At 42.8% G+C, this 287106-nt stretch overlaps 4 protein-coding genes across 13 annotated transcripts; 3 read left to right on the forward strand and 1 right to left on the reverse strand.

The window, feature by feature from the left end:
• The first annotated feature begins 22447 nt into the window (after nt 1-22447).
• Nucleotides 22448-148075, forward strand: RREB1 (ras responsive element binding protein 1). 6 transcript variants are annotated; one of them, XM_054059740.1, is made up of 12 exons: nt 22448-22548; nt 68274-68644; nt 79579-79698; nt 81054-81256; nt 85794-85883; nt 87229-87392; nt 105859-106003; nt 107186-107325; nt 121527-121716; nt 123414-126156; nt 140537-141283; nt 144302-148075. In XM_054059740.1, the coding sequence occupies exons 2-12, from the start codon at nt 68614-68616 to the stop codon at nt 144820-144822; spliced, it is 5094 nt and encodes a 1697-aa protein (XP_053915715.1). In that variant the 5' UTR covers nt 22448-22548; nt 68274-68613; the 3' UTR covers nt 144823-148075. The 6 variants fall into 6 exon arrangements, with proteins under 6 accessions (XP_053915715.1, XP_053915713.1, XP_053915718.1 ...); XM_054059739.1 differs by lacking the exon at nt 22448-22548 and adding an exon at nt 23096-23298; XM_054059741.1 differs by lacking the exon at nt 22448-22548 and adding an exon at nt 65621-66065.
• Nucleotides 148076-148088: 13 nt separating this feature from the next.
• SSR1 (signal sequence receptor subunit 1) lies at nt 148089-174246 on the reverse strand. 2 transcript variants are annotated; one of them, XM_054059744.1, is made up of 9 exons: nt 174025-174246; nt 170814-170932; nt 169009-169096; nt 168587-168849; nt 167707-167783; nt 165954-166032; nt 164827-164920; nt 162671-162734; nt 148089-148784 (listed from the first exon to the last, which is right to left on the reverse strand). In XM_054059744.1, the coding sequence occupies exons 1-9, from the start codon at nt 174107-174109 to the stop codon at nt 148760-148762; spliced, it is 894 nt and encodes a 297-aa protein (XP_053915719.1). In that variant the 5' UTR covers nt 174110-174246; the 3' UTR covers nt 148089-148759. The 2 variants fall into 2 exon arrangements, with proteins under 2 accessions (XP_053915719.1, XP_053915721.1); XM_054059746.1 differs by lacking the exon at nt 148089-148784 and having other exon boundaries at nt 162655-162734; nt 174025-174245.
• Nucleotides 174247-183462: 9216 nt separating this feature from the next.
• Nucleotides 183463-202523, forward strand: RIOK1 (RIO kinase 1). 2 transcript variants are annotated; one of them, XM_054060078.1, is made up of 17 exons: nt 183463-183621; nt 185849-186050; nt 187175-187265; nt 188340-188409; nt 189099-189141; nt 189832-189924; nt 190897-191009; nt 191132-191212; nt 191748-191834; nt 192351-192488; nt 193070-193173; nt 194819-194925; nt 196337-196402; nt 197785-197904; nt 198191-198244; nt 199203-199352; nt 202340-202523. In XM_054060078.1, exons 1-17 carry the CDS (start codon nt 183551-183553, stop codon nt 202448-202450), a joined length of 1701 nt encoding a protein of 566 aa, XP_053916053.1. In that variant the 5' UTR covers nt 183463-183550; the 3' UTR covers nt 202451-202523. The 2 variants fall into 2 exon arrangements, with proteins under 2 accessions (XP_053916053.1, XP_053916054.1); XM_054060079.1 differs by lacking the exon at nt 183463-183621 and adding an exon at nt 183823-184317 and having other exon boundaries at nt 202340-202522.
• Nucleotides 202524-242334: 39811 nt separating this feature from the next.
• On the forward strand, nt 242335-281764 carry DSP (desmoplakin). 3 transcript variants are annotated; one of them, XM_054059376.1, is made up of 24 exons: nt 242335-242734; nt 252717-252819; nt 254449-254597; nt 254947-255121; nt 257778-257906; nt 258949-258999; nt 259951-260112; nt 260825-260929; nt 262154-262249; nt 262494-262619; nt 263461-263613; nt 265133-265287; nt 265690-265816; nt 266257-266461; nt 266952-267169; nt 267914-268080; nt 268316-268454; nt 269135-269328; nt 270209-270371; nt 270967-271050; nt 271887-271994; nt 272583-272681; nt 273956-276247; nt 277860-281764. In XM_054059376.1, exons 1-24 carry the CDS (start codon nt 242541-242543, stop codon nt 281052-281054), a joined length of 8589 nt encoding a protein of 2862 aa, XP_053915351.1. In that variant the 5' UTR covers nt 242335-242540; the 3' UTR covers nt 281055-281764. The 3 variants fall into 3 exon arrangements, with proteins under 3 accessions (XP_053915351.1, XP_053915352.1, XP_053915353.1); XM_054059377.1 differs by having other exon boundaries at nt 242337-242734; nt 273956-274921; XM_054059378.1 differs by having other exon boundaries at nt 242338-242734; nt 273956-274453.
• Nucleotides 281765-287106: the final 5342 nt, after the last annotated feature.

Consider the following 287106-nt stretch of genomic DNA (forward strand, 5'->3'; position numbering starts at 1 on the left):
AGGGTTTGTTTAGGCTCATTTTCTTCTTCCATGCCCACTTCTTCTTCCTCTCCCTTCCATGCCCCCCAGCTTTGCCACATCTGGCACCATCTCACCCCCAACTCTCACGCCTTTGCCACATTGCCAGCAGCATGGCTGAGAGCAGCAGGGAAGCAGGGGGAGACAGGGAGAGCCATTCCCACTGCAGCCTAGTTCTCTCTGCTCCTTGCCATCCTTGGGATCCTCCATGCACTGCCCAGGAGAGCAGAACCCCTCCACACCTCACCCTTCACGGCAGTGCACCTCAAGGTGAGCCTGGCAATCTGGGAAATGGTCTCCCAGGACATTTCCTCACACAGATCTTTTCATGGCTGCAGAAGGTGCCTAAATAAAGGCCATCTTAACCAACCATTGCCAGCTGCTTGCTGGCTCCTGCCTTGGTGTGCTCCCTGGTGCTGTCCCAGCAGCCTAGGACAGCCGAGGACAGTCGAGGACAGCCGAGGACAGCCTCCCTACCATACTCCTCCAAGCCTTTCGAAAGCTCCTGCAAACATATCCGTTTTATCACTTTGCCAACCGTGTTTCAGTATTTGGTCTGTAGCAAAACAGTCCTTATCCATAACGTGAACTTGCCAAATGAGAGGCTTGATCAGGGTATTACAACCATCATCTTTACTACAGCAGGTACAGTAAAAAGTCACCTTAAAACTTGCTTTGCAATACAGAAAATATGCAAAGCACCTTTAAACTTAAGGAACAGTAGCTAGGCTCAGTGTCTGTACCAACTTGCATCATACAACTTCACCTCTCTTTCTCTGCTACCTCTACTAACTAGTGCAAAAAGCTCCCCAAACAAGCTGTTTAATTAATAAATCTTCATTATAAAGTACCACAAAGCAGTATGTTATGCAGTGGATGTAGACAATACATTCTTCTCTACAGATCTTCTTGGAATCATCTTGAAGTTGCTAATTTAGATAGGATTTTTGCAAGCCTGGTAAGAAGTAAAAATCCTTTACAGAAAAATTCACAAGCTGCTTGTCAACAATCGTTCATTAAATAACCTAACACTTTGTTTCAGTTGTGTCTTCTGATGTTAGAAATGGGGATGTTACTATTTTAATAGTAAGCTATCAGTATTGCAAATATTCACTGTTCTTTTTTTTTTTTAAAAGCTCTGAAGAGGTGAATAATGCATTTACAGCACAGCTACAACTGCCTATTCAGAAATGTGTGGTACCTCAACAACAAGATTTGGCTATCTCAGTGAAAAATACTGCATTTGAGTAAGTTTAGAAGTTTTTACATCTGTTGCTATTGTTGTTCTGCATTTATGATTTTCTTGGTGGTTGCTCCCATATTTTTTTTTTTTTGCTTTTGATTTGCTCATTTCCACTTAGACATCTGTCTGTGACAAGTGCACTTCACTGCATGCAGTTCTTGTCACGATGACAACAGATGCAGGGAACCCCAGTGTATTTAACTAGACCTAAAAGTCATTAGCAGAGGGCGAAAGAATCTGTGTGCAATTTTGTGTTATTACAAACACCCCTGCAGGTGTGTAACTCTTCCATAGTGCACAGCTAGCTATAGGCGTGAACTCACTGTTGTGGAGAAATACCTGCGGAAGGTTTAAAGACGCTTGAGGTACTGCGACCAGCTGAGTACTGGCAGGACATAGGACAGTGCCTGCTAATTTAAAGATTATGTAAATAATAAATACAGTGTAGGGCCCTTTCATGTGTAAAACATTAGGTTAAATAAGAAGTATGAACATCTAGTTCAAATTTAATAATTAAAAATCCAGATGTACTACATACTCTGTACCTAGAATGCCGTGACATGAACATTCATATAGAGAGGCAGAGTATCTGGAAAACCACCTTTTCCGTGGTGATAGAAATAATATACTGCTTATGTGTCACATTATTTTTAGTCATTAATAATCCATTACTCAACTAGTTCTGTAAATGTGGTACAGCACTAAAGATTTAGGATGACATTGAAGATTCAGGCCCCTGACTCCACAAACACAAGCATGTGTCTAACATGTGCTGAAGTGCTTACAGAAACAGAGCAGAAATATGTATCAAGCCCAAACTTGAAAACAGGTGGTTTTAAGTTAGACAAGCACAAAGAATAGTGAATTATTTTTCTATAAGCAGCTGCTTTTTCTGTTCAGAAGTTAAACAGCTATTGTTATTCCCATTTCCACCACCCAAAAAAAAGCACCCAGTGGGCTGAGAAAGCAGTATGTGAAGTCATATAATCATAGAATGGTTTGGATTGGGAAGAACCTTAAAGATAATCCAGTTCCAACCCCTCTACCATGGGCAGGGACAGCTTTCACTAGGTCAGGTTGCTCAAAGCTTCATCCAACCTGGCCTCCTAATATCGAATCTAAATCTCCACTCTTTCATTTTAAGAACATTACCCCTTGTCCTATCACTGCACTCCCTGATAAAGAGCCCCTCTCCAGCTTTCCTGTAGGCTCCCTTTAAGTACAGGAAGGCTGCTCTAAGGTCTTCCCTGAGCCTTCTCTTCTCCAGGCTGAACAACTCCAACTCTCTCAGCCTGTCAATTGAAGTCATAGTTTTAAAACTGAGGCTCCTTCCCATAATTGGGGGATTTGGTGGAGTGAGGGGATGACACCACTTTTTTCGCCTTTTTTTCCCCACTGGCCCAGCAGCAGCTTGTGTCGCTGGGCAGCTGGGGTCTGACACTCTAGGATGGGAGCACTTCATCAGCACAAACAAAGGCACAAACAAGGGCACTCTCACAGGGTGGGCTCTGTGGCACAGCTGGAGAGCAGCCTGCTCATGGTCATAGATTGTATTTTGCAATAACAGAACCAAAAAACCCACCAACCCCAAATGGCTTCCATTAACATCTCTCACAGCTGCGACAGTTGGCTGGTGCGTGTCCCGGCAGCAGGGCTCCCAATGGCCCCTGCAGGTGTTCCCCCTGCCCATTCCCCCTGCCATTGGGACTGGCACATCTGGGAAGTTGTCCCCATCCACATCCCACCAGGTGCTCAGGGATCAGGGGTGCTGGGGGCCACTTTCCCCTCTCTTTGCCCCAGGGGTGGCCTCACACCCTGAGGGGTAAACAAGTAAGGCTGAGGCTTGGAGCTGGACCTTTCCCACTCTCTGGGTGGGTGGCAGACCTCTCCAAAGGGTAGGGGTCTGTGTGGCCCAGCTACACTCCAAATGTTGATATCCTCTGGGTGGTATGTGTACCCCCAGGTCATGTCTGCATCCCCCAAGCAGCAGGGCTCCCCGAGGTCTGCCTGCATCCTCCCTCCCAAGTGACAGCAGCTGCCTCCAGCAGCTTGGCGATGCCCGTGGCTGCCCGTGGCGCAAGGCTGGGGTTACGTGGGCAGCTCCAGTGGCAAGGCGAGATGAGGTGGGGTGTGGGGTTAATTCCTGCCCCCAGCATGGGGTGAAATCCCTCTCAGCTGCCCGCAGGGGAAGGGAGTGCCTCTTGCAGGGAAACAGACCGGTGTTGTTAGCAGCCGTCGGGATGCAAAACCAGTCAGGATCTCCCTCCTCTTACTCACCTACCAGCCCGCCACACTGGGAGGCGGGAGGTTTGGCAATATCTGGGGAAAGGGATGAGCCCCAAGAGCCTAAGAATGGAAGAGGAATGACGGGGTTACGTAAAGGAGGTGGGCGAGAAGGGGTGCAGGACAGCAAAACAAACCCACCCAGGCTAATCCAGAGGCGAGGGGATGGCGGAAGAGGTGTTGGGAGAGGAAGCTGAGCTCTTGGACAAGCGTGGCTGGCTGGGGAGTGGAGAGAAGGGGGACAGCCTCACGCTACATGGGGTGTGGGTGCACGCTTGAGCACAGGTTCATGAAAGGGCTGGACAAAAGACAAAAGTGCCGTCGCTGCACATGCAGGGTGGCAAGAGGGAGAACCTCCTTTCCAGGAGATCTGCAGTTCCCCTTCCGTTCCCCCGTACGCTGCTGGGGAAACCTGCGCTTCTGCTGCTTGCTAGGAGACAGCACACAGCTCGGCAGCTGCCCGTGTGTGAGGCTTTGTTAATGGAGGCTCCTGCTGCCCTGTTGGTTGCTGCTGTGCTCAGGGAGGGAGGAGGAGATGGAGGAGGAGGAGGGAGGGATGTGAAAGTGGGTCAGGAATGTAACTAGACTCTGCCCCCCTTGTTGCAGGCACAGGCGGCGCTGCCTTAGCAATGGAAAGCAGGCATTTCACTGTTGATGTTCCCCAGCCTTACCAGCTGACGGTTACTAGGGGATCCTGAAGGATGTGTTTCCCTGTGACCCTGTGAGAAGAAAAACTTAGTTGCCACAGAAACCGAGTTTGGCTTGGATGCAATGATGCAGTGAATATCATAGGTGAGCCTTGCTAATGGAGGAGGAGGAAGCTGAAACTGTATAGGCTGGATAACTCTTGCAGTGTCAGGAAATGTTTAAAAAACGTCCCAACTAACCGTATTAATTACATCCATGACTTTTACTTCTCCTGGTGCAATGAAAGCCTCAGAATTTATCCCCTATGTATTGTAAACTTCTAAGAAAACAGAGCTAGAAATAAACTGACTTACTGATGTAGCACGAGGTGCAGAGCTCATCCAAAACTCTGCAGTAGGTCTGTGCAGCCCTTTTGCATGCAAGTAATTTCTGGTTGATGGCCTGAATTTTTGAAAGTTAAGGGGTGTGAAAGAAGGTAAATGATGACTCAAAACCTCAAGCTTGCATCCATCTTTTCAGCATTGTTACTTTAGAGTAACTATTTTCAGTATTGTTACTTAGATTAAAAAAAAGAAAACTCATCAACCCTGCTCCTATAGGAAATCCCCAGACTTTCAGTGTGGAAGACGAAGAAAAACAACAAGAAAAAATATCCAGCCTAAGGCCCAGTCATGCATCATTTCTCCCTATTCCTCCGGTTCTAATCTTCTGTTTGCATCTTCCTCTTATAGAAAAATAGGTCTTCATTCATAGGGGTGGGGGATTGCTTTTCAGAGATAGAATTAAAAACTGGAAAAAAAAAACACAGAAGAGAGATACCGTGCTAGCCTTTCCTTCTTTAGCTTTCTTCCAGAGTTGTGATATATCCATTTCTTTAGTTTTTTCTAAAGTACTGGTATTCTGAAGAAAGAAATGGGCTGTTGTACTTGAGACTGATTCTGCTCCCAGCCAGAGGACTGACAGAGGAGAACTGAGCTGTCAGGCTCACAGGCGCATCAGGAGGGAGGGGACACACTGAGCATGTCAGTGCAGGCCATGCCGCAGACAGACATGCATCCAGTCGACAGATGAGGGTACGCGTGTACATTTCATTAAGGGAATGAAAGTCAATGGAGCAAACTATGCGGCTATTCCTTTGTTACTATATCGAATCATTTGTCAAGAAGGTATTGCTATAATACACATCCCTTTAGCTTCTTTCATCTCTGAAGGCTATCAGTGTTTAAAAGCATCCATGCCCTTTAAATCAAGGACATTCAGGGATGCACAAAGAATGTTACTGTTTCTACTTTTTATGTGAGATAATTTGTTGAGTTGATTTCCCAAATAACTTGCTACTGAAAGCTAAATTAAATAATAAAAGTTACATGGGTGTCACCAAATTGTGGTGAAATAGAACTAATATATAATACTATTATTCCTGTTTTAATAAAAAAAGTAGAAACAAATAATGGTTTAATGTAGCTGTGGGCTACAAAACTTTTGTTAAAAATAACTCATCAGAGGGCCTGGGTGATTCTTCGTATATGAATGTAGCCCATTGCCTCCAGTCACAGAAAATATTTAGACAGTCTTTATCCACAATTTTAAGATCAATAATTGCTTAGATATGTCAGGCTTATTTTTTGTGGGACAACATTACTTGCTTTTGTTGACTCTCCTGGAAATGCCAATCAGTGGACACAGTCTGTCTCGCACAGGTCTCTGCCACGGCACAGTCTTGCAGATCTGGGCAGGAGGGCATCCTAAAAGTCTCTCTTGCTATCAGGTGAAAATATCAGGTTAGAAGGCTTCTTCTGGGACTGCCACAGAAAGCCTGGATGGTCCTACCTGTTATCAGCATATTTCCATGTGTGTTGAGGCAACTCAGTGAGCTGGGAAAACTCAACATTATGGAGAAGAAACACTTGCGTTAGCAATCACTCCTTCACTTACTGGCAGAGAGGGTCTGATTTCGTTGTTAGGCTGAGCTCTTTTTATACCTCTCTGGACAAGCAAAGGGCATGTTAAGCCTTTTGAAAACAGTCATGAGAAAATCATCCTGTGCTCAATGTAGGAGCATGGCATTTCCTATCTATTCCCCCACCCTTTTCTGTAGGGATGATGTGAGGAAGGAGGTGTGGCAAGAAAGTTGCTGCTTTCTAGTTATTCTTGGCTCTGGCAAAGGCCTTTCAGTTCAAGGGTAAATGGCAGAGACCTTGATGCTGCTCTAAATCTGTATCAATGTCGTAGAGGTCCCCAGAAGGACCAGATAATATGATAAGGCATGAAGCAACAGCTTAGGTATAACAGAGAATTAGACCTACAACACGTCTATTAGACCTATAACACGTCTGCTTTGAACAGGAGTTCGTTGCGGCATCCTTTACCGACAAGCTTTGGGCATGGACCCAGTCTGCAGTTGGAAGCTAGTTGATGCAAAAGTGTGGAAAAGGAGACATGGAAAAGTTCCAGGTCTGATACCTGAGTCTACCTGCAAAAGTATCTTTGGTTTGGTTTTGCTTTAACTTGCGTACAGGAAAATTAGGAGGCAGAAAAAACTATTTAAATGTGTCCTTTTCTATATGTGTTCAGTTGACTCCCCTGATTAGTAGAGAGAAAAAAGATCTACAAAGTTTTAACTAATCATGTTAGCAGGCTAGTGTGGATGGTTTAGTAAAATACTTCTTTTCTGAGTAATTTTAGAATGTTTTGGCTTTTAAACTCATCATTTCCCACACAGATAACAGTAATTTTTAAAAAGTTATTCACTCATCTTATTTCCACCTTGCAAGGGAACTACTTTGCATTCTACTGAAGTGGATGACCAGCTTCAAGGAAAGGATAGATTGGGCCCTGTTAACATAGATTTAAAGATTTAGCCACATGCTATTTTGGAGATTTATCCTTGGTAAATATCTTGCTCTTAGCAGGCTGAACTGCAGAAACTTCTCTGTAAACGGGATAAAACAATAGCAGCAAAGGTATGATGCCATACCATGCTGAATAGGGACCTCAAAGTCCATTACCATATTAATGATGGCATTGTTAAGCAAAGTAGTCTCAAGATTACATCGTTTACTTCACTAAGAGAAACACACTATTTGCTGAGTGTTTTACCTTTAGCAACCAAAATACAGTAGTGTCTGGCTTTCTTTTGAAACTCGTGCAGGTAGCTTCAAAGCTTCTTGCAGCTGGAGACTTTCACTGTACTTACAAAACAGGTTTAAAAGCAGACACGGTTAACAGGATGTGACATAGGCTCTCTCCAGCACAGTATGTGACACATCCCTGTACTTCTCTAATAACTTTGAAGGAGGCTGCATAAGCTTAAAATGCAACAAGTCTCCTTAAAGTTTGAATTCAATGAGAAAGCTTTAAGAAAGGCATATTTCACGTGTATATTATTGAGAATTATTTCAGTGAACTTTTACTTATCAGTACAGAAAAGATGTGTTAAAACCAGTCTGACAACTTTTTTCGTAACACCATGTGCTGGAGGGCCTTGAGAAAACAGTTTTGAAACAATATCAGAGCCAAACTACTGAAATGCTTTGAACAAGAAGAATGTTCATTAAACACATTTCCCTGGTTTTTGCAGTGTCCCAAACAACACAAGTCAGGTACCTTGTGATTTATAGCCCCTTTTCTAGTGAGATGCTTCAGAAGGAGCTTGAAAGATTTGCATCTTGCGAGTAAGAACATGGTGGACTTCAAATGCTCAGCCCACCCTATTTTTTCAAAGTTTTAGCTGTGAATTTACTGGATCCTGTTTCAAAACGTGAATATAAAAGTCTTAATTACCCACTCAGGTCCTCTTATCATAATTCATCGTACTTCAGCCAACACCCACAGGAGAGGCTATGCAGTGACTGGACTAGGGGAGATGCAGGGGGGTTGTACTGCACTGGAAGCAGTCACTATGGTATAATCCTCCTTTCTCTGAGTTCCCATTAGCTAGAACTCCTTGGAGTGAAATTAGGTTTCATTGCCCTAGGCTGTACTCTTTGCTCTCCTACAAAAGGCCTGTGCTTCAGGTCACAAGGGTGTGCATGGGTCCTCCCACCCAAGCCCAGGGCACAATCAGAGTATCTGAAAGATCATCTTCTCTGCAGCCACCCGGCAGTGCTTGCTCTGCACTGGAAGTTTGAGGAGAAAAGATGTGGGTAAGGACTTCAGTTTAGTGGATAAGCACATTAGTTCCCTATTTGCTTCCGATCTCCAAATGCAGATTTCTCAGTACTTCTCAATGCACCTCTTTTACATGTAGCAAAGTGTTACAGGTCAGAACTAGTTATTCAGAACCTCTGAAAAACCGTCTCACTGTATACAGCTTGCTCTTGAAAAAATCAGAAGCAAGCGGCACAAAAATGTAAAATAGGTTTCAGAAGAAATCAGAATTGTCATTTTTCAGAATAGATGCTTCCTAAGACAAAAGACAGCGTAAACAAATAGTAGCTTCATGTTAGAGCAAGGGGAACTGGTTTTGAAGCATACTAGCTCAGACTAACAAAGAAATTTTACTGAAGAGGAAGTAAAAGTACAACTTGTCAGCAGCGTAAGAATTTATGAATAATCAGGATGGTAAGAGAAACATACATGCTGTATTATAAAAATGTAGAGCCTAACTCTAGAAGTGACATGAGTCACTGAGGATGCTACTCAGCAGGGATTGGTAAAGGAAGAATCTTCTTTACATCTAGGGCTGTTTCGAAGAGCTGCTGTTGATGGTGCTTCCCCCTAGGTATTCCCAGGACCTGCATCTGTGTCTGCTTTGCTAAGCAGAGAATAGATGGTAGACCCTGGTATTTGCAGGACCATTTACACATCCGTCTTAGTATTTTCTTTGAAGTCTTGGGTACTATCAAACAAGAGTCTCTGTAGAGATGATTTCTGAAACACAGGAAACACCTGTAAGCTCTCCTCAAATTATTTTCCTGCGTGACAAATGCTCACCAGCTCTGCTGTGTCACAGGGCCTTTTCACCCCAACAGTTAGGGTCAGGAGCGACCTCACAAAAAAGCACCAGACAGGACAAAATCCTTTCCCTAAACCTTCCCTCCTCTCACCTCCTACTCTGTGTTCTGACTCTCTGCTTTTTCTCTCTATAGTCTTCAACCCACTGCTTAGCTTCTTGAAAGCATCAATCCATCATTCCCTATATTTATTTCTGTGTCTGTTCCTGAGTGGCCGGGGACCAGCAGATTCTTTTTTATTGCCAGTGTGCATAGAGCAGAAGTCCAGCTACAGGCTGGCTTGCATTCTAAAGCTGTAAAAGTAGAACTGTATCAGTTCATGATGCAATTTGTGCAATTTCTAAAACTTTTTCTTTAAAAATGGTCAAACAGCTGACACCTTTCTTCCTTGTTTAATGAAAGCTTACTGTATTTCACACAGTGAAGTACACACTGTTGATATAAGCAGGCCAGTAACTGGGAGAGGGGGCTCCTATTCCTGGCCTTTCTACATCTTTCTGATTAGTTTCCCTCTCACTGCCTCAACTCCTTCAGCTGTGCAATGGGGCTCACAAAACCTCTTTTTATTATAAAGTGATTTAAGATTCTTGGTGAAGGACATGACATGAAATTAGACAGCAATAGATATACCACTGTCACTGTGTGAGGAGTTCTCCAACATCATATTAGTACACACAAAGCAGCAAAACTTTCTTCAAGGTTAGCATCTTCTACTCTTCAGCCTGTCTAGCATAGAGCAGCATCTCAGATAAGAAAATGTTTGTGTAGTGTGATATCATTCCTGTGGTCTTCTTAAGAGCTTGTCAGGATCCAGGCAGAAGTTATTCACAATTAGGAAAAAAAAAAAAGGCAGTTTCTCTTTTAACCAGTTATTAACCTTGAGACGCTATACTTACAAGAAGACAGAAAATGTCGTAAGCACAGTATCTCTTCTTTTGTTCTTTGAAATCAGGACGGTTTTCAATCATGTAACCGTTGTTACTTTTTTACTAAGTGCTACTGGATATCAGTATATTAATATTTTACAGGAAACCGACGGTAGGCTCTGGAATTCCTTACAGTTGAGTATATCAGCATTTCTGTAACTTCATCTTTTCTCAGAGTAGGCCTCAGAAACTAGTCTTGGAGGATGTAGCAAACATTAGATAATTCAGGAACAATTTTACAAGCATTTAGACCTGCCAGTTACACTGCTACATTTTCTGGCTGATTAATATACCCAGTATGACATTGAATTTATTTTATGAAAAACTCAAAGTAACTTGGAATGAAAATCCTTCTAATTTAAAAATAATAATAATAATTTATTGCACTGAATCATGTGCACAACTTTAATACCAGAGGCACTGTTCCTTGTTTCTTAATCTGGTATCTCAAATTACTAATGGATAGTCTGAATTTTGCTTTGAAGGTACCTGAAATGCACAAGCACATTTAAGGTTAGGTTGGTTCTGGAGGAGGAAGAAAATTAATTGCATCGCATCTTCACCCTCCTCTGACTTATCCCCTGAAATAAAAAGTCCTCCACCAAAGCAACAGGCTATATAAGCTGCAAATGTTGTACATTTTATTAATCTGAAGCTGATCCTTTTCACCCTTACACAGTTTTGTTCCCAGGTCCTGTAACAGTTTTGCAGTGGGTCAGAAACTTGTTTTCCAAAGAATGCCCCAGAAAGCACTGTGTGGGTGATATTATAATTCTCTGTATTCCTACAATGGAGCAGCGTGTCTGAGTAATGGGATCAGGAATTTTACTTTGGAGAGTTAATGTGGCCAGCACAGAGTATGTAGGATCATCACTATGAGCAGATCACCAGAATTCTGCAGAGTGACAAAAGACACAGCTATCTAATGTTCAAGTTAATAATTCATAGAACGTTGTGATATTCAGAAACACTTCGCAAACATCTTCTAATATTACTGGATTGTTTAAAGATGTCTGCGGGTCACTTTTACAAGTGGATATCTGCTCCCTGGCAATTTTTATAAGCAATATTTTTAACAGCTCTTTTTGCTGTTATCTACACACTAGCTCCTTCCCAGTGTACCAGGAAACTATATTCCATTCAGATAGATGACTCCATCCTCTCATTTCTCATGCATAAAGGCTATAGCAGAATATCTCTTTGGGAGATCATTTTGTAATTGTGTTTCCAAATCCTTATTATGGGTGCCTGATAATCAAAGAAAGCCTTATTAATCATATTCATGTTCAAATTAGCTATATAAACATCCCTTAATTTATGTCACTCTTCTTTCAAGTTCAACGTATTTCTTCATTATATTATTTGTATTCGTGAAAGTCTTTTCTTTTGCGTTCATAGCAACCTTTCTATCTCCCTTTAATCACAGTGGCCTCACTCACTTTTCCCAACTGTTTAGAATTCATTGGGAAGAATTTGATTTGTTTTCCTAGTAACAGTTTTTCAAGTGTTTCAACATGCTGCAGCATATTCTACAAACTGTAGAGGATTCTAAATGAATATTTCTTACTGAGTTTCACTTTTAAACTAACTTCCTGGTATTATTCAGAGAACAGATCACTGGCAAGTAGATTTGGGCTGGCATTTTCCCACAAATTTCTGAAATGCAGTTTTATTTTAACATCCCATTTTTTTCTCTGAAACGCTTGAGTGCCAATTAAGCCCTTCCTGGGAGGGACTACAGAGTTAAAGGTGACTCTTTCAGTATCCAAGTATATGGGACAGTTGTCTGAGATGCAGAAAAGTATTTCCATTCATTTTCATCCCAATTTCATCAGAGATCACACAACTGGTTATATACATTATGCTGTTAATTTTTGAAATTCAATGAATGTAGTTCAGCATCCAATTCATGCTTGTGTGTTTAAGTTTCAAGGTTACTCAGCCACCACAGAAGCAATGAACACGCTCAGCATCTCAGAAAATCAAGCTATGTACATGCATAGAAAATACAGAATCAAATTTCTAGCTACAGGCATCCTAACTGGAAAATAATAACCTGCCTTTTTTTTTTTTTCTTGAATATCGATGAAGTATTGGTTCTGAGCTGAAGCAAAGCATATGACTTAATGGATCTCTTGCTCGTTCAGCTGTGGTAAATCTGATATGTATATTTATGATGCCCAGCAAATGTCATGACTTTTCTATTTAAAAACAAAAAAGTAGTTACTAATACTATAGTCTGATTTTCAACATATTTGTTTCATTTTCTAAATTCAAAAAAAAGGCAGTATTATGTTCTGTGAAATTTGGGAAGAAACAGCTGGAAGCGTGAATTGTGATATGATGTATTCTACTAATCCTGAAAGCTTAGTTTAGGCCCTCCTAATTACAAGAAGTTCCCTCTTCTCACATAGCCTTGGGATAATTGGATGGTACGGCAGTCCAAAGCCTTTGGGATGCTAAAATAATCATGCATTAACCCTATAAACATACCTTTGCTTTGATGTTATCACCACAAGCTTCTAGCTGAATAATTACAGTTCCCTTGTGATCAACTTCCATATGATAACAGTGATAGCAATGATAAAGAGGATGAAAAATGGGTTTATTTCATACAAAGAAAGGACATCAGTTTATAGAAATAGAGGTGGAGCACACCATGTAATTAAAGTTTTTGGTCCCTATTTCATTACTACAGGCAAAAGGGGTTTGTAGTCAGTGGTGGGGAGCAGCCACAAGGAACTGGTTGTGGCCCTTTGGCTGAGATAAGTTTACGCTGTTCCCTTTGGCAAATCATTGTTTTTTAAATTCCTCAATGCTTTGTTCAAAGTACAGCTGTGTTTCAATAACTTATTTCTGCATAATTCAAGTTCAGTGGTTTTCATTACATATGCTGCTAACATTTTCACACGAGTTCTCCAGCTGTACAGCAGTTCTCTGCAGTCAGCACTAGCCCAAAGTCATGCTGGGGTCTTTATTAGTTTCCGTGTTCCTAAACTTTTGTATACTGAACAATTACACACCACTCTCATCTTACTTTCTCTTCATTCCACTGCTGTCTCAGCTCTCCAAAATTCTCCATTTTTATGGTTAGCCCAAATTTTCTGCCACAAGATTTTGCTGTAGTTCCTGTTTACACACAATATTATCCACGTACCGAATTTTACAAGAGCTATCAGTCTCCAGATACAGAATCTGAGCCCGCTCTTTTTTTTCCCAGCATGGTTGGGTAATGTGATGTTCATCATAGGACAGGACTAATGATACCAGCTCTACTGAATCACTGCATGAAAGGAGGCACCAGGATATTTCCTCTCTTTGCTGTGTCACTAACCTGGAGTTTAAAACAGAAACTGTGGATCTGTCTTTAAGATCCCCCCCAAAAAGTGTACAGATTGTGGTGAATTGTGCCCTTTGGCTGGTGGATCAGGTGTTTTAACAACTAACACAAAAACATCAGGCAGGATTTTTACTGCCTAAGCGTGCACCCAGAGAATGACACACTTGATCTTCTGAGTTAAATCACCCCCACTTGTAGCAGAAATCACAGTTCAGAATTTCATGTTACTTAGGGGACTATATGCTACTCAGTTCTTCATTGCATATAACCACAGCAAAAGTCCTATAAATACCAGGTAAAAATGAACAGGAAACAAAAGCTTACTTTTCAGTCTGAGACACCTATCATGCAATTTTCCAGGCCTATTTAGTATGTGTGCATGTGTTTTGGGGGACAAGTGATTGTAGAGGACATTGGTGTCCTTCAACAGATGCTATTTTTACATGTGGACCTCTGCTCAGAAGGCTCGAAGGTGAATTCATCACATTCATTTTTATGTGTAATTTAAATCAGACTTGTAATTTAATCGGGCTTTTTCTATCTCTAGAGACAAGAAAGCTGGTGCTCCAATCCATTATGCTACTGGGCACCTTAGCAGCATTCTCCTCAACCTTTCTCTTGGATTGCCTTAAGTATAGTTCTTATTCTAGAGAGGCTAGGCTCTACCCTCGGACCTTTTCTTGGGTTTTTGGTTTCTTTGCATTTGACTATATCTTAAATAATTTTGCTGAACTATCCAGGTTGTTCATTTGCACTCTAAGAATTACCTTCAGCCACTTCTGAGGGGAAAAGGACAGAAAGTAAACCAGACAGCTTAATGAAACAAACTCAGAACGTCTATGTGAAGTGAGTATATAAGATTTTTGAGAAAATTATTAGAGAAAATCTTATTTGCAGTTGCCATTTGTTCAAAATTCATAGCAGTTGCGATTCCACTGGTGCGTTTAGGGAGCCAAAGCAGTCTATTGTCAGATCACAAGAGGTTGCAGAAAAATATTGCATGACTGTTACGATTTCAGGATGTTTTCATTGACATTAATCTCAAACGATTTAATCCTTTGCTGTAAATACATGGGCCACTGTTTGCAAGCTGAAAATCTGGAGTTTAAATGTTTTCTGCCTTTTCTAGTTATTCGGAATTCTTCTGGGGAAGAGGCTGCAGTCTGCACCCTGTTCTTGGAAAACATTTGTTTCAAGAGTTGAGATTTCCATTAAATAATCATTTCGAGCAACAGCTCTCTTACACTCATTTTAATGATAGTAGTTTGGGTTTTTTTTTTTCCTTTTCAAGATTCATTTCAAATAGAGCACAGTCCCATTTGACCACCAAAGTAACTGAAAAGAAAAAAAAAAAGATGTTTAGTAGCACATCTACCAAATTTTTTCTTTCTAGATGCTCATTAAGAGAGTTTTCACCTTCTTTGTATTGCACAGGAGAAAACAAGAGTATGAAACGTTATCTATTATACAAGTTGATGACAGGAATGCAGAAAAATGTATTGAGAATAATTTATTCTCAAGAAGCCTTTCTAGAAATGAAGATAAGTGAATGTTGAACATTAAATGAAGGTAAAAGTGTCAATATTAGGACTTAAACGTTCTTATCTACATTTTCCTAATATTCAAACACTTTGCAAGGACAGAGTTTTCTTTTTGTAGAAGCAAGCATTTTCTTATATGAAAGCTCTAGAAATGATCTAAAACTTGTCTGTATCTTATACCCCTGTGGTCCACAAAGCTATCTTTTTCTGCCAGGAGAAACCTTCTGCTAACAGTTTTTGTTGTTGTGGAAGTCATTTTATTATGTCAGTTAGAAGAATTCCTTTTCCTTTTTCTTAATCATGTCTGTGTTACGGACAATCTGCTAATACAGAGTGGTTGTTTCGACAAGCAGAGAGCTCTAGTAGTGTAGTTAATACCCCTGTATGTTGCAGCAGAGATGTATCTACCCGCAATACAATTTACATCAGCAAATCTGTGCTTTTGCCGGCATGGCTTATGTTATCATTGTCTGAATGACACGAGCCACACCGGTGAAAGTATAGTCCTGACTGCATCCCTGTGAACATTCGCTGCTTTTGGTAGCATAGCTTGGTTTTAAACTCAGTTGCAAATCATATCCCTTTGTACATCTGACTAGCGTAAGTAGGCCTGCACAACTTCATGGCATAGATCTGTCCCAAGGCAATTTTGCTTTTGGTTTAAGGAGGCACAAAGCACAAACATAAGTCAGGTACAAAAGCACAAGCAGCTCTTTTCATGCTCCTTTACCTGCGCCGTAAAATTTTCTTCTGCTTCCCTCTAGATTCTTTGGCCATCACATCCACTGGCCATTTTTCCCTGGTAGTTCAGTTTCTGCCTTCTCCTCCCCAAGTCACTGCGGCCTCTCCCCAGTTACATTAATCTCTGCCCTTGAAGATTGTCCCTCTTTTTCCTTCCCTGCAGGGTAACTGCTCCCTTGCATACTTTCTTCATGACTGCTGCTTCACTTCCTATTTCTTCACTTCTCTGCTGCTTGCTGGCCCTCTCTGCCTATTTTCTGCTGCTTTGTGGGTGCATCTCAAAGAACTGTCTACCATATTTTGCCTGAGTTGGTTAGGGTTTCCTTCTTCCCCACCCCCTTTTCTACATGCACTCTTTGAGCTATAATTAGCTGTGGCATAGTTAAGAAAATAAAAAAGTAGGCTGAGAAAATCAAGACAAATGTCCTAACAGCAAAATCTGCAAGAGTTATTGACCAAGTCCTCAATGGAACCTGTTGAATCCTTCATCACTGAGGATATTTAAAACTAAAACAAGACAGTACTAAAAAGCATATTGCATAGAGCAATACTGTGGCAACCTTGGGGAATGAATAGCAGGTATTATCCATTTCTAGGCTACGATACCAAAGACTGTATGTAATGCTTCATCTGGATATTGCTGCCTTCCTTTAGCTGCTGATGCCTCCATTGATGCTAAAGCGTCACTTTGGAACGCCTGAACGTGAAGAAGTCACTATCAGTGTGAGCTTTTATTTTGTTGGTGAGAAGTTTCAAAATCAGCCCTGCCTAGCAAATGGGACATAGGGAAACACACAGCTGGCTTACTACTTTCCTTCAGGAGGGAAAATAGTCACGTTTAAACTAACAATCAATTAGGTGTGAGAGGCTGGGTGGTCAATAAGAGTGAAACATGCTCCGTTTGGTACCAAATCATAAGCTGGGCACTAACTTCTTTTTGCCTGCCTCTGTTTTTTGCATCACTTGGCAACAAAAGCTTCTTGGCAACAATGCAGAGTTTTAAAAGAAGTGAAAGTATTGCAGTGGGTGGTTTTGCTTAACATTGTTCTTTTTCCCGCTCCATCTCTACACAGACACGCTCACACATGGGCTATACAACCTGTTTCTGAGGCTGTACGTTAGTGATCACAGAACTGTTGGAGAATGTAAACGTCAAACATCTGCTTCCAAGTTTTTTCATGCTAAGTTCTTAAACAGTCTGAGGAATAAGCAGGCTGGGCCGTTCAAAAATGTGCTAAGCAATTAAGTATAAACAGGCAGCTCTTACTTAGTTTTATCCATTTAAAACATACTATTCTTTTAAATCCTCCTCTTTTAAGAATTTTTGCTACTAAAATTTTTATAACACTCTCCTGTGCCCCTGTTGTTCATTTTGGTAACAAGGCTTAAAGACACGTCAGTTGCTCACATGTCATTTTAGCCATTCTCTACAGTTATCGTTGCATATAGGATGTAAGCATTATAGTTTCCTGAAAGAATATATTTCAGTCATTGATCTTACCCAGAAAAGATTTTAAAACATTGGTCATTGCTAGAACAGTTTATGGGAGTTGTTTATAATACTTTTATATGCTGAAAATCAGGGCTGGGGAAGCGACTAGTACATCAAGCTGGTTCAGTCACAGTAGCAGGGCTGCTTCTGCATTGCATCTATCTGCTGGAGACTCCCACAGTGAAAGGAGAGAAGGAAATGGGGCCCACAATGATTGCAGCCAGAGACTTCAAGCAGTCCTGCAATATGCCCTACGGGTTGTGATCTACAGGGGGGGAAAGTACTGTGGGTTTCAGAAATGCTCCCTTTGTATTTCCAGATGAGTCCTTAGACAAAAGGTAGTCTCAGCTGGCTAGGTAAGTCAGCTCCAAGCCTGTTTTGCACCGTTGAAATGGCTCAAAGCAAACAGGAAACAAATACTTAGCACTCAACTTTTTATTTTTATTGTGTGTTATGACTGAAATATTGTCTGCTGAGAACGGGACATAAAGCAGAGTAGATGGTTTGGGACCTGAAGAACTACACCGGGATTTTGGGGCAAAGCTGGGTTTCATTTCCAGCCTTGCCACTGCTAGCCTGTTGAGATGTGAGGGAAATTGCTTAAGCACGCTCTGTTACCTCAGCTTTTCTTTCACTCACTAAAGGCTAAGGTTAAGATAAGTTTGGACTGAAGATTTGGCCTTGACTATCACATCATCCAAAGCTGTCCTCGGAGATAACGGTGGGGTTGTTGCAGATGCAAGTTCTACTGCTCTGCTCCCTCACTCCCCAGCATCCCGATTTCCAGAAGCCAAGGTAGCTGAGCATGGTGGTGCATCACATTTACACAAACGGGGAAAACGAGAACGCTGTATGCAGCTGTGTCATCTGACAAATGCTCTGAGTTTGCGGCTGGTCTTATGTGATGTGCTTTTCTGCATGGTTTTCCACTGCACAAATTCATCAAGTTTAGTTTTCCAAGCATTTTTTAGGAAATATATTTAGTTTCCCCCTCTTATTCTCTATAATTACCTTGCCTGTATGGTGGTCACACTTGTCAGTTCTGCATTTGTTCTTAAGCAGTTTTTGATCCAAGACACCTGCATCTGAGTTGAAGGAAAAAAACTCAAAAGCAAAACAAACCTCCAGATCATAAGAAGACACAGCAATGGCATGTTTGTTCATTTAAAGAAATATCCGATTGAAATGTAAAGGAAACTCAAGCATTTCTTTTAGTCTTAAGTTTTATAAAGACTCATTTCTCAAAGCCCTCGAGGCTGTATTCTCTGATTCTCCAAGCAAGCCCTTCCCTGCCTTAGTATGTCAGCTGAGTTCTGCTTCTTGGCACAAGCGAGGACATCAGGAAAAGGACAGCAGTGAGCAGACTCCGGATGCTGTGCAGGCATAAGCTCAGGCAGTGGATGGGGCCTCCAGTGCCTCTGACATCCTCTGGGCACGTCAGGGCGAGGGAGCTGGCTCCTGGCAGCTGTTCTCACCCAGCAGTCATGAGGTATTAGAAAGTCAGGGCCCAATTCTGCCTCTTACAGTGTGTAAAATACTTCTGTTTAGTAAGAGAAATGCCTTACTCCAAACTGTGCTGGCCGAAAGGGATGTGGAAGCAGTGCAAGAAATCAAAGTAACTTCTAAATACCATGATCTAAAGCAGAGAACATTGATAATGTCTAATAAGATGATAGGCGGGGGGGGGAAGATTTTTCAGCTAACCTTTACCTCCTCTTTCAAAGCCAACATTAGCTTTAGCCTCTGTACTCTAAGACATCATTCTATCCTCAAGTTGCAGCTTTTCTATAAGATACACATCTTGTTTTTCTTCTTTCCATGAATACCTTTAATCAGCATCTCTGATATTTGAATTGTAGGTGGGGGCAGAGTTGTCCTTTTCTTGGGACTGGAGCAGGTGGCTTTTCTGTCATCAACCTGGCTACGTCACCCAGTGGTCTTAAGGAAATTGATAATACACACAATACCTTCACAAAAGTACTGGTTTTATTTACACTATTGTTCATAGCATTTAGCTTCACTGTGTAGGATGAGAGAGCTGTGTGACAGTTACATAGAAGTCAGAGAAAGTCTCCTAGCATGTTTACCATCACTGTTAAGTATTGATGTCAAGACATGCAGAAAGTATGCAAATCATGTGCCATCTTAGGAAAACAAAGACTAAATACCTCAGCTGTCACAGAGTGGTCAGAGGAAACATAGCATTGCAGATGGTCGAAAACGTGGTGTAAGAGCGATAGCTGTACCACATAAGCAATGTAGTAACATTTTGAGAGAGTTATTTTATTTGCAACAGTGTTTTTTAATAGACAAAAATTATCTCTACTTTCTCTTTCAATAAATAAACCATTTGCTCAAAATTTCATATTCAGTCTTAGACTACAGTAGGTTTTGACCTCTCTGATATGTTATAAAAACACAGGATTGAAAATTGAGTTCTTTTAATTTCTTGTGCCCTCTGATAGCCTGGAATTAGAATTTATTCCTAACCTGTTAAAGACACATGACTTTTGAGTATTTCATAAATCCTGGTAGTTAACATTTATATATGTATTTAGATATACACTTTTATATTTTTTACATAACTTTTTTTTGCATTTTTTAATTTACAGCATAAACATAACATAGGAAGTCCCAACTCATCATTCATTACATCTTTCTGTAAGAATAGGGATGTTTAAAACATAAAAACATAAACGCGATTAAAAAAATTATCAACATATTTTCTCCAAGCACTAAAAGTATATTTTTTTCCCCAGTGCTTCACAATACCTACGTTATTTGCATTTCCATGTTTCTAGAGCAGATTTCAGATGCTGAATTGATCAGAGCTTGTTTCCCAGTTCTATCCCCCTGCTAAACTTCCTACATGTGGTAGGCTGCTTAAGCACCTCTGAAGTTAGAAAATACGGTGAGGGTGGATGAGAATCTTCACACAGAGGCAGTCCAAAATGCCTCTAAGACTATGATAGACCTACAGATCAATGAAACAGCCTCCAAAGATGATTATCCTGACAGGAATTTGCACCAGTTTCAGTTACAACCATTTATGAAAATGACTGCAAACAAAGTCTTAGCTTGTATATTCGCAGGCCTCATCCCCTTGCACTTTATATGTGCGCACCATGCAGGCTTAAACCATGGCTGCCTTCCAACGTGAATAACATCTTTAGGGCTGAGCTTAAGATGGACAACTGCTCAGGTTTTTGTTTAATTGGATGCCTGACAGCAAGAGATACTGAAGGGAAGATGTATAAAGCTATTGAATTTACCAGCTGTTCTGCCACTGCAGGTTGGCAGATACAACGGGGACAGAAATGAAAAGGTTAAAGACACTTTACAATGAATTTATTTTTAATGACTTCCCGTTTGGTTTTTTTTTGGTAAAATAAGAGCCTTATAGCAGAACAATCAGAACATACTTTCTGATGTTTGCTGCTATATTGAGGGATAAAATATTACTTTGCTGTTCTGTCAGTCAGCAACTCTGCTTTACCAGAGGTTAATGGTATTGAAATTTATACACAAAGCTTGGCTGTACAAAACTCGGCTGACAAAAATTCAGCCTGGAGAAACCACTATAACAAACGCATACAACTTAAAGCTGCAGCCTTGTGTCCTGAATACACGTGTGCCTTTTGGTTTTGCAATTTTGGCATTTTCAGGTTCCAGGTTAGTAGACCTGCAGGTGTTCTGCCTGAAGTCTGCAAGTGGAAAAGGGTTATTGCTGACATGAGGCACAGCTCCCGTCTTTGAGACAGGTCCTGTGTATTCCTGACTTGTATGCTTTTGTATTTAAAAAGAACAGCACAAAGGAAGTTAATAATGACACCTTACAGGCAACGGACTGTGAAAAAGAGTTGGTTGAGGGCTTACTGCCACATGCCTGGAATTCAGCCTTCCTTTCCATGTGAATCCCTTTTCAACCAGGAGATAGGATACCAGGTGAGCTAGGGCAAGACTCTCGCCTGGAGGCCAGCACTTGATTTCTTTAGAAAAAAAACAGTCTGCAATTTCAGGTTCCATCACACTAGGCTTTAAAAGGCCTAGTTTTAGTAGCTGTAGAAATAGTGTAAATAACCATTTCCTTAAAGAGGAAACTGGTTCATCCTATGCTCGTGACGGCACTCCTCACAAACAGCTTTGCTTTACTCCCCCCCCCCTTTTTTTTTTCTGTCAAGCTTTCGGGATGGAGCACTTCCAGTACTTTATTTTTCTGCACTGTTATTATTTGTCATACAACTCTGCACACCTCTCCATCACTTGTTGAGTCTTCCTACACCTCTGAAATTCCACTGCGGTGAAGGTGACAGAAGAGCCCACACGTGCAGTGCCACATCCAGCGCGTGTGCGCTCTACTTCTGTTTGCAGACATCCCAATCTCACCCTTCGATCATATACGGCATCTGGACATCCCGTTCCTAGGCTGATGTTTCTGGGTCTCGTTCAATTCCGTATCTTTCAGGTTTGGTCAGCCGGATGGATGAGTGATTCCAGCAGGGACCCAGAAGGCACAAAGTTTTCCGAGGAGACGCCAGGAGCTGACTTCTGCGCGGGGAGCAGCAGACTCCTGCCTGCGGCTGCTCTACCTGGTGAGACGCTGGGCTGGGAGGAGGAGGAGGAGGAGGAGAAGGAGGAGGATGCGCAGGCATTTGCCCAGAGTCCAGCTGAATTCCTAGAGCCGGCAGCGGCGGCTCCGGATGCGCTGGCCGGGAAGAGCCGCCGGCTGTCGTGGGGAGGGGACACACACACAGACACACACGCAGTGCCGGTTTAGGAGCGGGGCGCCGCGTGGCACCTGGCCGCCACCACAACACCCCCCCCCCCCCCCCCCATCTCTGCATCCCGGTGCGCGGAGAAGGGAAGGGAGGGAGAACGGGGTGGGATGTGTGTGTGCGTGTAATAAAAGTTCTGTTGGCTCTTCTCCTTCGAGGCGTGACGAGATAGAGATGCTGTTTGCAACAGGCGGTAGCGCGTCCCCGGGAGAGGAGCCGGGGCGACACGTGATGCGTCTCCCTTATCAGGGTGCGCGGGGCAGCGCGGGGGCGGGCAGGGGGCGGGAGCGCCCGGCGCGGCGGGGTCCCTAACCGTGCCCATCGCTTCTCTCCCCCCCCCCCTCCCCTCTCCAGGGAGGCGCGGAGGACGGGAAGTTAGCGCGGAGTTGATGAACTTTGCACATCCACAGAAACGGCCATTTTGATTCCTTTTTTTTTCCGGAACAACTTTGCGGATCCCTCCCGTGCGCTACTCCCCCCCCCCCCCCCCCCCTTCCATCGCCACCTCCTCCCTCCCGCACACACGCACCCATCCTTCCTCCCGGGATGTCGCGGCGCAAGCAGCCCAGCCCCAGCAAAGTCCGGCGTAAGTACCGCGGGGCTGCCCTCACAAAGGGCAGGAGCGGGTCCTAACTCCGCAGGGATTGCGTTTTCTTATGGGTTTTTTTTTTTCTCTTTTCTTAAAAGGGGGGGGTAGAGAAAGGAGGAAAAATAAACTTCAGGGAGGGGGCAGGCGCGGGGGTGAGGGCTTTGCAGCGTGTCGGCTGGCGGTGCGACTTCTTTAAAGTAATTTAATGCTTGTGGGGGGGAAGGAAAAAAGTTTCCTTTTAGAAAAAAAAAAAAGGAAAAAAGTTTGGCTGGCAGCGGTGGAGATGATGATGAGTTCGTGCAGCCTCCCTCTTCCCTTCCCCCGCTCCTCCCTCTCCTCTCCTCCCTCCGCGGCTCCTGGTCTGTGTGGGGTTTTTTTTTCCCCCCTTTCCCTGTTGCAGACTTTTCTACCAACCAGCGGCACCAGCCGCGGCGTTTTGCCTTCAGGACCTGATGCTCATCCATATTAAACCGTCTGAGCTCAGGAATCCGGCCAGATCATCCCCCCCCCCTTCCACCCCCCTCCTGCTGCAAAGTTTATTTTTAACCAAGCCACCGCCACAATTTGGATGGGGCTGCGAGGGAGCAACATCTTCTAGCCCCCGTTCTCCCCAGCCCGCAGACGGTTGCCTTTTAAACTTTTCCTGGGGGCTTTATTTTCCCTGCCGGCGGCCCCTGCCCGCTTTTCCCGGACGGGAGGCCCGCGCCGGAGCTGGGAAGTTGGGATGAAGGCGCCCCGTCTCCGCAGGTAGAAGCCGGCTCGGCGCATCTCTCCGCTCGCTTTCCGCCTCTTCCACCCCCCCGCCGGGTGCCTGCCCTTCTTCGGCATCCCAGCATCTCTCTCTTCTCCTTTCTTTCCCACTTTTTCTTTATTTTCTTTTATTTTTTTCAACACTTTTCCTCCTCTTTTTCCACCCCTCCCCCGGTAGGGACGTGCGTGCCCTTTCCCCTCCCGCGGTGGATGGGGGAGGGGGTGGGAAAGGGGGGGACAGACCCAGGATGGGGGGGTCCCCCTCCATCCCTCTGCTTTTGTGCGGTGCCAAGGACACATCCCTGCTCGGCGGGGACACCCGGGCGGCGTAACCACTGCAGGAAGGAGCCCAGGCATCATCCTGTGTTTGCAAAGGGGGTGTCCCTTCACCTAGGTGGGGGGGGGAGGGGTGTTGAGAAAGTGGAGAACCCCCCCAGCCCTCCACAAGGCGATGTCTGAGGATGAGAACAAAGTTTGGGAGTGAGCGGCTGCCGCCTCCCCCCCCCCCCCCCCCAGCCTTTCCTTCCGTCCCCATCGCGGCGCTGCCCCGGTGCGATGGGAACCAGGAGCAACCGGTCCCTCGGGCGGCTGCGCTCCCATCGCCCTGTTGCTACGGGCCGGGACCACCGTCCCCCTTCACTTCCCACTTCCCATCCTCCTCCTCCCCCCCCCGGCAGCTCCACGGGGGCCGCCCTGAGGATGCGAGGCAGATCCGCCCGCCCAGTTAGGATGCACGGGGCTGGGGGGGTGTACTCTGCCCCCTCCCAATCCATCCCCCTGTCGGGCGCGGCTGTTGTTGGGCAGAGCCGGGATGCTGCAACTTTTTTTTTCTTTCGGCAGAGGAGGGAGGGCGGTGGATTGAACTTTGTCATGTCGCAGATAAGTTTCCTCTGGCTTCTTCTCCCTGCTCTTCTCCCCCGCCTCCCTTCTGCACGCACAGTGGGTTTTTTTCTGTCCTTCCCATCACCCGTCCCCGTCCCCCCCCTTGCTTTTCTATTTTTTTTTTTTTTTATTATTTTCCCATTTCACCTCTTGGCTGCAATATCTTCGCCTGGTCGGCATCCTTGCTGGGTTATGCAGGAGGAGGAGGAGGAGGAGAACGCTTCTCCTGGCTCAGCACATTTCCCTGCCCGCTCCGCTCCACTGTGCAGCGGCCTGGGCTCCTCCGTGCCCCATCACCTTCCTGCAGCCCAGCCTGGAGCTGATGTTCTGGTTCTGCCCAGCGAGGAGCGAGCATTCTGCCCAGGATCCACTGTACTGATTCTGGAGGGAAGCAGAGGGATGAACTCACCGTCCAGTTTTAATCCCAGCTCCTTTTTTTGCCCGTCTTCTCTCCTACATCAAATGAAGCGTGATTACGTGTTTGAGAAAGTAGTTAAACATCTAGTTCGGTGTGATTTGGGGGCAGTGGTCCAGGAGAGACAGCAGATGCGGTTGCTGTTCCTCACTGTCTCAGCATCCATCCTCGTGCCCTGCAAAAAGAAATTTCTTATTAAGAACAGGAACAGTTGCTAAATAATGCTGTCCTGTCACCCCTGGAGTGCACAGTAGACAGCTGTTAACGATGAAGATTTTTCGTTGAGGTCTGTCGTTTTGACACAAGCACCAAGTTTTGTTACCACAGTTCCTGTTTTCCACAGGGTCAGCGTGCGTGAAAGGGATGCCGTGACTCAGGGTCAGGCCAGCCATATTTGTTTTAGGTTTTAATTTTCTCTTTGAAGACTTAAGGGTATATAGTCTTTTCTCGGTGTGCCTGCATAATGCCGATTAGCCTTAACGGGAGTTGGTTACATCCAGGGAAGAATAGGCCCTTTTGTTTGTTAGAAACCCAGAAACAGCATGAATCCATCATCCAATCAATCAGAGTACCAGGGCGCTCCCTCACCTGCCGGCAGGGACACATCCAGCCTCTTTTTTTGCTACAGGGCAGCTGTGCTTGGCCTGGTGTGGCCTCTTTTGCTCCTTCACCTTCCTCCTCCTGGCAGCCGTATTTGGAACTGAGTCCCTCTTGTGTAGTTGGAAAAACACAATCCTTTAAGTACAATCCAGTAAACTTTTCTTCTGCTCTAATTTTGTAGGCTGCTTCTAGTTGTCAAACTGTTGTTTGTCCATCAGTAGTGACTTTATGTAGCCACTCTTACACATTTCTTTTAATAACTAATGATGCTAGAGAATAGATTTTTTTTTTTTTTGCTTGATTTTAAGACAGAATATAAGAAGAGTGCTTGCTGAACGCTTTTCTGCATATTGTTGATTTTTTTTTTTTTCCCACCCGGACTTGGGTGTTTGAAGCTTTATTTGCTTTCCGATTTCAGTGTAGTGAAACATCTTATTCTGGCTCAGCTCACCCAGGTTATGTGCCCATTTTTAACTCCTTGAGATATTCAGTGACCCTCTGACCTAGTGGCTTTTCATTTTGGTTCTTACGGTCACAAGATTCTTGAAGCTTCAAAACTGGGAAAGCTGAATGTCTTCTTTATCAGTTAGTAATAGCTATAATCTCCTTTGATACTAAAGGCAAGTGCAGGGTTTCCCGAGGCATACGAACGATGACTTTTGTAGTGCTTTTCTCAGTCCTTAAGGATTTTATCATTTTTCTTCTGCTGAAGACACATTGCAATCACAACAGTAGTTTGATTTTAGCCTGTGAAAGTTTCTTCTTCAGCAAAAATAGTTTGGATTGTTCTCAGTTGGATTTCTCATTTAAATAAAAGGTGTTCATGTACCTACATTGTATAGATTAAAAACATATAGATAAATCCCTTTGGTTATATTCATTATCCCTTGTAAAAGTAGGTGGTGCTTAGAAGGTCATAGGATAAGTGTTGCTAAGCAGCTAAACAGAAGGATGCTAAAATTAACCTGAGTGTTTTTGTAAGGGATTCACTTTTTAAATGGCAATTTTTTTTTATTGACTTAAAATACATTTTTTGGTAGTAAAACGTCTGAAAATAAATACTTAAATGCATGACTAAAGCTTTCCCAGGCAGTGTGTCGAGTGTTCAAGTTATCTACATAACAGGAGTAATTCCACCCTTCCCCGGTATGCCTAAATTTTACCTGCATTGGGCCCTCAGTTTGTGCCCTTTGCAAATGTCCTTCCAGAGTTATCTGTTGCTCCAGGAGCATCTTATATATGTTGGAGGGCAGCCTGTAGGGACAGTCTTGGGAAAAAAGAAACTGCAAGGGTTCCCCAGGAACAGCCAGAAAACAAGTAAATCCTGTTAGTCTGAAATCTCTGCTTGCGCTGAAAAAGCCCCTTTTAACTTCTTGATGAATGATGCCTAAGTTTGGAAATCTGTGTTTTAGGTGTACACACTTAAAACATATGAAATCATGTTTTCTTCTTTCAGTGCAATAAACGTTGTTTTAAAATGAGTGTATTATTTGACCATGTTACTGGACCAGTTTGAGACTGCTGCCTTGATGATGTGGTAGCTTCTTTCTTAGGAGGTAATTGTCTGTAGAGAAGGATGGTAGCACTGCTTTTGGTCCTCCTGAAGGTAGCAAGAATACCTGTCGCTCTGTGTCTTTTTCTTTAGCCTACTTTCTGAATTCAAGCAAGATGGTCAGTCATGGGATTACAGGTTTAAAATACGCTTTTCAAGAGTATTCTGCTGCTTGGAAAGGGGCCAGGAACTGCTTCGTGTTCTTTTGAGTGCAGCTTCATCGTGGATGTAGTGCTCAGGTATGCTGCAGCTTTGCTGGGAAGCGTCTCAAGGAGCAGATGTAAACTTTGGGGATGAGAAGGAGTTGCTTTCTGACTGAGACCGTGCAACAACTTGTTTCTTATTTTTGGGTGGACGATCTGACTTGTCAAGTTGTTGTTCAGCAGTGAAATGGGATTTTGTCTGGGGATTCATATGAAGAAACCTTTGTGTGTGTGTGGTTTATTTTCTCTTGTTTTTTTTTTTAAGTATCCTGTGTAAACCAGCACCTATAGCAGCTGCGCCCCCCTACCCTCTAATTTAGAAGCATCTTTATAGGTGGAGATTTCAAAGGCAGGACTTGGGTATCTTTCAAAATGCCGCTCTCTGCTGATACACAGAAAAAAACTAGCTACTTGTTTGGAGCCAGGAAGGGCTTGAAACTTGCAGAGCTTTGCGAGGCCAGGTTTGGTTATCAGAGTTTGATTACAAATGAAAATCGGTGAGGTGGGAAGTGCTGGCTCTGTTCTGGGGTACTTCTGAACAGGAATTTCAGGAGCACTGACTCTTTGTTCTTCCTGGGTGCAAGAAATCTGATGATGGCTTATCTTTGATGTCTGCCAGTCAGGATGTTTTCCCATCCCGAAGGATTTCCCCCCACCCCACCCTGCCTTTCTGTTTTGAATAGCAACATTTGAAGGCCAGAGACTTAGAGGAGTACAGGCTTCTGGGGCAGCAGTGCCAGAGCATCTCACCCTCCCGCCCTCAGGATTTTACTCAGAGCAGGGTGACAAAACTTACTTAGAGCTCATGTTAATGCTTTATTATGAAATATGAAAAGTACAAATAATTGCCAGCTGGGGCATGTGCTGGGGACTCCTGTTGAATGGCTTGTTTGTGTTGTGATGGAAAAGGATCAGAAACAAGGAAAAGGGCCTGGACAAAAGGGAGAAGAGTCAGTGGGATAGTTGGCTTGTGGCTGTGCTGTTGTTAAACCTGTTAGAGCAGCCTCTTGCCGTCAGAAAGGAATTGTCCTGATGCAACTGAGCAGAGCCTGGACCTGGCTTCCTTTAGAAACAACACAGGCCTTCTGCTGTATCCTGCTTTTTTTTTTTTTTTTTAATAGTGGCATTTCAGCTTTCGGGTTGGCCAGCCCAGCAATCGATAAAGGTGGTTGGCTTTGAATAGGTACTTTGCACAAAAGAAGTAGTTGATGGGTGGAGACTGTTTATTCAGAAGTGATTCAACTAAGTAAGGCCAAGAGAATCTGCATACCTGTTCAAAGATGGAGAGAGAGAGGGGGGGGAAGGCAGCTGTTTTAACAACAGGATTCACCTGCAGAGTCCCAGCCATCCACAGAGGTGCGGCAACCAGGGAAAAGAAAAGCCGTCAGAATCCCCTACGGGCATTGTTAGGCTCCTGAAATAAAGTAGGTGTTCCAAGGACCATTAGAGAGGGAGGTCTTTCAGGACTTGATTACCTACCCCTGTGCTGATCATCCCATGGAAGCTTGTGGAATGCACATTTCAAATTACACTGCTGTCCTGCACCTAACTTTGCGGAGCTAAAATGTTTTGTGTTTAATCTTACTTTATTTTTTACTTATTTGATCTCGGGATTTTGAGAGATCCTTTTCCTTTTGAAGAAGATACCTCATCCTGGTGTCAGAACTTTCTTTGAAGATGCAGTTTTACGAGAGATGTTACTTTTGCAGAGCTCTCACAAAGTGTTGGGAGAGCTGCTTGCACACAGTGGCCAAGTGACTTCGCAGTATAATTTCTGTCACCTTTGAAAAGTGAAATTTTGCCTTTTAAGTCACTCTGGGTAAAAAGTACATTAAGCATCTTGGACATTTTCTATGCTGATGTGCCTGAAGAAGAGGAGGCTGAGGGGAGACCTTATTACTCTCTACAACTACCTAAAAGGAGGTTGTGGAGAGGAGGGAGCTGGCCTCTTCTCCCAAGTGACAGGGGACAGGACAAGAGGGAATGGCCTGGAGCTCCACCAGGGGAGGTTCAGGTTGGATATCAGAAAAAAATTCTTCAGAGAAAGAGTCATTGGGTACTGGAACAGGCTGCCCAGGGAGGTGGTCGAGTCACCTTCCCTGGAGGTGTTTAAGGAACGGGTGGATGGAGTGCTGAGGGACATGGTTTAGGGAGTGCTAGGAATGGTTGGACTCGATGATCCAGTGGGTCCTTTCCAACCTGGTGATTCTGTGATTCTGTGATTCTGTGCCCGAATGACTTGATATTTTAGCAGGTGTTAGCATGTGCTTTCATGAAACAGCACAAATGTACTTGTAGGTGTTTTAGGAATGAATGGCCTGCATCATCTCTCCTTTGAAAGTGGAGGATGACCAGCCATTGACAAAACTTTTTATAGTTAATTTAGGTATGTGCTTCCTCTCTGAAGCTGAGAGAAGCATTAATGTTCATGTTGAAATGCAGCTGGCCTTTGTGTTTATCACGTGTGATTAGCTGGCTCACAACTGGTGCCCTTGTTAGTCCCGTTTCGTACGGCAGGTGATGTCAGTGTTCAGGTGTATTGGTACCTGGGAGTGCTTTAAGCTCAGAGTGCGTGCATCACAGCAATAAATTCCATTCCTGTGTTCAGGCCAAACTCCTTCACACTGCTATCATTACGGCTTGGACAAAGGAGAGCTGCTATGGATTTTGCTCCAATCAGTGGGAGTACTTCCTTGTATATCCTTTAGGGAACAACATCACTTTTAATTTGGACCACTCACAGCTTTAGGCAGGGGAAAGAGCCAAGTTTAAATTCCTCTTTTTATTACACAGAATGCATTTTCTTCACTAAATTAGGTTCATTATGTCTCATTGCTCTTAGTATTTTGAGAACATGAGAAGCACTTAGGACATGAATACCTGTGTGCTGTTCTTCACTTGTGTGTGCAGTTTTTTTGTGATGATAATGCAGTTGCCTGTGTATGGAAGACTACAGGTTGCTGTGCTGTCTTGTGCATGTGCTTTCCTGCTTTGTCTCCTCCTTCTCCCCAAAAGCTTTAAGGTATTATGAGTTGGTGTTCTCTTGGGTAACTTGTAAGCACAGCTCACATAGTTTGCTGTCTGTACGTCCTGATGCTTTTGGATGGAAGGAAGGAAAGCTGCAGGAGGAGACTTGCTTTTTAAATGAGACACTGTGAAGGCCCGGGAAGTGGAAGCGTGTGCCATAGAAGCTGGTTGTGGAAGAGATAGCTGGGTTACTAAGGGTTTCCATATGTGAGGTTTGACTGTTATTTTCCAGGTGAAGAAGTATGAGTGCAATGACAAGTGTTTCTCTACAGAAATGTAACTTACGCCTTGCATTTGGTTGATTTGATATTTCTTTTTGTCTGTTTTTCTAACAGCTGCAGATATCATTTATTCTTCCTCCTCATCAGATGGTCCAGCCATCTTAATACATTAGAAAAGTATTAGAACATCTTAATACATTCCCAAGTAAGGTTCAAAACTGTGCTCCTTGGCAGCTTCTGAAACAAGTCTTGGAGTAACTTCCAGCCTTTACAGCAGATAGGTGGCTTTTGTGCTTGGTAGGATCTCCTGACAGTCTTTGAACTGTCGGAAGCCTGACTGTTCATGTTGCAAAAGGGTAAAGAAAGCTGTACCACAGTGTCTCTATTTCCCTGGTATAAGCTTGGGTTTATTGTTGGAAACTGTGCTTTTCTTTAAAAAGTGAAGAATTTGTTTTCGTATCAGTGCTACCTGCACTTGTGGGAGAAATATTCTCCATCCTCAGTCTCCATTACCCCTTTTTTGGAAGTGCCAGTAACTTTTCACTGAGCATGAAGTGGCCGCCAAGTTCAGTGTAGGCAGAGGGTGAACATCTAGGGATGGGTGAACCGTACCTCACAGTGGATGCCGGTTACGTTGGGAGGAACACATGCAGATCATAAACTCTGCAGGAAGGAACTGGTGGATTCTGCAAACTCTGCAGCCCTGCTAACTGCCGTTCAAGCACTTACCAATCTTTATTTGCAAAGCTTTTGGAACTTGTAAGCTCTTTAAATCTAGTGACTGAGGATTTTCCATGGTTCCCTTTTCCCTCAAGAAACAAAAAAATTATAGAAATAAATGGCAAAGTTACTAATTTTAAATGCTTAAAGTCAGCAAAGGAAAGTTAGGATGTTCACAGCATGGTTCAGTGGGCCAAGCTGAGCACAGATTCTGCCCCATTATGGTTGCTGTGATGTGTTTAATAAATCAATAGATGTGTCAATAGCGTGTGGAAGTGGAAAGCGTGGCTTCACTTGAAACAACAGCAAAATTCTTTCATGCTTACTGGACTAAGATTTTACATGGCGTACATACAGCCTAAAGCTCTTGAGCATTCATGGCATGAAAGATGGCAAGAAACTCTAAAAAACTGAAATGCTTATAGTTTCTTTTTATTTTTTTTCTGGTGCTTGAAATTCCTACAGGTATAGTTACAAAGTCAGTGCCTCTGGTTTAGGAGTTGGTTTGATAAACGGTGACTGAATTTGCAATATAATAGCCTATTTTGACTAAATTCTGTTCCGACCTGAGCTTGGGCATCACTGAAATGTTGTGGCCATTGCTGCATCCCTTTTCTAAATCCTAGAGGCTGTGCTTTAACTTCCTTGAGTATATTTACTCTGGGTGAGTGGGAAGAGGACTTGTCCTTCCCAGGCCTGTCCTTCCCTCCAGGGAAAGGAGAATGCAGAGAATTCTCCCCAAGGATGGATCTGGGGCAGAGATGGCCTCTTCGTGTTTCGGGCCAGAGTTTTTATTTACACCGTTGTGTAACTCTTAGTCTCCATAGGCAAAGATGTAGGTTTGTACATTTGCAGCGCCACAGGCTTGCATGTGGCCACAGCCTGCCTGATAGCTTAAGTGTGCTAGTATTGCATTGTAGATGTACTGATGCCTGCCTTGTGGGTCATTGTGGAGTGTTGTTGCCTGACTTTTGACCTTGTGCATTGGCAACCTCTCACTTGCCTGCACTGCCTGAATCGTCTGACTCCCAGTAAATGTTTCCACTTGTGTGCTCACTGTTGTTTCAAACCGATTGCTAAAAAGTATTTGGGCCCAAAATAATTTACACTGGCCAAGAAGATGCCAGCAGCATGTGCAAATGGCACACGATAATTACTGTCCCAGCTAGTGATTTAAACGGGGCTGCACAATACTGTAGCACAGGTGTGGATTGCAAAAGTTCAGACTGATGATTTTAAAATTTTCACAATTTCTGGTAATGGATGTTTATACGAGCTTCCTAGTCCATTACCAAAGAAGTGAGCTGGTTGGTGGTCTTTGTTTGACTCTCAGTATACAGATGCAAGTGTTATGCTTTGATTTCCTACACTGTAAACTCTTTGGGGCAGGGATCAGCATTCAATTACCGACTTTTGAAAAGCCACCTAACACATTGTGGAACTGACCTGCTCAGCACTACCTCAGTATAAATGTTTAATTATAACTATCTTCTTACCCCATAGTGGAGCCTTTCCAGATGTAAAGGTTGAGGCATGCTGGGAACCAGCACTGCTGCTGCTGAGGTGTCTGTGTATAACCAGAGAGCTTTGGTTGCAAGGCAGAATTTGGGCAGCTTTCATAAATGCCTAGTTTGCAAACAAGGGACAAAGATGCTTTTTTTTTTTTTTTTCCTTCCCCTAGGCAATATAGGTGCAAGTATATACATGTGTTCAGGGGTCTGCGTCTGGCTGTTTAGTTTAGAAGCAAATACACTCCTAGCTTTAATACATATTTTAAAGCATCACAGTCAGACCATGTCTTTCTCTCCCTTTTGGTTTAGGTCTGTATGTGAAAATGAGAAATGTCAAGGTTCTGAAACTGAGAAATTAGAAGATGAAACTCAGAATAGAGAGATGTCAAACCCCCCCCCCAATACGTCACCTTCGCAAGACTGAACTAAAGAGCATTTACTGGCTCTTGCCGTTCACAGAGTAATCTAATTCTCTTGCCTTGAGTGACTTGCATTATAGCTTTAAACTGAATTCGTAAATCATCCCAACAGTGATGTATGTATCACTTGTTTTGTTTATACAGCATTAAAGCATAGAGAGTAATGGAAACATCTAGAAATTAGACCTCCATGGAAGACTCCCATTTTAATCAGGTTACTTACTTGGATTAAGCCAACCCAAATTTAAAACACGTGGGCTCCTGTTCTAAACTAGTTGCATTTTCAGCACTCCAGGGGTCTGTCTGGGAGTTTATCGGTGCGTTGTTGTAGTCTGTTCCGGCCAGCTTGGTAGGAGCAGTTTGGTGTTACTAAGGTTGGAATAAGCTGATGTCAGATTTTTGTCCACAGCACATAGCAAGTAGAGGTCAAACACTTGTATGGCTGGTGATACTATGACTTGTTAAGAATGTACACAGCAGGTCGCTTTTCAAAACATCTTTTGAAAAGCAGCCTGTGAGAGAGCAGTGCCATGTAGAAGAGACATGCATCTTCCTCTGGCATCAGCAAATGGATGCATCCTATCACATTGGACTGCTGAGCATGTTTAGTCATGTTACTGTAATAAGCTCTGGGAACAGGAATGGGTTCTGCCCTGCTGCACTTCGGGAAGATTTGAATGAATTTGACTGGTTTGTTCCAGGGAAGTTTGTGTCTTGCTGCTTTTGTGCTGCGTACGGCAAAGGAAGGAGTTGAGTTTGTTTCTTGTCTAAAGTGGGGATTTCTTTGCAGTTTAGGATTGCTAATGTTACTATACTTAACTTCTTATTACTTAGAAGAGGTAAAATTAAGAAAATTCTGAGTGAGTGACTCCCAGTGTTATTAGTGTTTCTGGTGCCAGTAGTGTACAGATGTGCTTGGTTTTGAGACTCATCTTTGCCCTGATAAACCACCGTGGCCTTCAGGCATCCCTGTTTCTCCTGCACTGGTCAATCATCCTGTAACATATGCACATGGAAATGTTGAGGGTGCTGTGGTGGTGGGTTACCGTCTTTATCCTTTTCTTTTTGTCTTAGCACAGCTTAGCCTGGCGGCTCTCAGGGTATTTTTTAAATTTGGTGGTGTGCGTGTATATATTGGAGGCAAGTCTAGATCACGCCAAGCACTGATCCTGCAGACGCTTTAAACACAGATATAATTCTGCTTAAGTAGGTTGTTCCATTTAAGTCAAAATACTGGCATGGGTGAAGTTAAGGGAAGTGTTTCAGGGCTGGGGCCTGTGTTTAACTTTCAGAAAAAGTATTCCTGACACAAGCCAGAATCTTTAACCCATGTGAGCTGCAGCTCCAAACTTGTCTCACTGACTTCAGTTTCTGACCTACTTGGGAAGGTATTGCTCTGCCCGGGGAAGTGTCTCAGGTCTTGCGGCCTGAGAAGAGTTGGCTTTGAAGAGGGATGTCAAGAAATGTGGCCATGAACCCAAACTCCTTCAATATATGGTGTCTGCAAGAGTTAAACGAAAGCACTCCAGCAGCTCATGTGCTCTCTCTGTGTGCATACTTTCCTAATCTTGACATGGGGTCTGAGCTGCAGGCTCCGAAGGCGTACGTGAAGTTGGCTTGGCTGTCACCTTTTCACTCCTTGGATCTGGCTGTGGCTCAGCACGGGGACACTCCCTGCTGCTGGGATTACCGGCTGCAGATAGCCAGCTGCCTAAAGCCTGCTGCTGTGGGGCTGGCTGGGGCAAAAGATGCCCTGGCAGCCCCGCCTGCCATGGCGCTGCTTCCTGCCTTTACAGGGAGCGGTAAAGGGAAGAAAAAGTGCTGCGGTGGCCCCTTTCCTGTGTCTGGAAGATGTCTTGCACCCGCCTCGTGCTCCCAGGTTGGTCTGAGTGAGCTTTCTGCGGCTCTGCTATCATCATTTGGCTGGAGAACAACTGCCTCCGAGGATGGGACTGCTTTGAAATAGGGGAGCAGCTGTATGGAGCAGGACCCGTCTCTGATGCTGGCAGGCTGTCCGAGCGTGTTTGGAGAGGGAGGACAGAGCCTCCTCTAGGTGACAGAGTCCTAAGGGTGACCTGGACCTTGGCTGTCCGGAAAGAAAAACTCCTTCAACCCACAGCACACTGTCAAAAATCGCTGAGCATTTCTGACCACAGGCTGGAAATGAAAGCTGTCTTTTTTTTTTTTTTTTTCCTTTGCACTTAGGTTTCCTTCCGAAGGCTGCCAGTGGCCACCTCGCCCCACCCTGCAGACGTGTGGGCGGGAGTGGGGGTAGCCAGCAGGAGGGAACATCACCAATAAGGCAGAGCAACTTGGCTCTTGGCCACACACAGGAGCAGGAACAGCTGCCTAGATGGCCCCCGGAGCCTCACTGATGTCAGCATAACCAGCACTCCTTAAAACGCGGCACTGTGTGTGGGGGGTGAGGGGAGCAGGGCTGGAAGCAGGGTTAGGGGGGGTAAGCAGTACATAAAACAACCTCTACGGTTCTATTTTTTCTTTTTTTTTTCCTCTTCAAAACAGACCTCTGCTTTCTATAGGAATGGGAAGGTGTTGGATGAGTGAGAGTTACGAGAAATTCGTAAAAGTAGAACAAGTTACCCAAAGCAAGGAGCAGAAAGAATATGTGTTGTAAAATTTGTGTGTGTCTGCAGTGTGTCTGTTTGCTTGGGTTTTTTTCGCTTTTAAGAGAGGAGTGTGGCTAGGAACAGTTTGGTGCTGCTGGATAAATATGTAAGTGCCATTCCTTTCTCTCTCCCCTGTGTTGTCTCTGAGAACCTGTCACGCTATGACAGATCGTACTGTCAAACTTCATACTGTGTTTGAAAAGTTATCTGGCTTGCCTTGGGATGCTGTATGAAATACAGCAGGATGTGGCATCCTGCAGGGAGCACGTTATTTGCGCTCACTTGACCTTCTGTGCCTGCTTGAGCAGAGGAGGGGAACGCACATAGGAAAGAATACAGTTGTTTGCAGGGAGTGGACTCCCCTGTCTTGTTGCAGAGAGATGACATTACTTGTGATGTTTGCCAAAGCTGGCTTTCTTCATATGGTAATACCAAGGGTCTCTGATGGTGAGAGACCGTGTATGGTAGAGGGTGGTGTGGTTATCTGTCTGACCACCAAGATATGGGATGCACGGTGCAAAATTACCCCAGTGACAGGTACCAAACTGAATGAACGCGAGTTCATTCTCAGGCCTGAGATGACTTCTTCTGAATTAAGAGCCAGTACAGTAATTTCCGAAAGTCACAAGAAAGTCTGACGTGTATCTGGAAGTGCTGAGGGAAGAGGATACCAGCTTTTCCAGAACTATGCAGTTCAATCACAGAACGAGGTTGGACTGGACATGAAACTGGATTCCAGGGTGACGTGGTGATTGCAGCCTCGGCCGGCTTTGCTTCTTCCCACAGCTGGGGAGTTGATTTTCCCAGTAGGCCTGTGCCAGCATAATCCTAGTTCTGCTGCTACTCTTGTGGTGTTACCCCAACACAGAAGTCGTACTTGAATTGCTTGCAAGTGGTATGCAGTGCACAAATCTAGGCGACAGGGGTTAGGCCAGCCTATCCGGGCATGTTGCAAAGCTGAATTTGCAAAATGCTGTCTCCATCAAGGCCAGTGTAATAATAAGTTGCAGAGATTCCATCTTCAAAAACAAACAGTCTAACATAGGCATTTGGGGAGGAGAGTGTTGTGCTCTTTTATAAGGCTTTTGCTTTTGTTAACTCAGGTTAACTTGACGAGTGAGATTAACATTTCCTATATTGTTCCAGAATTCTTCTAGTAATTAGCAAAAATGACACAGGGTCACAGCAATTGTATGGGACTGAGTAAGCATCTATTCACGTTCCTTTCAATTGGGACAGTGGCATGAAGAATTTATTTACTGAAGGTCATAGAAGGAGACAGTAACAGGCAGAAAAAGAACCCAAATGCTCTAAATCCAATCCTGTGTCTTCACTATTAGATCATGCTTCCTGTCTAGGCAGATGAAGCCACATAAAAACTTTGGTTCACAAACAGATGACATTCAAGTACTACCAGCAGTAAAATATGGCTACGGCTAATATATTTGCTCCGACTTTCATCTTGAGTGCCTGGTGGAACACCTGTAAGTATTTACATTTTAACATGAGCTTTTGTGCTTGTGAAAGCAGACAGTTTGACAGCAGTGACCTCTCGCACAAAAGCCTGAATAAGTGATGAACTTCCAACAAATCCATGACCTGAACTCTGCTGGATGCATATTGAAGGCGACAAGTTAATATGACCTGTGGCAGTACTGACAAGAGGCCTGGCTCTGTGCTGGACTCTTCTGCTCGAGGTGGTCTGCAAATGTGCCTCTAACCACCCTGCCCAAAGGCTTAGAAGTAAGTGTGCCTGTACTCACTACTTAGGTGAGTGAGTGCCTCAGGCAAATGTTTGCTGCAGAAAGGACTTCAGTGCTTCCAAAGGTTTCTGGTCTTGCAGCTCTACTCTGACCCTGAGTGGAGGGCTCATTTTGTATGGCAGAGAAGGCAGAAGAGTGGATGTGTCTTTTCACTCCCAATTAGTTCCTTGGGCTTAAATTGAATTGAGTAGTAGTTAAAACTTCAATTATGAGTAGCTCTGGAGTTGGACACGTCTCTGCTGCAAGTGGGTAACCTCTGACTGTCAGAGAGGGAAGACAGCTGTGGTATGGCAACCCCTAAAATCATCCTGACCTGAATCATGCTGAAGCTGCGGCTGCGGAGATGTTTCCTTGGGACTGCCCTGTCCTGGAATGAGCAGTTCCTGGTACCTGCTTCACCAGTGAAACTTGGATTCAGAGCCGGGAATGCCTCTTCAAGCTGACAGAAATACTTCTGGATCCACAGCAGATTTTTTTTTGTCCTGTGGAGTAAGGCGGGCAAACTTCCTGCAAACTGGAGGAAGCCCTATTTGTGTCTAATACCAAGTCAGACCAAAAGCCCATCTAGCCCAGGGTGCTGATCGATGTGGATTTATTGAAACAGAGTATGGCAAAAGGGTACCTATTAATGATACTTTCCTAGTGTAGGCTACCAGCAACATGCAGCTTCTGGAATCTCTTGAGCCAAAGTGTTTTTGTATAGGTTCAGTATTTAGGTTCAACAGTCCTTTTTCCTGAGCTTGTCTAGCAGCTTTTTGAACCTGTGCATTCAACATGCTGTAATGGTGAGAGTTGCAGTTTAGCGGCATGCTTTGTTGGAGGAGAGGTAAAAAACTACCCTTCTAAACCTGATACTTCCACTTGACACCATTTAGGGCTTGTACTATGGGAAATAGCAAGTAAGTGCTCACTATTGACCTTCTCCATGCCTTTCAGGATTTTGTGGATCTGTCACCTGTGTGGCTTTCCACCCAGGCCGGAGTCTCGATGCGAGTATTAGTTATCATGCAGAAGTTGTTTCATGTTTTTGATTATGTTGTTCACCGAACGCTTGTTAAAGCTACTGTTTGACTTGTTAACATCTATCATGGGAACATGCCAAAACTACTTTATTTGCCTACGTATTTATTGCTGTAAGACATATACTTGGACAGACTTAAAGATTTCCAGGATTCTCCTCTTCAGCACCTTTTTTTGGGATGCTTCCCTGACGTTGGCAGGTTACAGGCAGAAGATGCTGATCGGTGAGGGTGTTTACAGGTCTAGCTCGGTTCCTTCTATCCCAGTTGCTTGAGAACTCTTCTTTAGAGTGCTTTGCTCTATGCTTTCCTTCCCAAATGCACTTCCAGTTTCTAAGAGCAGTGACCCTACATCCCTCCACTTAATATTTCCCCCACCCCTACAGATGGCAGCCTGAAGCACGCCTTGCATATCTAAAACCTTAGTGAATGCAACATATCCAGAGACAAGGGGCATTTGTCCTTGACAGCTTTGAGGGTATTCCTTTGAACTTCACCTAAAAGAAGTGATGTTACCCACAAAAAGTTTGCCTGCTTTCCTCATGTAAATCCTAGTCTGCTTATATAGGATGATAACTAGAATTCACCAGTCTGTTTGGTCTCAGCAGGTTTGAGCTTCTTGAAGTAAAATGTTTATTGATATAACTCTATTCTGTTCCGATCCCCTTTTTTTGGTAGTCTGCCAACCTACTTGTCCACCTGTAGGAATGTTCCACATTGCTGGACTTGGAGATTTTAATTTTTACAGCCAAAAAATTTTTGCTTCAGTACTAACCATACTGCTAGTATTTACCTACGTTAGATTGCTCCCAGGGTGCTTTACAAATTAGTGCCTACAATGCTACTGACATGCAGCCGCTTCTGAAGTGGAGAGTGAGAAAGGAAAGGTTTAGATCAGGTCATGCTAACCCCTTTCTTTCTCTGTGTAAAGTGCTGCACATTCTTCAGTACTGACATAGCCTAAACAGGAACCTTGGCTTTTAAAGACCTACCTTAACCTGCCTACCAAATGGTGCATGCTAGTTGATTTGTGTTTAGCTGATGAAAAACATTATTCTAGCTTGCCAGAACTGAGCAAGTAATTCCAAGGGTGATGTTGGTGATTTGAAACCATTTCACAGCCTTTCACAGTGAAAACTCAGCTTTATCTAGGTTACTTATTCCCTTTGTTAAGCCTCTCAGGACTGATTAAATATAGTAGTCTTAGGAGAAACAAGCCCTGTTCATCGTGTAGTACTGATTTATAATGATAATCTTTTAATGTTGCTGTCTATAAAACCATTCTAATAAGCTGTTCAGCACTTACAGCTGTACTCTGTGGGCTCTGTGAATTATATAGTGTTTGGAAGTAGCTAGCTTATCTGTTAGGAGAAATGAGGCAGGGGCAATCCTTTTAAACTTTTAAGTTGTGGTTATAGCTCTGACTGTTGAATTTGGAGCTTGTTCTGTATTGTTCTGCTGCTACTCTATGCGTTTAGTATCCTAAATTTAAATTTGGTATCCTAAAGGCTGCACTAGGACCAAGGAACAGAGCTTTGCGGGTGTCTCTGCTCTTGGGTGTTAGATCAGGAAAACCTGAGACTAAACGTAAAGCCATTGTGTATGTATAAACAGTAAGACATGTTTATGTTGCTTTAATTAGAAGTAATTGCTTAACTGCCTTTTTTTCTTAGGATGCATATCCTAAATGCTGAAAGACTTAGATATCTTAAAGGTACTCCCCACATGCTAAGCAAAGAAGCTGATAAGGACTTTTTGTATTTGTCCCCCTGTCTCTCAAATGTTTAATTTTGACTGGATCAGTTCTCCAGCTTGCTGTGCAACTGATTTACTTGGTCTGGCACAGGAGGCAGTGAAGAAGATGTGGCAGAGGAGGACAGGCTGATCGCAGTGTAGATAGGACAGATTTTAAAAGCCCATGCAACCATCATTAAAAAGACTGGTATCAAAACCATCATGTGGTGAAGCAGGGGCCAGGAGGAATAGAAACAAGCAAACAGAATGTCTTTTGACCAGTTTATCTTTGCAGGGGCCTCTAATCAACCTTGGATGAAACAAGAGGCATCACTTGCTAGGATGGATCCTGGAATCCATGCAGCAGCGTTGCCGGGTTGATTAATTCCTGCACACAGAACCTAATCCAAGCTCTGTTTCATGGGTGGGGGGTCATTAGCAGTGTCTGTTGTATCTGTCCTCTTATATAGGAACTGCATCTGCTCTGTCGCACTTAGAATCTTTGCCAGCTTGGAGATGCAATGCTGAAAAAACAGCACAGCCGGTTTTTGTGGTGGTTTTTTTGAAGATGCTTAATTTTTAACTTCTATATTCTTATCTGGATTCTGGCTTCCAGCTTTGTTGGAGATATGAGAGAGTGTCAACTCCATGGCTGTTTCCAGTTCACGGGTATCTTTGTATGGTAATGCCAGTAACTGTGCTGAAAGAGTGGCAGGCTTATGTTAATCGAGTCACTTTCCCTCACCACCCAGTTTGCTTTTCCCATTTGCCCCTGTCTTTCAGGTACATTGTGGTGTTTGCCTTCAAAGGCTGTATTTAACATCACTTGTATTTAACTGCTTTTCCCACCACCACTTCAAGGCAAGTATTCTTCCAGGTATGTGACTACAAACAATGCAAAGGGAAAACTCTCAGTGGAGATCTGAACCCAATGTCTGTTATCTCTTTGAAGCTGCCATTTTCCTAAAGTGCTTTTTTGATATGTAGGTATTTCCTCCCATCTTTCTCCTTTCTGGTGTGTCTTTGCCTGGATAAATTAAAAAAATTTATAATGATGTTGAATTAGTGACTTCAGAAAGGTTTCTTTGGCAACCTAAGTCTGTGTCTTACATCATAGGATGAAGCAATAGTTTATAATCTACAGCAAAACTAGCTCGAAGAAGGGGTTTTGATTTTGATCAGTTGTTTATCCCCTCACCTCTAGCAGTTCATTCCTGTTGTACTGTAACTCATCTCCTCTTCATAGATGCTGAAACAAGGATTTGTGGGGGTTTTCTATAAGCTTTATCTCTAAAACGATCTGGGTAGACAGTCCTCTCTCATTTTTTCTGTCTTTCAGCAGCCACACCTCACCAACTTTCATTTAGGTGACTAAAGGGAAAGCAAACTAAAGGCTTTGCCTGGCATAGGAATGAGCAGCTGGAGGAAGGGGAAGAGCTTCTGGAGAGGTGTTGACTCTCAGTGCAAGCAGCACAAAACTACATTCTGTTTGCCTCAAGAGGCTTGAGTGTTTAGGCTGTGAAGATAGTCTTGTCTTCTCACTTTACCACACGTTCTCTGTCTGGTCTCTTGATGCAAATCTCTTCAGCGACTAGCTGTGCAAAAATTCTGTTGTTTCTGTAAATTTGGTCTCTTTCAACTACTATTTCTGCTCCCAAATAAATTTCCATCTTAATAGAGTATCTTTCTTAATTATGCTTGATATTATGTAAGGAGATCATGTTTCATCATGTAAAATTGTGGTCCAGCCACTGCTGGTTTAGTTCTGGCTGAACTGGTACCAATCTGGTGCAGTTTTGCCAGTGTTGGTGCAGGGTCTTTTGTAGAAGTTGGTTTGTGTGGCCAGGAGCGGAGTGTCAGCCACCGTGTATACCACCTTAAAGAAAATAATGGAAAAGTGATGTAGGTTTTACTGGAATGCCCAGTCTTCTGCTATAAGATACAGAACTATACCAAAGCTAAAGGCCAAGTAAGTGCAATAGCTGCAAGAGCACATTTCTAAGAAAATTGTCTTGTTGCAAGTGAATATGGACTGTGAAGGGTCTTTATGGCATCTGCACACTTGATACTCTGTCAGTGGTTATCATCAGTTACAATAGTCCATTTGTTTTTAAATTTCTGGAGTTATTTTTCATAGCCGTTTGGGGGGAGTAGTATGTAAAACAGGGCAGCACGTAGAAATCTAAAACTCCAGCCAAAAGTCACCTCCTTTTTGTGTCGGTGTGTTGCAGCTGTCTATCTCTTGGCAGCAGGCAGTCTGTGCAGAATGTAAGGGCTTAGTGCTAGAGCATGGAATAGTGAATTAAAGAGTTCTAAACTTAAAGCATTTTTGTTTTCTAGGGAGTTTCTATCCTGATTATTGCCTTAGACTATTTGTAGAGTTGTGGTTTTTTTCTTTAATTAACTCCTTGTATTTATGACATGATAAATTGAGACAGGTTGCTAACTGTTCGGTTTTCTCAGTTATTCTGCAGTTAAGTAATCAGATGAATTGAAGTCAGTTGCACGCATACCCAGCTAGGAGAAAATGCAAAAAAGAGCATTCATGTGTTTTTTTATAGGGAGGAGAGGAGGAAAGGGGAAGATTCATTTTTTTCACTGTGAAATAAGATTTCTAATAAAAAACATTTTGTTTTAGGGATGTCAGCACAAGACATGTTGTTTCTGCGTAAACTATGGATAGCATCATAACATCTAGGGCATAGTTACACCTTTCAATCTCCCCTTGTTACACCTGGAAAGCTGTGATGTAATAGTCACATGTGATGTAATAGTTTTGCAAAATGAGCCAATACAACAGCTTTCCTCCAACAACTTGACACTGTGAGTATTTGCATTTTGGAGTAAGAAAATGGACATTTTTGAACCATGCAGGCAAATAGACAATTGAAAGGTGTAATAACGCGTTGTGAGGCTTTTCATTAAAACTTATTTTTTAGAAAATAATGTTGTGTATTCAGTTACGCAGGCGTTGTCAGAATAGAGGGTAGAAACTGTCCTCAGTGCTCTGAGAAACAGGATTCAGATGATGAGCTCCATCTCCCCACAGACTAAAACTTTGCCTTTTCCCCAGGGTTTTGGCTATTCCTGCCTGATCTGGGATGCGGTTTTCCTTACAGCGGAGATGTTTGTGCTGTAGTTGTCGCATCCCCACTAGGCAGGTGGAGAAAGCTGTCAATGGGCAGTTTCTTACTCTGGTTCTTACTCTTGGTGCCTTGTTGGCGAGGTCTGGGCTGCTCTGGCATAAAAGGATATGGTTAAAGCAGTTCAGCTTTTGCGTGCGTGGATGAAGCCTGGCTTTTCGCTTCGTAAAAAACCCTAAACCTTTCCAAAACACGTGGAAGTTTTAGCGTGTAAAGGCTGTGTGGAGCCTCAACAGTTTTTGGCTTTGTGTGTTTCTTGTTTTTTTTTTTGTTTTGTTTTGTTTTGGTTCATAACTTTTGCGGGGCTTTTAGGCTCTTCGGGAGGCTGGTATGAAAAGGAGTGGAAATCATCCCGGGGAGAGGAAAAGGACAAGCTAACCTTGGCACCTGGGGCCTGGCTATTATGTTGCGCTTCCTCTGCGGGCCGGCCGGAGCGATGTTCTCACAGCAAATGGAGGAAATCGCTCCAGCTCCAGCAGCAGCTCCAGGGGTGCTCCTGCATCTCCTCTGGCCCGGGGAATGGGGGTGGGTGGGGAAAGAGTTGCACGCAGCATGGGGGGAAGGAAAAAAATCCCCCAGCCAGCCCCATCCCTCAACTACGCGCGAAGCTCGACAAACTTTTGGGAGAACTGAACACTTGGGGGGGTTGGGAAGCAGGGATTGTTTAGCTGGCGGAGGGGAAGGTACCACGGGAAGGAGCTGGGGAAGGATGGAGGAGGGCGGCCGCTCCTCTGCCTGGCTGCTGACTAAACAGTTATGTCAGCTGGCAGCCGGCACGGCCTGGGGATTTGCGATAGAGCTCCTGGAGGGTGGGGGTGGCTGTGCGGGGGAAGGGAGGGAAGGGCTGGTCCCAGCGCAGCCACCACTGGTCCCTCTGCAGCCACCGCTGGTCCCCCCTTTGCAGCCACCGCTGATCCTGGCACAGCCACTGCTGGTCCCCTTACAGCCACTGCTGGTCCTGGCACAGCCACCTCTGGTCCCCTTTGCAGAGCCACTGCTGGTCCCTCCTTGCAGCCACTGCTGGTCCCCTTTTCCCCTTTGGTCCTGGCACAGCCACCTGTTGTCCCCCCTTGCAGAGCTACCGCTGGTCCCCCTGGCAGAGCCACTGCTGGTCCTGACATAGCCACTGCTGGTCCCCCCTTTTAGCCACCGCTGGTCCCCGCTGCAGCCACTGCAGGTCCCGCCACAGGTCCTGCTGCAGCCACTGCTGCTCCTGCCTCCCGGTTGAGCTGGGCTGCACCGTGACCCCTGGAAGTGTTCGCAGGGATGCCTGAGCAAAGGGAACGCGTGTGCATCCGCCGGCCTTGTTTGTTCAGGCATCGTTGCGGTGCCTCCAACAGCAACCCCAGCCCACTGGAAGGCTGTTCTGTGCAGGGGAGTGTTCCTGTCTGACTGGTACCAGTGCTTTCCTTGCCTGCTGAGTCAGGGCCCTCAGGAGCACGCACCCCTGCCAAAAGAGTCAGAGCCTGCTGCTGGGGTGCCAGGAGCACGCTCCTGTCCGAACTTGGTGCTGCTTGCAGATGCTCAGGGAGAGGGCAGCCCTGTGGCGTAGAGCTGTGGATTTGTGCTTTGGCGCTGGCTAGAGCTCACACTGATGGTGTGAAGGGCAAAGGCGGCAGCAGCAGCGGGCAGTGCTGCCTGCTTGCCTACCACAGGTAGAGACTTTTCCATCTATGCACAGCCCAGTGCTGTTAGAAAGTTGGCAGTGAATTTTGGCTACTGTTCAAGTTTAGTGTTTCCTTTCTTAGCCTTGAAGGCAGATGAGCCCAGGGTAGCCCTTGTACAGAGCAGGAGACATTTACAATGATTCTTTGAGGTTGGTAATGTTCAAATCCTATTTTTCTGTTCTTCTTGTTTTGTTTTCCATAAATCTTATGCTGTAAAGTTGGAACAGCCCTGGAACAGCTGCAGCTTTTCAACCACGTGCTTCCCTCCTCTCCACCCCCTGCTAGGAGCAAGTGAAGGATGGGTTGCCTGTGAATCACCTCTACACCTATTTCACTTCTCCTGTCCCAGCAGTGAAAGACAGAGAAGGACCCTGTCCTGACAGGCAAAAAGGGCGTGTGTCTCAATTGTTTGAGGTCAACTGAGTTAGCTGAACACAATTAAAGAGAGGAAAAAAAGCTTTCTTGATGCTCCTTAAGGTGCATCCTACCGTGTCCAAACCCCTGTTTGTGGCTGTGTGAGACCACTTAATGTGTTAACCTGCATCTTGATGAACATTAAGATAGAATTTTAGTAATGTTAATCTGACTCAACTGAGCTACAGTGGTTGTAGATGTGAGTGAACCTGTTTGGCCCTCATGGACAAGCTTGCTGGAGGCTTTAGTTAGCAGGACGGGACCAGTCTGTATTTTTAATGGCATAATTTAGATTATTTGCTCTAGAAAAATGTATTGTGATGTAGAGATTTACAGATCTTGTCTGGGAGTTGCTTTGTTGTATCTGTGTGCAGTTCTCATCACCTCAGTACAGTTCTCAGCTGGGCGTGTTGTGCCTGGCACTCCTTCTCAGCACACCTGGGTGCTATGTTATGCACGAGTCAAATGGTGATTTCATAGGACCTCTTAAGTCCTTTGCCGAGTGGCCTGAAGGATGAGCTGGGCTTCTGTCAGTTTCTTCTCAGTGATGCAGGTGTCTGCTAGCCCGTCTGGGAGGATTATAAAGCACTGAAATGTCTGAGTGATGCTTCAGTCTCCATTCTGCTTTAAACACTCCATTTGGAACTGGCCACAAGAGGGGGAGCCTTGTGAGAGGGTGTTAAAATTGATAAAACCCGAATCCCTAAACATCTAGCTTTTTTTCCTGGCTTGTCCTAGGTAAAAAGGCTTTTTTGGTGGCAGAGTTTTGTTGAGCAGAGGAAAAAGTCTGCAAGAGATAGGAAGCCACTCAGAAGTTACTGTTAAGTCAGATGTACATCATGTTTTTTAAAGCAGTCAGATTGTTTCCATTGAAAATGGAACTATTTTGAAAGGAGAGGTGTATGTACCTGCTTGAGTGCTTAGACATAGGGTCTGAAATGCTGAATAACCACAGTTCTCACTAACTTCACAGGGAACACTTCTGGAAACGGCTCTTGATTTATTGGGTACAAAGCGCTACAAGTGCGGGTAAACAGTTCTTTAAAATATTTTGGCACACTGAGAAAACTTCAGAGAGTGCTACTTGGAAGCTGAACACTTGACTTTTCGTGGATAAGATCAGTTTAAATAGGTGCGTTTTTCTTCCTTCTGTGTGTATGAGAGAGGGGAACAGGAGGGCAAGTAAAAAAAATCAGAGGAAAAGACCTCATTGCTGACTTGGAAGACTTGTTTGACCTTCAGAGCCCTGTGCACTTGTCTGTGGTTTCCAGCCAAAGGCTCTCACTTTGAGAGCGCCTTGCTTCTCGTGCTGAACTATTTTTTGACGCACTGAATGAATGCAATATGTTAACACTCCTGTAAGTCCCAGAATTGCTTGGCTGCCCCTTGCCCTGCCTGCCTCGCACTGGCTGAAAAGGTACCATTGTTTGTTCTGCAAACAGTGGGTGATGGTTGTTTCCAAGGTGACTATGGCACTGTTGCTGCCCTCTAGTACAAAAAAAAAAATCAGCTTTAAACACCTGAGAGCACCCCACTGTCACCAGAGATGGTTGGAGGAAGGAAAGAGCTGTTTGTTGGAGCTCTCTGGACTGGTTACTAGAATAAAGATGGAAAAAATGCCAGTAACGTAAGGGCGAGGCATACATTTGGTTTACACTACAGAACATTCTTCATAAATAGTGCATGGGTACAGCTATTGACACAGATGGTTAGTTCTAAAGATGTCTCTGTGATGAGAAGAAATTCAGATGAATTTAAGGTCTCTCAAACATATTGATCAGCTGTTTGAGTGTATGGTAGTAATATTCTGCTTTTTCACTTAAGAGGATGGGTTTTGCTAAGACTGCTCAAACAGGGATGTATGGACTTCCTACAAAGAAAGCCACAAGGAACACTCAGCAGGTCTGCTAGGCTTGTAGGTTTTGAGATTGTTTTGGAAAACAATTATTTGGGGATAAAGTATGCATCCTCCACAAAGAGAACCGCAGTAGTGAATTCTTTCATTGCTTTGTATTCTTGGAAGGCCTGTGGTACTCCGAGCAGTGACTTCTTTTGAAGTGTCTAGGTGGATAGATTAGAAGCGTTTTTTTCAGTCCTCTCCCTGAGCTGCCTGTCCATCTACTGATGCAGCTGTTGGTATGGGGCAGAGGGAAGTGAGTTTACAAAGAAAAACAACCTAAAACTTTTTTTTTAATTGGTCATGGATGTTGCTAGCAGAACTTTGCCTCCCACCGCATCAGGTTTAGTACAGTTCATACACAGGTTTCAGTAAACATTAACCACTTTTATCAGGGCTCTCAGCATGCTGAATGGTTAGCAAAGAGCATGGACTGAGAGACACAGAGAAAACGAACAAGTTCAAGGTCAAAAGGATGGTAGGCTTTTCCTTATTAAAATAAGGGGTGGAGAAGGTTGACAACACTTTATGGAGAAAGTAGGCCCCACGTGAAAAATGTGGTTCTTGTCCTTAAGCTTTCATCCAGGTGAGAGAGTATGTGAGGGTACTTGAGGAGGATGTGCATCTTTAACTTTTCTTCTGTGTTAGTGAGATGACCAGAATCCATCAGCCCTCCTTGGGCTCCTGCTGACTGACAGCACAAACTGCTCATGACTCAGATCAATCCAGAGCAGAGTATCTTTGCTATTGCTTGTTGCATCTTTATATGGATCTGCACCTACCCAGCGTCCACAAAACTCCTACTGACTTCAGCAGTGCACAGGCAGGCACAGGCAGCAAGGGATCACAATTTCCTCCCTGCCCTGCCTCCACGAAGCAATGCGACAAAGCCATCCTAGTTAGAAAGAGTTGGTTGAGGAACTGTGGCTTAGCAGTTTGGCTCGCCTTTCTTTCTCTTGGATTACTTGGATGTTTCTTTATGGCTTTTGAGGGGTGCAGTGCTGCTAATTTTGCTGCAAGATGAATTGCTCTAGTGATTAAAAATAGTTGATCGGCTTAGCGATGAAAATGAGGTAAATTGCAGATAAATTAATGAAATTATTTTAAGTTGAGGTGTGGATAAAAGCAGTTTAGAAGAGCATGTGACCTGCCCTAATGAAATTTGTTAAAGCATCTGATGCCGCAGTTCAAATTGTAAGTTATTTTTAATTGTGCAAATCAGCATATCCTGTCCCTCCTAGCTTAATTCAAATAATACTTTGCAAAAGAAAGAAGCAGCAGCATTCACCTGCATGTTTCCTAGAAAACAGCATCATTGAAAGGTTGTACCTCATTGGAGAAACACGGATTTACTTAAATGATACATCAAACACAGACGAAATCCAAACCGTCTGTGGCTGATCTGACAGTAGTTTGAGAAACACCCTCCGCTGGATGTCCCTCAAATAAGAAACGTGTGCGCAGTTAAAAATCTCATCTTTGTGGTGACACAGATGATTCAGTGCAGGAAACGAGAGGAATCTCATTCAGCAGTTAAGCATTCATGGGGCGGGGGTGTGAGGAGGTCATGGTGTTCAAATACACACGATTAGAAACCTTTGGGCTCCGTTCCCTACTGTATTTTATACTGATTTAAATCGAGGCTGATACTTGAAGTATCAGCACAAGAGGTAAATCCCATCCTGTTTGTTCCACCTGGACCAGCTGGAAGATGAGGGAGAGATGAGAAGGGACTTTGGTGTTAATTACTAACTACAGACATTAGCCCTTCAACTCAAAGCCATCCCTTCTCATGGGAGGTTCAGGGGCTCAGCTCTTGAATCCCACGGGGTGCAATGGGGTGGCCAGGGTGGTGCTTGGTGGAGGGCCACCACCAGGGCTGCAGTAGTGGCTCATTTTCTTCCTCCTGCTCTGGCTGCATGGTCCTGAGAGTGGCAGGGGGAGAGGAGCAGTAGATGCAGGCTTGCAATTACAGCCTTGGAAGATGCTGTAGTTCGTCTAAATATAAAATATGGACTGTGGTTTTGGTCTTAAATATTTGTGGGGTTTTACCAAACCACTACAAACAAACATAGTAAACAGCAGTGAAAAGTGACACATTTCAGGCAGGATTTGTTTTTTTTTTTTCTTTTGCAAGGTGATGTGAAGGCTTCTGTTCTGTGACTCAGTGTTCAAAGGAAAGACATTTCTCAAATTGAAAATGTCTTTGTTCATCTCTTATTCACAAACTTCCCGAACTGCTTTATTTTAAATTGTTTTCTGGAGACTGGGATGTAATTTTCTTTTTAACTGTGTTGATGCTCTCCCACAACTTTCCAGGTGTTTTTGCCTCCTCCAAATTTAAAACAAAAACAAACAAACGAAACTTCCTTTCCTAATAAGTTGATTGTGTGTTGTACTAGAATAGCCTTAGCAAAATCAATGGAGGGAAACAAAATCATGTGTACTACATGAATTCTGAAATACATTTACTTAGTGCTAAAGGCAAGTTTAATGGAAGCATGTACAAAACATTACGTGTGCATGTAAATCTCTGCTTTGACTGGAAATTGACCAAGGAATAAAGTAAGAAGGATGATTTTTAGATCGCTTTGATGCCTCTGGGAAGGCATTTGCGGTTTCACATTTGCTGTAGGTCTCCAGCTGATAACTGGCGCTAGTGAAGTGGCTTTTCATACAGTTTTATTGAAATTATTCATGCAGATGCAGAGCAAACTTTATTGCAATAGCAATCATTTACAGTGCCCAGCTGGTAAACAAAAACATTGCCATTCATTCTCCAGCACCTTCATAGCTACTGCTTGGTTCTTGCTGCTGTAGTTGACCATGCGTGCTCCCAGCATTTATTCCTCAACTCCAACAGATTTTGTCTGCTTATAGCACTGAGGTGTAGGAAGTGCTTGCTCCTGAAGAACTACTCATCCTGTTTCCCCCCTTCTTTATTTTTTAAGCGTCTGTGGAAAAATACCTGTAGTGTCAGTCTGCAAGACCATAGTCCTGTTCCCCTCTGAAATTGAAATCCAGGGTTCTCAGAGGATTGTTAGGTGCCCAGTGGGCAGGAAGAATTGCATTCCTCCCCATTTTAGATACCCTTTAGATACCCCTCTTAAATCTCTAACATACAAATATGGTAATATGTAATATAGTAAAGGAACTCATTCTGGCAACTATTACACAAAATTTCTGCCCTCTTTCTCCTTCAGGTGGGCTCCCCTTGCCTGGGGAAGACACTGTTATTACTCCCAAAGTAACGTGATCAGGTTTGAGTTCATAAAAATATTTTGTTGGGCAAGATGTGGGAGACCTCTGTGCTGTGTGAAGCAGCAGGAGAAAATGGTGTGGATGCCCCACTGCAGCCTTGGGGGCAGCCAAGACTGGTTAGGTGGGCTTTTATTTGTTATTTCCTATCAAAGTGAAAGTGGGCCTCAGTTCATTTCTCCTTTGAAGGAAACTTTCACTGGTTCTCCCACTGAACTTCAGTTACTGTGTGTGATTCGGGATTTTTTTGTTTAATCACTGAGCTCAGTAGAACAGAGTAGGTGACAAGTATTCATTAATGAGCCGTGCTGCCTAGCTGCCACTTAGAAACACTTTCGAGTTGACTTGTCTGGATGTCTCATGTGTCTGAGGAGCAAGCAGGATTCGGCTTTACCAATGTAGATGCCGGATGTGTTGGGGCAGGCAGTGGTGCCCAGCATTTCAGCTTCAGGAGCCGGAGCTCCCTAGGCTAAGGGCAGACTGTATGGTACGCTCCCATTCTGCAACAGGACCTGGGTGCTGACCAGATGAACCATCCAGATGTGCTACACATGGGCCAGCAGCCATGAGCCGGGCACCCCGTTGTGAGATGGCAGGGGGCCTAGAGAGGTGGCATAGCGCACACTGATGTCACTGCTCTGCCTGGCGTAAAAACCTGGATTGTTTCAGTCTTGCAGCTCTCGTGTAGGGTCTTACATTCAAAGCACTAATGACTTCCTCGTTGGGACCCAGACTCTTTAAATTTTTATTAAAGGGATTGTCTGTGCTGACATTTAGCCAGCACCAGATGTTGGCTTTTAGTTACCAGTGTGGAGGTGGCATAGCTAATAAAGGCAAGGGTAGAAAACTTGTGAGAAACTGCCTGTCAGATGCGGCTTTGTGTACTGCAGCCTGCGTGATGTCTGTTGCTTCTTCATGGGCCAGCGTTCTACAAGAAAGCCGTTTTCTTTCCTCCTTCTTCTTTTTCTTCTGTACCCTTGACTGGCCAAGTGTTTTCCAAGCATATCTTATTCAGGTGGCCTTGCTCTTTTGTTAGAGGCTAGCTAATGCAGGGAGAATGCGAAGGTAACTCAGTGGCACATTTGGGGGTTTTCCCTTGCATTTTGGTATTTCTTGTGTACATAACTTTCCTGCAGATCATACTTCTCCCCCTCAACCTTTTTTGGCCATACCCTCCTTCAGAAAATGTCAGCAAGCGATTGTTTCCTTTGCAGAGCTGCGAGCCCCTAGACAGAGGCTTTTCCAGTTTTATGAATGCACCATTTGTTGCTGAGGGCACAACTGTTCGATATAACTGGCTGCATCCCACTCTGCTTGGGACCAGCATGCACTACAGCCAGGCTACGCATAAACCAGATTTTTGTATTAAATGGCACCATTTTGTCCACAGCAGCAGTCTGTCTGTCTTTTGTGTGCGAATGCATGTGAGACTTACAGTTTTCAGATGCAAAATATATAAAGAACAGCAGTTCTGCAGAAATACATGTTACTCAGTGAGCGTACTGTGTTTTTCTAAGGTTTATTTTGCTTAGGGAGTTCCTGATGAGTGATATTTCTTCATTATTTTGCGTAGGCGGGACAAGGCAAAAGCACACTTTACAATATTTTATAAAATGGATGCATGGTATAACATTACAAATGTAGTTGCTTTGTTGGGGACATACTCAATTATAACGTAACTGAAAATACATGTAGCACTTTGGAAGTTTATGTGCTCATTTATGTTTTATTGTATGTCATCAACCCACTGTATTTTGCCTCCTTCCCCTCTCCCAATTTTTTTGGGAAGTACCACAGAGCTGGGGACTTTGTAGATGTAATCACTTAAAGATGCTCTGTGCTTTACATTTTTAACTGTGTCTAGGAAGTGCTATCTGATGTCAAACCTGGTGCTCTTTCTCACTGCCTTCCCTGCTTACTCCCCTTCTAAGGTCAGTGCAGTTCACTGGTTTTGGCTGAAACGGTGCACATGGCTCCAGGGACATGTCGGGAGAGGCTGGAGGGCTGTGTAGCCATCCAGCGCGGTTCCTGTCTTAGCTGAGATACAGTCTTTAATAGTTCCCATCACAGGTTTCTATAGCGCGCACACATCTGTGACACTTGGTTTACATTTAAAATAATGCATTACTGGCCTTCTGACGGACTTTGAGGTGTGTAAGGAGGTGGTGGAGGTGTAGTTGGGGGTTTGTGGATATCACGCTGTTTGCATGGCGTTCTCTGTCATTTCCCCCTTGGCCTCGAAAAGGAGCTTTTGGAAAGTGCCGTCCCTGTTCTTAGTTACGCGAGCGCAGGCTGTAAAACCAGGAAGCTTGCATGAGACTCTGGTCCCAGCAGCTGAATCACAACTTAGGCTTTTAGTCCACGCTGCCTATCTCATTTGTCTCAATGCCAGGAGCTTCTCCTTGGAAGCACAGTAGGCTCTTTTCCTTGTCTCTTGTCGCTCATACCTGATGAGTCCCACCCAGCAAATAAGAACATCTCCAAAGCAACCTCACCAGCTTAGAAACTGCCCACTCATGCTTCACTAAAAATGCTTTACGTGCTTCAGCATCATTGTATTTAAGAGATGGGGAAAACTGGAAACACCTCTAACTTTCCTCCTTTAAAGGAGACAGTACCGAATGGAGAAGTTTAGGATTCCCCACCTCACTATCCTTGGGGACCTGAATGAGTCTGAGGTTTGGGCAGGCTTGCCTGAAATGTAATAATCCATCCACTGAAAGTAGGAAATAAAAAAAGTACAGCTTTGCAGCCTTTCTGTGGGGGTTTCCAAACTCCACCTACCATGTTCCTTCATATATTCACTGCCCACATAATGTTACCCGTGGGATGAGGGTGGGAGGGGGAAGCTTGTTCTCTTTCATGTGACTGCAGCACAGTTAATAATTGTACCAGACTTCAGGCGCTCGTGTGACCAAAGGGATTGATCGGATTCGTAACCAGAGAGAAGTTTTTCAGTCACATCTTCATGCCTCGGCATCTCAGCAGATTCAGAGAAGGAGCCAGATCTGCTTTCTCTGTGATTGCTCATTTGTTACAAGCTGGCTAGAGTATAGCGCCCAGAGACAAAGGCTGCTCTGGCCTGAAAAGCCCCCAAAGAAAAGCAGTATAGTAAATACATCTGTAAAACAGTGTTCAAGTTACAGACTGCATGCGCCTCATGCACGCTTGCTCACTCCATACCCACCCCCACCCCCCTTAAAAAAGGGATGGCAAAATAGTTTGATAAGATGCATCAAGTGCTAAGCTGTTGATCTGTTTTAAAAGAAGAGAGGAGTCTTCGCTGAAGCGTATGTTTCCAACACTTTAATCTTTCACGGACTGCATACTTGCTGTGGGAGTGGAAGGGGATGTTGCAGGCTTACTTTCAGTGTACTTAGAAATCTTTCCCACAGCATGAAAACTCTCCAGAAAACATGTGAAACAACAGCAAGGAAACCAGGAAGTTTCTGATGCCTAGCACTTACTTCTCTGAGGGATTTGCTGTGCTCTGGAGGTCATGTAATAATCTTTTTTCTTTGTTGGCTTCTCTAAGTCTGTGTTGCACACGATGGATGGGTCCATGTGTTTTCCTGACCTTTTAGGGGTCCTTGTTTCTGTACGATGTTTTTGCCCCTGATTCTTTTCTACTGCACTCCCATGATTAATACATCTGCTGCTTAAAATGGCTACTGAGCCTCCATCAAGTTCTTGCCACTGGTTACCAACTGCTTAACCCCTGTCAAAAAACACCTAGCACAGCTTTGAGTTGATGCTTTTGTTGCTTAGCACAAAATCTGATCTTCTGATCTTCAGGCTGTCCATTAACCCTGTGAATACTGTACACAATGAAGACATAAATCTGCCGTGATGAAGGTACATCCTGATGCTGCTGTGATCACTGCTGCTGCCCCTGCGCTGCACAGTGGTTAGATTTGCGTGGCATGCAGTTTTCTGTATGGGGGGTTTGGGGGTTTTATTAGCTTTGTTTCTCCACCGCTCTACCGCTTTGCATAGTTTTGGGGTTTTTTTTAGGAGCTGCAGAAGTTGCTAAGGTAGAAAAGTGGCAAAAGAGGTGGGAAGTTTGGCATTTGAGGGCTGGTGGTCCTGGTGACTTGATGAGGAAGATTCCTGTTCCCTACCGTAAAGAAGTTGTGTGCTCAGATTCAGTCTATGATGGACTCAGCATTTTGTTTTCTAGTGTCTCCTTTCTGTGAGACTATGTTTGTGCTGGAGTGTGATGAAGCATGAGAAGAGTCAGAGGAGAGAAGGGGCTGAAGCTTGGGGCTGGTTGCCAGAAAAAAAAAAAAAGGCAAAAAAAACCAACCACCAAAACTCGACCAAAAGGAGAGTTAGCCGGAACATACCACAAAACAGGTTAAGCAGGATGCTGGAGCCCAATACAAACCTTCTCCTGTGCTTTAAGGCATCTTCAGTATACCCTCCTTCCTCTACCCTTTCAGGATTTCCCCCCTCCTCCCTGTTGTGAAATAGTCCTGTGCCGACTGGGTTTGAACATGGGGCAGGCAGATGGTTGCAGTGCTTGCTCGTTGCTGCCAGCTGTTTCTTAAGAAATAGAGGGTGCACTTGTCTGTGCCCGTCATCCCGTCACAGAGGCAGCGCTCTGTGCAGCATGCGGCTCTGTGTATGCCTTCGTGCCCTCCGCCAGACTGCCTGGTGAACAGTCCAAGCTGAAAAGTAGTGGGGGAGGATGAGCAGCAAGGAGACAGGGAATGCTGGCGGGTGGAGCTTGGAGGGCTGATCCTCCACGTAGTTAATCATTACTTGCCGCATAACCTGTTCCTGTTTTCTAGAGGTTTCACTGGCACCCACAGCCAGAAGCATATGAAGAATATGTGACAAACTGCCTTCCGAGCAAGATGGTTTGCCTTGCAGCAGCAAGCTCAGCGTCTGATACAAGACATCATTTCTTCTGTAACATGTTTATGCCTAATCATTCAGTAAACATACCATATATAGCCTGGTTCATGCTTGCTATAACACCCTGCTGCAAGGCAACTTTGCTAGGACCGCATGGATTCCTTAGCTCCTGGTAACCAACTGACAAATGTGATGTTGTCGTATGTAACATAAATATTCCACACAACTGGCGTTTTTTACGCTCCTGCTCATAGTGCATAAAGCACGTTTTCTGATCATGACGGTCTTAAGTCTGGCATTTTGAAAAACGAAGAGGATTATACAAAACAAGGTGCTTTATCAAAGGAAGGACTGGGTCTCATGTGGGCATTTTTGTTGCAGAATAAAGAGTCCACTCTTTCCATAAATATTAGATGAAGCTCATATTTATGAATCAGTGTTTTGGGAGACTTCTTTTTTCTTTCTTTTTTCTCCTCTCTCCATTTCAAATGCCTGTTACCTCCTAGGTGGTGGGTCCCGAGCTAGAGCTATGATTCACTGAGAACGTTCTTTTCATTCTAGCATCTTTTGTAGAATTTCTCCCCTTCTGCTTTCCCTGTGCCTTCTTTTTGTTTACCCTGTGCTAGCAGGGTACTAAGCATGGCAGAGGACATCCAGAGTGACACTGCGGCTGGATTCACAGCTTCCTTAATCAGCTATTACATATAGTTTGCCTTCAGTTGTTTGGGTTTTTTTTTCCTTTTTTCTTTCTTTTAATATTGTAAAATTACTTCAGTAATGTTGTGGCTCTTTCTTTGTCCCTGCACAAGTCATTCAGGAAAAGGAGATGAAGTCTGCCTACCTAGACCAGGGTGGGGTACTTTTACCTTTTTATGCCTTCTACTTCTTTCTCCATTTCTTGATGTGTGAGAAGACAGCACAGTGGTATGGACCTCAGAAAACCTTGCACAGAGCTTTCTGTCTGTCTGCTTGGTGGTGTCTGTTAGCACCTGGGTCCAGCAGTTTAGCAACTGGCAATGTCTTCTTTACCACTGAGAGGGTTGCTTAATCAGAGAGGGTGCTGGTTAGATGCAGGTCCGTACAGGTGGATTTTCCTTCAGTGACTCGTTCCTTATTTAAGCAATGCTTCCAGAAGGGGAGTCTTTGCAAGGGGGAGTGTTTGGGTGTTACATAAATGTACAGGACATGCATTTCTCTGACTTGTCTCTCATTGGCCTCGTCAGAGTGAATTATGTCTGACTGCTTGGCAGTTAATTGGACCATCCTTCCCATTTCTTAAGCTGATAAGCCCCTCACTGTCTGCCTCAATCAGGCTTCTTTGTTTGAGAAGTTACTAATGCCGCAGAAGAACAGAGTAACTACTTTCCTATGTACTGTAACCATGTGAGGTGCTCTGATCAATAAGACTATGAAGATTCATCATATTTCTTCAGCAGAATCCTTTCACGAGACTGGCTTGTACCGTAACACCAGTAGCAGTTGACAGACAGTGAAAAGTAGGTATAGCTGGTGTATTTAATACATATCTTGTCTGTTTTTGAAATAATTGCATTCAAGTTTAAGTTATCCTGTGAGCAGCTTTATTCTGGCAGATCCTAGTAGCTGTGAGGAATACCACGGGTATCTGTAGTTGTCTGTCCATCAGAGTCGGGTCTCAGAAATGGCTCGCTTTTACCACAAAGCCTTCAGGCTGGGACTGTCTTTCTTGATGTGTCTGGGCAGTGTCTAGCTTAAAGTGGGTGTTGCCAGAAGGTGAGTAATAAATGATGATTAATTGTCTCTGAGTTGTGGATGACTTTGTATGAAAAAGCACTTGGCTAAAGGCTGTGCTTCAACAGCCTCATCAAAATTAACCACACAGGAGACAGTAGCATAGCATCCCAAAGGCCTAATTCTTCCATCTCTTGACTAGTTTTGTTTTGACTTCTGTGGGTTTACTATGCCTGATTGATGGAGAAACATGGGTCGCTTTGTCTCCAGTGTTAAATGATATCAGTATTACTGATTGCAAATGGGCTAGGTGATACAGAATTGTATGCACTAAAAGTAAACACCCTTTTGTTAGATTGTTCAGTAATCTTTTTAATGTACAGGTGTGGTTATGAACCTTGCAGGTATGCATCCTCATGTTTGTACCACTGAGTCTATGGTACGAATGCACAGGAAAGATGCAAAGATACCAACTCCCATGTTAACTATATACTGAAGTTGAAAAGTAATTTTATTCTACAGAAGACCACTTGTCTTTTGCTGTCAAAGCTGTAAATAAATAGAAGTAGAAAACCTAAAAAAATATTTAAAATAATTTCTATTCTGATTTTATGTGTCAACTTGAGCAATGCATTGCATCTGTTTAATCGTACATTTATTTCTAAAACCTTTTGAAAAGTAGGGTTCATCACAGAAATCTTCCTTCTCCCCCCATCCTTCATCTAAGTCTGGCAGCTTTCGGGGCCCTAAGCACACAAAGTAGGTATTACAGGATTTGCTCCTTGCATGAATATCGGAAGTACTGGGCTTTTTTGTTCTTAAAAGACTTTCCAAAACGGGGTTTATTTTTACTTAGTCATAGAGGATGCAAAAGAAAATAAATGCGCATCAGATCGTGACCCTATGTTTGTAGGTACACTCCAGCCTCTGGAAGTGACCACGTGTTTATTTTATATTGTACCTCTGAGTTGATGTTGTTGAGACCCAGAATGTCTGTGGCATCGCTGGAGGACAAGGAGAGGACGTAGACACTGTTGAGCTCAAGTGGCTGTTGGAAATGTTCAGCCATTATTTATTTGACGTAGGGACTCGAGGGAGCTGAACACAGGGTCTGGTCAGTGGGGCAGGATGTGGTGGAGAGACTAAGGGAGGCAGCCACCAGTGGTGGCTGGATCGTCTTCCCTTCATCCCAAGGACTTGTTGGCACTTGTCAGACCCTAGACTGCTAGACGATGACTTCTCATACTGTGACTTCTTTTATTAGCCTTTTTATTGCCTAACAATGAAAGTGATAGGCAGAGAATTTGCATTTGGATTTTAAAGTTTCTGGAAGAGTGTTTTTGCTCTGTACCTTGTTTGAACCTTACCCAAGGTGACTCAAGACCAGCTAGCAGGCACTGATGCAAAGGCCTTGGCATCTACAATGGGATCAATGCGCTTCGGTCTTTCTGAGAGGATGTGATGACGAAATAGAAGGAGGAGATGTCTGTGTCTTAAAAAAAGAGTTGAAAAAGAAGAAATAGAAAATAACTACTCACTATGAAGTTCTTGTAAAGAAAGATGCTGACTCTGTAGCAGTTAACGTGAATCTCGCTCTGCATGCATGGCAGCATGCTTACGTGGCTTCTGGGAGAGCAGCTTGGTAGGCTGCAATGCAGTCTTAGCAACCATGAATGGAGAGGAAGCAGGAGGCAGCCTGGCTTCCCTGAAAGAGCTGGGGGAACATCAGGAATGAAGAAGTTTGGGAAGTGTTTAGTCTCAAAATTAGAGCAACTTGAAAATTAATTAACTCCTGGGCCTGTAGTGATCGGTGTGTTCATGTATGTTATAGGACCTTAAGCACAGAATGGTTTGGGGTGAGTCTGGAAAGGGTCCATGTTTAAGGAATGTAGTTCTTCCGGCTTCTGAGATAGGTTTTTTTTGTGTAGACAGCATGGAAAACGATTACAAAAACAAGTATTGCAAGACACTTAATGAGATGGGAAACTGGCAGTGCTAAGGCTGCGGCTCTTGGACTCAAGTGATTGTGAGAATTGCAGTTTTTGGCTGCTTTGTTTTTCCAAGCAAGGATTTTCTGACTCGTGAACAACTATGAGTGGAGTTTATCCTACAGAATTGATGTCAGCAAACCCCAAAACGCCCTGAAAATCTCTCTTGACTTTGGGGATGAAAGGCTGTGACGGCAACTAGATTCGAAGAAAACAACATATCTTGTTTGCTGGTGATTACACCAGTGCAGCCTGAGACTTCATCTCCTGAGATGTCAAACTGTCCGCTTTCACTGTTTGGTGGCAGAGTGATTAGGACTGACCAGACAAGTTTTTAGTGAGCCTAGTCAGCTTCCTAATTTCGAGGTATACTGAGAGAGTCATCAGGGACAGGGACGGAGCGAGTATGTCAGTAAGTTCTACATAAAAGAAGCTGGGCTGCCAGGAGGATTTTCAATTGGAGATCATCAGGCAGCTTTATTATGGGCCTTGTCCTTTCTTGCCTGTGACTCTAGGAAGCTTTAACCATTTGTGCTGAAACACTGTGCGTCAGATGTTTAGGTTCAGGCCACATTTGTTTTGGTTGAAAGAAAAATAAGTAATATAAAAAAATAATTCTTCAACCATTTCTAAGAATGCAGCTAAGGGAGAAGTAACTCCACGTTTTGAGTTATTTTTCATGTCCTCTCTTTTCTTTCTGGAAAGAAGAATAAGTAAACAACAAACCTAGAATCTCTAAAAACAGGGGAGAAAGTCTTACCTGTTCCTCTAGTCCTTAAAGCTGTAATGCAGGGGCGTTGAGTTTTGGGAAGGGTTGAAGCGGGTGGGAGATTGCAGTTACAGCTATCGATTGAATAAGCTAGCTACTGATTATCATAGCTGATAATCATCAGTGAGGTTGATTTCTCCAGTTTGTTCTGTTCTTAATGTCTGTTGCAATACAGATGGTAAAAAGGGCTGTGCATGAAAGCCAAGCATCCTTGTGTCCCTTTTACTCCAGACCACAATAAGTCAGTTCAGCTCTTTGAATGCTGAAGTTGGCAACCTCATGTGAGGGACGCATGACCCTTTCTCTTGCAGCACGATGTGGAGGTATCGTTATAGAATTTCTGTTTGAGGGATATAAAATGAAAATTTTGTTCTGGTGGATGTCCTTTACTCTATAGAAAATTCTGTTCCATATGGAGGAAGGGTAGCTTGAAAGCTGCCTGACAAGATTTGCACATCTTACCAAACATCTCTGGTCTCCTCAATAAAAACAAAAGTCCAGAAGTTGGTAAATATCTGTGCATATGATGTAAACAAACTTCCTGATGCAGGGGCCACACAGCCCTCCCTTGCATACTACAGCTTGCACTGGGACTTTTGTAGCTTCTGTTGAAGCCAGTGGGTCTCTTCTATAGAATGGGCCTATTAGTATCAATTCATTAGCAAGACTGGAGCCTTGATTTGTAATGAGCTTTTAAGTGTAATTTGCAATAGCCTGCTGACTGTATCGTACTAAGCTGCTGTGGGTGCAAGAGGGGAACAGATTGAGGCTGGAATAATATTTACCTTCACTTCCAGTCAGGAGGAGTATCTGGAGCACAAAGAAATGTGCCACACCTTTGATCTCCAGAGTTGGCTTTTCTGGGAACTTCGGCCACAGTGAATTAAATACCCTTGATGCTGTATAGGCAGGGTGAAGGTGGCAGCTATCTTTAAAAAGATGCATATGAAAACGTAACTGGAAGTTGCTGCAAAGCTGCGTTTGCAGGTATCATAGCAAGGAAATTTTTAGAAACCAGACCTGAAAGGTTTTACAGCAGCAAGTATCTCAGGATACTCCCTGACATTTCTCATTTGCTTTAATGAAGTGATAGAAGAATCCCTGGTTTCCATAGTTATGGCAAGCAAATGTAATAAGTTACTTTATGGGTTCGTTTTGGTTTGGTTTTATACAGTGTGTATGTATAATATGTATTTTAATATGCGTCTACGAACACATTTTTTTTTGCCTTATGATGGAAAGGTAGACCGTGGAAAAGAGTATTTTAAGTTCTTTGCAAGACGCTAGATTGAAGTGATTTATTCATGTTAAGCACCACAGAGCAATATTGAATATTTCTGTCCTCCTGTGTTTCAAGAAACTCCTCAAAATTAAAGAAAAATCTTGGAAAGAAAAAATTTTTGTTTGTTTTCCAAGAGAGAAAAAAAATAATTTCAAAATTATCTGAACAGTTGTGTGATTTGTATTCCATTTCTTGCAAACTTCCCCCTCCCCTCTGAGCCAAACCACTCTTCCCCTCTGCTCTTGCCCACAGAATTACCATGCAACTAAATTTACAGATGGGTTTACACATTTGTTTTAAAAACGCTGCAGTCTCATCTCTGGTAATCCACCAGGTGGAAGCAGATATGTAGAATATCTGTACATCTATTTGTAAGTCTGAGTTTGAGCAGAGAGGGATTCTAAGAGGGCGGTGTCTGTGCAAAAGCAAGGGAACCCTTGGTAGTGTCATAACATTAGTAAAGTGAAAATTTGCAGTTAACTACTAACTGGATTTGTTAGTGGTTTTTGTTCATGTGGTGGGCTGGGTGACGTTGTATTAGCCAGTTCTTCTGATGGATGGTTAGAGTTCAGCTGCCTGGCTATTCTGAATTACAGCAGGGAGAAGGCTATCATGGGGAGTGGATAGACAGAAGAAGATAGGAAGTGGTTTCTTAAAAGTAGGTGCTCTTCTTGTGCTTACAGAAGTTTTAGTCTGTGAGCCTGGAGTGTGTTTTTCTGACCTGTGCTTGCTCGTTGGGTAGTGGACTTGTGTCTTCTTCCCTTCTGCTTGCCTTCCTGTTAACCACCTGGCATTCCTGTACCTCTCTGCTATTGTTAAAAATGGCATCTTTGAAGTTTGGGGGATATCCCTTTTGTATTTGGCCCTCATGATTTTGCTTTGAGTTCATCTTTGACTGGAGGTATGCTAAAAGTGCTAAAATTTTTGTATGATTGAGGGGTGGGTGGGTGAGCAGGGAGAGTCCACATGGTGTCAAACAGAAAGCTCGAAGGAGCTGTAAGTGACCTTCTGAAAGCATCCCTCTGCCTTGGGAGTGCTCCTGGTCTCCTAAAGGCAGTCATTTGGAAAGGGGCTGTGCTATCTAGATTTACACTGCCTGCTACGTTTCACGTAACAGAAGTGCAGTGGCTGTGTACTGCTGCAGGGCTTTGTGCTGTCCTTCTACAGGTTTTGTTGCTGTTTTTTCACTGACCTGTTGCACTAAAGTTCACGTCACTTCCTACACAAACTGTGCTTCTAATAACTGATGCTTCACTTGTGGGGCAAAGCTTGGACAGTAAGATGTGTTGAATGTATATTGATTTAAATAATTTCTTTACTGGCTTGTTCTCTTTGAGCATTGCTTAATTCTGAGCGTGTTACAGAATCAATCAAATTGCCTGAAAGTGAAGTGTTCCTTTCCAGCTGTAGCAGTGGAGAGACTTGCATTTTAAAGCCAGAGTTGCAAAACTTATTCCTCTGCTTGTATGTTAGGACAAAAATAAAATGGAGGGAGAGCTGGAAGAAATCACTTGCATCACTTGAGGTCCAGTGGGAGAGCTGCAGGTCAGAATCACTCTGAGAATTAATCAATTCGCTAGAGAATATGATAATACAGGGAAATGACCGTGTTGCAATAAGGTTTTCGTTCTTTTTATTAGTAGCAGAAACTTTTAAAAATAAAACCAGAGCAAGGGAGAGCCTGGGAGCAGAAGTGGCCTGAAGGTGAAATGACCAAGACAAGCTTAGAAGTGCAGAGAATGATGGTTTGGGAGTGCTGCTTCACTGTGTCTTTGTGTGAAATACCTTTCCCCTTGTGGAAAGGGGAGGGAGAAACAGAGCACAGCGCTGTGAAATCCTACTTCTTAATGCTGTATTGAATAAAGCAAAATACTTCCGAGCCTACTACTTTTCTTGCGGATTGAGGATTTTAAACAGAGAATGCGGAAAAGCGACTGTAATCACAAATCTGAAAGTGGTGTGGGCCCTTTCTTGTCGTTTTTAACAAGCCAAATCGTCGCAGAAATCTGTCCAGGCAAACTTTTGGTCTTACTATGTCCCAGTGCAGTAATTATAATGCAGAAACAGCTGATGGGTCACATCTCCAGCCCTGTACAGCGTTATGACTTGCTACCTACATTCCATGTTTAGCTCTGAGCGATCAGATGGTGCAAGCAACGTGAGCTAGCAGCGCCTGAGGACGTGCAGCCAGGCAACACGTCCTTTCCCTTTGCAGCTTTGGTTTCTTTACTCCACTTCTGCCCCATCCCGTCCCCTTAAGGTGATGCATTTTACAATAAATACCATCTCTGGAGGGTTTCAGCTGCCTGTTCAAGAGCATGTGTGCTATTCCCACTGTGCTGTATTTTAAGTCCAAGGGCCCAAGGTCTGTAAATATTGTTTCTAAAGTGCCTGAGGACTCCAGGTGAGCTACTTGGCCTACTTACCAGGGACTCTGGAGCTGTGGTTCATACATGTTGTGGCACATGGTGGCAAACTGTTTCAGCATTGTTAGCAAAATGTCTTAATGAAGCATGAGTTGTACTGGGGCAGGAGGGGAGTTTTGTCTTTGTGCATGGGGAAAGGGTCGTTCACAGATGTTTACAACCAAAACAAAAGTTGAAAATTATGCTTAATTGAGCACTGTAAAGACTGAGGGAGGTGGCAAGGAAGGGAGGATATTTTGGAATTGTGTTTGTTTTGTGCTTAGCACTGTGCAGATGGTACGCCCCGGTCCTTGATCAAGGAAAAATTGTATAGGTAAGCAGAAAATTACTAACTCATTGCCTGGGACTACTCTTGCTCTTCTCTTCCAAGGATGCCATGGGAGAGATGCACTGCAGACATTTTGGTTGTGGTCGTTTATTTTATTGTGAACTGGGTTTAATTGGAGAACTGGGTTTAATTGGATAACTGAATTTCAGGTAGACTTTTAAATGATAGGAACATTCTTTATGGCACAGGGTTTACAAGTGAGCTGTGAGCTTCAGAGAAGGGAGCAAGGGGAGCAGGAGGAGGGAGACTGGAGATGTAGCCAACTGTGGGTTTGTTCCACTACATCTTTTCATCTTTCCCCAGTACGGCAGCACCACAGGAGTAGAGTTACGGACAACATTCCTGCTCAGGTCTCTCATCCCTCACTCAAATAGAGGGTGTAATTTGACAATATTGGTCTCAGCTCCCCTATGTGAAGCCTGTTGATGAAACTATAAGTGTGTACGGGGTTAAAAAAAAAAAAACCCCGAACAAACCAAATCAGTTCTGTGATCCCAGATCACCATGTGATTATTCAAATGCTAAGACTAGCGTGAGGCTGAAGGGAGAATGTGTGGCTGGAGCTGTAGGGTGAAGTGAGGACTGGCAGTCCTGTCCTTCTGAATGACAGTCGTTGAAACAGTCTGTATGCTGCAGGCTGAGGTGAAGCGGAATGGATTAAAAACAGGTTTTCGCTTCTAGCCTTGAATTTCCTAAAAAATGCAAGGACGGCTACATGTACTTCTGCGTCTCAGCTGCTGTGGAACATGAGAGACAACTTTTTACAGGACAGTTCCTGCAGTTAGTATTCACTGAAGTTTTCCTTACTCGAACTGCTGTGTCCACAACTTTCGCAAATAGATTTTGGGTCTGGCTTTTTATCTCCTCCTTCTCCATCCGTATCAGCTGTTATCGGCTGCAAACAGGTTAACAGTGAGGCCTGCCGGGCTGCTTAATAGGTGGCCGCCTGGCTCTGCCTTTAGGCTGATGCTGATCGTTTCTATTGGCCAAGGTTATCTCCCTGCTGACCTTGTAGCCAGAACTTAGCGTCTCGGCGGCACGGTAATTTTGAGAAGGACAGCTTCTGAAAGAATTTTTAAAGTCTGGAATATCTTTTCTGCTTTTGTAAAAGCCATGTTTTAATTTCAACACTGCTCTGAACAAGGAAAGAAAGTGCCGTGATGTTGAGTTTGCAAATTTGGAGGTGGTCGTGTTTGAAGATTCTTTTCTTTCAAAATCAGCTGTGGAGAGTTCCCAAAATTAGCATGGCAAGAGGCTGCTGTACCACAATTCGGCTTAAAAGCACACTTTTGCTACTGTACTTCCTCGGTTGTTTGCTCAGTAAGCGTTAATAGCTTGCTGTACATGATACATGGCATCTGATTTCTTCCTCGCTGTAGCCTTTCACAACAGAATGTCTTTTCCCTTGGTTGCAGTTGGTTCAGACTAAACGTGTTTGCGTGCTTTTGGGATGAAGAGAGACTCCTGTTAGCTCTGTAGCAGAATGAGGCACAGGGATTTATGGGGTGAATGGGGAGAGGAGGAGGAGTCGGTTGGGTTTTCTTTTTTTTTTCTAGAGGCATTAGGCTCCTCCTGTAGCAAGGGAGAGAGCATAGTACATCGAACCTAAAGACCTTTAAAGTGCGTGCTGAAATGGATGCTGGGAAGATACAGTACAGTGCTTGGGCACAACTCCAAGGCTCCCAAGGCAAGTAATATTTAAACAAGCTGAACAGCCCCTTTAGGCAAGCAGCAGGAAATCCAGCACTGAGCTTTGTGTTGTTGCATGGTCAGCAGAAGATAAAAGCTCAGGCTATGCAGCTGGGGTTCCCTCCTATCACTGGATAGCAAACTGTTAAGAAAAGATAAAAGAACAGAAAAGAACAGGGGGTCGTCTTACTGAAAAGCATTCCTTCATATTTTAAGCCATCAAAGTACTTTGAAATACATTGGACCTGATGTAAGTCAAAAGCAGGGTCATTGGCAGCTCTGGTGTGTTGGAGCTTTTACATCGGTTGGCAGGCAAAAGGTGAATTTGTCCCTCTGCTTCACCAGAGATAAATGTTTAACATGGGTAGGATTGTGGTACATGTAGGTGCTTCACTGTGAGCCTCACAGCAGGCAAGAGCTTTTCAGAACTTTTAGGAGCAGGGATTGTAGTGGTGGGGCTGCTGCTGACTGGAGTTTTCCTTCTGAAGTGCAACCAGCATTCAACTGTGTATGGCCTTCCTGGGTCCTGCATCTGCAGCTGATCCTTGGTTTGTGACTACAGGCATACCTTGTTTTATTGTGCTTCAAATTGCAGGTTTTATTGTGCCATTTTTTAGCAATGAAGTATGTTTTAATTAAGGTATGTACATTGGTTTTTTAGACATAATGCTATTGCAGACTTAATAGACAAGAGTTTAGTGCAAAAATAACTTTCATAGGCACAAGGAAACCAAAAAAATTGTGTGACTTATTGCGATATTTGCTTTGTTGCAGAACCCGCAATATCTCCTAGGTATACCTGTATTTTAACAATGGGGAAGAGAATTTACATAAACAAGTTGTTTCGAGTTGTCTAATCATTATTTATTGTATTTGTCTGCTATGTCCCTCCTTTTTTCTGCATCACAGCACTAGTGTCTTGGGAAAGAAAATGCTTCGGAGCATTTGTTACCAATTTAGCAGCAAGTATGTGCTCGAATTTGGGATTTCTGAGATCTGTGTGAGCCATATGTAGGCAAAATGTAATACTTGCTAGTTCCAGTAGAAGGGAGGAAACACAAATTTGCTGTTCTTCAGATAGTGTTTCTTTAATCCAGTGAGACTTAGATTTGTTTAGCCTTTTTGTTTTGGTAAGATGGTTAACTGTCCTCCCTAGGGTGCCTAATAGCTTATCATAAACTAATCAGTCCCCTGGGTATATGAAGAGATGAAACACAGCCAAGATAGAGCCTGTGACTTCCCCCAGACGTGTGATTACTCTCCCCATTACCCCACCCTTTGGGTAGCTTGCTTACTGCCATTTTGAAGACCTCATTACTGAAGAAATTATCCATGTTTAGAGATTTTAGGAAGTTTTAAAGGAGTGCTTTTGCTGAAGAACCTTTGAACATGTCAGCTTTCATATTATTTATGTTAAATCCCTACTGAACAACATTTCAAATTCGGTGTGAAATATGCTGAACGTGTTGCTGCTGCCACTGTTGTTTACAGAAACTGCCTACCTCCACAGCCTCTGTGGCATGCCAGACACTAACAGATGAGGAAAGGGCCAATTCCTGTCTCCAGCTGTTAGTAAGCAGGGATGGCGAAAACTTCTAGCTTCAGAAACTCCATTTGAAGTTTAGATGAGGGAATGAGCGAAACGAATCTGGTGGTGACTCTTCTGATTTTTGTTGGAATGATAGTTGCACATTACCGTGTGTGAAATGAGTGGGTAGCTTTTTTAGTTTCTTGTTTTAACTCATTCAAATACAAGGTTGTCTGCTGTACAGGTGAGATGGCTACCAATTTCTTGAATTCTTCTCTTGTGTCTCTTTATGTTGAACGGTTGAGCTCCATAAGGCATATATTAAACTTACTACAAAACACTAATGTCTGAACTAAAACTGTAATATAGCTCCTGATATTTGGTGTCTGAGTGAAAGTACGAGTTGTGGTGTTGAAATTTTCCGTGTCCTTTACTTTTTCTCTGACTGAACATCATTTTTATATGAAGTTTGGAAGACGAGATCCATCATTTGGGTAGATATAAAGTTTGTTCCTTTGAAGAGTTGAAACCTAATCAAAGAACAATATCAGATTTTTTTTTTCTTTTGTTGCTCTTTTAAAACACATTAGATCCTGTTCAGCTCTGGTTGTAGAGTAGATTCTAAGTGACCTCAGCAAGATTAATGTATATATGTATATTGCCATAGTAGGTACTGGCTTAAGACTGTAAAGCAAGATGATTTCATTCCTAGAATTAAACGAAAGTGGCTGTGTGGGTGTGTATGTATATATGACTGAGAAGATGTTCACGTGGAAACATCACTCCTCAAAAGAAGTATGAGTTTCAGTATCATAGTCTGATTGTCATACTTAAATGTTGCTTTGCTATGTGTGTATATATGAAAGTGATTAGTCAAGGTTCTATGGGCAAACTCTTGATGTCCTGCTGCAGAAATTGGAGAGAGGGGTAAGTGCATACACTTGGTCAATTTTTTTCTTGTTGTTTGTTTTTCTCTACATTGAACACCTCTATCTACTACTTCAGGCAGAATTGGGTTGAACCTCTCCATAATTCATACTGGTTTGTTTCAGGCTAAAGTTTTAGTATATCAATAGGAGTCAGCAGAAGGAAATGAGTTTCCCTTTTCATACGTGAATTGTGGGAAGAATTGTCTGTATCATCTGCTTGATAGCAGTGTGTGAAGCACTAGTGGTAGAATTGTTCCTTTGGAAGAGGAGGGTGGTTTTGGACTAGCAGCAGACGGTTTTTGCTGGAGGAATAGCAACTTGAAACTTCACTCACTGAAGAAACCTGTTCACAATTTTGTCTGTTTTGTTTTGTTTTTGTTTTTTTCCCCAGCGTTCCTGAAATAAACTTCCTGCAATTCTTTGCAGTGTGCAGGTGTCCAGCCTCCCCTTTACTCATGGTCGCCTGTGCAGCCCATCAGACGACCGAAGGCTGTGCCTAAAATTCTGCCAACAGTGCAGCGCCCTGCAACGTTCTTGATATAGTTACGGTGGACACCTTGTGCAGCTACAGGCTATAGCATCCCTTCCTAGTCTGAACAACTGAGTATTGCGTGCCAGGAGTCTACGCGTGTGGAAGACTGCCTGGAATAGAAAAAGGAAAGCTGCAGAGATTGTAAGCTGCTGCTTGATCCGTGTGGCTGTTGTGCGGAGGAGCATCAGAACTTTGCTGGATGGATCCAACAGCTCATTGCAGAGTAGAGGGTCAGTCTCACTGATTATTTGCAGTTATTAACTTTAGTGGATTTTTTGTTTGTTTGTTTGTTTTGTTTTGTTTTTGTAATTTTTGTTGCATGCCTAAGAGGATTGTGGCCTCACATCCAGAATCCTCATGTTCAGGAAACTTCAGGCTGTTCCTGCTTTGAAGATCAGCAGGCATTTCCTCCAGGGTTTTCAGCATTGCTTGAGGAGCCAGTTGCTGCAGAAGTCTTCAGGCCTATCCACCTGATGTTGGTCATTCCTTACCTCACCAGCACGTGGATTACACTGTTTGCAGACTGTCTATGCTCCACGATGACCTCCGTGGATTCCTCATGAGCTTTTACAAGGCCAGGCCTGTGTACTTTGTAAAATCCCTTAAAAATGTCTGCTAGGCTTTTAAAGTGTCACAGCAAAAGCTATACTACAAGGAACTTGGAAGGTCAGCAGCTGGATGTAGTTGTGGATGAAGGGGGAAGCGTGTGTGTATGCAGTTCTTGTTTTGAAAATACATCTTTTTCAAGTCAAGACAGAGATAAGTCTTTTCTGAGGAATCTTATACTCATCTGATGAAGCTGAGGGACTTTTGAATTCCATAAGAAATTGTTGAACTGGCTCTTTTTTGCACACATGTTGCACTCTATGAAAATTAACAGATGCTGTTCCATTTTGTCAGTGTGCAGGAAGCACCTCCCACAGGTTAGTTTCACTGCATGCACTTCAAAATAGAAAGAAATCTCACTCTGAAGAATACCATTGGCAACCAGTACTGCTGGTTAAAATTTTCCTAGTGGCTTTCCTGTGAGGATCTCAACTTGAAGAGGCTTGCCAGCACCATCTACTGCTGTAATTAATTTGCCTAACTAAAACATGAAAGAAATGTTTTATTTCAGAATTTAGAGCTCCGCAAACAACCCTGATGGCAACCTGCCCAGCCAGTGGGTGTGCTCACAAGACTGTGGCAACTTGTTCATCAGTGGTGGGAGAAAGATGTTTTTCTCAAGGTTCTCCCTTCACCTGGAGGAAGAAATAAAACTCAATTTGAGTGGTTTGGGGTACTCTGGCATCTATGGGAAACACCTATCTAGAATAACCCCAGGTAAAATTAAACAGCTCGTGTCTCTTATCTGTGGTTCAGAACAACAGGAGAATGGCAAGCAGTGGTTGTCTATGCTTAATATCTCACGGAGATGATGTAGAGGGTGTGTATCTGTTCCTGGTCCTCAGATTTTATGAGATGGTTGATTTGAGAGCTGGTTTTGCCTCATACAGTGCAGGGCAGGGGTTGGCTCTGGGTAGTGGATTTGCCAAGGGCCTGCCTGCTGTGGAGATACGAGCTAGGAAGCACTACAGGTTATCTTGCTCACAAAAAAAATTGTGTAGCCATTTCAGATACTGCAGTCAGAGCCTGACATTACAGATGCCTCCAAGTGGGATGGGACAGCTAGAGTTGTACAGCATGCTTCTGAATCCCTTTGCACGTCTCTCTTTCCTCCCTGTGGCATGCAGTTTCCCTTATTAAAATTTCAAATTAAAATTAAAAAATCCGATTCGGGGATATGTGTGTTTCGACATTTTAAATTGTCGTGATTATAGACATTTTGTTGTTGTTGTCTGGAGAGTGTGATAGAGGGAGTAGTTCCTGTGCTGACCAGAAAGAGAAAGACAGGAAGACAATGATGTTAACAAGGTAGGGGGGAAAAGGAGGTGTTTATTTAGAAAAAGCCTAGTCGCTAAAGTCTGTGGAGCAGAGGAACCCTGCTGATAACACAGATGAAATAGTCTGCCTCTTTCCGAACTTTAGAGGAGTGGAGCTTTGTAATAAATGGCTGCCATGTGGCAGCTGTCTCCCAGCTTCGTGAGCCTGGCAGTAGTTAATCCTGTCAGCAAGTCATGCTCCCTGGAAAAGAGCAGCGAGAAGAGCTGCAAACTCTTGAATCGTTCTCTCTGCAAAATATTTGCGTGTTGAATCTTTTTCTGCTTAAAATGAGTTTGGTAATTTGGTGGAGGTTCTCATCTTTAAGTATAGTTAGAGTGCAGCTGTGTTGGCTTTTAAATAAAAAGTTAGTAATGTGCTGAGATGTTGCGATTCTTTTCCCTCTTTAAGAAACAAGAAAGCCATTTGGTTTTGGAAGGTGTTTGTTCCAGGGTACAAAAGGTGCTGTGTAAAGAAGGAATGCTCTGTGTTGCTGTCCGTGTGTGTTAAGAAATTAGAGGTTGAGCATCTGAGATCATGATTATCCTTAAAAGCTTGAGGCTTGAAAATTAACCTGTTTACTTCAATTTGCTTTTTGTATTTTGCTGAGCCTGTAATTTTTCTGTCCTTTTTCCATAACCCAGAAACTAGAACTCTGACATAAAAAAAAGAATTTGAGATTTTTGTGTAGCAATGTAACCCCATCAGATTTTTACAGGGCTTGTGATAAAATTGGGATAGTTGACCATGTTGCCACCAGGAAATCAGTTTTCTTTCCTGTAATGTCTAGTCTTTTCTCATGTCATGCACTATTTTACTGCATTATCTTGTGAGACATAAAGTGCTTTGGTGTGCTGCCTGATATAGTGCTCCAAGCAGTGTGCTGGCATCTTTTCCAAAGGCAGTGTGAGTGGGCTGCAGAGGATGCAATGGGAGCTCTGTGGTAAGTGAGTTGATGCTCTCCCCTTTGGGCTTTGCCTGTGCAAGGAAGTTTGCTAGCATGTGGATGCAGTTACTGTGGTGAAACAGCACGTGGGAAATAGCTACTCGGAAAGACTCTTCCTGGTTTAGCTTACCCTGTTTCCAGAATGGTTTTTGTAAAATTGCCCATGCTTTCAGGCTCTCTGTGAAGCTCTTTTTAAATCTGTCCTGGAGGAAGAGGATCACAACCAGGGCACACCACACAAGAAGCAGGGCACTAGCACAGGAGATTTTCTGTGTCTTCCTCAGCGTGATTTATTCTGTCTGTCTCTAATCCCTGCCGAACCCATACTGCTGCACGCACACAGCTCTGGCTACACACGAAGAGCAAGCACGAGAGAATGAAATGTTTGCTCGTTTCTCCATCCAGATTTGCTTTAAACCATTGTCTGGAGTCCCAGCTCTAAAGCTGTCCTTGCCTGAGCTGCTGGGGATGGGGACAGGCTCTCCCTCCCTGACAGCTGCAGGCACCAATTGCCAGCAAGCAGCCTGGCTGCATGGTTTCGTGGCTTTTCTTTCTCTTGTTATTACTGTTCCTTCTTGTTTCCGTGATGCTGTGTGAGGAACAACCAGACCGATTGTCTCCTCACAGGGTGGGTGCCTGGGCATCTGCACAACCAGTTGGTATGGCACGGGAGCCTGTTTGTTCAGTGACACCAGGGGCTTTTGATGGCAGGCTAGGACTGTGCTGCTGCTGCACAGATGCTTGTTCTTGGCCCACCTTAAAAGGACAAGATATCCCGTGGTTTAGACTGGCCATATATTGTCGGGGATGTCAGCGTCTCCGTCACAGCTACTCAGCCAAGCCCAGCATCCCGCTTTGCCCGCCCCGTGTCCCTGCAAGCCTCTCTCTAGTTGGAGCCGAGGGGTATTGCAGTTCGGACTGATTGAAGGGGAGGTCGCTTTTCTCCTCTGTTACTCAGAAATGTTTTCCATCTGGCTCTCCCAAGTGCAGTCTGTCTAGCTCATCCCTTGGGCTCTTGGACAAGTATCCTCTTTCCTCAGCCCAGTGCTTGCTTAGCCATGTAGGTGATGGGACATCAACCTATAGCTTTCCTCCACTCTGCCTTTTAAGTTAATTGGTTTTGGCAGGGCAAAGCAAAAATGAAAAAAAAAAACCCAACTAAGCCCGCAGAACGACGTTTCAGATTGTTTCCTCATTTTGCATCCCTCTTCCCCTTGCTTGTCTGAGGCAGCAGCAACAGATGGGTTTCTGTGTCCCAGGACCACACTTCCCTGGGGTCACTGGTGCTTCTCTCGGGTAGGCACACCTCTGCTTCCTTGGCCTGATGGGCAGAGAGACACGCGTGACTGGAGAGCCTGCTGGTCCTTGCTTCGGATTCCCCCTGCCCCTCCACTCTCTCACCTTGCCCTCGCCTTCTCTGGGGCTGTGTGGGACAGCTGTGTGATGGCCCTCGTCTGACTCATTCCCACCTTCATAAGACACCTCCATCCCACCTGCCAAGAGAGGAGTTGTTTCCTCCTGTCCCTGGCTGTGCTCCAGGCTCCCCACCTCTCCCACACCATGTCCCCAGGCTGTCCCCTTGCCAGGCGGGGCATGAGCCAGTTCTAGATGGAGGGAGAGCCACAGTGGCTGGACCAGGGAAAGCCAGTCGGCATAGGAAGAGACCCCGGGTTGTGTCCCAAGGAGTGCCGCCCTGCTGTGGCTGGTGCCAGCCCTGAGGGACGACGCAAAGGGACTTTCTCGGGTCGCCACTTCATCTGAGGCAAATAAACTGGAGTCAAAGCCAAGAAACACATCAACTTCCTGGAACTCTGCGAGCCGTCCGCACAGCTGTCCCTGCTCCCCGAACACATGCAAAGCAGAGCTTATAAGGACAGACAGTATTGCTTTTGTGTCGCTCCCCAGCCAGTGGGGAGGGTGCAGAGGAGGGGGTGTGCCGGGTAAGCCCCAAGGCCCATCTTGTCCCATGTTCCCCCCGTGTTGCCATGGTTCCCAGTGACTTGGGGAGTCACGCCCCCTCCTCTCCTGGCAGTGGCACAGGCGGGCGAGGGTGAGGATGGAGGGATGCTTGCAGTCCTCTACACGGGAAGGAGTGGAAGGGATGTCTCCTTGTGTTCATGATGGGAATCGTGTAAGCATTTATTTTTTATGCAGGTTTTAAAAATCACCTTCTGATGACGTATAGCCGCTTGTTTTACTCTCTTGCCCTGGCTTTATTTTTTTTCATGTGCCTGGAAGTGGTGCTCGTGGCCTCACTGTCTTCAAATCTCAGTATCCTTTCTGCTTGAACAGGCTCTCAAAGCTGACGGCAGTTTGGTGACAGAGGCTTCCTGGGGGCCAGGTGCTCACCCGCAAGCTGATACAAACAGTGAGGATGGGGAAAGGCTCGTAGAGACCTCTTTGGTTGGGGGTGGAGGAGGGCTAAGGTGTTAAAAAAAATCTCAAAATTCAGCAGCAGCTGTGGAGCCCTAATGCAGCCACAGATTATTGTGGCTCTTTGCGGTGCCATGCGTTTTGTGTGGCGCTGCCATCCCCAAGAATGACAGTGCTGTTCAAGGGCTTGGTGCAGGCTTAGGTCAAACCCTCTGAGATGACTACTGAGCATGCTGGCAGAGACCTGGGCTTTCTCCCGAGGGGCTTGGAGGCCATCAGTTTTTACTTTTGCTCTCTGTGCTACAGCAACATGTGCCTCAGTTCTCCTTTCTAGCCGAGCAAAACACAGGCTCCTGCGTGAGGGCTGTTCCCACAGTACTTGTGAAAGGAGCAGATGTTGGTACACTGTTCAGGTTAGCAAATTGAGTGTTGGGTCAAGAAGATAGGTATGAATGCATTTTGCATTAAGGCTACCCAGTGTCTGTGTGCATTGCAGCAAATCAATTAGATCATATAGGTGAATTTAATCCAGGAAACCCTTCCTTTGCAGGTACAGGATCTCACTGTTAGATTAGTACAGCTTCCTTGTTTTCAGTGTATTACATCAATGTAATACCAGACTATCATGGTGATTCAGAGTTGTCGTTTGCTTAAGGCATTAGCCAAGTTCAAATTCCGGTATGCTTTATGGAGGGATGATTTGGGTTATCTGAGCCAAAGTCCTGAGGACCATTAGTGGTCTGTAAGTCTTAAGAAGGTGATTTTTAAAACCTGCATGAAAAATAAATGCATACATATATCCTGTCATACACACAAGGAGATAAAAAAACAGAAGGAGTAAACATGTTTGAACATTTAAAATTTAGCCTAATTGTTAGGTGTTGGAGCAACAGTCTAGAAAGTCAGGGCTCATCTTGTTCCTGATTGGTGTTCCTTCTCCTGTCCCTGCCCCCAAAACAGAAAGTGATCCCTAGCTCAGTGTTAAGGCATGACCATGAGCATGTGCTTCGCTTGTTTATTCTGTGTCTGGGTATATCTATCTGTACATGTTGGGTAAGAAAAGGCACACGGATGTTATAGTTTCATAGGATCATTTTAGGAAGCAAGATATTACACGCAGGTAAAATAATTGTATTGCTGATACTCAGAGAGTTCATAGCAAGAGGAGCAGTCTCTGCCTTTTGATGCTCAGAAAGTACCTTTCAAGAGGTGCTGCTGCTTTTGATTGTTGTCTTTTAGAGTTTGTTTTATTTTGTTTTGTGTTTCCTTGGAGGAAGACATTAGTCATGGGTACAAGTTCATAACCTTTGGGGTAATATTCTTGGGTTTTACCAAATGCTAAGTGAAAGAACGACCACCAGATACTAATTTTTTATGCTTGTCTTCTTTTCCCCATAAGCTGCTTTGTACTGGTGCTCTCACAGTGGTGACAGTGAGGTGACGCTGCCAGTATAATTCTCTGCCACTGGGGTGCCGAGTCAGCACCAGCTCTTCAGTAGCAAGAGCAGTGTTGGTATTAAAAAGGTCAGTTGGGAAAACTATTTTGTTTGGTTTTCCTTTGCCTTGAGGCAGTGCTATGAATAGTGTTAACTCTTTTTTCTTCCCACATGATGCCTTTTCGCCCTCTTTCTTTCCTACTAGCTTTGATGCAAAATCACATGCAGAATGTAGGGTGGTTTGGTTGTGCCCATCTCTTGAGGCAGGAGTGACCATTTGTGCTTGAGAGTGTCACCGAGTGCTCAGGGAATAAAATCTGCTCCTCTGTGTAGAAGCGTAGTAGGAGAGCAGTGCGTCAGAAGTCATTTGGAGCATAGAGTAGCAATTCTCAGGTATTATAATCTCAAGGGTAAATGGTAAAATTTTGTTTATTCAAATCCTATATGCCTCTTTGAAGTTCTGTTCTTGTCTAAATTTATATACTAGGTCTGGCCTTCATTTTAAATGATCCTTGTTTTTTTTCTAGCAGTTAGAGAAACAGTAGGAAAGCCTTGAATAAGCTAAAAGCCTTGCTAAGGTGGAAATTGTGAAGAAGGCTCAGAATTCCTTTTTGGGTCTCATGAGAAAAAGTGGTTTGGAATGCATATGTGTGAGGTTGCACATTCCTAAAACTGTTGTGTTGTTTCCCCTGTTTCTCCTGCCCTCCTTGTTCTGTACTGTGTACTATGGCATGTTTAATGAAACCAATAAAAGTATTTGGCTGAGAGTGTTAATCTTTCCCTGGCCCAATTAGTGCATGGCTTCTGCTTTAACATTAATGTGGATTTTTTTTGGAGGGCTGAACAATGAGTGGCTTTGTGTTACACACCAGGTTTTCCCTCTTCTTGCCTGTATTGTGTGTTTCTTCTCATCCATTCCAAAGGGAGAGAGCTCATGTGCAGACAGTGGAGCAATCTAGAGCAGAGACTTGTACCAGGGACCAGGACATGCTGCTCCATGCTTGTGTAGCCGCCTGTCAATGGCAAGTCAAGTGACTGTGACTCTGAAGACTATTCATTTCTTCTCCTTTCTTCTTCCTTCCCCTGTGGTCTGTGTTCTCCTTTTTGCTTCATCCATGGTGTTTTTCGCCAGAAGGAGTAGCAGCTGCAACTGTTGAGAATGGTCTTAAACCAAGAAAATTAAATACAAATAAATACACATAAATGATGGGGGAAAGTAGCTGTTGATGGGCTGAGCTTTAACATACAGTGGAGTCACACTTTATCCCAAAGGAGGAAATAGGTCTAGCAAGTGTCTTCCTGTACAGACTGAATGGGAAGCAACAAGGCTTTTTTTCTTTATTTTTTTTTTTAGCTCTCTGCTAAAGTGCAGAGAGGGCTGCTGGTTGTTTTGTATGGGTCCACCCCTCCATGTATTGGCACTCTCACTCTGTTACTTGTTCTCTGTTCTTCCTCCTTTTCACACAGGATAGCAGTGGCACTGGGGTGTTTCTTCAAAGTCAAAAATGACTTGAATGCTTGTGACCACTTCCCTGTTTCCTAGAGGCTTGGTCCGATGTTGAACGCAACCTGAGGGTGCACTGTTTGCCATTTATTTCCTGTTTGTCCTCTTTCCTAGAGGTCTCTTGTTTTCTTTTGAGAAGAGGGAGGAAGAAAGCTCCATCAGTGCCACCTCCAAACAGGGGCATTTGGTGTGAGCTGGAGAAGGCTCATAGTCCTGAAGGCACAATGACATAGGGTATCCATGGTGGTTGCTGCCTGTCTGATTCCCGGAGTTTCATAGGTGCTGTGGAAAACAAACAAACAAACAAAAGACTTCCCTGTCCTCAGTGATGCATTTATTTAAAGAAAAAAAAAAAAGCTGTAAGAGAAATCTCTCAGTATGCTCCTGCTTAAAGGCGCTCTGCCACGGGTTTTCCCACAGGAAGGAGTCATTTGGCCCAGTATTCTTATTGTTTCTATATCCTATTGCAAATAGAAAGTTATGCTTCTGAAATTGGTGTGTGCTGCTCATTCAGTTGTCTTTGTTTCAGTGGTGCATTTTTGCTTCATGCAGGAGAGTGAGAAGTATGTACGTTAATAAAAGTATGCAAGAATAATGCCTGTTTTTGCAGAAATTAAGTTGTGCTCTTTCAACTGCTTCCAAAATAGGGAATTTTGAATGTACAGAAAGCATTTCTAAAAACAAGATCTGTGACTATACATCTTTGTTTGCATTAGCAGGAAGATATTTAGATGCAGAAATAAAATTAACTGTTGGTTCATAGAAATTATGAAGAGCTGTAATAGCACAGCGCATAGTTTTCCTCCTGAAGGAAGAACTAAGGGCAAAGTGGCAGGTGTTTCTGTACCAGGAGGTAGGTTTGCTAGTGCATGCATGTATGCCTGCCTCTTCTCTTTGTGATGATCATTTCCCATTTTTGCTGTTGCTAAAAGCAGGGCTAGGAATTCTGAGTCAGGTTCTCGGGAAGTTCTTTAGCTATGTTGAAGTTACCTTGGGCAACATAGGAGTTCTCACAGTTACACAATAGATTGACTTTTCCCAGGATGAATCAGTGGTGACATTAATGTTCTAGGTATCGACTGAAAGAGGAATGAATAGGCCTAATTTGGAACGAAGACTTGTTTTGTTTGGTTGGGTTTTGTAAGGACTGAAGCACCTATTTGCATTGTTTTAACAGAAAACCCTCCAAATAATTTAAACTGGTCCTTATTTTTGGTCCTAATAAGCAGATACAGCAAGCAACTTAGAAGATTTAGGCCACTCTTGAAAGTAACTTTTGCTTGTTCTCTTCAAAATTAAGTCAACTACCACATAAACGATTAAAAAAAGATGTGGGCAGGGCAAGAATAAATGACCGTATTGCTTTTGAATGAGATGGACCTTTTTTAAAAACAAACAAAATAACAGTGAAGTTATAACAGTTAAAGACAAACAAAATAAAGACAAATAAACATCTCCCATAATTAGCAGGGGCAATACAGAAGGATGAATGCTTGGCCTCACCTTGGATCAAGAAATCCCTGTATTGCAGGGACCACTAGTGTTTTGTTAGCAAAAAAAGTAAAATAATGATGATGGAAGAGTTGCTTTGAGTTCTTCAGGATAGCATAAAATAGTCTTTCTGTCTGGTTTTGAAGATACAAATCAAAAACAGTGTTAAGAAGCTATTGTTATTCAGAGCCTTAGAAACTGGGCTTCACGGGGTCCTAGGTTTTGTCTCTAGACCGCTCCTGAGAGGGTTGATGGTTAAACGACGGAAGCTTGAATCTACAGCTTTGTCTGACATTGCGTGAAAAGAAGAACAGCTTGTCACAGGCCATGCCTTTTCTTTTTGCCTTTTCTTGTGCATTCTAAAATGTCAGTAGTTGGGATAACGTAGTCATTTATTGTTTGCAAATGCTGTTCAAACAGCATTTGAAGATGTGTTACATGACTGATTTGCATATCATCCTTGAGAATGTTTTCTTAAAAGAAAGAAGGCCGGTTGAGTTACCTGCAGTTTGAGGTTGATAGTCTTTGCTTTCTGAAAAAAGGAAAACCTGTATTGAGTTTTCGGGGTGCAGTCTGTAAATCTGACATGATGAAATGTCCACAGTGTGTTTGTTTCCGTAATGAAATAGACATTTTGCTTGTAAGGCTATAAGGGTGTATATCTCCATTAAAAATGTATCGCTAGTTTTCCATATTACAAATAACCTTTTCCAGAGGCTATCGCCATAGGTGCCGCAAGTAGAGATCTGCTGTCTTTCTCATGCATTGATCTTTCCTCATAACCTCTAAAAATGATGTTTAACTGCCCTGTCATTCTCCAGCCAGAACAGGCATCCTTCCTGAAACCCCAGTGACAGCATAATAAGTTTGTGGTTTCAGAAAGGGGTGTGGAGAAATTCTGTCGGCACATATAATGGTTGCTTATGTCTTCAGCTCATCTGGAAACCTTGGGCAGTGGGTGTGAGGAATTGTGCCCAGTGGTCCCAGAAACCTCAGTAGTCACTTCACCACTGCTAGAAGGAAGAAAGAGGTCACCATGAATTCTTGTATTAGAATAAAATGTTAATCATTCAAGAAGAGAAGTGAGGAAGAGTATGTGTATGAAATTGAAATAATTAAAGTCTCTAGCTGCAGAATATTCTTCCAACTTCTTAACCAAATGTCATGACTGTTCGTGATATGCTGCCTTGCTCTCTGCTTCTCTCCCTCCTCCTTTTTTTTTGCTGTCTTAATACTGGGGACCAAACTGGTACAGGTTTCCTCTTTGCCCAGGTTTCACCACTGGCAGAGGCAGCAGCATCTTCCAGCCTGGTGCTGGATCGCTCGTGGAAGCAGATGCTTGGCTGCATTGCCATTGTTTGTGTGCTTCTGTCATCAGACCTACATACCTGTAAGGGGAGCCTTCAAACTAAAGAGCTGTTAAAATGTTATTTTGTTAAAATGGCTTCTAGAGAAACTTACTCTCTGTCTCTTTTTCCCTTCTCTCTTACATAGTGCTAGAGGGTGCTGCTGAAGAAGAGGCTGAAGAGCCAGACCCTACTACACATACTACACTAAGCGAGGAGATCAGCAACCAAGAAGAGAGCCACAGTCAATCAGGGGATAAAAATGAAGGTAACTGGTTTGACGAGCTCTGTGGGACTCCCTAAACTACAGCATTGATTAAGGCTTGTAGAAACATCTGAAACCCTTATCTATGTAAAGATCGTAAGATGCATTGAGCAGAAGCACTGATGCATACATTTTGTTCCACATTTCTAACCTTTATCTGTCTGAAAAGTACAAAGTAGGTTGAGCAGAAGCATGGGCACATAAGTACTCAACTGCCACTTCAGGCTTCCAAACGAAGATTTTCTTGGCTTCTGATGACTTGGCACCACATTACTTAGCCTCAAAAAACCCCACGTTTATAATGCTTATGAAGTTATCTTCCAAAGGCAGTATTATGCAGAGATCAAATGTTCACAGACAAACATGTTCCTCCTTGTTCGCTCTCACATCCTCTTGTGTTACAGTGACTTTCTCACGACACACGTAAAGATTTTGTGCTCTCCACTAGAGGTGACAGAGCAATAGACTTGCAGGGTGTTCCTCTTTGTTAGGGAGACTTCTTTAGCGGGAAAGGAGTGTTTAGTTTGAAAGCATTTTCCTTTTCAAATTTGTTAAGAGGGAAGTGGAAAGCCTTACCTATGTATTTGACTTGTCTGTATATTGAGAAATCAGAAATGAGATTTCAGGTGTTTTGGATTTGGTATCTGAGATGGGAGTATCCCTGTTGCATACAGAATGTGATGGAGAAGTCTGAATCTGACAGCTTTAGCTGTGGTGCTAGTTGTGGATGTAACACATATACTCCACGGGCTGATGTGGCTTGATAGACCAAAAAAAAAGGAAAAAAAATCTGCATAGATGTGTCAGTAAGGAAGCATTTGGGAGATTTGGGGTTTTGTTTTGGTTTTTTTTTTGCGAATTTAGCTTATTCCATATACATAGCTGGCTTCAGCTATACTAGAAAGAGAAGCCAATATCCTGCACTGTGTTACTAATGCCTTAATTGTGTGGTTCTGCTCAAAACACATGCTTGCTTGAATGGTTGTGCTTGCCGGTTTGAACATTCATCAGTACTGCTCTACTAGTTCGTGGTGATCACAAGGTACCATGAATAATACCATTTTACAGCAAGAGAGCTTAGGGTAAATCACTCTGTAACCCCCGACTGAATTGAGGTTGAAAATGAAGATAATGTGAGTGTCCTATGAGAAGAAATACACACCTTGCCCTGTACATTCCAGTATAAGAAACTTTTTCTGTTACAAGAATGCCAATTATTATGGGCTGTTGCCTGTTGCCTCCATGATGATCCAGCAGAGTATGATGTGGGTTACAGGCAACTGAAAATATTTGAGGTTTAGTTGTTTTTTTTCAGATGGCCTAGCAACTCCTATGTGTGTTTTTGTTTTTAATTCCAGAGGAACAGCTGGAAAGCTTAAACAGCTACAAGGTGTCACCAAGTTCACCACATAGTTTAGACGGAGCAGACTTGTCCTCCATTGACGCCATGATGTCAGCAGTGATGAATGTGGGGAAGATTGCTGAAAATGGTGGGAACTCTCAAAATATCAAATCCCCCTCAAAGTCTCCTGCACCAAATCGGATTGGCAGGAGGAACCAGGTAAGTGAACCCAAATGCAGAGAAAGTGAAGGAGAGACAAGCAGCTGCATGGAAAGTGGGAAGAAGTAATGATGTTTCTTTTATTGTTTTGCCTGCCTTTCTCTCAGCAGGTACTTCTTGTCTCCACCATTGGTTCTCTGTGTATGTTTCCTGGTGGCTCTCCAGTACATAATTTTAGAAAGCTGGTAATCAAAAGGGGTCTGCTTGCTTGGATTCTCAAATAAAACATGAGCTCCAATGGTGAGCTGGCCTAGCAGGTGCCACTAGCGGCAAAGCCATCTTAAGAATTGACACATCTTCCCTGCTCCATCCTTTTTTCAACTCCTGCGTTTGTCTAATCTGTCTGGGGATCAGTTCATTTCATGAAACTAGGAGAAAAGAAGTAGCTCAGAGAGGAGCAGAGTGATGTGACAGGGGCTTGTCTCAGCCATCATGTGGGACCCCTCATGAGATGTGCAGCTGTCCCTGGGGAGGATCCACATGATTTAAGGTTCAAGGCAATGCTAGAACAAAACATCCATCAGGATGCTCAGTTCTCATGTGTGTAGTGGAAGATGCCGTTACTTCATTATTAATAGACCTATAAAGAGCTATTGCAGAATGCTTTGTATAAGTCTTGCAGAGCAAATATATGCAGCTTTTATCATTTTTTTTTCTGTTTACCAGTTGATGGCACCAGTTGATAGCAATATTGATCTAAACAAGTGGAAGGAGAGAGTTTTGTCAGTTGAAGTTTTTCACCTGCTGGGCAAAGCCCTGCAGATGAAGGTGCTGCAGAATGTGAAGGAATACCCCACATCCCTATGTCCATTTGACTGTAGAGCTTGCAGTGAAGCACAGAGAATTTGTAAATTAATCAAGATGTAACAGGGAGCAGAAAGGTTGAGAGGCATGGCTCATGTGATGTTCCTATAGTAGTTTATTAATAGCATGCCAAGTAACTGCACAGTTGACAGATTTATGACTTGTCTTGGATTTTTTTTGCTTGAAAGGAGCTAAAAGCCATTACCTGTAAATGAATGTTCTTGAATGATGAGCCTGGGTGGTATATGGGCAAGTGTGTTTGTAGGATTGTATTGTCGAGCACCTGGCTTTAATGTTTCTTTGCAGTGTTCTCACTTAGGGGCTGCCCTGGTTCCTTGATTTCGTCATGTGAAGTGAGGCACTGGAGTTCAGACTGGTCTCAGTGGCAGTGCTGTTACACAGCTGTACGCCAGTACACCACGTGGTTTGGCTTCAGGGAAGTTTATTAGCGTTAGTGACCTTTATTCCACCTGATATTTCGATGGGCATTGAATCAAAGGAAGCCTGAGAGTAAATGTGACAGGATTAAGAGGGATTTTTACAGCATAAAAATAAACAAATACATTCAAAACATAGTAAATAGCCTGTTTGTTTTTAGACTGAAAGATCATTATCGCCAGAGGGGTAAAAGGCTACATTACTGAGAAAAGAGAAGTGAGATGTGAAATATTAAGTGGCTATCAATCTGGTTAGCAACTCTAATACAGCAAATTCACATTTTCTGTGTAGCAGAATGAAAGCACTGAATTGTTTCAGTGTGTAGCAGCACACAGATCTCAGATTCTGGTCAGAATGTGCCCCTTATTATAATTTCAAGGATAATAACACTTAGCTAATTTTCTGTCTCTGACCATCGTTTCCCATGAGTTGGCAGTGAAACATTTTGCCCTGAACCTTTGTCCCAAGGTCTATGGTTCTCTTTATAATGCTGACTTTATCTTTGCTCTACTCTACCCATAGTCTAATATACATATTTTCACATCAGCTTGCATCCATTTTAACTTCTCCATTGCTTTGCTTTCAAAGAAAATAAAAAGTATGAAACAAACTGAGCTAATGCAGAACGTTTTCCGTCAGTTCAATGCAGAGCAATTGTGTCAGATTGACTTACTAAAGGAAGAGTAGCTAACAAATTACCTGCTAAAGTTAGGTGCTAATTTTATCTTTAAGTTCAGGAAGTGTGTTAGTTGAGTGCTGTCTTTTAAATTTGTCAGTGGAAGTGCTATTACAGTAGGGATGCTAATGTTTTTCGGTCCCGATAGGTCAGTCAACAGCATTCCTGTTGTAGCTACCCTGGATTTGCTTCAGCTGTGTTACGGTATGCGGCATGTACCCTCTGTGACCACTGGAGAAAGTTTGGGTTTTAGTTAATAATAAACCCTGGATTCAGTACTAATCAGCTCTGGCTGAGCTATAGTGAGTTTCTGATCTTTGCTTCAAGGTGAACCAGTAATTACTCTATCTTCTGTTAATTTGCTGATTCGAAGAGCAGGCAGTCTGGAAAGCAGGCTTTGAAGCAATCAAGTGTATCGTGTTGAACTGTGGTGCTTGTGGGGTAGGCAAAAAAAAAGTAGTAGGTTGATAATTTCACAGAAATACCCTGTGGATTAAGCATCATCTAAACTGTCAGCACAGCTGCGGGAATTTTCCTCATGGCACAGTGTGTTTGTTTTCTGTCCTGAGCCAACTTTAACAGAGTTGCAGTATAGCTGGAGCTGAACATTACTCCATGGGCAGGTTGCATATAGTAAAACTAAAGTGATGTAAGTAGGATGGAGTACATGTATGTGAATTGTACATTTGTATATATAAAAAAAAGGGGGCACTGAACATTTTAGTTTTCTTGGGGTGTTCAGACTTTGTAATGGCAGCCTTGCTTGCTTGCTTTCTGATGTTTTGTGAGTACTGGTGTGTTAGGCCTTGGCCCATGTGCATGGTTTACAGAGATTAGGTTTAGGGTAGGGAGCCCTGAAATACGGTTAGAAAAAAGGTGTACAAGATGAACGGTATGGAGGAGTGAGAGAAACTAATCCTTGTAGTCCTGATGCTTTTAGAAGTGAGGTCACAAATTTTGTTTAGTTCAGGCACAACAGGAAAGTAGCTCTTCATCCAAATCCACAGGTCACTGAAGTTAATAGAAAATTATCATAGCCCTATTTCTTTAAAACAAGCTGTTAGATTTTTAATAGACAACTCTCCAGAACCATTCCCAAATTATGTAAGAGGGGATATTCCTTTGCTGACACTTTGAAAAACTTTTCTCCAGCACTGTGTCAGCACCTTTCCTCCTTACATGCCAGAGTTTGTCAGAAGCTTGGGTTAGTCATTCTTGGTGTTCTCCACAAATGCTTGTGTCTGACAGCCTGGAAATGGTTGCTTTCAAGTTGATGACTTTTGAGACAGCAGTGGGGGAAAAGAGCTGTGTGGAGAGAGGAAGTTCACAGATACACTCAAGACACACACAGGTACACTCATACCCATCAACTCCCTTCCGGCCAAAGAGCTACTAAGGATGGGTTTTCTTTTTTGCTTGTTTTCATGTTTTTACTAATGATACTTAAAGCCAGCAAAGAGATTCAATAGAATGCATCCTTTTGGCGTAAATATTATCCTTCCCATTGGTCATGCAGAGTTGTCTTTTGTACTTTGTTGTCGTCAGAAGTGTAGGTAACAGGAGGTGGATCTGCCTTGCTGATGAAGATTTGCATCATTCTGCAGAAAACTGAGGCTTAATTTTCAGTGCCAGGCCATCTTCCTTTTAATGTATAGGCATTGGTGCATAAACTGTACCTGGGCTTCTTAGTGAGATGATGAAAATACCCTTGATGTCATGTAGTAGCCATCCTTTTGGGCAGTTCAGGCAAATGTCTTTGGTTCTTGCGAGAGTGCCATTTCATCTTTGGCTGAAAGACTGGTGGCTTTGCTCAGTATCTTAAGGACATACTTAAGTCAGGCGGAGCTCTCCTGTCCGCTTCATTGTTTGTACTCGTGGTTTGACCATGGTTACTCCTGTTCTCACCTGGGTGGAGAATAACCGGGTTCATAATGTGTTCTTTTTGAGTCACGTAGGCTCCTGCATTGTCACCTCTTTCTTGCTATGATCTCATCAGATCTTGCAGGCTTCAAAAGGGTTGGGCCTGGCCAGTGTGCCTAGATGGGATGCTTCCAGGAGAAACACAGGGTGCCAAGGGAAATGGTGCTGGTGATTCAGTAAACGCCATTCTTCCTTCTGAGTCAGCCACAGAGCAGAACCTACAGCCCCTAGAAAACACACCAAGCTAGTGCCTTGCTATCAAGATGGGGTGAAAAACCTGAAGTCCTGACAACTTATTAAAGGTCTTTTTGGAAGATTAGCAGCGTTTGCCCACATATTCTGGCAGTGTTCCAGTAATTACTTTCTGCTCATCTAAATTCTTCTTGGCAGTTTGAGCTGGTTGCAATAATTGCCTTCACTTCCTGTCCTAAACTGCTACTGGTGAGTATCCGTGTGCTGTTAAAACAGCTGCTGTACTTCTGTGGTAGTTGAAATGGCCCCTCTTTATAAATTCAGAAGTTTCTTAAACTTCCCTGAGGGATCTATAGGGATGATAAATGTATATGTGCAAGTTGTTCTACTAGCAGTGGCCTTTCGTATGTATGATAGATTATATTTTTGCTGTACCCAGCACTAACAGCTTTTGAGTTCTTTTAAATTGATACTCCTTCTGATTGTTTTGGTTTGTTTTGTTCACAGGAAATAAAAGAAGAGAGGTCTTCCTATACCTGTCCTCTGTGTGAAAAGATTTGCACTACACAGCACCAGCTAACTATGCACATCCGTCAGGTACGCAGAGTACTGGCTCTTGATTTCTTTCTTGTAAGAGCATCTGGTTTGCTAGTGAGCATTTGCAATGGTGAAAAATACTTCCACTTACAAACCAGAAATGCTTCATTGTAACTTAATTCAATTGTTTTGCTTTTGTTTTAGCCTTCCCCCTGTATTTTCTTTAAAAAAGAACAAGCAACAAACCACAAACCCAGCTCTGAGGTGGGCAATTTTCCTCCCTTCCTTCCACAACACTCCCCCAGTCCCTAGTGGCTCAAACAAGGATGTATGTCCTGTTTTGCATAGCTTAAGGTATCCGAAGGATCCAGAAAACCACTTCCATCATGAGGCTTAGGTCCTGTTTTCTTATCCTGTTTGAGTACAGATCCCTTTACTGGTCATGCAAATTAAGAAGCAGGAAAACATGATTTTTAAATCCTCTCAGTGTAGAAGAGTATAGCAATTTTGGAAGGCAGAATTAAAAATACACTTTTTAAATGGATTATGCACTCTTTTTTGTCAGCTACAGGGCTCTTCTTTGCTCCTCTTGAAATATATGCATACTTTATAAGGAGGTTTGGCCTTTTCTATGTCAGAAGGTTCTGCTTTGGATGCTAAGGTTGTGGTTCACCGCTGTGAGTCCACTAGATACTTATTACTTCAGTTTTCCCTCCTGTACTGTAACTGTTACTCACTTTTTTTTTCTTACTCTCCTGGGGTTTGGTTTTATTTTTTTGGTACATGAAGAAAATTTTGATCTCTGAATGCAATTAAGAAAGAGTGATGCATATTGCACAGTAGCTAATGGCCGTGTTTTGGCCCTGTAATGCATTCTTATGGTAACAGAAGTCTGCATGTGCACTCAGAACCAGTTTGCTTCCTTTTTTTTACTATACGATCGGTTTGAAATTAATATATTTAAAGAGTACTTGGTTTCAAGTGTCTTTCTTTTGCTATGAAGTCCATAATTATATCTTTTTTTCTGGTTTTCCTCTTACCACTCACCCAACCCCAAGCTACTGCACTGCTTTAAGTATCTTTAAGTATGTCAAGGTACCCTTTGTTTGGTTCTATCCCCTTCTGCTGCACACCCAGCAGAAATACTGCATGTGGCAGGCATCACAGGCTGTAAGAAACAGCTACTTGTGCTGGTGCATTAAGGAGTTACAAATGAAGAGTGGGAGTTGAGTTGAAAGGTGGGGGCACTGGGGAGGAGAGGTGTATATACAGGGCTCACCTTAATATAATGTATTGTGCCCCATGGCTGTCTAAAGCTGTTTTTAGGATGTGTATAGTACTTGCTAATATTTTATCAGCACATCAGAAGGATCATTCAATGAAAAAAATTCATTGCTTTCTCTAGCATAACACTGACACTGGAGGGACAGACCATTCCTGCAGCATCTGTGGAAAGTCTCTGAGCTCAGCGAGCTCCCTTGATCGCCACATGCTGGTGCACTCAGGTGAAAGGCCTTATAAATGTTCAGTATGTGGACAGTCCTTCACCACCAATGGAAACATGCACAGGTGAGTGCTGATCGTGACCCAGGAGTTTGAAAAGGATTACAGGGTAGGGGGCTGTTCTCTTTCCTTGGAAGGAGTTGCAAGCTGGCAAGACACTTACTTGGGCAGAAGATGTGGACTATGTGATTTACAGGTATGGCATGACACGAGTAAACTACTAGGATGCTGAAGTTGTGCGAGGAAGTAAGAATTGAGAAAGATCTTTAGCTCTCTTCAAATATTATGAAGAGTTGTTGTGGATATCCAGAAGTACGCTTTTTGGTTTTATTAGTAGTATTATTTTGATGAATAGGGTGGATTTTTCTCAGTGGAGAAAAATATGTAGCTAAGCTGTATAGAAGCTTCTAGTTTTGTAGCTTCAAAGTTTTGGATGCGAGTGATTGTATTGGAACATCTATGGTGGTGGTGTACATTATCTAGTAAGATGTCCAAGTGCCGTCTTGAAGATGCCATTTTGAAATAATAGGTCTTGGTTTTAAATATGTGCATCAATGCTTGCTTGTACCACAGACAACTTACTGCAGTATAGATCCAGAAAATTCTCTGTAACCCAAGTTGCCAAATTTATTTCATGTGATTTCCTTTGTAGGGATGTAGTAATATGTGCAGCTGTCAACTGGGGAAACAAAATGTTAAATGGCGTGGATGTTCCTTCCCGTCTCAATCTTCGACTCAGTATTCATTTATTTACATGGGTCGAACGCTGCAGAGCTGATAAAGACTTTGTGAATTCCCACATAGCTTTAGTTCTGATATCAAAGACTACAACCTACAAAGAAACTACAAGACAGGTAGAGGAAAGGAATATGGCTTATAAGCAAAATGACAGGAGTGAAGTGACAGCTACAGACTGATTCTGTGTGGGAGGGGAGAGATTTTGTTTCCTTGATCATTACCAGTCATTTTCCAAGCAGTATGCTATAGGTGGAATGAAAGGGGTAATTTTGGTACCAATAGGAAAGATGACATAGTGCTACACAAAGCAGGCAATAGCTGCTTGCAGCTTCACCATCTCTGTATCATATTGTCCAGACTAAAACAGTTAAGTGAAAACAGAGGAGAAACAAGAGAGAATGCAGTTCTGTAATTCTGTATTTATTTAACTTACAGTTGATTAGAATTGAGGAGAGTTGGAGGGAGAGGTAAAATGAGAAGGGAAAGATGCAAAGATATTCAGGGGAGATTCTGGCCTTGGGCACTGAATAAATCACACGTCTGACTCATCTGACCAGAGGTGTTGTGAGCCACATGTTTGCCAGACTGGGTCATTACTCTGTCTGCCGTGAGGAAGGCAGGGCAGCTGCTGAGTGGCAGCTGATGCCACTGTCAGCATCCAAGGGTGAATTCCAGTGGTAGGACTCTCGGGTGGTCAGACACTTATGTTCAGGTCCTCAGCCTGGGCTACTTGTTGAAGGACTGCTTGCCGGGTTTGTTTGGCTTTTTGCTCACTAGGCATCGCCTTGTCCTCTCCCACAAGTAGGAAAGGGAGGCTTCCCCTGTGTCTCGACTCCAGTCCTATCAGGGATTGATGTAGTCACCTTTGCTTATGCATGTTTCCCTGTATAGCAGCTCTTACTGTGCTTCAGTAGCAAATTTGCCAGACTTGCCGGGCTCAGTGACTTGCCCAAAAGAAGCTAAGCACAGATCAGAACCTTCTAATGAGAAGAGTGTTTGATTTAAATTTTTTCTCTTAACGAGATGTTGCTGGAAGTTACCAGGATGGAATGCTGTATTTACTGACTGCACTAAGAAGGATCTAAGTTCATGTGAGGAAAATCTTCTATTAAAAGTTCTTTCCAGCTGGTCTGTAAAACAACTTGTGTAGGTCTGCACTGCAGCAACTTAGTGGGCCAGTGCAGAAACCTGCTACCGAGCTTGGTGGCACTGCAACAAGTGACCCTAGACCCATGACAAGCAAGATCCTGAGCACATTGAAACAGGCTAGTTTTGCGAATGAAGGGTTGTGGTTACCAGGACTGTGCCACTGATTTTTTTGTAGTGAATAATCTTTTCTTGTTGCTATAACAGACTATAATAGTGTTGCTGAAGTGGAAGGCATGAATGTGCAAGTAGACAGATGGGGATAGATGCAAAGTGAAATGGAATTTGTTGTCTGGTGCTATGACACGTTCACAGGGAAGAAGTTCATTTTGCCCACTGGGTACCTCCTTCCAAAACAGGTATTTCTAGTCTAAGATGATGTGAAGTAAATTCTTCCGTAGGCATCTCAAACTTAGCTATAGCACCAAGTCCAATGGCCTGCCAGTGCCATGGCTGAATGCCTTTCACGTGACGTTCAAAATTACTTCTGCCTGAAGGATCCTGGAGCAAGGACCTGCTTGCCAAGTCCTGCCTTGTATGCAGCCTCCCACAGGCCTTGCTTGTGGGGGTGCTGTGTCTGTTCTTTTGCTCCAGTGGGATGATAATAAAACTTCATCTTTCTCTGCTTTTGTGCACAGTTCATTTATTATTCACTGGTTTTGTGGTATGGTATCTAAGTAGGGAAAGTTATATGCCTAAACCAGCAAAGAATAAGATTTCTAACGTGGCCCTGGTAGCCATCGTGGTGGTATCCCTGGAGCGTTGCACAGGATGTGGGATCAGAAGGAGTTTTAGGCGTAGCAGGAAGTTGTGAATGTGCTGCTAAAGAATCAAGATAGCTTGTGAAACTCCTGCAGGAGCTTCCCTAAGGATTACTGCATTTTCATCAAATAAGGACTGCACAAGAGGGGATGAGAGACAAGTTGGTCTGCCAGTATCGGAATAGGGTGAAACAGTGTATAGGCACCTACTACCTACATCCTTTCTTCTCTTTTTTTCCACTCTGCCTTGTTCTGGATCTTGTTTAACTGTCTGTGCTATTTTTTAAATTCAGACTTTTAAGAGAAGTGTTAAGGGTAAAAGTCCAACAAAATGGTTTTGTCAAGGGAAGTACCGTGCCATAGAAATGCTGATTACTGTTCTGGCAGAGGATGAAATTTCTGATCTATTTTTTCACCTCATAGCAGACAGGTCATTAGACATTCAGCTGAGCAGAGAAGGGAAGGGATTTTGGTTGCTTTTTGGGGTTAGAAGATACCAATGTTGTTACACTTTCAAGTCCCTGTGTTCTCCATTGAAAGCAATTTTTCTTCTTCCTCACTTTATTAAGTGAAGGGGAAGAAAAGACCCCCAGAGCTCTTATTTGTAGTTCTGTTGCATGTGGGAAAAATTTTTTTGCAGCAGCTGGACTTTACGGAGTGGGAGCACTCTTTTCTGCCCATCTCATCTCTGGGTGAGTCCGGCTGTGTTGCATGTACTCTTTACCTGTTAAACTCATGCTGCCCTTCCTGACTCCCACAATACATGCAACACTTCATTTGTAAATGAGTCATAGCCTTTTACATAAAGTCCAGTTTCTTTTTGTTGTGCTCCTTGGCTCCTTATCAACAAGTCAAGTTGAATGGGCACAGCAGACAGGGGTGGAGGAAGAAGGTTCTCTTGACCAGCTCCATTCAGAAGAAGAGGTTAAAACTTGCTTCCTTTTCCGACCAGGATGACGCTTGCCCAGGATTTTCAACAGGGAACTACAAGTCCCATTTACAGCAGTCAGACTACTCGGGAGTGGCCTGAGCCTCTTATAGGGACATTTTCTGTTGGAGAGAGCAATGGTCTCTGGAGAGTGCTCAATGTGAATCACAAAAAGCTGGTTTTATCATTCTTCCAGATGTCCTGTCAAGCTGACTGCCTCTGTATCAGTGCTGCTTCTCCTGTTTGGGGATGGTTGTTGTGATCTGATAACTGGGAGATCCATCAGTTTCTGGTGTCAGGAACAGAAATTGCTCTGGAGGAAGGGAGCTGGAGGCAACGCTGAGTTTTTTTTACAGAAATTTCTTTTTAACCAGTACTTGAAAGGGCAAGTCTTCTTGGAAACAGCAAGCCTTCTAGCATCAGGAACTGGTCTGGGACTTAGGGGGTCGTTTTCTTGTGTCTTTTCCAGAATTTAGAGGAAGAACTTTGTTCATAGTAATTTTGAGTTCAGAATTCCTGTAACTGGAACAGCATTGTGATGATCAGTACATAAGAAAAAATCTGCAGTTTGGGATATGCTAATCCTCACACTTCTATGCAAGGGATGCAGACACAATGGCTTTCTCTTGGTCACAATAAATTGAAGTTGAGTATTCTCAGACCTCCAGCAGAAGCATAAACTACATGGAAAAGAAGGGGTGTGTATCTGTAGAAGAGTTTTCTGTAGCTATGAAAGAGCTGAGGATTTCCAAAGTAGTGTCTCCAATCAATAGATTGCAATTTCTAAACGTTTTCCATCTGTGCTGTCACAGCATCTCCCTAGAAAGTATATCTTTGAGTAGTGCCAACTTTGAGGATCTGTTTTGGGTCTAGACTCTGCCACCAAATTGGAGGTTGCAAGCCTCTTGTTCCATCTCCACTGCGGCATCTCCCCAAAGTGCAGACAGAGGAGTTAGGCTGCTGCTGTGGGTTTTGGTGGTGGTTTATAAGCTTTAGCAACAGACTTTGTGGTAGAGAAAATACTTTGCTTCACTTATTGTGTTGGATTCCAGTAGAATACGCATCAGGCTTCAGGAGGAAGGGCAATGCCTCCATTTGCCCCAAAAGGGTTTCCTTTGCAGGTAGGAGACTTTGCCCACTGCTTCTTTTCCATTTCCGTGAATGAGGATGATCTGTGCATATTGCTTTAAAGCACATTTTCCTCCCTGCTGAAGAAATGCTCTCCATGCAACTTGAAAATGTTAATAGGGTATAAATGCCAGAAGTGAGGCGAGAAATGACCTTCCTGCCAGCTTCCATTGGGTCGCTACTAAAGGCTCTGTGGCACATCTGAAAAGGCTACAGGGATACGTATTTCAGCCACAGCTTCCCCAGTTTGGTAAATGAAGCTGCAGTGTCAGTGTCTGATGTTCACCAGGCTGTCCGTGTAAGTGCAGTAATGCAAACTAACTGAAGTGTTCTGTATGAAACCAAAACGTCACAGATATCTATCCACCTTCTTTTCCTCCTTCCACTCCTACTCCATACCTAGCAAAATTCTCAATAATGGCTTTTTATTTACATCCTGCTTCGGTACTGGTAGGCTATTTATGCACCATCTCGGGAACAGGTCTCGAAGTTTGTGGATTTTTTTTGTCTTTTGGCACGTGTGAAGCACCACATGCAACAACCACATGCAGAAGTCTTTGAAACTCAAATTGGAAGATCTGGATCACAGAAGCTATGCTTTGAAGCATGCTTACAAAGGGTCCTATCAAAGAAGGTATTTCTTCTTTTAATTAAGAAGACACTTTCATTCTCAGTCTTATTTTCAGTGCTAGATAATTTTCCCAAACTTCTCTTTTTAATGGGCTGCGGAGAGACAAACAGCTGGTTTTGTTATCAGGGCATGGTACTGTTCTGTGTTCAAATTAAGTCTTTATTAAACAACACTTTTTGTGTGTGTGTGTGTGTGTGAATGTTGCTGAATTGAGGTTTTTGAGAAAGACAGAAAACGCACATGCTGAATAGTAGTCTGTGAATTTTGATGTTTTAGCCAGCTATTTTCACTGGCAAGTGAAGAGCATGCGCTTGGTGAAGATTGTTAACGTACTGGTTGAAAGATGAGTGTTGGATCCTGATAAAGGCACAGGGGTTGAGATGCGTATGCTTTAATGATTTTCCGGCTGTCTTTAACATGGATCTGTGTTTCCTGGGCAGGCATGCGTACAGGCTGCCTGTGACTTTGCGAATATCCAATAGGCAGTGTCCTCAAGATCTGGCTGAATCCATCCTCTCCCTGCATTCCACCTGTGAATTGCTCCTGTGTTATTTATGGCATTGGCCTGCTTCCAGTGCGTTGTGTGTGCTTTGTAGGGTGCAGTGCAGTAACAATGTCCAGCCTCCGAGTACAAATAGGATCTCTGCAGTCTAGCATGTGCAGTCTGGCATTTGCTTAAGATGCGAGTTTTTGGAGGCAGAGCATAGCCAAATATGATCAGCATTTATTTTTTTTCCAGAAGAGGAGACAGACTGCCTTGTTACAACAGGGTTTGGATTCTGGTGGTTTGCAAAGATGGCCAAGTGTAAATTTGGTGTTAAACTTTGGGTAGCTTTGAAAAACTGAACGTACAAGATCTTGAAGCTAAGAACAAGTAGCCAAGGAACTCACCAGACTGAAAATGACTGACACTTCACACGTGTGAAAAGGCATTCTCTTATTGTCTTGCAGAATAGAATTGTCTCTTTGGACACCTCCTAAGGAGCTTTTATATCATTGTAGTTACTGATAGGCAGTTCTTTTAAACATGAAGAAGCAGGGTGTTTCATATGCTTTCAAATCCATTCCTTATACGTGGGAGATGATTTAGCCACTGTCCGCATGCTAGTGAAAGATAAGCTTCAGCAAATGCGAGTGCCCTAATTCTTGAGCTGGGATAACGAACACAAAGGACTAATTTCTGCTTCCAGTAATAGATAACTGTAGTTGTAGGAGACAAGTGAGATGTCATACCTGTTGTAATTTTCTTTGCAATTAAAAAATATTTCTTACATTTTCACTGGTATGTTTTATAGGATGGGGAAACACATGTAGATAAGGGTTTTTTTTTAATCTTTCTCCTGTCAGCAGATATATCCAGAGTAAACATTTGGTATTCTGCTAGGATCCTAATGTTTTGAAGAAGACTAAGAAAGAAAGAAAGGAAAGAAAGATTTTTATTTTTTTTTCCAGCAACATTATAGCAGTAAGAGCCTGTTTCTCTGTGTCTGTGATGAGAATTAGAAACTGAAGTATTTTTTAATGGTCCCAGGTAGAAACTTCTGCGTGTCTCACTGTTGCTGAAAAGATTGGTCGTCTTTTGTAAAGACTTTACATAAACTTTTATTTAATTCTCATGATGCATAGAGTGCTCTAAACCCCACCCATGCATATCTTCAACAGTAGGAAACTCTGAAGGAGCTCTCATGCCACAGTACCTCTGTGAGCTGTAAGAGCCAAAAGGAGATGCCATGATTTCAGATGTGTTACACGCTGCTTGTAGCCTTGGACGGTATCCCCCTTCAGTTATCATTAAAGAACAGCGAAGGAAGTTAACACAAAAACACAAATGCAGAGATCTGATTAGAATCAAGCAAAGCAAGGAAGTGCAGAGTTAAGATTTATATGCTGACCTTAATTAGCTCCATTGTTCTTGAGAACTGAAGCGTACGCAATGAGGAACCTTGTGCTTGCATCTCCAGAGCTCTTCAGTACCTAAACATAAGAAAGACTTCAGTGTGCTTTTCAGGCCTAGATTTTGTGTGTGTTGCCGTGAAGTAATAGCTAAGTCTGATCTTGTGCTTCGTAAGGTTGTGGATTTTTATGTTTTGGTTTTCTGCAGGCAGAAAAATGGGACACCCTGCTCTGAGTGTTTCTGGTTCAACTTGTGCTGAAGAGAAGGTGGTCTGATGTAGCAGAGTAATGCCCTCCTCATGGGCAATACCATAAATGTCCATATAATAGAGTGTATTGAGCATAGCTTAGTGCTGCTTTGTTACTCGTGTCACAGTTCAAATGAGCACAAGCCACTTGCCAGATTAGACTCTGGTCACAGAGCACATGGCAGTGTGAGACCTTGATCTTTCTGCATAAGTACCCTTTCAGGAATGTCACCTTCTCTGAGGGTTTAGTATTCTCAGGGATGTTACTTCCCCTTCTCACCTTGCAGAGCTGCAAAATAAATATGAGCCTTAACTTAGCAAGCACTAGAAAATCCAGGCGATCTTTGCAGGGAGATGAGGTGCTTTTAGTCCTTTGCTATAAGCCTGACATTAAGGTGATTCATGCAGAGATGTTAGCTCTCAAGGTTGACAAGTAACACGTTGTTTTGTTGGCATTTTGGCTGTGGTTTGTCTTCTAGCTTCTGCTTCGGTTGGGTGATTCTGTAGAAAATGCTGGTGGTGAGAAAGTTTGCTGTGGGATTTTGTATGTTAAGGTAATCTTTGCTCAGCCTGTTGTGTGTACATGTCACAAGTACTTGCATCACTTCTCTAATGAATGTGTGTTCCTACTGGTGTCTGAAAAGACTCCTGGGCCAAGTACTCATGAGAATGAGGAAAAGTCTATCTCAAACTGCATTTGTGGTTGCTGTCATTCCACCTTTAAAGTATGTCTTCCAGCTTTACCTTTTCTCCCCCCAGTATCTAACCTGCTCAACCTGTTCTAGTTCAGCATGCTGGAACCAGCAAACTGCAGAACATACCCCCTCTCAGGGTCAGCAGGTTTTTCGCTCTTTCTTTCCTCCCCTCTTTTAAAAATCAGATCTTCATTAACAGTACATTGTCAGCATTTGGGGAAACTTCTCTAGCTGTACAAAAAAATGGTGATGGGAATCATGGCATTTGGGCTTAGCCAGGGCCTTTCACATGGGTTTTTGAGCCCTGATGCTCACCTGCATGATGCACGCAGCTTAGGCAAAGGTATTGTCTATAAAGTAGTAGTGCCATTGTACACTGGTAAATAGTACACAATATGCAAATACTGCTTTCTGGTTTTGAGGGCATCTCTAGATACGTCAAGTTCTTCAGGCTGCTCTGTCAGCTGAAGTTTTCTAAACACTCAGAGATCTTTTGGTAAATCCTCGTTCAGCTCTCCTGTCCTTCATGTGCAAAGATGTCTCAAAGGAGGTGGACAGCTTCTATGTGGCTCGTTTTTGACACTGAGCCACCTCGATGTGGCATCTTCCTTGCCAGACTCAGGGTAGAGAAAGGAAGGCAATCCATATTGCTTATGTACAGCAGCAAAATTAATTTCACTTTGAGGGCAAAAATTCCCAAACTCCTGTAAAGTGGCACAAGGCATGTGGGGAACTTCTCTTTCCAGGTACTACACTTGATTAAACAGACACGTAACAAGACCTGAAACTTTTTCCTAGTGCTTCTTTGCTCAGCAGGGGAATGCTGTGAGATCGCCACTGGTGGGGAAGGAGGACCACATGTTCAGGAACAGGAGAGGAAATGGGCTGAGCACGTGAAACTTCTTTTGCTAGGATGCCATCCTCAGTGCTGGGAAAAGTTTGCACAACTTGTGTATGTGCAGTGATAACCCCTCGCTTCCTTGCCCCTCGAGTTACTTGATGACTGCTGATATCAGGGTGATGCGGAGGCCCTGCTTTAACAAAGATGTGTTTCTCTTATCTAGTGCAGCTTGCTTGCTTGCATGCTTGTGCATGTGTGTGTGCCAGGGGGAGGTATTCAGCTCTATCTGCGCAGCTTCCCCAGCATTGCTGTGGCCATCTATTTTTTCCTCCTTGAGCTGTATGACGCAGCAAGTTGTTCTGTGCTATGTGCCATCAGGATTGCTCAACAGTGGAGTGTGAGAGAGAAGCAACTGCATGAGGGCTTTGCCTGGTCTGGGAAATAGCTGGGACTTATGTTTACTTGGTTGGTAAAGGGGTGCTGTTTTGAAGGGGAGGCAGGACATACTTGGGACTTGTTCAACTGTGTCCTTAAGAATAAAAATTTTCCCCCTTCTGACATCCTTCCTCTATTTTTTTTCCTCTCTCTCTGCTTCCTTTTCCGATTCTAAAATGTAAAACTACTTTAATTGTCCCTACCATTTAATAACACTTGTTTTATTTAAACATGAAGTTTCGTGAAAAAATCAGCAATGAAGTCATTGACTAAGGTACCATGGTACCATTTATACCATTACCATATACTATGGTAACTAAAGGGCATGCCTGAAAACCACAAATTTCCAAAAAGGTGAAAAAAACCTGCAGTTCAGAATGTCCCAGACCAGAGTTTTGGTACATTTAAAAAAAATCTTATTCTTGCTTATTTTTGTTGTCGTTGGTAAACTTTTGTCTCCAAACTTAACGGAGTATAGGGGCCTCAGAAGGACCTCATGTAATACTGTCCCTGTGAAAGAGTTTCTTAAGGCTCAGAAGTCTCCTTGCAGTATTTGGCATTGTTAATTTAGCTCTGCTCAGAATTTAATGCAGACTGAGGGCAGGCAGTTCGGTGAAGTGATACTGGGAAGCTCCCACTGCCTTCTCCTCCTCTTTTGCCCCACCTTGTGCAAGGATGGGTATGAACTGCAAATGAATGCTTGCTTTTGCTGTTCTTTGGGAAGCTTTGCTTTGGAGGCATGGTTTGAATCACTTCCCTGTCACAGCATCATCAGGCAAATATGTGTCTCCCTCTTTTTCCTTTGAGGTGTTCTGACAGTGCTGCTGGTAGGGAACAAACAGGAGTAACTGTGAGCCAAGCTGGGAATGCAGTTGTATCAATCTCAGCCTGTTTGAACTTGCTGATTCTGCAGAGCAAGTAGTTGCTTAAATGTGAATACAGCGTAATTATTCAGAAAGGGTCCCCCCCCCCCCTTTGGATTTGTAGATCAGTATCTTTCCTTTCACTCATGCTTACAACTTGCCTTTATTCACAGCGAAGCAAAATTTTACTCGAGGATAAAAATACAAAATGCTCTGTGTGCATATCGTATGTCCTTAGGTATCACGTATTGGCAGCTGCGTGGCAGTGTTAACTTCGCAGGCCTTCCTGGTAGCAATGAAAAGGGATTTCTAATCTGCCACTTGAATGTAATCACAGGTGGCTTTTGCAGCCTTAGTGCAACCAGCCAGTCCTGGTGGATCTAAATAACAATGCTCATGTCATCCTAATGCTGCTGTCTGCTGGCCACGCTCTAAGGGTAGTTTTTCTTTGCTAGGAGGACCTCATTGTGGATGGAGATAAGCAGCATGGCAGGCTGCACTGGTCTTGGGGGGATGCTTACAACACATTCATGCAGCACCTTGGGTGTTTGCAGTTCCCAGTGGGACACCAAGGGGGCTGCTACATCCACATGCTGCTGCACGCTGCTTTGCTGGGAGGCCATGGTTGCCCTGTTGGCAAAGCTGGTAAGGGCTAGGGCCTCCGTGAAGATACTGAGCTGTGCTGCTGCACCAGCAAAACTGCAGCACTTGGGTGCCATGGGGAGTGCTGGGTGGGGGATCTGCTGTGCCTAGTTGCAGATGTGCAGCTAAAATGAGTCAGTGCTTTCCAATCTGATCTTTCCTGGGACCTGTTCACCCCACCCTGCTCTTTCATTGCATGCATTGCAATGGCTTTGTTACTAGCATAGCTGTGGAGATTTCTTGCTGTTCAGCTTCATTTTATTTATCCTATGCTAGCATTCAACACTGGTTACCGATAGGGTATTTGGTGGTACTTCAAATTTGTTTTGAGATTGCTCCACGGTTGTAAGTGGGTGTTGCCCAAATGGTTGGGGTTTGGTATTCAAATGTCTCTTGACTTGCTGTGAAGTCTACATGCGTGTCTGAGGGCTTTGGAGGGCATTTTTTGGTTTTTTTGAGGATACAAATAGCAAGCAAGCCAAGAAGACAAGACAAACACAAGCTGGTCCAAGTACAGATTGCGGCCTGATTTGCTAAGTTACCTGCATCTTTCTGGTTCCTGTGATTACAGCTGGCAATGACTGAGTGGGTTATTTTCCTAAGCGGGTAGTGTTGGTAATAAGCACTGGAAATATATTGTCAATGCATATTCTCTACATGTTTTAACAAACAAGCAACTGACTAAACTCCTTAACCCAGCGGTATAATGTTACTGCACTTTTAAGTTCCAGCCATATTCACGAGACTCTTAAGGAGAGGTCTAGCATCAGTGTATTAAGTGATTGCTTCTAAAGATGCTGCTACTTCACTTTCTGTTTGTTTAGGATTTACTTCCCATGCATGTCAAACGATGGAGGCTTCAAAGAGGAGTTCCCTGTGTTTTCTTGCATTTCCAGACAATTTGGGCTGAAGTAACGTTTGTTAAGCAGGGTGAGAGGAAAAAACAGTGACAATGATGCGACTTAGAAATGTCTCAAAAGAAATGTTATCAGTGTAATTTTGAAGGCTCTTTTCTCTTACTCTGTAAGCCATTTTTCATTCTCTGGGGCTGGAATAATGTCATGCTCCGAATTTCAACCTATCTTGGATGCATCCACTCTTGTTGGCTCTGACACATTGGCACAAAGTTGAAGGTTAGGCAGTGCAGACTTTTTTTCTTTTTATTAAAAAAAACAAAACAAAACCAAAAACCCAGAGATATTTGGTCTTGTTCTGAGTGATAGACATGCTTTTTCTTTACTATAGGTAGTTCAAAATTGGGGTTTTTTTTGATTCTTTGGAGATTATTTACTGTTATTTGAAGGTAGCAAGGTAATGGAAAGATCTCAGGGAAGAAATAAGCGGAAGAGGTAAAGCAGTTGAATCAGTTGAATTGTACTGAGGGCATCTGACCAGCTCAGTCCTTCATAGACTAGCTTGGTGAACTTGAGAAGCTTTTCACAATGGAGGTAAAAAAACCAAACCAAAACAAAAAAAAAAACAAACAAAAAACCTGTATTTTAAATAACATGAAGGATGTAAAACAGTGGGGTTTATTCTTAGTCTCTCAATGACTGGATGTTTGGTTCCCTTGTCTTTTGATATGTATCAAATGTATGAATGTCATCCCCTTGATTTTGATACTGAACTGCTCTGAAATCATGAGCGAGGTGAGGAATGGCCACATGCAATACAGCATAGTGTAGGGTACATCTAGTGGTAAAGTGGAGAAACTCAGAATAATATGTGGTTTATGAAGCCAGGACCTGAACTTGATACTGTCAGATGATCTCTCTGGACTAATAATGCCCGGATTCATTGGCCTCCCCACTTCATTTCCACAGGCATGGAGATGTGAGCGAGGAGGGGGGTGTTTATACATGCACTGGATCCTGTGCTCAAGAATTAATCTTGATTTATATGCTGGGACTTTCCCAACCAGGTCTCAGTGAAATTCCTTGCTGCTCCCCCTCTGGACATGCTGCTCCTTCTAATCAGACCTACCTGGCATAAACCTTTCTTGATTGAAAGCCAGCAGTGCTTGTGCTGCCATAGTTATAAGGGAGAGGGTTAACCCTGGTACCTATTCAGAGGCTGCAGATACACGCTTTTGTTCCACGCTTTCCTTTTGCCCAGGTCTCTGAGCTAGGCAGGCCCTCTCTCTTAGGGATGTGGAGAGCAGCAGCAGCTGTGGAAATCCAGAGTGATTTTTCTCCCCAGAGTTACAGGTGAGGAATTCCCACGCATACTGAGGGATGCTTCCTCTCCAAGAGCCAAAGTGGCGCTGATTGGGTTATCTGCATGCAAAGCAGGAGCTCCTGGTTTTGTTCATAATTCAGTGGGACTCAGAGCTGTGGGAGCAGCTGCATCTTGCAGTTGGCTCTTTCAGGATGGTTTGACTCCTTGTTCTAGCCTTGAGCCAGCCAGTCAAAACCTGCCCACGTTTTGGTTTTGGCATTGAAGCTGTAGGCTGCCCGGTTTCAAGACCTCCAGAAAGCTTATACGATCAACATGCAAATCCCCTTGGCATTAAGAAAATACAGCAGTCCTTTTTGGAGGTGCGGTAAAGACTGGGATGTGACCAGCAGGAGCTGCATGTCACTTCAGTACTCGCTCTCCCCCCCTCCTCCCTCCTATGAGTCACCTCCTTTAGGCACTGATCCAAAACCATCCTCGGGGAGAAAAAGAAGTAAGGCACTTGAGTTCTGCATTTGTTTATTATTACAAAAGTCTCTTCTTCAATGTAAAGTAGGGAAGTATTCACTTGCTACTGTTCTGGTGAAATATTCATCCTTCTGAAACCACTCTCTCCATTGCAGTGTGTGGCTGAAAACCTTTTCTGCCCAACTGTTTTATTAAAGAAAACAAAAGAAAGAAGCTGGGGGAATTCTCGTGCAGTATCATCTTAGTCATCCTGTTCACGTGACTGTTAGAGGGGAGAGGAAATCTCTGGCAGAAGAGGGGAAGCGGAAGGTGATTCTCATGGGGAAGATGGAATGAAAGGCAGTCAAGCACTTGAAAAATGTGATTTTGTCAAGATGACTGACTGGCACATGGTTGTAGCACAGTTGGATCCTCTTGGCTCACCTGTGAAATTCCTTTTGCAAGGGGGAGGGATGAGATTATGAGGAGAGCTTTTTCACATACAGCTGTGCTGTGAAAAGCATAGCATGTAGCAAGTTATTTGCATAGCAGTTCTTAAATGTTAAGTGTTTAGTTCAGAGGTGGATCAGACCTTGTTTGGAAAATACTTAATTTCCACTTTCCATTTCAGGATTGTTCTTTGCAACTGGCTCTCTGTCTGGTCTCATTTTAAATAGAGTTCCGTCACTTTCTCTGAGAGGTAATCAAGGCTAGCAAGCACATAGTCCCAGGGAGTCCTCCCTAGTGTTAAGCTCAAATTTTTATCTCCTTCCTTTCATCCCATTTATCATGGTTGCATTTTAGCATTCCATCCTCAGTACTGTCGAAGTGTATGTGTACTTGTATGCATGCTGGGAAGACTAACCACCACCATATGAAGTGCAGGTTTCAGGGCTCTGTACCATCTCAAGCTTGTCTGCTGTTCTTGGGTTGCACTGTAGGATGGCTCAGAGCCACAATTCATTAATTCAAATTAGAAAAAAAAGCTGAGTTTCATTCACTGTAGCTCTGGCTCTCTTCTGAGCTGCAGTACTGGTCACTTCAGAGCTGCTGGCACGTGTTACTGTAACCTGTGTCTGTGGCTGAATGTGAGCATTTCTGTGCATGTCCTGATTTTGCCCTTCTTTTTTTGCGCTACATTCTCACTTAAAGTGTTGAGTGTTTATCTTTATTTTTTGGAACTGATGAATGTCATATCATTTTCCTTTATCACTGTAAGATGCTGACTTATGAGCCTGGCTTTCATATTCAAAGTATGCCAGTGTTGTCAGGCCAAAATACGTTGTTATAGTCACAATGGGAAAATAACTTCTAAGCATAGTTTTGTTCTTGTTCTCCTTGTATCTTGGCAGGCTAAATGGTGAGGTCAAGCATTTTCAGTGTTACATGTAAGATTTAATCAAGGCAAACTCTTCTTAAGGAGGATAAGGCAACACAAATACTTTTCCCCCTCCCCTAATTATAGTTAGGAAACTTTTTAAGTGAGAGGAGCCTTGGTGAAGGGAGTGTTTAACTTTAAAAGAAAGGTTGTGGATGTGGATGTGACTTGGCATCTGCTGCAGTTCAACCCCAGTTGGGGTGATAAATGTTTTCTCAAGGCAGAATGACATCCATGTTGCAAAGTAAAAGAGATGAAGATTGTGTCTATCCTTTGTACTGCTCAGCTTTATCTTCCTGCTTATCTTGGGCTGTAGTCTAGTAATCTTTTTCTTCTCCACCCTTGGCTTGATGTAGTGAAACTTGCTTAACCTGCCAAAGGAACAAACCTGCTGGCTGTAATGTGGACAGGTTGTGACTCTGAGAACTCTGGAACCTGCTGCTTTGGTTTGGGATTTTTCTTTTTCCTTTAATGATCACATGCAAAGAGCTATCACAACGGCTGTGATATTTGACCTGCACAGTAAAAGTCAAAGGTGCAGTCAGGGTGTCTTCCTGTTTATAGCTCAATAGCTTGGGCTGCTTCCTTTCAAACATGCAAAACTAAAACTTGAAGGGATTACCACATTCCCTGCTGTGGGTACAGATTCTGCTCTTGCTTGTAGGGCATGGCAAAAGTTGCAGGAAGAACTGCAAGTTGGGGGCAGCCGGTGACTGATACCAGACACAGCAAAGCCCCATCACTTGCCCTACTATGCCTTACTAGCATATGTTATGTTGCAGACACGACTGGACTGCTTTCAGAACTTGCAGGAGACCATATGTTTGCATGTGTTAGGTCATGCCAGGCAGAGGCTCGAGGCTGACTGGCACTAACCCGGATGTCTCAGCAGTTTCTCTTCCTGGTATGCTGTGGATGTGCCATTGCACTCCTCTCAAGTCGGAGCAGCTCCGTTGAAACAGGCGGACTTTGATAGGTGGACAAACGGCAGGAGGGAAGAACTCAATGCTGAGGAAGCTGTTTTGCTTGGGTAGCTACTAAACAGGAGTTTTGTGTACTTGTTACTGGCAGAAAGGAGCTTTAAAAGAAAATAGGAGCTTAATGCATAGCAGATTAATTGGTTCTTTGTTTTCTGGGTAAGTGTGATTTAGCTTGACTGCTTTTGCTCTCTGAGAAGTAACTGGCCAAGTAATATGCATCAGCCAGGATGCCAGAAGGTTAAGCATGCAGACTGCGTGTGTGTGTGTGTCCACAGTGTGAGGGACAGGCACATGCAAAGCCTCTGTCTCACTTTCAAGAGCTCATCAAAACTGGAAAGAAGTCTGTACCAAAAAGAAAAAATAGGGAAAAAAAGAAGACCAACAAACCACCTCCCAGGTTTTGCTTTGCCTGTGAAATTGAATACTACATTTTGTTGTTCCCAGATGCTTTTTATGTTCAACCACTGTGGACAGAAACCCTTTGAACAAATAACTGGCTTATTCTCCCTTATTCTTGTGTGAATAGAGGAAACTGCTCCTCACACTGGTGATCCATCACCTTTAGGAAGCTCTGGGATTGACTTAGCTAACACGAGAAGTTATATCTAAGTTATATCTAAGTTATATAACGAGAAGTTATATCAGTGCCATAAGAGGGGAAAAAATCAAGATCAAAAAGAAAATAAAGACGATGAGGGGTACAATACTTGTAGACACTTCCCCTGTAGATTTTGTGAGACCAGGTAGCACTAAATTTATGCAGATAAATGAGTTACCTTTTGTGCCTATGGTGGCTGGGCTACCAGAGGACAGGGACCGGGGACGGCACTGTACAGCAGAGGCTGTGTTAGTGCTCCGCCTTCTCCCTGGTTCCTGTTGAATCTGGTGAGAGCCAGAACGTCAGAGCTTCAACCTTCCCTCTGCTCCTAGTGGAGCAATTGTCAGGGAAAGAGGTCATACAAATTTAGCATCATTTGACGATGCTGTGCCCAACCTGCAGGGCACATCTGCACACAGATGCTCTCTCTTCCTTGAACCTCCCACAGTGTGACTGACAGGTACCACCAGTGCCCATCCACTGCTTGTGTGACCAGTGAGGGTTACTGCGAGCTAAGGAAGCCACATTTTTCCTCTTGACGACTTGGCCCTTGCCAGGCATTGAAAGCAGGCAGTAGCTGAACAGCCATTTTAAGTCTTGCATCAGCTCTGGTACGTGTGCTGCTTTTGGCTTGAGGCTGTTACCGCATAACACCCTCAGAAGCCTGGCTGTAGTCTGAGATGGTAATTTAGATCCCTTTTCTTTTTTTTTTAAAGTTTTAGAGATTGTGAAAGGAAAAGTTAAAAAAATAAATGTTGGGTGAGGAGACATTCCTCCTAGCAGCTCCAGTGGAGTCTGCCTGTGGGTCAGTTTGGTCCAGCGTGTTATCTTGGAGCATTGTGCCCTTGGCATCCAAAACTAAAACTGATTTTATGTCATAACACCCTAGCAGCTATGAGGACATAGGAGACTTGCCTAGGTTACAGCATTCGCTCATGTTTGGACACGATAGCGTGCAGTCAAGCTAACTGGCATGGTCCTGAGCCGAGCTGGGGGTGTGACTTCTGAAGGATGTGCGCAAATGCCATTAACATTGTCTCTCTTGTGCTGCTTTGAAGTCAGCCCTGGAGACAAAGGGTGGCTCTCTCCTGCACTCCCATTTCTACCTATTTCAAGCAAAAATTTCCATTGCATGTAGAGGCCTAAGTTTGATTTTTTTCAAAAACACTATGATTTTGAAGTGAAGCTGCAAGCCCTGCAATTTTTAGACAGGGAAGTTTACAGTTTGAGCTGTTAGTACTCAGAAAAAGAAGCATGGGAGCAATACCCTTGAACCAGACGACGGTGTCTTGCTCAGGTTGCAGATTCAGAAGACCCAAGAGGCAAGTGAGTCAGCTGTACAGAAATTCATGAGATTGCTTCCTGAGCCATTTTGTCCCTTTCCACTTCCCAGTGTCTTTGTGACTGGAAGTAGTTGTTTTCTTGGGGAAGCAGGTTGGTGTTCATGCTTTGGTAATATGGAGTTTTGCAAGCCAAACCTGCTGCAGCTTAGCAGTATGACAGATGTATCTTGACTTCAAAGTTGCAGTTGAAATTTGATATTGAGGTGCACCAATGTGTTAAGGATGTGAAGGAAACAAACGTATTTAAGAAGTGTTGCTCGGACATTGGTGTGTAGTGATCCATTTGGCGTACTATGAAGCTGTAAAAGGGCACCTGGGTGAAGAAGGGGGTGCTTTTTTTGCACTGAGAGGTAGTATTAGGCAGAATCAGGGCCTGTTGGATGACAGGAGGTGAGCACGAGGCTCATAGGGCAGGTGCTGTGGGTCTGGGTATGGGGGAGAGCTGCCAGGCTCCCTGCTGTGGGCCTGTACGATCTGGGGCGCTGCAAAGGGGCCATGCTGGATCGTGCCCCAGCTGTCTTTCAGAAGCACGGTCTGGTTCATGGGATCTCTGCTGGTATCCTTTAAAGGCAAACCTTAGAAATGGTGTCAGCATTAAAATTTATGTGGACCTTCTGCCCCAGTTTGCCTGCTGACAGTGTCTTCTTCCTCCTCCTGCTCAGGCACATGAAGATTCATGAGAAGGATCCAAACAGCACAGCAACCACAACTCCCCCATCGCCACTGAAGCGCAGGCGATTATCTACGAAACGGAAGTTTAATCGTGATGCCGAGATGGACAGAGAGGAAAGGACACCTGCAAAAAAGGTTCTTTATGGGGCATGAAGCAGAAGACTTTCCTGACTACCTCCTAAACCATCAACTGTTGTGTTCATGCAGTTAGCATAGAAATGTTGAAGTCCTGTCTTGTTACAGCCATGTGTATATTTTAAGATGCCATGCTTTTCCTATGTAACCAACACTGTTGTCTAAGGTTGAAGATGAATTTCCAATTTCAGAGACTGAAAGAATTCAATTTTTTAAATTCTTTTTTGTTTAATTTTTTTTGCATCTAGCTTATGATTTATGCTAGGTAATTGATGTTGGATGACACGAAGATAAATTATTCTTTTGCGGCTGCAGCTTTTTCCCTAGCTTTTCTTTTCTCTTATTTGCTGCATTGTAGTCTTGCAGAATAGTGATTTGAACTTCTTAAAAAAATTATATTTACTTCAAAAGCAGCAACAACTTAAGTCTGGTTTTGTCTTGATCTGGAGAAAAAAAAAATCTGTAGTACATTTCCTTTTCACAGTAGTGTAATCCTGCATTATTGGAGTTGTAAGAACAAACAGAAGATATTTATTTGAAGGATAGACATTTCCATTAGGGTTTTGTTTATGAAATATTTTAGGGCATTTCAGTCCTTTATGCAAAATGTGTGCTGGCTGCCAAACTTAACTTGACTCCTTCCACTTGCTATCTCTAAATGGCAAGCTAGTAGCAGTTCCATTTAGCTCAGTATCGCTTCTTTCTGTGCATGCTTTTCTCCCTGTAATCAGAAAAGTGCTGTAGAAAACATGCAGATGTTCATTGCTTTTCCCTGGACCACTTGAGTTAGGACTTGGCAGTATCTCAGTGGCATAAATAATTGAGGCTCACAACTCGCCTGTTTTTCTGAAGGGGGAGAAATGCTAGTTCAGGAGTATATAAACATATGGGTTTATAAGTTGTTCAAATCCCAGTTTCTCATTAGAATTGAAGTATCTGTGACTTTGCCGCATACTTCATCTCCTACTGAGCTTCCTTTCCCATCACACACATTCTCACACATGCACGGAGGTTCTGTTGCTCACCCTCTGTTGCCGAAATCAGTCATTCCTGGTTGCCTGCAGCAAAGCTACGGATGAAACCTGCTGCTTCGTTTTTAAGAGGAGGGCTTCAAATTGTTTGCTTGTTTGGTTTGTTCTGTAACATTTGGTCTAGTGAGGTTTTTTTTCCCTCTTTCTGAAGGTTGTCGAGGATGGTTACTCTGGTGAAGGGGATAAGAAGCCTGAGGATGAAGTTTATCATTGTCCAGTGTGTTTCAAAGATTTTTTTTGCAAGTATGGGCTGGAGTCCCACATGGAGACACATCCAGATAATTCGCTGAGGTAAGAAATAGTCCTGAGAGTGTTTTTCATCACCAGGTGGCCTGAGGGAGCCTGCTGAGGAGGGGCAGGAGCCATTCATCCTTCTGCACTGTTATCTGACCCTGCTTTGTGATTTGAACAGATTTTTAACTGTTTATTCCTCATCTTATGTCACCGGGGTGCTGAGGGCTTCATTTTAATTTTTTTTTGCAAATACAAGAAATCTTGCCAATTAATAGCTGGGAGTGTTTTTAGAAGTTAATGCACCCTTTTCTTGCCTCCAAACCCATCACTGTTGTTACATGAAACTGTAAAATGCCAACATTGTGAAATTTTAAGAAGTTAAACTAAAGATGCTTAAAATGTGAAGCAAAACTTCATAAAAGTCTGATAGGCTTGTATCTAAATCTTATTCTGCATGGGTAGAAAAAGGTGGTCAGATATAAGGGTTTTGTTGTCTGTTATGGGAATGAGTTAAGATAGGTAAGTTTCTGGTTCCACACTTTCCGTAAAATGTGTTATGCTTTTCTGCCTGTTGAGGTTAGAGAATGATTTGGACTTTGGCTTAAACCAGATTCCCTTCATGAGAGAAAATGAGTTGTTAATTGTTTGGGAAGGTGCAATGGTGTTGTCTTTTAGTTCAAGTAATTTCCTTCGGGACTCCTGATACTTTTTTATTTCCTGTTTCTTACCATAGAAAAATGTAGAGCCAGATACATGAAGATACTGGGCCAGGGGAGGTTTCAGTTAGATTTTAAGAAATATCACTAAAGTGAAAAAGTTGTCAAGCACTGGAAGAGGCTGCCTAGGGATGTGGTGGAGTCACCATCCCTGGAGCTATTTAAAAGATGTGTAGATGTGGCACTTACGGACATGGTCTACTGGTGGACTTGGCAGTGCTGAGTTAAGGGTTGGACTCAATGATCTTAAAGGTCTTTCCCAACCTAAACAATTCTGTAATGTAAAAGAGATACTACAAATCTTGTTTAAACATGTAGAAAAGCTGCTATTTTAGAAAAGGAAGTTGTCTGTTTGGAGAAGCTTGTCAGTGTCTTAAGCTTACTTTGGGACATTGGACTTTAGTGATCTCTTCAGAAGGGTGCAGAATTCAGCATCTTCAAGCACCAACACTCTCTCCTGAATACAGTTTCGTAGTAGAATGGCATGGAGCAGAGCCATCCCATTCCATTAAATGGGATTAATTCTATTAGATTTTCCATTTTTTTTTAAATTAGATGATGTTGATAAATACATATAAAACCATTTTTAAAGCATTCTAAGTGCTATAATTATTAGGAAAAGGGGCTGGAAGGCTCTTTCTTAAACTTGGTCCAGCAAAGAATAGTTAATTAAATGGAGTTTGCTGTTTCTGTAGTAAATTAAGTAAATTTTCATTATAGAGCAAAACAGAAACAGTTGTTCTCTGGTGAGAGCTCTGCAGCCCCCGTAGGAGGGAGTCTAAGATAATTTTGCCATATACTTTATGCTTTGAAGAAAATGACTGCCTTATTAGGTTCATCCTGGCATTAGCCTCATTTTGAAGCTTCTGTGGGGAAATGATCTCTTTGCAAAGTTACATGCCATTGACCTGTGTGGAGAGGTAGATTCCTTCACTTGGAGTGGTAGATGAAAGGTAATAGAACAGATTCCATTCTAGCTTGGCAGCTTTGCATTCTCCTGCAGCAAGGCAGAAAGATACTGGCTGCGCAGACATGCTGTTCCTCTTCATACAACTCTTTCTTTCATACAAGATTAGGAGACTTGCTTTTGGATGATATTCTCCTGAAATGGATTTTGCTGCCCTTGATAGTGTTGAACAACAAAGACTAATATATGTTCCTAAATCAAAGCCACAATTGTCAAGCTCCATGGGCGCAAGTTAGGGCTAGTGCTGGGATGCTGGTCTTTATGGGCTTGTCTAGACTATGGTGAGGGGAGTTTTGATGAATATTTGCTTTAGCAAATTAAGACATGTCAGTGGGCGTAGGGCAGGACAAGGAAGCTGTGGTTCTCTGTGGTCAGCTAACATATACAAATGCAACTTGCCCTGCCTATCTGGTTTGAAACATACCTTTTGTCCTAGTCTAGACAAGTCAAATGGCACTGTCTGCTTGGTCCAACTAGCAGAAAATCCTCTTGTAAGCAGAGCAGTCTGGGCTGCTGTTAAGGTGACTGTTTCATCCCAAAGGAAATAGGTTAAAATCCTTGGCAGGCTGGGGCTGTAATCCCGTTTCCCAGAGTTCTGCAAGGCTGTTTGTAGGATTCATGTGATGTGCCATTCTCAGTCCTGAGCTCATGTGACTGAAATGATTTCTCTTAGTGAGGCTTAGGAGTGTGGTTTTTTGATTGAAAGAGGTGAAGAAAAGGATATTTACTAGAGTATCAGAGCAGGGGGCACATGTGTGTGGGTGTGTTTGTGGCAGGAGAAGAAACTGCAAAATGTTAGGCGTTAATCAGATCCTGGTGTTTCCCTGTTCTGGAAGACAAGGAGGAAGAACTCCCCTTGAACAGAGTTCAAATAAAAAAGTGCAGCAGCTGTTCTGTGAGCAAAGAGCAGGGAGCAGAACGCTCTCAGTCAGTTTTTATTGCCAGTATTGTAAAAGCAGAGTCACTTGATCAGGACTTCTGTGAGGCAGGTATCGGATGTTGTGCATCACAGAGCTGGGTGAGCTGGGTCTGGCAGTTGGTTTGCAGCTACCGCTTTAGGTAGCCCAGCAGAGACAGTTTTGTCATGACCAAAAATAACTGATGCTCAATCTGCCTAGCCGTGCCTTTCTTTGTAAACCACACATCCAACTCCTTTGTGCTCCCCCAGTAGTTAGTATAAAAATGATTGCAGACATATTCTCTGGAGAGATGCACAGTGTGCATTGCCTTGGCAGTGGTACCAGCTTCCTTCAGGGATGCATTCCCAGCAGCAGCAAAGTGCTAAGGTGTGCAGGAGCTTCTGCCTGGCTTCCTTGTGATCCTTTAATCCTGCCTTTGTACTGCTGTTGTGTAAATGAATCCTCTCACCCCCAGAGGGTCTGTCTGCCCCGGCCCCTCTCTGCTAAGTAGCAGAAAAGGTGAGGCTGTCTGGTAGCCTCGGGATCACTATGGGAGCTGCTAATTTACAGGGTGGGCCACTACCCTTCCAGATACTGTCAAATGAACAACTTTAAATCACGGGGTTAACTGGACAGAATCAGATGAAAAGACACCCGCATTGCCTTCCCCAGTGCTGCTTTTTCATGTAAAGCCCCAGGCGGGAGTGATGGGGGAGCACCTCATTGTTTACTTGCAGTAGAATAAACAATGCTTAAGCCACTGATTGTGTGAGAGGGGCTCCCGCTTGGGAGAGTATCGCTTGATTATGTAAAATCCTAAATCGTGCATCTTTGTCTCTTAATTACGGTAAGAACTGCCCTGCTCTTGGAAGCAATAATAGAGCCTTTTGTCCTGCTGACAATGGGCTGTGGCACTGCATCTCCTTCAGGGCATTACCCGCCCTGGTCAGTCTCTGTCCCTTTGAAGCCCCGAGACCTGCACCCTAATTAGTGACATGAGCCGGTCCCAGCAAGGCTGTCTGCAAGTCCCCATTAGTAGTGGGAGGTGGCCCAGGGATGCTTTCTGACCCCTTTCGCCTCTCTACCTGGATTATTTAAAGACGACGTCTGTTTGCCTGCAGCTGGGGCCTCAGGACACCGTCTGTTTTGGAGAGTTTGTATCTGAGTGTTGATATAATTAGCAGAGCGCTGAAACACTGTGCGGCCAATAGGGAAAATGTGAAACCTCATGGAGCAGGGTAACTTCTCTGGAAACTTTTGTGGTGAAGGGTTGCTGTCAGACATGGTAATGTGCTTGTAAAGGTCGCCTGATAGACAGCTCTGTGCAACATCAGCAGTGCAAGCAAAGGAGACATGAGGATTTCCTGGCGAGAAACCTCTCGAGGCGCTATGTGAGGTTTCTCCTCTTTCCTTTGGCAAGTACAATGGAACAGGCTTAAAGTTAAACGTGTGGCTTTTAAAGAAAGTACATGCACTGTAAAACTCCTCTGTTGGGCTTCACTGTAACTGGACCATATTTTATATTTCTTTATATTTCCTTTACTCCTCCAGGAGGCTTCTTGCAGTACTCCCTGTACCAACACGTAAGAGATCTTTTAATTTTTCCTTCCTCACAGCAGAAAGGAGACATTTATGCTGCTTCTGATGCCTGTGCATCTTCCTGAGGAGAGGAAGAGGAAGGGAGGTGGTGATAGTGTTGCAGTTACCTCCTTTCTTAGAGATATATTTCAGCATCAGTTCTCGGCAAGGATAGTTGTACACTTCAAACATGGTAAAAGCCTGCTCTTAATGATCACATTTGGTTCAGTGTGGCATCGCCTTCAGCTATGAGATTTGTTTTTATTGGAGACAATAAATAAATAGACATTGCGGGGTGTGAAAGGCACTGTCTGCCTCAGTCACTGAGCTGACCTGGTGACCAGGACCAGTAGGTGCTTGCTGCCATGAATGGATTCAGGGTAGATTAAGTTTTTTGACCTTTTACAAAGCATGTCCAAACAGTTGTATAATATATTAAGCTTTGTAACTTGCCAAATCCCAGGCATATTTTCACACGGACAGCAAAAGCAGTTCTCTTGCCCCAGGGTAATGTGCTTCTGCAGAACTTCAAAACAAAGAAAAGCAAAAGCCATTCATAGTCTACCTTGTTCTTCAAAACAGCCTACCCAAGTTTTGCTGAAATTTGTAAAATCAAATTGACTAGAGGTTAAACACCACCGTGGAAAGCTGTTGTCTTGAACAGTTAGATCTGTGACAGGCATAGCAAAAGAAGAACTCAGGTCCTGGAGTGGAAAATGTCAGGACACCCTGACCACTGGTGTCTGTTGTCATCTGCCATCAGTTTTACCAAGGTAACCACTCTGAGCTCTTGTTTCTAAAACACTCTCAGGTCTGAAATGCTATCATTATGTCTTGGTGTGACCTGGTTTCATTCAGAAGGAGCGGACAATTTAAATACCCTAGGAATGGTCTCCTGGACTATGCGGGTAAATTGTTTTACAAGATGTCACGTGCAGCTTTTGATTCAGTTAGGCTGATCACCAGATTTCCCCCTTGACCAGCACATCCCCATTTCCAGTGGTGGGACTCTGCAAGGCAACTGGATCTGTATCCCTGTCTTGAATGATTTCAGTGAGTGTACATGAGCAGCCCTGTTTAAGTCAAGACAAAAAGAAGTGGGTTTTGAGTTAAAATAACTCCAGCTACTTAGAACGTTACATTTATTGCTCAATCACTATTTTTCAGGGCAGTTCTATGCATCACTTTTAGGGAGATAAAATAGCCAATAATACAAACTAATATCTATTTAAAGTTACAGAGGTTATTTAATCATTAGTACCAACAGAACAGAGTTGTACGAAACGCAAGTTGTGTACAAAGCAGCAATGTAACTGAGTGAAAGCACATTGTACAGGATGAAAAAGGAAAAAAAAAAAAACAACAGAAAAAGCCCCTTAAGTTTCTTTCCAGATTTTGCCAATGCCTACTTAAGCAACTTTAGGAATTCACTTTCTATCTTTTCTCTCCTTATGTAGTAGGGAATAATCCTGCTGACTTCATTTTTGTGAAGCACATTGCTGTCTACTCATGGATAGCCTTTTGTGGGAAGAGGGTGTTAGTGACATGGCAAACTTACGAGAGTGAATGTGTTTGAAAACTAAATGTTGTTTGCAACTGATATTACCTGTGAGACAAAACTACCGGTTTGTGGTGGGAAGTTTTTTCCTAGTAGTTGACACTACTCTTACTGGAAGCAACTTGAAGCATGAACTCTTCCATCTCTGTCACGACTGTTGGTGTGCACATAGATAAGCCTTCTTCCTTGTTAGTACTTCAAAGTATGAAACATAGTGCTTTTTTAATGCAGCTGGGTAATTCTGAGGTTGTTGTATCCTGCACAGTCATTGAGTACCAAGAAAGAGAGAGAAAAAGAGAAAGAGAATCCAGCATAGACATGTTCATGAACCTCTTTGAGCTCTGGTTTGGCGCATTATACCTTGACTTCCCTTCTTAGTCATTGTTTGAGATGGTACCAGCAAGGATAGTTTAGGTAGGAACTGCTGCTAGAGTTACTAACAGGGTCAATGCTACACGATTTGTTATAGCCAAGGATGGAGGCACACGAGGGTCAGTTGTGTCGCACTGCCAGTTTCGCTGACTTTCCTGCTCTGCTCTGCTCTACTCTGCAAGCTACTAGCTTAGTGTCTTGCTGATAGGAACTGGGAACCAAATCTTGATCTCTGTGAGCAGCGTTTTCAGTGCAGGAGCAATTTCATGAGCCTACTGGTGATGATGAAATCCAGCTCTGGTAAATGCTAGGACCAAAAATATGCTGTGGTTCAATGCAACTCAATGTTGATAAGGCAGAGGAGAGGATATGCAAGCAAGTTAGTGATTGCATCCTTTTACTGAAGAAATGGAGAAGTAAAATCAGAGGGTTGAGCATCTGTCTGTATGCTGGCTTGCAAAAGCTGACCAAAACTGCATTTTAAGTGCTTTCTGTAGTTTCTGTTCAGGAAAGAGATCTAGGAAACAATGCCTATTGTAATGAAGAGCAGTGCAAGTCCAATGCTGGTCTAAGAGTGGTCAGCTCTCATTAGGGAGCTCATTGTGTGAGGAGACTGGGAATCCAGAGCAGCTGGGTAAAAATATCAGATAGTGAATGGACACAGGGAGTGACGCTCTCATGTGAAACTGTGTGGAGTGTCACATGATGTTGAATAACTTAGCTCGATTGCAAGAATAGAAAACGGGTAAAACACAAGGCTGTCTGCTTCTTGTAAAAGGGAATACGTGAGGGAAAGAGGGCTGAGCTGAAACGGGTTATTAGCATGCCTGCCTGATCCTGATGACCAGGATTTGTTGATACACAGGCTCTTTCAGAGTGCTAGCTGCTGCTTATTGTGTTAGCAGTCATGTCTGCATGCTGAGCATAGCTTACCTGCAAGCGCAGATAAGGGCAAGGGTGTTCAGTTGAGATACAGTTGCACCTGTTTGTGAGCCCTGTTTTCATCCGTGGATGGCTATAGGATAGGCAAGTGCCTGTGGGTACGTTTCTTCTTATGTTGCTTGTGGAAAGCAGTGTTGCTTTTTTAACATGGTAGACATACAGATTTGGGGGGTTTTTTAAGTTCTTGCCATCAATTTTAAAGCTACACAAGTACTTCCCTCTTTGAAAGTTGTGTTAGAATGCAGAAAGAGCTTTCCTTTTCTTATCCTGAAAGAATTACAGAAGGTCCACATGAGTTTGTGTGCACAAATAATAACTTCTATTCTGGATGCTCTACAGCTTCCAGTTTTGGTAGTTGCAGAGAACTGTACTGGTCATGCGTTTTTTTCCCCCAGCTATGCTTGCCCTGATTATTATACCCTTCATTGTTACTTATGTTGACCTTCAGATCTTGCTCTGTGATTCTGTCCAGCCAATTTCTTGACACTTTTGGTTTTTAAAACTTAGACCTAGATTAGGTAAAACGGTCATTATGAGAAAATGAACTACTTTGTTTGTACAAGTGTCTGCAGGCCATCTCCCATTTTCCCTTTATATTCTCCTAGTTGTACGTTCATTCTGTTGAGGTAAATGGTAGAGAAAGCTACTGTTCCACTGGGGCAGAGGTGTTAAAATGTGGCGCTGTTGAAGCATTGCTCGTACATGCAATTCAGTACAGTGTTTCTTGGTTTTTCTTTGTTCACACATAAAGGAAGTTAAAAGATGGCACAGGATGGCTCGTGCCTTTTTATTAAACGTTATAGAAGTTAACTTCACTTGAGTTACTCTGACTGTGGGAGTCATGATACTGGCTCTGCAGCATGCCGACAAGTTTCTGAAGCACGACATCACCCTGGTTTATATCGGATCTGCCCTGGCTCCTACATGATACTTTTCTCGCCTGGACCACAGTGCAGCTGTAGGAATGCACATAGCGTCGTGCATCCCTCTATTAATAGAAGGGCTGGCACCGTCCTTTCAGCCTTTGCTGCACCCAAGGATGGCCTCTTTGAGGGAGAGGATTAAAAGGAGCAATGGGACATGTTGGTGACAAAGTTGGATAGCCAGTGGGAGGCAGGAAAAATTAAAAGTCCTGCCTTTTCTGAGGAAGTGAGGCAGCGTGCACTGAACTTCTGACGAGCTGTGTCCGCCCCCCAACAGACTGGGAAAGGGGAGCCTCTCCAGCCTGTTGTGCCTGGCAGGGAGCTGGCTCCCAGTGCTACTGTGCAGCTTGTGGTTTCAGCTCAGACACATAGCACTGGGCGAGGCAGTGTTGGGAGAACAACAGGTCCTTCGGGGTGAGACATGCTGTGATGCTGGGTGGGAAGGAGGCAGGAACAGTCATCGCAGGACAGTGGGAGGACCTACAGGGATACCCGGGAGGGAGGCAGGGGCGGCATTCGCAGCACTGCTGCTTTTCCGTCACTCATCTGCAGCAAGTGGGAGAGATTAGTGCAGCTGTTGGATGTTATTTCCCAGGGCCCTGGGTGTGGAGACCGGGAAAGGTTTTTCATCCAAAAGAGACCAGTATCTGGACTTGGGTGGGGTTGCACAGGAGCAGAAACCAATTTACTCTCTCCGGTCTTCTTCCCTTTGCCTTGCTCCAAAAGAAATGAGAGAGAAGCAAAGGAATCTGTTCCTGAAGGAGAATGTGTCTGTAACCTGCTAGTTTTTCTTGCATAGGTGGTGAAAGCCCTTACGTTTAAAATGATCCTTTCTCCATTTCCCCCTCCTTGTCAGCCTCCTCTGCAGCTCATGTTATGGAGTGGAAGCTGGGAGCCTGTTTCTGTCCCTGACGTGGACATGAATCAACAGCAGGGAATCACCTATCTTTTTCTTCTGCCCAGTTGTAGTATTTTTAGGTCTTTGCTCATAAGGAGAGACACATTAATTCTACATATAATGTGAGACAGAAAGGAGAGTAATAACAACAAAGGTAGAAATTTATATACAGTACGTATTAGGAGGTTTAGTGGGAAGAGTTGGATGACAATATTGTAACTGTGTATTAATGACTTCTGTCTCAGGTTATGTTTCATACTTGGTTTGTTTTCCTTGCTTCAGTTTTTGACAATTGCTAGAAAGCACAGGCAGGAAAGGAAGAAAATGGTACCAAGCCTTTTATTTTAGATAAGGCCTAGAAATTAACACTTTTTATTTTTTGACATGCACATCATAGTCAATATAATGTTGGTTTGCTGCATGGATGGAGAAGTTTTGGTCTGCTCTTGCGTGGTTACAGAAGTATAAATAGAAGAATGCTAAATGTCACTTTCCCTTTCCCACTGCTACTCTCAGGTAGTGCAGAGCACAGCATTTGGTTAATTTCTTGGTAACAGAATGATACATCTAAGTATTTGTCAGGGGCATCTTGACTACTGAAATACAAAGTTTAGAAGGGTTGAATGTTGGACTGCATTACTGTCAATCAAAATCAAGACTTGATTAATTTTGCTTAAAATTTGGCTCTGCATTTCCTTTCTAAAGTGTCTTTTCTTTTTTTAAAGAAAAAACCCTATTGTTTCCATTGCTGACAAATTGGAATTGACTCAGAGGAGAGTGTAATGCAAGGCAACGGGCATCGCTTGTGTAAACTTTTCTTGCATAGGTGCCGCATGTCATAAGTGTAGCAAATCCTGTCTCACCTCTTGAACAAGCTGCACAAAGTACTGACTATTTCTTAAAGCTTGTTAAAATGCTTTTATATCCTAATTAGCATTACAGATTCCGAGAATACTAACTTGTTTTAGTAGAAATCTTTTTAATGATGTGTTTTTACACAGAGACCTAGTCTGCATTTGAAAAAAAAAAAGTGAAAAAGGTGACTGGTGTAGTAATAATTAAACAGACTCGCCTGGTGTGATCTATGGCCTGAGCACCAAGGTCAGCCCGGTCCTTGCACTGTCGTCACATGGTTATATTTTGGTTCTGCTTTTGTGCTTTAGCAGTTCTGTTTTCTCACCGACTTGCTTTGTACATCTCTGCCAGCAAGCCAGAGTCTTAGTGTTACGTTCACATTGTAAAGGTATGAACGACTCTGAAATCGTTCATACGATACGTAAAGGCAGTTGAGAAAGAAGCTCATTTTAAAGCAGACTTAGCTGCTAAAAGCAGGGTTTTTTTCCTTTTTGCTTATAATTGAATCTCTGTGCTTGGAACTGAACAGCTTTCTTCTCTCTGCTCTGCAGTCATGTTTATAGAAAAATGGAAAGCTGTGGCCAAGATTAGCAATCACATGATAACATGGCAGCTTTTATTTGCTACATCTGGAAACTTACCTTGCAAGTAGAGGGCTTTTATCTCCACTCAGGTGTTGAGCCATTGTTCTGCCTGTTCAGCTAGCAACCTCAGAACCTGTTCCCATCTCTGTTCTTTGCAGCCACACTATCACTATCTGTGTTTGACTTGGCAGTCCACGTGAACATACTTGTGAAATTGTAAGGAGAGGGACAGTATTCGGTGTTTTGTTTTGTTTTTTTTTAAATTCATCATGAGCAAAGTATTACCATATGTTTCAAATGTCTTATTTGATATACTGGACTTCTCAGACTTTCCACAATTGTTAACTTTTTTTTGTAAAGCAGTTTAAGCGAGATGAAAAAATGTTCCTATCACCTAGATTTCCTTCTTTTTGTCTTTCTTAGGCTGTGGTGTTAGATTTAAAAATACTGTCGACATTGACACTACCTAAAGATGGAAAATAGTACCAATGACAAAACAGAGAAATTAATAGTTAGGCTTCCTTAAAAAAAATAATGCTTCCAGTTAATGCATTGTTAGGCATGGGAGCTTACTCCATTTAAAATTAGCACAAGCCTTAGTCAATGCAGCATGATGCCTTAACTAGTTAGGATTTGAAGCTTAGTACCTGGAAGTTTTTCTTGGAGGTAGTACACGTTCATATCTGCATCTGCATTGCTGATTGTCTTCAAAGCTCAAGTCAGGTCATTTGGGAGAAACTCAAATTCCCTTCCTATTGAGGTGAAGGGGAGGGAACTCAGCAGAAACGCGCACACATGAAAAAAAAAGTACATATACTTGGGCAAACGGGACATGTATTTTAAATAGCTCGCATCCGAAGCAAAGACTGACAAGCCCAAGTGAGGACTGCAGAGCCTGAGAGACCTCACCAGCCGGCAGTGCGGTGACACCCCTCAGCATCAAGAGCCACTTTACAATGACCTCTCTTGTCCTTGGTGAGCAGCATGGGTGCAAGGTGCCAGCACGGCTGCTGGAGCCCGCCAGGCCACCTGCTTGCCTGGGGCCTGCCTCACAGAGGCTGCTCCACACGTCTCCCAGGGAGGGCTTTTCTTGGGCTGGTTTTATTCCAGCTTTCTGAGCTGCAGCTGCCTTTACAAGTCTGCCTTGACTGCAGAGGAAGGAAGGGCATCCACAAGTCTCTCCTGTGTGATTCTGTAAGCTGTGACACCAGGGAAAGGTGCTGAGCCAGGGCATCGTGCAGTTCTGTGCCCTGAAGTGCCTGCATCTTGAGAGGACAGGTGTGATTTATCTGGATGTTTCTTTTTTTCAAGCAGGAGCTTCTTTTTGACCAAACAGAAAACAAGCTTGATCCTTTTCTCAGCTTCTGTTTGCTTGCTGTTACTTCACTCACAGCAAGGAAAATAGAAGACTGAGGAGGAAAGAGAAAAATACAGAGGGGTGTCTAATTCTATGTGCTATAAAAGAGAGGAAGTACCTATTCCTTTTTCAAGACATACTACTTGTGGTTTAGGAGAGGGGAGGCAGCTCCCTCTGCATGAAAAACACTATTTTTAAATTGCAAATTTTTACTGTCCTGAGGTAGTTGGTTGATACAGGGGTACTGTGAAGTATTTTCGCACGGGTCTCTGCTCTGAAAGATTTACTCTCAGGTACAGCTTTTGATGGGAGACCTAAATAAACTAGTGCTCAAAATCAGCATGTCACACAGATGATGGACATGAGGGAGTGTAAGATGGATGAGGTGCAGCTCTACACTGTGGAGTGAGCTGGATGCTTGCCCAGGAGCACTAGCTCCTCCTCAGCCCAATTCCTGGGGGTACTATGGCAGGCACCAGCTCTCCCAGTAGCTCTGCGGTCCCATCAATGATAGCTGTGCTTGCCCAGTCACACACAAGGGGGTATGGCCACTGCATTGGATTGCTGGTCCCAGGGAGGCCAGGCACATCAGGGACCCCAGAGCTGCCCCAAGAGGCCCTGAGGTGAGGATCTGCATCCCTCTGGAAAGCAGCTGGACCCACAGATCATCAGTGATGGTCTTTGTGTTGTAAGAGCATTGTTTGCAAGCCCTCCTTGTCCATATGCTGACATACCAGGAGAAACATGCCAGAAGCACTGCTTGCTTTCATGTGAAGTGTTTTTGTCACCTCTAAAAAAGAATTTATTTCAGTAGCCTGCAAGTTCTTCAGGTGACTGCTCTAACCCTTTAGTGCTCTCCTTCTTCCAGCAGGTTTGGTGGTTCTATTTTCGCTGAGGATGCAAGCTTTACATCATGGCATAGGTGCTGCAAGTAAGCTGTAGGAAAGCTGTAGATCGTGATGCATGAGGAGCACTACGTGTTGACATTCCCGCCCTCCCACCAAAGATTGTTGTCACATTTAGCAAATCTCTTTAAGTAAACATTTACTTTGTAAGTGGCATTGGTCCGATATTTAATGGAATGCAGGGACGATGCTGGCAATAATTATAAAGGTAGGATGCAAGTGAATTGACAGGGGGGATAAAACAGATTACACCTCCAGCGTGTAATATTTATGTCCCAGCCTTCTGGGTACAGTGATAACAAAGGCCATGTTACATATACCTCACACTTGCTTCTTTCACCACTCAGAGACTGCAAGTCCGGTTGTTTTGTGGGTGACTCAGTTATCTCGTCACTTTCAGGGAATAAAAAAGGTCTATGGAAGTTTATGTAGTGATAAAAAGAACAACAATAGGAGTTTGTTAGGGACAGGACAGGGAGGGGGTGGTTTCAGGATTTTGTCAGAAGTAATTTCTAATTGCAGGATGTTTTTTTAATGAGTAGGCACATGTTCTCTTCCTTGATGTGGAAGGCAAAGACAGTATGGGGAGAACTAAGGCAGGAGACATGAAAAATTCCTTATGCATATAATATTCTCACTGACAAAATCTGACTGTTTCACATTCACTGGTGTTTCTGTGAAACCCATGCTTTGATTGCAAGTTGGAGCTGTAACCACAACGAATTGTGTTGAGTGAGACTGTGTGTCACTCGTTGAATGCAGAGTGGTCGTGACCCATCATGCCACGGAGCTCAAATCCCAGATATTTAAAAGGCAGTAGGCTTGTTTTTTCATGTGTGGCCAAATGTTGCTGCATAGTCCTTACTGCCTGCAGCACAGCTGCATTTCCAGTCCCTTCAGTTATTTAACACAAGTCGTCTTTATGTGAGAAACTTTTGTTTAGTTGAATTCGGGATCTGAGAACTTAAGAAAAATACAAAATCATAGCAGTAGAGTGTGGGTAGGAAAGGATGTTGCTTCTGCCTTTTTCTTTTGAGCACACTGGCTGTGAAGGGGCTGTATGAGTGTCAGAAGTGTTGAACCTGTTTCAGGTCTTCCTCCTCTGACCCTCATCATCTTCAAGGAGTACCCTTGTTCCTTTTAAAATAGTACATTTCTCATAACAGCTTGGAGAAAAATTGGTGAAAGTTTATGGAAAAACAAGGCAGAGAAAATTCATACGTGAGTATTTGGTGTGCAGTAGTATGTTTTAAGCAGTAAAAAAAAGGTGCTATTTGTACTTGGGTCTGATTTCACCTCTCCTTGTCACTCATTTTTTTAAGAGGTATTTTATTTTAATAGTATTTTTTAGTAAATGATGTAAAGCCATTGAAATGTTTTATGTCAGACAATGGGAAGGTTGTCAGAAGGCTGTGGTCTCAGCTGCTACTTTGCCATCTGCCCATGTGGGACGCTTAGTTCTCTTATGCTGTATTCTTTAAACTTGCAGTGAACTTCATAGCCAGAAACTTGTAGAAGGTGGCTGTGATTGAAAACACCTTTCTGTGGTGATAATTTTTGACATGCAGTGGCTTTGTTTTGGATTTAGCAGGTTCTTAGTAACATGGGGCAAGAGGAAGGAGGCTATCCTAATGCAAGAGGATACTAGTTTTTAAGCTGGCAGCAGTCAGTAAGTAATTTCTATTTTATTCCTTTCCTTTCCAGGTGTGACATCTGTTGTATTACCTTTCGTACTCATCGGGGCTTACTGCGCCATAATGCAGTTATCCACAAGCAGCTTCCCAGAGATCCCATGGGAAAGCCTTTCATTCAGAACAACCCTTCAATTCCAGCAGGCTTCCACGACTTGGGATTCACGGACTTCTCCTGTAGGAAGTTCCCCCGCATTTCTCAGGTACTCTCTGTTCTTGACAGCTTAAGGTACCAGCTGACACAATGCGTATCTTCTGAATTCATAGAAGGACTCATCCTTGATGAGGTAGAGACGGGCGTCAAATATTTTGTGGAAACCACATTACCACTGTCTGTGTAGACTTCAAACACTTTCTGCCTTTCCTTTTTCTTTTTTTCATCAAAGGAACATTGCAATTGGTTTTTCAGTATTCCAGTGGATAACTAGTGATGTAAAGATCTGTAAAAATACTTTAAAGGAAAACTTCAGTAATATTAGGCTCTTGACCATTCTAGCCAGCCCATTAGTTATCTCCTTCCTGAAACCATCCCACATCTAAAATCAGTAGAGGAGGCCACATGATAGGGAAGACATTATTTATTTTAGTGTATTGTAACAAGAATGTAGTTGTGGAGAAAGAGATTTTATCACAAAAAACTTTGGGAAGTCATCTTACTTACTAAACGGTGACATCTTCATAAAACACTCCCAGACAGCTTTCCACTATGTTCCTTATTTCAGGTTTGAAGATCATGAAACTTTGAGGGACAGTGGCTGGGGAAAGGCAAGGAGATAGCCTGTAAATATTTTTCCAAAAACTATAAATCTTTCTATTGGATGATATTATTCCTCCCTCTATCAAACACTGCCTGCCTTAGTTCATTTGGGTCTGGATGAAGCTGCTTACCTATTTGAAAAAAAGAAGAAATCGGTCAACACCACAATCCAGCAGGACCTGGCTTATTAAGTATTTGCACTTTTCTTATTCTGCGAGGATTAAGGCTGCAAGGTGGTAGACCTGAAATTTGCTGCTGGTCCACAGAAGCCACGTAGGTCATTCTGTAACTCCAGTAGTTTGGGTGTAAAAACTAGAAAATCAGGAGGGGTTAAAGTTGCTCAAGGATTTAAGTGTTGGGGCTTTCCCTTTGTAATAAGTTTGCTTACACTGTGAGGCAAGACCTTTTAAGTATCTGAACAAAGTGTCTAAAGTATAAGAAGATCTTGCCAGCCCTCTACTTAATTTGTCACTTGTGGTCTTCTTTGATATGGAGCCTTAGCAACATATGAGCTATCTGGGTAGCATTTAAATACAGCATTTGGTTTTGTGACTGTTTTTAGGGACAGCTATAAAGTCCGTTTGTGAGGTTACTGTTTTTCTTGAGAGAATAAATGTAATCAGACTTCACTAACCAAAAGCCTTTCTGCTCTGGGCTCTGTGTTTCATTGATTTGCTTTTAGGGGATATTATTTTGATTGGTTTATGTTGTTTTGCCTTCTTGGATGCCTTTGTTTTACCTCCTCTCTTCTGAGTTTCTTTGTAGTTGGCTAAAGAAGGTAGTCTTGCTGGCTTAGTGAATTCTGCTGTATAGTCTACTAAGGCTCTTGTTCTGTCAGTGAAATGAGAAAGGTTTTTGGAAGGGAAGTTCAGGATGGAAAAGTACTTGAATCTGAATAGCCCTCTGAAGGAGTTTGCCTTTACTGAAGGGAACTTACGGAGAATCAGCCCCTAATTCAGATACACCACTTAGGTGACTAAAGGTTGTGGAGCAGGAATATCTCCATGCCATGTAGGTGGTGGCTGCTTTAAATGCCTTAACATGGGCAGTGGAAGAGTGTGTGAACTGTTCTTGTTCTGCAGGAGCAAACAATGCCTTTCCAGCTTGAGATGGTTATTCTAAATATTTTTGCATGTCTTGCAGGTCTGGTGTGAAACGAATTTGCGAAGGTGCATCAGTGACTTCCATCGATTTATTTGTGAGACATGTAACAAGGCATTCCCCATGCTTTCAGCACTCAAACTGCACACAGAAACTCACGTGATGAATCAGGGAAAAGACAAGCACAAGTCACGGTCCGTGACCCTATCCAGCGAAAACCCAGACCAGAAAGCCTTCATGGCATCCTTGGGCCTACAATACACCAAAGACATCAAGCCTGTCAAGCAGGAGGCCAATACACATGATGAGGTCCAAGAATTGCGGCTCAGAGCACTGAAGAGTAACCTACCTCAGGAACCTGGCAGCACCGGTCTGCTCAGCCTCTCTCCTCTGGAAGCTGCCTCTGTGGGAGGGTCATTTTCAGTCCTTCCCCCTACAAAAGAAAACATAAAGCTTCTCTCTCTGCAGCCTTTCCAGAAGGGTTTTATCATTCAGCCCGACAGCAGTATTGTGGTAAAACCCATCTCCAATGAGTCTGCCATTGAGCTGGCAGACATTCAGCAGATCTTGAAGATGGCTTCTTCCGCGCCTCCTCAAATCAGTCTTCCTCCACTTTCTAAAGCACCTTCTGTCCCTGTGCAGTCCATTTTCAAGCATATGCCACCACTGAAGCCAAAGCCTTTGGTAACACCCCGAACAGTTGTCGCAACCTCTACACCTCCTCCTCTTATCAGTGCCCAGCAAGCCTCCCCTGGCTGTATCAGCCCAAGCCTCCCGCCTCCCCCTTTGAGGCTGATCAAAAGCTCGGTGGAGTCCTCCTCCAACTCTCACCTCCCTCAGCCAGGAGCCAAATCGAGTCCTTCCTCGCAGTTGCTCCTCCAACCCAAAGTAGAGCCTTTAACTCAGCATGAGATGAAGACACAACTGGAGCAGGACAGCATTATCGAAGCTCTCCTGCCTCTGAGTATGGAAGCCAAGATAAAGCAAGAGGTTACAGAAGGAGACCTCAAAGCCATCATTGCAGGGGCAGCAAACAAGAAAGCCCCAACCATGAGGAAAGTTTTGTACCCTTGCCGTTTCTGTGACCAGGTATTTGCCTTCTCTGGTGTCCTGAGAGCTCACATCCGTTCTCACTTGGGTATTTCCCCATACCAGTGCAACATCTGTGACTACATCGCAGCTGACAAGGCAGCGCTGATCCGGCACCTGCGGACTCACAGCGGGGAGAGGCCTTACATCTGTAAAATCTGCCACTACCCATTCACAGTGAAAGCTAATTGTGAGAGGCACCTGCGAAAGAAGCACCTCAAAGTGACCAGGAAGGATATAGAGAAGAACATTGAATATGTCACCAGTAATGCTGCAGAGATGGTGGATGCCTTCTGTTCCCCAGACACTGTGTGCAAGCTGTGCGGGGAGGATATGAAGCATTACCGGGCCCTCCGCATTCACATGAGGACACATAGCGGCTGCCAGAAGAAGAAGCCATTTGAGTGCAAGGAGTGTGGCTCAGCCTTTTCAGCCAAGAGAAATTGCATTCACCATATCCTCAAGCAGCACTTGCACGTGCAAGAAAGGGAGATTGAAAATCACATCTTAGTGGTGGACTGCAGTGCCCAGGAAAGCCAGACAGACCCTTCTTTATTGGAGGACAGCACTTACATGGACCACAGGCCCATGACGCCTTTCCTGGAGCCACAAAATGGCTTCTTTCTTGGGACATCATCTCACGTTCCCATCAAACTTGAACCTGCGGGCAACTTCCCGATGGATTTTGATGAGCCGTTGGATTTTTCTCAGAAGAACAGAAACTTGAGTGCTGTGCAAGTGAAGCAGGAGAACTTGTTTGGCTCTTCTCCCCTGTCCTTCTATGACTGTTCCATGGAGCCTATAGACCTGTCGATCCCCAAAGCCCTGAAGAGGGATAAAGATGATGTCCCATATGAAGCCAGAAATCAAGAATTGTCTGCTTCTGGGAACAGTGATATAGCCTATAATTGTCTGCAGTGTCCTTTGGTTTTTGGTGCCAATGGGAACTCAGAGAAGAACAGGGCTGTCAGACATCCCCAGCCACTGAAAGGTTCATTGCATTTGACTGTCCCGATCATTTCCCCAGCTCTCCTTGGCAATTCTGCCTTGCTGAGACCCCTGAGGCCTAAACCACCACCACCACCTCTCTTGCCAAAGCCTCCAGTAACTAAAGAGCTGCCACCGTTGGCTTCTATTGCACAGATCATTTCATCTGTGTCATCTGCCCCCGCTTTGCTGAAAACGGAGGTTGCAGACGCCGGTCCCAAGGCAGTGAGCAGCTCCACTGGGTGTGACAAATCAGGGAACGCCAAAGCAAAAGTGACAATCGTGACCACCGTTCAGAGAGACTCCAGCCTGCCCAGTGACTTGACTCAGGCATGTGATCCAGAGCAGTCTCCTCTTGCTGGTGCTGGGGTGCCTAAGAGAAGAGGTAGAAAGAAAGGAACAAAAAATAAGCCCAAACTTAGCATTGGTGTGGATCTGGAGTCAAGTGGGGAGTTTGCCAGCATAGAGAAGATGCTTGCCACCACAGACACTAATAAATTTAGCCCATTTCTGCAGTCCACTGACAATTTCAAGGAAGAAAGCGGCAGAAATGGAACAAATGACAATGGGAAGGAAACTGCTGAAGATAAGCTGCTGAGAGGAAAGAGGAACACTTACTCAGACTGCCTGCAAAATATCCCCTGTCCTTACTGTCCTCAAGTCTTTCCATGGGCAAATTCTCTGCAGCGGCACATGCTCACTCACACAGGTAAGAATGCCTTGTGCTAATGGTGGATTGTAGCTCCTGAGGATGTTCCTCATGGAAGGGCTTCCCGTGGAAGAATCTTCCGTTCCTGTCTTCTCTCTGATGCCTGAGTGGTATTCTTCATTATTTTGCAGATCCCTGGTTGTTGCTGTTGCATAGTGGTGGTGGTACATTTTTCAGTAATGCAATAATCTCTGTCTCTTTGAGTATCAAGAGGGCAAATTAAACTGCTAAAACCCATTTGACTTCAGAGCTATAACTTAAGGTACCTGTGAAAAGACTCCAGTTCCAGGTGTTCTGTTATTATTGCCTTCTCTTGAAAATGAATGTATGTGTTGAATATTTCATTGTGCCTTACATGGTTTTTTTTTGGCTGCTGCCAGTGGCTGTCTGTATCAGTAATGCTGATCCATAAAATGAGAGCAAGTAAGTATAGAACTGTGTCAGGAAAATAAAATAATGTAATGTTTAGCATGTGTTTTCTTGCGGTGGCTTTTATTTGACAGATCAAAGAAAGAGGATGTGCGAAACATCATCCTGAGCATTGAGTAGTACCTTCCCTCTAGGAAATGCTTCTTTTTAGTGTTAGACAAGTAAAGGTGGGCTTATGCTCTGAGGCGTGGAGATGTGTATGGAATCTTTAATATTGTGCCACTGTGTAAGTAACCTCAAACCTGGGGTAAACAAAAGGAGGAACTGAGGAAGGAGATTTATTCTAGGTTTGGGGTTTTTTTCATTCTTCGCTATGAAGGAAATACTGTGTTAGATGCTGTGCTGATTTGAAGTTCACTCCTTTTTCCGCCCACACTGTAATAAAGTAATTAGTAGATTTTCATCCTGCTCAGAGAGAGAAAAGACAAAGCTGTACTTGCTGTTCCTCCCTTTTAAGTCGGTTACAGTTGTTGATGTTATTTGCTTCATTATGCAATCTCAACTCCTGGCGTAAAGAATAAAAGTTAGGGATATTTCTAAGAAACACAGGTGACTTGAGTACAACCTCATAAAAGACAACTTCGTTTTTTTGAAGGAATTGAGGTTTCCTGAAGCAATTGATTCATGTCAGTGCTAAAGAGGGAAACCAGAGCAGGTAAAGGAGGTTAGCTAAGAAGTTTAAAGGGCATCTGAGCTGTGGAGCAGCCCCTGTTGCAGTTTGCTTTGGGTGACGTGAGGACATGACTTGTAAGGTATCAGTGCAACAGTGAAGCTATTGTTTTGTGGCCCACAGAGACCGAATCATTTCATCTTATTAAGCATACAGTTTACTTTCAGTGGTGAAGCCGAGCTCTTTATGCATATCAATTGTTTTCCAACACCCTGCTCTCCAAAAAAAACATATAGTTTCTGAAGAACTGTTCATGAGACAGAAAACAATAGAGAGGTTTTTCCCAGTCTAGGGGGTTTGACCTGCATATTGATGGCAGACTTCCAAGGTAGCAGCACTGGTGTAAACCCTTAATGAAGACAGGAAAATGCACTGGGCCATGAGTTATACTGGTAAAACTTGTCTCCCCAGCCACACCATCCATTCAGAAAGCCTGTACTGCAGTCCTCACAAGGAAGGCAAGCAACTGCAGCTGTAGCAGGGCTGGATCTTCAGTGCAGATACAAGATTTTTGGTGATACTGCAAGAAGTGGCAATTAGCAGATTCTGACTGGTGTGCTCTGGCAAAGATAATACCGACCTTTTTACTAATCATCATCAGAGCAGTGTTGAGGGAGACATTGCTGGAGGACCACCCACAGCAAGCTTTGAATGGCCTTGGGGGCCATTCACCTTTGAGGTGAAACTAGCACTGTGTTTCTAAACTGGGAGTTCACAACAGCTCACCTGTAGCGGCAGTGTAGATGAGGGAAAGGCAAGCTAGGAAGGCAGAGGAGATTAAGGCCAAGGAGGTGGTGCCAAAGCAAGTAGTAGGATGCATTCTGGTCAAGTGAGCCCTCTGTTTCTGTGGTGAGTGTCGGGTGCTGGTGGCATGGGAGGAGTTTGGGAGGTGCGTGATAGATACAGCAGGTTGTTGGCTTTGTATTGGGTGGGCGAGCTGGTTTTCTGATGGAGACGTACATATGGTAATAGTGCAACACACCACTGTGTCCCCACCTATTCCACAGAAAGTGACTTGGAACTTTATTGTCTGGGCTTGATAGCCGCTCCCTGATTGCGGGAGAGAAGGGGCCAAGAGGCTGATGGGAGTGGGGTAGATGAGAGTCCTGGTGATCTGCTTTCAAACTGCATATGTTAGGTATCTGCTCCATAGGGGATCATCGCAGGCAAGATGGTCCATGTTCCTATATTTCTGTAGTACACTTCTATCAAAAGTCCAAGGCAGTCATTTGATCTAAGAAGTGGCAACTAGCTCTCGTCCATCCATTTGTAGGGAAGTTGTTACTGGAATAGTTTATGTAAGTGGTCTCAGCTGATGATGAGCAAGCACGGTTGAGGAAAAGGTATCTGATTTTGAGCTTTTAAGCAGTATCTGTATGTTACCTCTTTTAATCTACTGTGTTCATAGGGGCATGAAAAGATTTTTTCAAGTGTGTCTTTCATGGTCAGTGCAATTCCCACATAGAGGACTCCTTCCATGCAGTGTCAAGATCGTGTTTACCTTTTGCAAAAGTGGAAAAATGCACATGCTATCAGTAATCCCTCACACAACCAAAAGTCTCTTTCATGAAAGCTTTCACTGTGCTTATTCTTACCTCAACACTGCTGTGTGTTTTTTTAGTTCAAAAGCATTTCCATGAAGAAGTGAACACCTTCCTCAACTAGGTTTTGTTTTAATGAAAAGCTCATAAGTGAGGCACTGGGAGTTTGGCATAGCTCAGTTTTATACAGTGTTCAACACAGTACCTGTGTTTTGTTTGAACGTGCTTGAACACTTCTTTTGATACTTTCTTTCTCTTGATGTTTTTAGTGTTTAATTTACTCTCCTGTGTTCAACTCTGTTTGCTGGTGTTTTTTGCTCTTCTCTCCTGCTCTTCTCTCCTGGATTTTTTCATTCTCAGAGCAGCAAGCAAGATGTTCCCTGCAGGAGGCACAGTTAATTTTGCTGCTTTTATGGCATGTGCATCATACTAGTTTCAATATAAAATTTATATAATGGTCTTTTTTTTTTTTTTTTTTTCATTAGCTTGTCATAGATAACCTAAATCTGTTTGCAGAGAATCACTTGAGGATATTTTTGGAGTGATACTGCCAGATCTTATTTGACCCGAGATTATTTTTTGTAGAAGGCGAGATTTAATGGCAGAGGAGGTTTTTGGTTGGTTGGTTTGGTTTGGTTTTGTTGTTACAACAGGAATAAACTGGACAAAAAAAAAAGGATCTATAAACAAAATAAAGTAATAAATAGAATACAGTTACATCTAGCCCATGAACTTGAGTGTTCCCTGATGACTGGGGGATATGAGTAATAAAAAGGACTGGAGGCATTTTTATTCTTCACTTTTATGACTTCAGTCAAAATGAAATTTTAGGCCTCTTTACTTTGCAGTATTTGTCCTTACCATGGCAATAATGTGTTTCCACTAGGACTACAGTGACAGGAGATATCTTAATTAAGAAATGTTCTTCTTACATGGTGTGATTATTTAGATGACACTTTATATTGAAAAAGACTCCCTTCAAATGACTGGCTCCCATGAAGCATCCAGCCTAGGCTAGTCCTACTGTGCTGCTAATCAAATTCTACAGTCAGTTCTGAATCAATATGTAGGCACAGATGTATTTAAATCCAGGCCATGACCATTCTTATGGAAGACATTAATAAAAAAAGTCAAATAATATTACACTTAAACTGACTGTTTAGATTACTCTCCAGTGAGTAACTGTATTTTATCAGAGGAACAGTTGCCTTTAAGGGACAATACAGGAATGCTGCTTTTTTTAATTATCGTTTTTATGCCTTCAAATGTGGCATTTTTGGAAGGCAGTCTCCAGCTAGGATGTTTGTGTGGAAGGAAAAATATCTTATCTGTTAAAAGTATTGGTCTGTATGACAAACATTTGGTTGATAACAAAGGTTTTAAAGACTGCAAATATGAGAAAATTGTGACCTGAGATGCAGGTTGAGTTTCAAGTAATTAATCCCCAGCTAATCCTGTCATTGCATGCTTGAAAAGAAATGTGGAAAGAAATTGGGCTATCATGAAGCAAAAGGATTTCTGCTCAACTTTGAAGTTCTGTTTTGTATTTGCATTGTGAATGAAGCCAAATAAAAATACAGAAAGTGGTGGTATTTGTAACCATAAATTTATGGCTGACTTAGCAGGCATCTAAAAAGAAACAGTGACTGGAAAGCCTACAAAAAGTAGTTCCTTAATGTTTCTAAAAAGTTGTGTTGACACTGGAAGAAAATTAAGAGAAAGAAACAGCACCTGAGACATCTGCAGGATGTGAGGAATCCCTCAAATGGGTTGAGGTGTTGATTAGAGCAGAACCAACTTGTGGAAGATTCAAGTGAGAACCATAGCCACAGCATTCTATCAAAGAGGCTGCTGGCTGGAGGAGGTGGGGAGGTTGTTCAGTGGGACGTGTTGCAAGAGCTGATCTCCTTTTTCATGTGACTATCCTCACAATCTCTTTCTTCATCGCAATGGTGTGTTGCGGGACCACTTTCCTCATTCCACTGCATGATCCTGGCTTTTCTTTCAACTCTTCGTGTGCTCAGTCCCTTCCTTTGTTCATTTAAGTGAATTACAGACGTGAAAATCTTTCTCCTGCGGGGGAAGTAGTTGATTGCATATTCAGCACATGGGGCGTGATTCCACTGAAGTTCATGGAAAGATGGCTTTGATGGAAGTTATATAGAATTCACACAGGTGATAGACATCTCAGGAGAGAGCATGCTGTTGAGGAGCTTATAGTCAGGGTGTTGTAGCTGGTCACCAAGCAGTAAAGGAGGAAAAGGAAAATAAGTTTCTTATTACACATTAGAGGGACAGATAGATGTACTTTTTTCTTGTGTCAGGCCAGAAGCCCTTCCCATGTCCAAAACGTGGTGGTGTCTTTTCTACCACATCTAACAGAATTTGCACAAACCTGGAGTTCCTAGCTGCCACCTGAGGAGAAATGTGTTTGTACCCCAGTCTAAGGAAGAGGATGACGAGTCTCACAGTGGCACATGCAGTTTTTTCTCAGCTGTTGAGAATATCAAACCCAACTTGTGTTTGGTTGGACTGAATGCTGTAGAGGAGCAAAGCACAAGGACGTGAGAAGTGCCCTGCTGCGTTAGAGCAGTGATATATGCAGCCAAGTACTTACCTCTCCGATGGTAGTGGTAGAATGTGCTGCTTAGGCTGAGCATGTAGGCCTGGCCACTCCTGGCGGCATCCACAACTGCTGCACTAGGGTTGCATGTTAGAGGACACATCCTTGCCTCTCTCTTTACTACCTGTTTATGGACCTGCTGTCTCTGCTGTTGCTTTCTGAACCGCTGATGCTGTCTGCCTTCAACCTCATCTGGCATCAAGCTCCAGAAGTTCGCTACATGCTGTGTAAGGAACAATTTTTTCATCTGCTTTCAGCAGTTCCCCTGCTAGTTTCAGAGAACTCCCTTAGTTCTAGTATTGCGGGATTTGGTGAATGTCAGTCCTGTGTGTGCCCTCTCAGCTGCCTTCGTGATTTGTAAACTTCAACCATAACATCCCCTTCTCTCCTTCAAATGTGAACCCTGAGCCTTTCTGGTGTCTTTTCGCAGGGCAGCTGCCCATTACTTGGATCAGATTCACTGTGTGCCATCTGCAACACAGCTATCGCCTTCCTGTGGTGTGAAGATCAGAATTGCACACACCATGTGAAACAAGGGCACACCAGGGCATTACAGATCAGCAAAGGAACACCATTGGCCTTGCTCTCAAAACCTTTGCTCACAGTATCCAGTGTTTCTCGGCTTTAGTTCGGCTGCTGCCGCAGGCCAACCTAGTCATCCTGAAGAGATGTTAGTTAGTGTTGATCCTGAGACCTCCTGCCCAAATGTACCTACCAGTAGCACATACAGCATCACGTCATAGGGGTATTTTAAGTTATTTTTCCAGAGGTGTTTTACCTTATATTCATCTGCATTGAAACTCACCTGCCACCTTCTTGCTTCTTGCTTTTAAGAGTTTTGCAGTGAAGGAGATTGATGGTCAGATCATGCAAGGCTTTTTTGTAGGCAGATGAGTGGCATTTAGTCAGAAGGCACAAGCTGACATGAAACCGAGGGTGAGCACAGTCACTCAGGTTTTTTTTGTGCTGACCAAATGGGATAGATGCAAGAAGGAAGCCCAGCAGATGGTGGTACATGGCCCCCTTTCCTCAAAAGTGTTTGCACAAGGGAGCCATTGCTGAAAGGCACTCACACCTCCAGGAGAGACAAGGTCACTCTGTGTCACTTTGAGTTGGTTTCATGGGAGAGTTGTTGAAGTAACAAGCCTAAAAGCAGCAAGAAGTTGGCTCTTTGTGTCAGGGTAGTTAAAATCACCAATTGGTCGTTACTCTTAGCCTCAGGTTTGCTGCTAATCAGATCGCACAAAAGCATTCATGGGGTTTTCCTCTTGTATTTCCAAACTCCGTTTTTTGGGGGGAAGTCTGCTGTCTTCCCAACCTCTCTCATCCTTTCTTTTTCTTTTAATACAGCAAGTTGCCTTGCAGTGATTCAAATGTAGTAATACAGGTCTCAGTACTAGTCTGGCATTAAAATCTGCCATGCTGGAGACATGTTACGACGTGATTAGATCTTGCCTGTCAAGAAGAGACTAAGTTGCCTTGTTGTCATGTTAACAGCCTGTAACCTAACAGGGCCGTAGCACGGTATCTGAGGTGTCACGTGGGCTCATCCTACCTGTGCAGGCAACAGATGGCTACAGCATGAGAGAGAAAGACTCATGTTATAACATGATCCCCTTGCAGAACAGAAGTCTGCAGAAAAGCCTCTGAAAGTGCTCATTTCCAACAGCCTTCACAGCAGAACAAAACTGAACAACCTATTCAGGTCTGTTGAAAACTTCTTTTGAGGTCAGAGGGATCCTAAGGCAGCTAAGCTGGTCGGCAAAGTGAGGAAGCAAGCATTTCTAAAGCCACTCAGATGAGCACTGGCACGGCACATAGGACCATAGGACAGGTAGGACTGTGGTTGAAGGTAAATTTGTTCTTGGCAGCCAGCACTGGGCTGGTCAAAGTGGTTTGACCTGCCCCAGGTAGACAGAGCCTTGGGCCATGGTTGGATAACACAAAGCACTTCTTGGACCTACTGGCTCAACCTGTTCCCAACTGTTCATCCCCACAGCTGTAGCTGACCCAGCAGCTTGAAAAAATGAAAAGGGCAAGGGGAGGGACCAGCAGCCATGAGATCAGTTCCCGGATCTGGCTGGTGATGCAGCCCTAAAATGCGGCTGAGGTGTGGAGTTGGCAGCATCTCCTGGGAGGCGCTGGGGATAGGTGCTGTTGAAATTGTCTTTGCTGTCAAATGCTTTGTCTTCGAACAACAGCTTTAGACATCAAGGAAGGAGTGCAGATCCTGTACTGTTATAGTTACCACATGCACTTTATAGCACAGCTTAGTGTTTATAACTGGCTTCACCAAGTGCTGTGTAATCATGGTCCAAAGTCATTCAGCAGCTTTGGACTTGTAGTCTCCCCCCTTTGTCCAAGAAAAACTGATTCCAAAATTAGTGGAAATAAGTTAACAATTTGAAACTGTGGCTTAGTTTAAAATGGGGTCTTTTCTCATTTTTTGCTGGTTTTGAAAAGTGAGCAAGTAGCATGCTTGGGGTTTCTGTGCAGAACCTGTGTGAAGGCTGTGCTTGGAAGTGAATAATCATACAAATCTCACTGTACACCAGGAGGAAAGGGAATGAAGGGAGATGCTTGGATGTTGTTTGGTCAGCCATAAACAAAGCAAAGCTTTAAGATGTGGTGTAAGACAGGAAGTGCAATTCAATAGAGTGTCACTGGGAACAAGTTTATAGAGGGTTTCTTTTGGTCTTGTTTGAAACCAGAACAAAAAACAGGATAGGGGTTTAGAATAGGATTCAGAGACAAGGAGGCTGTGTAAGTGATGGGGCTTGTGCATGTCCTTGCTGTGCCGAGAAGAAGGGAATGTTCTGACTAAAGCACCTGGAGCAAACTGAGGACATCTTGCCTGGCTTGCAGCAGTCAGACCAGGGGAGACCTGTACTGGCAGAGAGGCTGTAACAAAATTGTGGAGCAACATAATGAGTTGCCCACTTTCATCACATTAAAGCAGCCCTGCCTTTGTCTCTTTAGGGCTTTCTGAATGTCTTCTTGCAACAAAATACAGTTGACAGAGGAGAGATGTGGGATGGAAATAGGGTAAGGGATTAGCTCTTACATAATACAGAAAGATTTTGCTAAGGAAAGATCCCTTTCTTAAAGAGGCTTGCCTCTTATGTGAAAGGGTCAAACACAACTGCTCTGTGCTAACTAGGCAAACACTGACAAAGTAAGTATACTCAACAGTAAATTTTCTGTTTAGTACTTAGCAGAATCCATCTTTGCTCTAGAGAGCTGCCATTCTGATCCCTCCAGAAATCATGTGAGCCCTGAGTATTGCGGGGGACTTTTTGTTTTCCCAAACTGTTCTAGCTGTTTGTACCTCTGAACTACATTTGTGGGGCTTTCCTAGAGGACAAAGGGCTTGAAACTGCGTTTTTTCATCTCAGGCAAAGTTTAACAGCCACTCTGGAGCTGCATCTCAGGGTAGAGTACGAGTTGCTTGATGCTGGGGGTTGGCCTGAGTGCTAGAGCTGTTGTTTGGAAGATACTGAGGAGATGGTGTATAAATGCTGATTCTATTGCTGACTCTACATCAAACTGCCTTTCTGCTTAATGGTGGAATTCACCATAAACTGAAAGTCTGGGGTTTTTTTCTCCCCACTCCTTCAATGCAGACTTCCACTTGGTAGGTGTAGTCAGAGCGAGTCTTGAGTACTTTTCTTTGTGTCGGTGACTTCATCTGCTCTCTTGAAGGTATGGGGGGATCATACCTTGTGTCGAATGCAAAGAGTGGGGTTTTTTTCCAGGATTGGTTTCTTACTTTTCCTCCAGATATATTTATTTCCATTTACTGTAAATTGCCCTGTCCTATCTTGAATGTTTTCACTTCAAAAAGTGTGCAGCTATGACCAAAGCTCCCTCAACTGTGGACTAATTAAATATTTAACTTGTGTGTGTGCATGTGATGTAATGAAGGTGGCTAAATCTTAGTGATTAGAGTGACTATGGTAAAAAATGGACAAAGATAATCCTCAGATTTTTGCAAGTTTACTCTGCAGGTTGGTAAGATGTTCTCGAGTTTGTGGATGGAACTAGCATTAGTACTGTGTGTGGATCCAAAAAAATCCCAAATTTACTAGACTGCTACCACCTAGTGGTAGCTGCATTTCTTGTAAAATATAAGAATAGCTGGGGTTATTTCAGTTAATATAGGGAAAATAGTAAATCACCAGCTCATCTGACTGATAATGCCAACTGCTTGTGAAAAACCATCCATTTCCAGTGCTCTGTCTGCTCTGGTTTTGAGCATTATTTATGTGATGTGTTTTCTAACACTTCTGTCAGGATTTCAGGAACGTTTGGCAGTAAGCACTTGCTTTAAAGGCACAAAATAGTTTCTGTTACAACCCTGTTTTATCTACCAACTCCTTAGCATCTCAAGCTCTACTCTCTTTTTCACCTTAGTTCCAGAAAAAAAAAAGAAAAACATGGGAAAATCAAACCAGCAACGTCCCCATCTTGTTCCATTTTATGTGAAACTTGCCACATTTGGTGTTTCTCTTGATAATCTGTTTTGTGTATACAGGAAAGCAGTTTAGTCATCTTTCTCTCTTTCTTGCCACCTATAAAAAGATAAACTGGACTCTTCTGACTGTGCTGAATGAAAACTTCAGCTTGATTTATAAACAGACTTCAAGAAAACAGTATCTCCTATCCACAGCTCAAAGGAAAAATTATTTTGGCTACAACTATATAGTGGTTTCTTCCATGCAAGTGGAAAAATTCTGGATTCTCAGATGGAGTCCTTGAGGTTTTGCTTATGAATATATCTCCTGAGTAGTTTGGTTTTTTCCCAGGAGCTGATGAGGCAGCAGCTGAGCTACCAGTGGTTGTTTTGTGTCACCTTCTTCTGTACATCCTTACTTCCTTGCTTGTCTCCTGTCTTCCTTTCCTTGCCCATGTTCTTTGACTCTGGTGTCAGAATTGACATAATCAAGTAGTGTTACCTTCTTATCCACGCTTCGGAGGAGTGACACAACTCTGGGTGTCCACGACAAGGTAATGTATTCTGCTCCTGTGTTTGATGAAGAAGTGGTGATGGGTAGGAGCTTTGGCAAGTCAATCTCTCTACTCTTGTCCTCTTTACTTGCTCATTGTAAATATCTGTGGGATAACAAATGGACTGGAAAGCATTTTACAACCTTAGTAAGTGGAAGATGGGAAAGAGGTGACAGAAACAGCAGTCCTTTCCCACGCACCTTGCTTTCCTCATCACCTGGATGCAAGCGACTGCTCTGCACCGTAAATCAGTGAAATTCTGGAAATGGGAATTACCCGTCTGAGAGGCCTCATTTGGAGGGGAGGGCCTTTTGCCCGGATCTGAATGCTTGGTCAAAATCCTCCTCTTTGTGTAAGATACAAGCCTGTTTGAGTTGCATGGCCATTAAGGTTTTCTGTTCCTGCAGATAGGCATGTTAGCGGGGAAAAGCCAGAAGTGTAGGCCAAGCCTAACCTCGGCTGGGGCAGATGGAAAGGCTGCCAGTGCAGCATTACCCTTGCAGCCGTCCTTTGCACTGCAGGAGAAATCCCGCACTGGACCCGACGTGGCTGTCGTCACGACCATCATGTTTCCCACACACCTTCACAGCTCCCATGCTGCTCTTCCAGTTTGGCTGCAGGAGAGTGAGGCTGACTCCCACCCATCCCCAAACAGCTGGGGTTTGTGCAAAGCAGCTCACTTTTTTCACCAGCTGCAAAACCAACCATGCAGGTTGGGGGTAACCACAAAGCAGCTTGACTAGTTGGGAGCTGCTGCTTTACGATATGCATGAAGTTTCATAAGGGGTCTGTGAAACTTCTTCTTGATGAAGAAAACAGCAGGTCAGGTTTATGCAGGTAAGAAGGAAGAGCACTTATCCAAGCACGTACGCGTGTCAGCATGTTCCTGCCTACATTTCTTATGGAGTTCTGGATGTGTTCATTCAGGAGTGGTGGGCCGACTTCAGAAGAGAAAGTCTGTGTGCATCCGTGCTCCTAGGGTCTGGTTTGGTCTTAGCCCTTAATGAAGATGTGTTGTTTAAACTTTGCATTTGTTTTTCCTAATGCCGACTTGGTCTGTTTGCCTGTGCTAGTAAGCCAATGTCACCACAGCACGGACTATCTGTCCCTTGGAGTGTATCTCTTGTGCACAGGGAAATGTAATTGCGGGTCAGCCATGCAAGAGTAGAATAACAGCTGAGAAGGAGCCCAGGGCTCAGGAGAGTCAAAAAGGAGATAGAGTTTAGGTACAGTTCATTGAAGGACGAGTATACTACCAGACAAGTAGTATATTGTTGGAAATCCTGGAAGGAGAAGAAGAAAAAGCTAGGGAAAATTTGGGGAAAATTGGAAAATCATGCATGATACAGGACATGTTGAACATGAAAGCTGGGGCTTTCCCACTTGAGAGTTTTAAAACATTCTGGTTTTGACTTGCTCTTACTTGAGAGCTACTGGTGTATATTCCTCTCGTTCACTTTATTCCTGATACTTCCTGTTGAAAATCAACTTGTTCTGCATCCCCTGTCTTCTGTTTGGTCAGAAAATTTAACACAACATCTCTCTGGGTACGATACAAGAGGAGCTCTGTCCATCTTGATCTCCTTGTGCTTTTCACTCCTCTCAATCCTAACAGAGCAAACGTAGTTCCCTGCTCCACTTCCTAATGAACCCCTCCGTGCTGTACTTGCAATCTTTCTTTGTCCTAACATGCATTCTCAGGGGAGTGGGACAGGGTGGTCCACACCTGCCAGGAGGTGCCTCCGACTTTGCTGAGGATGAGCAGCAGTGGCAGGGTTGCAGCAGCCCTTTTAAGTGCTTTCAGTTGGTGTCGCTTCAGGCCCTTTGCACCTCAGACCCACTTTGCCATTGCATTTTTGTTTCTTCGTCCATCAGCCAGAGGTACGCCTTTGTGATGGTAACATCCCAAAAGTGGCTGGGGAGGAAGCTCCACTTCCCACTTGTTTCCCTTCCCTTCTGCCATTAGACTCAAAGAAGTAGTGAATAAAGGGTCACTTCAGTCCAACAAGATGTGCTTGATGTCATGCCCCCAAACACAGCGTGTGGAAGAAAGCGGCAGGCAGGAACCCATACCCATGCATCCTTTTTAAACATCTCCTCTGTGTGAATATGGCCTGGGTTTCACTTCTGGGCTCTCTCATTTCCCTGTGCCAGCAGGTGCAAGACCCAGCTACCTGCATGTAACCAGGAACACTGTGCGTGGGCCTGGCTTCTCGTATGTGCCTGGCTCCCATTTCTCTGGTTTGTGGAGCAGTGCTTCCCCTTAATTATTATACATCAGCATTTCAGCTTGATTTTTAGAAGTGACCTCTTTAATTTTATAATAGCTTTCCCTTTTTTGTCATGTTTTTTGGATTAATATAGCCAAGAGATAAGCGATAAGTCAAAACACGGAGTTCAAATGCAGATTCAGAGGGCACTTGTAGGTGACCTTTGTTTTCAGATGCCCACATCCTCGAAATCTCTAGCATTATACACAGATTATGGCTTGGTTGCATGTTTTAATGGGCAGATAATTAGATGAGCAATGAACTTTGTGCAAAGCTTTTGTATAATCCACTGTCTGTGTAAATGGATCTGTTTTGATTAAAAGGTGAGATTATTTTTTCTGACAGGTCACTCGTCCCACTTTCACCTCCCTCAAGAAAAAGCGTATTGAGAATTATGCTCGATTAAGTGACTGTCAGTTCAGGATTACTGGAAATGCTGCTCAGCTTTGACATTTGTTTAGTGGTCATTTATTATCATTTGTGCAAGGAGATGGGGTCAATGCAAGTTATGTTGCATTTGAACTAGTTTGTGTTTCTCCATGCCTGAGAACTATCTTCTTATCTTCTGTCATTACTCCTTGCTTATGAAAAAAAGCCTGTAATAGGAAATCTAGGCAATTCGGAGGCAATTGTGTTGTGTTATGACAAATGGAGAATTAAAACTGCTCTAGTCGAGTTTCTAAATCTCTGCAGTTACTCCACAGCTCTCAGCCTTGCAGATGAATGCTGAAATGCTTATTAGGTTGTGTGCTCCCTTGACTGCATGCTGTCAACAAGAAGTGGGTCGGGGAGAAGACTTAAAGCAAGGGAAGTTTCAACTTTCAGAAAGCACAGCTTGCTAAGTTTGTGTCCTGGAATGGTTGCTGGAAAGTGGCACTGGGGTTGTAGTTACATGCTGTGCATCATCGTTGGCTTTGGCCTCCAGAATCCTGTCCAGCTTATTGCCTATTTACACGTACGCTGTTTACACAGAGCTTGGAAGGGGTGCAGCTCCAGCCCTTTGTTCTCCTTAAGCACCTTGTCTGTTCTGGTTTTTTCAACACGTTATGCTTTAAGCAATGTTAATGCTACAAACTGAGAAGGAAGCAGAGGGGGTTTTGAAGGTGGATGTCTTAGGTGAGTTTTGCCTTCTTGTCAGAGAAGCCATGAAACAACAAAGGATGCTTCCTGTTACTGCACCCCAGCTTCTATGTTTTGGTTCCAGGTTGTGTTAGTGTTATAGAATGTGTGTCAAAGACGCACATGTGGACAAACTTTTGCATCTTTTCCTCCTGTGATGTGCACCCAACTTTTTTTAACCGAGCTCTCTGTTATTGTCTGTGCTGACCTTTAATATTTAACTATACCATTTGGTTGCATGAGACCTTTACATTCCCTTTGAAAAGTGTTTCTTACTGCTGACAGTTTATAAGTTAGCTTGATTAATGTGTGGTTGTATATCACTTCCTTCTACACCTAAATTTTATACATTAACTATTAGAAGTAGTACATCCACGTGTCTGTGGTACACAGTATATTTCTAATAGTACTGATCTCAACTCTTCTTTGATGTCTCAGCATTTTGCGTTCTCTGGTAAAAGTGGCTATATTAAAAGTGGCTTTGAGAAAGTGAGTGTATTTTGGAAAAGAAAGTGTTTTGTCACAGATTTTAATCATCATATCAACTGGGTTCTGTGGTGGTTTGATCTCTTTTTAGCTAAGAGATCAAAGAGATAAGAGAGACAGATGTTGGGGTGCTTGACCAGAACCAATGCCTGTGGGTCCGTGTAGAGCCTTAACACTGGTAGCTGGGAATTAGCGGAGAGCATCCCACTGAAAGTTTCTCTCTGTTTGCTTGCAGAGAGCCAGTCTGATGCGGATACACCAGCTACAGGAAGTGAAGTCTTGGACCTGACCTCCTGCGAGAAGGAACAGCCAGAGGAAATAACAGAGCTACCAGAGAGTGAGCACGGCCCCAAGGAGGAGCAAAAGGCTGACACCCCTGCAGCAGAAGAGGATGTCAAAGAAAAAGCAGATCGATATGAAGAGGGCCCTGAGGAAGATTCTGTAAGTAACAAAAGTCTTGACCTCAATTTTGCCAGCAAATTAATGGACTTCAAGCTGGCACAGAGTGGCCAGAGCGCAGGCAGCAGTTCTCAGACTGAAAGGAAACATGCCTGTGACATTTGTGGCAAAACCTTCAAGTTTCCTGGCACTCTTAGCCGTCACAAAAGGGCCCACACTCGTGAGGAAAGAAAGGATGAAAGGAGCAGTGAGGATGAAAGCAAAAGCGTTCAGGATGGTGCAGGAGCCCCCTCGATGCAGGACTCTGGTCTTGAGCAGGAAGAGTCTCCGATGGACTTGAAGGTAGTGGAGTCTCCTGTGGACTGTGAGGCAACAGGAAAGGAGAATGAAGAGAGCGAAAGCATCTCTGAGGGGGAAGGCACAGAGAGCAAGTCCACTGAGAAGAGCAGTGATGACAAAAAACCAAAGACTGATGGGGCTAAGAGTACTGCAAAAGCAGACAAAAGAAAGAAAGTCTGCACTGTGTGCAACAAGCGTTTCTGGTCTCTGCAAGATCTGACGCGACATATGCGGTCTCATACAGGTAAGAGGAGACTTGAGGGCAGAACAGATAACGAGCAGATCTACTGCCAGACTGAGGCATCTGCTCTGCAGGTGCACGATTGCTGCTAGCGCTTGAGGTTGGAGACACTGCTTTTAGTCTTACAGGTATCTGCAAGGTGTCTTCTCTGTCCCAATCCCTCATGCTGCATACAAAGCCTGTCGAGGGAACGGGAATTGTCACCACTGCCTTATTCCCAAACTGTTTCTCCCCTTGCTTGCTTACAGAGTTTAGAGGTGAGAGCAAGTGTGGAGATCCCTGGGCAGTTGTTGTGTCCAGCTTCTGACTCCCTTCTTGTCATGTGTGCGTGGCTCTACTTCTTCCCAGAATGAGCAGTGGAGAAACCTGTCAGGATATGATAAGACTTCATCTCTGAGTGAAAGTTTAAAGAGAGAGGGTGTCTGGTTTTGTCTGATGGTCTAAGCCCAGCGTGGGTAGTGATCTGCGTGACCTGCTGCTTGAGTGGCAGGGAAGGTGGAACGCAGGTAGTAAAATGCTTGTCTGATAACTTGGTTCAAGTTAAAATATATGGGATTGCTTTTTGTGATAGACAGTTCGCAGCAGTGCCTTGCGAATGAGATGAAGCCACACACCAGCTCGAAGGTGGATTAATCATTCGTCCTTATTAATGATGCATTTTGCCTATCAGTGAGCTGCTCTGACAGGGGAAGGCTGCTGTCGCTTGACATTTTGTGTCTTTTGAAGGTGCTCTCTGATGGAGACAGTCTTTGTGATTAACAGAATATTTGTGCTGTAATTAATGGTGATGTTTAATAAACTACACCAAAGACAAGTGCCTTAACCAAACTTTTACCCTTCTGAATCATACGTATTGACCTCTTGAGTGCAAAACTGACCTGTTTTCTTTGGGCACTGAGCCACAGGTGAAACGGGAGATGAGTCCTGTTCTTGTGCCTAGTTTCATACTAAATTTGGAAATCTTGGAAAGATGCTAGTATTTAAAGTAATGAGCTTTACCCCCAATGATACACTGTTGGGTGCCCATGGACATTCCTATACTGTGCATTTTAATTGTTTTTGTTGTATGCTGTGCTATGTAGGCCTTGTCAGAAACTTTTTTGTTTCCCTCTTTGACTCTGCAGGATGTTTTAATATAGAACATGCATTGAATAGGAACCTGGGTCAGTGCTCTCTTGGAATTTAATGAATGCAAATACCACCTATCCTCATTCTTAATTCCATGCACTTTTCAACTGGGGATTTTGCCTCAATACTGTAGGTTAACTCCTCCTTCTTCTCTCCTTCCCACTTCTTGAGCAATGTTGACAAAATAATGTCACATTGTAACATTTGCTTATACTTTGATTTTAATGTGTGGGGTTTTTTTAAGATAACTGTAAGCTTTTGGAATTTCTTTACTCAGAAGAGGAATGTTTGGGACACGCCAAAGTGTGCAAGAAGCTTCCTCCTGAGCGAGAGTTGGGCTGGAAGTGCTCCATTCTTCCAGTGCAGGCTGCTTCCCAGCAAGTAGTTGCTGGGTGCTCTGGTGCTGCTTGCCCAAGCACAGGGTGAGCCACAGCGCTTTATCAGCCACAGCCAAGTGCTGGATGGGCAAGAGTTGTCGACTGAAAACGCTCCTGGGGAGCCATGCCCTACCTTGATGCCTGAGCAGGGCACTGGAGGGAAATGTTTCTAGGAAGCATCAGACTTTCCAGGGACAGCAGGACCTACTTGCACATTTCAGCCAACCACCTCGTTTGCAATTCATTTTCTTTTAATGATCCCAGTCATTATTACAAGAGAGAAATGAGCTGCAAGTGTCTTGTTCTGCATGCTCATCGCCACAAGATGGTGTCTTGAACTGCAGCATGGAAAAATCTTGAATAGGTCCAACTGGAAACAAAGAATGAAGCAGTTGGGGTGGGACCTTCAGTTCTTCGGGACAGACAGCACCTTGAGGCACTGTGCTTGGTTGAGACTTTGGGCGAGTTTGTCTGTGAGGCTGTGGTTTCTTTGTTTTCCATTTAGCTTCTGCTTAGGAAAGTATTCAGGCATTTCAGGGGCAAAAAGCAGCTCTGAGATCAGAGCAAACTACCTGCTGATTACAGCAGAAGATGCCTGCAGCTGCTCTGCAGCTTGAGATTGCGAAATGAGAGGAAGAATTTTGTCCTGCGAGTAGCATTTCTGGAACGGGCGTGAAGAGGTGTTTCAGGGGCTTTCACGTATCACTCCTGTCCTAAAGCATCAGTGGGCCGAGGAACACTGGCAGCTCTCTAAATAACATCCCGAGTCAGTAAATTTCGATCACCTCATGAATGTCCCATGAATGCCTGACAAGTCTAGGTCCTTCAGAAGCTCTGTGTCTGTTTTGAATCGCATTGATATTGTCTTCTGCTTCACTGAGAGAGGAGGGGCTGTTGTGGCAAGGGTAATTCCTAACAGCTTCTCGTCGACTTCAGTGATTAACTTGCACATTTCATGCTTGCGCATCTCTCAGCGCCTAAGAGAGAGGGAGATGTTTTCTCATGTAGTGTTCAGTTCAGTTTTTCAGTGCTGTTGACCAACCTGGGCAGTATCTTCATGCTTGTATCTCAAGTCCTGTCTCTCCTCGTGTGTCAGGTGCTGACCTGCAGCAGGGGGCCCCATGGTGGGCTGGTTTCATAAAGGCTTTTGAGCTCCAGAAGACAACTTCAGACTTCTTCTAGAAGTGTTGCCAACTAAATTAGATGGGATGCTAATGAGCAGCGGGGCTTACAGTCTTCCTCCCTCCTTAGTCTCAGGGCCATACCAAGCTTGTAGAAACCTCAAGACACTTAGCTTTGGTTTTTCATTTGTAATCACAGGGGATTTATCTGTATTCCTACTTGCATGTGATCAACTACTTAGCCGGTACAGAAGCAAAAAAACTGTGTAAATGTGACAGCCGTGTTTGATGCAGGTGCTGACTTTACAAAGTTTAGAGCATCTTGTGCTGTTTGAATCAAGAGGGAGGTCCATTTGTGACCTTTCAGCTGACTTTGTATTTTAATTCTTTCCTAGGTGAGAGACCGTACAAGTGTCAAACCTGTGAACGGACCTTCACTCTGAAACACAGCCTAGTTCGTCACCAGCGCATACACCAGAAAGTCAAAAATGGCCGAAACCATGGGAAGGAGAGCGACAAGGAGGATACCCAGTCGAGGTATGGAGAAGACAGCGAGAATGAGTCTAGCCACAGTGGCACCAACCCCATCTCAGAAAATGAGTGCGACTCTGCAGGGGGCATCAGTAGCCATACAGCACTCATGGGAAGCCAAAAAGAGTCCCTGGTTGGCATGGCCGAGGACTCTCCTTGCAGAGAAGAGAGGCCGAGCGGGCGAGGAGCCAGCACCTGCCTCGTGGAGCCCACCAAGAGTGCCCAAAAACAGGCAGCAAAAGACCAGGAACCTCGGGGTAGCTCTGAGCACGAGAGGCCCTCGGGTTTCATTCAGGACTTGCTGGAGATGCACAACAAAACGTCTCCCATGAATCACCTCCTTGCCTCTACAGACAGTGCGCCTCAGCTCTTGGGGGTTGAATGACTCTCTAGGAGGTTGGACCCGTCCCAGCACGCTAACTGAAGCCAGCAGAGCAGGGTTTCTGTAGTCTCTGTTTTCGGAAGAGCGACCTACAGCTATGGGGAGAGTATGGCAGACTGGACATGGTGCCATATGCCTTTCAGTATAATAATGCAAGAGACTACAGTATATACTGATTTGAGTGCCTTACTACTTTATTAGATCTTTTGGTATCGTAGATTTTTTCAAAAATGATTTTTTTTTTTTTAAATATTTTAATGAATTATTTGGAGAGGACCTTTTTCATTTAAGCATTAATGTTACCTTTTGTATTGGTGTGCGTGAGCTTGTTCTTGTATATCTGTGATAGTCGCTGTGTTTGTTCTCTGAGCTGGAAATGGGGGCAGTGGGGTGGGAGGCCCTTGGATACCACAGCCAATAACTGGAAGAAACATTATGTGAATTTCATATGAAATAGTCAGAGGAAATGCAGAGGAGATGTTGATTTATTGGGTTTTTTCCTCAGTAGATGTTCTTGCGTTTGCCACACGGTGGAGCATTAAGCCTATTCAAGGCCTGACCAACGTGGCAGTTGAAGGTGTTCGAAGTGGTTCAAGCCAAAAGCAGGAAACACAATGAATTTCAACCTCACGCTTGTTTCGAGTTTTCAGCATTAGAAATGTTCTGTAAGTCCTAGGAGGTTTTTTCTGGCCATCGTGGACTGAGAATGTGTGCAGAGAAGAGTTACATAGCAGCCTAACCTATGGGAATTATGCACCCACTGTTTGATTCGCTTCAGTATATTATTATTGTTATTATTTTATTATTATTTTATGAATCCCATCAGTTCGCTTGTCTCTGCAGTCAGCAGAAACCAATGGGCAATATTTGTCCACGCAGATGTATAAAGCAGCTTGGATCCCTTCTCCAAATGTTTTTGACTTCACGCTTTCACCAGCTCCACTTCTTACGTTGCGGCTCTTCTACTGTACTTTAAATGAAACCCTTCCCCTGACCGGAGAGTCAAACGGAGGACAGCGAGGTATCGGCACACCTGTACAGGGGAACGTCTCACTCGTGGTGGGGTGTGAGTGCACGCGCGCGTGTGTGTGTGTGTGTGCATGCGTGTGTGTTGGGGGAAGCATGCGAGAACGGGGCCCTGTGAGGTCCCTCCGGATGTGTAAGAAAGGCACCGCGAGTACTAGATGAATCTTGTTGCAGTCACATCGGTGACAGTGTGTGTTACTTAAAGAGCAAAGTTATTCCGTCTTCCAGTCGAAAGCAGGCAAGAGAGAAATGCGAGCCTTACCGTCATCTTGCTACTGTCGTGTTCTAGAGCAAGAAAATACTACTGGTGATAAAACTACAGATATAAGACATGTTAAAAATAAATAAAATAAATGAAAAAAAAATCTTCCTGAGATTTTGGGGTTGATGCTTGAAGACTTGAGGTGTGTGTCTAAATTTCATATCAATAATTTAATCCCTTTAATGCTGGCAGCTGGAATTTCTCCGTATGGCTCCTGTTGCCGGCAACAGGTGACACTCCAGCCACCAATATTGAAGGGGTTAAGCAAAATGTATCCTACTGTAGCTGTGCATTCTTAGGAGTGCCCAGCGTTTTTTGTTGTCCTTGTTGTTGTTGTTGTCGTTATTGTTATTTGTTAATTGTCCTTCAGTCATGACCTCTGGGACAGACAGAGCCATAATAGCATTGCCGGAGCCTCACTGTGCTATTCCACCACTGCAGCCCAGCCCAGCCCGCACCCTCCCTCCCTCCCCTCCTGCAGAATCGCTTTTCCTGCTCTTGCCAGACATGGAGGAAGTGGGCCTCGGACCCAGACTATATTATATAATATATATCTATATCTATATATATCTATATCTATATTAAAAAGTCTCTGAAAATTTCTGGAGCCAGAGATCTCACTGTCCAGAATTCAAAGGAAGAGAAACGTTCTTGAGAATAGAAAAGAAAAAAAAAAAAAAAAAGAATGGTTGAGGTATATGTGATTTCTATTTTTTGTTTTGTTTTGTTTTAAATAGGGATGTTTGAACCAGTTCAGAAACGAACCTAACGCCAGCTATAGATAAATCAGTCACAACCAATGATTCATTTGAAATCTTACCCACGTGCATTCTAGTTAATTAAAATCAGTTCACGCATCCCTTAAATTGTTATTACTATTATAATTATAATAATAATTATTATTATTGTTATTATTTGGGGTATTTTTTTGGTTTTGTCATTTGTTTTTTTTTTTCGTTGTTGTTGTTTTGGGTTTGGTTTTTTTTGCAACTCTCCACACTAAACTGCGCAATACTGTGGGGGAGAAGCCATTACTAAACTAAATGCTGCAGAACAATGTAGCAAGTAATTAATTCCCAGCAGCCTGCCGGGACATCTGCTAGCAATAATCACTATTGATTTAAAGCTTTATTTAGCCTTTATCTATATCCTAGTAGAGTATAAGGTCTTGCCACATTTTATTGACATTTTTATTAGTTGAGTTTGACTGAGAACCGTTGCTGTTGTTGAGGTTGGGTTTTTTTTTGTTTCCCCCCTCTCCCAATATTAAACTGTGAAATTTATAATATGTTTAAACTATGGGTGAATCTTAGGCTTTAGTTTGCATGTTCAGCTAATTTGTCTCTATACGATTTTTTTTGTTTGAAACTTTTTATTTTTATTTTTCCTCTCTCAGGGCTTTTACAAAAAACAAAAAAAAACAAACACACAAAAAAAAAGGATCTTCTGAAATTCTTTTGCCTGAGTTGCAATGGACTCAACATTGAGATAATTCAATCACTACATTAAGCACTTGACTGTGAAAGCGCAAAAAAAAAAACAAAGGAAAAGAGAAAAAAAAAAGAGAGAACTTTGTTTGAGGCTGTTGTGAAATAACTCTTGGAGGCGATGTGACAGTCTGATTCCATTTTCAGAACGATTCATCATCTTCTCTCTTCTCTCTGTGTGTCTCCTTTTTCTTCTCTCCCTCTCTCTCTCCACGAAGGAAGTTTAATCCTAGTGATTTCATCCCATGCAGGAAACAATAAATGTGTAGAATTCATATTTTTCTAAAGGGAACTTAAACTGCTGCTACGAATTGTGTACAAGACTGGTTTATGCCACATGAACAGAGAATCACACATTTGTTTTGGTACTTTTATTCCTCTTTTTATTCAGTTGTACAGTACTTCCAAATTCAAAATGAAAAGTAAAAGTTGTTCTGTATCAAACCATCTAAGCAATAAAATGTTATATTTAAAAATTCTAGGTTACAGAATGGACATGGCTCTTCTTGTGGGTTTGTTGTAACTTGCTTTCTGACTTCCCTGCTAGAGGATGACGTGCAAGCCAGAGCTTATCTGTGCAAATAGCATCACTGTTTCTCTTCCTTCACTTGGACTGAGTTTTGAGTTGGAGATGACTGCAGCACTTTGAAAATTCACGTTCATGTTGACCACCATTTTTTGGTGTCAAACCTCCTTGAAGCGGTGCTTTCGTCTCGGTGCAGCTCCATAACGTAGCAACTGAAGATGGCAGAAAAGTACTTTGGTGCCAATTTTCCTGCACAGGCATTAGGTCAGGGTTCTCGGTACTTTTTTTAATTAACTGTAGCCCTGTGATCACATCCGTGAGCGTCCTTCTGGCGCGTTGTGGTGATTAACCGTCATTTTCTGTACAAATGAAGTAGGTTTCTGCCACTGTAGTTTTATTTTTGCATAAATGTGTATGGCTGTGAAATCTTGAGGATGTATTTGAAAGCCATGTGCGTGTGTCAAAAAAAAATGAGAGGAATCCTTTGTTTTGGCTTGTCGGAGCTGCCTTAGCTGCATCTTATATGCTTTCCTATGAATAAAATACATTTCACAGGACGGTGAGCCAAAGAATCATCTGACTTGCTTATCCGGTTCTGGAGGCCAGGGGATCGCAGCGAAGCTGAGCATCCGCATCTTCCTAAGTCCTGGTGGGATGTTTTTTTCTGGCAGAGAAGTGAACCAGATTCAGAATCAGAGAGACATACCCAGGGGATAAACTGCTGCTGCTGCTTTCCTCCCTCTGGCCTCCTGCACCTGCACAACGGAGGTTAAGATTCCCCACAGCTCTCTCTGCTGAGGACCTGCTCCCTCACTGCCAAGTAGGGACAGGTTAAAAGAAAGCGAGTCATCCAGCCAGCTCTGCCCCAGCCAGGGGACCTGATGAAGCAGGGCTCTTTGAACTCTCTCTAGGTGGGATGAAAAGGTGGAACCAAGATTTCTGAGGGAAGAAACCTGCAGAAAATCACTTTCTTCCCTCTCCAACCCACTGCCTTGAGAAAAGTCCGCTCCTCTCGCAAGACTGAAGGGAAACTTGTGTCCAAAGGGTGTGGGGACCTGTCATGAGGTGTAAAATCAAATGGGATGAGTTTATGTGGCTAGGAAGTGATTGCAGCCAATTAGTCACAAAACAAATGACTCAGAAATCACTTCGTTCTTGGCCATGTAAAGGATATGACTGGTCTGCCCAGCCCTTTTCTCCTTCTAGCTTACTTTGACTGTGACCATTTCCTGAGCTAGGAATTTCCCTTTTCTTCTTGCCTTCCACAGACATCCTGCAAGTCAGCTGAATTTTACTCCTTGATAGTGTTTCCCTCTCCCACCTCCTGCCTCCACTAACTCCTATCACAGGGATAGCTAGAGCTGGCCTAAAATATCAGGTTGATGGAAGGAAAGGAAGGTGGTGGTGTCTCCATATGCCTCTTCCAGCTCATTGGCTTCCTCACCTCATTCCCTATAGCTTTTTTCCCCACTATTTTAAAGGCAAAGCCGCACGTTAATTCTTGACGTGGGTGGAAAGAGCAGCAGAGCCCCTGTGTTGTGGGTCTCTCTCACAGCAGTGCTTCAATTGTGGGGTCTATGCACTCACCCCAGAGCTTTAAGCTTTGAGGAAAACCTGTGCCACCACAGGGATGCACTGGCACCAAGGGGCACCAGGAGAGTAGTGGGTTTGGAAGTGGTTTTGGAAAACAGGTTGTCCCAAAGGAGAATATGGAGCCTGGCTGAAGCATCATTTGCATATTTACTGATGCTGAAATGCAAACTGGTAGAGAGGAACAGAAGTATTTGTTCTCCACTATCCAGTTGTCACAAAGTGCCCGGCATGTGGGGGATGACAGGGCTCTATACCTACATTTAGGTCTTCAGAAAGTGAATATAATGGGAAATAATTCACTGTTGATACCAGTAACAGTGTTTTGCCCTGATCTGTTAGAAAAAAAAATCTTTTATCAAATGGATGAGTCACAATTCAACCAGCAAGGAAGACAAGGGGAAAAAAATTACGAGACACCTGTCCTTCTTCACAAGCCTACAGTTTGACTAATCACACATAGCTTTTTCTTTAAGAATTTGTAGAGATTGAGAGTTTAAATAGCATTGAAAGTGTCCCTTTTGTGAACCCTGAGGGTTGGAGTATCTCCCAAACGAAGAAGCAAGACCTCAACGTGGAATAGCTGGCACTTTTGGTATGTCAGTCTAAGAGGTACCATGTTTTATCATCCACTCTGATAACACAGGGGGAAAAAGGGTGGAGAAATGCATTGGTTGGACTGTTTAATCAGGACATCCCTAACTGCTGGACTGTGGAAAAATGGACCACACTGCCATTCCCCAGGGCTTGGGTACTTGAGCAGCCAACATCAAGGAGTAAAAACTGTACAAGACACCAGTGTTTTCTGGTGACGTGGGTGACTTGAGCTCTCCCACCTAGGAGCTGCATAAAGTGTTTTCTGGTGACGTGGGTGACTTGAGCTCTCCCACCTAGGAGCTGCATAAAGTGCTTTTCCTCTCCAGTCCTTTTCCTTGGCAGTAATTGTAATCACCTGCATAGGGGAGAGACTCACTGCACCCATGCCAAAACAGCCAAGCAGGCAATAAAGAAGATGCTGGGGTTTGCTTTCAGTCTGTTTCAATAAGTGGAAAAGCAACATTTTGACTTGGGTGACTTTTGAAAACTCCCTCCGTATCAGAGAGGAGATGAATGTTTCACCAAAAAGTGGTCCAAGGTCTGGAGAACAGAGATTACAGTGTGTGTGAGGAGGAAGGTGTGTACCTAACCTGCGAGTGGGACGATGTTATTTGACTGGATATCTCCATCTCAGACTGCCTGTGCGCTGGCTGACCTGGGGGGCGATCCATTGCCTGCCTCTGTGTGTGTGTCTTGGAGGTCAGTAGCACTATGTCACTGGGGTGACCCCTGGACTTTGGGTCCTGGGTGTGCTCTGGAGCTCCTGGGTTTGGCTTTGGCCTCCAGCCTCACACTAGAGCTGCCCTCCTTGTTCCACATTCTCACAGGGAACGGGAAACTAACGACCAGGAGCATGCTGTTGTTGCTGTCTGGACACCAGAGATCTCTGATACCTGGCAGATTTGCTGGCAGATCACAGGATGCTCGTAGCCTTGAGCAATTAGCACCATAATTAGAGAAAGTGGAAATATCCCTAAAATGGCAGGAGGTTTAGCACAGCTGGGATTTCCGAGGCAGCAGCTCTGCTGAGGGAGTATATGGTCACAGTCTGTTCCTCCGGTTTAGAAGTAAAAACATTGGCAGGAAAGGTGTTTTGTTGATGCAGCCCCCTCCAGAGCCTAGAACGTGTACTGCGGATGCATGGACTCAGACTGAGCAAGTTTGAAGCTCTTGTCCTTTCTAAAAATGGCCACACTGGTGCCTCCAAGTCACTTTTTCTGAGGATTGTTTCATCAGGAATGCAGTTTTAGGTCATTTAACCCCTTCTCACCAGTCCTGAAAGGATGATTTATACCAAGGAAGCACAAGGTGTTTCTCCTGATGTGTTGACTGGGTGTCAGGACGCTGGTGTTTTTTGCCCTTGGCCCTGTGAAAGGAGTCGTTTGCCCTGTGGTGCACACGTGTTGCTTGGGAATTATTAAGGGGGGGGGTGGGGGGGCACAGCACTCAGAGAGGAGAGCTCTGGGGCACAATTATTTCACAGAATCATAGAATGGTTTGGGTTGAAAGGGACATCAAAGGTCATCCAGTTCCAACCCCCCTGCCATGGGCAGGGACACCTCCCACTAGATCAAGCTGCCCAAGGCCCCATCCAACCTGGCTTCGAATACCTCCAGTGATGGGGCAGCCACAGCTTCCCTGGGCAACCTGTGCCAGTGCCTCACCACCCTTACAGTGAATAAATTCTTCCCTATGTCTAGCCTAAATCTGCCCCTCTCCAGTTTGTACCCATTGCCCCTAGTCCTATTCCTACAAGCATCACTGCAGGGCTGCTCTCAATCACGTCAGTGTTTTAGGATCTCTCGCCAGCTGCACCTCTACAAGAGCACCTGTGTGCTGTCAGGAGTCATCAGTGGCTTCACCGGGGCAGCGAGGCCTCATTAAGGCAAGGGGTTGGGTGAAGACAAGAACACTGTTGTACTTGTGCACTGTTGAGGGAACAGCAGTAGTTTAGTATTGTGAAAAGGTGTTTGTGGAACTGTTTTTCCAGTAAGATTTTTTTTTTTTCTTTTGGGGAGAAACTTAGTAGATGAATATCTGGGAGAAAGAGTGGAGAGGCTGAGGAAAGTTGGCCTGCTCAAAGACAGCAGTGGAGACATAGAGTGATGGCAGGATACTGTGCAGACTAGGATGCCTAACAGAGACAGGAATATCTACCTCGCTGCTCGTGTCACCTCAGGTAAGTGAGATGAAATCCACACATGTCACGGTGTTAATGGGGTGTGTGACAGAGGAAAAAGTTGATGGAAATCTCTAGGGAAATTAAAACCTTTTGAGTATTCCTAAGTAAGGGGCTATTTGTTTCAGGATGCATCTGAAATCATGCCATACAACTGAAACTAAGTAAAGATGGAGCTGAGAAACATTGCTGAGGCTTTCCAAAGATTGTGGTATTGCCTCCTACTTCCAGTTCTCAAGTCTATGCCTTAAAAAAAACTCGCATTCAAAGGAAGCGAGAGTTTTTCATACGTCAAATACTCGTTAGTGGGAAGACTCCTCTGGCTCACCAAACTTCACCGCGTAATGCAGTAGAAAACCTTGTAGTAATCCTCTGAGTAGTAGGAACTGAAAATAGCTTTTTCCTTTGCTGTGCCTGTTGTTTACTTCTCCTGTGCCAGATTCATCTCTCATTTGGCAGGGAAAGCTGCCAGGAGTGTATGAGGAAACTCTGGACGACGGGTGTTTGGAATACGCTCTTGTGAAAGTGTTTGAACTTCTCTAGGGCCTTGCAGCAAAAAGTTGTGAAGCTGTTTATGAACATCAGTTAATAGGAGGCAGTAAATAAGAGAAATTTGCTGGAGAAAAGGCTATTTATCACGAAAGGCCTGATCTATTTTCATAATCTCAGAGGCAGAGGTTAATGCGGTAAAGGCCAGCTCTGTGGGCTGATTTTCCAGTAGTAATTTTCAGCCTATAACAGCACGGGGAGCAGAGCTGTGCCACTCATAAAAATGTGCAAAGGTTAGGACCAACTGTCAGCTAGAGGGGTTGATGGCTCTACTATAACACATGATCCAAGCAGCTGGGATACAAGGAACAGCAAAACACGGCTGTTGGCAGCAAGTATGTAAAGAAATGGTCCTGTGTGAGTCTGTGTGCATACAGGACCAATAGCCTCTGCCCTCAGTCAAGGAATGGCTGTGGGAACAAACTCTGTTTCATTTGGGTAACTAAAGAACAATTGTCTTGAACCTTCCTCCCATCTTCTGTTATCTGATTGTACAGAGTGAGGACAGCTTAGACTTGCAACTAGATCTGTAGCTTTAAATGAGCAAGATCTGACCTTTAATGAATCTGCACTCAAAGCCAACACCTGCATTTTATTTTAGGGTGATGGCAGTGGGAGTTGTGAGATGTAGGCTTGCTTTGACCAACAAATACTTCTTCCAAGTGTTTGCAACTCAAGCTTTGCTTCATGATCTGTGCTTGGGAATGGAAGAGTGACTGGGTAGAACCTGGCTGTAAACAATAAAAGTAACCTTTTTTTATTGCCATTTCCCTTATTTCTACTGAAGTGTGGCCCTACTTGATGCACGGGGCTCCCAGGTAGCAGCTGGGGAGGAGGTAGCACATGTCCTCCCACCCTCTATCTCACATGCTGCTGAGTGGGATACAATAGTCCTACATTTGCTCATCTTGCCAATAAATCTCTTTTTGGTGTCAGGATACTTAACACCACTCCATCTGTCACCTTCAAAATGCTCATACAACTCATGCTTTATAGGCTTCGAAGTTACATACATCAGGTCCACTACACTCCACAGCCAGAGAAAATCAAAGTATCGAGCTGCCTGTGTACACACAGCAATCTGTGAAAAGTCTGCACCACAACACAGTGAGATTGATTTTTTTTTTGATCTCCTGTCTAGATCATTATCAGAAAGTATCTTTTGGAGTTGAAACCACAGAGGCCTTCCTGTGCAGCTACCTGAAACCCAGAATCGGCGCTGAGCTGGTTAGAAAAGCTTGCTAAGGTTGTAGGTAAGGAAGAAAGGATCAGGAGAACTGAGCAACCTGTACACCTCAAGGTAATGCATTTTGGCACAGGATGCAGAGTCACAGGGTGCTTTGAAAGCATTTGGTTACTACTGATTGGTGAACACACCTCTCATAAACAGTTCTGAAGTTTTTTCTGAACCGAAACATTCTCTTTAGCAGATGTAAAACACCTGCTTAGAAATTAAGGCACTTCACGTGAAAAACACTGTCTTGAGAAGAGAAGGCTTAGGGGACACATTATTACCATGTACCAGTACATAAAGGGTGTCTACCAAGAGGATGACAACTCCCTTTTGCTGAGGAGTCACATGGAAGACAAAGGGAAATGGGTATAAATTGCTCCGAGGGAGATTCTAATTGGACTCTAGAAGAAAAATTTTCACCATGAGAACAATTAAACATAGGAATAATCTCCCCGGGGAATTGGTAGATTCCTGTGCACTGGACATTTTTAAGGCTCAGCTTGACAGGGTTCTGGGACATCTAAACTATAGATAACCTAAAAATGTTGGACCAGATGATCCTTGAGGTCCCTTCCAACCTGGTGTTCTGTGATTCTATGAAAAAAGATAGTAGCTCCTTACAGGGCTCCTCAGTGTTCTGAACTGCAGCTGTGGGATGTTCTGCAGTTTGTCAATGATTCAGATCCTTGTGGCCTTTCCTTATTACTGCTCCAGTAAATCAATAGTGTCTGTTTTGGTTCAATTCTATAAATTCAGCAAAACAGCAATGATGGGGTGATGGCTATTGGGGACCATCACTAAAGGAAGTAACCACAAGCAGTGCTGTGCCTAGCTAGAGGATCAGTAAATTACATCCAGTGAGATGCCTTTAATAGCAGCAGAGACAGTTCAGTCTCAGTGGGACCTTGGGAGAAGGTCCTACCCTGTATGAGGATGGAATAACACTACCGAGAAAAATCAGTGACTGTGTAATGTGGTTCTTAAAAATTCTTAAAATACAACTAGAATCCTGTTCCATTTCTTTCTTATTTCTGAAAGACCACTTTTTCTGTGGTGCCGAACAGCAAGATGCACCTCCTCTTTTCTAGCTTGCTTATAGTAACAAACCTGTTAGGATTTGTGGGGCACAATGTCATTACCAGCTGTGAGAAAAACTTCCCCTATAAATGAACTACTGTTACAACCAAGGATTAAGTCATAAATACTGGCTCTAAGGAAAACATAACATGCTTCATAATCAAGTTTGTTAGGGTATTTACACTTGCGTCCAATTATAACCTGTTATTTTGGTGATAACCTTTGCAATACTGTGAGAGTTGTCATCAGATGCTATTTAAATCCTAGCTTTTCCTTTCCAATGGAAACCTGTAATAGGGTATTTTAAGACTTTCCCCCCTTTCTGTGTAGAATCCTGCTAAAGAAAACAGTTTGTTCTCTTTCTCTCTTGGAACCTTACTGGTGGACTTGCCAGCCTAGGGTGGGATAAAGTATGCTGTCATGGTAAGGTCCTGTGCACTGCTCGCTCTGTAGTGCTGTAGATCCAGGCTCATGCAAGGAAGTATGCTTCAGTGTTCGGGATGGACTGGACTCTTTGACTTAACTTTCATGGAAAACAATACTGCAGACAGAATGGACAATACTGGAGACAGAATGTGGAGCTATTTGTGCCTGAACACAGCCAAGGTGCACATGAAGTTAAAAGGTCCCATTTAATCTAACTTCACTTGCAGCAAACCTTGCTGAAGAACCTAGGACCAGGAAGCCAGAGGCAGTGTGTGTGCAGCATCACTACCATCCCTGCTTCTGCAATACCTTGAGGACTCTGTAGGTGGCTACGGTCCGACCTTTTTTGAAAGCAAAGGCAAGACACCAGCAGAGTTCCACATTGAAAATTATTTTCTCAAAAGCACAGCAATTGCAGTGCTTGGACTTGCTTCAGTGACCAAGATGTAGCATGCAATGATTAAGAAAAGCCAGACACAGTTGCTCCACCACAAATGCTGCTCTTTGAGAAAGAAGGTACTCAGATGTGTGTGCTTGTCTGTTAGGAAAAGCAGCTGCTAGTTGCATGGGAGATCCCTCCGCTGGCAGCTTTGGGTATTGCTGGCTATAATAATTCCCGTCTAGCGTACATAGTACTGCATTGTGCCTTCAGGATAAATGCTTTAATTACACTTGGTGCACCAGCACAGCTTCACCCAAATCAAACGCTATGCTACTTAGCTCCATCCAGGGCCTGTTGGGTAGGACTGCATCTGTTCTATGGGAGTATACCCCAACATCATCTTTACACTTTCTCGTGTTCAGACACTTCGAAGGCTATCTGTGTTAACTCCAAGTACTCTCACTCCGTGAAAGAGACAGCTCTTACATTTGCATGATGAAGCCATAACTTAAGTGGCACAGGAAAAGCTCTATTAAGGCAGGACAAACCAGCTGAACATGAGCTAGCAGTGTGCTCAGGTGGCCAAAGCAGCCAAAAGCAGCCAGCTTGTGTCAGAAATGCAGTGGCCAGCAGGACCAGCAAAGTGATCATGCCCTGGTGAGGCTGCTCCTTGAATACTATGTTTAGTTTTGGGCCCTTCACTAAGAGACTTTGAGGGGCTGGAGTTTCTCTGGAGTGTGTCCAGAGAAGGGCAATGAAAGAAGGTTGTAGCAAGGTGGGTATTGTCTCTTTCTCTTAGTAACAACTGATACAATGAGAGGAAATAGCTTCAAGTTGTATCAGGGGAGGTTTAGATTGGATATTAGGCAAAAATTCTTTACTGAAAGAGTGGTGAAGCACTGGAATGGGCCGCCCAGGGAAGTGATGGAGGTGTTCAAAAAACATGTAGATGTGATACTATAGGACAGGATTTTGTAGTCATGGTAGGCTGTCAGCTGGTAGGCTGACAGTCTTGATGATCTTGGAGGTCTTTTCCACCCTTAATGATTTTATGATTCTAAGCTGTGGTTTCCATGTAAGCTGAACAGACTAAAAGTGATGAGGAAAGCTAGTTTCGGTTTTCTCTCACTGGTTAAGGGTCTGGAAAGCTGTCATGCTGAAATGTTATTGCATCTTGGTTAATATAAATTTATAATCAACACTACTACCATGAGAGGACAGAAAGACAGCCCACTACAATGGCTGGCTTTGAAAGAATAGAGAGCAGTGTGAATTTTCAAAGATCTACCTTGATCTTTTCAAGGAAAGACTTCAAATTGGAGTTATTTTTAGTTCTCAAAGTTAGAAATACATTTTAACACATCTGCTTTTATGTTTTCCCTTCTTTAGTGTTTGGTCAGACAATGGCACTGCAAAGCTATAGGGACTTGGCCTGTATCACCTTGTCCTGGGTTCAGCTGGGATACAGTTCACTTTCTTCAGCTTCTTGTACTAGCCTGCAAAGAGAAGGTGGGGAGTGTACAAGAAGCTGGGAAGGGAGCACAGCCAAGACAGCTGACCCAGACTGGCCAAGGGGGTATTGAATACCGTATGATGTCATGCTCATTCCATTAACTGGGTGAGCTGGCTTGAGGTGAGGGAATTGCTGCCTGGGAACAGGCTGGGCATTCATTTCCAGGTGGTCAGCAATTGCACTGTGCACTACTTGCTTTGTATGTTCTTATTGTAGCAGTATTATTTTTATCTCTTCCTTTGCTGCTCTGTATCTCAACTGTCTTTAGGTTGTCTTTATGCAGTTTTCGTCCCAACCCTCTCTTACTCTTCTGACTCTCCTCCCAACCCACCAGGGGTAAAGGACTGAGCAAGTGGCCACATTAGCTGCTGGCTAAACCACAACATCACTTTGTGTTTCAGAAGCCTTTAAGCATCTTAACAGATTCTTTCCACACTGCTTACAGTTTAACAAAAGTTATACCTTCTGGAAATGTAGGTGACTGTGACTCAGTTCTAACAAATCTGATTACAATTCAAGAATTTGCCGAACATTTTCGCAAGGCTCCCTTATTCTCAAAGAATTTTTATCTTCACATTACTTCATTGCCCAAAACATGACAAATACTTCCTCACTATTATCTCCATTCCAAACACACTTTTAGAAAAGCAGCTTTTTAAGAATAGCATGTTTTTTACTTGTTGTGCACTTACTACTACAGGTTGTTAACCAAGAAAGAGAGCACCAGTGCACCACTCGAGCTTTTTGGTGCCATACTCATGCTTTATTTAAAAAAAAAAAAAAAAAAGCAGCTACATGATGCTAAGAAAAAAAGAATCACGTTTACTTTACAAAAAAACCTGCAGCCACTTTCAACAGATCAGATCTCATTTAAAAATGAAAGTCAGCAGGTAAGAAAGTAAATGTTAATTTAACATTTCAGTTGCAGTACATCATCTCAATTTAATCATCCAAAACAATCAGTCATTCTTAAACTGATCATTGATTGTATCTACACAAACAATCATCTGTATCACTTGATTAAAAAAACAACCCTGGGAAAATCTAGAGATGAAGGAAAAGCATCTGAAATATGTTTATTTAGCCCACCTACAAACTCTTGCAGAAACTGAATTATCTTTCTGGCTTTGTTCCCCTTTAAGTTAACTACAATCCCTATGTGTGGTTAAGAAAATTCTTAGTATAAAGCTGCTAAATTCTGTTCAGTGAAGGGATTAAAATGGTATAACATTAATTTATGTAGGTACCATCAAATTACTCTAGCGCTATGTCTTACTATTTCCATGGAAGTGTATTGTGCAAGTCTCAAGTAACACCAAAACATTCCTTAAACAGCCCCTGTGCCATTCCTATGAGGTAGGTACTGTCCTTCCTTTGGAGAACAGACTCTTAACTGCTGCACCATACATCAAGCACACTGAAACACAGGACAGTGAGCCTATGTTAGCATCTGACTTTCCTGCTGCTTCCCTGAATTGTGAGCTTCCAACTGCAACATTTTGTTTAGCACCATGCAATCCAGGAGTAAACAGTGAAGGATGTTTTTAATTATAGCCATTCCAAGGTAATGGGGATGTTCAGCATAACTGTTTTGAGACAAGCAGGACTACTGCCATCACTAGTCTGCTCCATTCATCTCCGCAGCCTACAATTTAATTATTTTGTACATTAAGAATAAAAATGAGACCTCATCCTGTAATGTTCCAGCAGCCACTCTTCTTGCTTGGTTTAAATGATACTAGGAAAAAATGAACTGCTGTCACAAAGCAGACAGAATACAGAGAGCTGACAGTATCAAAAGCAGTTCAGGTGTAGCTAAATTAATGATCTGCTGCCACTGCAGCCATGAACACTAAAGCAGTTTTTTGTACCTCAAGCATAGATTCTTTAAGTCTTTACAATTTTTTTTAATTAGTTAGAGAGCTGTGATAAAGCTATTAATAGTGATCCTTCACACTAAGGCCATTGTTTCATTTGTGGTGTAAAATAATTGTTACAATATTAAGGAAGAAGCCGTAGTTTACATCACCTTCTTCCACAGTCCTTGCTCTTCTCATAACCTCACATGAGCAGTTGTCTGGTAGTGTAGGAAGCTTGCGGAAAACTAAGCTGGTAAGAGTGCTAGTTTATACAAAACCCTGTGCAACCACATGGAAAAGTGTGGCACAGAGAGAGGCAGAACTGCTACTTGTCCCATCCTGAAGTCAATGAAACTATACCCTCCTCAGCTGATAATAATGATATCAGTAACACCTATGATATTAAATGAGTAGAAAATTCAAGTACCAAAATAACAGTTGTTAACCAGGAGAATGCATAAAGCAGCAACTCTGATCTCTGATTTAAAGAAATCAAGAGTGTATCAGACTGGCTCATTCACCAGAAATAATTTAAAAGATGCCAAAATTTAATTGCCACTACATTCTGTAATATTATTACTAAATTTCAAGGATGGCAAACTAACAAGAAACAAGGAATGCAACACTGTTTATCACAAGCAGTAGTGGACTGCTGGCCAGAGATCTCATGAACTGCTTCTGGCTGAGAAAGCTACTATGAACCATTCACATGTATGCCAAGTTGTACGATCAGAAAAACAATCTTGGTACAACTGAACTTTCCCCTTGGTAGTTCCTGTGCAAGTTGCTGAACTGTCTGCTCTCTTCTTTAATGCTCAGAACTTAGGCATTTGGATGTCAGCCACTGAGTATGGACATGAAAGCAGAAACCTTCAAACACTTCTTTCTCTTCCTTATTTTTATAGTGCTTCAGTCCTTCAGGTCTCTTAAGTCCTGGTCAGTGTAAGATTTCTAAAGGCCTAACTTGCTCCAAAATTCAGCAGTAAGGGTTAAACTACTAATCTGAACAAATAAAACTAAGATACTACAAATAACTACCATCTGTTCTGATCCTTTTTTTTTTTCCTGGAATAATGCTGTATCTAGAGCAGCTCTCATCACCCCCTCAAAAGAGTACTTTCCTATACTGGGAAGAATTAGAGCACAAAGTTCAAGATTATCTAAGGTAACCTTAACAGAAAGTTAAAAAACCCTCTTGATTTCAGGTGAGGCATAGTTCAAGAGAGGGAACTTAGAAGTTCAGTATATCAGGCACTGCAGTAGCTATAGGGCTTTAGTAAACAGTCATAAACTCATACATTTTGTTGAATCAATGTAAGCCTCAACATAAGCCCATAAATTTACTATGGAGCCAGCCAGCTAAGTTACATCACTAAAGGCAAAGTTGTTCCACGTAGTTTGAGTGGTGCTACCTCTTATGAGGGCAGCGTTCAAATGTTTCCTAAGCAATCTGTATGATGATTCAGCAATCTTAACTATTAAGTACCTGGGCTAACTATACTATCAGGAAGACACCTCTTTAGGGTTGCTTTTCCCATACTTATATTTCCATAGCACGATGAGTCAAGAACATGTTCACAGTTCATTCTGGCAACGTGTAAAGTAGTGCCAGTACAGGTAGTTTTGGAACTTAGATGCTTCAAACACGCTATGACAATATGCGAGTATTGCTCAGCTTTCATTGGCTCAGAAGCTCAGGCCCTGCAGAGCAAGTGTAGGTCCAGAACAGCACTTTCACACGTGGGGATGAGGAAGAGAAGGAAAAGAAAACAGTGTTCTCAAACCAATACCCTTTCCTGAACTCAAGAAGCTTCCAGACAATCTCACTCACACAGATGCAGTTGAGATACAAACCATTCAAGCCTTGTCCAAGTGCCTGAATGGCTACAAACCAACATGCTGCATTATTTGCCGCTTTTACTCAGTTAAATTACTGAATGCAATGGATGTGGATCAATACTTTAGTTCCTAGTAATCATGTAAACCATGCCTGTCAATAAAGAAAATCCCATTTTGATTACACCTAGCTTTTGTTTTTAGTACCGAACTAACATGTAATTAATAATGGATATGCATCTGTGTTAGCAGTACAAAAGACAGGTGATTAAGAAAAAGAAATCAGAATGGAAAGAAGATCGAGATTTAAAACCTACAAAGGGTGAATTAAATAGTTTGCCATTTAAAAAGATTACGCAAAGCCAACTGCTTTTCCAACTCAGTTTCAAGTATGTACAGTAAATCTGAAGTCCTTGCCCTATGTAAAGCTTTAAGAAAAGTCCATGTTTTGATACATATGACATTCTAGTTTTTGTGAGAAAACCCAAGCCCTCAGGGGAAAGTGTTTTTCTGGATTATTCAGATAATGTCGTGAGTAAACATTTCAGAGTTACTGCTATAATCATAACACCTAAGATGCTGGCATGACTCAATAACTAACGATTTAACAAGTTGGGTATAAAAAAAATTTATGTAGTAATACCAATTCAGCACACAAATTCCATGCTTAACAAGTTTGGCTGCTGTGCAAGAGTCTTCCTAGCATCTATGCAGGTAAGTTCAGATTTTTAAGTCACTGCATGCCCACATCAAAACAGCAGCAAAATATCTACCACTACGAGCAGCTATACCCAATCGTGCCTTTAGAATGCAAACCATGCAGCAATCTAGATGACCAGTGCCTCACCACTGAAACAGGACCACACACGAACTTCAGTGTGTGCACACTGTAGAGAATAAAAGTTACTGAAAAATGCATACAGATTCTCATACAGACATGACAATCAAGATAAAGCTACTAGACATTCAGATTAGGAGGAGAAAAATCCTTCAAAGACAGGGTATAGGTGACAAGCCAGCATTACAAAGAACTCTAAAGGCACATTTCAGGTAACATGGTACTGTTGAGACCAACTGCTTACACACGCAGGCACAAACCGTACTGGTTACTCCCCCCCAACAATTAAGAAAAAAAAAAAGAAGTGCATTTTCAGTAATGTTAACACCATTCAATTAATCTGTTCAGTCCAAATGTTTAGCAGTATTTTCCTTATGGTGATATGGATTCTCTGCACTACTCCAATCCAAAAAAAACCAACAACAGGCAGGATTAGTAAAGGTTCAACTGTTACACTAGTTAACATTTACTCATCGGAGCCCACTGATCTCTTCTGTGCCCTCTTGTAGGGCAACCTCCTCGGTGAAGCTTTATCTAGATTAAAGAAAAAAAAAAGAAAGTTTGTCAATCACACAGCAACATCAGATTAGAGGTTATATGACCATGTATTTTTCTCCCTCCCAAATACAAGCCTAAGTGCCCTTCCAGTGCAATGCATCACCACAGAGAAGCCAGTTCAAACAACTTGTTCATGCTTTTTATGCATCAGCATTCTAAATAAAAGGAAATTAAAAAAAAAGTTCCTGTTCCGTAACATGCAACTCCAAGGTGAGGGTTGTTCAATTTGACAGTTACTAAAAGGGAAAAAAAAAACCCTCCATCAAAAAAACCTTGAACAAACGCAAAAAATATCAAAAAAAACCCCAAAGAAACTAAAAAATAATCTCAACATAAGAAAACAAGAAAGAAATTCAAAGCGTCTTTCAACAATAAAACAGCCAAGAACCTCTGAGGATCTTGAAAGCCATATATTTCAGAAGATTACAGTATAGAGTTTTAAACTCATAAGCTACAGAAAAACACAACTTAAACATCGGTTCATCTTAGTCTTCAGGAATTCAAGGTATGAATACCCATTTTGCTTAAGAAAGTTATGGGGGACAGAATCCTAACATTGCCGGGATTTGAACCCATTTAGAAACTTGGGGAAAAAAAAGCATTTAAAGCTTCAGCCTTTCTTGCTACACTGAAGCTTTTCAAATTCCCATGTCCATTTTATACTATCATTCTTCAGTCTTACAGAAGACTGTGCATAAGAAGAATTACATTTTCAGAAGTAAAACCACAGCAGTCCTTGTACCTATGTAATACACATACAGTAAAAGTTGAAGAATCCAAAAAACTGAAGTCACAAACTCCTGGCACAACTGCATCAGAGATAAGATCTCTAGTCCTTCTACACAGAATAAAGCCGTCAAGAGTCCTCCTTTAAGATCACTCAAAATGTGCTTGTTTCATCAAAAAAAAGGACTTTTTCAAGTAAAAGTAACTCCTGCAAAGTGTTCTCAAAGCACTTATCTTGTTTAGGATCCACTGTTTTATATGAGGCTATCTAACCTCATATCAGCCAATGCTACTGGCGATAGGAGTTTGCCTGGCATAAGGAAGACCCAGCGAGACAACCCTGAATATTAAGCTACTATACTCAAAGCCAAGGTTTGTTTCTCACTGAAACAAGATGCACTTAGCCATCAGTCATGATCAGTCCTCTACTTCCCCCACTTTAAAAAACAGCTTGACATTGCACCAATGGTGTGGGGAAGCCAAGATACAAATCTGCATTGTAGATAAAGGGTTCTGGGAACCGTTAGCGGAGACAACGGTACTTCAGCTATATTCTACTAATAAGCTTTGTTACTGGAATGCAGGCAGAAGTAGTATATATACCCATTTATAATATATATAAAAATGTGGTTGTGCCTTTCTGTTCTGTAATCTTTTTCTGCTCATGCTACATCACCAACCATTGCATGCAGGAAGCTATGCTTCCATCCATGCCCAATTATCACATGGAAAACACATTAAGCACTTTCACTCCAGATCACAGTTTGCCTCACCTCTTCTACTCTGCACTGAAGCCGTGGGAAAGCAAAACAGAACAAACAGCAAGAGAAATTAGAAATATCCACAGAAACACACAGTCTAAACAAATCAGATACTGGGTTTACTATCAGCATTTCAGGTATAAAGTAGAACTTAGTAATTTTGGACTTGCAAAGGACAAAGCCACATTAAGACTCGGCATTAAGTTAATATACACAATGCCCAATTAAAAATTTTGGTCTACAGGTAAATCTCCAAACAACTTACAGAAATTTGGAGATGACAGATAATTTCTCCTATTTAAACACCTTTTGTGAATCCGGCTGTGGGCAGAAATTTTATACTGTTGAAAAAGAGTCTATAGGACAAATTGTAAAACCCACTGATAGCCGTTATTGTATCAAGTAGTGAAGTTTGTTCAATACAAGAACAGACTGTTAACACAACAGTCTAATCATTAGGCACAGTGCATTCAACAACTTTATATTCCCTAGAAGAGATGTATGCTATTCAGAGAAATCGATGTCAGCTACTAACTCAGTTACAACTAGCTGATTAAATTTGTGGAAGGCAAAATACTTACTTATTTGATTTAAAGTTTCTTGAGGAATCCAGCTCATATCAACATCATTCTGATTTGATGTTCCCATCTCTACTTTCTGTACTGGTCTTTTCCTCTGAAAATTCAAGGAAAAAAAAATACATTTTTCCTTCCACATAAAGTTCTGATACCACAAGTATTACAAACAACTAATAACCGTGTACTTAATGAATTACAATTATGTCAATAAGAGACAAACTTAAGGTTAGTCAATGTTTGAAGCATCCTCTGTAGCTTACCTTTAATTATCTTTACCATTAGCAATTTATTCACCTAAGCTTGGCATTATCACTTTTAATGCCTCACAGTACTTATTCCACACAAAGACATCAAGACTTCATGCATGCTTGGGCAAGTTCATTATACTTGTTACAAAAAAAAATGGCTGATCATTAATCAAACCTCGTGACAACTGGTTTCATTATCCTTTCTCAGATTAGCACAATATTCTTGCGTGTCATCTTGCAAAACAGATTCTAAAGCACAATAATCATTCCATACTTCTTCCCAAGAGAAGCTGCTTCAATAGCATCATAAGCCAGGCAGCACAAAGACGTAACCTATGCACTGCATGCAGATGAGACTTAAGCTTTCAATGGCTTTAACTTGCCAGACCACTTACACAGACAGACCCTGAGCTATTACAGCATTATAAATGGAATCCAGAAGGCCCTAATCAACATTACAGCAAAGCACTGTTAAGAACTAAGTAAAGGACTTCACATCTGTTTTCTCTAAAGTTTGACCTGGATTAAACTAATAGACTGAACAGAGAGCATGGGGAAGTCTACCCAGTAAGTACTGAATCAGTAGCAGCACATATGCAGTAAATGGAAGATAGCAAAGCTTCCAATTCAACCACTTCAGTGTGGTGGCAAAGTGCAGACCCATAGAACATTAGGTAAGCAATCTAAATGCCTCCAAGTATGAATGTTTTCTAAAAAAAACCTCTAGTTTTTCCCAATAGTCTTTAAGGTCTTAGTTCTAAAAAGTACATCTTCTAAAGTTTTACCTGTACCACTGTATTCCAGAAGTGATTAATGAAATGCTTCCTTTTCATACCAGTATGGTCTTGTATTAAGAAGTCTATAGAAAAATATACTACTCACCTTCCTAGACTCTAGTAACTGATGTAGGCCAACAATGACAAGGAGACCAAGTCCAGCGAGAAACATGTACATGAAGATCCTTTAAAGAACAGTGTAAGAAATCATTAAGTAAAAATCTTAATTGTTTAAGAGAGCTTATGAAGAGGCACAGAAATAGAACTTAGCTTTGGTGCCATGCCCACTTTATCTTGCCCAAGAACTTTTTTAGGGGGTGGGTGGAGAAAAGAAAACAATGACTCTGAAACTGCAGTGCTAACAAATATTAAGTAATTATTCTGACTTTGATTTCAGCAACTGTAAACCTGAACTTATTTATGAACAACAGAACTTTTGAAAAATACCAGGTGAACTGGGCAACTGTTAAAAGTAATTATTGCAATTTAGTAAACTGCAGGAACTCTTTTGCTGTATCATGTTGCAATACATTAGGTGACAGCTAATATTTGTTTGTAAAAGTTTTAACCACTTACAAAACCCTTAATCTCTTATATGCGTTCAATACAGTACAGCAAAACAAGTACTACTAGCACACTAATTTACTGGCAATAGAGCTTTGAAAGGCCTTGCTTATTTCGCTCTGTGTTCCACAGTTAGAATTCTACCAGTGCAAACCATTTTTAAAATCTGTGCACTTTGGTTTAAAGAATTCTACCTGAAATATCTGTTGGTATTAAGTGAGAGGTGAACATAAATTATATCCAGAATTAATTTGAGGAGCAGGCAGGAGTTTACAGGTAAAGAATCTATTCCAAGCTGAACACCTTAACTCAGATTTTTGACAAAGGAAATTATGGAGTTAACGCTACAGAAAAGACTAAACCAAACATCTCTGTTTTAGAAGGCCAATTATCTACTCACAGAACATTAACTCAAACTGGTTCTAACAATCTGAATTCTTTTGAGAGCGCTTTTATCAGAATATTACACGTTTTTATATGACTAGTTGTTCTTTATTGATGCTATTGTGTTTGAGAAATACAAATTCATGCTACAGCTATTTCTTTCAGTTCACCTTTTTTAAAGGGAAGCTTCCTCAGCAGGCAATTCCTACCAGTGGCAGGCTAATTAAAATCCTCAGCATTGTAGAAAATTACTTCAGAAGATTTTTTTTTAACTCAAGTTCTCTTAAAATTCCACTCCACTGTCAGAATACTTAAAAGCACATCAGCACAGCATATGCTTACAGCATAAGATGTGTCAGATGTACTTAAAGACGGAAAAAAACCACTCCTGAAAGGTACCTGCTGTAGGTAACAGTGCAACAAAAAAGTGAGTGCGAACTCTTCTGTCTCGTACTCCAAATACATCTTTCAGTTTATATAAATCTTGGATTATACTGGAATGCTCCAGAAGGAACTCATTCCAGTCTTCACAGCAGGACTTGCAGCTAAATACTATGGATGCTCTGCGACTTTAACTCTTAAGAGTAAAAGCACAGTAGCATAATAAAAGCTTAACAGCTTTGAATTGGTATGGCTTAAGCCCTCTGAGCTAAACCAGATGTGCAAACTGCTCATTCGTAGATTGCCAACACTGAAGATTCTCTAGTATTACTATAAATCTTAATTTTGGGAAAAAAGTTCTTATTTTCGGTCTATGAACATTGTACAAGTCAAGTGCCTGCTACACCACCAGCAAAAGATGGCAGACCTAACATTCAATAAAGTGAGGATACAAGAACTATTTTCACTGGCTGCACCAATAATCTGTTCTACCAGTATAGCAAGTAAACCTGAATCTCCAGCCTCCTTACGTTTCTCCATCCAGGCCATCTTCTTTTTCAATAATTGTAACAGTTTGATTGAAGACAGCATCTTGAAACATATTGCCCTATAAGAAAGTTTCCACACAAAACATTTAAAAGGCACTTCTTGACCCACTACACAAATGTTTATCTTTATGTTCTTGGAAAACACTCCAGGAACCAAGCAGTAACTCCTGCATGAGACTTGATTAAGCACATAAGCCCTGCAAGTTTAACATACAGAAATACAAACTTTTTTGTCCAACTAGAAAGAACAGTCTTGATATTACTAGAAGTCACATCTAGCCTTGAAGATGTTATTTCCTATAATGAGGTATTACATATGAACAGTTCCTATTATAACAATCAAAATGCAAAGGTACAGAAGCCTGTTTAACTTTGACCTGCTCTAAAAGGGAAAATAAACCCTCATTTTAATCCCCATTTATGCTTTTGTATATAGTCTTTGCCCAAATGGCAACTACTGGCCATTTATTTGCTCAAAGTGAAGCTTGCAGACAGGATTCAGAATGATAGTTGTGTTTGTTAGCAAATCCCAATCTGAAAAGCACAGTGAAATTTAACTTAACCTAGGAAAGTTTTAGCTTTGGGTTTTTTAAAAAAATGAATACAGCCCATTACCACACAGTTCTAAGGCATTCTAGCTTCCACTGCTAACATAACTTCAAGCCTAACGCATACAGAACTAAGCACACATGAGGGGCTATTGTGAAACATGTAGACAGTTGCTCACAGTGCTTCTGTGTCCACTGATTTGCTTAAAAACCACAGAGGCATTCACTGTCTGAAGAGGTAGTAACTTGACTAAGCAGTTCCTTCCGGACATTTCCAAATCAACTAAAAAGACTAATTAAAATATCAGGCTTACATTTGCATCTCTGTAGTTGAGATTGATAACCAGTCCGAATGGACGACCACCCATAGGCTCAGCAGGGATGAAAGAGTACTCAAACGTGGCTTGTCTTTGTGGTGGAACTACAGTATTCAGAGGGAGAGCTGTGAAGTTCTGGATATAAAACTGGTAGTCTTGAGGATAGCGGAAAGAAGCATCGAGAGACTCGATAATGAAATCCTCTGTACCCTTATTGGTAAATCCCACCAGGAATTTTACAATGTTGTTAGCTGGAAAATCTAAAACAAAAAACATTCAATCATTACAAGCTTCATGCACCACAACCAGCTCATTTCTAAACAGATTCTGTTTTATTTTCAAGCTTCGCTGTTATATGCACACATTGATACAGTCTAAGGTATAGTACAGAAGACTGCAGGTTAGCACAGGACTCTTACCTTCACCTTTCACAAACAAGATAGTTGTATCAGCACTAGGCGAGGCTTTCGGTTCTCCTGACAAGTCTTCTTCCTCTTTTTCTTCTGTCTAAGACAAGAGACTTTTTTAAAAAAAAAATCCTATAACAAACAGTGAAGCAAAAAGCAAAGACCACACTAGTTTCATGAGAATCCTATGTGTCAAAGCACGCAGAAATGGCAAGCATTTGTACCAATTCCTGCTGTTGAAGGATTAACAGTCTCTTCTCCCTCTAGATTTCACCAGCATCATCCTTCTACCTGCTATGTTTGACAAAGCGACTAATCTCAATTGCATTTAGCTGTACTGAAAGGTTTCTTATCAGAAGCAACAATAAGGTCTCGGTTTGGGGGTGGAAGGAAAAGAATAGAACCTAAATGTTAGCTGTTCACATCTATGCCATTTCTGTTTAGAAAGCAAGCATTTCCAAAGTTATAGACAACCATAAGGAAAATGAGACTTACTTTCACTACCAAGGGAGTATTTATAGAAGATGTGTTTATAGAAGCTTTCTCACTACCGAGGCAGCGTTTATAGCAGCTTTCCTATTCGGTTTTAACTAGTTAAATGTTATTAGTTAAATGTATGCCTGGAAATGGTTGGATTATTAAAACTAAATACGCTTGTTGATTCACTTGTTCAAGCTCATCTTTGTGATGATTCACTTTTTAGTTTGGAATATACAAGCACTGAGGGCTTATTTTCCACATGGGGATCACCACCTTCCCTACCAAATAAAACCAAAGCTGACCCTATTTCCAAATCCTTGAACTAACTCCTTGTGCGTCAATTAGATCATTTGATTTCACTGCTTAAACAACCACCTGAAGCAGTGAATATCCTACTGATCAGACATACTTGTACCATGATCTAGGGAAGCCACGAACCAGAACTGAGCACCTAGGAATCAAGACACTGTCCAAAACTGTATCCCCCACTCCAAAATAAAAGAAACTGCCTAAATAGTGTAAAGCACCAAATACTTAGCAAACCTTCTATCATTTAGCAAAGCTGGTTGACCACAAGCTCACCAACTTACCAACACCAGTAAAAATCTAACAGAATCAAAGAAGAGTTTACCAGGTATCCACTTCTATTATGGATGTCTTCTCCTCATAATAATATCCCAAACTTTCTAATCTTACACCAGAAAACTAAGAAATTTTTGTACTAATTTAAGTACACCAAGTGTTTAGCAAGTCTAATACTCTACTGCTACAAGCAGATCATGCAACTATGTAAAATATTCCCCTTCGTCAGAAACAAGTGACCCCGAACAACAATATGGGCACTAGTTTAACCGGCATACCTGCAACAAGTGTCAGGCACAGGGAATGTTGTAAGTGAACACAGGCTGCAAAACCTGGGGGTTTCAGAATTAACTCTGAGCTTAACGAGAAGCTAAGATTCTGTTGCCCCTTGAAAGTCAATACCAAAGAAGTCAGAATGAAGTAGTCCTAAAACCTGATGTTCTTCTCAGCTAACTGAGATGCAGCTTGGGTTCCTACGAGAATCTGGTTCTCTTACTTTGTGGTTTTTTGTGAACTGCAGTTTGGTACTAAAAAAATCGGGCTGTTACCATGTTGTTTTCAAATGGTAATTCAGGAAGAAAAGCCAAATCCTTCTGAAACTTCAAATGGAACACAAGTTTAATTGGACGCTTTGAGACAGCTACTTGGAAATAGCAATGCTACTAAGCTCAAATATAAATAAGCTATCTAGCTTCAAACACTAAAAGTTCAAAAGTCTTATTCATAGTTATGAAGTAAGATTCATATACAATTACCAAGTCTGTTGGTTCATCTTCTTCAACTTCAGCTTCATCATCTTCATCTTCAACTATGGTATCTTCTCCACCTTCCTCATCTTCTGTAGCATCTTGAGCTGCTACTAATAAACCCGAACCTACCAAAACAAAACACAAATAGAAGAAAGCTCTATCAATGTCTAGGCAATCAACAGAAAACTTTCATTGTAATATAGTTCTCAAACTAGTGTTTGAAGAATTTCTTAAAAATCTGTCAATTATGGTGCTTTGAAGCCTCAGTTGCAAAGCCCTCACATTTAAATGTTCATCTGTGTTGACCTTTCAGTCTTTCTCCTTTGCTAATAACTTTCTGAAGCACTCATTTATGTGCTAGTAAGTTCAAAACAAAAAAGTTCACAGCTGGATAACAAGAAGTTCACAGAGGGTAAACAACTTGTCTTAAAAGCTATCATTTAATTTTTTAACACATCGAAGTATTAAACTATTTTAATTTTGTCATTACAAATACAAAAAAAAAAAGACATTGCTATTGCCAGGAAATTAATTTAGTGAGCACCATTTCTTTTAAGACTAATAAGGTTAATAAATCATTAACATGCCCTTTTCTTCTTCTGCTATCAGAACACTACACTTTCACAGGTAGTTAAGAGGTTATTTTTGTACTTATTTTCATTTGAGTTTTAAAACACAGTCTTTTCTAATACGACTTCCTTGATACGGATGTAGTAGTATATGATATGCCTAATAGAACCACAACACTAGACATAAAAAACCTGATTAGGAGCACGGAGCCAAGACAAGCACAGTCAGACAATTCATCACCTCTCTGCTCTCAGGGAGCTGAGTCTCATAAATTCAAACATCAGGCAGATACAATTAATACAAATAGTGACAACAAGACAAAGTTCTGCCCATTTGCAGCTCAGAGCACATGCAGGCTAGAGTGAGAACTTTTATTAAAAATTATACACAAAACTGCAGATTTTTTTTAATAAAGCTAACATTTTCTGAAAATGAAAGACTAGAAATGAATGGATAATTGATTTACACAAGCCTGGGGGAAAAAAAAATCTAATTGCTATGAGTACACACTTTAAACAAATATTTAAAAACTTTCATGGGGAATCAGAATCCTTGAGCAGGACAAGCATATCCAAGGACTTCAGGATTGTCAGTCAGAGCTAGAAAAAGCAAACACAACCTTTCTCTCAAGTGCCTCTAGAATGTACACTCAAAGACTTTTGCTCAACCACGTGGAATACTTAACCTAAGACTAACTACAGTGATTTTATTTGCTGAAGTTATTTGCTTATGTTTTAAACTTAAGCCTACAAAGGAATGATTTTATTTTATCAAAACCTTCGTATCTGAGCAGGCTACGGGTAGATTATAGGCACTCCCCACAAGAAAGTGCGCTAGCACATTCTCTTAGCCCTCTCGCTTGCAGCCTTTGCAATGGATGTCAGAGGGCTGATGATGTGGCAATAGCGGGAAAGGCGAGCTGCCTGCTGCAGGAAGGCGTAAACGCGCGGCTTATGCTGCAGCCCACTGGGAGGGCTGGGCCCCACGGCTGCCCTTCTGTCCTTCCAGACAAGAGTAGCAGAAGGGCAATTTTCAGATGGTGAATCTCGCAACGCCGTAGTGTAAGCGGAGATGAGCGCTCGGCGCTGTGAAGGGGTGGAGGGAGACGAGGTGGGAAGGCAGGCTGACAGCCAGAGCATCTGCTAACGATTCACTGTAGAAATCAGCACCGCCTGAAAGCGGGAGCAAAGAAAAAGAGACAAACCCGTTGCTACAACGCCAAGCGGGTTCTACTTTTCTATTTTGAGTGGGACAGCAGCATCAAAAGCGGCTTGGTTCGCTCCTCCCGGAGAAACTCATACCCCGCAGCGGCGGAACCCGGCGGCAGAGCCCCGTCCCGTCCCAGGCAGCCCCCAAGGGGATCGTGACAGCCCGAGACAAGAAGTAGTTACGACGACAAAAAAACGGAATATTTTCATTTAAGCGAAAGTTCATCCAAGCGACTGTATTTTTCGAAAGTTAGACAGAATGTCCCTCTTGACAGTATGGGTTTCTTAGCATGTTTCTTCAAATAGCGTTTTTTTCCAGACACTGTTATATCTTTTAAGTGTGATAGGTGCTGAACAGATGTGATCATCCACGATCACATCCATTTGCAGCTCTTCCCCATCTCAAATGCAAGGTAAGGTAGAGCTGGAGCCAGCTCCAGATCGGCAAGAGGTTTGACTGAAGTTCGTAACAACATTAAAATTAGTCCTTGAAAAATTATTAGTCCTTCTGACCTTTCAGTACCTTAAGGGGGACCGACAAGAAAGCTGGGAAGGGTCTTTTTACAAAGGCTTGTAGTGATAGGACCAGGGGCAACGGGTATAAACCGGAATGGGCAGATTTGGACTAGACATAAGGAGGAATTTCTTCACCATGAAAGCGGTGAGGCACTGGAACACGTTGCCCATGGAAGTAGTGGATGCCCCATCCCTGGAGGTGTTCAAGGCCAGGTTGGATGGGGCCTTGGGCAGCCTGATCTAGCAGGACGTGTCCCTGCCCATGGCAGGGAGTTGGAACTGGATGGGCTTTAAGGTCCCTTCCAACCCAAACTATTCTACAGTTACTATTACGAAAAGCTGAATATTTTTATTTAAGCTAAATAAGAGTTAAGTTCATCCAAGTAACTGTATTTTTTTTAAAGTTAGACAGAATGTCCCTCTGACAGCATGAGGCCTTATAACATGTTTTATTAGTCACTATCATATGTTGTGTTCAGCATGATCAATGCTGAGCAGATGTGTCTTCTTCTGTAACCACCTCTGTATGCAGCCTTTCCCTGTCTCAAATGAAAGGTCAAGCAGAGAGCCGGCTCCGAATTAGCAAAAGATTTGACTGTCGTGAAGTTCATAATAACGTTAAAAATAGTCCTTGGAAAGTAACAGAAAGGGCAGATTTCTGGGAAGATAATACATATGCCCGTAAGTGGGAGACAAGAACTGTCCCCAGCTCTTGCCTCGCTGCACACGACTGATGCAGATCGTTCCCTCGCGTTGCCCAGGCCCGATAAAGGATGCTGGCTTTCTAGAACTCCAAAACGAGTCTTGGGGAGAGTTTATTTGCGGCATTTTCGGTGTCACCCGCCCCATTCACCGCGGAAGCCGATCCCCCTCCTCCCCCCCGCCTCGAGGCACCGGCGCGCGCTCCCGCTCCCTCCCCTCACCTGGGCCGCCACGCGCGCCCCCGAGCAGCAGGGCGGCCGGGAAGACGAGCAAGGCGAGACACAGCAGCTGCGAAAAGCTCCTCATTGCGGCAGCGGGTGGAGAAGGGCGGGGAGGGGGGGGCACACACACACACAAAACCACACAGCACGCGCACACGCTCACACCCCGCTCGCTTCTGTGTAAATGGCGACGGCCTCCATCCGGGGCCGCTCCCCCACCGGCCCCGCCTCGCACACCACGCCCCGCCCACCGCCCGCGCGCCGCAGCGGACGTGGCTCCGCCGGGGAGGAGGCCGAGAGGTCACGTGAGAGCAATGGATGCCGCCCCCTTCCCTCCGCGCGGTGCGCATGCGCGGGGCTCCCTCCGTCTTACTCCCTCCCCTCCTTCCCACCCCCGCACACCCCGGCAAGAGCGCCACGTGCGTTGTTGGAGCTCTTCGCTGCCGATGTTCCAAATGAGTTTTTTCTGTCATCAGAAATAAAACAAAGAAAAACCAAGGTTTCTTGCCACTGAGACAATGCATGGAATAGTTTGAAACTTTCACAAAGTGGGATACTTTGGTTGAAGCTCAAGTACAGTGCTGGAATCTCCAACATAAGAAGGATATGGAGCTGTTGGAATGGGTCCAGAGGAGGGCTACAAAGATGCTCAGAGGGCTGGAGCACCTCCCGTACAAGGACAGGCTGAGAGAGTTGGGTTGTTCAGCCTGGAGAACGCTCCGATGAGACCTTATAGCGACTTTCCAGTACCTGAAGGGACTACAAGAAAGCTGGGGAAGGACTGTTCATAAAGGCTTGGAGTGACAGGACTAAGGGAAATGGGTATGAACTGGAGAGGGGCAGATTTAGACTAGACATAAGGAGGAATTTCCTCACAATGACAGTGGTGAGGCACTGGAACAAGTTCCCCAGGGAATCTGTGGCTGACCCATCCCTGGAGGTGTTCCAAGGCCAGGTTGGATGCGGCCTTGGGCAGCCTGATGTAGTGAGAGGTGTCCCTGACTATAGCAGAGGGGTTGGAACTGGGTGATTTTTAAGGTCCCTTCCAACCCAAACTATTCTATGGTTCTAAGATTCTACAGTCAAGTTTTGTCTAAGCAGTTGTGGGTTTTTTTGAAAGTTAGACAGAATGTCTCTCTGATAGGATGTTTTCTTTTAGACAGTATTTTTCCAGAAATTGTTTCTTCCTTGAAGATGATAATGCCTTGTGTGAAGTATGATCAGAGACGGACAGATGTCTCTTCTTCTGTAATCACCTCTGTTAGCAGTATTTTCTATCTTAAATGCAAGGTCAGACAGAGCTGGAGCCAGCTCCAAATTAGCAAGAGTTTTGACTGTGCAAAGTCTCATAAAATTAGACCTTGGAATGTAGTATAATATGCATGAGATTGCTGGGAAAATTTATACATATGAGTGTAAGTGGGAAATACATTCTGTCCCCAGCTTTTGTCTTGCTGCACATGACTGATGGAGATGGCTCTCTCATGTTGCCCAGGCCTGATAAAGGATGGTCACTTTCTAAAACTCCAAAATGAATCTTAGAGACTTCTATTTGCCAGCATTTTCAGTATCGCTACTAAAGTTTACAAATATGATCAACAGTTCCATGATAGGACCTTTATTTTTAAACCAAGCTTGGGAGACTTACAGAATCATAAAATCATAGAATCACTTGGTTGGAAAAGACCTTTGAGATGATCAAGTCCGACCATACCTGTCCATTACTAAACCATATCCCTGAGCACGTCATCTACCCATCTTTTAAATCCCTCCAGGGATGGAGATCCAACCACCTCCCTGGGCTGCCTGTTCCAGTGCCCAATAACCCTTTCAGTGAAGAAATTTTTCCTGGTGTCTATTCTGAACCTCCCCTGATGCAACTTGAGGCCATTTCCACTCATCCTATCACTTGTTACTTGGGAGAACGTACCAGCACGCACCTTGCTACAACCTCCTTTCGGGCAGTTGTAGCAAGGTTCAAGGGAGACCTCAGTTAGCTCACTGGGTGAAACTTTAGTTTGAAACTTCAGTTTGAAACTTCAAAATGAACCAAGTGGAAAGATGGCTTAAAGTAAAATGGACAGTATATGGGACAGAGAAGTCAGCTAGGAAATAAAAGTTTCAAAATATTCATCTTACATCTTACATGTCACAGTCAAAAGAAAAAAGGACATCTTGTAGCAGAAAAGAGAAATTACAATTTAAAATATAACCTCATCTCTCCTTCTAAGCAGTCTGCCACAAGGTAATGACGCACACAGAAAGCATGACTGAGATGTAACAAAAAAATGAAGACACAACATTTCTGTTTCTATTCAGAAATAAAAAACAAGATCCATGCTACTAAACTTTACTAATATGGTCAACAGTTCCACAATATGACCTTTATTTTTAAACCAAGTTTGGGAGACTTAAAAGAATTACCTTCGCGCACATCTTACGCTTCTTCCCCCTATCAATTTAGTGACCCTCTGTTGGACTTTACTGTTTCTCAGTATCTTTTTTGTACTCAGAGAGGCAAGGACAAATCTAGACACTTTTCCAGGTGCAACCACATGAGTGTAAAATAAAGGGGGGAAATTATATCCTTCTGTCACCAAAACTGGGAAAACAAACTTCTTAACACCAATTGAAGATTTTAAGAAGCAGTCATTTTAATATGGTACCGGATATACGAGGGGGATCAATCCTCCTACTGTATGTACTGGAGACTACAAGTAGCAGGTTTGTTATGCACTGAATTTATACTTATATATTATATTTCACATAAAAATCATGCATATTGATCGCGTTTCCCACTGTCAATTATAATAGATGTCCTTCCCCTTGCGCATGCTCCCCACAGTCCTTTATTGAGCCTGAAGTCTGCAAAGCAGCCTCCTACCTTATTTTGTTGGCATCTGGACCACTTTGAAGATTCCTTATCAGATTCAAAATAGGGATTATCTTGACCTCCCATCTTTTTTGGCTCTTGAAGTACCAGCCAGATGCCGGTCTTCTGCAGCCTTCATTGTTTTAGTCCTTAAATATCACAAAAGAAGGACTTTACTGTTCATTGATTAGATTAGGCATTAGTACGGACACTGCATTTTTCATAGCAGCTCATACTGGTTTGCTCAGGAGTACAACAATCAGACCATCTGTCTGCCTATGCCTTTGCTAGTTCAGCTCATTACACGTCTGGACTTTACTGCTTCCAGGGCAGCATGAGGTTAAGCAGGGCCACGTTATCCTGGCCTGTGGGCTCTGATTGCTGGTCTGGCTGAGGCTCTCAGTGCCTGGCAGGTCGTGCTGGGGCTGAGGAGAGGGAGCAGGGTGCAGCTCAGGCCACTTGTGTGAAATATGGCACAGCAACTTTGATATCCCTGTGAGAAGTGCTGTTTTTTCTTGGACTCGATGGTCTCGAAGGTCTTTTCCAACCAAGTGATTCTATGATTTTATGATTCTATAAGTCTCCCAAGCTTGGTTTAAAAATAAAGGTCCTATATTGGAACTGTTGACCATATTTGTAAACTTCAGTAATGATACCAAAAATAATGGCAAATAAACTCTCTAATACTTGTTTTGGAGTTTTAGAAAGCAAGCATCCTTTATTAGAAGTGCGGGTTGCATGAGGAATAATGCCATCAATCACATGTTACTAGACAAGAGCTAGATACAGAATGTATTTCCCACCTACATGCCTATAGAATCATAGAATGGTTTGGGTTGGAAGGGACCTTTGCAGGTCATCCAGTCCAACGCCCCTGCAGGAGCAGGGACATCTTCAAACATTAGGTTGCTCAAAGCCCCATCCAAGCTGATCTTGAATGTTTCCATTGATGGAGCCTCCACTACTTCCTTGGGCAACCTGTTCCAGTGCCTTACCACCTTCACTGTAAAAACTGCCTTCCTTATATCCAGCCTAAATCTCCCCTCCCTTAGTTTAAAACCATTACTCCTTGTCCTGTTACAACAGGCCTTGCTAAGAAGTCCCTCCCCAGCTTTCCCCTAGCCCCTTTCATTCTGTATAACATTTTTCAGTATGTCTAACATTTCCCAGAAATCTCACGTGTGCAGAATATATTACAAAACCTAACATAGTGTGTGTGTTTGAGGCCTTACGACAGTCTACTAATAAAGATATGTTTAGTAATGTTAGTAAGGGAAAAGAATCTAAGACCAGGCCACTGTTATTTGTCATATATCACGATAGAAAGATTATATTCTAAGCCTAAAGTCTGTAGAATAGGAAAATAAAGTATAACCACTACGAGAATATGTACACATAATTATATATGGAGTAATCAATACATAGGAAAGCCACCTATGACTATGGTAGAGTTGTCAATGTTAAAGAAATGGGGAAAAAATGGAAAATGAGATTCAATTAATTTCTAGACATTATACTTTATGCTATGGAAAATGAATGAAGCAGAGCTGTTTTCTTAGTTAGATGGCTTCACGTACTCTTATTGGCACATTCAAATTTGAACAATACATTCTGGGTCTGAACCTCATTTTCTTTCCCTGCTCAGTGAAGAAAGAGCAAAGCTCTTTCAACACGAAAAAGTTTCTTTTACCTCTTTTTTTATTAACTATCCAGTTTTGCAATTAAACCAAACCATGTCGCATTTCATTCTGGTTTTTTATTTTGTCATTGCCTCATTTTCCACCAATTTATACAAAAATTTAGCATATCAAGTCAATAAAAAATAACGTATCTAATCTTTGTCAGGTATACCAGGAGTGTTATCAAACATATGATACAAGGATCATCAGCCAGAGGAATTAAATGACTTTCCAGAGGCTGAGATCTTTCAGTCATTGGGACTCTTGGCAGAACCTGTTGCTATCAGAACCTCATTCACATGCTGTGGTTCTGTGCATGGTTGGTGGGACATTACCTGTCCTGAGGTCACCCTCAGCTTCTGGCCCATCTTCACTTGTGGATCAGACCAATCCTGCTGCATGCTTCCTGGCAGTTTGCCTGGGCTTCCTTGAACACTGAACTAAGTGTCGTGGGACCTGGCCAATTGGGTTCCCTGATAGTTCCCAGTCAGGGATAGTTCCAGATCCTTGCTGGAGATTGCAGCCAGGCTATAAAAGCAGATCACAGCCCTGCAGGCTTCCGCATCCAAAATGACCCCTGCCCCCTGCTCGTGAACTCTTTAATGGGAAATAGGTGAAGGTATGGAGCTTTGTTAATCAGATGTGGCTAACCTCTATTGTCTAGCTAACAGTCAAATCTGCTGGCTCTCAGGAGCCTCATACTCTACCTGCCTGCCAATAATAATTGGAATACTGCACAGGAATGTGACAGGACCTGTCCCGTTTAATATTTTTATCAATGATTTGTTGGGGGCAAAGTGCCTACAAGGTTTGCAGGTGTTGCCAAATCCAGTGGTGGGGTGGTGGCAGGGGCCCAGCAGATAGGCTTGAGCACAGGGCTGCCACCCAGGCAAGCTGCAGGAATGAGCCAACATGAACCTTACAAAATTTAAGAAACAGGAGTCTCTTAAATTGTAGGCACTAAACTGTCATGAGGCAGTAGTGCACCCTGGCAGTAAGAAACACCAAGAGCATCCTGGACTATATGAAGAGGAGCACAGCCAGCAGATCAAGGTGAGTGACTGCTACCTCTCTGATCAGTATTAGAGTTTATCTAGAGTACTGTATCCAGTCTTGAACCTCCCCAGTTCCGGGAAGATACAGACAAAACTAGATGATCTTTAAAGGCCCCTTCCAATCCAAACTTTTCTGTGATTCTGTGAAAAGCTGCATCTAGGAGCTTCTGCAAAGTCAAAGGAAGATATAAGGTGTCAAACTCTGGAACATGTCTTTACATCCCAGTCCTTTCATTCCGTTTCCCCTTGAAGCAGTGAAAAAAGGGCCATGACTTTTAGTCCCTTTTTTATTTCAAATAATAAGTTGCAAAGTAATCAATCACTACTTGAAATTAGATGATTGTAAAAATATCTCTATAATATAGACAAAATTCCATGCTCGCACTCAAGTCCAGTAAAGGAATTAAAAGAAGGAGTGCTGTCTTAACTTCAATGTTCTTCAAGAGAAACATAAGTTTATATACTTCCTGATTCTCAACTTCTAGGTCAGAACCCTCTCTTGAGTCAGTGGAAATTTTTCCTGAGAAGGGAAGGTTGCCACAGGTGGCAGCTAGGAGCTCTGTCCATTGTAGATACTTATGATGCTTACAGTGTTGTATCGGTCTGAATTATACCTTACCTGTCTGTGAATCTCTTGACTTTATCATAGATCTTTTTCCACCTGATTTCAAGTGCAGGATGCAGTTTTGTTCTTTGTCTTTTACCTTTTCTTGCCGCAGCTTTTGGTTCTCTCTACTGAGCTTTCAAATCTGCTCTTGCATTTTCAGCTTATTTTCGAATTCTCCTTGCAGGATCTGAAACTGCGTGGTCAACTTGTTATACCTAGATCCCAGCTCTTGACTTCTGCCACCCTTCCATCCTTTTCTTCCCAGAATTTTGTTTTCAAGGATAAGATCCATTTCTGTTTATTCTCCTTTTTTTTTCGCCCCTAGCACATGCAGGAGTGAAGTAATAGTCTTGGCCTCATGGTTCTGCTTTTTTTGAGATGCTGCACTTCTCATATCCTTTTTGGTTTTCTGTCTTGCATGTGGTATGGTCCATTTGCAAGCACTGTATCCTAAACCTGGTTTTCAGTTCTGCCCTGTGCTTTATTTGAAGGAGACAGTATGTAGATGTAAGTTCTTCCACATGCTTCAGAAGGGTTGGGTTTTTTTTTCAGACCCAGTATCCTCAAGATGTTTTTAAATTTTTTTGTATTTTTTTTGCTTACACTACTTGTAACTGAAAAAGATAGAAAATTATAAATAAGAAAAAGCACCTCAGATTCTGGTGGAGACTCAGCGCTTCCTCTTTTGTTGTTCTCTATTACACTGTTCTTTATACCTCTTTTCACTTCTCTGTTTGACTGTATCACACCTGGTATATATGCTCTGTTCTCAGGCAAAGAATGAGATGATATACTTTTGTTGCTCTCTCTCCAGCTGTTTGAAAGCTCTATCTGTTGTCCAATGGCTGATTACCGAAAGTGTGTAATTTTTAACCTGTAATCATTTTTAATTTGTAATAATTGTAATTAAACATAATTTCATTTAAAAATAATTAAAATTTAAAAGTTTAATCATTTATAATCTGAATGGGAAGTTCAATGAGAATGCACTTTCCCGTTGGATTACCTGGGTAATTCAAGGTGCTACTACAGCATCTACATTTGATATTCTTAACAATTCTCTTTTGTATTATACATCTGGAAGGCCCAGCACTCACATATAAAATATTGCAATACATATGTTATTTAAAGCACTACTACTAGCTTTGTCAGAGATGGGTATTGTCATCATTCAAGCTTCCATTCTTCTGGACTGGGAGTTTTGTTAGCTAAATTCAAATTATCTTCTCCAGAAAACTGTTTCTCAGTACCAAAACCTGAATATATCTTGAATAGAGAAACATAGTGTTGAGCGAGAAAATAAGACACATCTTTTATGGAGGATTCTTCAATCATGCAATCCAGCAGTGACTCCCACATTTCTACAAATGGCTCTTCATGAGGAACTACTAGGGGCTTAACTGGTAATTGTTCTGGCAATGAAACCTGTCCCAGATTCCTGCAATTCTTTTTTAATAGTGTTTTCTTCTCATCAGCCCAGCATCCTCCTTTGATGTGATGGTTCTTATTTGCCTATGGATTCCTCTTCTGGGAGAAATGTCATCTCCACACCTAGAGTCTCCTTTCAGTCAGTTATGCAGAAAGGTGTGTTGTTTCTACGGCAAGTGTTTCTATGACTTAGTGACTCCATTGTTTTCTAGGAGGCATCCTGAAATTTTATATAGATTCAGAAAAAAACCCAAAGAACTAAGTTTCTCAGAATGGTTTCAAAGAGTATTAATAGAAATAATGTAGAAAAAATTGTGGAGAAGAAGTGCTTCTTTTGGAACTTAACATAAGCATGTTATCACTTGTCTCCTCAGCGTATATCCTTTTTGATCAGGAGCCACCTAGCCAAAACACGATGAAACTGCACAAATGTTCACGGCAGCACTCAAGTACTATGTTACCTTGTTTCTCTTTCCTATATATGTGTGCCTTTTCCGTTTAAACCAATGTTTTGTATAAAGTCTGAATATAGCCTACAATATTGGACTATCAAGCATACTGCATGAGATGGAGGAAATCCTGGCCTCCTGCGGATAATATTTCTGATAGTGTGAAATGGCTGAACCCAAAAAATTGGTTTACCAGATTACATTTACGAATTTGGGCATTTGTTGGTCTCTGCTGCATTTGTGTTGTCTTTACACTTGCAGCTCTCAGAATCATCTGGGGAATGATACAAGAACTAAAGACAAGGTCCTTGCTACCCTTGCTGTGACCCTGTTGTTCCAAAACAAAAAAAAGGGGGAGATGTGTAAGCAATGCCAAGTATATGGGAGATTAATTAGGACTAAGATAAAAGCATGAAGCTGATACCAAGCATACCAGAATAAACATGATTAAAACACCAGGTGTACTAAACGAGACACACAGGATAATGAATCTTGAGTGTGTGAGAAAGTCAGGCTGGGAAAACCCGCCTGGGAATGTGTGGAGTGAGGATGTGACTGAAGAGAGCCACAAGCGTGGGTAAGAAAGAGCAATGCTAAATATCCTGTTTGGCTTTATAGTTCGGAAACCAGAGAGCTGTATAAATTTGCTTGAAAAAGAGGTGCAAGTGTACTTTGCTTCTCTATGCCGTGCTGATTAAAAGAATATACTTGAGAGAAAAACTGTGAAGTCCGTTTCTACTTCATTGCCACAGTGGTCTTTTATCCTGGGCCACATCATAAAATAGACATTCCAGTCCTTCCCTCTCCTTTCCATTCCTTCCTTCTCCTTTCCAGTCCTTCCCTCTCCTTTCCATTCCTCCCTTCTCCTTTCCAGTCCTTCCCTCTCCTTTCCATTCCTCCCTTCCCCTTTCCTCTGCTCCTGTTTTCAGTTCCTCCCCCTTTTCCATTCCTACTCCTCCTTTCCATTCCTCCTCTCTTTTCCATTCTTTCCCTGTCTTTTCCATTCCTCCCCTCTCTTTTCCATTCTTTCCCTGTCCTTTCCATTCCTTCCCTCTCTTTTCCATTCCTCCCTTCCCCTTTCCTCTGCTCCTGTTTTCCATTCCTCCCCCTCTTCTCCATTCCTACCCCTCCTTTCCATTCCTCCTCTCTTTTCCATTCTTTCCCTGTCTTTTCCATTCCTCCTCTCTTTTCCATTCTTTCCCTGTCCTTTTCATTCCTCCCCTCTCCTTTCCATTCCTCTCTTCCCCTCTCCTCCCCTCCTGTTTTCCCTTCCTCCCTTGCCTCCCGTTCCTATCCATTCCCACCGCTCCCCTCTTCCCCACTGCCGGGCGGTGCTGATGACGTCCCGCTCTCAGCCAATCGCCGCGCGGGGCGGTGCCGGCCCGGTCCCCGCCGTCCCCACGTGCCGCTCCCTTTCCTGCCCGCCTGCCGCCGCCATGGATTATCGGGCGCTGGCGCTGAGCCAGCCCGTGCCGGGACAGTTTGACGACGCCGAGTCCTCCGACGGGTAAAGGAGGTGCCGCGGGGCCGGGCCGGGGCAATGCCCGCCGGGGGGCTGCGGGATCCCGCGATCTCCCAGCGCGCCTGCCGGCGTCCGTGCGTCCCGCTTCTCCGGGGGTGTGGGGGAAAACTGCGTGATTGTGGCGGGGGAGGCGGGTCTGCGGGAGGGCCGGGAGGCTCCGCACGGGCAGCTGGGCGGGCTGGATCGATGGGCTGGGTCCAGTGGGGTGAGGTTCAGCAAGGCCAAGCGCTGAGTCCTGCGCCTGGGACGCAACAACCCCGTGCAGTGCTACCGACTGGGGGAAGAGTGGCTGGAGAGCTGCCTGGAGGTGAAGGACCTGGGGGTGTTGTTGGTTGACAGCCGACTGAACATGAGCCAGCAGTGTGCCCAGGTGGCCAGAGAGGCCAATGGCGTCTTGGCTTGTATCAGAAACGGTGTGACCAGCAGGTCCAGGGGAGGGATCATCCTCCTCAACGCTGGTGAGGCCACATCTCAAATCCTGTGTTCAGTTCTGGGCCCCTCGCTACAACAAAGAAATTGTGGTGCTGGAGCATGTCCAGAGAAGGGCGACGAAGCTGGTGAAGGGGCTGGAGAGCAAGTCCTGGCAGGAGTGGCCGAGGGAACTGGAGTTAAGTCTCCAGAAGAGGAGGCTGCTTACAACTTATCACTGCCTACAACTGCCTGAAAGGAGGTTGTAGAGAGGTGGGTGTTGGTCTCTTCTCTCAAGTAACAAGTGATAGGACAAGAGCAAATGGTCTCAAGTGGCACCAGGGGAGGTTCAGATTAGACATCAGGAAAAATTTCTTCACCGAAAGGTTTGTCAGGCACTGGAACAAGCTGCCCAGTGAGGTGGTTGAGTCACTGTCCCTGGAGGCATTTAAAAGACTGGGAGATGAGGTGCTCAGGGATATGGTTTAGTAGTGGACAGGTACGGTTGGACTTGGTGATCTCGAAGGTCTTTTCCAGCCAAATGTTTCTATGTGAAACTGTTGGAGAGCAGTGAGCTGCTGAGGACAGCAGATCAGTTCGATTCATTTTGGAATTAAAGCACATTTGCTGTTGGGCTGAAAGATGAGAGCTTTTTTTATGTTTAGTAGGGAGTGAATAAGGAGCGGACTTGTGTCACAGGTTAAAACCATTGTCATTCCAGTTTACCATTAATTCAATTCTAGAGTCCTTAGCACAGGAAAGATGCGGATCTGTTCGAGACAATCCAGAGGATGGCCGTGAAGATGATGAGAGGGCTGGAGCACCTCCAATATGAGGACAGGCTGAGAGACTTGGGCTTGTTTAGCCTGGAGAAGAGAAGGTTCCAGGAAGACCTTAGAGCAGCTTCCAGTGCTTAAAGGGGGCCTACATGAAAGATGGGAGGGGGTTTTTATCAGGGAGTGCAGCGACAGGATGAGCAGTAACAGTTTTAAGCTGAATGAGAGGAACTTTAGATTCGATTTTAGGAAGAAACTTTTTACTGTGGGGGTGGTGAGGCACTGTAACAGGTTGCCCAGAGAAGTCATGGATGCCCCAGCCCTAGAGGTGCTTTGGGCCAGGGTGGATGAGGCTTTGAGCAGCCTGATCTAATGGAAGGTGTCTGTGCCCAAGACAGTGGAGTTGAAACTGGATGATCTTTAAGGTCCCTTCCAACCCAAACCATTCTATGATTTATTTAATTAAATGTCAGATACTGGCAGAGAATGTGCTTTGGGACATACTTGTTCTGGCAGACAATGTGACATACTACAAACATCAAAAATGAGTAGGTCAAAAGATTTCATTTCTCCCACAAGTTCTTTTTTAGCCCTAGCTTTTTTCACTTAGGTTGTATTGGCATTCTGAGCTACTAACCGGTTGGCTGTCCACCTGCAGTGAGATTTCATGTGGTACCTTGCCATGTTGAAGTCTGCTGTGGCAGCAAGCAGAGTGGTTCCTTGGTGAAGGAGCCAGCTGGCCTGTTCTGGTGTTTTCATCTATCTGATTGAAGTCAGAGGGATCCAAATATGTGTAGCTGCAGAACAAGTTGGAAGGCAGCACTAATGTTATGAAGAAGATGATTTAAATGTAGTCCATTACTTAACGGCAGTGACGTCTTCATGTAGGCTTGCTTAAAGATGGGTGACGTGAGAAACATCTCATGGAGAGCTAACATTGCAAAATCATTTGTTTGGATAAAGGTGTTGAATTGTCAATGACTGTAACAATAATTTATAGTTTCAAAAACATCTGTTTTTCTTTGAAGTGAATTTATGCAAGACACAGAAACAGTTAAAGAAGGTAAGGTCACAGAGAACTGCCAGCCGTGCTTGTGCGAAGAAGCTAACATTGAGGAAGGAGATAGTGATGAGGATGTTGATGAAGAGGAGGATGAAGACTGGGACTGGGATGATGAGGTGGGAAGACTCACAAAGCGCCACAATGCTGCTGGTGGATATAATCCACAGGTATGTTGAAGGCTGTTTTGTGAGCATCAAGGGCACCCAAGAGAAGTGAGGCTAAGCTGGAGGCTTTGCTCCTTGTTGGTGGTGTGTTGAGCATAAATTTGAAATAGAAATTTTTGTTTCAGAGAATCCCCTTCTTTTGAGTCTGTTTCTCTGCCATGCTTTCTGTGTAGCCAGAACTCTGTGTGATTTCCGTGTCCCTGTTGCTGGATTGACTTTGTCACTGCAGTTTTCCTTCCGTTCCTTAGCTTTATCAATCTCTCGGCTTCTTTGCCCACCCCAGTTTCTATCAATGTTTCTTATGTTTTGGTATGTGTTCTCTGTGCTTTTGAACATCTTCCCCATCTTTTCTATTTAATTTTGAGACTATGCCTGCTTGTCACACCCAGGATGAAATAGATTATGTTTTTGACTAATAGTGGAGGAGGCAAAAGAAAGCACAGGTGGTGGAGGGAGGTGCTAGAGGTGGATGAATCTATGCTGTTGGCGTAGAAACTCTGGCATTATGCAGAATGAAAAGCCTGTGTGATGTGAGAAACAGCATCCAATGTCCAAGCTGAGAGGAAGAAGGAAGTTAGAAACGTCTTTTTCTGATTGATACCAACCTAACAGCGTGGTTGAGGTAAATTAGAGTGATGCTGATCATATCATGTCCGACTCACCAACTTGTCCTGGGTGACTTATTCTTGCCTTCAGTTAGTGCTTTATGCTCTGTTGGTGAAATCATACTCAGATATTGTGTTTGGAGAAGACAGCCTCTAAGAAAAGATCGCATCTTGGAGAGTTTTATCTCTTCATTAACTTCTCATTTTTTCTCTAATTTTTCTCCTTGTTTCTGTCTGCTATTTATCTTCCTTTTACATATGGGAAAAGTGTTAGTGTGAGAGACTTGCAGCTCAATGCCCAGACTAAAAATAACCATAAATTGGGGCACTATTTGGAATTTTAACTGTCACACCTGCATTTTCTTCTTTTGAATTAAATCTGATTTTAATCCATATCCCTTTCTACTCTTCTACTTATAGATCTAGACATAGGCATTAGAGCTGACTTTTCCAAGGGTATTGTTTGTATTTCAAAGGGCTGTTTAGAGATGGCAACATATATTAACAAATCCTTTGTTTCAGGCAAATAGACAGACTCCTAGTTGCTGTTCAGCAAAAATGTCTACCCCTACAGACAAGGCTTTAAGGAAATTTGAACATAAAATTAATTTAGGTGAGTGTAATTACATTGTCTTCTTTTATGGAAACAAACATCACCCTGTGACCTCCTCAGAATAATTCTGCTTACTTTAAGTCAGAACTCACTGGAATGGCACTTGACCAGTGATAGATCAAAAAATGGCTTTTGCACGTTTGAAGTTGCTTTTAAGTTTCCATTGATGGACTGTCATGCCCCTTTCTCTCCCCCTTAAGAGCCACAGGGCTGTTTTATTTTGGTTTTTTTCTTCTCCTTTACTTTTCCAGACCACATCAAGTTAAAAGTATTTCTTCCCCAGCTTCTCTGTAGGAGCAAGCTGTTTGGCTCTGTTGTTATATTTGTCATTCTCAAAGCTGCTACCAAAGCTAAGTTTTCTGGATGATTGCAGTCACTTGTAGTACTGGGGTGGTACTTTATGCAACAGTTAATCGCACGGGGTAGAGTCTGTGATAAGTGAAGAGGCTGCTGTCCTGGCTGGTGTAGTTTGGTGTTTACCTCGTGATGATGGAAGTGGTTACTCCGCTCAGCATGTCAGGACTCTAATGTAGCAGTGATTGGGACCTTTTGACAGGGTAGGAAAGGGAAGTTGTGCTTTCCTTCATAACGAACTGGTTCTAAAGTAAGGGTTCACAAGAGCGTTGCTGGTATATGTGGCCAAATACAGCAGCTTTTATACATTTAGCAATTGTTCAAACACCATTTTAAATACGTTATAAGGACAGACTGCTTAAGGCCATTGCTTGTTCTGTGAAGAAAAGTGGCCTTCTGTTATTGTGATAAGAGGACAGTGGACAAATGTAATGGTGAGATGTCATCCAGAAGGCATTAATTCTGGATGGCATCACAACTCCAAGTTGTGGGACTGTCTCACTTATGTGTGATGTTATCTTGTGGTCCTGCTTTGAAATGTAGGCAGAGTGGAGGTTAACTCTGATATGTAGCTAAGCTCTCCTTGTTACAGAGAGCTCTGCCTGTGTTTTAACATTGTGTTGTGGCATGTTGGCTGGCAGCAGAATTGCAGGGGCAATTCCAAACATAGAAAAATTATTCATGGGGTTTTTTTTCCATTTCTTCTTACCTGTTTTTCAGATAAGTTAAATTTTGATGACTCTGTTATAAACAGAGTTACAGAAAAGTCTAGGCAGAAGGAGGCGGACATGTGAGTACTACTTGCGGTTCTATTCTCATTTTTAAATAATTTGAATGCAGAAGAGTAGTTCTTATTTCCTGTTTTGATCCTGAGTTTTGAATAAATTTATTAAGAAAAAAGAATTTGTAAGTATTCTGCATGGAGTTTGCCTTTTGGTCTTAAACTTTGTTTCCTGGTCAGTTGCCTAAATCGTTCCGAAGTTGTGATTCGTCAGTCACTGCCCCTGGTAGCAGGTCTGATTGTATTGTTGTAGCAGGACAGAAGTGACGGGTGTCATTCCACTACAAAGGACAATTTTATCTCCGATATTCTTTTTTTCTAAATAGAAGTCCCTAAGTAGTTGGGCTAAAAAGGTGTTGGAAGCCTTTTGAACATTCCATCTGGTGATTTGGTGAGGGAAAAGTACTTCTATTTTAAATTTTTTTAAGTCTACATCTTATAGCCCTAAGCTGACAGATATTGTTTTCTCCTTAGTGAGCGTTAGTGAGTGGAGGCAAGAAGATAGCTGTAAAAGCGAAGGGCACTGACGTTTGTGTTTCCTCCTTCCCTCACCCTCACCTGCAGGAGAAACCTTAGCTTTTTTGTGAACTGAAAGCCTTACTCTCAAGGCTGTCGTCTTATCTTTGATACAGAATGTTTTACTCTGTCAAAGTACTGAGCCCATTTGTGGGATTGTGTAATTTTATTTTCACTTCTAGGTACCGAGTCAAAGACAAGTCAGACAGAGCAACAGTAGAACAGGCAAGTCTGTAATTCATCAAATTTATTTTTTGACCACAACAAATAATATGGAATTTTGGTATCAGTGATAAAACACGGATACTATAGGAGGAGAGTTTTGCCCTGGATTCTGTTCCCCTTTTTATCCCAAGGAGACCTCTTGTTTCTTTTTTTGGATTTCTTGTATGAGGGTTGTACTTGCTTTCGTAAACATTTTGGAGCCCATTTTTGTGCCTAGCCTTGTGATTTAATCAATATACGCAATGCAGAATTCCATCTTAAGCTTTTATTAAATTCCAAAGATCAATAAAAAAATGCTGGGTTTGCAAGTCTTGCAGTCTTTAGCAAGACTAAACTATTACTGGCCCAAGGCTACATAGCTGCTCTATTTTAGTTATGACGACTGCCTCAAGAGAACCTGTATTTTAACACATTTAATACATCTGTGGGCAGGAAAGCATTCTCTTATGTACCTGTTCTAGAGAGAGCTCGAGGACATAGGGTTACCTTAAAAAAATAGTAATGTTGAAAGAGTGTTGTTCTAGAATCGTGGCAAAATTCTGCATGGTTGCTGTTTGGATTATCATTTGATCCTTAAGAACAGCCTGATGGGATGGATCATTTACTATGGTACTAAGACTGGACTGTATTATTAGATTTTGTCCTCTTCAAAGACAGCAGTTGTCTTGACTTTTCTGTATTAAATTTGAGGTGTTGGATCCAAGGACACGAATGATTCTGTTCAAGATGCTATCTAGAGGTGTCATATCAGAAATCAATGGCTGCATCAGCACAGGGAAAGAAGTAAGTTCTATTACAAAGGACATAATAATATTTTTCTTAGCAAGCTACATGAAAGCTTACGTTGCTTAGAAAATGTATTGAAATACTTTGTTTAATACTACCTTTTTTTTTTGTGTTGCTTGATTGATAGGAAGTTATCTTACGATAAAATGCAATTTATGTTAAAGGAAACAAGTTTTCCCAAGTATGAAAGATTTCTCAGAATACTTATATGTTACCTTAAATTTGTGGATTTTGTTAATTGTGTGTTACCACTGAAATTTTTGGAAACGGCATGTGTGTACACGCAGCGTTAAACAGTACCTGAAAAAAACCATACAAACCCAGGTAATTCTTCATGCGAGACTCTTGCATGCAGATGAGACCAGCTGCACGTGTCAGCAGACATGGGAGTGTCTAAATGTTGTAACATAATTCTGTTTAAAATACTATTAAATCTTCATTGCATTTACAGACTAGCATGTTTGTGTGCTGTTACTATCAAGTAATATTGTAATTAAAACCAGACCACAAATTCCCAAGCACCTTAATATATCAGTTTTAGAATGCCCAATCCCTGGGCTGATCTGTTTTTCTTCCAGATCCTTGGATACTGCTTAAAGGCTTACTTACACTCTGTGCAGAGGTGTCAGTGGTGGGCCTAAATTGGTCACAGGCTCAGCCCTTCACGCAAGGGCTTGTTTCCGTCTCTTATCCAATGTGGATAAGGCTGAGTTTTCTTGTGCATTGTTGGTTTTGTCCTATGTGCATGGTCACACCCCTATCCAGTTTTATGTACTTCCTGTAAGCTCCCTCTGGTAGAAAGAGAGATTGCCCTTTTGTGCAGCCTTGCTCAGCTGGGTGCCAAATTGGGGCTGGAGTAAGACCAGATCTTTTTATCAGACCTTTTCCAGGTGTCAGAAGAAGGGAGAAAGTTATGTTGGTTTAAAGAGTTTTTCTTTAATGATATTTATTTCCTTTGCAATTTGATAGGCTAATGTATATCATGCCAGTACTGCGAATGGAGAGAACAGAGCAATCAAGATTTACAAAACCTCTATTTTGATGTTTAAGGATCGGGATAAATATGTGAGTGGTGAATTCAGGTGGGTTTGACTTCTGCCTTATTTTACTGAGGAAGAGGCATTATTTGAAAGATGGTAAAATCACCAGTGCTGATACTGCATTGGTTGGATTAAGTCTCTGTTTTTTATTTCTTTACTTAAAGATTTCGTCATGGATACTGCAAGGGCAACCCGAGGAAAATGGTGAAGACATGGGCTGAAAAAGAAATGAGGAATTTAATAAGGTGACTCTTTAAGTTTTTATTTCAGGTGCAAAGATAAGTGGAACTTTAGGTTTATAGGAGGCACTCTCCAGTTGCTAGACTGTGGCTATGACTACCTTTTAGGGTCTCTGGCATGTTCAGGAAAGTGCTTTAAGCTTCTCTGTGGGAGAGAAAGGAGAGGGGAGGGAGGAGTAAAGATATTCTTTTGACTTGCTGCTCATGCTCTAAGCTCTTCAGTGTCTGAACTCTGTCTGACATGACTGAAAAGTGAGCAAAAGATAGAAATAGCTGCTGAGTAACAGATACAGGTTAATCTAGGATTAACCTGAACTGTGTAAAGATTCTTTGTCTGTCATGAACGCTTAGAGAAGGGTTAGAACCAGAATGTTTGTGGCTATTTGTATTCATTTCCTAGCTGTTCTTCACAAGCAAGAATTTTCTGAGTAGAGGAGCTCTTATTGAGTATTATGATTAGAGCAACAGAGCTCCTGTTTGCACTAGTGCAGTGCAAATGGAGTTTGGTTTTATTTTTTGTGGCTTTCTTCCTGTGTTACAGATTGAATACAGCCCAGATACCTTGCCCGGAGCCAATTATGCTAAGAAGTCATGTGCTTCTCATGGGCTTTATTGGTAAAGGTGATAGGTGAGTGTCCTAAGAAAATCGAGTATTTTTTTTGATTAGTAGCTCTCCACAAAGGTTTATTAAAAACAAACCAACCAACCTACCCTCCGAATTTACCTGCCATTACTTTAGGCTTGTAAAATTAGCGTGTTACTATTATGTGTGCTTGTGATCTGTAGAATCTCCAGACATTTTTCAGCAGACAATCTGTGATTCTGAAGCCTCAGTTGTGTGCGAAGTGACTATGGCTTAATTGGAGATGATGGCTGGAAAGGATTGCTAGTCATACGTGAAGATAGCTCATCATTTTGTAGGACAAACAATAATTTAGTGTGGTCCAAATTAGTTCACTATCTTTGGCAACCATATACCAAGCTTTGCGGCCCTTCTTGCTGTCTTTGTCCAATTAGCTGCTCCCTCTGACTTGCTTGGCATACTTAGTGAGCAGAAGAATGAGATACAGCAATTGAAGCATTTGCAGGTGGTATGAAGAATGAAAAAGTATTCACTTTCTGTTATTTGTTTTGTCATTTCAAGGCCTGCTCCTCTGCTGAAGAACGCTCAGTTATCTGACTCCAAAGTCCGGGAGCTGTACCTGCAAATAATCCAGTACATGAGAAGAATGTACCAAGATGCCAGACTTGTTCACGCAGATCTCAGTGAATTTAATATGCTGTATGTTTTTAAACCTTGCTCTGAATTGTGACATCTAAAATGTATGCACTGGCAATGTCTACGTGAGAGTACTAATCTACCTTTTAGGGAGGGTGGGGTCCTTTTAATGACTGAATTTTGTAATTTATGTAATTAATTATGTAGCTTTTAGGATCTGAGCTTTCTCTGTTCTAAAAAAAACCCACCAAACCAAACAAAGAAAAAGCTTACAAAAAAACCCTCACAAATAAACAAACAGAAAACTCAAGTACTGAAAAATTTAGGAAGATAGCTTTTTTTTTTTTCTTTCCTTTTTTTCTCTCCACACATAACACTGCTTTTTGTGTTCACAAGAAGACAATTTTTTTTTAAATTTAATGATACTGGTTGTGTAGAGGAGAGAAAGAACTGACCCAAAGAAGTTACTCTGGCCCTACTATGCAAGGTATATGCTAGAGAAATATGTTAAGATTGTTTCCTGGCTACTGAGTTTGGCACACACTTTATTCCCTGCCCTTTGACAATGTCCCATGTAACAGTTGTGAAGCGTAGTTGTGTATGTAACAGTTATGTAGCGTAGCTCTGTATGTTTTTCTTCACAGATACCACAGCGGGGACGTGTACATCATTGATGTGTCTCAGGCAGTGGAGCATGACCATCCGCATGCACTGGAGTTCCTGCGAAAGGATTGTGCCAACGTTAATGGTGAGTGGGCTGCACTTCAGCTCTTGTTCTGGTGGCTGGTTTGTTTAGGAAGGTGAACTGTGTTCACTCATGTTCCTTCAGGTATAACTGAGTGTAGAAGCTGTCAAACATCTGTTAAAATACTCATTTTACTACGTTCTGATGAATTCCTGAGGGAGCAGTGTACTGTGCCAAGCTCAGAAATGTGTAGCCTATTTTGCTAGAAATTATCTGGCCGAAATGAGTCAACTGGCTGAATGTCAGATGTACAACAGATCTGAGATCATTCCCAGACTGATTAGAGATCAGTCCCAGTCCGTGGCAGCTTCCACCCCACTTTTAATTTTCCTTACTTAGAAGGTCTGTGCAGACATACTGATGTGTTTTCTTCTGTGAGTGGAATCTGTGTCTGGAAATTCCTCAGCTGGCAAGAAGTTACTATGTTATAAAATTCCCTGCACTTACTTGTCCAGGTCAGCAGAGGGGATTGAGGCAGAGAGTAATTTATTAGAGATGCTATCCCTTGTCGGGGTATTTTGATAAACAATGTACCTTTATGGTATTTTTCTTTTGAAAATTTGGTCTTCATGTACGACTGTGCGTATTGTGTAACAGTTGCACACCTCCTGGTAGGATGTGTTTCTCCGCTAGGACAAGAAATCTGTCATTGCAGGCTGTTTTTGTTCCCCCTTTCTCTTTTCAGACTGTTTTTGTAATTTCACAGAGTCTCTTTAAAGTCCGTGGAAAAAGAACTGCGTGCACTTTGGTGCTATGTGCTTATTGATGCCCAGTATGCTAGTTTTTCCTTATTCCTTTTCTGTTCATGGATTCTAGTGCCTCAGTGAGTTGCAGTTATTTTGGTGTGTTTTGTTTGTTTTTCCATACACTGCAACTTTATCTGTGTAGTCCTCTTACGGAGACCTTTGGGGAACACTTTTCTTTATGTCCTGCCCTAGCTGTGATCATCGCAAAGACTTGTGGTTCCATGGGCACAGAGAGCTGCCTCTAAACTAAATTTTTTTTAGTTCTTTTGGTGATTAATTTCTCATGCCGAGAGAGCTTCTGACAACTTTAGCAGGAAACATATACTGAGTAATCTCTTCAGTGTCTTCCACTGTTGTCTTTTGGTGCAGAAGTGCAGCCTCTGAGTTTGGTTATATTTGACTCAAGAAACCAATTCTGAGTGTAATATTGAGGAAAATTGTAATATGTTAACGTGTCTTCCCTTTTAAGTGGATCATAATTAGGCTGTACTGTGTTTCAGTGGATGCTCCTGTTTCTCTTTGGCAAAAGGTTGAGGTCTGTGTTCCTTATTATTTGAAATACATTTTTCATCTTAGTCACTGCAAGTACTGCACCTGTCTTAAATTGGTTACTTCTTAGCCCCTACTCCATCAAGTCTGGCTCCTGCTGTAATAGATTTGGCTCTTGTATTTATCCAGTTATTTTCCTTTCAGTATTTGTTGCATCTGGAAGATGAACAGTTTTAGTTCACGTGGCCAAGGGTCATCTGATAGCCAAAGCCAGTGTGATGCAGTACATGCTGCTGAGAGTTTACCAAGTCATCAGAGCTGGTGGCTTGCTGTAACTTCACTTTGACATCACAGCTGTATGTGGTACATGTCATTACTTAACAATTTTTGTTTCTGCTCCTGTTTCCTGGTAGACTTTTTCCAGAAGCACAATGTTGCAGTGATGACTGTGAGGGAGCTGTTTGAGTTTATTACTGATCCTTCTATCACAAGTGAGAACATTGATGACTATCTGTCTAAGGTAAGACCTCGTGGCCTTGTTGATTATGTAGGAAGATTTGGTCAACAAATTCAGATGTAGTCTGAGCTGCTTTGTGTCATTTCTCCCAAGTGACAGGGGACAGGACAAGAGGGAATGGCCTGAAGCTCCGTCAGGGGAGGTTCAGGTTGGATATCAGAAAAAAATTCTTCACAGTAAGAGTCATTGGGTACTGGAACAGGCTGCCCAGGGAGGTGGTCGAGTTGCCTTCCCTGGAGGTGTTTAAAGAACGGGTGGATGAAATGCTGAGGGACATGGTTTAGGGAGTGTTAGGAATGGTTGGACTCGATGATCCAATGGGTCCTTCCCAACCTTGTGATTCTGTGATTCTGTGATTTACTATACATCCTGCTGCTGGAGGAAGCTGGTACATGACATTAGGTTATGCTAGTGCTTCAAAAATGCATATGGTTCTTTTCCTTTTCTACCACAGGATGTCAACACTTTCATTCTGTTTTCTCAATAAGTCTAATCACAAAAACTCAAATGTTTGCTTCAGGTGCTACTAAAACCAGGATGTTTTGAATTAATTCTTTTTGGCAAGAAGAAGCTCTGCAGAAATATATGCGTGCTTATATAGAAAATGGGGTTAAGAATATAGCTTTGAGCAGGGTGGGCAGAGGGAGGAAGGGAGTGACTTAGGGCAGCGTTATTCTAAGGTATGTGGTCTTGCTAGCCGAGTACAGTGGCTAGCAGAACACGTTGATCCTAGGAGGAGGTAAACTTACTGGATGCTACTAGCAGCACCCATGTATTTGATCTCTAGCTGCCAGTCTTCTGCTGTAGCACAGTTTCTTTAAAAAAGGCGGGGGGCAGGAGGGGAATCGTTTTAAGTTAACACAAGAGAAATTGGGGCCACATGTGCCGTTGTCAGAGTAGAGATTTGGTGTGTCATTCCTGATCAAGACCGAATGAGCGTGATCTGAATACCAGTACAGCATGAGGATTTCCAGATGTTGTGTACTTTCTGTCATGTTGGAGGTTGAATGAGACAGGCCTGTGCTTTGTGGTTCCCGTTACTTATGCTGCTCCTCTGGGTCGCTCAGTGTGCATGAGAAGAGCCGAGTTCCCAGACTTCCCAGACTAAGCACTGCGCACTGTATTTTCCTTGCGCTGTTTTGTCTTGTAGTGATGCTGGGCAGCCATGATTTGGTCTGAGAGGAAGAGCAAGCATGTTTTCCCTCTATTTAATGCAGATCTGTAGTTACAAGTGCGCTTGCTAGAAATGCTGGTTACCATTAGGTGTCGCTCAAGGCATTGCCATAGGGAAAGCTGGAGTGTTTTGTGTGCAGCAGTGGGAAGTACAGGGAGAAACACAGATGGGAATGGTTTGTTGGATTAAGTGATGCGATTCTAAAGAGTGATAACTTTGTATTGTTTTATATTTCTTTAGGCAATGGAAATAGCATCGAAAAGAACAGAGGAGGAAAGATCCAGTCAAGATAAAGTAGATGAGGAAGTAAGTGAGGATTTTAGTTTCTGCTATGAAATTGATATTAGCTTTGCCTCTTCTAAACGGTGAAGAACATTCTGTTTTAGTTGGCAAAATGTACAGTTGATAAGCAAAACATTGTGATACTGAGATGTCTTGAACCAATTGAGATGTAAAGTATTAAGGAATGCCATGTGTAAAAGCTGACAGTGATAAGGCACTAGGAGACAAATACTCCATTTCCGAAATCAATATGTTTGCTTGTAGCTAGGTCCCTTGATGTATCTTCCAGTCCAGGTTCAGTTAACAAAAAAACTGAGTGGAGAGATCTGATAATGCCAGTGTTTTTGAAACAGTGACACAGAATCAGGAAATTTGTATACATGCATTGAGCAAATTGCCTATCTAGCGCTAGTCCCAGTCTAATTCAGTTCTTCCATGTATTGTTTCTCTCCCTTGCTTTTACATCAAGTGAGCTGTTTCAAGTCCATTACAGAAAACTGCTAATGTTTTGGAAAAGCTTGATGTAAAACCAAAATATTTTCTATCTTTATCCCTCTTATCTGTTCCGGGATAGTTAAAACAAACAAACAAACCCGCAAACACCCAAAAACCCAAACCCTCAAGTCTGTGTTGAGTAGAATTTGTATCAGTGAAAGTCTTTGTACTGGTTCGATAGTCTTTATCTTTGGAGTCAATACTACTTGATTTATCAAAGACACTTCTTTTTCTCTTGGAGCTCTGCAGGTTTCCGAAAGTGCTTCTGGCTCAAGCTTACCCAGAAGCCAAGAAAGGAATTTTTATTTCCTAATAGATATCCTCAGCATACAAGTTCTGAACTATAGAGTCAGATGCTAGTGTTTTGTTGCGAGCCTATCTGCAAACCAGTTATTTTTTCGCTTATATAAAGGTTCTGATCTGTGAGAGAGGTCGTTTAGTAGCATCCAAGTTTGGTGTATTTCTGTTAGACTAATCATGTGACCATTGCTAGTTTGTGTCACTTCCCTCACAAACAAGTAGAGCTGATTAAGGGCAAGCTCTGTGGAGATAGGGGCCTCCGCTCTTTGCACGGCACTTAGTCTAGCAATTACGATCATAAAGTGTATTTAATTTGTACTGGGATTGAACCAATACCATGGAAGAGAAGCAAAATACTTCTCTTTAACCTGGTAGTCTCTCAAATTTGCTGCAAGACTGATTCAAAAAGACTGCACGAGGAATTTTAACTATGTTGTGGATACTGCAGTTAGATTTTACTGTACGGCAGTGGATAACTGCCATGTTCATTTTTAGTTTCTCTGAGCTATGAAATCCCTCATGATTATTTTCCTAAGTATGCATGATTAGGAAGGACGAACATTATGAAGCTACTTGTAAATTAGTAAGTCTGTTTCCTTTCGCTCTACTAGGTATTTAAGAAGGCTTACATACCGCGAACTTTGACTGAAGTTAAAAACTATGAAAGAGATGTGGATATAATGATGAAATTGAAAGAAGAGGATATGGCATTGAATGTTCAGCAAGATAACGTGAGTAGACATGCTGAGGCACTGCAAAAAAAGGGGAGAGAATATGAACTCTCATTACTGGAAACTGATAGCAACAAACAAAAACCAAAGCCTTGTTACTGAGATGTGGACTACTGAATCTAGTCATACCTAAAAATCATCTGTTCGGTACTAATGCTAACATTGTGGTTTTTTCCTTTGTGTGGTTGGATTGTTTTTTTTTTTTTAGATAATAATTTTCTGTGAGCGTGAGTATTTAAGACTCATTTTTGATAACTTAATTTTCTTTCTCTCTCACTGGATGTAGATTCTCTACCAGACTGTGACAGGACTGAAGAAGGATTTGTCTGGTGTTCAGAAGGTGAGAAGGTCTTTTTGAAATCCTTCATTTTAGCAGTTTTCAGAAAAGCACTTTTGAGGAGTACAGAGAATGCGTCTTGCAGCTGACACAATGGAAGAAGCCTCTTGTTTGCAGAGTGACTGGTTATGGCTGGCATGGGTCTGGCATGATAGCTTGAGCCACGTGAATTGCTTCCTTGCACTGTGGCTGGTGCTGGGTTGCTTGAGAAGGAAATGATAACGTTTGCTATGGCCATGATCTCTGAAGTTAAGGTGGAGAGAAGGGAAAACCTTTTCCAATTATGGAAAATGTAATTGATTTATATTGTAGCATGACTGCAAGTTTTGGTATGTTCAGGGTAGCTTTACTGTAGTTATTGTGTAAAGAACAACCCTGCAGTACAGGGTGTAAGAAGAAGGGCACATCAGTCTGTAGGAATATAATTCAAGGCAGAAGCCCTGTGTGGATTCCTCCTCCTTCCTGTTGCCTAGCAGTGGTGTAGACTCTGTTTTAAAATGGAAATATAAATATGGATACGATCAGGCTGTGGAACAGTATTCAGACTTCTTTAAGAATAAGTGAATTTTCCAGTGCATATGTTTATGTTTGCAATAAAGCCTACATATGGTGCCCTCGAGGTAGATTGGGATATGATCCAAGTATAATTAAAAATCGGCTTCCACATGCGTTAGCAAATTGCTGTTTAACTTATAGAAATTAGCTTGGGAGTGCCAGTAGAGTTGTGCTGTGGGCCCTGACCTAAAAGGTTCTGTGTTGTATATTCTAGATTCCTTGTTCTCAGTTTGGATTAGCCTACTTTTCCTACTCAAGACTTAGTGATGGCACAAGATTGCTGAAGGATTTCTCTGCAGCAGATTCTGTTTTATTTTATATATATATATTTATCTCTGTGTGTGTATATAGTCACTAGGATTCTTTGTTTTCTTTTGATATAATTCTCTTTTCATAAATCTTGCAGATTCCTGCACTTCTTGAAAAGACAGCAGATGAGTCAGAAACGGACTCTGATGATGATGACGATGTTAGCAGTTCTGAGGACTCTGATTTGGGCTGCAAAGAATCTATACATCCCAAAGACAAACCTGCTGAAGTTAGCATTGACAAAAAGGTAGCTGGCCAGGAATTGTTTATTTTTCCCACCTGTGCCCATGTGACAGGAAAAAATCCAGACTTAGTTCTGAGTGATTCTTGCTACGTTTTGTCTCAAACAAGCTATGGACTTTTCCTGAATGAGAGCACAGAAAGTGAATTTAATTGTGGATGCTTTTTGAATGATGTTCTTATGTAGAATGACATGTACCCATCTACAAGAAGGGTCAGAGGGAGGATCCAGGAAACTACAGGCCTGTCAGTCTGACCTCGGTGCCAGGGAAAGTCATGGAACAGGTGATCTTGAGTGCTATCATAAAGCACAGGCAAGAGAAACAGGTGATCAGGCCCAGTCAACATGGGTTCATGAAAGGCAGGTCCTGCTAAACTAGCGCAATCACCTTCTATGACACAGTGACCCGGCTGCTGGATGAGGGAAATGCTGTGGATGTAGTCTTCTTGGACTTCAGTAAAGCCTTTGACACAGTTTCTCATAGCATTCTGCTTAGGAAACTGTCAGCCTCTGGCCTGGACAGGTGCATGCTCTCCTGGGTGGAAAACTGGTTGGATGTCCGGGCCCAAAGAGTGGTTGTAAATGCTGGAGGCCAGTCACAAGTGGTTTTCCCCAGGGCTCAGTGCTGGGCCCAGCCCTGTTCAGTGTCTTTATCAATGATGTGGATGAGGGGATCAAACGCACCCTCAGTAAATTTGAGGATGACACTAAGCTGGGAGGAAGTGTCGGTCTGCTGGAGGGTAAGGGGGCTCTACAGAGGGATATGTACAGACTGGACCGCTGGGCTTAGACCAGTGGTATGAGGTTTAACAAGGCCAAATGCCAAGTCCTGCGCTTTGGGGCACAACAACCCTGTGCAGTGCTACAGACTAGGGGAAGAGTGGCTAGAAAGCTACCTGGAGGAGAAAGACCTAGGGATGTTGATTGACAGCTGACTGAACATGAGCCAACAGTGTGCCCAGGTGGCCAAGAAGGCCAATAGCATCTTGGCTTGTACCAGAAATGGCATGGCCAGCAGGTCCAGGAAGGTTATTCTGCCCCTGTACTTGGCACTGATGAGACCGCACCTCGAATACTGTGTTCAGTTCTGGGCCTCTTGCTCCAAGAAGGATGTTGAGGCTCTGGAGCGTGTCCAGAGAAGAGCAACGAAGCTGGGGAAGGAGCTGGAGAACAAGTCTTACGAGGAGCAACTGAGGGAAATGGGATTGTTTAGCCTTGAGAAGAGGAGGCTGAGGGGAGACCTTGTTGCTCTCTACAACTACCTGAAAGGAGGTTGTGGAGAGGAGGGTGCTGGCCTCTTCTCCCAAGTGTCAGGGAACAGGACAAGGGAGAATGGCCTCAAGCTCCACCAGGGGAGGTTCAGGCTGGACATTGGAAAAAAATTTTTCACAGAAAGGGTCATTGGGCACTGGCAGAGGCTGCCCAGGGAGGTGGTTGAGTCACCATCCCTGGAGGTATTTAAACGACAGGTGGATGAGGTGCTCAGGGACGTGGTTTAGTGGTTGATAGGAATGGTTGGACTCAATAATCCTGGTGGTCTTTTCCGACCTGGTGATTCTATGATTCTATCTCTGCAGGGAATTCCAAGGCTACGTAAAACAGAATTTAGTGAAGCCTGGGCAGCTCTTCAGTGCCTCTGGCTGCCCTTCTAGGCTTTAGTGTTCAGCTTTTGTGGTTGTGACCCCTGATTAACTTCCTTTTGCTCAGGAAAGTGACACCTCTTGATCTATCAAACTGGATGTTTGATGACAGTGTTGGTACTGTGGTGGCTTTTGTGGTACCATTAGTACAGACTGGCCAGGTTTAATGTGGGCAACAGATGTAACACAGTCTTGCAAAAGGAGTATCATAGAATCATAGAATAGTTTGGGTTGGAAGAGACCTTAAAGATCACCTAGCTCCAGCCCCCCTGCCATGGGCAGGGACATCCCACTAGATCAGGCTGCCCAAGGCCTCATCCAGCCTGGCCTGGAACATCTCCAGGGATGGGACATCCACAACTTCCCTGGGCAACTTGTTCCAGTGTCTCAACCCTCTCATGGTGAAGCAGTTCTTCCACATATCAACCCTTAATCTGCCCCTTTCCAGTTTATGCCTGTTCCCCCTCATCACCCCAAGCCTTTATGAGTAGTCCCTTTCCAGCTTTCTTGTAGCCTCTTTCAGGTACTGGAAGGATTATGGTTTGGGTTTTTTATTTTAAGGTTTCATTTTCCAAACTGCAGAAAAAGTGTGCTCTTGTTTCATTGAAGCTTTTCTGCAGAGTGTCACCCATGGGTGACAGTCTTTTGGCAGCCTTTTAGGTGCTGTGCAAAAGAAGGATGAAGCTTGCTGGGCTTAACAGGCTCAAGATTTGGGGGTTTGCTTGTTAGGTTTTTCTTCCCAGGAAAAAGGTTGTAGGTTGAACAACTGATAAGCAGCAATTGCTTCCACCCCAGCACTCCATGATGCTGACTCTGTTTCCAGTTCAGCATAGTGTCTTCACTGTCTGGCACAAATTAGTGTGTTGCGGTAGCGTGGAACCTTTTCTTGCCAATCCTGATGATGATCAGCTTGCTCTGAGTTACCAGCAGGTACTGGATTGGTGTTCTTGCATGACATATAGGAACACATACTACAGTAGCTCTGTGGGTAGCAGAAAACCTTGATCAGGCATCCTGTTGTAATCTTAGGTGTAAATAGTTTAAGTTAAGTGTAAATAGTAAGTTAAGAGTGCCTCTTCTTCCTTTTTTTTGAAAGGTTGCATGAAACTCAGCTACTAAATAGTTTGAATTTTGCCTTGTCATTACCAGCTCTTGGCTTCACCCTCATCATATACTTCCTTTTCCTTTCCCATTGCCATGCCTATTGATTTTTTTCTTTTTTTTTTAATTTCTTCCTCTTAATAACCTCAATTTTATATGGTGTGTTAATTAACATGTTAATGTAACGATTGATTGACCCCAAAATCTCACACTCCTTCTGGCTTTAAATGAATGGTGTTTGGTCCTTTATAGGAAAGGAAAAAGATGGTTAAAGAAGCTCAAAGAGAGAAGAGAAAAAACAAAATCCCAAAGCACGTGAAGAAGCGGAAAGAAAAGACTGCAAAAATGAAGAAAGGCAAATAAAATCAGCTTTGGCTTGGGGAAAGTGATGGTTTGTTGTGGGTTATTTGGTCACGGTCTGTCTTTTTTTTTTTTCCTAATTAAAAATCCTTTATTTATATACACACAGTATTAACTATGAGGGTGATTTTTGTCTGTAACATCGTGTAGTTGATCGAACGGAGTATATACTATTGAGTGTCTTGATAGGGAATAATGAATATAACACACTTGTGAATGATAAAATCCTTTACAGGTTTAACCTGTTGTTAATCCCCATTGATTTGTTCCTGGTGTCTTACTCCCCTGCCTCACGCTGTGTATGAGCCAGATTTGCTCCAGATTTGAACAGATACTTGGAGGGGGAGTGACAAAGGCTGGAAATCACTTTTGCTGCAAAGGTGAATTCCACCTTTGGAGTATGGAAGCAAATTGAGCTAGCATCCTCTGCACGCTGTCACAGTCCCCTGTGGATAACGCTGGAGCCAGTGTGCCTTTGCCACCTTCCTGTGCTTGCATCACCATTGGTATTTTCTTACTGAAAGCTGAGTTTTGTGATTTGGGAGGCAGCTGTTCTCATTACTGAGTGCCTTTCTGAAGGAATTGGGCAGGTGTGCAAAAAGAAACCAAAGTCTGATTTTTTTATTTATTATTTTTTTAACTTGGATCCCAACATAGGGCGCTGTTCCTCTTGAGAGTCTTATGAACCAACTTCTTTGTAAGCTGGTCGATTGAGTATTTGCTGTCAAGATTAATCATGTGTGTTTGAATTCAAGGCTGTGTAAAGGCTTGTGCCAGGACTTTTCTGTGATATGGTTCAGTTTTACCAGTCTATTTACCAGTGCTAAGGTGCCCTAGCTCTTTGTTAGGGGAAATTTGGAAGGGTTCTGCTTGTGAGTGACTCACTTGGGCTGGGGCCCATACTGAAGAGACACCACCTTCTCTCCTGGCAGCTGTTTTGCCCACTGAGGTTATCGAGTCTTGGAAAAGATATCCTCATGCTGTAGCATATCATCTGTCTTTTCCTACTGCCTGCAGTTTCAGAACTCCTTGTGTCACAAAGGAAGGTTCTTATTCCAGTAAATGTCTTGATATGTTCTCATATCAAGATATTTGTCTGTGAGTGGAGCTGATGGAGTTGATTTTGCTTACAGGGCATAACATCTTCTGATGACAAATGATGGCTTCTATTTATCAATGGGTATCCAGCAGTGATGGGTTGGTCAGGGACAGGGTAAAGCTGCTTTCTATCTGCTCCTCACTTCCCCCACACAAAAGAGATTGTGGAATGGTTATAGGCAGCCACCCTGGCAAAGACTGAGATACGCTGATTAACTGCACATAGAGTTGCTTCACTCAGGAATGTATTACTCAAGGAAATGTGGTCTGGTTGTGCTCCTCAGTTTGACTTTCATGACCTCTTTGGTACCTTTGGGTAGAAATCTGGTAAGAGGAACTGATCAGTGCTTCCAGATCTCTTTCTCCGTGCTCGCTTTCTCCATATCCATACAAGGACTGAAAGGACTCTCATGTACGCTATGCGTATAAGCATAGACAGTATTGCTGGAGCATGTTGGGAAGCAGGACTCCTCAGCAAAGGGGGGGTGTTTGTTAAGAGATTGAGATGAAATATCTGCATTTAGGAAAATTGCATTGCATCAGGTGCAAGAAACGGGGCAGCCTCTAACTTAGCAGTGAAGGGAGAAGGAGGTGCAAGACTTGCATCCAGAGGTGAGGGAGGACTGTTGATGGTTATTTGTCTGATGCCAAGGGCCAAATCACTGCTACACCATATGGACATGCTTGCTGCTTTTCCTTGCCGTCTCAGGAGCTTGTGTAGTGACATGAGCAAGCAAAGATGGCCTTGGTGATGGCTGCCATGAACCTGACTGGTTGTGTTCATAGGTGGTAACTGCTATGTGCACTCACTTTGGCATTGAATCCCATTGTATTGGTGCTTCTTCCCTGCTGAATGACAAGGGTATAGTGCGTGCATCTGTTTCAACAGTTGTAGTTCATGAAGGTGCGTGCACCGTTAAGTGTGTAGGGACTGGTCCAGGTGGGACACGACGCACTCCATCTGAACTGTTGCCTTCCTCTAGCAATGGTTTGTGCATTGGGCAGACCTCAGCACTTTTGGTGAAAATAACTCTTTAGGATGCTGCCTGTGCTTTAACTTCATATAGCTCAGCAGTGAACGACTCCGCCAGGAAAGCAGTCCATGGCAGATCAGTGTGAGTCACGGGCTGTCAGACACAGGAAGCAACCTTCTTTTCATTGGGGTTGGGTACACGGAAGACAAGGATAGATGCTAGTTCTTGGCAAAGAGCCTGGAAGCCCCAGAGGCATAGAGCATGCGTCCCACTGTGGGGTGTTTACCTCCTTTACCTGAGGAGACCCTTCAGAGATAGGAGGCTGCTGTCATCTGTGCTTGAAGGAAGAGGAAACAATCCTAGCCCACATAACCTTGTCTTCCCTTCAGGCTGTGCAGCACAGCCTGATCAAGTTTGCCTAGATCTAGCCATCCTGTAGCACAAAGGTGGTCCTGAATCCCTCATTTAGGATTGGAGCCTTGCTTGCAGTGATGTGCAGCAGGACTGTCTGTGCAGACTGTGCAAAGCATGAGCTCTCTGCCTATGGTGTTTTCTCTGGGGCATATTTATGTAGTCAGGGTGTTTGCAGAGCACCTTAGGCGGAGCATGCCAGGAAAGCCCATATTATGCAAGTGCAGAGGGCTTGGGAATACCTGTTGCAGCAGGGTATGTACTTGTCAAGGTGGGTGAGGAATGTGGTTCACGTGTCCTGCCCATTGCAGGCTTGAGATGTATAGAAGTGAAACAGTCTGCAGGAACAGGGTAGACTGGGAACTCTTTGGGCCAGGACCGTGAAAGGAGACATCTTTCTGTTGATCACTGAAGCAAGTGAAAGGTCACCAATAAATGTGACACATAACTACAAAAAGGTACCGGTCTGCTAGGGGCTGTGGAGGATGGGATGGCATGACTGTATGTGCTAAAAAAAAAACAGCTTCAAAGTTCAAAGTAGAAAATCTTATTAATTATTCTCTACCAGTACCAATGTATGATGAGGTAGGTTTTCCCTTCCCCCGGAGACTGGGATCTGAAAAGGCCCACTCATTTTGTTTGCCATAGTAGCGTATTTATGCTGTACCCTGCTGCTGGCACCTGTGCAGACAGCATAGTGTTGCCAGGGCAGGGCAGGAATACCAGTACTTGTATAAGAAGACCTGGGACACAAACAACTCAAAGTAATGCTTCTCCTTTATTTTACACACTCTTCCCCACCTCTCCCCCTGCCTCCCCATCTAGAATTGCACTTAGCAGTAGAGCTCTGGGATCTCGTATGAGCTATTGCAAGTGACCATTGTGGAGCTCACCTGATGGCACACAGCAAAAGTGAACAAGTCCTGGAGAGGTGATGGGCTGTGGGGTAACCAGTGGATCATGGCTCCTGGAGGTGTTCCCAAGAGATTACTGCAGTGGTGAGGCAGAGTTATGGGGGTGTGATACCTACCCCTGAGACTGAGAATTCCCTTCTGTTAACTACAAACCTCTTCGTCCTCTGCTCCACTGCTCACTGTGTGTTCCAGTGTAAAAATGGAGCATCCAGATTATTACTTGTTTTTTCCCCCATTTGAACAAGAACATCTGTACTGAGGTCATGGTGTAAACTTGATTGCTTTGTCGCTGTGGCTTTAGAAACTTTTCTACAAGCAAGGTTTTTTATGTTGTCTGACGTGTTTTTCAAAGAACAAATGTCTTGTCATATGTCTTCTCTGAAATGGATTAGAGTCCAATTCTGTGTGGCAATCATGAATTTTTACAGCTGTAAAAGCATAGTTAACTGTCATCTGCTTTAATACTCCCTTCTGGCTAAAGTAGAAACACCAAACATCTAAAATACCAATTGTGAAATCAAAACCCCTAGATGCAGAATTTTTCAGTTGGAAAATTATGTTATAATTTAATTTAATGATCCTATAGGTTTCAGGCTGAAGACAAAATGCATTGTGTTTTACCAAATCTTGACTGGTATTTAGTTCTAGTCAGAATGTGGAGCCACAAAGTGTTCTTCTGTCCCCTGGCCTGGGGCTGCAGACAGGACTGCCAGCCGACACGCCAGAAGAGCTGCACTATCATCCTTGATGCTCTGAGATCAGTGGCTCAACTTTTGGATGTCATCAGGCAGGGGTTGAGAGTGGGATGGGGAGCACCATGTTGCTGCTGTGTAAAATCTCCGTGTGCTTGTGTGTGGAGTGCTGCTGTAGCTCTGGCCTCCGCACTGGGGAGTTAGCACAGGGCAGAGTGTGGCCAAAGGAATGGGGCAGCTGCCTGGCGAGGAGAGTCTGAAAAGGCTGAGCAAAACTCCTCCATTTGGAGAGGAGAAAGCAAAGCAGTGAGATGAAAGGTTTAAGAAATCACGATGACAGCGGAAGAAGTAAATGCAGAAAAGCTCTTCAGCGAACCCTGCAAATAGGAGCTAAGGGGAACTAGCTTAAACTAGTGGAGGATTGATTTAAAACCACACAGAGAGCAGGCTGTTGGTGGTTTGCGCCAGTGCTGCTTGTAGTGTTTGTGTCAATGCAAGTAAGCACAGGCTGAAAATTAGCTGTCTACTCTGAGATGCTGTTAATTTTATTTTATTATTATTTTTTTTAGAACAGGCTGAGCATATGAAAGACATCAGATTCTGAGGCACAGGTCAGATGCTTGGAAAAATGCATTTCTGGGAATTTGTGGCCAAAAGATTTACTGATATTTGAAAGCTTAAGTATGTAGTGTGAGAATATTTACAACTCTGCTATCAAAGATAAGAATGTACAAACCCAATTAATCCTACCTTCCAGGGCATTCCCAAGCAGTGCCATCTTCCCTGCCATTCACTGGGACTCAGTGGGGGATGTATAGGGGGTGAACTGGGAGAGCAATACTCCTAGCTAAGATATGCTAAGTTTAAAATGAGTTCAGCAGTGAGGTGTTGGAGTTTTGGGGTCCCTGCCATCTCCCTCAAGTCCCGCTGTGCCTTATGGTGGGTTTGCGCTCTGAGCAGTTGGCACCAGGCTTTGTCTCAGTTCTGAGGTCTGTGCCAGGCTGGTGTTAATTTGTTGCTTTTCCCACACTATAGATTTTATTACGTGTAGCAAGAGGAGCATTGGAAAGTGGAGATTTGTGGATTTGGGTTCCCCATGAAGAAGCCAGTATAACCAGCTTGGCATGTAAGGATTTGTCTCCTTGGGGGGGTTTCATTTCTGTGCTGAAATATTCTGATTAAACAATGCAAAACTAGCTGTGGCAGGCTGCATGCTTGCTTTTGGCATGTGTGCTCAGACAGGAGTCACGCCTGTGGTCCTTCGAGATGTAAAAGAAACGAGGCCAAAAGAACGAGGACTGGCGTGTCCTGCTGGTTTTGATCACAGCTAGTGGAGAAGATGATGATGAAGGGGTGCAAAGGTGAGAGGTGGATTCCAGAATATTGCATTCCTTACCTAGTTCTCCAGCTGAATCTTTAGCTGCTATTTTCACCTCCAAATTGTACAGGCAGTTTGAGTACGATACTGTGAATATGATGCACAGATGCCAAATATGGCAAGTGCTTTGTCTCTGTGTGCCTTTCTCCCTGGCTGGGCTTCTCCCCTGGAGTGCACTTGCAGAATGATGGGGGACCACTGGGGTGGGAAAATGTGTATGGGTCACTTACCTGATTACAAGAACCTGGCTGTCTTCATCTCTCCCCACTAAGAAAACAAAAGGATTTGCACACTCTGTGAGTGGAATGGGACCTAAAGAAACTGGTTTTTTTCCTCTCAATGAACTTTTAAATTGTTCTGTCATGAACAGCTTCACAGATTGTTTAAATGTAAAAAAGCTAACCAAGAGTTTATTTTGAACTTTGTAGGGCATTGCTGTAAAGCTCAATACGTGACTTTATAACTCATTGTTTTTACAGTTGTAATTTTGGTCCTTCTAAAATGCCACTAGACTTTCAAAGCAAAAATGCTTACCCTTTGCCTTAGTATCTCATTATTTTCCTGGTCTTGACATCTTACATTCCTTCTGCTAATTTTCATATCCTCTAGAGGAGAAATAAGCTTCCTCAGACTATGTTGGAAAGTGTTAAGGCTCCCTTAATCTCCTTAATCTTTGAAAAATGGTAATGACATTTCAGTTCTCTGTAACTTTCTATAAATTTGGGTGGATTTGTACATGTCAGCTAGATTTTTTTTTTGTTAATCTTCCTCCTGAAATTGTAGTCTTGGACAAAGTTTTATACTTCCATTCAGAGGTGATATGAGCCTAATTTGTTCTGGACCAGGCAGGGGCCACAGCTATGGTATTAATGCTGGGTTTGAAACGGTTCTAGATGGCAAATGACAAACACCAAGATGACTTCCCCCCCTCCATGTGTATGAAGACTCATGGTGAGAACCTAATAAAAAATGGTAGGATGCCATTCTGCAACTGTCCAAATTCATGGTCATAAACACCAATCTTTTGTGTAATGCAATAGTCAGCAATTATTTTGCCACAATCAATAGCCCTGAACAAAGTTTGAGTCATTGACAGCTGCTCTTTTGTTTTTTTTCTTTTTTTTTTTTTTCCTCCCATGCTTGTTTATTTTCAAGGGACTGATATAAGAACAAACTTGGCTCTTCTTCCCGACGTGCAACAACCTGCCTTCAACCTCTGCAGCCTATGTGGACCTATAAGCTCTCCTAAGCAACAACGTGAATGCTAGACCTTGCCTACAGCACTAGATTTAAGACTATCTCTCTAATCCAGCCCAGAGGTCCATGTCTGCTTTGGAGTTTGCAAAGGCCACAAGGCTAGGATTGTTGGGCAGGACTTGCAGTTGGCAGGTATTGCTTAGGGGTTTTTGTGTGTGGTGTTTCTTTTCTGTCTTTCTTCCTTTTTTTTTTTTTTTTTTTTATTAATTAAAAAAACCCAGCAGGCTATATTGGGTTGCTGCAGAGGAGCAGGTTGGATGGTAGGCAGTACTTTTTCTTGTGGCACTAGCACTGGGCTAAGGGCTGGCGTGAAGGCCAGTGGAGGAAATATGAAGACAGAAACCTTGGTTCGTAGTTATGTTCTGGAGAGGCTACTGACTCTCAAGTATTTACTTGGCATTCCTGCTCTTCAGCTTTGCTTTTCTTTCCTTTATCTAATCTGAGCCCAAATCCTTTTGCAGTCTATCATGAACCCTATGCTCCGGGCTGTTGTCCCTCCCCCAGAACTAGCCAGAGCTGATTCTCTGTAGCTGGCTGCAGCCCCCGACTACTCATCAGGATCTGGGGGCAGATCAGTCTTTTCAGTGCCTCTATCCATGACCACTAACCCCAGTTCCAACTGTAGCTTTACCTTGAAACAGGAAAGCCTGTAGTCTCCAGGCGTCATCCTGGGATGTATGATCAGCACCAGCTGTCATCCCAGTTCTCTGGCACCTAAAGGAGCAAGAAACAAAGCTGGTTCTTCAGCCCCATGACTCTCTAATCTAAACCTATGATCAGACACAGCTTTGCCAAGCTGGTACTGTCCAGAATCAGCCTAGTTTAGTGGTGCTTCCAGGATCCAGAAATAATGTTATCTGTTCATCTCTCTCTATCCATAACCCTGGCTGTTAGTTGCATGAAAGATGGATGGGACTTAGGATGGGCAGCAATGCAAAGCCTGAGTGTTTGTGCCATCAAAAATGATGCTGAATTCTTGACAGGAAGATGTTGCAGGTTGGTTACCAACACTTTGGTTAGGGATCTGGACAGCAAGTCCAAAAAGGTTTCATTTCTTTCTGGATTCCTTGTTATGTAGTCTGGGATTTGTAAGGTATACAAGTTAACGTCATTTTGGTAAGGTTGCTGCTAGCCTATAAATAGAGCAGGTTGGAGCCATGGTTTGGGGAGGTGGAGCTGGGTAAGCAGGCTTCTTGCTACATCTAGCAAGGATTGAATACTGAGATGGGGTCAGGTGCATAGAGTGGTTGGGTGTAAGGTTTGCTCTGAGGCATTAAGAAAACCAGTTTTGATCTGCATAGTACAGTTGGCATTTGGGATGCGCAGAGCTTGGAGAGCTGTGAGTTTTAATGTAGAAATGGGGAGCAGAGGTTTTCTGGCAGCTGCTGTTCAAAAGAAAAAGTCTAATTTGTGTGCTTCAAGTAAGGTGTTGCTTTTTATGCTTCTGGTTAGAAGCTTTTAACTTCTGGTTAGTAAAGAAACTCAAGAAGTTGTTCGTCCTCTGTCCTCATCAGGTTTCTCATTTTGCTGTCCTTGGATGTTTGTAAGCTTGTGGAGTGTAAGTTTGCATGTGTTACACAGCACTGTGTCTCCTCGTGCTACGAATGGGCCTTCTTGTGGACATGAGAGCTACCACTATTCATGGCAGACCACAGGTCTGACAAATATTTGGGCTCTCAAGGAAATATAAGGAGGTAATATCATATTGCATGAAACATAGTGTTTATACAACTTGCTTTGCTGCAGTATAAGAAACAGTTCCCTGGAGATGGCGATAGTTCAAATGATGGGGCAATGGTTTGGATGCATAAAACTAGAGAGGGAAAGACTGGTTGAAGACAAGGAGAAGGGGTTGCCATTTCGTGGTCCTCCAGCCCTTTCTACACCATTGCTCATTCTGGATGCTGTCACTAATCTGTCTGCCATGCTCAGACTGCTTGCCGGTTCCCTTTCCTTGTTGGTCCAACCTGACCTGAGCTCCTCACCTTGACAACACACCACACACATACATGGGGCGAACCAAAGAAACAACAGGAAGTGCTGGAGACTCTTTTCGGGGTGGTTTTGACTTGTTTGAAAAGCCACTCCCTGTTGGGGGGCGTGACTGAGGTGGCAGATGTGCAGTGACTTGCCTCCCTGACAGCAGGAGCATCAGCGCAGGGTGCAATTCATTGTTGGGAATGGGTAGGGACCAGACTAAGGGCTTAATCCTGCTAAAGGCTGAACTCCTCGTACAGCTGGTGGGAATTGAACTTTAAAGCTGGCTTAAAATGGGGCTGAAGTGTTCGCAGCTACGAAGGGGAGACAGGCACAATGTTTCTTGAATGGATTGCATTTTTAGTGTTCCAGCACACTAATATTGTTGCAGCAGGAGAAAGTGACTTGTTCCTTCAAAGCTGTTTTTAAAGAGTTTAAAAGAAGAACGGTTCAGAAGAGTCAGTTATATGTGTGTGTGTATTTTCTTATTCCTGAACTTCCAATGATTAGTGCTTATAGCATTGAAAAATATTCAAAAAGAAGAAAAAACTGTACTTGTCTTGACCTCTTTCAGTCATCCGAAGTGTTTGCATTAAGATGTACTTCAACATCATATACATGACAGATGGTGAAGAGAAAAGCCAGTCTTGATCTTTCCTCAAAGTTTAACAAGCTCCAGCCTGCAACAGAAGTATTTTTTTAAAAAAAGATAATAAGAAGGGGGCAAAATTTGTTGTTGCATAAAGAGGTCACAACATAATTTGAACTTGCCTCCAGCACTGGTTTTCCAAGTACTCACACAAATATAAAACTTTCCCAAGATACTGGCAAGTCCCTGGCAAATGTGTTTTCTGGAGTATTTCCCTTCCCACAGGTGAACCAGGAACTCTCTCGTCTTTTTTGTTTGAGGAAACCAGTGGGAATGCCCACAGAAGCTACTGCCAAGTGATTTCCACTTAAATAGAAGTGAGACATCGGCTTTTTGCAATGAGCCAGGCCCTTTTCTGGGCAGTCCATAAATTACACTAAGTACTCTGTGGCTCCCCGTGGGTTGCAGTGTGCAGAATTAAAGGATTACCATTTGTATGGGATTAACAGTGTCTATGCTGTTTGTGTTGCTCTGTGTATAGCTTTGAAAGATGTTTAATGAGTACATTTTATTGACAACTGGTGAAGCTGGGTGGTGCGATGTTCTCTGGCTTTGTACTGACTGGTGATGCTGAAAGTGTTAGAAATGGGAGCTGAGAGTATTTAAATTAGTTTGGTGCCAAGGCTTAAATGAAAATCCAGTGCATTTTAATCAAGTTTTGAAAGTACCTGTTGTTGGTAGTGCAGTCAGGAGAAACTGAGTTTTGTACTGAAAGGAAAGGGGACAAGTGAGGGAGAAAAATAAGGTGGCACAACTGAAATCCTTCAACGTAAGGCGTGGGTTGCAAAGAGTTTTCAGTGTGTGCTATGATGTCAGCCATGCATGCCTTTAGCATGTCAGTGCATGATAAGAACACCTTCCGACTTGAGCCAGCTCTTTGATGCTTTTTGCATAGTTGTGTTAGCCAGGCCCATGAAGAGATGTAAGCTCCCAGACCAACACAGCGGCTCTTGCAAAAGCCGCAAGTCGATGATCTCCTCTGGGAGTTTGCTTCATATGTAAGGGGCAGTACAGGCAAAAGGCGCAAAGACTTGTGTGGGAAGGAAGCTGACAGCAGGCATGTCGAAACTGTAGCTTGTTAGGAGCAGTTTTACTCCCAGGGTAACTGTAGCATCCCATTGCAGAGTGACTTCCAGGCTGCCGGATCTGGCGGTGTTCTCATCAGGCTGCACAAGACAAGGTGACTGAGCTGCTGGTGCTTTGAATGAGGCTGTGATGCCCAGCAATCTCGTGTTTATACAGTTTTTGGTAGTTAGGCAGTCTGGTCAAGGACTGTGATGTTTTATAGGTGTATCTAGAGGAAAAAGCTGTAGAGCTTTTGCGGCCTTTGTCAATGGGAAGACCCAAAAGCTGATTGGAGCAAATGGCTTAATGGGCATGGGTGTAGGAGCAGCTGTGTGGTTCAGGGCTATGAGGGAGTTTTGCTACAGAGTACTTACAGGCCCAGTTTAGTAGCTGTCAGCATTTGTGGGAGAGGTGAACTTAAAGGAGAGCTTTAAAGGAGGATGAATGTATTGAGTGGCACCTGGAATTCCTCTCATTCATAAGAGGAGGATGAGTGGCTTTTGTGGGCAGGAGATGGACAGCAGGACAGGTAATGCTTCCCCTGTTATTTCAGAATGAGGATTCTTCCGCATCCCTCTCGCAAGTTACAGTGAAACCCTTACAAGTGCTACAGGCCAAATTTTGTTCTCAGTTACACCCATACAACCTTACTGAAGTCAGCAATTGTCTGTTTTGCAACCATTGCCTAATGTAATAACTTGAGGGCTTCATATCTTAAAGGTTTGAGATGTGCTTGCATTCCCAGCCCTGTGACAGCGAGTAATGCTGGATATGAAATTGCTGTTGCCTGAGTAATTGCTGAAGAAAAACTGAGGTCAGTGGCATTGCACAGTTGTAACTAACTGCACGGAGCTGGGAACACTCATGCCATATCTGTGAATTCATTGGGACCCAGGAGAGACGGGTCCATCTTTCCCTCCAGCTGGAATGCTGCGTTCCCACATCACACACTCCCTGCAGTAATTATACCCTTTTTAGACTCACCCATTAGCAATTACTCTCCTAAGACCTGCCTCAAACTGACATCACTGGAAAGCCCAATAAAAATACAGCAAGCTTTCAAACCATCCCAAGAAGGCAGAATACGATGTTATTATTATTAGTAGTAGTATTTCAATGCAGCTGCTGGATGATGATTTTCTTAACCTTATCTCATAAAAGGAGGAGTTTGAGTTCCCTCTCAGCAAATAGCCTCCAGGGTCAGCAAAGTCCTTGTCAGTGATGTACTGGCCTCAAAGGGGTTCATGTCAGTTCCTTTCTTTTTCTTTTTAACTCTTCTTTGCAATACTGAGTGCTTTCTTCTGGAAGGCCTAATCCTAACATTCTCAGACCCCGAAATAGCAGCCACCTGTAAGCCAAACATTGTCTTGGTGGTTGTTTTTCAAAGTACCTCTGTGTTCCTCTTTCTTTCCTTTATTTAAAAGTTCGTGTTCAAGCTGAGACCACCTCTCCACATTAAGGTGTACTCAGAACTTGTGTTTGCTCAGGAAGAGCAGAAAGCAGAAAGCTTGCTTTACTTATTAAATGCATTCTCGTTGGTAAAAAAAAGGTCAAATGACTCCATGAATTGGACACTCTCTAAGAACACAGACCTATCACTGTTTTTGTTATAGGTAAAGATGAAAAGCTGGATGTAAATCAGAGCGAATAGTTGAGGTTTTTCATTTTTTTTCCATTATCAACCTGTCTGAACTGGCATACAACTCATGCTATGACATCAGAGATTTTTTTTTAGGGGGTTTGTTTTTTTAATTCTTGGTTTGCATGGGAACAGTACCCTAGAAAAGAACTTTCCAACCACGTAATAAGAAAGGAAACTACGTGCAGAAGAAGTCAAAGAAGGTAATTGGAAAATTTTGCAGGGAAGGATTCCTGTTCTGTAACACCTGATGATGGAAGCATGAGGCTTTGCAATTGTAAACAGAATTTCTTTCCACCCTGCTTGGCAATCTTATTCATTTTTTGGGTGTAACCCTTTAATGTACGCAGCTGCACTCCCCATTCCCATAGCTAGGCATGATGGGTAAACCTTTTGATCTTGCCTTCTAGCCTTTGCTTGCTTGCATTGTGTTTATTACAAATTTTTCAACTCCTCCAGACCAGGGTGTGATGGGTGATCCTGGAGGAGCTGCCCTCTAGATCTCTCTGATTATACTGAGTTGATGGTTTCTCCCTGACAGGTGCAGGCAAGTTGATTTAAAAACAAAACAAAACATCTTTTTAGTAAAGCGAAACCTACTTGGTGTTGGCTCCATCCACTGCTGTCATGCTCAGGAGAGCAGTGGCTTTATTTGGTTTCCACTTTTGCCTTTGGCACAATCACCTCTTTGAATCGCAAATGCCTCACCTCATACTGCATCTTGTCATTTGATACCGGCAGTGGCTATTCCTCCAGAAGCCAAATGCTCCAGTCACTGGGAGAGCCATCCAGCTCTTGACAATGTGCTTTTACCTTTTCTTTTCTTCTGTCTGTGTTGGTTTGGTTTGGTTTTCTGCAGGACTGGCCAAGTGGCTGTGGAAGTCAAGGGGCTTCTCCCACAGTATGCAGCTGCAGGAGGCATGATACCAAATCCTACACTCCAGTTAACACAAATCTCTATATTTTACCCTGGCAGATGCCACAGACCATAAGAAAAACTACTGCTGGTATTTTCAGCAGCTCCCCTGCCCCTGAACAACAGTGAGATTTGCAAGTGTTTGGTGTTTGTAAAGCACCCTAAGTAAAAACAACTGTCTGATTTCCTCCCTCCCCTTTCTCCTGCCCCAATTTAAATAGTTTAAAAACTAGTTGCAGACCTGAGGCTCCTTGCAAATCATTATTATATCATCTTGCTGGTTTGGAGGTTGTAGCATGCCTATGATCAGCCAGAGCAGACACTCTTGAAAGGTGTGAAATGCCATTCTCCATTCCCTGCAGTTTTGCTGTTAGAGATACCTTTTAATTTTTGAAATGCTGCACATGTGCTCTTATCGGGTTCAGGGAAATATAAAAGTAGTGGTGCACAGGATACTTTGGTATCGGAGAGAACCAAGCACTTTTCCCGTTAATTCTGTGCGTGTGTATTGGCAAAACTTTGGTTGTCTGTGGTAAGATAACATGAAGCCATAGTCTGCATATGTGGTTTGCAAAGCGATGTCTAAAAGCACATTTCTTTAAAAAAAACCAGTATCTGGAATGTTTATGCAATTTGGAGTATGGTGCTTTCTGTATTTTTGAGTATCCATACATCACTTTGAGCTGATCCTTTAAAAAATATTGTGAATTTTTTTTGTAATGGAGAGAAAACCAAATCATATCCCCAGTCCACCATTTGATGCCTCAGGAGTTTGGATTGAATCATACAGGGAAGATATACAAAGCACATGCATCAACTCAGCTACTTTTTAATCTCTGTTCTGCCATTTATCCACACTCAGCAACTTTTTTTTTTTTTTTGCTACAACAGAAGACAGTGCAGTGCTCCAGGCAAAGGTGTCATCCAAGCTACCTTAGTTGATGAAACTAAGTTGCTTCCTGAGCGTTACTGTCCTGTATGTTGTTGGATGAGCTGGCTTTGCATCTGTGGCCAGTTCGGTTGTCTGCAAGTGATTTACTGTGCTCTAAAATGCAGCTGCTTCACGTACGGCATCTCATCTGAGACCACCACTGGGAGCCGTCCTCACTGAAAGTGTGAGAGAGATTAGAGCCGCAGTTGAAGAAAAGAAAGGATTATTTTTAATGGTCTTCTTGGTAGTTTTTTACATTAATTCTTTTATTAAAGGATGGTAAACTCCCTGAAACATCTGAGCTCCAGTGTTTCATCGTGGTTTGGTAGTGAGTTATTGGGAGATGACATGAAGACTCACAGTGGGCTGCCTCTTCTAAAGCTTGCTCAAAGCATTTCAAAACACAAAGAAACTCCACATTCTTGCAAGTAGTCAGGCCTGGATTAACAGGGAAAATTCATTAGGGTGTGTTTGATGTTGATGATTTGAAGTCAGCAGTCCTTCAAGATCTTGCTCATGGGTAGCACCTCCACAGAGACAAGCTGAGAAACAGTCATATTGTAGCAGGAAACCCATCTCCTTTCCCCCTTGCTTTCTTACAGTTATCTGACTACCTATAATGCGTTGTCATATTTGTTGGCAGTGGACTGCATGTCATCTAGGTACATGTGAAAACAACATTTGGCATGAATATTGCAAAGTGTTACTTAACTCGCACTTGGATATTAGTACTTACTTGATACAATAAGGATCATAGTGTTACAGAAAGGAATGGGCAGTCATGTTTGAATGGAGTTATTATTGCAGGGATTAATACATATTTTCTTTACATAGAGATGCGCTGACCTTGTCTGCACTGGTTTGCAATGAAGTATAAAAACCAATTATCGTCAAAGAGGTTCTTCAGGAAAGAAGTCAATACAGAATGAGGCCAGAAAATCTAATGTTTCTTAATTTTAATGAAACAGATGCTATTTTTCCAACTCTTGAGTCACTGTTAGAAAAAGAAACTATTTTTCATCTTTTTCAGTGAAAATGATTCTGTATAAAAATGTGCCATAAACGTCCTTTTCATTCCAACCAAAATTTATTAATGTAAACCTCATGAGTCTCATATGTAGGGCATATGCAGCTATGAATATTTAGGCAATTAAAAAATATGCCTTTTGATATTTTTCTCTGGCTGAAAAGCAAAGATAATACAAATAATATTAACATATTTACAAAATTCAACAGTCAGCACAAATATGGAAGTATCCTAAAAAAGAAAAACACATGCAAATGTCTAGCGCTTAGTGTGATGGTCTTAACATTTCTTGCAAGAAAGTAATAGATATATTTCTTAGTTATTTCTGTTCTAAGTTAATACATGAAGGGCTATCCCACCATAATATTTCTGATGTGATATTGAACGTGAATGGCATGCACTTAATCTTGAGATGTGTACTTGCAAACTGGAAGTAGCGGGGAGGGGGATGTGTGGAATAGTCATATCACTTGCATGTTCCTTGGGTGTGAATGGATATCTGACCTTTCCTAAGTCTGATGAACTTTTCATGCCAGAAGAGGCTGTCTCGCACACACAGACACTGTGAGGCCACTAAGAAGAAGGATATTCCTCAAGCAAGCAGGGAGTCATATTTCATCTGCGCTTCTGTGTTTAGTGGCTACTGTTAGGAGTTGAACAACACTTAGGCCTGAAGACTGAATGCCTTTAGGACTGGGAAAGGCCAGGTCTCCCCCAGAGAGACCCTGCTGCAGCATGTACTCCTCTGCTTGGCTAGTTGATTGTTTGCTGTCTGAGGAAAGGATGAGAACTGGTGCTGTAGTTACAGAAATCATGGCAATGAACGATTGGACCAGACTCCATTTCAGTCACAGGGAAGCAGTGCTCATCAGTGGCACACGCAGCACCAGCTCATGTATTTGGCATTCAAACCACTGATCTGGTGGGAGAATGAATCCTGCAGGAGCAGCATGTGGACTTCTGTGTAAAGACTTGCTGAAGTGGGAGATGATGTGCACATGTGGATGTAGGTTTGCTGTCTATCGCTGAAATCAGCATTTGGGTGGAGTAAAAACCCTAATTTTGGTAGGCACTCTGTTTGATCTGTTGTCCCATATGTCCCTTACACTCCTAAATATCTGCATGGTGTTATTAATGAAAGAGCAAAGTCAGATAAAAGGAAGATTGGTACTGTGGTAATGAAAGAATTATTGAAAAACAAGATGCCTTCATCAGTTGCTATGAGAGATGTTATCCCTTGGGAAGGAAAAGTGAATGGAGAAGCATGTCCATGGAGGGAAGTCATCAGTGGCATCGCACCTGAATCTGTGCTGTTCAACATATCTGCAAATGATCAGGGAGAGGGTGAATGGTGAGCTGAGAAAATCTGCAGGTGATTCTAAGCTATCAGGGGGTGAGGAAGTCAAGGCTTGATTGTGAAGAGCTACAGAAGGACTTTGTGACACTAACTGGATAAGGCAATAGCAGATAAACTACAGTACAGGTAAGTGCAGGGTGACGCATCTAATGAGGGGCAAGGAAACAGTTCCAGCTTTGTGTATTCTGCGATGGGTACCAGGCTTATGGTTGCCACACAAGAGTGAGGTCTGGGGTTAAAACTGAGCTGTGAAAGTCTGTATAATCCTCATTTAAAAAAAAGTCAAATCGTTCCTTCAGAAAGAGTTGGTGAATGGAAGAGAAGGCTTTAACATGTCACAGTGTTTGTTCATGGGTCTGGTCTCTCTAGCTCAAAAACAGATCTATAAAATGGGAAAACTATAGAGATATGTATCTGGAGTGATGAGAAGCATGGAACAGGCACTCTGGAAGAATTTCTTCAGTGTTCTAGGCTGCATCATTCCGGAAAAGAAGAGTCAGGCAGCAGTCTACGATATTATGAAGAGAAAGGAGGAAATAGGTGAGAAATAAAGGAATAATGGTTTGCTGTTGTTTCTAGTGCAAGGCCCAGCAAAAGGCCAGGTTTAAAAGAAGCTAATGATGGTACTTATTCAAAGTATGTCCACTCTGGATACTTAAGGAAATTATTGCTTTGTGCTTGCCTTGCACATGTGCAGCTCTGTAGGTATGTGCCCTTGACTATCCAATGGAACCTGGATGCTGAGTCTGATGGATGAGCCTCGTGTTTCTCATTAGATAGGCTTGTTCCTGTTGACAGCATATGTCACTCATCTTCGCTGTTCATAACGCTGCATCTGCCTTGGGAGTAAGGAAAGGGCTCAGCCCAAGGGGTGGATTAAGTATATGAAATTAATCTGCCAAAGCATCCCCTTCTAGCCACCTTCCAGTACCTGAAAGGGGCCTACAAGAAAGCTGGAGAGGGACTATTCATAAAGGCTTGTAGTGACAGGACGAGGGGCGATGGCTATAAGCTGGAGAGGGTCACAGTTAGACTGGACATTAGGAAGAATTTCTTCACCATGAGAGTGGTGAGACACTGGCACAGGTTGCCCAGGGAGGTTGTGGATGCCCCGTCCTGGAGGTGTTCAAGGCCAGGCTGGATGGGGCTTTGGGCAGCCTGATCTAATGGGATGCTTCCATGTTCCAACCCATGTCAGGGAGGCTGGAACTAGATAAGGTCCCTTCCAACCCTAACTATTCTATGATTCTATATCATTTGATACTGGTTCCCACAGCTTGGACTGGACCATAGGCTGTGTGTGCCCATGGCCTTTGGAGCCTTGGGAGATCTGAACAGTATGTGCTGTATCCTTGGTTATGAGGGTTTCTGGTTTGCCAATATGGTATTGGATGGTTCAAGTGCTAACGAGCATTTTTACAGCAGTTAGTGCTTTGCAACTGCATGGGTGGAGCACCATCCCTTCTGCTTTGCCACAGGCAATTTGATCATCACCGGCAGTAGTTCTTGACCAGTTCACATGGTTTAAGTTGCAAACTCTGTAATGTAACTTGTATGCAGACAGGGACATGGGAAACAGCATAGGGTAACTTTGCTTACATCGCAGGGACTTGCTCATGTAGAGCTCAAGGGAATTGTTTCTCATGTTGTGAGGGTGCAAAGAATAGGAAGGCCATGTGGCACCGCCCACACAGGGCATCCTTTTCATGCTGCCACACCAGTTTGTGGCAGAAGCAACCAGTGTGTGGAACATGATTTGGAGAGAAGAGTTGTTAAAAAAGCATAACTTCTCATTTTATTTATGCACTTCTTTATCTGAAGATTGGGTCAGTGTGGTGGGAAATAAACAACTGGAGAGCTTCCTGTGCCTCCTCGTGGCAGCACACAGACGGATGGCTATAGACGCTACTGCTGACAGTTGTGACAGTAAGGAGGGACTGGAGCACATACTTGCAGCTTACTCCTGCCTGTAGTCTTTCATGATACTCTGTGTAACCACAGGGGCTTATTTTGCTCCATATCAATGATAAGAACATAGCAGAATGCCCCTTCATTCATAAATTTGACAGTACCATATCATTCCATTGTAATGAGGTGTAAGGACTTTGAACAAGTTTTTGGGTCCCCTTTGGCTTTGAAACAGTTTAACAGGAGACAGTCTTTTCCTGGGAGCACAGAAGCTTAGCAGCTGTGTGATAAGCAAAAAGTAGGGGAAAGGAAGAAATATTATCACTACCACATGCTGCTATGCAAGATCACACTGTGGTTCATCTGGGGGCAGGTGGGAGCTGTGCACACAGAGTGCCTCATGGAGGAGTTGCTCAGCATCTTCTCTGGCTGGATAAGAAGAGTTTTAAACAAGGAAATTGATTAAATAAATAATGAAATCTAGCAAGCGTGAAAGGAAGCTGCTGCTTGCCTTTTTTCTTCAATGGGAAAAAATGAGGCAAGAGCCAAGAGTAGGACCAGGCTTGTGGAAGTGGTGTTCTGAAAGACTGGTTTTGCACACAGACATGGGGCTGAATTGCACTTCTGGGCCTCATAGCAGAAAGGGCAGGACTCTCCTGACATCACCCAGAGATGCTATACTTCCCTGTCCATTCCCAAGATAGAAGATTGCATTGCTTTTGATGGCACCAGCCAAAAGTGTAATAGGTCGGGACTAGTCATAAGAGGATATGATTACCCGTGCAAAAAGTTAATGTACTAAAAAAAAAAATCTTGTAACAGAAACTTCGGTGGGCAATTTAACAAGCAAAGTCTTACTGGGCATTACAGTGAAGGTACAGGTTTTCCCTCCTTCACCCTTTTACCTGTGTGTCACTTGTAATCCCCACAGGCAAGGGATAATGTCTAGCTTGGTTCTGATCTTTCTGTGATATAAAAGTTGCTATTCCGTGCTCATTATCAGTATCGATTGCTTGGATTATATTACCTTTTCAGGTTGACTACACAATCCATTAAAAAGCACACAATAATAAAAAGTAATAAATAGTGGAACTATAGATTTATTTTGGCCTGTTACTCAGCTGCCATACATTATCAGGATGAAACTGCCTGATAAAGTAATGCCTCATAAAGTACTGCCTTACTGCATGGCTTAGTAAAAGCTATGTTTAAGCAAATTTCTGAGGACACATTAGTAAAGTTAAGACCAAGTGCCAGGCTATTTGATAAAGTGGTTTGAAATGAAAAAAAAAAAGCTTTTGAAGGAGATATTCAGCAAGATGTGTTTATGAGCTCTGCACTGCAAAATACCACATGAACGTGATAACCCCTTGCAGGCTTCCTCCCCAAAGGTCCTCAAGTCAGTGCTGGGGGCAGATGCACCCACCCCACCTACAGAGCGGGTGTCCAAACTGGACTGCTCAGCTGTAGGGCTGCAGCCACCTCTCAGACCATTTTGGGGTTGAACTATTGATGAGGGCCTTGTCTGCCAGTTGGGACTGCTGCGGCAAGGCGCTGGAGAGCACAGGGGAAGAGGATTACGGCAAATATGGGGATTGTTTAAAAAGGTGGTACTTGAACTAGGCAGCAGGGATCTTCCTATGTTGAGCACACACCTTTTGAAGGTAAAAGCATGGTCAGAAATAAGGGAGTACTTAATCCAGGGCATGTCTGAGAACAGTGCTCAAGGATGACATTTGCTGTTGGCAGGAAGCGTCACTATGCAGTAGCATTTAATGTCATTAAATGAAACACATCAATCGTGTTGTTTCGCATTGCACACCTTGGCATTGGTTAGGGGGTATGAATTGGGCAGTGAGTCCTTCCCTAAGCTTCCTACTTCTTTTTTCTTGGCATGGAATGCTAATGACAGCCCTAGCCCAGTTCTTTCATCTTGTTCCACATTTTCCTCTGTTGATGCGGAAAAGGAGCAAGGGAGGGAACTGAGGCTGGAGCATGAGAGATAAAGCAAGTTTGTTTATAGCTGAGTCAGAGGACAGTCAGATGGAGAGTTTTCCTTGTAACTTAATAGCTGCATTAATCACTTGGGCTGCTGCTACTCCCACTGATGGCCGAAATAGGGCCTTGGTGTCTCACAGCTTTGCTGATACTGAATGATTTCTCTGCAAAGGCTCTCTCTCCTAGCAGGTACAATTAGAGCACTTTAATAGGCATGCAGGATGCGGAAAGATTTCTAATTGTCTTATATTAGACACAGTCTAACTTCAGCAGAAACAATCTCTATATGTAATTTCAGATTAAATGAAATTATTTTGTGTGGTAGTGGTGCAATTGGAGCATCCCTGGGCAACTGGCTAAGAATCCCTGTTCCTGCTAAGAAGATATGGTCTGATAACGCTAATACCTTATATCATTGCATAAACTAACTTACTGAGAAACTGACTGAGAAACAGTCAGTTCTGTATGGCCTAGGTGAAATCATGGGTCAAACTTACAGAAACCTTTGACTGTCAATGCTCAAACACATGCATGTCAAGGTAATGTAAATAAGGGGCTTTTTCTCCCCTTAAGTGTTCTTTAAAGAAGAAAGAGGTAAGATTTCCTTGCTGAACAGTTTATCCCAGCAGAAGGAAGTAGAGCGCTTTACCCACTGGGCTTTAGCAGGTGCCTTTCACCAAAGCTCTTTGGGCTTCCAGCTGGATCCATAATCCCTCGGTGCCAAGCAGAATTTTTCTAAAGTAGCTACCTGAGTGATTATAAATCTCAGTGAAAACAAATGGAGCTCACTAAGGTATCTTTGAAAAGTCTCCTCTTAAACTGATATTAAGGTAGAAGAATGGAAGTAACAGATTATTCATTTATCTGAATAGTACAAGAATGGGGGGGAATGAGGTGAAAGATCTCAACCTCTCAATTCTTAATTTCGGCCCTTCTGTCCTCACAGACACCATCTGTGTTAGACCTGCAGGTGTTGCATTGTCCCTGTTTCTGACTCTTTGGGCATGCTCAACCTCTGCTGTGGGCAGGGGCGTGCGTGGTGCCTCTAAAATCAGAGACACTTTAGCTTGCTCGCTGCTAGGTCTCCTGCCAATGCCCATACAGGTTGCAAAGCAACGGGTTGTAGCAGACAATGCTAGTGGTTCTCCAGTCCAACCCTCCTTCACCTCTTTGGCTGGAACTTACCTTCTCCTCTCTTTCTCTGCTGATGGTTCCCATCTATCCTTGGCTTTCCTCTTTGCCTGCCCCGTGTTTGCTGGAGCCAACGTAATGTCTACAACATGCACAGCACACAGGGTTCAGAGTTTCTCTTTATCTGATTGCCTAGTGTGTGTTTTCTTGTATACCCACTATAAAAGTTATGCCTCCTGAATCTCTGCAAGTTCCATGGACGACTGCTCGCAATCCCACTCCCCAAGCACCATGCGGACTGGCAGTGCAGGCGTTGCTCCTACCCAGCCCTATTGCTGCAAGGGTCTGTTTTGTACCTCCACAGGCCTTTTTTTCTTCTTTTTTCTTTTTTTTTCCTCCTCCCTCTCTCTCCACATTTTGTCATTTGCAATATGGTTGACAAGATCGGCAGTAATTTTCAGTCTGGAAGGCAAGTGAAGGGCAGAGAGGAGCTGGAGGGTGTGCAAATTAAGAGTGGCAAGCACTTTTGGCTCTCTGGTGCAATGTTGCAGCGGGGCGGGCACATAGCCACCCAGGGAAGCGGGAACTTCCTCAAGTTTCGACAGTGTAAAGCTGCCTGGATCCACACTGCAGAGCACTCCCTCTCCACTGGTGGTTGGCCGTGTGGGTTATTTTCAGCCTTTCTTGTGGTCTCTACATAATCGCAGCTTGCTAGACCCGTAAAAATAGTATCTCATGCTCTTTACAGGCTTACTGCTAATTACTTACTGCATTGGTGGCAGAACAAACCCAGGCAGCTACCCAGATGGCATGTTCCTACCTGTGACCAAGCATGAATGATTTATGTTTTATTGATAGTGAGGGGATCGGAGGGTGGAAGCTGCTTGCCTTCCACACCCATTGCTCTGTGCTAGGACAGCCTCGTGGGAGCTGGGAGCTGCGTCAGGGATATGAGAAGCAAGCTCTCCTCTCCTAGCCCAGGACAAGGGTGTGCCCTTGAGAACACTCAGATCTAGTGCGACTTTGGAAAGAGTAAATGGGAAACATCTTGTCCTGGGGGTGTCTGGCTTTATGTTGATGTGGCTTTTTGCAAAGATGGCTGTACTCTCAGACCGAAAACTGCTGTCTGGTCAGCTTGAAAGTCCTTCACACCTAAATGTGTGAAGGAAATACCTGTAAACAGCCTCTGTTTCAAGGACTTGCATTACATGGAAACTTGCATGTGCCACCTGCTTTTCTTCTGTGCAATTTTACTGCACGTGTCCTAAAACATTATCTATCAGGGACTCTGGAAGATTCCCACCAAAAGATAGAATTCTAGGCTGTTGACCACCTGGTTCAGATCACTTCTCATTCGTATAGAGGAGAAAAGGAAAATTATTCCTTCTCTCCTCTTGAAACACAAATAATTCTTAGCACTGTTACAATTATATTCATCAGGGAATTATCCAAACTTTTCTTTTTTTGTGAGGAATGTTTATTTGTGAAGACCACTACTAGAAAGAAAGTGCTGGGGCTAGATGAACAGCCAATCTGAGCCAAATCTGGAGCCTCTATACTCCTTTCTATATTGAAATTGCTTACATCAGTTTTCTGCTTTTCACACTCATGTACTTTCCAAGCCTTGCTGTTTCACATGGGGTCGATGTTAAAAGTATTGCTCCAGGAAGCATGGAAATAAGAGAGGTGGGCTGAGGCCAGGATAGCCAGGACACGTACAGGTAAAGCAGATGAAACCACACAATATTTGCAGACAGAACTCTCTGATATCCAGTGAGTAGCTGCGATGTACCAAATCCATGCCTCATGCACAGCTACTGATGTCAATAGGTTTAAATGCAAGACACATGTGGTTTGGTGGGTGAAATTAAACGTTTATCTATTCTGCACTCGTGCTTTTAGCATCCAGTATCACAGGTTGCAGACAACATCGTCCTCAGACGTCCCAAGCCCGCTGCAGGAGCCTGAGGAGTAGAGCAGGGGCCTCAGCTCTCTCAGGTAATGCGGGAGGGGGCAGAGGGCCAGATCCTTACCCCCTTCTCATGCCTTTTAATTACCTAGAACTAAAATGACCTTATTAAGGACTGGGGTTATTTTCATTTTGTACTTTGGGAGGTGGGGACCTGCCTCTATTTCCCAGTTCTCCAGGACATGTGTGAAGATGGGAGATACATCACAAAGTACCACATATGGAAAAAAGAAGTTTTCTTGAGCAGGCTGCAGTTTAGAAACATAGTAACCTTATAATCCAAAAAGAGATTTCTGTGATGAATTCTTCTGTGTGAGCAACAAACCCATTTCACCATAAATCAAATATTTCTACAGGCTGCATGTTTGTACAAACTGAGCTTAGGTACCCATCACTGAAATTAATCTCCAGTCTTTTTGCATCTCAGGAACCCTTGGTGCAACTGTGCAGAAGTGGAAGCACTAAAAATTATGTAATGTAATGTGGATGTACATTTACATTTGTTAGACTAAGTGGAGATTTAGATATAAGAATACTTATCTGGTGCCAGACAGTACTTAATCTTCTGATAAGTCTTCCAAGGTACTATAAGCATGGAGTATTACTTCACAGACTATGAAAGATTAAATTAGTTTCTTTTTCTTTTATTAATCAGAAGAGACTACATGAAATGGTTCATTCTCCACACTACCCCTGACCCACGAGAGGCTGACTGTGAACCAACAATGAGCTATTTCCAGCTCATTTCAGAGCTCAGGAGTGACAGGAGTTTGCTTCTCAATGATGAGATGACAAGTGCAGTAGGAAATCCTGTTTGTTTTCTTCAGAGGTCTTTTATGCTGGAGGCAGAGAGACCATGTTGGAGGAGAAACTCTGTGACATTTCTGGTTTGTGGCTGTGCCCCATCTTACCCCTCTTCTTTTCTGAAGGTAAGTTTGGCAAGAGAAGGTTTTCCATTGTGCCAGGCATCCTTTGGGATGTGCCGGCTGGCCAGGGTTGTGAGGGGAGGGGAAAGGCACAGCAGTTCTTTGTTGAGGCAGCACCACTTGGATGGAGCATGCCTGAAAAATTCTTAACCGCAGATCTGTTATTAGCTGCTGCAAGATAGAAAAGCATATTTTATGCAAGTAATACACTGCACATGCGAGACAGGAGATGGACAGCATGCATATGAATGCATTGTTTGTTTGAATGCATTATTTTACATCTATAGGATCAAATGTATATTACTTATGTAATGCTTAATAACAGATTTGGAGACCACGCCATCTGGCTGCTAGCCACACGTGGGGTTGTAATATGCTTTGGTATCTTGCTGTGGTTGAAAGACCTTCTTTTGTATATACTGTTTTCCAAAGTGAGATGCAAGATGCAGAGGTAGAACTGTAGTAGCTGGGATGATTTAAGGATGAAAGAAAAACCAAGTTTGTCAAGAGACTAAAAGTCTTTTGTCACATCAAGTAATATGGCTGGAAAGATAGACAAGCTTTCCACCTCAGTATCCCTTTATCACATCTCCTTCTTTTTCCTCACCTAAGCTTTCCCTGATGGTCCCATACAAGGTACCATGTCTCCCCTTGCTGGGCAGGACTGATGTGCTTTCCCACTGCTTGCTAATCTGGGGGTAGGGAGAGGTTAAACTGTTAGGTTCATTGACCCAAGATCCAAAGTGATCCTTCGAAGGTGATTTTTCCTCTTGAAGCATTTAACCACTCCCCCATCATACAGTTGTGGGAAGTCAAATCAGGATTGCCTATCTTTCCAAAAGTTATGCTTTAACTCAGCCACAAAATAAGAGTTTGATTCAAGATTAGATTTACAAGGTGAGATTACATTGTCTTGTGCCAAGGACCAATTATATTATCAAAATAGTTCCTTCTGGCTTTAAAATGTTCATCTCTGTGAAAACTAGCCAGCTGTTTTTCAGCTATGACTATATGCAGGATAGGGCATGACTTTGAAAATGGTCTCTGTTAATCTCTTACAGCCACCTCGTTATGGCATATCCAGCCATTTGGTTGTGCTTGCTGTTTTTCTGGGAGGCAGTGGTTTGTTGACCTACTGGCACTGTCTGAGGGCTCTTGTGGATAAGACAATCATCAAATGGTAGGGGTTAGAAGGGACCTCTGGAGGTCATCTGGTTCAACTCCCCTGCTAAAGCAGGTTCACGTAGAGCAACTTGCATAGGAATGCATCCAAGCAGGTTTTGAATATCTCCAGAGAAGAAGACTCCACCACTTCTCTGAACAGCCTATTGCAGTGCTCTATCACCCTCACAGGAAACAAGTTTTTCCTCAAGTTCAGATCGAAGTTCTTGTGTTACGTTTTTTGCCCACTGCCCCTTGTCCTGTCACTGGGCACCACTGAAGAGTCTGGTCCCATCCTCTTGACACCTGCCCTTCAGATATTTATAAGCATTGATAATGTCCCCTTTCAGTCTTTTCTTCAGGCTAAGCAGACTGAGCTCACTCAGCCTTTCCTCATAAGAGAGATGCTCCTGTCCTCGATCATCTTTGTGGCCCTCTGCTGGATTCCCTCCAGTAGTTCCTTGTCCTTGGGAGCTCATAACTGGACACAATACTCCAGATGTGGCCTCACAAGGGCAGAGTAGAGGAGGATAACCTCCTTCAAGCTGTTAGCCATGCTGCTCTTAATGCACCCCAGCATACCATTGGCCTTGACCATGAGGGCATATTGCTGGCTTACGGTTAACTTGTTGTCCACCAGGCCTCCCAGGTCCTTCTTGACAGACCTGCTTTCCAACCAGTCAACCTCTAACCTGCACTAGTGCGTGGAATTGATTCTCCTGAGGTGCAGAACCCTAAACCTGCCTTTGTTGAACTTCATTAGGTTTCTCTCTGCCCAACTTTCCAGCCTGTCCAGGTCTTGCTGAATGGCAGCACAGCCTTCTGGTGTATCAGCCACTCCTCCCAGTTTTGTGTCATCAGCAAAGATGGATGACAGGAAGATGTGGAAAAAAGATCCTCTGCCTGGTGCAAACTGGGATTCCTGTGGTTGCAGTGCTGGCAGTCCCAATCTGGATGTGTCTCTCTGCTCCACTGTGCTGGGGGCATAAACTGTGTGTTTGCAGGGTGTGGGAGCTCACCTGGGGATCTTGGCAACGAAGTCTGCTTTCATACCTGCATCTCCTTGTGCCTACATTGCCCCCAAATTTCTGAATTGCCTTCCAAGGCACTGTTCCTTGCTGCTAAGGCTCACACTGTATCTCAACTCTACTGAAGTTTAAATCCTTAGTACAGGGTCAAATGTATTCTGCTAAATGAATACTATATTCATAGAAAAGCACGAATATTGCCTACAGAAATATGTTGAGTTGTTCCTTTCTGTGAGCAGGGTTCAACCCTCTTCTTGAACATATTAGAGAGAAATAATGTCAGTAGGTTGAAGGAAGTTCTGTATTTCATACGTGGTAATTTTGTTTTGAATACTTTTGATAAAAGGAGAAAATGTATTATTTTAACAGAAATCATCTATATCTAAAACTTGTAGGAAAAATCAAAAAAACATCTTCATAACTCTTTGCTTCCCATCATGGATTATCCTTTTGCTTCTATTGCTGAAGTCAGCCTCCCTTCCAACCGCACTGCCCCTCTCACAATCCCTCTCTCCAGGTTTTCCTGTCCCTCTTCAATGAGTTTAGAGCCTCCTGGCTTCACAAGCAATGCCCTGTGTGACCCCCTCTTTCTGTATCTGCTCACACATTCCTTTCTTATCTTGCTCTCACACTGCTCCAGATTCCCTTCTGACCCTAGACCATACATGTTTACAGATCCCAGCTTGGTGCCTTCTAACAAAACTGGCTTTCATCCTGAGAGTGAGTCATATGACCTTCCTCTCTTTTTTCCAAAACCTTCTGTATATGCATGAACTCTTTAAAAAGCAGCATCTGAAATGTTCCTCCATTGGTCTCCATATTTGTATCTGTCTGCTTATATGATCAATGTTTATATTAGGTACCTATTACGCTCTTCTAAATCTGTTCTAGCTGTTATTTTGACTAGACTGCAGTGACCTTCAGGCAAAGACTCTTCTGTGCATGTTTGTACATTGCTAAATACACTGTTGATGCTCAATAAATAAGAATGTTATTAATCTTTGATATTACTTTGGAATTATTTTTGTGTGAGGAACAAGCTTATGAAAAATCTGTGGGGTGAGACTTTGGTCGCCACAAATGGGAATTTTGCCATAGGGTGTTTCAGGGTACAGTCTTAAAATTATCATTGTCCCTTTGTAGGTTTAGTTTATTAGTTTGCTTCATCTTTTTTTTTTACATAGATCAAATATTGTCTCCATAAAAGTTCCCTTGCTTTCTTAAGTATTGCAGATCTGAATGACTTCTGGTTAGTAAATTTGTAAATATTACTATGTTTTTCCTGTGACCTCACTGAAGATTAATTTTTTTCCAAATGGGTGACATGGGGCAATGCCTCCTCTTTTTGGGGTAATAGTCAGCTTTAGAGACAGCAGAATCCAAAATATGCTGAATGCGTGTTGCCATAATGCCTATGCTTAAAAACGCGGTGCTGTTGCAAACTTCAGCCCTGTAGAAACCCTACTGTTTATCAGTGTGAGAGTCTCCACCCCAAACGTTAATTAGAGCAAAGCTCACGTCATAAATCCCCTGACATCCCAAGTGAAGCCGGTGTTCCCTGGGAATTGAGGTTATCTCCTCCTTTTGCTGCTGGTCCTTTGAGCTTCCTGTGGTCAGGGAATCCTTCTGTTTTCAGCTAGAATAACAATTATGAAACTACCCCTGCTCTCCTGACTTGAGTTCACATCTAATTAATTTTAACAGGAGTCATAATTTTAAGAGTGATTTCTCAAAAGCGTTATAACTCAAGACAATTAAGGCTTGAGAGAAAGCGTGCGAGACAGGGAGGGGAGGAAAACAGAGGCACTCCTTGGGGCAGGGCACTTCATGAGTATTAAACAGATGTGACTCATTCCTGCCTCTAGTCCCAGCACAGGTAATACCTTTTGAATAAGTTCTGCATGCTAGATAAAAACCTGCTTGCTGGTGCAGAAATCATACCACGCATGTTAGAACAAGCACCCTGATGGGCTATTCCCATTAAAAACAAGTACACACAGCAGTAGATTTTTCAATCTGTTGCTGTAAATTAGACACAGATTTTTTTAACTGTGGAAACTTGTCAAAGTCTGCAGAAAGAAGGAATAAAGGGGAAGGAAATGCAGGCAAAAAAAATTCAATTAATTAATTCAGTTGCTTTTCTGGAGCATGATGTTTTTATTCTTACTATGCATGAAATATGTAGTAGTGTATACAGACTACATCCATCAGCCAATTTGACAGGCAAAACCTGATCTTCATGAAAATGTGTGAAATTAGAATGGAGATTATAGTAATGCAGAACATAAAAATGCTGGGGACCCCTAGGTCTTTTTGTGTTTTTATTTAAAGGTAGTTCTGCAAGCAGTTCTGAAACCTTTGTATACATGACAAGCACTCTCCTGATCCAGGGTATCCCACAGACCTCTCACAGAAGTGATGCCAAAGAGGTCACCACATCTATGTGTGAATAACCCAGCCTCTATGAACATACATACAGAAAAATCAGGTTTTATAATGGAGGGTTGTAGGGAAATCTGCCTCTACTACACAAGTGATCCCTATCTTTACTAGTGGCATGAGGATTCTAGAGGAAACGGAGTTTTTCTTACCACAAAATTGGCTCAAAGCAAAGTTAGTTGGCGTAGTGGTTAAAATAGAGCCAGCCAGCCTACACAAAATCCTTACCAGTGATCCTGGGGACAGGCTGTTCCTAAAACAAGAGTGGACTATTTCATTTAAGGGCTGTATCCCCAGAAGGGAAGTGAGATCTTTACAGAGAGTAAGGAGAAGGCGGTGGAAGGGACGGCTGACATCATGCATCATTGTGCTGATTATCATCTGCCACATGGAACATGTCCACATTGCAGCTGAAGCTGCAACTGCAGCAAGGGTGGACTCTGCTGGGCTTCATTTAGGGGTGCCAGCTCAGGTGGTAATGGTAGTATAACGACAGCAATGCAATATCAGCATGTAGCTGCCCGAGACCTCGGGCATACATTCTTGGCATTGGCCATGCTAAGTCCCTGCTGCTGGAGTTTCTTCACTGCTGGCATCTGGTTGAAGCAAACCCAGAGGCTTCTTGCTGGGCTGTGGTCATAGGCAACCCCATAGCCGAGCAGTCAGCCCCAATGATGGGTTGCAGGCTGCTTCTGGGACAGCACAACCACATGTGGGCCCTGCTTGCAGTACTCATCTAACCAGAAAACAAGAATGTATTCTCCCTTAAAAATACCGTGAAGAGTCACGGTACAACTGCAAGTTTTGTCTATCAGTTCCTTGCGGTATTGCTTTCCTCCCACCATGAGACAGAAAAGATTTCAGCCATTCACTGTCGCAACTCCTCCAGCTGTTCCCACAGCTTCCCTTGGAGCAGCCTTCCACCTGCCCTGTAGAACACTGCTCATTTGCTCCAGATGAAGCAACAAAGCAAAATGAATATCTTAGTATGACGAGAGACTACAACTGAGCCTACACAACCCGTGGTCTGCTTGGAAAGTAAACCGCAACCACCTCAGGAATAAAAGTCTGACCTACCAAGCAGTGGAGTGTCTTGTGTCCTTGGAGCCAGTACACGGGAATTTTATGCCCTCTGGGAGGGAGTAAGTTGGTTTTCTCCATGTAGGAGCCTGGGGGCAAACCAGCATGTAAGTGGTATGGACAATCAGGGGCCCAGGAGTGAAACAGGGAGCAAACCGCAATGATAGTGTAGATATGTCCTAAGGATGAGGCTTGATAATTTTACAACATATTGTTGTAAGCAGTGGAAATTAATCTTAATCTGTAAATCAGCTTTTTTCCCATTTATTCCTAAGAATTTTGCAATGTTTTCTGCTCGTTACAGTTCTAATGTTAGCATAGCCATTATGTTGTCTCATCTCATTACGACAGCTCATCTCAGAGATGCCAAAATACAGGGGAGGTATTTGGAAAATGTTTTAATCAGTATTGTGACTGGGAAAATTATGACCAGCTCTAGCGATTTAACGTGCTTTAATGTGGGTATCACCAACACTTGGACACATCTATATCCCTTATTCTTCTTTACAGAAACAATGCTGACAGGTCCAGAACTTGTGTGTATGCTACTGAATGATAAAGGAGGTGATTTATGCCCTTTGGAATAAGGACATTCCAGAGCAGATACAGTATGTTCATGCTGCTATCAAACCTTTCTGAGGGACATTGGTGTATGTGAAAGCTTTGTCACATGAATGAGAAGAAAGTGGTTCGGATAGCCGGTGGATCTACCAAGGGTAGATCATCAGGGCACGCAGACCGCGGGACCTCTAGAGGTCTCTCATTCCACCCTTGCCTAAAGCAGGTCCAGGTAAAGCAGGTTGCTCAGAGTCTTCCTCAGTTAGGTTTTGAGTTTTTCCAGGGTGAAGACTCCACAGCCCCTCTGGGCACCTGCTCCAGTGTTTACTCTCATGGTAAACTTATTTTCCTTAATATTGAGTGGGAATTTCCCCTGCTTGACCAATCTGACTGCTTTGCATGATAAAGGAAAAGCAGTGTTTGTTATCCACCATGATTTTAAGTTAATGTTACACATGAAAGGATGTAAGGGTGCCACTCAGCAGTAGGCTACACATGAGCCAGCAGCATGCTCTGGCACCAAGGAAGGTCAAGAGCCTAGTGCAGCTGGGGCTGTATTAACAGGGGCACAGCCACTGGATGGAACGAAGCGATTATCCCCCTCATTAGACTCATTAGATCCATCTGCATCCAGATTTCAGCACTGGTTGATAAACTTGTTACTAAGCCACCAGGATGGTTGGGGTTTGAAGAGCAGCCCTCTGAGGAGAGGCTGAGGGCCTTCTCTAGCCCAGGGGTGAGATCTCTTTATGGGGAACTTAAAAGCAGCCTGTCAGTATCTATGAGCCACCAAAGCTCTTCACAGTGGTGTCTCATGAGAGGACAGCAGCCAGTGGCCATAAATTGAAACAAGACAAGGTGCAACTGTGTATGAAGAACTTTTCCCCAGGACAAGTGGTGGAACTGGCACTGAGGTTGTGCAGGCACCATCCTTGAAGGTTTTGAAGACCTTACTTTGCAAAGCACCGAGCAACTTAGGTCTCATAGCTTCAGGGCTTTGAGCAGGAGGTTGAACATCAGCTCTCCTGATACCGCTTCCAACCCAAATCAATCTGTGATTTCTTGTTAGAACTCAGAAAAGAGACTTTATTACTGAAGTTGTTCAGTAATAGAAGCCCTGATGTTATCCTAGTGATATTAGGAACTTCCCAGTGCTAGTCAGTGCTCACTCACGAAAGTCCAGAAAAACTTACAGCCTGATACGAAAAGGTAGGCAAAACTTTATAGCAAAATATGTCCAATATATACAAAAGTCTCTTGTTCTTCCTGCCTAGCACCACTGCCAAGGAGCTCCCCTTGACTGCAGCGTCTCATGCCACTACCCATATGCCTTTTGCCCAGCTCAAAGCCAGATGGAGCAAACACTGAGTGTCCCTGCCTCTCCAAGAAAAGCCAGGTTGCGGTTCTTGTCTGCGTCAACAGAGTGCATTATCTACAAAAGCACAACAAAGTGCAGTGCTGTAAACACTAGCCCAGTTAATAATTATTATTTTATTGCTGTCTTGCAGACAAAACTGGCATTTTTTCAAGGATGTGGCTAGAGTCTGTCCTGGAGGCTAGGCTGTACCCATCATGCAACTGGCAGGATTGGAGTTATTCTTAATTTAAACTCATAGTACATCTAACAGTAGCATGGGAATCACTTATACAGTGTGTTATGTAAATGTTCCACATAGAGTGGTCCTCCAGAATCTGTTTACAGGTGTTTTAAGGACTACTTGAGCACATTTAATTCACTGAATAGGTGCATAAGGAGGCATTTTTACAGTAAGTTGGTCTTGTTTCCTACAATGCCATTTGAAGATGATTTTCTTGATATCCATACAGAAAATAAAACTAAGGAGAGCTGTTAGTCCCTCAGTGGCAGCATAAGAGCTGAGAGCTGTGACGACAAGATTAAAATGATACAATCCTTTTTGTTCCCTGTTTCCCATCAAAGTATTCTCTATGGATGTTAACTTTGTCGGCTCTTACGCTACTAATCATGGAAAAGTTAAACGTTTTTATGGAAGCAGCTCACTGTATCCTAAAGGGAGCTGAATCATTCCAACAGAAAAGTGAATCTGGACAGAAAAAGGGAAAATAAAGTGATAATTTTATTTCCTACATGCCTGACTTAGACCTACTTACCTAGGGAAGATATTGTAGATGTCTTCAGACACATCCAAATCACATGGAGAGCTGGGAAGAACACATTAATGCAAAGTAGCCTCTTTAGCATCTCATATCATATTAGGGCTCTAATCCTCTAGTCTCTTTATCAGACTTTTATAATTACATGGAGCAGAGAATGAGAAGGCGGAAAACTAAATGCAATTGATTCTGCTATTTGAACTACAAGGTTTATGTAGGTGTTTGAGGGAAGGAAGCGAAGCACACCAGCTCTTGAATGCTGAGCAGCAACACTATAGCAGTAATTGAGGACTGAGGAGGAGGAGAATATTCCATTGCAAGTCTGAGTGAAATGTAGGCAGTGTCGGAATTTGGTCTAGACAGGAGAACATATTTACATCATCACATCTTGAAAGCTGAGGAGATCACAGATGTTTCATGATCCCCAGTGGCTGCCTTGTAGTATTCTGGTCCCACTGATGACAACTGCTCAAGATTTAAATGAGTTATAGTTATGGTTGTGCTTTTGTAATGGAGGCAAATACAGTTCTAATAAAAGAGCTCACATTTCTGTTCAGCTGGAAAGAGAAGGATGGCTAACTTCCACTTCTCAATTCTGAATTTTTCTTTAGAGAGTTATAGGCTGTGTTCGTGAGAAAGGAGTCTGCCTCTTTTTTTCGTCACTTGTACTGTAAATTTTATAGTAACAGAATTCCTTCTTAAATGACTGAAATAAAAAAAGACTCTAAGGAAACTTTAAGTCAAGTTTTACACATTTTTTAAAGGCATGTTCAGCGCTAAGCAATTCTTAATGCTGCCCTTACCAACTAGCCTGAGTGGGAAACTCCTGCTGGCTGGTTGTACAAGCAAGCACAGCTGGAGCAAAAGACACTGCAATAACATCTGGAGTTTGTAGAAGGGGAATCTTGGTAAGGAAGTTTTCAATTCTACTAGGAGATAAATTGCCCTCAATAGCCTTGGTTTTTTTAAAGAATGAAATATTCCTGTAAGGATGACACCTCCACTCCCCAGCTGTAAGAAGCAGAGCTTCTGGCACGGTAAAGAACTTAATCTTTATCTTCCCTGGTTGCTATCAAAATAGTCGTGGTATGACCCACAAATTGAACACTAAACAACAGGTCTGCTTGCAAAAACTAATGCAAAGTGAGTTAATTGCCATTCTTTTGTTTATATTAGTTCCAATTCTCCATTGTCCCCTTCAGCCTGCAGTCTGTATACATCATAAAAGTTCAGCATAGGTGAGATGTGCATGAAAATCTGTTTTAAAAGTCTTAAGTCTGCTTCATTAAGTTAGTAAGGATACTTGGGACCTTTATAACTGCTCTGATCTGGTATTCCCTTTTACAAGTTATGAGGTATTCTTAATTAGGGTAGTAATATTTTAATAAGGCTATCAGTGCCCCGGGCCAATGCCATAACCCAGTTATTGGATACGTTGGGATGACGAGCATCTGTTACAATAAGCAACCTTGCTAATGGAAAATGGATGCTAATGAAGGGTAGCCCTGGGTGTCTACAGGACACAATTTGACCCTTCACTGCCACTTCCAAGAATGAGGGCACAGGCTGAAGAAAGGGATAGACATCAATAAAATCTTTGTGCTCCTTATCCCCTTGGGCTTGTGGATACCTGGGTGTAAATTAGAGCAGACACAGTGTGCAGCAAGTGTAAAGATCCCTTGGGAGCTTTCACTGTCCCACTTCTCTTCTTGTACTGCAGGTGGCTGAACTGCATTGTGGTATATAACACTGATTATCAAACTGTCTGAATAATGAGGGGGAGATGCACCTTGCCAAAAGTTCATGTTTTCTTAAAATAATTCATCTTCACTAATGAACGCATTTTGCGTGCATGCCATCATGCTGGAAAAATTTTTGTCCTATGACTAAAGAATAGCTGGTTAGAAATAGCCTTGTATTGTCCTCAGCCCTAGTAAGTATCTTCTATATGTTAACTTCTCAAGCTCCAGCAAATGTCAACTAGTGTTGATGAACCAGAATTGTGAAGTGAGATTTTAAAGGAACAGAAACAATGTAACACTAAATAATTGCCCCTGTACTGTCACTGTTGGGGTGCTCTGCTTGCAGCAACATGAAATCAAGAGCTGCGTAGGAATATTGTGGGCACGCTCTGTCAGTCATGGTGGGATCACAGTGGGAAAAGGATGTCACATGTTGGTCTCCTCCACCTGAAGCAAAGCAGCCAGGCATCCTGAAACTTTTTGTCTGAGTAGTCAGTCAGGTTTGACGACGCTGACACATCGTTCGCCACACCCTCTACTTTTGCACGGTACAGAATGAATTGTGCAGTCCTAAGATGCATTACCTCCTGCTGAATTCGAAGACATTTTCTTTAAGCCTAACAGAAACTTGGTAACATAATATTCCAGGGACTGTCTAAAAAGAGCACAGCGAGTATTCAGGGACCTGGGAATGACAGTTCTTGGCAGGCAGTCCCAGGCTTGACTAGTCCCAGGCTCACACTGAGCACCTTTTGTCAGTCATTCCTTGCCCTTCCCAAGTCCTCCAAACACTCATTGGGGCATATCTACATTTTAAAATGGATTCTGCTGCAGGGCACTGTAAATATGCCCATAATTAGGAATAATTGAGTGCATTTAAGATATATCTTCCCTGTGACAGGATATTTCTGAGTAAATTATCTGAGCCCTCTCGGTTTGTTATTAATGACATTTCAGACCATCTCTGCAGTCGCTCTAGAGGTGTTGCTACTGGCACCGGCTGGTAAGCCTCACCTCCCATGCAGAGAAGAGTTCAGACTATGGGCTCTGGAGTGTTAACCGTGAATGTTCTGAGGGGAGTTCAGCCTGAGGGAAGTGAGGAAGTGGATATTCCCAGGACTGACCTTCATGTCATAATTAATGTAGAGTCCGTAAATGCTGACACTCAGCCTAAGCTATTACTTCCCAGGCAGCCCTTGCGCAGGAGTGGTGGTGCATTGCAATCACCCTACAAAGACATGTAGTCAGATTAGTGGTTCGCACGTGCAGACTCGTCCTTACTACCCAAAACCATAGGAGTTAGGAACACAGGAATCATATGCTGTTTTACCCAGCTGATTCAATCTCTATTTGGAATGCTAGACCTGATTTTTTGCAAGCTACAATAATGGAAATCAGTTACCAAGTCATATTCAGATTTCATACTCAGCGGCCTTAGGAATTCAGTTCTTAAAATACAGATGTCTCCCTGGTATAGACAGGAACAAGTGCAGCTTGTTACATTGATATCAGGTAGTCCCCTGAATAATTAAAGACATACTATCCAGACTATACTGTCTAAAATGGAGCTTCTGAGTGCACTGTTGGGGGTTGGGAAGGAGCCTTTCACAGAACCTAAAGAGATAGATTATGCCTACCCTTAGTATTATGGATAAAGGAGCTTCCCTCTGTTTATTAAAGCAATGTTCAGGCCCAACTGTATCCCCTTTGCCTCCTTGGTAATGCATTCTCCAAATACCTTTATGGTGTCTGCTGTTCCAAAGGAAGTGATAGGATGTAGGGCTGCAGCACAGGCCTTGGCTCCAGCTTGGTTTAAGGAGCCTGGAAGGAATATTACATCTTCTTTAGACTGATTTGCTTAAAGAGGGTCTCTTAAGACCCAGACAACTTCTATGTACCCATGTCTTAAGAAGCAGAATGCCACCTTCTGATAAGGGATAGATGAGCAAAAAATTCCAAATTACTGCATGTTATTCTCTCCTGCACAGATTTTTCCTTGAGAGGAAAATAAGACTATGAACATTTGCTCTCAAAAACTCTTTGAAGTCAAAGAAAGTCGAGGAACTTGGGATGTGTCCTTAGGTACATCAGGACTGGGCATTTCTACAAGTAGCAGAGCAAGGTTTAAGCAAGATCTTCCAGTCATAACACTGAAATTTTCCTGCAGTTGGTAGAATTTTAAGCAACATGCATGCGACTTGATGCTGCTTCAAGTCCTCCTAGGGTAGCACCCAGGTGAAATAAAAATATTTGTATTTACTTACTGTGTTTGCCCATGCATGAAAACAGTTCAGAGAAGACCACTGAGCTGTTTTCTCTATCAGTTCAGTCTTACTCTCTTCTCTTCATTACAGTGGTGTTAATTGTGCAAGGAGGACCAGTGGAATCAACTTGCTACTTAAGTACATTTTTCTGCGTGTCCAGGTGACATGTGTGAGTCATGCAGGCCTCTGGGTGTATCGTACACATGCTGTCTCCATCACAGATAATGGATTGTCTCCCTGAGCTGGCACAGCAGTCCAGCCTCAAAGGTGGGGTTGATTGCAGGTAGTGCTAAAACGCAGCAAGAACCCCAAATCAGTGTAATACTTCTGGATTTCTAAATGCACATACACATAAATGCGTAGCTCCCAAAGGGATTTGCTGAATAAAATGCTGTGTGTACGTATATCTAAATACAAATACCTGGCTTGGGATATCATCTCTCAAAAAATCCGACTTTTAGGGTGGCACTAACACAGTGCATTCATTTATGTTTCAAAAAGTGTGGACTCAAATATCAAGGCATAAAGTTGACATTTCCCCCATTCTGCATCTCCCTTCTATTCTACATCTGCTTTCCACCTTTCTACTTCCTTCTTTGCAGCATTAAGCCTGTCTTTGTTTTTCTTACTCATACTGACTACTTCTGTATTCTGCTCCCTAATGACTTTGGAATGTAACATCAAATCGTGCAGATGTAATCTGTATTCAAAAAAGCACCCCAAATCCACATACACATATATACACACACGCATATATATATATGTATGTGTGTGTGTGTACATATATGTATGCACTGATACATAATGACTCATGTTATATATATTACAGCATATATATTACAATACAGAAGTCACTGTATGCCTTCAGAGATAATAGCAAAATTGCATTCTGCCTCTTTGTAGTGCTCCACAGAGCTCTGGGCTGTGCCATCAGGATGCCTTTCAGGACCAAGCTACCCCATGCTTGCTTGCAGGAGCTCTTATGCCTCCGCTACGCCGTGCCCACCATCACCGCTAGCAGCAGGGCAGGCTTTCACGTAACTTGTACCGTAGTGCTCTGGCAGAGCCCCAGCAGTTTCAAGTGGCATTGAGGAGAATTACTTTCATTCAATTTTCTCTTGACCAGTTCAGAAAATCTTGTCCTTCTGGCATGTTTATGTAGTTATTTACTGTCCTGTGTCACTTCCATTTAAAATACCATGAAAATGATCAGTCCAGGGAAGACAGAAATGGGCCCAAGAATTTATGGCTGCTGTGTGTCACTGGCAATCTCCCACAAATTTAAATAACTTACAGTGCATCCATCATTGCAGACCATCAGATGACTGATACAGCTGGCTCCTTTACTGCACTTTGGGATGAAAGCCTCAGGATTATTTCAGAGAAGCTTGGCAGGGTTATTCACGAGTGACTGCTGCTGCTTAAGATCTGACCGTCTTCCCTCTTGTCTTCTAACACCATGGGCAAGCGGCCAGACCAGCTGAGGCAGTGCTCCTGTGTGTACTGAGAAATTGTTCTCAGTCAACCTGCAAGACCGACCCAGTGGTTGGTAATGAAGGCACTGCTGGGCATCCAGCAGCGAACTGCCTTTGTCGGCACTCTGCATGCACTCTAATGTATTAAACCAATTTTCTCTCTAGGATCTGTCTTATTATTTTATTTTTTTCAAGAGTAAAGCTTAACTTTCAGAGCCCCAGAAGGCAGGAATCACAAGATAATAAAATGGCTTGAGTTGGAAGTGACTTTACAGCCCATCCAGTTCCAACTCCCCTGCCATTCGCAGGGACACCTCCCACTAGATCAGGCTGCTCAGAGCCCCATCCAGCCTGGTCTTGAACACCTCCAGCACTGGAGCATCCACCACTTCTCTGGGCAACCTATGCCAGTGCCTCACCATCATCACAGTAAAAAATTTCTTCCTAATATCTAAATCTCTCCTCTTTCAGCTTAAAACCGTTACCCCTCATCCTTCACTGCACTCCCTGATAAAAAGCCCTTCCCCATATTTCCTGTAGGCCCCCTTTAAGTACTGGAAGGCTGCTCTAAGGTCTACCCCCTGCATTCTCTTCTCCAGGCTAAACAACCCTAACTCTCTCAGCCTGTCCTTGTATGGGAGTTGTTTCGGCCCTCTGATCATCTTCATGGCCCTCCTCTAGAATCCCTCTAACAGATTCATGCTCCTTCTGTGCTGAGGACTCTAGAACTGAACACAATACTCCAGGTGAGGTCTCACAAGAGCAGAGCAGAGGGGGAAAATCACCTTCATTGACTTGCTTCTTTTGATGCAGGCCAGGATACAACTGGAATCAAGAAAAACTGAGGGAAAAAATCAGTTTCAACACCTATTTCTGGATAGTCTCTGTCTCATGCACAAATGTAGTCATTGCGTGACACAATTCAAACATTTTATGTATTGGTGTACAGGTTTCAAGGCTGCTTCAGAAATCATAGAATGGTTTGGGTTGGAAGGGACCATGAAGGTCATCCAGTCCAAACCCTTACAGTGAGCAGGGACATCTTCAACCAGATCAGGCTGCTCAGAGTCCCATCCAACCTGACCTTGAATGTTTCCAGGGATGGGGCACCTACCATCTTTCAGGGCAACCTTTTCCAGTGTTTCACCACACTCAGCGTGAAAAATTTCTTCCTAATATCTAGTTTAATCTTCTCCTCTTTTAGTTTAAAACCATTATGCCTTGTTCTATTGCTACAGGCCCTGATAAAGTTTTCGCCGTCTGTCTTATAAGCCCCTTTTAAGTATTGAAACTCCTCAGTGAACTGGGCTCGGAGTATCTGCCTTCCCAGATATGGGACCCGATGTATTTCTGAGTTTATGAAGTAAACTCAAATACTGCATTCTGAACAAGAAGCAGGACAGGGCTGCCACCAGTGGACGGGACCTATCCTTGACATGATGGCACCAGTGTAACTGGTGCTGGTTGGTTTCCAGAATGGCGTTTAAGCATCCTGAGCATCCCTTTGCTGGCTGCCCTCACCCCTGGGCTCCCGGCACTCGGGGAGGGAGCCTCAGGGCTTCTGCAGGTGCTGTGGGGAGGTCTTTAGCGGGCTGCGACCTCCAGCAGCAACTTAGGGAGGCTGGGAACACCGGTGGGAGGCTGGGAGAGCCCTTTGGGAGCCGGGGCGGCCACCGGGGAGCGACACCGCGAGAAGCTCCCGGGGCAGCGGAGGGCGCAGGAGAGGCGGCGGCTGCTCCACGCCCAGGAGCGCCTCTTAAAGCCGCTGGCGAAAGGTGTGGCTTCGCCTTTTCCTCCTCTGCTGGCGGGGAGGGGACGGGACGGGACCTCAAGCTCTCGCCGCCGCCGCGCATCGCATCCCCCGCACCCGCGGGTCGCGTCCATCCCCGCTCCCTTTCCTCGGGTCCCGCCGGGGGTGAATGCCTCGCCCTTGGTCGGGTCTGAGCCAGCGTCCCCGTCGTTCTCCCCCTGCCCCTTCCTGTCCCCCGGGAGCACCATGAGCATCAATGGGGGCTCCCACCCGCGCATCAACACGCTGGGGCGGATGGCGCGGGCGGATTCGGGCACCGACCTGCGCTACGAGATGAGCTCCCATGTGGTGGGGAGCGGCGGCGGCGGCGGCACGCACACCCACAAGACCTACTACTACCAGAAGACCTACGGGGGGGACTACGCCTCCGATGGATACGGGTAGGTGAGGGGGGGAGCGGGCTCCGGCGTGGGGAGAGCCGCCCGCAGCCGCCCGCGGGTCCGTCTCCGAGGTGTGCCAACTTGCCAGCCTTGATTTCCCCCTCCCTAAGGAGTCTGAGTTCTAAAAGGCTTCTAAATGCAAGCGAAGAACCTGATTTTTTTTTAAAAAAAACTCGGTGGGGAGCCTTAAATTAAGTTCTAAAGGAGCCCTAAGTTCTAAAAGGCTTCTAAACGCAAGCAAAGAACTTCTGTTTCTTCGTAAAAACAATTTCGGTGGGGAGCCTTAAGTTCTAAAAGGCTTCTAAATGCAAGTGAAGAACCACATTTTTTTAAAAAAAAATTCGGTGGGAGCCTTAAATCAAGTTCTAAAGGAGCCCTGAGTTCTAAAGGGCTTCTAAATGCAAGCAACAAACCAGAATTTAAAAAAAATAATTTCGGTGGGGAGCCTTAAGTTCTAAAGGAGCCATAAGTTCTGCTAAATGCGAGTGAAGAATCAGATTTTTTTTTAAAAAAAAAAAAAAAAAAACTTGGTCAGGAGCCTTAATTTAAGTTCTAAAGAAGCATGAAGTTCTAAAGGAGCCCTAAGTTCTAAAAGGCTTCGAAATGCAAGTGAAGAACTTACGATGTTTTAAAAACAGCCTTTTGCTGGGGACTCTCTGTTAAGAAATTCATAGAATCATAGAATAGTTTGGGTTGAAAGGGACCTTAAAAATCATCCAGTTCCAACACCCCTGCCATGGGCAGCGAACGGCAGCTGCCGTTCCAACAGCTCCATATCCTTCTTATGTTGAGGATTCCAGAACTGGACACAGTACTCCAGATTGAGGTCTTACAAGAGAAGAATAGAGGGCAGAATCACCTCCCTTGATTAACAGGATGAAAGGCAGAATGGAAGCCTCGGTTTCTTCCCTTTGTGCTCTGGGTCAGTGTTGGCGATAGCGACCCAACAGGTCCCTGCTGATACAACCTAGCTTTGCTCAGTGGGGCAAAACAAGCTGTGCCAAGGTAAATTCCTTTATAGACTCATAGTATGGTTTGGGTCAAAAGAGACCTCAAAGATCATCCAGGTCCAACCCCCTGCCATGGGCAGCGACCTCCCACCAGACCAGGCTGCCCAAGGCCCCATCCAACCTGGCCTTGAACACCTCCAGGGATGGGGCATCCACAACTTCTCTGGGCAACCTGTGCCAGTGCCTCACCACCCTCACAGGAAAAAGTTTCTTTCCAGTAGCTAATCTAAATCTCCCCTCTTTCAGTTTAAAACTGTTGCCCCTCATCCTATTGCTGCATTAGCCCCTGCCCAGCTTTCCTGTAGGCTCCCCTCTCGCTGTCCTCACCAGCAGCTGAATTACTAGAGCTATAAAACAATTTTAAGTATTGGGAATCATTGTCTTATTCATTTTCTAGTTTGTTTCTGTCTTGGCCATGATGTTTTATACAGTGATCCCTGATATTAGGTGGTTGGCGAGCATAGATAGTCTGCTTCCCCCTCTCTCTACTTTCTTAACTTTCTGCTTGCCATGTTTCTTCAAGCACAGTAAAGATCTTGCAGGCAGGGTACTGGCTATGGATCCTGGTTTGGAGAATGCCTGCTTTCAGGGATGCAGCTGTACCAGCAATCCATGCAGATCAGTTCTGGCAAAATAAGTGCAGTAGTCGTGAAGACATGTCCATTAATCCCCTTGGCTGTGAGTACATGAGACTGAAAAGCAGCAGACAGCGGTTAGTCACCGAAGGAAACGGCACTGGTATATGATAAGGCACCTAAAAAACCACGGCTGGTGATAGACTTTTTTACGTGTGGAATGGCTTCATTAAACCTATCGGTCTAATTATTGATGCCACTGATTTGGGAATTGATTCAGAAGTGCTGTTGTGTAATATATGTTAGAATTTATTGCCTAATTTTATGGAGAGTTCATCATTAGTTTGCAGAAGGGTGAGAATTAAACATATATAGTAAATAAACAGCAGATGAGAACAGGCAGGGTTTATTAAATCAAGCAGGTTTTTTAAATGGATGTAGAGAATTAGGATTTACTGTAGAGAGCACTGAGAGCTCTGTTTAGGTATGTCAGACCTTTTGCTAGAAGACCACTGAATGAAAGACAAAACTTGCATTTCACCAATTTTTTGTTTCTTACTTTACTCGTTTTGTAGTTTTAGTTCCTCACCTGACTTTCAGTTTGGTGTGTACACAAGTTAGTTAACGATGAATTGCAGTTATAACATGTCTACTTACTGTTACAGTAGTATGAGAACACCTATTTGTCCTATATAATTAGAACAATTTAATACTGTATGATGGGAGAGTGCACATACTAGGACTGTTCTTGTATTGTGTTTGTGCGGATCTGTTCTGTTAATGGCACTTTGCTGCAAATACCTTTAGTGTTTACAAGAGACAGACGTAAAAAATTAATGGCTGAACATGCTACTTTCAAGCTGTTCTCTTTATTTCCAGGCTTACTCTGGTGCAACTGTGTTGGATTCACTAGAGTGACTTCTCTGTTATTCCTGACTTTCACTGAAGGAGAAATACCTTCCTTTAATTTAGCATTCTTTGTGTTTTATCTAACATATTTTAAACCACTCCATAGTTCATTAGGCTCTTCTTTCTTTAGCGATGGCATAGCAAGAATGGAAAGGACAGACCTGATCAAGGCGTTAACAACCTTGTATCAACACCTTTTCATTTACTCGCTCTATAATATAATATTTGTATCACCTTTTTCAAAAGACATATCTGGTAAAGAGGTTGTAATGAAACTTCCTGTTCACTTTATTGCAAGGCTTCCGCATGGAACTAACTATTACTGAGATCAAAATACATATGTGTATATATATCTTACATAGATTTTTTTTGTATATGAAAACATCTGACCATACAAAATACTTTATTTATTTGCAAAACAATACGTGTGTATGCACCTCGCTGAATTTTATGTGGATATTTTTAATCAGTGCTGAATGGATTTAAAATGTCCCGTACAATAAAAAAATGAGGGGCTTTTTGCCAGTTAGTGGAAAAAAGCATCACGCCTGATTTTGTACATACACAGCAGGCAGAAAATCCACTCTATCCTGTGCTTGTTGTGCTTGCAGAATCAGGGCCATCATCTATGGAGTTAGTTTTAGTAATTGCATTCAGCCTGATAACTTTGTGCCGAAGTTTGCTGGCAGTTACTGAACTTAGAAAACTGAGACGTCTTTTTTTCCAATCAGGGAAATTACTGGACATTAGTTTTAAATGCAGTAGGATTCAATTTAGGGTCTAGTCTTGCAAGTTTTGGGGCGTATTCTGCCTAACAAGTCTGTGCTGAGTATTACATTACTCACAGAGCAATATAGGACGCTCCCTACCCTTAGGGCTCAGCAAGGTGCTTTTACAACATTCCCGGTTTCTTCTGGCTTGGGAACTCAGGATGAGCTTGGCCCCGAGTACAGATACACAGCTTGATGGTGAGTCACATGCTCCTAAACTGCCGATTCATCAGTCAAATATTTATCGATGTCTTAGCTACAGAGAGATACAATCTGATACACCGTGAGAGAAGGGAAAAAGGTGGCAAGTTATGCATTTTTATTTGTCTCTGCTGAGATTAGCAAAAAAAAAAATAACCTGGGTTTCATGGACACCATGAGATGTGAAAATAATTTAAGCTACACAATTCTGCTTAGGAATTAATGTAACTTCTGTGTTTTGTGTTAGAAAAGGAGTTAGAAATCCACATCCCGTCCCCTGACATTACTTTCATGGACTGACAGACAAAGTAAACTTGGAGAAGACAGATTCCAAGCCATGGTTTTGCCTTCTGCATCAATCTTGTAGGGATCTGCAGGGTCCTGGTTGAGCTGAGTGGTGATAGTGCTGGTATGGTAATGTCCCTTTTGAGCTCCTCTACCACAGCATTGCATGGGGCAGAAACTGCCCTGCTGACAAACAAAAACGTGGGCACACAGAGACGGAGGAATGTGTCTGAATTGCTGCCGAGTGGCTGCCGTGGTGGCAGAGCCTGTGCTGTGCTCGAGCTGCCCAATAAATGCGTTTCAGCTATGACTGGTGACGCTGCCGTGCCATGAGAAGAAAACCAGGTTGTACCTATCCCAACGCACCTTTTCATAGTTGTGTACGTGAGATTTCAAGCTAGATACCTCTACAGGTGTGAAAGTCTCTGTCAGGTGAGGGATTTTCTGGCGTTCAGAGCCACTCCTTCCAGCAGAGCTGTATTTCCATGGTCTAGGGTGGACCCTGCGTTTGATACTTTCCTCTCCCAGAGCTGGAGGTCGGAGAGGCAGCATGTCTGCAGCCTGCTGCACTGGGCAGGCACAGAAACACGCTGCTGTTGCTCCTGGTGATTAATAACCAGTGGTTAAAAGTACAAGGATTTTCTGTGAATAGGTATGGCAGGATCCCTTGTGAAACCCTGCTTGCTCTGAAGGCACTTGGCCCCAGGGGTCTTAAGATTTCACTAGCCACTATTACATTTTTGCACGTTTCCAATGGTGTTTAGAGCCCAATCATGCAAGATGCAGACATTTTCTGAGGTTTCCTGTCATCGTGCCTTAGTCTCTGTGCAATACTTGGTAGATGGGACTGGTTTCTCAATGCCATGGTGTGCCAAAAGGGATCCCAGTAAGAGCAGAAACCTTTGTAAAGAACCCAGTTATGAAACTGTGGATGATTTCTGATACCTGCATTCATGTTCTTTGGGGGTGGGAGGGGAAGCTATTTTATAATACTATAATTTCTGGTTATATTCTTGTGGATGCTGTGATTTGCTACCTTTTGTCAGCGTATGCCTGTGTGGTTCTAGGGGCACACACACCTAGCTGGCAGGGGGTGGTGGTTTATTCCCGTGTTGTGTGCAGGCTGTGTGCTGGGAATGCAGATTCCAGGTCAGGTTTTAGTTCTAACTTGACTTCTCTGGGCATTCCCGGTAATCCCTTGATGACTGTTTTGCTTGTTCAAACAGGTCTGGGGAGGGAAAGAAGAAAAAGTGTTATTGTTTTACTCTCATTATTGAGTTAAAGGAGTCGCTCAATACTTCGGAACTGCAAAAAGGCTTTTTTTTTTTTTTTTTTTTTTTTTAAAGCCTCCTTCACTTTTTGGAAGAATAAAAGGCTTTGGTTTTTTAAAAGGCTGGGATTATTCTAATTGCGTTTAAATTGTATCTTTGGGCCAAGAGTGTTGTCTTTGTGCTTCCAAAGTTTTAAGGAACTGTGAAGCTACTGTAAGGCTCTGGAGAGCTGTTGCATGTGCTTCTGCCTGTCTTCTTTGCTGTTGGATGTGTTTCTGCTTGTCTCCTTTGCCTTGCTTCTCTAGATGATAATCACCCCCCCAGATAACACAGCAGCCTCTTGATGTGTGTTGACAAAGGCAGAAACCAGAGCTGCTTCCAGTTGCTGTCATTTATGCTGGGGGTATTGCAGGTCTTTAGGAGCAGGAGGCATAGGAGAAAGCAGAAGGGAACTGGCTTTCTTCTTTGCCCCTCGGGTTCTGCAGTAATGCCAGCTGTAAGGCTGCAAGCTCAGTCTTTGCAGAGAATATTTATTTGTTCAGAATGTATTACTTACTCAAGCGGTCCAAGATTTCCGAAGTCAGTGGTAGCAGTAGTCACCCCTGTTGCATTCCAGGGACATTGGCACACCCGGGTTTGCTGTGTCTGTCTCAACTCTCACAAATCATCGTATGATCTTGAGAGTGTTTCTCAGTCCTGTCTACATAAAGCAGGAATAGTTATTTCTTGTTTCTGTGGATCTTGTGAGTATCCCTGATACTGCTTAACAGTTAAATGTAAACCTAGTTCGGAAGCTGTGGATTCAACAGAAAGGTAACAGCTGAGTTTAGTTTAGGTGGGGTATAGTGCAGCAGGGAGGTGTTGTCTAAGCTACCATCCTGCCCAAGGCCTGCTGGCAGCAGAGGTTGGGTGATCCTGTCATTTCTCTGGGAGACCAAGAGCATAGAAGAGCAAGAGCGGCTTTGCCTTGACATGCAACCAGCAGGGCGGCTCCTGTACAGAATGATGACAACGTGAAATTGCTATGCCCTTCTTAGGGTTCTTCTGGCAACAGGGACATTTTAAGGTCCCAAATATGTGACTCTCCTGTGTTTTGAAGTATTCTCATAATTTTAAAACAAAGAGGCTACCCACATTTGTTTTCCTCTGTTCTTTTAATAGTTAATTAAAACTAAGTCATTTAAATAAAGAACTCTGTTTAATAGCATCTTTTTGAAATTCATGAGTTGCCTTCGGAATAAGTGTCGTGGTCTAAGGTTTTGAGTTGGGACAACTAGGTCGTTACAGTCTGAAGCGGTCCACGCTGTTTCACTCAGTTCTGTTCTGCAGAGTTTGCAAAACCAAAGCACTACTGCAAATAGTCAGAATCTTGCAGGTGCCTTTATTCATTAGTAGGAGTCCGTGCACTCTTGTGTCTTGCTAAAAGACCAAACTCCAGTTCTTTTCCTTTCTGCTGGAATGGTTGAAAACATACGGTGTATTTACAGGGGTGCAGTAAAATAAGTGAAAAACCTGTCCATATTTTCACTGTGTGGTGTCCCTGCAGTATTAGTGGGGTCTGATTCACAGGTTCGAGTTTTAGAATCTGCCAGAGTAAAAGTCAAATCAAATTGTCATTGTAGGGGTAGTAATTACAGTGACAAAACATTACTTTAAACTCATTCAGCTTCATATAAACAAAATCAGATGAAGCAAAGATGTTATCAAAAAACTGTCTGTAGTAATCCACTTAATCTGTGTCCTGTGAGAATTGTTGGGGTCTTACATGTTTTTCAGGGACATAAATATATTTTTAGGTATGATTTAGGTTACATGGTTGTACTCTGAAAATCCAGCTTTGTTCTTGCCTCCACATTATGATACTATGTGCGTGTTCATATGATACATGTTCAGGGTTTAGGGTTTGCCTCAGTTTCTTTAGTCCAGTATTTTTTTTTCCCCGTATGCCATTGTGTTGGGTATGGTTTTCCTTTGGTTGGCTGTTTCCTTCTGCCTGAAGGCTGGATGTCTGCATACTCTGCATTGGGGTTTCTGCTTTGATTTACTCATTCCCTTAAAAGGCTTGTTGGCTTCAATAAGGGGATTATTAACACTGAGGGCCTTTGAAACTGCTTGTTAAATACTTTTCTGTCACTCGAGTGAAAAGTATTGAAGATGTATCCGTGTGAGGTTGTGCTATTTCCACCAATGTATGTTGAGGTATTGTCATGCTAAGTATTTCTATTTTCCAAACTCGGAGATTGAGTATATTTGCACAGCTAAATCCTCTTCGGATGTTAAGTCTTTGAGTCCTGTTGACTTTGCGGAGCTTTGCCATCAAAGATCGACTCCTGTGCTGGCGTCTGCTGTCTCTGGGTATGCCCCGTAAACCCCATATTGCTCCATTTGGTAGAATGATGGATTTGAAAGCCATTAGCTCGCCCAGTGGCAACAGCTGCCTTTAACAGGCTACTACCTTGTCACCCGTTATCCTAGTATTGATCTCAGTATTTTGACTAGCAAAGCAGTAAGTTGTTTAGCAGCAAAACCAGCATCCAAGGTGTTATAAGCAGCATTGATGAAATACTGTGCTGTTCTCTGGTTTTAGTTTGTATTGCTCCAGCTTATGCCATTATTATGGTTATGTCTTTATCTGCTAGATTGGACAGCCTTAAACTCTTGCTGCTTTCTTCTTGTGAAGGCCCTTGAGAACTATAAACAAGTAACTTATAGAGCTTTACTTGAAGATCTAAATAGGGTGTGCTTAAGCCACTGATTTCAAGGCATCGTCTCCTGCCTTAGGAACAGTTCTGTGCATCTATATTAAAATATTAAACTATCTTCAGTTTTCCATTTTTTGTATTATTTGGACAATAGTTCTGGATGTGGTATTTTAACATCATTGCGATGAACACAGAATACTTGTAATTCTACTTTTTTATATTTTAAATTATATTAGTAGCTTAATTTAGTTGAAAAAAAAGGCTTTAATTTGCAATTTCTTAGCATGTTTGCTATGACAGTCATTGTTTAGATCTCCTCTCAGTGTAAAGTGAAGCTACGTCTTTGAGGTCAGTGAAGTTACGCTGAAGCCAATGGAATACATGGATTTTTTACAGTAGAATTCTGATGCCCTTCTACAGTTCTTCTGGCTCTAATGGATGTCTGGCATTTAAAGCTGTAAGAAGGTGATTGAAAAAGCGATTGAAGAAAAAAATACTCTTCTGATGTTCTGGAATGAGAAAATTGCTTGGAAAGTTCCTTTCTCTTCTTTTATTATGTTTCATTCATGAGAATAATTGTGGGTATAATTAAATGTAAATTTTAGATGCAGTCAGATACTTCTAGGTCCAAACACAACAGCAGCGCCTAAGGAGAAGGAATTATTTAGAAAAGGAAGCTGATGGGAAGTCTGGCACAAAATCAGACCCATATGTTATTTTTCACAATTGTTTTCTTGAAGCTGTTTCCAAGATATACAGGCATGCGTAGCACAGTAGGGCACGGCGTGGGTGAAGCCAGAGGGTCACAGTGCAAGCCAGGAATTGCATGTGTACAGCTTGTTTTAAGTCACCCAGTAGTTCTCCAGTCCTGTCTCTCGTGTCTTTGAGGGTCTGCACTTTGGTATTGAGGGAAGCTGGTGAGAAGTTGCTCAGATTTTTTCACTTGTTCAAGAAGAGCTGATAGGAGAATGACAGGCTGCTGAAGTACACACTGCAGAAGAGCTCTTAAAATTATACCTTTGAGTGTTTCTCACCACTGCAGTGATTTTTGAAAGGACTGCTCTGCCGTTTTTTTTGCGTTGCACAGTTCCTTTTGTGAAGGGTGTTCAGAGTCTGTTGAAGTTGGTGGAAAGATTTCCATTAAATGACTTGCTGTCTCTGAGCTGGACAGGTCTGCACCAACAGACTTTTTTGATGTTACTGTTGTATGGAAGATTTGGACCTTCAGTGTTTTGTAATGGAAAAGGTTACCTACTGTGAGCACAGGAGTCAGAAAACGAAGCAAGGGTTGTAAGAATCTTAGTTTCTTACTGTCTCTAAGTAGTGGTTTATTTTAGTTTCACTGGAAGTGCTTCAATTTGGGAGCTGCCTGGGCTTGCTTGGGAGCTCTGATTCCATCAACAAGGAATGGTTCCTCACTTGAAGCACCTCACCCACATTCAACTAGTAGAGGCTCGCTTTGGTGGCTGAATCCCAGATGCTGGAAAAGCATCCTTCTGGTGGTACGGATGCAGCAGATTATGTGCAAAACAATAACAACCGTTTTAATCAGTCCTGGGTTTTCCCCTCACTTGTGTTTTCAGTTGTGGAGTTTTTACTTGGAACCCCCCAACTCCCAGTTTATTTGTTGGGAAGAAAGTATGTCCTGTAACTCCAGGCTGTAGATCTGTTTTTGTGGTAGCTCGTGCATCTTGCAATTCCTTCTTAAGTCACTGCACCAGCTTTATGCATTTCTGCTGATGAAAAGGCCCTTCGTATGCTTGTATGGACTTGTTTGCTTGTGTGCTTGTGTGGCAGAGGAGCCTGCTTTCCTCTTATGCTCTGATGTATGGCTGGTGTGATAACATGTATGGTAACATCACACAAAGGCTGTGTTCTAACGTGTTGAGTTTAACAAAGATTGTGAATAATTCATTCTTTCTGAAATATTACCAACTTTTTGTCTATAAAAGCTACAAATGCCTGTACTGGAAGAAAAACTTTATCCTTTATGGCATGCCAGTTTCCACCTTCTGTCCTGTGATGAAGTGAGTCCATGCTTGCTGTTATAGAAATGTAAAGTGGCTCTACTGTCATGGAATGAGCATTAGGACTTGGCAATGCAATTATGTAGAAGGACCTGATAAAACATGTCTCCCTGAAGCTGAGGTGGATTATTCAATGTAACTTCCGTCAGTTGTTCCAAACTTGTATTTCTTATGTCTCCTCAAAGTGTGCGATTACTCTGTACTTATTTCACCTTCTTCTCCCCCACAACAGCCAGAATGGGACCTGTACAGTGTCCAGACGCCAGAACACCATCCAGGAGCTTTTGCAAAACTGTTCGGATTGCCTGATGCGAGCTGAGCTCATAGTACAACCCGTGAGTGCTTCCTGTTCTTCCTACCAAGAGTGATCATGAATATTACAGGGAATGAATGCTGTGCTGTTTCCTGGACTCGCAGGCTCTGCTTCTTCATCTCCTTTCAGCTGTTTGTATGAGGCAACTGGGAGTGGAAAGCATACCTTCTTCCTAGGTCTCCCACTTCCTTCTGCACTGTTCAGTAGAATTTATTTAAATGCATCCAATTAAGAAAAGTAGGACACAACCCTTCAAACAGATTCTACTGCATCTTATATTTCAGTTTTAGATCAAGGCCACTGTCAGTACAAACAACTGTTAATAGTGTTACGACCACTTACACTTTCTTAGTGTGTCCTAATACCATCATCATTTTCTGAGCCATAATGAACCTGAACCACCATAGGAAAACCTTTATTATCTTTATTTTTTCAGATGATTCTTAAGTAAGTATATCAAACTAGTTTAAACTTGTCTTGACTGTTTCATCCTAAATGCATACTGATCTTCTTTGCTGTATGCTACACTGATATAAACCCATAGTGCCTGGGAGTGGCTTACTGACTGACACTAGATTCTGTGCTGGCGGACGTGGGATGTCCTCTCTTCCCACTGAAGTCAGGGAAGGTGCAGGGTGGTGAGTGCATCCTGCTGTTTAGGCCACTGAGATGCAGAACCGCCTTGCAATTCTGACAGTAGATGTGATTTAATGCACACTTTTGGACCCTCTGTGGACAGAAATTCTTTCAGGAATGAACTCTGTAGTTAGTGGTTAATTTTCTTTTCAGCGATAAAATGCATGTGAGCATGTTTATATGAAAATCAATGCCAGAGTAAACACTGCCTCTTGTTAAGGATTAATATTATTCCAGTGAAGTTGAAAGAAAGTGATGTTTAGTTCCAGCTTGGTGCCACAACATGCATTTTCTTTTCTTTTTGAGGGACAATGTAATGAGGTACAGCAACATTTTATTTGCAAAATCAAATCACAGCTGGGTTATGTTTTGTTCAGCATGGCTGTGTCACTGTGCAATGAGATAAAAAAGCTGCATCTTCCTGCTTGAGGTACCATCACCATGTTGCTCCACTGGGCTAAGAAGGTGCATGGAGAATTTGCCTAGACTTTGTGATAAGGTGGGATGCAAATGTCATGGAGCACAGAGCTTGTTCCCAGCAGGCAGGATGCAGTCTGTGTTTTTACAGAGGAGGAAAGTTGTAGAATCTTAGGGAAACTTCTGAAAAATCAGAAGCAATATCCACCAACTCCTACTAGAACAGTGATTGCTTCTTGTCCTCTAAACGCAAAGACATAACGTCTTAACTTAGCACAATGAGTGAAGCCTGAAATAAACATCACTCGGGATGTGCTGTTCTTTATGGAAAGGTTTGATTGGCATGATGTTTTAATAATTTTCTTTCAGGTTTTATTTCTGATAAGGGCTTTCCAGTGACTGTTGATCCTCTGTTAATTTGCCTTAAATCTGGCAGTTGAGACCTAGCAATCAAAACCTATCATGCTTGTTAAAAATAATTAATCCTCATAACATCTCTTTTAAAACAACGAAGCTGATGCTTGGGTGATGAATATTTAGTTTAATCTCCCCTCTCTTTTGTTTTTTTTTTTTCCTTTTGCTTTTTTGTTTGTTTTAGGAATTGAAATATGGGGATGGTGTCCAAATTAGAGGAAATAGAGATCTGGAAGACTGTTTTGCACAGGCAAATGACCAAATGGATATCCTGGATGGGCTGATCAGAGAGCTGAGGCAAATGGGCCAGCCCTGTGAGATGTATCAGAAAAGGTATTGCCAGGGAAAGGTTGCAGGGTGGTGGAATGTGGCTGATTGATAAATGTTTGTGGTATCAAGTGCTCATCTTCCGTGGTGTTGCAGGATGTGACAGAAATCAATAAGGTAGAACTAAATCTGTTTGCAGCGTATTAACATGGAGGAGGGCCTTGCAGTGATATATTTCTTACAGAATTTCACACCTTGGTTGTCCCCATGAAATTTTAGTCAGTATATTTTTTCCACAGACAGTGCTTTCAGCAATTTTTTTGAATACTTGATGGTCCAGCAGGAGAGATGAATTGCCTTATTTCTGTGTTTTCTGGGTGTTCTCTGAGATGCTAAGTGGTCCCTTCCCTTTCAGGCTGCTTCAACTTCAAGAGCAAATGCGTGCCCTGTACAAAGCCATCAGTGTTCCCCGCGCCAGGAGGGCCAGCTCCAAAGGTGGCGGTTGCTACTCCTCTCAGAGTGGCTCAGGCTGGGATGAGTACACGAAACGCGTCACAAGTGAATGTTTAAACTGGATGAGGCAGCAAAAGGTAAATCTGTGCAAGTGTCAGAGATGATGTTAAGACGTAGAATTGTTCAAGTATCACCTCACAGGTAGTAAAGTTTTGTGTGCCAGTAGAAAATTAAAAGTACATATAAATGCTCATATATTATTGCAAGTTCCTTTATTTTTTGTTTTTATTTTCCCCTTCAGTATTGTACATTGAGTTTCCACTGAAATATGAGCATGGACTTAGGGTTGCCTTTCACAGAGGAAGAAGTGTGGGAGTTAGATTTTAAAGTTAGATGAGACACGGCTGTTAACATAACAAAAAGCACTGGCATGTTTGCATTAGAGATTATTATACTCGATATTTCCTTCCTTCCACAGATTTCCTTTATGATTTGTATTTATTTTAACCCTTTACACAGATAGGTCCAGCTTCACAGATTTAACAGTGGTCTGGTATTTTGTAGTTGTTCTCCCCCTCTAATTTGCCTTTATCGCAGTGGGAACCAGAACGTGGAGCTGATTGCCACAGGACTAGCCTTTTGGAAGTCACTGCTGAATACGGATGAAAATGTTGTTGCTGTCTCTTGCATTCCCAGAATTAATTTGCCTATGCATAGCCATTGATGGTGTAACCTGGAATAGTGATTGCATGTTCACAGCCCATAGTCTGTTTTTGTGCTGCTGAAGTGAAAGGTGTGTTTTTGTGGTTGGATAGCTCTTTTGGAGAGATGGGTAGAGAGGATGGAATGAGGTGGCTGAAGGTCTACTTTGTGGGCTGCTTGTAAATTGAAATAGCATTATTTTTATCTCTCTTTATTAGGTTGTTGCTTAGTGATCCTGTCATTGTTATCTGCATATGGTGTTTGCCAGGTGACTGCTATGCAAACCAGATGAGGAGAGGAGAGCTCTGTACAGTTCCCATACTTTTGTGAGTGCTAGTCATATAGTCTAGTTTTCCAGTGCCCTCTCATAGTATGGCATGCTTTAGAGGAAGAAGGGAAGTGGAGATGCACTTCTTGAGTGATAACATGTATAAGCGTTGTGCCCGAACAGCAAGAGCAGATATGATTGCTCTACACACATTGTGGGAGAGCAGGCTCGTGGTCAGACCTGCCATGGTTTGAAGAGTGATGTTGGACAGACACTGGGCATGCTTCCAGCATGAGAGACAGTGAATGGGCTGCACCTCCCGAAGATGCCATGTGACACTCTGCTCAGACAACCCTTGCTAATCACAAGGAGGAGAAACAAATGCTTTATAGCTGTGTTCCCATGCAAAACTTGCTGTGAATGTAGAAATATCTCACTCTCTCCCTTCTTCAGTTCCTAAGTCAGAGCTGAGGTGGGGGGGTGGGAGCAGTAAGCACTTAGCTCCCTGTTGGTCTTTTGAAATATTGTTAGGGAAAATTTATTTTGAACTTTTCAACATGCCTCTTATTTCCACCGTACCTTGCTGTGTCCCATTACCTGCTCACTTTGGGACTAAGATAATGTTTCCCCTAGTAATTTGGTGAGATGTGGGAAAAAGATCTGAGGTGCTGTGGTGTTTTTCTGCTTTCTGTCTGGATGGTTTGCTGACAGGAGAATCAGGTGGGAGAAGGGTCGATCAAATTTCCAGTGAAGAATTAGGGAAAGTGTAGTGAAATCCAGCTGGCCTTTGTTCATGTACTGGCAGCCAACCAGGGCTGCTGTGGTTGCTACAGACTCTTTTGACTCTTCAAATATAATAAAAAGGGTCAAAGTCCTGTAACTTTTAGCTGTCTGAATGTAAAATGGTTTTGTTTCTTGGGTCGTTTTCAGCACTGCCTTTGAACACCTGTGCTTGAGTGTGGTTCAGGGTTTATTGTCATCTGTTGACTCATAGAGATTTGGCTCCCAGTTGGTAACTACCAAATTCAGTCCCAAACCAAGATTAAGATACTTATTTACTGTGCGCATGCGCAGACAGACATTCCGACAGGTGAAGTATGTCTTTACAGCATAAAAGATGATTTGGAGTCTGAGGAGCTGAATTGTGAATTCAGTGGCTTTTAAGATTTGAAAGTAATGAAACAAAGAACTACAATCAGGTAGCTTTCGAGTTAGCAATTATCCAGACATATTACTGTTTATCAAAGGCTGTTCCTAGAGGTTTTTCACTCAGCAACCTACAATAAATGTTGCCAAAATGCAAGACAAACAACAAGTTCTATAATAATTTCAGTTTATCTTCTGGTTTTTTTTTTGTATTTGGTTTGACTACATTTAACTTAAGTATTGGAGTTTACATGAGCATAATCAGAATGGAAATGTAGCGTACTAGGCTATGGAACCTGACTGGTTGTTTTCAAATGAATTGCACGAATAAAATTATTTGATAAAGTCATAATTTGTTTTCAGAGTGATAAGAATGTAACTATACTGTAGGACATAAAAGAACAGATCCAAAGAAAACAGATGAAAATACACTACCAAGTATGCTTCGTCTAGTCTAATTTTAAGAAACTTAAGTATTTTCCCTGCGTTGTTTCTTCTTTGAGAACCTGTCACACAGTTTAAATAATGACAGTTTTAAGAAATTGTAACTCCCTGTTCTGAAGTTCCCTTTGTTCAGTTTCACTCTCTACTACATAGTCATGTTTCTTTCAGTTCAATTCCTTTGTGCTCTGATTTAGTGTTGGAAATGAAAGTAGAAATACCTGTCTCTCTCCTAGGCTGAAATGGAGCTAGTGAAATGGGGGTTTGATGCAGCATCCATTGAACAACAAATTAGTGACCACAGGAGGACTCACAATGCCATTGGAGACTATCGCTGGCACCTGGACAAAGTCAAAACGGATCTGGTAGTTATTCAACTCTGATAGTTATTATTTCAAGATTATCTTGTATTCCACTTCTTTTCCCTGAATTTTTAAATGAAAAATTAGTAGCTATTTAACATTCTGTTATTGTGTACCAAGGCTGGCAAATAAATATTGCAACATTTTTTCTGAGAAAAGTGGCTAAGAATGATTATTCTCACTTTCTGTCTAGTTACATTAAAACAAGAAAGTGAAAGAATAAGGTGGGTGCTAAGATGCAGCCTTGTGTAATAAAGGAAATTTTTTTTTAAATGCCCAAATTCTTTTTTTTTTCTCTTTTTTTTTCCCCCCTCTTCTGAGACTTTTGTTCCCCTCTTTTTTTTTGTGATTGGAATATAGAAGTCACTGAAGTGGTTATCTTCCTCTCCCATCATCCCAGCAGCTAGATATAGGAGAGAGGAGGCTGACTTAATTCCCGTTCTTGTTATTCTATTAATTGCTCACACAGACAGCAGGAGAGTGAGTTGGATCTAAACAAAAGGGACTCAGTTCTGGAGCTCTGATCTCTGAGCCAAGCTGAAGAGTGGAAGGGATGTTGCATGCTTTTCTCTTCTGCTTCAAATAGAAAAGATGATAGTCTGACACTATGGAATACTGGTTCCAAGGTTGTGCAGGTTCCCAGTCATAGAAATGGGAATAAAAATCTGAGCTTCCTTCTCACATTGTGGTTTGTACTAATTCACAATCTCCAAAGCTAGCTCTAGAACTAGCTGGTTCCCCACAGCTTTCTAGGAATTTGGTAAAGAAAGAGATCCAATTTCGGGAGCTGTTCTGGTATTACAGTGTTTAAGTGCAACCTTGGTTACATACTAAGCATCCCTGAGGGAAGCAAGTTTGTCCAAGCAGTGATTTTATACTTCTGTGGTCCTCCAGCAGTGCAGATTTGCCACCCATCTATGTCTCTGGCAGCATTTGCAGGTCACTGCCTGTAGTTATAACATCATGATACTGACACTGTAAAGGAAATATCAGCAAATAGGCAACTTGTAAAAGGCTCATTAAATGTTTGCTGTCTGTGTTTCAGCGGGAGAAGGCTGCAGTTCATCAGCTGGAAGAAGAATATGAAGGACTGCTGGTGAGCATGAGATGTGTTCATTTCTGATACTTTCTATTACTGTTATTTTTGCTTTATTAACTGATGTGACAGTCAAGGGACACTTCAGGTTTCAACAGAGTGACAGATGCATATTTAAATAATTCTGTTCAGCAGTAAATGGACTGTAGTTTCTGTAAGATTCAGTTTGAGTCATGAACTTGAGATTCTCAATTCATTACCTTGTGTATAATTGACTTATAACAAGAAAGTTTCTAGTTTGCACCTAGTGAAGGGAGTTGGTAGAAGTCTACCACCTTAATGGGAGTAAAATGAAGTTAGCCTATATATGAAGCTTAAAAAGTTACTCAAAGGTGGGATTAGGACCAAATTCTGTGGAGGGCTGTGCAACTTCTCCTCTTTGGATCTTTGTATAAAATACAGTGAGATTCTTGTGCAAATGGTAGATTTAACCAATGGGATTGGAAGCTGATTCCTATACATATTGCAAGAAACAGGATGTGTATTATGACATGAGGACAGAGAAGGAATCTTTTCATGAAGTATAACCTGTGCAAAATGTGCTGCTGCAACACCAAGGATGTACGATGAGCAGCAAATGCAAGTAAAGGTGATGATAAATATTCAGACATTTCTTGTGTTTTTCCCCATGCCTTATTGCTTGCTTGTCTGCATGTCTGCTACACTGTATTTGAAATGACTTTTAGAAGGTGCTGACTTCAGGTTCCCTTTGTTCTGTAAATCCAGACACATTGTCCACTGTCCATTGCCATCAGTCTTCAAAACTTAATTTATAAACCTAGGCACGTTATCTGCTGTCCATCGCCAACAGGCTTTATAGGTGTGTGGGTTTTACTGTTACTTTGGTTAAAAAAAACCCAAAAAAGACATGCTGTGCTCTTGGCTTCCCCTTCTCCACCCAGCACAGGCATTTCTGTGTTCCTGGCTTCTTATTTCTGGAATTCCCTGCAGAAATACTCCTTTGAAAGAATGGATCAGCTCCGTCAATTCCAGAACCTCATCCAAGCCACCAGCAGAGAGATCATGTGGATCAATGACTGTGAGGAAGAGGAGCTTCTCTATGACTGGAGTGACAGGAACACTGACATCGCCAGGAAGCAGGAGGCCTTCTCTGTAAGAAAGCTCAACCTCTGTGTGTTTTCCATGGCCCTCTTTTTGGGACAGTGAGGAAGTAACACCCAAGCTTAGGGGAACTGATGACAGGACAGGCATTTCTTCACTCTTTCAAAGTTATTGGGGATTTTTATCAACAATTCTTCCTGTTAGGACTGTGTAGGGGCTAAGGAGTCTCTGTGTTTGATCCTGATGTCTGTCACCAGGAAGCAGAGCTACTCCAGAGGGAACTGCTCTCTTCTTCTGATGGGTTTGCCAGCAGCACTGTCACAGGCGGTTTGCACTGCTCCTTGTTTTCTATGGGTACATCAAGAAAATGAGTATATGCATTTCTTTAACCAATGTTAATACCGATCAAAAAAATGAATGAAAGCTCACACCATTAAGGAGATATTTTATTTTTTTAGTTCAGCTATTTTGGATGTTGCAAGGTGCAGTCCTTTTTGCTTTCATCATTCCTGTTTGACAGAAAAGGCTAAATTTTGGGTGCTTTGCTGTGTGAAGTGGCAAGCCTAGAAAACAGAACCGAAATGATAGTAGCTGCATTGATTCTACTGTATTCATATTTAACTGCAGTACACTGAATAGAATTACTATGTTGTGTTAACAAGGATAATTTTACACAATTATAGCCATCTAGAAAATTATAAGTAAATCATCCTAAGCAGCGTACCTTTCGGGGGTTGTTTAATACTGTGCTTTGATTGTTTAGAAACGCATGAGTGAACTGGAGCTTAAAGAAAAAGAACTCAACAAGCTAAAGCAAGAAAGTGACCAGCTAGTGCTCAACCAGCACCCTGCTTCAGACAAAATTGAGGTGGGTTAGATTTTGTGTGATTTCTCTTGCTCCTTTAGTTGTTATGTGGGAAAAGTACTTAGTGAAAGTCTGCAAATGAAATGCTGCATTTAGACCTGAGAAGGGTTTGTCTGCCAGAAAGCATGTCTGTTTTTATCCAGCTGTGTGAGCTGCTCTAATAAGTGTTTCCTTTACATGCCTTCCTTTACAGTCCTGGCCACAACAACTGCAAGCTTTTTAAGAGCTATGTGGAGAGCTCTCATTGCTATCAAATTTGATGGTAGATGCATATAAAAATTAATATAATGCTTATGGAGTTGATTGAGTACATTGAAATTGCCGTATCATATTTGGGTTGACTACAGGGCAGTGGAATCTATAGTAGGAAGGCATGTCGTTGTTCTTCTGCTATCTTAGTAGGCATGTTTAGAAGAAAGCCGCACCCTTTGAGGGTTTATGTTTAATCCACGTGCAAATACTTTCTGCAACTGAAATTCATAGTGCATTTCTACAGTTCAGCCAAGACATTTTTGCTTTCACAACTTAGTCTACATTTGCTTTTCAATTAAAAAGACTGCAACAATTTGGAAAATCTCATTTTATTAGGAAATGCTGTAGTTGTTACAGTTTTAAGAGTGTGTAAGAACCCTGAAACTGAAAGAAGCTAGTAGAAAAATAAATATTCCCTTATGCTTTTCAGTGTACTTACTTTGTTACTTGTTATCATATGTAAAATCACCATTCATGTTTGTTTTATGGTCAGTTTCTGCCTTAAAGGAAAGATCCCTGTAAGCTCCAGGACTGAAATAAAAGTTTGTAATTTTCTAAAGAATATATATGAGGACTAGTTAAGAATTTTGAATTTAAAAGTAGCCATCATGAAAAGTCATGTTTGACACACTTCCTTTGAAGAAGAAGAATGTGACAATTTGCAATTTAAGTATTTTATTTGCACTACTGTTTGTGCATTTCACCCCTTTTCATTCACACACTTCAGGCTTTACACTGATCAAACAAAATTCAAGTCATGAAAAAATTTCTCTCTGAATACTGCAAGCAGGCATTTAACTCTTTTTCAGTTAGGTAGATGCTTAAAAGTTGGGGAACTGTTTGCATGAGTTATGTTATTCTGGTGTGCATGGATTTATTTTAGCAGATTTTTTTATTAGCATTTATGTGAAGCATAAATTTTGCTTGAGAGATCAGTGTAGTGGTTTGAGTTCTGTATATTACTATTTTTATTAGGCCTACATGGATACGTTACAAACTCAGTGGAGCTGGATTCTTCAGATCACCAAATGCATTGATGTTCACCTGAAAGAGAATGCGGCTTACTTTCAGGTGGGTAGTGATGGGGAGAATTCACATTACTTTTGTTTAAAGTGTGAATCCCATCACAGATATTTATTTCTGTGCCAAAATCTTTCTAAGTCTGTGCACAATTATGTAACACACTGTTACCATACTGTAAATGCTACCATTCTCCCAGATGTGAACTGAGATTTGTTGTAAAAGGAATCCATTGATTTTTAGCAGACATTTTTAAGAGCTGTGTACAACTCAAAACGCAACTTCTCTTCTGTAGTTCTTTGAAGAGGCCCAAGCCACAGAATGCTACCTGAAGAACTTACAAGACTCCATCAGAAAGAAGTTCATCTGCGATAAGAGCATGTCACTGCAGACTTTGCTGGAGCAGATCAAAGAGCTGGAGGTACTGTTGCACCCACCTGACAGGTTATATTCTGCTTTCCTTGGAAATCGGTTGCGCTCTTCAGGTGCCAAATGTAAACACAGGTGTACTGCAGTGTGTACCATAAAGATATATTTCCTCCTACTTCTTAGGAAAGCCTACAAATGGATCAGTGTTACTTCTGTAATACTGTTTGGGAACTCGTGATTTCTTTTTTAAATCTGGAATGAGCCTGAAAAATTCACAAATTTCTGATATGCTAACAAATTAATAAAAGGAAAGATTTTCATTTGTAGATGGTAGAATAGATTTTGCCTCAAAAGATGAGTGTATTGCATGAATGATTCATCATTTCACTATGTTGCTGTAGTGTGAAAGTATTTAACTCGGCTTTTTAGCTAAGTATTTGCTCAGTGTGAATTAAATAGTACAATTCCAAATTGATCATGCTCAAGAAAAAATTATCAGTGATCTAAAAGGGTGATTGATGAAGTCTGTTTTGAGAGGTAGTTAGTTAATTTTTTTAGTTAGCATTCATGTCATAATGGATTCTTTACATTTTTTCCTGTGTTTCTAACACAATACTTCAACCACATTGCAGATCTGTATGAGAAACCTGCTTTGCCAGTTTTGCAAACTTTTCATCTTGCCAAAGCTGCAAAGATACTAAGTTTGATGTTTCTCTTCTCTTGTTTTTTTTTTAAACTGCAGTTTTACATTATATGCCAAAAACTTATCCCAGTGGAGCTAAAGGAAGTTTTGTCTGCCGTGAGCTCCAGATGTATCTCTCTCAATAAAACAGTGGGAACTAGATGTGCTTTTATTTTAGAATAAATTTTTAATGTACAATCAATCTTTGCAGAATGAACGAGAGAGAATTCTTGAATACAAGAGGCAAGTGCAGAGTTTGGTGAATAAATCAAAGAAGATTGTGCAGCTGAAGCCACGTAACCCAGACTACCGGAGTAACAAACCCATTATCCTCAAGGCTCTGTGTGATTACAAACAGGATCTGGTATTGTATCCCTTTTTGTCAAAGATGCACATCATGTAGACTAGAAGATGGCAAATGGTTTAGTAAAAAAAATGTTGAGCTGATAGGTACACCCCTTTGTCTGCTTTGGGTCAACATTCAAATCCCAACAAAAAAGCTGTCTTTCATGTGATTATGAATAAACAAGCTAGGTTCTGGTTGGTTAATAAGTCTAGTAAAATTTATTAGTAGTAGTACGTTAAATAGCATTAATACTCATCGTTCAAATTAGCACAGAAAAGTCTCATTGATAATAGGGCTAAAGTCCCATCTGTTCTTTTGCTTATTGCTCACCTTTCCGGTGTCCCTCTGAGTCCCTAGATGAACCCTTCATCTAACAAAAGGTGAGGAATGTACTGGGAGTCATTGATATCCCCATTTTTTTGCTGGATGGAATATGAAATTGGTGGTGGAGTTTTTTCTTTCTCCTCAGTACTGGCTCTGCTTGGGTTTATTTCTACATTTTTTCTTAACAGTCTCCCTTGCATTCTCTGCTTATGTGCTCATTTTTTTCACTAGTTCCCAATTACCCATTCTTTTTATTTTGTTATCTGCAAAACTTGGTTTACCTGATTCGCTAGGTTGCACTCCTGTAGTGACCAGTAATTGACCACTGCGATTTGTGTTTATGATCTGTGGTTTCTGCCATCCCTTCTGTGTCTACGATATCACATTTTATTCCAGAGTCACAGAAATTCAGCCCACACAGTGTAACTACTTATTGTTAACATAAGCAAAGCTGAACAAATTTAGGCAATGCTTGCCTGACTGCTTGGCAATTGTCCCTGCAGTTGAGCAAGCTAAATTCTGCTCAGGTAAAGGTAAGCCCAGATAAGTATGAAGTCCCTGCACGGTCAGGTCAGTGCAAAGCCTATGGCCTTTTACTTGTTATGTCAAAGATCGTGTTGGCTGGCTGTAGAAGTGTGATGCAGGGAGAGAGTCCTGTCAGGATAAATGAGCTGAGGAGCTTCCCCGTCTTGGATTTGAGTGGGTTGTAGCATGCGTTATGGCCACACCCATGGCCGTAGGGTGTCAGGGTTTCTGCCAGTTGGGGCTGGTGGATCTAGCTCCACCACATTCGTTTCCAGTCCCTTTGCAAATATGTATGCAGTGCTAAGCATCCTTATGCCTCCAGCTCACTGGCTTATAGCCATACACGATTGCATAGCTTTCTGTGGCCATGCCTACACGCAATCTTTGATGTCTGTCATGGCAAGCCCGCAGTCTGTCTGATGATCGAATGGACAAGCGACTGTTCAGAGTGTTCTATGGCTTCCACTTGGTTATCTTCAGTTTTCTTCACGTGGAAACCAGATTTAAGGTGAATGGGTTGATCTGTGTTGATCTCTTGGCCCAGCATGAAGCTGAGATGCACACCCAGACCTGGCAGCTGAGGAGCACTCCCAGTTCTGTGATCTAGATGCATCTTCCTTGTCTATCTCCCCTAGAAACCCCATCTTACTTAACAAAAGAAAAAAATGTTGTTCTGCTTTCCTTACAGAAAACAGTGCGCAAAGGAGATGAATGTATCCTGAAGGACAACAATGAGCGCAGCAAGTGGCTGGTGACGGGCCCTGGAGGAGTGGATATGCTGGTGCCATCTGTTAGTCTTATAATTCCACCCCCTAATCCGTTAGCAGTGGATCTTGCTACCAAGTGAGTTGTTGCCTGGGTTTGGACAACTCCAGCTGGGATTAGATAGAAGAATTTGCTCAAAATAGCAGTCAACCACAGAATTTGGTCTGTGTCTTGATCAAAGTGTCCTTAATCACCTACTGTTATACAGAAGGAAACTAGACCCTTGACCTGAGGAAGCTCACTTCAGTGAAGCTTGGTGGGATCTAGGTTGGCATCTAAAAATATTTAAAACTTAACTATTACAAGGTTTTTCTCATCTCTAGTAATGAAAGTCATGGATAAATTAGTTTCCAAGATTTTTTTCTAGTACAGAACAAGCCTTAAAACACTCAACGTCTGTTGGATGTTTCTTGGGATGTTTTGTAACTATGCTACATGGACACAGGCATTTTGACCACAAAATTTCTTTTCTCATCACAGAATTGAGCAGTACTATGAGGCTATTTTAGCTTTATGGAACCAGCTTTATATCAACATGAAGAGCCTGGTGTCTTGGCATTATTGCATGATTGACATTGAGAAAATCAGAGCGATGACTATTGCCAAGGTAAGACTCCAGCTGGCCTTAATTTTAGACCAGGGACATCCGTGACCTGACCTCTGCTGTCCCAAGCAGTGCTTACTGTGTCCTGTGCTGATATACGCTCTGCAAAACTGTGGGCCTTCTTGCTGTGTTGTACAGTTATATACGGAAGTTGTCTTTTTATTAAAGGAGAAGCAAAATGCTTCCCATTCAAACATGATGTGGATAAATGTGAAGGTTAGCTAAGGGAATTTATAACATGTGCGTATAACAAGAAAAGATTGGCTCCAAAGGCACTTTTAGCACAATATTCCTGAAGGCAGCTCGGGTAGGTTTTATTCTGAAATGTGATTCCTTTTGAGTTTTTTTTTCTGTAGGTGTATGTTTGTTCCTTAATTGATTAACAAGTCATAAACATTCTCCAAATGCTGCTTTTTTCAAAATCCTCTTCTTCCTCATTTCAGCTGAAAACAATGCGTAAGGAAGATTACCAAAAAATAATAACTGACCTGGAGATTCATTATCAAGAATTCCTCAGAAACAGCCAAGGATCAGAGATGTTTGGCGATGAAGACAAACGAAAGATCCAAACTCAGTTCACTGATGCTCAGAAGCACTACCAAACTTTGATTATACAACTGCCCAACCAACCACGGCCACCACAAATAGGTTTGTGATCCTCCTGTTTTTTGTAGAGGTTGTACTGCTTTGGTTTCATTGTTCAGGGCCTAGTGCTGCATTCTTTTAATATGAAAGTGTTCTCATAAACATGAATGGAAATGCATTCAAGAATTGTACTACTGTCTCCCAACCTAAGAAAACTGGCCATGCACTGAGAAGATTGTATTATGTTCTTGCTTCCTTTGGTGCGAGCCTAGGAGTAGTCCTTTAAAGTTCAAGTTAGAGTAACATAGTCCATCTGATATGTTTTCAGTTATTAAGGAACAAAATCTCACTGCTGCATTTGAGGAGGCAAGGTTGTCTCTTTGAGAAGGAGAGATTTCATTCCTTGAAAGAGCTGCATAAGGGCCCAGAACTTCTACCTGTTCTTTGTTCCACAAATCAACTCAGATTTTGGTCTACTTTGGCACTGCATTGGCTTTCTGCATGTAGATATTCAGTTCTCTGGCATGTGACATTTACCTAATTCATTTTGCAGTAGTCCCAACTGAGAGCTGTCCTGTGAATTCCTCAAATACCATTATTGTTAATGAGAGAAACAGAGAACATGAGAAGCAAGAAGCCTGGCTGCTGATGGAGCTTCAGAAACTTCGGCGTCAGATTGAAGCTTCAGAGATTCGGATGGTTCAGAGAGCTCCTCTTGGAGTGGATCAAGGGGCTATGCATGACTTTTCAGTCAGAATAAAGGATTTAGAGGTAACGGTGGATATTTTTCTTTGAGCATCTCGGGCTCAGTATGACTTTGTAAGAGCTTGCTGCAGTTGTGTTTCTGATCAGCTGGGAAAGACACATGCTGTGCAGAAAAGTCTCAATTGGAACCATGATGATTTGGATTGGAATTTAGCTTCTAAGCTGAAAAGTTGACTTTTGAATTTTAGAAGTCAAATCCTGTCAGAGATTACAGAAAGCCTGATGTCAAGTGGACCCGAGGTCATGTTAGGCCATACTCAGGTTAAAGCACTATTAAAATCCCTTTGCACAGACCCCACTTTACCACCTGCCTCTGAAGTGCTGTTTGTGGGATGCAGAGTGGATACATGAGGCTTACAGACTCTCTCCCTCTCCTGGTTCTAAAGAGTTTAAGGAGATTGGTGAGAGTCTGTTAGGAAGAAAAGAGAACAGGTTCAGTATATAAGAAGTTCACCTGAGGCGATGAGGTTGCAATGGCAACTGTCAGTAAAGCACTCTACTTTTAATAGAGCCGAGTTTCAGAGTGGATGAGGTGCTTAAGAAGAAGTATTACCTGTTGTGCACTGCACAAAAAAGAAACCACCCAGTGTTACTTACCTTGAAGAGAACAAACTCAGGCACTGCTTCAGTCCTCAGTTAAGCTGGTTAGATAATGGCAGACTACTTGGATAAGGAGATCAATTGCATATGTGCTGTAGAATGATCATTCAGCTTCCAGAAATGTGTAAATCAGGCATTCTCTTTCCTTAGGGTGTGCAGAATGACTCTCAAATAATGGCTGAAACCTTGAATAAGCACAAGGACTTGTTGCCTAACTTCAGAGGCTCTGAAAAGTATGTGTACTTGCAGTCAGAGATAAATGCCCTATTTCAAAAACTGGAAAATATTAATGGTGTTTCTGCTGGCTACTTAGACAGGTAAGAAAACTGAGGTTATAGCAATAAATAATTCACTTTCTTCCATAATTCTTAGTCCAGAAACCCACTCATTTCTGGAAGACTTAAAAAAAAAAGAAAAAAGTGAGAATCATGAGCTGCGCTTAAATTTCTTCTGTATTCTCTATTCTTTTTGACTAATGGCCTACAATTAAGTAGAAATGCCACCTTCTCTGCCGCAATCCATAACGGATTTGTCTTATATTATTTATTTTAGCTTGAATGCATTGAGGTGTCTGCTCCAGGTTATTCTACAAACAGAAGATGTGATCAGAGTTTTTGAAGTCAGACTGTCTGAAGAGGAGACTATTCCTTTGGATCTTGATAAAGTGGAGGCTTATCGGGCTTGTCTGAAGGTGAGACACTAAGATTCATGGATAGAGCAAGACAAAAATCATAGCTGCCGGGACTGGTCTATTGAGCTAGGTGAAACCATTCCAAAACCGCAGGAGACTGAAGAGCTGATTCTGTTGTATTTTATGACATAGACATACAACGCTTTTGCAAATTACTGCAAGGAAAGTACAGGTTACTACTTCTTCCATCCCCTCGTTGTTGCTGCCCCCACAGCAGTAAAGTGAAAAAAAAAAATATGAAAATTTTAAGATAACATTTAAAAACTGGATATGCCAGTCCTGAGGCTTAAAACCACAGCTATTTCAAGTGCAGGAATCTTTTATATGTCAATGAAATTTTCTAGTCAGTTGTTTCTAGAAACAGGCAAGGCAGGCTCTTCCCTTTTTCTTTGGTGAGCGGTCTACATAGTTCTGAGAAACTGAAACATCAGCCACAGAATATGACAGGAGGAGGCTTTGGTTTAGTGAATTATTTAACTTTAAACACGTTCTGAAGTCAAACTCTACTAAAGTAGGCGTTTCACTTGAAATTATGCCCAGCTGACATCAGCATACATACCTTTCTGAGTTAAAAACAAAGTCTTTAGATCCCAGCACATTGTGCCTGCTGTTGATGGTTAAATCCAAATATCCTCTCAAGAATAAAATATATGACACCATTTTGGGTTTTTTTTCTGCAGAAAATGAAAGCAGACCTAAACATGAAGAAGTCACTACTGAATGCTTTGGAAAATGAGCTGCAGAAAATGCTTCAGATTCACTCGCAGTCTTGCCAGTCATATACCCTGTATGATATGGACATTGGAAAGTTCTCTGACAAAGTTACTCAGCTAATAGACCGCTGGCAGAGAGCTGATAAGCAGATAGATAACAGGTTTGATTGCATTTCCTAATAACTTCTTATTGCTATTGCTACCAAGGTCGTCTTAACAATGACTCTAAAAGAACTGTTGTGCGCTAATCAGCTCCAGAAGACAAATGATGACAAAACTGTAGTAAAACTAGAACAATTGTGAATAGGTTGAACATACTTTAAAAGGAATAATGTCAGACCAAGCAGGAAAATGTAGCTATTCCTGTAAATGTGTAACCTGTGTGCTAAGGAGTTGTTCTAATTATTTTCTTTTTGAGGGGAAAATGCTTGCTGGAAGTACATAATCCAAGAACACTAGCAAGAAATATTTTTTCCCCTCAAACAAAGCAATTGTGCTTATTCCTGCATACCCCTTTACTTGAGGGTAAAAAAATTAACACTAAGAATTAAGTAAAAAAGGTCTCAGAAATTTTTTTTTAGTGCTTTGTTGAACTGACCATGTATTCTGATTGTTAATGGGGTTTTGTGGGGGTTGTGGTTTGGTTTGGTGTTTTTTTTTTTTTTTTTTTAAAAAAAAAAATATCAGGCCAAAATCTAGTCTTATTAACAGAGGTTGAGCTGTTGCTGGTTTTGGTGGAAACTGAGAACTGAAATCAGTGAATTTGATTCGTATCACTGCAAGTTTTTATCTATTCCTTACTTAGCTGACAGGAAGTACCAGCCTCTATGTGTTGCAGTTACTCAAAAGTGAGGCATTAAAACCCCATACAATTCTCATTTATTTGAAATTTTTGTTCAGAATCTTCTTTTAGAGCTTCCTGTAAATTTACCTAGTTAATTACTGTATTTATCAAGGAGTCTTATTTCTGAAAAATCCTTAAAGAGAGACAAAGAGATTGCATTTTCCATTTCATGATTTTTCTTGGGTTTTTTTTCCTAGATCATGGGATTTGGAAAGGCAGATCAAACAGCTGAAAACTTATCGAGATCTGTACCAGGCTCTGTGCAAATGGATCTGTGATGCCAAGCGCAGGCAAGATTCTATTGAGTCCACAAAGCTGTGCGATTGCAACACTATCATGAGATATCTACATGACCAGAAGGTATGCAGGATGTTACTGAACTGTCTTCAGTTATCAGGATTTTAAATTGTTCTGCTACTCAGAAAATATCAGTATCAATGCAGTCTGCAACACAGTAGTCTGCTTTGAATTATAAGTACACAAGCTGCCAAAACCCACCACATGTGTAGAAGACCGGAGAGAAGAAATATTATTATCCTCAGTACTTTCTGTCGGCACTGATACAGGTTATGAGCAAGACCATAATTGACTCCTACATGTTTACTGATGCTTTTACATATCATATTGAATTAATTCAAGGGACTGTGTGATGTTGCAACTTCATAGGACAAATTATAGCATGAAAATAAAAAGAAGGCAAACACACTTAAGCTGAAGTCAGCAATTCCCCAGCTCTGGAGGTTGTTAGATGTTCTTTCTGAGAACAACTTTCTCATACACAGAGACCTTACCTTTGTAAAAACTGCACAGCCAGAGGTCATTTGGGATCTCGTCGTCTGGGGTTTGCAGGCACCTTCAGGTCTGCAAGGCACTTTCTGATGGAGGCAGAATGTACAGGAAGAAATACTGGCAAATCTTGAGGGAGTTTGTTACAGCTTACTTTTTTTCCTGACAGAACTTGCACAATGAAATCTGTGGGAAGAGAGACAAAGTTGAGGAACTTCTCAAGCATGCAGATCAGTGCTCAGCAGCAATTAAGGTACTTGGATTTCAGCATTTTTATGGGGTGTGGTTTTTCGTGGTCGGGTGCATCCCATTGTCTCTGCTTTGCTGACAGGTAAAGTGTCAGCTCCCTGATGTGCGTTAGCTGAAATTGTTGGGGTAAAGCGCTTGTGTGTACAAAATATAATGAAGGCAATTTGTGTACTTCCCACGTGAAGACCACAGGATGATGCAGGAGATATCAATGAGAACTTTCCTTCAGGAAAATCAAAGCCTCCTTCTATCCAGATCAAACGTTTCGGTTCACATGTTAAAAAATAAGGGAATAAAGAACAGATTGGTAGCTTAGGAATTAGGCCTGATTAGGATCTGGTCTAGAAGGCAAGACAAATGCAGATCACCAGGAGGAATGGTGTGCAATAGATATGAAAGCCAAGAAGATACACAGGGAATGGTTTTATAGTCTTCACATTTTTATGTCACCTTTCTATCTTTGCTATCTCCAGTTCAATCTTATTTCCTGTGACAAAGATCTCGCTATATATATGGTGGGGTGTATCTGATATGAAAGAGATGCGTAGTTATTTCTAATGAAGTTTGGTTGATAACAGCACCTAGACCTTTCCTTTGTTGCTCTCCTCCATGAGTCTTCACAGTGGTACTTGAGTGGATGAGCTTCAGTTTATGATAGAGCATCATTTGTACATAGCCAGAGATATAAACAAGGGAAAACATAGCTTTTTATTAAAAAAAAACGAACAAAACAAACCCACAACAACTCCAAAACTTTATTTGTATTTTGGGAACTCCCGATTCCCAAAGAGTTCCTTTGCAGCTGCAAAATGGGTCTTACCTTTCCGTGTTGTTTTTCAGGATTATGAACTACAGGTTGCGTCCTACAGTTCCGGACTAGAAACGTTGCTCAACATACCTATCAAGAAAAGTGTGGTTCAGTCTCCTGCAGTGCTGATTCTGCAAGAGGTATTTTTATTTCCTCCCCATCAATCTTTTGAATACATTTATTTGTCTGTGTAAACCATCGTGAGTCATATCCAACTGTATAATTAGCGCTATCATTCACGATGTGTACTAAACATGTAAGCACAAGGAATTAGTGCAGAATAGTCACTGTGCTGTAAAATCATACTTGGGCTAATTCCCTTGGGGATTTACCTCATTCCTATTCAATATCCATTGTATACATATTGTGAGAAAGTAAGATTCATGCCCTAAGTGGTTTAGTCACTTTCAACCTGGGAATTAACCACTATTAAAAGTTTAACTTAGGTTACTTGTGACTGTCAGGCAGAAAGAGCATAACAAAGCCTTGGATTTAGTCATCTATGAGGAAATAACCACCTTGAAAAAGAAGGTGTGGATTTATCAGAGGGGAGAATTTGTACATTCGGGGTTCCCAGAAATTCAAGTGGATTTGTGAGGGGGAGAATTTGCTTTTCACTTTAACTTCTATGTTTTCTCAAGTGGATTGGAATCCTTTAAATGATGAGACATAGGTATGTACATATCTAATTGCAGTGCATGCTACTAACATTTTTCTTTCTTTTTAAGGCCAGTGAGGCTCAGTCTCGCTACATAGAGCTTCTTACAAGATCGGGAGATTATTATAGATTTTTAAGTGAAATGTTAAAGAGCATGGAGGACTTGAAGGTAATCTGACTCTTATTTTCTTTACCTTCTGTTTTTGTCAGGTTAGCACGCTATCAATAATAAAAGACTTTCTGGTTAAGTATAGTGCAAAACAGTTAGAATCATAGAATAGTTTGGGTTGGAAGGGACCTTAAAGATCATCTAGTTCCAATCCCGCTGCCATGGCCAGCGACACCTCCCACTAGATCAGGCTGCTCAAAGATCCATCCAACCTGGCCTCAAACACCTCCAGGGATGGAGCATCCATGACTTCTCTGGGTAACCTGTTCCAGTGTCTCACCACCCTCACAGTAAAAAATTTCTTCCTAATATCGAATCTAAATCTCCCCTCTTTCAGCTTAAAACTGTTACCCCTTATCCTGTTGCTGCATTCCTTGATAAAAACCCTCTCCCCATCTTTTCCGTAGGCCCTCTTTAAGTACTGGAAGGGTATTCTAAGGTCTTCTCAGAGCCTTCTCTTCTCCAGGCTGAAAAATCCCAACTCTCTCAGCCTGTCCTTGTATGGGAGGTGCTCCAGCCCTTGGATCATCTCTGTGACCCTCCTCTAGACTCACTCTAACAGATCCATGTTGAGTTCAAAAAAGCAATTCTTGAACTCAGTGTGTCCTATGGAGGAGATGTATAAGGAGTTTCATGGATCTTTTGTCAAAGAGCACAGTACCTTGCAAAGTTACCTCTAAGGTCCTATGTGAGGTGAAGCATTAATCTTCTTGGTAAAGATATCCTCCTTTGCTCATTGAAGTCTTGACTTCAGTGAGAGTGCAGTAATCTCAGTGCTGAGAGATTGCCCCTCACGGTTAAGGGACCACAGCCCTATCTGCACTGTTTCTTATGGAGTAAGTCCTGATTTGTTACAGGTCAGTGGAAGCAGAAAGGCCTATTTAAGACCTCATATATATATTTGGGTTGTGAATCACCGGTATGAAAATTGTGAAGGTTCTCAGGGAGACTAATAATTTGCTAGTGAGTTCTTGGTATGCTACATTTTACTATCTGTATTGCATCTCCCTCCCCCCATCAAGTACAGTTTCCCCTCTAAAACTCATTGTGCTGATTTCTGGATAAGGTTTAACTCTGAATAAATAATGATTCCAGAATTTGTCTTGATGACCTTAAATGAAAAGATTTTAAGCTGTCATTGAAGGAGAGAAAAAAATGCTTTTAAAGTCATCAATGTTACAAATATATATTGTTTTGCATGTGATGATTTTGAAACAGTTGTCACAACTACTTATGTGAGGGTTTTTCTTTGTTTTTCTGCTATCATTTTGCAGATGAAAAACACCAAAATTGAGCTCCTGGAAGAAGAACTCAGACTTGCTAGGGATTCAAATTCAGAGACAAGCAACAAACATAAATTCCTGGAACAAAACTTGCAGAAGTACCAGATAGACATTTCTCAGCTCAAAGCAAAGCTAATGAGTCTGGAGGAGATGAAAAGACAAGCTGAAATGGATGGAAGTTCTGCTAAGCAAAACCTTGACAAATGCTATGCCCAAATAAAGGATCTAAATGATAGAATAACCAGGCTGACTTATGAAATTGAAGACGAGAAAAGGAAAAGGAAGTTGCTGGAGGATAGATATGAGCAGCAGAAGAATGATTATGACCAGCTGCAGAAAACAAGACAAAACGAGAAAGACAGCCTTGGTTGGCAAAAGTTAGAGTCGGAGAAGGTCATCAAGGAGAAAGAGTACGAGATAGAAAGATTAAGGGTTCTTCTTCAGGATGAAGGCACACGGAAGAGGGAGTATGAAAATGAGCTGGCTAAGGTAAGAAATCAGTTTAGCGAGGAGATGAGTAATTTAAAGAACAAGTATGAAACAGAAATTAATATTAAGAAGACCACAATCCAGCAGATAGCTGCACAGAAAGATGATGATGCAAAAGGCCTCAGAGCCCAGGTTGACAGACTGACAAGAGAAAACAGAGACCTTAAGGATGAGATTGTGAGGCTGAATGATGCCATTCTGCAAACCACGGATCAGCGGAGGAGGGCAGAAGAAGATGCTCTTCAGCAGAAGGCTTGCAGTTCTGAGGTGTCACAGCAAAAGCACCAGTTAGAGCTTGAGCTGAAACAGATCATTCAGCTTCGTGGCGAAGACAACTCAAGATACAAGCAGGCTCTTGAGGAGGCTGCCTCAACTATCCAGGATAAAACTAAGGAGCTGGAAAGGCTAAAGGTTCAGCTTCAGGAAGAGGCTAAAAGCCGATGGGAACTTGAAAATGAATTGGCTAAGGTAAGGAACAGTTATGATGAGGAAATTATTAGTTTAAAGAACAAATATGAAACTGAGATTAATATCACAAAGACCACAATTCACCAGGTCACCATGCAAAAGGAAGAGGACACAAATAATTATAGAACACAGCTTGATAATGCCATGAGAGAAAATAGGAATTTGTGTGAGGAAATTAGGAGACTGAAGAATACGATAAGTCAGACAACAGATAATCTAAGGAAAGTAGAAGAGAATGCTCAGCAGCAGAAGGCAGCTGGCTCGGAGCTTTCTCAGAAGAAACAGCAGCTGGAGATTGAGCTAAAACAAGTTATTCAGAGGCACTCTGATGAAAGTATGCGATATAAACAGTCACTTGATGATGCTTCCAAGACCATTAAGGAAAGAAACAAAGAGATTGAAAGGCTAAGAAAGTTGTTGGATGTTGAAACAAGTCAGAGAAAAGAACTAGAGGATGAGAACAGTCAATTAAAAAGAGTCCAGTTTGACCTGCAGAAAGCAAATACAAGTGCTACTGAGGCAATTAACAAGCTGAGGATTCAAGAGCAGGAACTGGCCCGACTGAAAATTGACTATGAAAGAGTTTCACAGGAGAAAAAAGGCAGGGATCAAGAAAGTGCAAAGTTCCAAAGCACTATAAAAGACTTGCAAATCCAGAAACATAAGCTGGAGGAGGAACTTTGCAGGCAGAATAAAAATTTAATGGAGGAGACGTCCCGGAGGAAGAAACTGGAGGAGGAAATAGAAGGAATGAGGAGATCTCTCAGAGAGCAATCGGTTAAAATAACTAATCTCACACAGCAGATAGAAGAAGTGTCCATTGTAAAGAAGAGGAATGAAGATGACCTTAGACACCAGAGAGAAGTACTAGATGGTCATGTGAGAGAGAAGCAGAGATACATGGAGGAGTTAAGAAAATACACTTCTGATATTGAGACTTTACGTCGTCAGTTGGTCCAAGAACAAGAACAATTAAAACAGGCTCATTTACGAAACGAGCACTTACAGAAATCCTCTGAGGAGAAAAGCAAAAACTTGAATGAGTGCAAAATAGAAATTGAAAGGCTTCAGTCTCTCACCGAGAACCTAACCAAGGAACACTTGTTACTGGAGGAAGAGCTGCGAAATGTTAGATTGGAGTACGATGACCTCAGAATGGTCAGAAGTGAAGTTGATGAGAAAAATACTGCCATTGCTGAACTAAAGAATCAGCTTCAGACAAGCAACAAGCAAACCCTGGAACTTCAGGGGTTGATTAATGATTTACAGAAAGAAAGGGAAAAATTGAGACAGGAAATTGAAAAATTCCAAAAGCAAGCTCTAGAGGTATTCACACATATTTTGATCCCAGCTTTACTGTCTCTCAGATATATAATTAATCACAGTGTCCATTTGAGTCAACTTAATTCACACTTTGCTGTTTAAATTCACTGTACTTGTGACTAATACCCTCTTCATGGCACTTCCCCTTGTTCATTTTCAAACAAAAATGGCAGGATTTGGCCACTTCCTTAGCCTTTTGACTCCCTCGGAGCTCTGCTAGGGAACCATAAGCTGTCTAATTGTCTGGCCGAGCCTTGCCCTCAGCCGTTGCCCCAGGAGAAACCCTGGTCTGTGCTAGTCTCCACCAAACCATCCTAGGGGAAGATGAGAGTACATGGACTACTGCTGTGCTTTAGCTCTACCCTGCTGTCTGTGTACTTCCCTGAGCTGTTTCAGCTAGAATAGGTTAAAGCAGTCCTCTGAGGCTCACTTCAGTACTATCACAAACTAAACCAGCTAAAAACCCCAGAACCAACAAGCTGTCAAAGTGCTGCTTAGCTGGATAAGGTGTTGACTTACAAGGTAGGATTACCTAAGGTACTTAAAGCCTACATTTCATTGACTGTTTTGGAGATTTATGTTCCTCAGTCACTAAGGGCAATTGCACTTGCAGTTGTTAGTATTGGCCCTTATTTCTTAAACTTGAGGCAACAGCATAAAGAAGTTAAAGGAAATGCTTTTTTTTTTTGTATTTCATTCTTCTGCCTGGCTTCTTGTCCAGAGAGCTACTGTTTAAATATGTACAAGTGAGCACTTGTGAAAGTTGGTTTTTTGTTTTTTCCTGTACTTGCCCTTTATATATCTTTTCTCATTCTGAGCTATTCTTTCTGTATTCTTTCCTTTAAAAAAATCTTAATACTGTTTTGTGAAAAATATTAACATTTAGGATTAACTGATATCTATGAGTATATATACATATAAACTCATATTCCATTTAATATGGACTGCATGCAAATATGCACGCTTGTAGGTGTTTGTGTGTGTTGCAACCCAAACTGGACTGTTCTGGGGTTGCTGGGGGAGATCCTGGGCCATTTCCTTTGCAGAATTAGTCTCTTGCAGTTTACGTATACATATATGAAGACATTAAGTGAATTAATATGTAAAGCAACAGAGGTAAGATTGTTTGGAGTAACAGGTGAAACTAATAGGAAAGCAAAAAAGTTAGTCATATATTTCCATGCATGAACAGTCCGTAGCTGATATAAATTCTTACATATTAGTAGAACACAGGGTACATCTGCTGAGCATCACACTCCTAATGAGTCTTGAATGCTCTGTGTATGTGTAGGTGTACTATGAGAAGTATTAAAATGTTATAAACCGCTAAGTAAACCAGCAGAAAATCAAGTTCATGGGTAACAGAATGTACTAGTTCATGGGTAACAGAATGTACTAGTACTAGAGACACTGTCAGTGAAGAGACAATGACCTTCACTGGTTTATGTGTATCCATGGTCTTGGGTAAGACACTGCTGCAACTGGAATGTTTTCTAGAGGCAGCTTGCTGCAGATTAAAGGACAGGTTGAAGAACATTTTAAGTGGAGAGCATAATACTACTTAGCATAAACTCTAACCATCCTTTCTTGGTTTATTTCTTCTTTAAAACTGTAGGCATCCAATAGGATTCAAGAATCCAAAAATCAGTATAGTCACATTATGCAAGAAAGAGAAACCTTGCTGATAAAAATGAGTGCTTTGGAGCAAGACAAAGCCAGGTTGCAGAGATTGGAAGAGGAGCTGAACCGTTTGAAAGTTACCCTGGAATCAGAGTCTCGTTTGAAGCAACGCCTGGAAAGTGAGAAGCAACAAATCCTGAATGACCTTAATCAGTGGAAGAGCCAGCATTCCCGGACAGAGGAATCCATAAGAAAGATCCAATGTGAAAGAGAGAAGAGTGAGAGGGAGAAAAACTCCCTAAGAAGTGAGATTGAAAGGCTGCAGATGGAGATTAAACGGATTGAGGAGAGATACCGGTGCAGACTGGAAGAGACTGCTGTCAAAAACCAGTCAGAATTGGAATCTGAGCGTCTCAGACTGCAAAGAGAGATTGAGAAACTCAAGCAGCGCCCGTATGGGTCCCATAGATCTACGCAAACTGAGGAAGACTTTTGTATTGATGCCTCCAAGTTGCTATTCAGTGGGTTGCGGAAGAAGATTACAGCAATGCAGCTGTATGAGTGTCAACTGATAGACAAACTCACACTAGATAAACTCCTGAAGGGGCAGAGGTCAGTGGAAGAAGTTGCGGTTGACCTTGAACCCTATCTCAAAGGGGCAGGTGCTATTGCAGGGGTGTCTCTTTCGCCCAGGCAGAAGTACTCTTTCGTCGAGGCCAAAAGGAATCAGCTGCTTACAGCAGAAAATGCAGTCCTGCTCTTAGAAGCCCAGGCAGCAACAGGAGGTGTGATAGACCCACACCGAAATGAGATGTTAACAGTGGACAGTGCTATTGCCAGAGATCTGATCGACTTTGATGACAGAGAACAAATCTATACAGCAGAAAAGGCTATTACAGGATTTAAAGATCCTTTCTCGGGCAAAACTGTGCCAGTATCTGAAGCCATCAAGAAAAACTTGGTTGACAGAGAAACTGGGATTCGTCTGCTTGAAGCCCAGCTGGCTGTAGGAGGAATTGTTGATCCTGTCAACAGTGTTTTCTTACCCAAAGATATAGCTTTATCCCGTGGGTTGATTGACAAAGACCTGTACAGGATCCTAAACAACTGCCAAGGCGCTACGAAGAACTTCATTGATCCTACCACCAAAAAAGCAGTCACTTACATGCAGCTGAAGGAAAAATGTAGGATTGAGCCACACACTGGTCTGCTTCTCCTCCCAGTACAGAAGAGGAGTATGTCATTCCAAGGGATCAGACAGCCTGTCTCAGCAGATGCACTGCTGGAGGCTGGAATTATTAAAGAATCAACAAGGAACGACTTGGAAAGAGGTGCAATTACAGTGGAAGAAGTGAGTGAGAGAATTATTGATTTCCTTCAGGGCTCTAGCTGTATTGCAGGTATCTACAATGAGGCTACTAAAGAGAAACTTGGCATTTACCAGGCTATGAAAATAGGTTTGGTTAGACCAGGGACAGCTCTTGAACTCCTAGAAGCCCAGGCAGCCACAGGGTTCATAGTGGATCCTGTCAGCAATGTGAGGCTGCCTGTTGAAGAAGCTTACAAAAGAGGCCTTGTTGGAATTGAATTTAAAGAGAAACTTCTCTCTGCTGAAAGAGCTGTAACTGGGTACAAAGACCCAGAAACTGGAAACATAATTTCTCTGTTTCAAGCAATGAATAAAGAGCTCATAGAGAGAGGCCATGGCATTCGTTTGCTGGAGGCCCAGATTGCTACTGGAGGAATCATTGATCCCAAAGAGAGCTACCGCTTGCCTGTGGAGACAGCCTATAAGCGTGGCTACTTCAATGAAGAGCTCAATCAGATACTTAGTGATCCAAGTGATGACACCAAAGGGTTCTTTGATCCCAACACAGAGGAGAATTTGACCTACTTGCAGCTGAAAGAAAGATGCATAAAGGATGAAGCGACAGGGCTTTGCCTCCTACCTCTGAGAGAGAAGAAGAAGGTGGTGCACACCTCACAAAAGAACACCCTTAGGAAGCGCCGAGTTGTCATTGTAGATCCAGAAACAAACAGGGAAATGTCTGTGCAGGAGGCATACAGCAAAGGCCTCATAGATTTCGACACCTATACGGAACTAGCTGAACAAGAGTGTGAGTGGGAAGAAATAACTATTACAGGATCAGATGGTAGCAGTAGGGTAGTACTCGTCGACAGAAAAACAGGTAGCCAATATGACATCCAAGATGCTATTGATAAAGGTCTGGTTGAGAGGAAGTTTTTTGACCAGTACCGTTCTGGCAGTTTAAGTCTGACCCAATTTGCAGACATGATTTCCTGCCGTAATGGCACTGATGAGGTGTTTCGGCATGAATCAGTAACTCGGTCTCCCACAGTGCTGAGTGTCAGGAGTTCTTCCTCACTGATCAGGAGTGGCTCTTTCTCAGAAACCCCAGAAGAGTGCAGTCCAATTGCAGCCATATTTGACACAGAAAACTTGGAGAAAATCTCCATTTCAGAAGCTATACAGCGGGGCATTGTGGACAGCATCACAGGACAACGGTTACTTGAAGCCCAGGCCTGCACAGGGGGCATAATATGCCCTACCACAGGCCAGAGGCTTTCACTTCAGGAAGCCACTAGTCAAGGTATCATTGATCAGGATATGGCCACAAGGCTCAAACCAGCCCAGAAGGCCTTCATAGGGTTCGAAGGCATAAAGGGTGGACGCAAGAGGATGTCAGCAGCTGAAGCAGTGAAAGAAAAGTGGTTGCCTTATGAGGCTGGGCAGCGGTTCCTTGAATTCCAGTACCTCACTGGAGGTCTTGTGGACCCAGAAGTGCGTGGAAGAATAAGTACAGAAGAAGCCATTAGGAATGGATTGATTGATGGTCGCGCTGCCCAGAAGTTGCAAGACATGAACAGCTATCCAAAAATTCTGACTTGCCCCAAGACCAAACTGAAAATATCCTACAAAGATGCAATGAATCGGTCAATGGTGGAAGACATCACTGGGCTTAAACTCTTGGAAGCAGCCTCTGTTTCATCTAAAGGCATATCCAGTCCCTACAATGTCTCGTCAGCACCCGGCTCTCGCTCTGGTTCTCGCTCTGGTTCACGTTCAGGCTCACGCAGTGGGTCTAGGAGGGGAAGTTTTGATGCATCAGCAAGCTCTTCATATTCTTACTCATACTCAACCTTCAGCAGTGGGTCTATTGGGCGCTAATAACATGTGAGGGAACGTGTCTGCATTTTATTATAGTTTAGATCATTCTATATCCCCTTTCCTAAAAAAAAGCCCAAGCCCAACAACAACAGAGCAACCCAAAGCAAAACCCTTAAGTCTTTTCTGAGTGTGCTCGATTTCTCTTCTGGAAAAGCTGTAAAATGCTTGAATGCAAATTTATGGAATATAGCCTAGGGGATGCAAAAAGTCATATTTGTGAATTTTGAGTCTTAGTTCCCACTTCCTTTTAGTGTTTGGATTGTAATTGGTCTCTGTATATTTTAAATACTCTGTTATGTGCCTTCTCCTGTTATCTGTAACTATCAACTCATAAGCTGGTAACTGAGGTTTGAGAGTCTTGACATAGCTATTTTTTTCCACATGGGCCTTTTAAAATTTGTTGTTATGAAGTAAAAAAAGATTAACAGTATGGACAGAAAATGCCTTTAATATTGGTTTAGAATCCATACCATAATATGAAAAGCTCTGTCTTCCAGATGCTTTACTTATCTATGTTTGGCTAGCCATTTTCTTAAGTATAACTTGGTGGATATAAAGGGCTATTGTTAGGTTGGGCTTTTAATTTACTGTTACCCATACATATTTTCTACTGTTTTGCTTGACTTCCATGTAATGAAAAGAAAGAAAACAAACCTCTGACTGCACCAAGTGAGCTATTCTGGGCAATAAACTTTTGAAGTTTTAAAGTATTTTTTGTGTGCTTATTTAAATTTATCTATGGACATTCTTGGAGGTACAGATTAGGGAAAGAACCATTTTAAAAAGTAGCAAGTACCAGTTTTGTCATAAAAACAGTGCATGTGTACATTATTTTTCATGGTTCTGGTCCATCATTTCTGTGAATGTGGACTTCTGATTCTGCGTTTTCAGTAGGAAAATGAAGATAGCACCAATAATGGAAAATCTGCCTCTAGAAGCAGAAAGCCTGTTTCTGCAGTTGTTTATAGACTTGATGATGACCAGAAGCATATTTCTTCTGCTCGTGATCCAGCCCATTGTCTGTGCAGCTACAAGAGACTGAGTCAGATTCTCCCTTACACAGCAATGTAAATGTGGACAATGAGCAGAACAAAGATACAGTGATGGGGCTTTAGCTGATGGGTACAGTGGCACAGCAGGATCTTTCGAAACCTTAAAAGTCACCATCTGTAGCGTCCTCCCACCTGTTCTGCTAGTCCCTGAAAGCCTAGGATGAGAAAATAATGAGAGTGTATCAGCATTTGCATGAATCCTTCTGTTGTCAGTTCTGCATTGGCTGTTGGCCGACTGCTGAGAAAGCCCCTGAGCTGAGAAACAGGGCAGGACTAAGTAATGCAGGATTAGAGGACATAATGCAGTTTGGAACCACTTAAGCTGCCATGAATGTTCCTCAGCCAGAGGAGAAAATTATTCATTGGGACTGTCCTGTCATTTTCTGTTCACTGCACAGTGCAGATACTTCCAGGTGGACACTATGTTCTTAGCCAGGTGATCACTTAGAAGAATTTAGTAGGTTTTTTTAGACAACTGCTAACATAAAGCTTTAATGAAAAAACTATTTGCCATACCTGAAATAAATACTTCCTGTAAGTAGTTGGAAGTATTGCCTGAAGCACATACCTGCTTTTCACAATGTACCATGTAGGAACTCCGCCTATCTATAAACTTTAATCAGTTGCTACAGATAGAAAGAAGAAGCTGCTAGGCCCAAATGCTAATTGTTGTTAATGATGCTGCTTAATTTCTGTAGCATGTTCCTTTTCTGTGGTAAGGAACAGCATGAGTTTTGATACTGCTGTCTCTAGCTAAAGGGTACCTTCTAGCCTGAGAGGCATTTTCAGTATTTTCTGAATATGAGAGCTGTGTATGAAATCTCTGCTATATATAACGTGTCTTCAGTTACTGGACTAAGTAATTAAACGGGCTATAGAGGTCAAGACCTCTATAGAAAGTAGATAAAAAAAGAGCATCCGACCTCCTAGGAATCTCCACAGCTTGAGAGGTTTCTCTTTACAGCTAGGTTCGTTAACTGTGCCATAGAGGTAGATCCAGTGTCTGAAGAGCTTTCTGAACGCTAAGGAGAAACAATCCTGTGGAAAAAAATCAGCCCACTGCTTTATTTAAACCCAAGCTGTTTCTGAGTTTTAGCTGACTAAGAGGTCCATGGGCTCTGTAATAAAAGTAAAATTGGTCATTACTAATGAGCAGTGTGCTAATGGGTGCATGCACCCCTGCAGTTTGCATGGGCTGGGAAATCCTGTGCACTTTTTGTGTCAGAATTGCCACATGGATGGATTTACACTTTTGCACAAGGCATTCCTGGCATCTCTGATAGGTTTTTTTAAAAATCCATCTTTACATATTACGTTTTTCACTGCCAGATCTCCTTTCTGTCCCATTGTTGTGGCCTAGATATAAAAGCATCTCCCAGAAATGATCATAGAATAGTTTGGGTTGAAAGGGACCTTAAAGATTTCCAACTCCGCTGTCATGGCCAGGAATACGTTCTATTAGACTAGGCTGCTCAAGGCTTCATCCAACCTGGCCTTGAACACTTCCAGGGATGGGGCATCCACAGCTTCCCTGGGCAACCTGTGCCAGTGTTTCACCACCTTAATCGTGAAGAATTTCAATCTAATATCTAATGTAAATCTTACCCCTTCCAATTTAAAGCCATTATCCCCTATCACTATATGCCCATGTAAAAAGTCCCTCCCCAGCTTTCTTGTAGCCTCCTTCAGGTACTGGAAGGTCGCTATAAGATCTCCTTAGAGCCTTCTCTCCTCCAGGCTGAACAACCCAAACTCTCTCAGCATTGTACGGGACGTGCTCCAGTCCTCTGATCATCCTTGTAGCCCTCCTCTGGACCCCTTCCAACAGCTCCATATCCTTCTTATGTTGAGGATTCCAGAACTGGACACAATACTCCAGATGAGATCTCACAAGAAAGGAACAGAGGGCCAGAATCACCTCCCTCGACCTGCTGGCCACGCTTCTTTTGATGCAGCCCAGGATACGGTTGGCCTTCTGGGCTGTGAGTGCACATTGCTGGCTCATGCAGAGCTTCTCATCAAACAGCACCTCCGAGTCTTTGTCCGCAGAGCTGTTCTCAATCACATCATCCCTCATCCTGTATTGAAATTGGGGACTGCCTGGACCCAGGTGTAGGACTTTGCACTTGGCCTTGTTGAACCTCATGAGGTTCTCAGAGGCCCACTTCTCCAGCCTGTCCAGGTCCCTCTGGGTGACATCCTGTCCTTCTGGTTTGGCAGTTGCATCACTCAGCTTGGTGTCATCTGCAAACTTGCTGAGGGTGCATTCAATCTCGCTGGCCATATCACCGATGAAGATCTTAAACAACATTGGTCCTAGTATGAACCCCTGAGGGACGCTGCTTGTCACAGATCTCCATCTGAACCTCAAGTCATTGACCACTACTCTCTGAATGCGACCATCCAACCAACTCCTTATCCACCAAACAGTCCACCCATCAAATTCATATATCTCCAATTTAGAGAGAAGGATGTTGTGGGGGACTGTGTCAAAGGCTTTACAGAAGTCCAGATAGATCACATCTGTCAGTTTACCCAAGTGCACTGCTGCGGTTACCCCATCACAGAAGGCCACTAAGTTGATCATACAGGATTTGCCCCTGGTGAAGCCATGCTGGCTGCCATTAATCACTGCCATGTCTTCCATGTGCTTTAGCATGGCTTCCAGGAGGATCTGTTCCATGATCTTCCCAGGCACAGAGGTGAAGCTGACAGGTCGATAGTTCCCAGGGTCATCTTTTCTACCCTTTTTAAAAATAGGCACAATGTTCCCCTTCTTCCAGTCACCAGGGACTTCTCCTGACTGCCATGACTTTTCAAATATCATGGAGAGTGGCTTGGCCACCGCATCAGCGATTTCCCTCAGGACTCTGGAATGTATCTCATCATGTCCCATAGATGTATGTTCAGGTTCCTCAGATAGTCACGAACCTGATCTTCCCCTACAGCTGGAGGGGCTTTACTCCCCTGGTCCTCATCTTGTTGTCCATTGACTCAGAAGGGATGAGGAGAGCACTTTCCAGCGAAGACTGAGGCAAAAATGTTCTTGAGTACCTCAGCGTTCTCCTTGTCTTTTGGTACAAGGTCATCATTTTCATTCATCAGTGGAAGTACACTTTCTTTAACTTTCCTTTCCTGGTTTACACACCTATGTAAGCTCCTTTTGTTGTTTGCTTCTCTGCCAAGCTCAGCTCCAGCTGTACCTTGGCCTTCCTGACCTCATCCCTAAACAACTGGGCAACTTCCCTATACTTTCCCCACTTTACGTGTCCCTGCTTGCACTGCTTGTGCAGTTCCCCAGCAGCAGATGCCAGTATGGCATTAGTCGGCAGTGGCCTTGTATGGCCAGATGTGTTTGGTGCAGGAGACAGGTGCCCAGGACCTGATTAGCAGCTAAGCCAGAGTAGGCAGTAGGTGAGGCAGGTTACTGATAACATGGGGTTCTAAAGAGGTAAGTGGAGAGTTTTCTTCCGACATAAATGTTGCTCAGGAAGGCTCTTAAGGAAGAGCCTCCAGAACTAAAGTTTGGCGGTTGCTGTGTAGTGGTCAGCTGGCAGAGAGAGGTACAGCAAGTAAGTGCATCCGGAGAGGGAGTTTAGGAGAGCAGTTTTTGCATGAGTGCCTGGCATTTGTGAGATATGAGATCCCTGCCTGGGGTCTGAAATAGCAGGCAGGCTGTGGTTTGTTACAATGTGATGTGGGGATGCTGACTGTGGGGCTGTTGCTGTGGATTTTGGGCAGGATGCTTATAGGCTCTGTAGCTCTTTGGCACCAACCGTGAAATGAGCCATGTTCATGTGCTTTAAAAGAAAGACTAGCAACTTTGGGTGACCTCTGCTGCTGAGATAGTGATTGCTTAGTATTGAAAAACCATAATAAACTTTTTGGTCCAGCCCATAGCTGCATGTACTTCCTACTGGAGGAGAAGTGCTGCACTGGGTGTATCCATCAGCAGCCTTGTGGTTTGCAGTCAGTCTGCTGAATTTGCTGTCCCTGGCTTTCTCCTTTCCCCCTTGGGGTAGGTGATGCTCACCCTGTTCAATGGCAAATGGATGCCCGGTGTGCTGACTTGGCTGCTGTGGCTGGTGAGGGCTCAGTCATTAGCAGGGTCAACTCCCTAGAGAACTGGGCTTTACTCTCAACAGGACTGGAATTTATTTCTGAGAGTTTTCCTGACTGAGTTAATGGTCTTGATGTTGTGAATTTGCTGTCCTTCAGCTTGAGGCTAGGAAATGACTGATGCTGAGAATCCAAAGTATGTTGGGTTTGGTTTGGGTTTTTTTTTTAGAGTTGTTTCAATTTCTACACTCTCTTATATTATAAAACTGGAAGAGTCATTTACTTTGCTGAAACTCCTGTGAACCTAGGCTGTTCTGAGATGAGCACAATCTACTCATCATGTGTAGTGTGGCTGTCTTGGACTGACTCTGTAACTGAAAATAATTCTTTACATGCTCAAACAACTTGGGACCAATTCCTAGGCCCCTCAAGGCAGGCTGTGGATAAACTTTCTGCTTCTTTCTGGCCTGTGTTTTTTATCTTGCTGTTTAATGATTATGCACCCGTGATTAGAGGTTAGCTTTATTTTTTTGTTCTCACAGTTACACTGAATGCATGGCTGGTACGTATGTAACTGCATCATATAATAGCGAAAAGGCAATATTTGGGGATCCATTGATTGTCTCTTGGACCCTGTTTCTGCTTCAATAGTTTATCAGCAAAATATTTTATGGTACAGTTAATCCAATGGAAGGCTCCATTAGAAAAGCTGAACATCCATCTGTTACTATATTTGATGTTCAAGTTGTGGTCCCTTTATATATTCCTGTTCTGTTGGCAGGCTGGGGATGTGTAATGCAGTCCTTTGCTTCACTCAATCCAGGTGTACTTGGTGAATCAGGGAGTACTGGATACCCAGGGTGGCCACTTAGTCTGGGGGCAAGTGTTTCATCTGGCTACCTACCTTGAGTAGCCACAGGATATCCAGGAAACCCCCTGAA

The sequence above is a fragment of the Cuculus canorus genome, chromosome 2, assembly GCF_017976375.1.
Source record: "Cuculus canorus isolate bCucCan1 chromosome 2, bCucCan1.pri, whole genome shotgun sequence".
NCBI classification, from domain to species: Eukaryota; Metazoa; Chordata; class Aves; order Cuculiformes; family Cuculidae; genus Cuculus; species Cuculus canorus.

What these genes read in the sequence shown, in the direction of transcription:
- RIOK1 (XM_054060078.1), top strand. Translation starts at nt 183,551, where the DNA reads ATGGATTATCGGGCGCTGGCGCTGAGCCAGCCCGTGCCGGGACAGTTT. An exon ending in TGAACATAAAATTAATTTAG is followed by an intron (nt 187,266 to 188,339) that starts GTGAGTGTAATT and finishes CCTGTTTTTCAG; the next exon opens with ATAAGTTAAATTTTGATGAC. An exon ending in ATTTGTCTGGTGTTCAGAAG is followed by an intron (nt 198,245 to 199,202) that starts GTGAGAAGGTCT and finishes TAAATCTTGCAG; the next exon opens with ATTCCTGCACTTCTTGAAAA.
- SSR1 (XM_054059744.1), bottom strand. Translation starts at nt 174,109, where the DNA reads ATGAGGAGCTTTTCGCAGCTGCTGTGTCTCGCCTTGCTCGTCTTCCCG. An exon ending in GGGCGCGCGTGGCGGCCCAG is followed by an intron (nt 170,933 to 174,024) that starts GTGAGGGGAGGG and finishes TTGTTTTGGTAG; the next exon opens with GTTCGGGTTTATTAGTAGCA. An exon ending in AGTTACTAGAGTCTAGGAAG is followed by an intron (nt 164,921 to 165,953) that starts GTGAGTAGTATA and finishes TTGAATTTTCAG; the next exon opens with AGGAAAAGACCAGTACAGAA.
- DSP (XM_054059376.1), top strand. Translation starts at nt 242,541, where the DNA reads ATGAGCATCAATGGGGGCTCCCACCCGCGCATCAACACGCTGGGGCGG. An exon ending in TGTGAGATGTATCAGAAAAG is followed by an intron (nt 254,598 to 254,946) that starts GTATTGCCAGGG and finishes CTTCCCTTTCAG; the next exon opens with GCTGCTTCAACTTCAAGAGC. An exon ending in CAGTGCTGATTCTGCAAGAG is followed by an intron (nt 271,995 to 272,582) that starts GTATTTTTATTT and finishes TTTCTTTTTAAG; the next exon opens with GCCAGTGAGGCTCAGTCTCG.
- RREB1 (XM_054059738.1), top strand. Translation starts at nt 22,509, where the DNA reads ATGTCGCGGCGCAAGCAGCCCAGCCCCAGCAAAGTCCGGC. An exon ending in ATCAGGGGATAAAAATGAAG is followed by an intron (nt 79,699 to 81,053) that starts GTAACTGGTTTG and finishes TTTTAATTCCAG; the next exon opens with AGGAACAGCTGGAAAGCTTA. An exon ending in AAAGGACACCTGCAAAAAAG is followed by an intron (nt 106,004 to 107,185) that starts GTTCTTTATGGG and finishes CTCTTTCTGAAG; the next exon opens with GTTGTCGAGGATGGTTACTC.